The 244790-nt window shown below is 44.1% G+C and overlaps 5 protein-coding genes and 2 long non-coding RNA genes across 12 annotated transcripts; 5 read left to right on the top strand and 2 right to left on the bottom strand.

Annotated features, from left to right (window-relative positions):
• Positions 1-8258: 8258 nt before the first annotated feature.
• Positions 8259-55742, top strand: ZDHHC3 (zDHHC palmitoyltransferase 3). 2 transcript variants are annotated; one of them, XM_075921868.1, is made up of 7 exons: positions 8259-8628; positions 27967-28405; positions 30574-30698; positions 36364-36460; positions 39080-39161; positions 41662-41792; positions 49968-55742. In XM_075921868.1, the coding sequence occupies exons 2-7, from the start codon at positions 28100-28102 to the stop codon at positions 50205-50207; spliced, it is 981 nt and encodes a 326-aa protein (XP_075777983.1). In that variant the 5' UTR covers positions 8259-8628; positions 27967-28099; the 3' UTR covers positions 50208-55742. The 2 variants fall into 2 exon arrangements, with proteins under 2 accessions (XP_075777983.1, XP_075777984.1); XM_075921869.1 differs by lacking the exon at positions 49968-55742 and adding an exon at positions 45079-46682 and having other exon boundaries at positions 8275-8628.
• Positions 55743-61488: 5746 nt separating this feature from the next.
• LOC102448159 (uncharacterized) lies at positions 61489-64365 on the bottom strand. Its single transcript, XR_012901909.1, has 2 exons — positions 64187-64365; positions 61489-61796 (listed from the first exon to the last, which is right to left on the bottom strand). It is a non-coding gene; the product is annotated as an uncharacterized LOC102448159 (long non-coding RNA).
• Positions 64366-64437: 72 nt separating this feature from the next.
• On the top strand, positions 64438-72447 carry TMEM42 (transmembrane protein 42). Its single transcript, XM_075921867.1, has 3 exons — positions 64438-64714; positions 68714-68860; positions 71076-72447. Exons 1-3 carry the CDS (start codon positions 64547-64549, stop codon positions 71217-71219), a joined length of 459 nt encoding a protein of 152 aa, XP_075777982.1. The 5' UTR covers positions 64438-64546; the 3' UTR covers positions 71220-72447.
• Positions 72448-85869: 13422 nt separating this feature from the next.
• TGM4 (transglutaminase 4) lies at positions 85870-117105 on the top strand. 3 transcript variants are annotated; one of them, XM_075921865.1, is made up of 15 exons: positions 85870-86785; positions 87687-87965; positions 98295-98477; positions 98845-98951; positions 100430-100559; positions 101100-101218; positions 103670-103777; positions 104739-104913; positions 105044-105182; positions 106285-106388; positions 108257-108508; positions 110100-110402; positions 112721-112890; positions 114686-114822; positions 115203-117105. In XM_075921865.1, the coding sequence occupies exons 4-15, from the start codon at positions 98856-98858 to the stop codon at positions 115342-115344; spliced, it is 1875 nt and encodes a 624-aa protein (XP_075777980.1). In that variant the 5' UTR covers positions 85870-86785; positions 87687-87965; positions 98295-98477; positions 98845-98855; the 3' UTR covers positions 115345-117105. The 3 variants fall into 3 exon arrangements, with proteins under 3 accessions (XP_075777980.1, XP_075777981.1, XP_006116476.2); XM_075921866.1 differs by lacking the exon at positions 87687-87965; XM_006116414.4 differs by lacking the exons at positions 85870-86785; positions 87687-87965 and adding an exon at positions 90582-91134.
• Positions 117106-126833: 9728 nt separating this feature from the next.
• KIF15 (kinesin family member 15) lies at positions 126834-188663 on the bottom strand. Of its 2 annotated transcripts, XM_075921863.1 has the most exons (35): positions 188386-188663; positions 183753-183795; positions 182827-183010; positions 180606-180682; positions 180059-180096; positions 177837-177934; positions 177286-177465; positions 175809-176018; positions 175555-175680; positions 175059-175181; positions 173352-173475; positions 172201-172277; positions 169653-169862; positions 167957-168134; positions 162665-162806; positions 161174-161315; positions 160380-160577; positions 158920-159027; positions 157313-157418; positions 156078-156243; positions 153428-153578; positions 151949-152034; positions 150917-150992; positions 150539-150625; positions 149509-149613; positions 147771-147893; positions 142610-142756; positions 141519-141623; positions 140817-140981; positions 140149-140258; positions 137586-137658; positions 137274-137311; positions 129966-130131; positions 128918-129049; positions 126834-128561 (listed from the first exon to the last, which is right to left on the bottom strand). In XM_075921863.1, the coding sequence occupies exons 1-35, from the start codon at positions 188402-188404 to the stop codon at positions 128490-128492; spliced, it is 4185 nt and encodes a 1394-aa protein (XP_075777978.1). In that variant the 5' UTR covers positions 188405-188663; the 3' UTR covers positions 126834-128489. The 2 variants fall into 2 exon arrangements, with proteins under 2 accessions (XP_075777978.1, XP_075777979.1); XM_075921864.1 differs by lacking the exon at positions 141519-141623.
• Positions 188650-211091, top strand: KIAA1143 (KIAA1143 ortholog). Of its 2 annotated transcripts, none has more exons than XM_006116412.4 (3): positions 188650-188840; positions 195949-196099; positions 208525-211091. In XM_006116412.4, the coding sequence occupies exons 1-3, from the start codon at positions 188733-188735 to the stop codon at positions 208737-208739; spliced, it is 474 nt and encodes a 157-aa protein (XP_006116474.1). In that variant the 5' UTR covers positions 188650-188732; the 3' UTR covers positions 208740-211091. The 2 variants fall into 2 exon arrangements, with proteins under 2 accessions (XP_006116474.1, XP_006116475.1); XM_006116413.4 differs by having other exon boundaries at positions 188784-188922.
• On the top strand, positions 200076-206015 carry LOC142827276 (uncharacterized). Its single transcript, XR_012901908.1, has 2 exons — positions 200076-201652; positions 204437-206015. It is a non-coding gene; the product is annotated as an uncharacterized LOC142827276 (long non-coding RNA).
• Positions 211092-244790: the final 33699 nt, after the last annotated feature.

The following is a 244790-nucleotide window of genomic DNA, read 5'->3' as shown; positions in this document are numbered from 1 at the left end:
GGTATCATCTCAAAGGCACTTCTCTCACTTAACGAGTAGACCACTACCAAATGTACTGTTGATTTTGGTCAATTTCATAGTCACAGGATTAAAAAAAAACCATAGGCATGGGTGGTCAGTAATTTAGGCAAGGGAAGGCAGAGCCTTCCCAAAATTGCTCACAAGACCAACTGCCTAAGGCTGGGGCTGCCAGCCTGGCTCTCCCCAGCCACCGGGGAGGCATCGGGCCACTGCTTGGTAGCCCGGCTTCCCCTTTCCACTGGGGAGGCATGGGGCTGCAACTCGGCAGCCCAGTTTCCCCCCGGCCGCCAAGGAAAGCTGGGCTGGGGCTGCAGTACGACAGTCACAGCTCTGCACATGGCCCAGAAACCTCGAGTGGAAGGGGACAGAGCTCGGGCTTGTCTTCCCCAGCTGGCCTTTCACCCAACGCCCATAACCATAGGTTTTGTTATTTCAACTATTTAAATCTGAAATTTCAATGTTGTAACTGTGGGGGTCCTGACCCAAAAAGGAATGGGTTTTTGCAAGAGGGTTTTTGTAGTACTGCTAGTACCCTTCTGTGGTGCTGGTACTGGCAGTGGTGCTCAGCAGCTGAAGAATGGTGACTGCTGGCCGGTCACCCAGCTCTGAAGGCCAAGCTGCATGTAGCAGCAGTGCAAATAAGGATGGTATTGCCACCCTTCTGCACTGGTGCTTGTAGAGCTAGATCCTCAGTCAGCAACTCTCTGGCCACCCCACTCTGAAGGAAACAACAGAGAAATAAGGATGGCATGGTATGGTATTACCACCCTTCTACACTTCTGCTGGTGGGGTGCTGCTTTCAAGCTGGGCATCAGGCCAGCAGTCACTGCAATCCATCCACCCAGTTCTGAAGGCAGCACAGAAATAAGGGGGGGATACTGCAACCCCCCTAAAATAAGCTTATGATCCCTGCAACTCCCTTTTGGGTCAGGACCCCCAATTTGAGAAACTTGGTTTCCCCCATGAAATCTGTATTATATAGGGTATAAAAACTCAAAAGATCAGATTTTACAAGGGGAGACTAGCTTTCACAGTTCATGATGAGTTTTTCATCAAAGCATAGGGCTGGAAGACACCTCAGGAGGTCATCGAGTCCAGCCCCAAATTCATGGCAGTGAATTTGGTAGGACCCTTTAATGAGTGTTTTAATATTTTGTTTTTTCCATATAATTCCATGTGTGGCCTTGTGCCTTATTTAATGCATGCCAATCAAATCCTGCTGTAAAGACAGAATTATTAATTGCCTCATGGGCTTTGGTATGATGCTTCGCACTGTATTGAGTGAATCAGGAATATGAATGAATTTATTTTCACAAAATCCATGTATGATTGAGATAGTATAAATATCACCATTTTACAGATGTGAAACTGAAGCTGAGAGAGATTAAAGTGAAAAGTATCTACTAATTTTGCTACTCAATTTAACATACCTAGGATTTGATTTTTTTTTTTTTGAGTACATGGTAATATATAGTTAGGGATGTAAGTGACTAGTTGACTATCTGAATAGCAAATGCTTATCAGATAGTCGAGTAGTGACTCAACTAGTCGCTTCCCCCTCCTTGCACCATCTTGGCGGGGGGTGCAGCAGGAAACAGCACAAGTGGGGACTGCTTCAGTCCCCGCTTATGCTAGTTCCCTCTATGGGCTCTTCTGCTTTTGAAATGTACAAGAGTCCTGTGGGGCTCTAGTACATTTCAAAAGCAGTCCCCACTCACCCTGTGCTCTCTGCGGCAGCCCAGAGGCATCAAGCCTGTCTCAGAGGCAGCAAGAGGGGGACAGGAGCCAGTGGAGAGCCATCTTAAAAGCCTGTTTCTCCCAGCACTGTCTCCGGGGTGCTGCCTGCCCCTCACCCCGCTGCCTCTATCAGAGGCAGCAGTGCGGGATAAAGAACACTGCTACGAAGCAGCCTCCGTCTGCAGGGGTCCTAGCGGGGAGCTGGGCCTCCCCACAGACAGGGGCTGTTGCTACCAAGCAACCCCTGTTCAGGGTGGCCAGGCCGGGCCATGGGTAGGGGTTGCTCAGCAGCCACCCCTGTCTGTTGCCAACCCTGTCTGCCATGAACAGGGGCTGGTGTCTGAGTAGTCTGTGTTTGCGGTGGACAGGGCTGGTCGCCGCAGACAGGCTGCTCTGGCACCAGCCCATGTCCGTGGCAGACAGGGCTGTCTTCTGTAAACAGGGGCTGTTAAACTCATTGCAAGCTGGGACCAAGCATTCCCATCTCGCACTGATCACTGTGCCTCTGCATTTTAAATGTAATAAAAGCCCAGCAGCTCTTACTGCATTTATAATGCAGAACCACAGTGCGGTTGGCTCTGGAGCCAGCATGAGCCAGGACTGCTCTGTCCCGGCTCAAGTGGGCTCCTGGAGCTACCCAGGTGCCAGACTGAGGGGGGGGGGGGGTCACCACTAGGACCCAGAGTGTAGAAAATTGTGTCTGCTGCTGGTGCATGTGTATTTTCTCTGCAGAGGAGTAGAACAGGAAGAGGGCAGAATTGAAACCTTTCAAAGTTTTGGCCCAAGCAAGGCGGCATGGGGGTGTCATTTGAGCTCCCCACTTTGGGTGCCAAAATGTTGTGGGCCAGCCCTGGAGCTACCCTCACTGCAGCTCTGCAGAGCAGCGCTTATCGACTAATCATATAGTCAATACAAATTGTTTAGCCAGATAATAGCATTTTAACATCCTTATATATAGTATTTCATTTGTTCAAAGCATAGCTCTCATCTACTTCAGCTGCAGTTGTGCGAATAAGCGCCAACTCTTTGGGGTGGGAAGAGGCGGGACAGAGGTGGTGTAAGCTTGGGGAAAGGGATGGAGTAGGTTCAGGACCCGGGGGAAATCAGCATCTGTGTTTGAGTGTGTTCGGCACATTTGAAAATCAGACTCCAGTTGAGAATCTTGCATCTAGTACCCAGAAAATAAAAAACTCACAATTAGTGACTACCTGTAAAAAGTGTAAGTGACTTGACTAGCATCATGTCAGAACTGTCTGGCTCAGGCAAGAGTTTTCTTTAGTGCACAACACTAATTCACGCTCAGTAAGTCTGTCCTGCATATCGAATGAGGCCAGGATTCAGTGGGAAAACTGTATGTGATTAGAGCTGCATTGTAATGTATGTGCACAAGAGGTCTGTCATTTTGGGGACTTGATTTTCTGACTGTAATGTTCTTTTAAGATAGACTTTTTGGCTACGTCTACACTGGCCCCTTTTCCGGAAGGGGCATGTAAATTTCAGCAGTCGTCGTAGGGAAATCCGCGGGGGATTTAAATATCCCCCGCGGCATTTAAATAAAAATGTCCGCCGCTTTTTTCCAGCTTTTAAAAAAGCCGGAAAAGAGCGTCTAGACTGGCCCCGATCCTCCGGAAAAAGTGCCCTTTTCCGGAGGCTCTTATTCTTACTTTGAAGACCTTACTTTGAAGTAAGAATAAGAGCCTCCGGAAAAGGGCACTTTTTCCGGAGGATCGGGGCCAGTCTAGACGCTCTTTTCCGGCTTTTTTAAAAGCCGGAAAAAAGCGGCGGACATTTTTATTTAAATGCCTCGGGGGATATTTAAATCCCCCGCGGATTTCCCTACGACGACTCGTGAAATTTACATGCCCCTTCCGGAAAAGGGGCCAGTGTAGATGTAGCCAATATGTGTAATTTCTAAGATTTTAGTAAATCAAATAGAAATAAACATTCCACTGTGTAGCGTCACATTAACATCCTCCTGGTTCATCAGAAAAGTTGGAACCTTTATATCCACCGCAAAGATATCTGCCACTTGAACTAACAGCATAACTGATAGCAAATGATAGTTGGTCATCTTCAATATGAGCCAGCATTAAAAGGGGATGAAACACTTTGCTAGTAGGTTTTAAAATTTGCTGACAGTAGAGGAATACTGAGACATCATACTCTTGGCTTCTATTATAAGCTTTAATGGGGACAGATCCTTCTGCCTGTTCCCTTCAAACTTCATAGCTTTCCCACCCTCGGTTTCCATCCCTGTCTGAGTCCTGTCTCTTTCTTGCCTGTCTGTTCATTGGTGTCTTCTTGTTTACCCCGCCCTAGTTGTCAATCCCCTGATTTCTCATCTCAGTCCTAGTCTTTTTGATCAGTCAGGCAGAGTCTCTTTAGATTACCCACTGAAGTCTTTCTGTCTCCTCCCAGTCTTCCCATCTCCCCTCCCAAGGCTGTGGCGATTGTTGGCTGTGTCTACACTGCAGAGCTTTTCCGGGATAACAGAGGTATCCTGGAAAAGTTATGCTGTGTCCAAGGAACGTGTCTGCTTTTTTGGAATCATTTCCGAAAAAGTGGACACGTTCTTTTGCCATCCCTGTAATCCTCATTGTATGAGGAAGAAGGGATGTTCTGAAAGAGGAGATTTTTCTGAAATTTGGCTCTGTATATACGGGCCAAATTTCAGAAAAGCCTCTTCCGAAAAAAAATGGAAAAAAAAAACCACAAATTGCAGTTTGCTATTTGCCTATCTTTTTTTGACTTTTCTTAGCAGTCTAGACATAGCCCACGAGAGGGACACAAGGACCAATACATTGGCCACGTGACCACCCCTCAACATGATTCCTCCCCGCAACACCCATAGCTTGGGGGAGAGTCCACCCCTTCCCACCCAGGCTCTGCCCCCATTCGACTGCTTCTCCAAAGTCCTCCCCGCTCTCTGTCCTCTCCCTGCCTCTTGCAACCTCTTCTCTGTAACCGACCAACCTTTTCTCCCCTCCCCATACCATTCCCCCTGAGCAATCAGGCATACAGGACTAGTGGCATACTTGGCGCTGGCAGCAGGGGTCAGCCCCTGTCATGTTATTAGATTTAATAGGAAAATGCAGATTATTGTTGCACCCACTATTGTGTGTTTTCCCTAAATTCTGTGCAAAGTGGGCCAAGTGAGGTGTCTAATGAAAGAGTATGCACTGCTGGTTCTATGTATGCTACTCATATACCTGTATGATTTTTATATGTAAAGTTATGAGTATGAGCTCTGTACTTTTATTTTAAATGTTTTTTGGCTGGGAGATAGCAATAGGTGTCGATTACCTACTGTGAGGGGCGATTATTCAGTGAATGACTATGCTCAATATGATGCTGAATGGACAATGGCTCTCAAGGTTGTCAATAAACACCTGAGGAATGCATCTAGGAACCTGCAGACCAGCAGGCACACCATGGATACTTACCTAAAGAGACATGGACAGGTCACTTGATCATGTGATGTGCTCCAGTTTTGGAGGTACCATCTCTCAGGAGAACAATGGATTTCCTTCTGCATGGACTAGATTATAAAAGGATCCTGAGGGTTCCTCCATCTTTGTCTTCAGTCCTACTCTTGACTTCAGAAGCATCCTTGCTATGGACAGAGGGTCGGGACGGATTTGTTGACCCATCCTAACATAGGATGTACTCCAGAGACTTTTAAGCTAGCAGTTTGTTACATCTCTGCTAAGAGCATGCATCAAGAACTTGACAATTGATATATGTAATGTTTTCTTTAACATTCCTATCTCAACCTTTTCTTTCTTTTTATTAATAAACGTTTAGATTTCAGATTCTAGAGGACTGGCACAGCGTGGTCTTTGGGTATGATGTGAGGCAGTGGTCCCCAACCATTTGGAGCTGCCAGGTGCCAGGGGGTGGGTCAGTTTGCCTGCCGGGCGCCAGAGGGCAGGGCCACGCATACACCACATCCCTATGAGCCCCATGCCTGGGGCCAGCAACCCCATGCGCCGCGTGGCCACGGACGGGGCCGCCCATTCGCCGCAAGCCTGGAGCTGGCGCCCCCCCCATAGTCACACGCCCAGAGCCGACAGCCCCCATAGCTGCGTGCCCGGGGGCGGGGAGGCCAATTTGCCACGCGCCCAGAGCAGAACCCCCCATAGCCATGCACCTGGGGGCGGGGTGGCCAATTTGCCACGTGCCTGGGGCTGGCGCTCCCCATGTGCCATGTGCCCGGGGTTGGTGCCGCATATGTGCAGCACGCCTGGGGCCAGCACTACGCATATGCCATGCGCCCGGAGCGGAGCCAGCTCCAAGCACTTGGCAGGCGCACACAAATGCCCCTGCGGGTGCCATGGCACCCACGGGCACCGTGTTGGGGACCACTGATCTGAGGTATATATTGACCTGAGACTATGGCTAGTCCTTAGGGGCTGGAAGAACCTGTTCAGAATTGGTGAGACTAGCTTTCATAACCTCTCACCTGTGTAAGCAGTAGTGCTGGTTGTGGCACAGGTAAAGCTGGAGTGTCTAAAGGGATTTGCTCATGAGGCTTCTTGCTGGCCAGATTGGCAGCTGGAGTGCTGTGTGTAACTCGTTTAGAGCCTTATAGAGAAGGTCCCCAGTCTTGGGCTGTAAGTAGCCTTGGTTCTAAGCAATTTGCCCTGATTTGTTCCTCTCCGTGGTGCCACCAAGTATATTACAGCCCCCTCCTCTGCACTCACTCTGCTCCCCCCACTCCCAGCTACATCACTCCTCTTCCTGCAGGGGGCAGTTCCACCCATTCCCCCCAATCCTCCTCCCCAGAGCAAGGTGGCTGAGAGACAGAGGAAGAGAGTGGGCTGGGGTTGGGTCATTTTGCTTCCTCCCACCACTGGTGAGTATGGGGGCAGGCCAGATTCCTGTGCCTCACTAGCTCCCTGAGTCTCCAGAGTGTGGGGCTGGGGGCAGTTGTCCCTAGATGGGACGACTCTGCAGGCTGCTGACCCCTTGATCCTCTCTCCATGCATCACCCCCAGTCCTTCCCACACTCATATTCCCACATTCCCTCTCCCCTTCATTCTAGTCCCACACTCACTCCAGGCTTCTTTTCCCACTCTACTGCTCTCCCCAGTCCAACTCTTGTTCCCTCTGCATTTCAATCAGGAAGTTTCCTCCTTCTTGTTAGTCTTTAAAGTGCTACATAGTCCTGTATTTTGTTTCCTCCTTCTGTTTGCTTGAATCTCAGCAGAGAATTCATTGTGAACACAGGAGAGACACGCTCCTGCTCTCAATTCCAGTGCCCAGTTCTGGGACTGGCCTGGTCTTCAGCAGCCCAGAGCTGCAATGGCAGGAAAGGTCTCGGTCAGTCCCTTAGCTGGAGCATGCAGAGCGCAGACAGATTTTAGCTGATAAACTCTAGCAAGTATCTATTAAGCACATCTGAATTGTGACTTTCCAAAGGCTTATAATTTGGCCACATTTGGGCGGATTTTTATGGGAACAGCAAAAAAGCACATCCCTGATAAAAATGTTACGTCCTTGTCCTAAAACATGAGAGCTGCTTAAATAACAAGAATTTTTTTAAGATGGGCAAAGCAACATAAATTTATTTAACCTTGTTCTCAAAAACAGTTTAGTTAATTTGGCTGAAATGTTCCAACAAAAACAGCCTGAAGTAGACATCTGGCATGTAAAATTCTGCCCCAAGCAGTTAAAAGTTTGACAAAGTTACAAACAAATGAAAACAAATAATGGAAAAGTGTCCAGCAGCCTTAATAATGAGCAGTGCTACCTCCCCAAACTATAAGGAATGAGTCAATGGAAATGATTATATTTCCATATACACACTGTCATGTTTTATACTAGAGCACTTTGGACACTCGCAAGCCACTTGGCCTAGTTTAAGTGTAAAAATGACTGTGCTGAGCATTTGCAATTCCCATTCAGTACTCATATATATGTGCAATGTGTACATATACACACTTATCTACAGTTTGTGAATATGTAAGATAGGTGTAGAATTCATCTTTCTATGCATAGCTGATGAAAAATGAGAGTGTAACATAGACAAAGTGATGTCCTATTTTATTGGACCAACTTCCCTTGGTAATAAACTTTTGAGCTTACATACATGTTGTTCTTTTTGCTATTGTTTGTAAATAGCACAGAAAAGCCCCCAATCAGGTCTTGGAGCTACCTTGTGATCTGCATCGAAGATGCAATGCAGGCCCTGTCCCAAACCTTTTGCAGTTCAAACAAACAAAACCGAAGAAGGGGGGGGCGGGGTGGGTTGTTGTAACATAAGAACCCAGATGTTGGGTGGGAAATGTCAGGTTTATCATGTCTTAGATTATTTTTCTGTATGCACACAGGGAGCATAAATGTAGTGTGCATACATATAGATGGGTGTGCGTCCTACATTAGTGAGAGCTGCACCAGGCCCCGTGCGTGTACGTACAGCAGGTTCTTAGCGGGGGTACACAAACGAAACAGCGGGAGGGCCAAAGCACTGCAGAGTATGTTTTGCCCAGCCTGTGTGGGAGGCCCCGGTCCCAAGGAGGAGATGACGCTGTGCCGAGGAAGTGCAGAGAGAGGGCGTGACGCTTCTCGGTGCTGCTCACTTCCTGGTCTCGCCCCCTCGCAGTAGGAAGAGGGGGCAGCGGCAGCAGCCGCACGGGGAGCCGCGGACGCCTGCTGGAGCAGCAGCAGCAGCCGCCGCAGCCCCGGGGCGTCGCGCGCTCGGCGTCTCTGGCTCGCGAGGCGAATGGAACGTTGTGTTGGGCGACGGAACGTTGACCCGGGTGGCTGCGCGGTTGTGAGCTCGCGCTCGCTGAGCGGGGGCGGCCACGGGCGGGCTGGACCAGCAGCAGCAGCAGCAGCGGGGACCGGCGGTGGCGGCTCCTTATGCGGGTAGGTCGAGTCCCGCGGGAGCCGTGGCTCGAGGGGTTCTCGGTCGCGGGGGAAGGGGGACAGCGGGCGGACCTGCAGCAGCCGCACCTCCTCCGCAGGGAGCTAAGGGCGCAGAGAGGCGGGCGGGCGACAGGCGGGTCAGGAAGCTTGGGGGGGGGTGGCGGGGGGAAGCGGGGTTTGGCTCGGGCATGGGTGAATGAGCGGTGAGCTCCTGCAAGGTGAAGCCGGTGTCCCCGAGGCAGGTGTGGCTCCTGCCCTGCAATGCCTGGCGCGTGCCTGGGGAGATGTTGTGGATCCGTGGTCTCCAGCCAGTTCTGAAGCAGTAGCCACTCTAGTGCTGTAGCAAACTAGCCACTCTCAACCGGCCAAATAGCCGCTAGTGGCTAGCTGATTGGACACCATGGTTGTAGCTGGAAGGGGGTAGGGCCTGAAGCAGTGAGTCAGTGCACAGGCTGGTGGGGAGAGAGAAATCAAACAAGGTCTCCCCCAAGTGCTCCATGCACATTGAGGGTCCCTTTCCACTTAGAACGATAGCCTTGGCTTATGTTCAGAGCATATAAAGAACTCCCATTGAGGGCCCAGAATCCATTTCTGCACTCCCAGGGATCCCCAAACAGCTACTGAAGCCCATGTGCATTTGGGGGAGTTGAGGTGTTACAGTGCAAGATCATGTCATTTACTAATGCTGTTTCTGCCAAGGGAACATACATTATAAGAATGTTTGGCAGTTGGCCTCTGCACCAGTCTGCACTGTTTAAAAGGTAAATCCCTGCAGCAGCCCTAGATGATGCTTTTCTTAAAACAGTTAAAAGCCTGTTTTTTTAAGTTGCTTTTACTTAGCATCATTTAGGCCTTCAACATCTGTTTGTGTTACTGAACTGCTACTGCTCAAAACACTATATGAACACATTCTAATGAGGTGCCATAAGATTTAAATTCTGCAGCTTCCGTAATTTGACAGCATCTCTGCAATGTAGAACTGAATTAAAATAAAGACGTTTGAATGCTGGCGGGATCTTTAAATGAGTATTTGAACAGTTAAATGTGCGCTCATCTGAAAAGTGCTTTGTATATCAGTTGATATTTAATTAGGGATTATAACAGCATATTATAACAGTTATGACCTTCAGTGTTATGCCAACCTGAAACTCTGAGGCAGTGGCTCTCAACATTTCCAAACTACTGTACCCCTTTCAGGAGTTTGATTTGTCTTGCATTCCTCAAATTTCATCTTATTACATGCTTACAAAATCAGATAAAAACATACAAGTTTTATGGTGCACTGTTACTGAAAAATTGCTTGATTTTTTTCCCATGTTTACAAAATAATTATATAAAACAAAACATTTGGAATACAAATTTTGTACTTACATTTTAGGACCACAGAGCAATATAAACAAGCCATTGTGTGCTATTTTAGTTTGTACTGCCTTCACTACTGCTTTTTATGTAGTGTGTTGTAAAACTAGGCAAATAGCTAAGTTTAGTTGATGTACCCCTTGGAAGACCTTTGGGTATCCCCAGGGTGGGTACGTGTCTTAGGGATGTAAAATCCTTTTTAATTGGTTAACTGGTTGATTAAAGAGAGGGGTGAGCTTTGGCCAGGCTGGAGCACCTCCCCACACACAGAAGGAAGGGATTTGTTCCAGCCCCTACCAGTTAACATTTCAATAAGAAAATAGGTTCTTGAAACAGTTTAAGTGAAAATTATGCTTTTCAGTGTTTAATGAAACTAACAAAAAGTCTTTTTTAAAGCAAGGTGATGTCTATCAGTGTTGAAACTTTTCTGTAAAAGTTAATCTACATTTTTGTTTCTGTCATGCCTTTAAAAGTACATTAAAGATCCAGTCCAACAATCCCTAATGCTGTTTGACTTTAGAATTTACTACCATGAATAGTCCTTATTTCAAAATAAGAAACATTGCATTTTTGACAAAATATTCATTTTATTTTTCCAAATAAATAGAAGCTTTTCAGCATATTAATTCTTACTAGAAATATCTTGCATTGTTTTCATAATATTGTATTTCAGTTCTTAGTTTTATTTAAATGTTGCAGTTATAGATAAATTACATGTACCTATTTAAAATCTTGCTCAATAAGATAACCCCCTCACAAAGACGTTTTCATGATAATATTTGTCTTATGAATCCAACTGTAGGAGAAGGCTTTAAGAAGGCAAATGCTTTTCACCATGCATAATATTGAATTAAATAAATAAAGAATTATTCTGCTTTCTTGGGTAAGAAGTTGTCCATTCTCCCCTTTCCTATGGGCGGTTCTCTTTACTCTGGTAAGTTTGAAATGAAATTGTGACTACTAATCTTAATTGGTTTTTGTAGGAAAGATGCAGGAATTTGTCTTGTGATAACACCCTTGTTCCCTTGGTGGCATTTTTAATTACTAGTTTTTCTTGTCATAGGGCTGGTCTATACTTAAAATATTGCATTGGCGCATCTTGTGTCTCTTAGCACTTAAGAGGCTCCTATTCCAATGGGAGAAAGCTCTCCTGTGAGTATTTTTAATCCATCTCCCCAAGAGACAATAGCTATATGTTGATGGGAGAGAATTCTCCTATTGATGTAGTGCTGTCTACACGGGAGATGAAGGTCATTATAACTATGTGCATATGGGTATGGATTTTTCACACCTGTAAGTTTCATATGACATGCAAAGTACTCCACTTAGGAAGAAACAATCAGTTTTACACATACAGAATGGGAAGTGACTGTCTAGGAAGGAGTACTGCGGAAAGGGATCTTCGGGCCATAATGGACTGCAAGCTAAATATGAGTCAACAGTGTGACACTGTTGCAAAAAAAAAGCAAACATGATTCTGGGATGCATTAACAGGAGTGTTGTGAGCAAGACAGAGAAGCTATTCTGCTCTACTCTGTGCTGATTAGGCCTCAATTGGAGTATTGTGTTCACTTCTGGGCACCACATTTCAAGAAAGATGTGGAGAAATTGGAGAGGGTCAAGAGAAGAGCAACAAGAATGATTAAAGGTCTAGAGAACATGAGCTATGAGGGAAGACTGAAAGGTTAGTGCTTGTTTAGTTTAGAAAAGAGAAGACTGAGGGAGGACATGATAGCCATTTTCAGGTATCTAAAAGGGTGTCACAAGGAGGAGGGTGAAAAATTGTTCTCTTTGGCCTCTGATGACAGGACAAAAAGCAATGGGCTTAAACTGCAGCAAGGGAGGTTTAGGTTGGACATTAGGGAAAACTTCTTAACTGTCAGGGTGGTTAAACACTGGAATAAATTGCCTAGGGAGGTTGTGGAATCTCCATCTCTGGAGATATTTAAGAGTAGGTTAGATAGACATCTATCAGGCATGGTCTAGACTAGGGATCTAAAAGACTAGTCGACTATCCGATAAGCAAATACTTATCAGGTAGTCAGTGAACTAGTCAATTTACTCTCCCCGCCCCCTGCTGCCTCTATCTTGAAAGCAACAGTGCTGCACAGCTGAACCCAGGATCAGCTGTGCGGCACTGCACGCGTGGAGCCTGGGGTCAGCTGGGGACTCCCTAGCAATCCTGGGTTCTGCAGAAATGCCGCTCTGGAGCCCGGGAACAGCTGGCGAGTCCCCAGCTGACCCTGGCTCCATGTGGCATTTCAAAGCATCAGTGTAGCATGGAACCCTGGGGTCAGCCAGGAACTCGGAGTTCCCTGCTGACCCCGGGCTCCATGCTGCACTGCCACTTAGAAATGCACAAGAGCCCCCACTGGGGACTCTTGTGCATTTCAAAGCTGGCATCCGCATGCAGCCCGGAGTCAGCGGAACTTCCCGTTGGCCCCGGGGTGCACAGGGAGTTCCACATTTTTCCTTTGAAATGTAGAAGAGCTCCTTTGTTCATTTCAAAGGAGGAATGAGGATATGCTTATCGAATAGTTGAGTAGTCAATAGAAATTCCATCGACTACTTGACTAGTCAATTAACTGCTAGTTAACATCCTTAGTCTAGATGGTGCTTTGCCCTGTCGTGAGGACATGGGACTGGACTCGATGACCTCTTGAGGTCCCTTCCAATTCTAGTATTCTATGATTTGAGGTCTCTTCCAGTTCTATGATTCTATAGGTCAGTAGCGTAGAGCTGGCCTTAGTGTAATTAGAATATTATTACATCTCAGAATACTACTTTCCTGCCCTCAGTTGTGAAAGAAGTATCACATCTTGATTATTCTGTTGAAATGGGCACAATATGAAAATTTTGCTCTTCAAGGTGATCTGTTAAAGTAGTCCAGGTGTGACTAATGATAGCTCATGGATTCTCTTTGTTTTGTGCTCTAGATCAGACTAATCTCAAATTTAAAGATAATTTCAGAGAAGATGAGAAATTAAACTGTCTTGTAATTAGTTGAATGTATTCCAGGGTGCATGAGCTCAGGAAACAGAACATCATTTGCCCTCTCATTGATATTGCAGTGAAGTAAGTTTTATCAGCAACCCCTTATAAATCATCCAGCACATCAGTGTTTCTCAACCAGGTGTATGGGTAATCATGGGGGGGTATAAAGGTCTTCCAGGAAATACTGAACTCATTTGGATAGTGGCTTAGTTTTACAACATACTACATAAAAAGCACCCGCAAAGTCAGTACAGTCTGTAAGAAATTTTAGTCAACGACTTGATTATAAAGGTTGGACCTCCCTGGTCCTTTTCATCATTAGGAGAAAAGATAATTTATCGGATTCGAGGAGTCCTTCTGCCACCAACCCCCAAGCTCATCATCTGCTGCTAGCAGGCTGCCCGATCAGGCAATCCTGCCTCCCCCTCTCCTGCATAAGAACGGCCATACTGGGTCAGACGAAAGGTCCATCTAGCCCAGTATCCTGTCTGCTGACAGTGGCCAATACCAGATGCCCCAGGGGAGGGATCACAACAGGTAATCCTCCTGTGATCCCTCTCCTGTCACCCACCTCCAGAGAAACAGAGGCTAGAGACACCATTCCTACTCATTCTGGCTAATAGCCATTGATGGACCTAACCTCCATGAATCTATCTAGCTCTTTTTTGAACCTGTTAAAGTTCTAACCTTCACCACATTCTCTGGCAAGGAGTTCCATAGATTGACTGTGCACTGAGTGAAGAAAAACTTCCTTTAAATCTGCTGCCTATTGATTTCATTTGGTGACCCCTAGTTCTTTTATTGTGGGAACAAGTAAATAACTTTTCCTTACTCACTTTTTCCACACCAGTCATGATTTTATAGACCTCTATCATATCCCCCCTTAGTCTCCTCTTTTCTAAGCTGAAAAGTCCAAGTCTTTTTAATCTCTCTTCATATGGGACCCGTTCCAAACCCCTAATAATTTTTGTTGCCCTTTTCTGAACCTTTACCAATGCCAATATATCTTTTTTGAGATGAGACTACCACATCTGTACACAGTCTTCAAGATGTGGGTGTACCATGGTTTTATATAGATGCAATAAGATATTTTCTATCTTATTCTCTATTCCTTTTTTAATGACTCCTAACATGCTGTTTGCTTTTTTGACTGCCGCTGCACACTGAGTGGATGTTTTCAGAGAACTATCCACAATGACTCCAAGATCTCTCTTGAGTAATTGTAGCCAAATTAGTCCCCATCATAGTGTATGTATAGTGGGGATTATTTTTTCCAGTGTGCATTACTTTACATTTATCAACATTAAATTTAATTTGCCATTTTGTCACCCAACCTGGCGCAGCTACTGCTGACTCACGGGGCAGCACAGGCTCCAGCTCCTGCCACAGGGCTCCAGTCCTGCTCAGCCAGGAGTGGCTGCAGAGCTGGGGCTCCTATCCTGCACAGCCAGGAGCAGCTATGGGGCTGGAGCCCAGCAGTAGCTCCAGTCCCAGCCCCGCACAGCCAGGGGAAGCTGCAAGGCTCTGACCCTGAACTCCTGGGCTACGTCTACACTGGCCCCTTTTCCGGAAGGGGCATGTAAATTTCACTAGTCGTCGTAGGGAAATGCGCGGGGGATTTAAATATCCCCCGCGGCATTTAAATAAAAATGTCCGCCGCTTTTTTCCGGCTTTTAAAAAAGCCGGAAAACAGCGTCTAGACTGGCCCCGATCCTCCGGAAAAAGTGCCCTTTTCCGGAGGCTCTTATTCTTACTTTTTTAAAAGCCGGAAAAAAGCGGCGGACATTTTTATTTAAATGCCGCGGGGGATATTTAAATCCCCCGCGCATTTCCCTACGACGACTAGTGAAATTTACATGCCCCTTCCGGAAAAGGGGCCAGTGTAGACGTAGCCCTGGGGGTTAATGTGGGGACTCTGGCTCTTGCTGCTATAGGGCTCTGGCCTCAGCCCTGCGCTTCCACGGGCTGCAAGAGGCTGCTGCAGGACCAGGACTGGAGCCCCATGCTGCTGCTGCCAGCCAGGCTGCAACCCTGATACCCTGCTGGCTGGCCATCCTGCCCTTAGGCTTCTGGGCTTTCTGGTCCAGGAGCATCTGTAGTCCAGGATGTTGCCAGACTAGAGTGTGCTGGATTTTGGAGGTATAACCTGTACTGTTCTATCTACTACAGTAAACTTCCAATAATCCGGCACCTTTAGGACCCAGGGGGTGCCGAATTGTCAAATATGAGGGAGTACCGGAAGGGGGTCTATGAGGAGTTGGGGGGGGGGGGGTTGTCGGGGAACTGCGCAGCGTGGGAGAGGGAGAGGGCAGTGCTGCGGGACCAACCTGGCATCACCCCAGCTGCTCTGCCCCCGGCTTCCGCAAGTCAGCCGCTGGTCAGTTTCAGCAGCGGCTGACTTGGAGAAGCTGGGGGCAGAGCAGCTAAGGTGCTGCTGGGTTGGTCCCGTAGTGCCGCCCCTCATCTGAGCGACGCTGCGGGACCAACCTGGGAGCACTCCAGTTGCTCTTCCCCCGGCTTCCCCAAGTCCGCCACTGGTCAGTTTCAGCAGCAGCGGACTTAGGGAAGCTGGAGGCAGAGCAGCTCCAATTGTCCGGCTGGCCGGAGCACTTCCGGGTTCCAGTTGGTGCCGGACTATCACGAGTGCCGGACCACTGGATGCCGGACAATTGGAGTTTTACTGTATACACTGACGTATAAGTAGAAAATATTTATATTCCAATTGATTTATTTTATAATTGTGGATAAAAATAAATAAGAATAAGCAAATTTTCAGTAATAGTGTGCTTTGACGCTTTTGTGTGTTTGTCTAATTTTGTAAGCAAGTAGCTTTTAAGTGAGCTGCAATTTAGGCCTACACAAGAGAAAGATGCAAGAAAGGAGTACAGTGGCCTGGTAAAGTTGAGAATGCTCTTTTTAGGTAACCAGTCAGAATATTTGCTTTCTCAGCTTTTGGGATAGCTGAATCCTCTATAAAATCTTCCAGATATTGCAGTGTTGAGGAGTAGACTAGAGACACAGGAATTGTGTAAATGCTTCATTCAGATGAATGGAGGAATGTTGAATGGGGGTACTGTGAGGCACTTGTCAGTATTTTCATTTGTGACTTGGAGGAGGAGTATATGTGGAGCATGGTAGTCTTACAGATAGTGCTGAGGGGAAGAGGTCTTCAGAAGTAAGACACGTAGGCTGAAATCAGTACCGTGAAATTCTGTAAAAGTAAAATAAAGATGTGCCTGCAAAGAAAAGACAATCAAATGTGCAAATATAGAATGAAGAAATAATGGGAAGGTAGCAGTACAATGCCAGAGAGAAGAGGATCAAGTTGTTACAATGGGTGATAAATTGAGAGAGCTAGCAATATGAAGCTTTTGCAAAAAAACCCTGACTGTGATATTCATATTGCTAAGGTGAAATATAACATGCTAAGTAGCTTACTCTGGTGTACTCCATATAGGTTAAACCTCACTTGAAGTTCTGTGTTCATATTTGAGCACTACACTTTTCAGAGTAGGGATGTGAAAGGTTAACTGGGAAGCATCATCCTTAACAGGTGATGCTTATGAGTTCCAGTTGATCAATGAAGCTGGAGGACCTCCCTGCTCGCCTTGAGCAGGGGACTTCTTCAGCATGGCCAGAGCAGCCCCTGTCTGTGGCAGCCTGGGCACATCACAAGCAGAGGCTGCACTATCCCAGCTGCAGTGAGCATGCAAGGACCACTCCAGCCTAGCTGGGCTGTAGTGACCCTCCTACCTGCCCTTTCATTGATTAATCTGTTAAACATCACGTTTAGCCAGTTAACCAATTACATAGGAGTTTACATCCCTAGTTCAGAGGATAGCAACAAATATTAAGCTATACAGATATGTAAAGAAACATTAAACTGAGCACGGGGTCACTTATTCTTGCCAATTAGTCTCAGCAAACAGAACAAGAAATACAGTACCAGGCTTGAAATACAGTAAAGAAATTCTAGTTTAGAGATGCTTTTTAAATAAATTTGGGGATTAATCTGTAAAATTTACCTTACAACTTCAAAGATACTAGGTTTTTCTGTGGCTTTCTAATGGAAAGTAGATTCTCACAGTCCAACTTGATATACTCAAACATGCCCCGTTGCTAGGAAATAATTTTCATAACTGTTTCATTCTTTGAATAGAGATAATGAAATAGTGAGAGGGTATTCCTAAAAACTGTTTAGAGATTTTTTTTTTTAAATGTGCATGATGTATCTATTTTAGATACTTATGACTTCCATTGCTTTATTATGAGTGTCTTTAATATATTTGTCCTCACAAAATCCCTGTGAGGTAAATTTTATTCCCATTTTACAGATGTGGAATTGAGGTCTGAAAACAGTAAGTAACATTTCCAAGGTCACACAGAAAGTTTATGGCAGACTAGGGAACTGAGCCTTGGTTTTCCAAGTCCCTGGTTAGAACCCTAACCAATGTACAGTTTTCTCTCTAAGCCAGTCTTTAAACTTAGTGCCTTTTCTACCCTTAACAGATCTAATCTTAGACAGTATTTGAAATTTTAATTGTAGTTCCATCTTCTTATTTATGATCATCACTAAAAATTTACTACTGTAGTTCTCACTGTAACGTGAACCTTACAGCATTATATTTTCCAAAATGAAGATTGAAAACCCTATTGGTCACATGCAGGCTTTTTCATGATGATTGTACAAAGGTGGAGTGGAGGAATGTTGTTAATTACAATGGTCTGATGTCTGGAACTTGACATAAGTCCTGAGCCAGCAGCCAAACAGCAAAGCTGGTCTAAAAGACAAGTGTTGGACAGGAGAAATATCATCTTATAAAGCTTTATTGTTAGAAGCAGAAAGCATGATGTTCCTGTTCCCTGTTTTGGTCATCAACTCTTTTGTGTTTATATTTTCAAGTATTGTATCTCTGTGCATCAGCTACTCAGTTCTTGAGTAGCTGATGTGGACTTAGAAAGGTCTGAAGAAACAAGAGAATATCTGACTCTAGTTCTGGTGGCAGTTAAAATGTGTTGCATGTCGGGTTTTTTTAAATGTTATTGAATGTTCCAAAACAGCTGTAGATCTGTTCACATACCTAATCAAAAGCCCATCAAGCTTGTAATCTTTTTTTATGTCCAGCCTCCTGCTACCAGATGTGGTTCATCCTGACCCAATATATCCTTACATGAGACAGGTAGCCCAGGATTGACTTCACCTTTCTTTGTTAGATTCTTCCTGAACAAAGCAAGGTGGAGATGCCCTTCACAGATGAAGATTTGGTTAGTATTCTAAACAATGTCAAATACTATACATTGACTTTTTTTCTGTAAAATAACTTCTAGTAGAAGAAATAAATTGATTTTTCCATGAAATAGCTTCTAATGAACGATAAACTCATACAGAAATTATATAGATTTCAAACAAAAACTGTCACCATTTTCCCTGAGATATAGTGCACCACGAACAAATCTTTGTTATTAGTGACAGAAAATATTATATCCTTTATCTGATAAACCATGGGCTTCATTCTCCTTTTACTTACAATGATGTAACTCCATTGAGTGGAGGAGATACATCATTGTAAGTAAAAAGAAAATGAGGCCCATGGTTTGTTAAATATAGGGGAGATGTTTTCTGTCCTTGGTAACAAAAAGATTTGTATATGGCACGTTATTTCTCAGAGAAAATGGTAACAGTTTTTGTTATAAATTCATACAGAAATTATATAGATTTCACTTTCATTAGAAGCTGTTTCTTGAAACATCAATTTATTTCCTTTATTAGAAGCTATTTTACAGAAAAATTCAATGTATGCTATTTGGCATTGTTTAGAGCAGTAACCCCATCCTCATCTGTTAAGGGCATTTCCACCTTGCTTTGTTCAGGAAGAATCTAACAAAGAAAGGTAAAGTCAGCACTGTAAATGAAGGAAGAATCAGGCTCAGTGTGTCTCTAAACAACCATATCTCCTCATTGCCTGTTAGGTACTGTCAGAACTGAGGCTCCAGACCTGATTTTCAGCCTCACAGACGAACCAAGGTTGCCTTTGAAGCTGGCTGATTTCGACCTCCCCCTACTCCTCAGGGAAAAGTTCCCCTCCCTTTACATATTCATATCATTGCTCAACTGTTTTCTTCAGGAATATACAACTCTAGTTAAACCTCCACCCAAAACCAGACGCTTCAAATCAAAGAAATAAAATTGTAGCCTCTGATGTATTGGCCAAAAAGAGTTGGCTTTCATAAAGCTGTTAGCTATCACCCCATATAAATTGCAAAAGTAACCACATAAGCACAGTTTTTTGACCCATGGGTATGACCCAATTATGCTATATTGGCTCCACGAGCTGTAGCTGTAAGAAGAATTATGATGTGACTCAGGATAAAAATTATGGCAGTTTGCAGCACGGTTGTTTGAACTTTTATAGGTACCCTAAGCTAAATTAGTGTTCCTAAACATGGTATAGCATTGCTTTTCTGTCCACTAAATTGTTTTTATACTAGACTTTAAGAAAACCTCCAAAATGTTAACATGCCTCAGGTGCAGCTCCACTAGTGGTAGAAATGATGGAAATGTTAGTGTAATCCAAACAACTTTTCCAATTAGTCATCTGGTCTTTTGAAATATATCTATCTCCAGTCAATAGCATTGTTTCCATGTTGCTGGCACTAGCGAAGCACCTACGGGCTAGACCAAATGTGGCCAATTTGCTAAAAATTCTCAGTGTAAACCAGGACAATGAGTTCTCTTCTTGTTGATCAACTAGATCTCTTCAGTCTTAACAAAAGCAACAAGAAAACCATTGAAGTTTTCCATTTCTTTATAAGTATTCCTGGCAGAATTCATTCAGGCAATTTTGGCACGTGCATCTTAGATAAGGAGGAGGTTTGTGTTGCATAAAACTGGTGAAGCAAGTAAGGATGTGAACATGTAGTCAAGTACATGGTTAACTGAGGAGCCTGGGCTCATAGGTTAACTGTCTCAGTAACACACAGCCTGGAGAGGGCGGGGAAGGGGAGAGGAGAGGAGGTGGGAACCAGTGCGTGTGGAAAGGTAACTTTTAAAAGTGGGCTCCCCATGAGCACTGGCTCCTGCTTTCCCTTATCCCTCATGTGTAAACATGTATCTGCTGAAAATTACAATGCATACACATTTACATAAATAAATGCAATTTGACATCCCTAGCAGTAAAAGCACCCTTTCACAATTACAAGTACAAATAAACCTTCTTAGCCATTTCTATCACAAAAGATACCTTTATTTGGAAAGATTAATTTGACTTTCACTGGTAAAATTACTGTAGCTCTCAGTTAAAATGGCAAATTCAGATTCCTAAATAGTAATTGTTTCCAGTAGATTTAAAAAGATATATTTTTGCTGAAGCAAAATGCAGGACAATGTAGCACTTTAAAGACTAACAAGATGGTTTATTAGATGATGAGCTTTCGTGGGCCAGACCCACTTCCTCAGATCAAATAGTGGAAGAAAATTGTCACAACCATATATACCAAAGGATACAATTAAAAAAAATGAACACATATGAAAAGGACAAATCATATTTCAGAACAGGAGAGGGATGCGGGGGGGGGGGGGGGAAGGGAGGAAGGGAAGTGTCTGTGAATTGATGATATTAGAGGTGGGGAGAGTGGGATGTTTGTGAGTTAATGGTATTATAGGTGATAATTGGGGAAGCTATCTTGGTAATGGGTAAGATAGTTCGAGTGTTTGTTCATTCCTTTTTGGAGGGTGTCGAATTTTAACATGAATGACAGTTCAGAGGATTCCCTTTCAAGTGCAGATGTAAAAGGTCTTTGTAGCAGAATGCAGGTGGTTAAGTCATTGAGAGAGTGTCCTTTCTGGTTAAAATGGCAAGAAACTGTTTTTTCTTTGTGATCTTGTCTGATATCTGTTTTGTGGGCATTAATCCTTTGGCGAAGTGTCTGAGATGTTTGTCCAATGTACATAGCAGACGGACTCTTTCGGCACATGATAGCATAGATTATATTTCTGGATGTGCAGGAATATGTGTTCTTGATCTTATAACTCGCTTGGTTAGGTCCAATAATGGTATCAGCAGAATGAATATGTGGACAAAGCTGGCAACGGGGTTTGTTGCAAGGGAAGGTACCAGGGTTGGTATTAGTGTGGTATGTCCTGTGGTGGTTGGTAAGAATCATCTTAAGGTTAGGTGGGTGTCTATAGGAGACTATGGGTCTGTCTCCCAGAACCTCTTTGAGTATGGTATCCTATTCCAGTATAGGCTGTAGTTTATTGATAATGTGTTGGACAGGTTTAAGTTGGGGGTTGTAGGTGATGACAAGTGGTGTTCTATTGTTGGTTTTCTTGGGTCTGTCTTGAAATAGATGGTATCTAGGTATTCGTCTGGCTCTTTCAATTTGCTTTTTTATTTCTCCAGGTGGGTTGTTGAGGTTTATAAATGCTTGGTAGAGATCCTTCTACACGAGAGATCCACTTCCTGGACACCACAGTACAAATCAACAATGGAAAATTAGACACCACTCTCTACAGAAAACCCACCGACTCATACAGTTACCTACATGCTTCCAGCTCCCATCCAGAACACACCCACGTGATCCATCGTCTATAGCCAAGCCCTTCGATACAACCGCATCTGCTCTAATCCCACTGACAGAGACCAGAAGCTTCAGGATCTCTACCAAGCATTTATAAACCTCAACTACCCACCTGGAGAAATAAAAAAGCAAATTGAAAGAGCCAGACGAATACCTAGAAACCATCTACTTCAAGACAGACCCAAGAAAACCAACCTCCTGTTCTGAAATGTGATTTGTCCTTTTCATATGTGTTCATTTTTTAAAATTGTATCCTTTGGTATATATGGTTGTGACTATTTTCTTCCATTTTTGATCTGAGGAAGTGGGTCTGGCCCACGAAAGCTCATCATCTAATAAACCATCTTGTTAGTCTTTAAAGTGCTACATTGTCCTGCATTTTGCTTCAGCTACCCCAGACTAACACGGCTACATTTCTATCATATTTTTGCTCTTTGTGTGAATTTTTGTTAAGACTGTAACTTATTTAAAGCCTGATGCTTTCTGTCTAAAACACCCTTCTTAGCTGCTAAAGATGTGATAATTCATTTAATACCTTTGGGTACTGAAAGTGTCACTTCATCACCATATCTGCTACTTCTTTAAATAGTGTCAGTTAAATTTTTATAGTGTCTATGAAACACACAACTAGTGTGTCTTAAATATTTTAATTAAAAAAACTGAAGTGAAAGGAAATGATACACTTATAACTGAGATCATGTTTATATTTTTAAATATTACATAGATGTGCAAATCTTTCAGGAAGTCAGAGTCTCTGTCTCTGTGAGATACTGTGGGTTATGTTACACAGGAGGGTAGAATAGGGGATCATAAATTCCAAGGCAAGATGAGAACAATATAATTCTCTGATTTCAGAAAACTTATAAGTGAGGAGTGGGCAAAAATTTTTGCCAGTAGACCACTCTATGAATTTTGGTAAGCAGTCAGGGACCGCACATTTCTTATTAACGAAATTACATCACTATCTATTGGAAAAAGATCTCACTATGTTCTTTACGCAACAAAATAATTCAATTTAAATAACAATTAACTGAATACACCATTATCCAAAGACTATCTTAGAAGGCAATGTATATTATAAACCATTTTGTAACATTTGTAATAACACTAATGGTAAACTCTTAGGGTGTGTCTAGACTACCTAGTTTTGTCGACAAAAGTGGACTTTTGTCGACAAAACAATACCAGCGTCTACACTGCCGCGGAGTTCTGTCGACATAACGTCGACAGAACTCCGCGGTTTTGTCGACGCTGGTATACCTCATTTTACGAGGCATAACACTTTCTGTCGACAGAACTCTGTCGACAGAAGGTGTTATTGCCTGTAACACTGCGTCCAGACTATGGAGTTCTGTCAACAAAGCGGCTTGCTTTGTCGACAGAACTCCATGTGTCCGGACGCAAATTGTCGATGGAAGTTTTGTCAACAGTATCTGTCGACAAAACTTCCGTCGACAAAACGCGGTAGTCTAGACGTACCCTTAGTTACATCAGTGGTGGGCAATAATCAACCCACAGACCGGACACAGTTAACCAGGGTTAGGTGCATGGACTGGGACTCCACCTCCTGCAGCTCCCGTTGGTTGAGAATGGTGATCCACAGCCAATGGGAGCCTCAAGTGGCCGTATCTGCGGAGATGCAGGTAAATAAAGCTCCGGCGGCTTGCCAGGGGCTAATCCTGGCAAGCTGCATCTAGCTTATTGCCCATCTGAGTTGCATTCAATTTATACTCATTATTAAAATTAAGTGTAAAAGAAATAATGCAACTTAGCGTGAAGAAGAAAGTCTATAATGGGCATTAATAAGGGGCATGAAGTAAGCCTTAGTAAGGTGTCATTTCTGATGTTGCAATGCAAAGTACTACTGCAAGATGGTCATACATGATTAAAGATCTGTTCTTTGATGTATTGAATTTTATCACAGAAAATGTCTGCTCGAAGATGTAAGTTGATCCAAACAGTACAAGCATCTTTTGGAAATGAGCCTTGATCTTTGGAAAGTTCTGTTAATTGAGAGATGCGTAAAACCGCAGATATGGCATGGATTTGAATTGCTCCATAAGTAAGGCATCACACTGCAAGTCAGTAAGCTCAATTTGGAGTCACTAGGGGTATGTCTACACTACAAAGTTAATTCGAACTAACAGATGTTAGTTCGAATTAACTTTGATAGGCGCTACACAGGCAAACCGCTAGTTCGAACTTAATTCGAACCAGGTAAACCTCATTCTACGAGGACTAACACCTAGTTCGAACTAAGTAGTTCGAATTAAGGGCTGTGTAGCCACTTAATTCGAACTAGTGGGAGGCTAGCCCTCCCCAGCTTTCCCTGGTGGCCAATCTGGGCATCACCAGGGAAACCCCTCTGCCCCCCTCCCGGCCCCGGAGCCCTTAAAGGGGCACGGTCTGGCTACGGTGCCCATGCCAGGTGCAAGCCTGCCAGCACCCAGCCAGCAGACCCTGCACCTGGCACGGCACGAACCAACCACCCGCTGCCACCCAGCCCTCCGCCTCTTCCTGGGGCCAGGCTGGCAGCTCCCGGGAGCCTGCCCAGGTCCGCAAGAGGCGGGCGCCCACCTGGTCTAGTGCGGAGATTGTGGACCTCATCCATGACCTCCGCAGTAGGCACAGGAAAGTGGCCGTCTAGGGCAGGATAGCTGCCAGCCTGGCCACCCAGGAGCAGGTTTGCATGAAAATCAGGGTGGTCCACTGAGACCCCCGACCCTGAGCCATGAGCTTAGAATGGCCGTACTGGATCAGACCAAAGGTCCATCTAGTCCAGTAGCCTGTCTGCCGACAGCAGCCAACACTAGGGACCCTGGAGGGGATGGACCGAAAACAATGACCAAGCCATTTGTCTCGTGCCATCCATCTCCAGCCTTCCACAAACAGAGGCCAGGGACACCATTTCTACCCCCTGGCTAATACCACTCCATGGACCCAACCTCCATGAATTTATCTAACTTCTTTTTAAACTCTGTTCTAGTTCTAGCCTTCACAGCCTCCTGCAGCAAGGAGTTCCACAGGTTGACTATTTGCTTTGTGAAGAAGAACTGTCTGTTATTAGTTTGAAGCCTGCTACCCATTCATTTCATTTGGTGTCCTCTAGTCCTTCTATTATGGGAACTACTGAAGAACTTTTCTTTATGCACCCTCTCCACACCACTCATGCTTTTATAGACCTCTATCATATCCCCCCTCAGTCTCCTCTTTTCTAAGCTGAAAAGTCCCAGTCTCTTTAGCCTCTCTTCATATGGGACCTGTTCCAAACCCCTGATCATTTTAGTTGCCCTCCCCTCTCCCACCCTCTCTCTTCCCTTCTCCCACCTCCTTTTCCCAGTCTCCCCGAGTTTTGTTCAATAAAGAGAGTTTCTATTTTTGAACACACGGGTCCTTTATTTTTTACATCAGGAAGGGGGCTAGGGAGGGGTAAGTGGAAGGGGATGAGGGAGGAATGGGGTACGAGCCCCCGATGGGGAGGACTAGGGTGGCTCTGTGGGCTCCTCGGGGTGGAAGCTGTCCTGCAGCCCCCCGTTTGACCCCCCTCCCCGGATGACAGTCTGTGGCAAGTGCAGCCGGGCTGATGACCGAGTGCTGTGATGTGCCGAGTGTGAACATTCAGGGCATTCCAAGCCAGGACTGCTTTGCTGTCCCTCATCGAGTTAGACAAGTGAGCGGGGAACCCCTGAGAACTGTCTGTCCGGGGTGGGGGTCGGGTCCCTTTAAGCACAGCTTTCGGCTAGCCTGAGACAGCAGCTCCATGCTCTAAGTCTTAATCTGATGCCCTGCCGGCACTGCTTCTGGCCATCCTTAACCTCGGTTCAGGGTCCACTCAATGAGGACATGCTAGTTCGAATTAGCAAAATGCTAATTCGAACTAGTTTTTAGGTCTAGATGCACTAGTTCGAATTAGCTTAGTTCGAATTAACTAATTCGAATTAAGTTAGTTCGAATTAGTGCTGTAGTGTAGACATACCCTAGGAGTGTTGTGCACTTCATATGTGAAAGGGGAGGAGAGCAAAGCCATGGATTTTAGTGATAGAAAATGACATGAAGTGTCGAAAATTCAACATGCAAATCAAGCAGTCAATTTTGTGTATCTTTCCAGGTTCTTGTTAGATATTGCAATCTATTGCAAAGTGAGGAAGTATGGAAATTGCTTGTTCCCAGTCTAATGGGAGAAAAGGAGCAACTTTATCATGAAAGACTTGACATGGGAATACATGTAATGAGCAAAAAGCCCATTACCTTGCAGTTTTGAATTCAGTTAATTTATGTATTCCGTAATGTCACTGGGAAATGCAAAATCAGAGAACCAATTCACGTTGTTCACTTGAGGGAAATCCACATCTTTTCCTTTCATTTTGAAAAAACAATCAATCTTTGCTCTCTGATCCCACACTCTTTTTCAGAACTTTTCCCAAACTAAGCAGTCTAACACTTGTATGGTACTGAACATCTCTGTGCTCTGACTCTGATTCCTCCGTCAGAGAGACAAATTGCCTGTGATTTAATGCTCTTCCTCTAATAAAATTGGTCATTTTTGCAACTGTATCCATGACATTGCACTTTTCACCAGGAGGCCCTCTGCAAAAGGGTTCTGAAATTAACCAGTGTAGAAAACTTTTCTGCTCTGGGTTTATTTCTATCGCTTGGCTTTGTTTTCTTTTCAGTGATCCAACATTTTTGCTTTTCAGGTTAAGGCTTCCATCAGTAGTTACACTCACCAGTTTCTTCCACTTCAGTCCCAATTTTGAGATGCTGCCATTTACTTTTTCCAATAGTTGTAATTTTCATTTATTGCATTGATGCCAGTTCTTCTGTGAGCCCAAATTTGTGGTAATGCCTTCAATGAAAAATCAACAACTGGGCTGTGTCTTTGACATCACAACTTTCACTGAGTGCCAGAGCAAAATATGAAAAATTATTGATCTTGTTTTTCAACGTTCTCTGAGATTTCTGTGCATCTCACAACAGTTCGCCTTGACAATGAAACGTTTTCAAACTGCATTTTCTTTTCTGTGCACAATATTGCAGGAGAATCAACCAAACTTTCCTGGATAAATTCTCCCTCAGGCTGTGTCTAGATTACAGGGTTTTTTTTTAAAAAAGTGGCCTTTTTTTGAAAAAAGTTCCCCTGCGTCTAGACTGCTGCTGTGTTCTTTCGACAGTAAATCAAAAGAACGTGGCAGTTTTTTCGATCGCGGAAAACCTCATTTTACGAGGAATAATGCCTTTTTTCGAAACTGCTCTTTCAAAAAAAAAGCATTATTGAACGTGAACTGTGCTTTTTCGAAAGAGAGTATCCAGACTGCCAGCATGGTGCAGCACACCATGAACAGATGAAACCATGAACAGTGGAAACATAGGTGGCAAATTTGTTCAGTACAAGCTATATTTTGACACAAATGGCCCTCTTATGGTAATACAAAATCCCATGGCATTTTTATGTGTGGTTAAAGCTGTTAACGTTGGAACATGGTTAGATTTCAGTTTGAATAACAGTTCTATAGAGTAAATTCCTCTCTTGTTTTAGTTGGATATGATCCTCACTTTTTATTTTATTATTATTAGTTGAGTTTATTATGGTAGTGCCTAAAGACCAATGGGATTGAGCCCCATTGTGCTATGTACCTCCCTGCCTTGAAGAGCTTACAATCTAAATACACATGATAGGCACCACATGAAGGAAATGGGCATCGACATGAAAACTGAGTGAACAATGTCATGGTAGCTAACATCTTTTTGGGCAATGTTTTACATTGTTGTGGTTGGTTTAGTTAGGAGAGGATAACACAAATGGAAAGGAAAAAGGGGAGAGGGGATAATATCAAAGTGCTGAGAGGAGTCAGAGGGGCTGATGGTGCAGAAACTATGTGAAGGACAGGGATAGAGAGGGCTGAGGCATAGGGTAGAGAAAGTCCAGTCAGAACTATACAAAGCTCTCTGAATGCCCAAACATTTGCTTCTGCTGGAATCTCTGGTTGCTTATTCCCCTGCAGGTTTTCCCTAAGGCCAGAAGTGGAGGGGAGGTACCCTTAGACTGAGGGATGATGGAATCTCAGTTGTGCATCTGAGGGTACGCCGGGGAGGAGCAGCCCTGTCTGGGCCCATTTTACTTCTTTCTCTCCCAGTGATGCAGTCCCTGGTTTGGCTGCTTCTGCAGTTGCTACTGCTGGCTCCCACCTAACTGCTGTGCTGCGTTTTAAATAGTTGTAGCTTTTCCCCCAGCAGTGCCTGCATTGCAGTGGTGGGTTAGGGGACTCCTATGTATAATTTCTAAGTCTTCTGACAAAGTTTAAAAAGCACTTGGTCTCCTTCTGGATAAGAAGTTCTCTATTAGATTATCTCTAAAACATGGTTTGTTTGTTTTTTCTTATTATTGACTTTCTTTTTGGTTTTCAGCTCCTTTTCTGCAGCCTGGAATCTCCTACATGCTTCTCCTACCGTTATGTACAAGAAGTTTTCTGAGTTTCGTTTGTAAAGCAGAAGACTCTCTTTGATTCTTTTCCACATGCAAGTATGGACATTGTAACCTATGATGATTACTCCAATACACCGCTTCAGAGATATTGAGAGGAAACCTGAATACCTCCAGCCAGACAAGTGTGTTCCACCTCCTAGCAATAGTTCCTTGGGAACAATGTGGTTTATTCGAGACGGCTGTGGTATCGCTTGTGCTGTTGTTACCTGGATGCTTGTCTTCTATGCAGACTTTGTAGTCCTTCTTGTTATGTTAGTTCCGTCAAGAGATTATATTTATAGTATGATCAATGGGATATTATTCAACATATTGGCTTTCTTGGCTTTGGCTTCACATTTTCGAGCTATGCTAACAGATCCAGTAAGTATATTTTCATTTTTTTTCTTTCCTGCTAGATGTAGGATAATTTGGGCCAGTGGTGAATAGCAGATTTAAATCATCTGTATATTTTGTGATCAGTAAGGTGGTTGTTGTGGTAAGCTAACTCATCATCCTATTAGATCAGGTTGACACACCAAATGTAAAGCCTGATCTGAAAAGCTCCCTTTAGTGTGAAAAGGAGTAGGAGTGAGAGAGAGAGAGAGAGATTCCTACCCTTTTTTGAAACAGTACTAGATCTCATATTTGTGGCTTGTCATGACCTGACAAGCTGGAAAGCTAGAAAAACTTGTTTCAATTGTCTGTCTCATCTAGTGTCACTGCAGCAGAATGGTGTTGAGAAAAATTACTTAAATTGACTCCTATAGTGGAAAAGTTATGATTCTTTTTTAACACTAATGATTTAGTTGAATTAGATTATACCTACTAGGTTGTTTTAGCATAAATCTCCCTAATAGTATTAGCTCATATTGCCATAGCTTAAAAAATGTACCAGAGTCCTTAAAATGTTAAGCCTTCCACTTAGGAGGTTAGATTTGAAACACAAGATGGGTAGTGCAGTATCTAGGGACTTTACCCTGATCAGAAATACAGTCTTACCCTTCTTTCTCCTTGCATCTCTGAACTGTCAGGAAGGTGATTTTTATCAGAGTGCTATCCCCACATCTTTGATGGCTCGGTCTTCCATATCTGGCTAATTGATTAAATTTAAAATTCTTAGCCTATCTTCCATCAACTGAAAGAGTAAGTTGTCTCTTCCACCTTTAGAGTCTAGATGCTGCACTTCTTGGGTGAAACCCCTCACCATGAAAACTCTAATGCCTGTATTTATTACTTAGCTTCCATCTTATTTAGGAATAGCAGCAGCAGGGAACTGACCCAGTTTTGGGCAGTTTCACTTCTGCTTTCTGTGAAATTGACTCTTGTTCACTTCATAATGCCATTGCTTGATAAAACTGAGACATAATGGAGGCACTGAAACGTTCTATCATCAGATTCACGGATACAGCATTGCATCTGTTAACATATAGTTCATATTTTGAAGGATTTCTTTTTCATTGTTAATTGTTGGAATTACTGTAGTGACCCAAGGGACCAACAGATTTATGCTAGGCAATGTACAGACATAGGGTAGGAGAGTTCTTGCTACAGTTTCCAGTCTAAAAGTATGTATTTATTTACTTACTTATGGGGCCTTATGAGTTAATGGGTGTTGAGGTTTTTTGTGAATTCTTGGTTTGGGTTTTGTTAAGAGGGGATCAGCTAAACAGAAAGATAATAAAAGGAGGTGATGGGGACAGGATAAGCGCAGTGAGACAGAGGTGGGGAAACTGGTGCGGTGTTTACACAGCATAGAGCCAATCATTACAGGGAAGAGCATGTCCAGTGTCAAAAATGTAGTAGAAAGCATTGTTGCTATAAAAACTCTTCCATTAATTGTTACTTTCCTAATGCAAGGTTTGTTTTAATGTAAGTTCCTGTTTATATCTCTGTCTCCATCCCAGCAGTCATTCATATGGTATGTCTCAGGCTTTTTTAATTAACATTTTTGCAGTGGAATTGTTAATATTAAGAATGGAGATTTTTAATTTCTTGTCTTTTGAATGTTAAGACTCTTGCAGCAACATTAACTCAGCAATATTAAAGATGCATATTTAAGGGGAGACTTCAAAAATTGCACTAGTGAGTGCCAGAACATTAACTAATCTTATATTTTCCCCTTGGGACTTTTTTAAAGTGGTATTTGCATACTTAATATTTCTCTACAAGTTCTCATTTAAAAACCAAGAACAAACGGAAGGACGTTTATGAACACAAGCAAAATATGTTTGCCTGCAACATTTAATGTAGGCAAAAATTTTCAGTTGCATAACTTTTATGGGGACACATGCATTTGTCCAGTTTTCTGTGACACAAGGTCAGATGACTAGTCTGAGTAAACAGATAAGGATTACATCCTGCTTATTATTTATGTACTACAGTACAGCCTTACGATAATGTCCTTTCTGAATCTTTCTCCTGTTCAAATTGTGAAATTCTGTGGTTTGTTAGGGAACCTTGCATCTCTCTTCCTTTCCAAGAGCTTGAATTGGGTCTCTTGATGTTATTGATAAAAGCTGTGGTACAGAAATCTTTGTTTTTATTTCCAGGGTGCTGTGCCTAAAGGTAATGCCACAAAAGAGTTTATTGAGAGTTTACAGCTGAAGCCAGGACAGGTGGTTTATAAGTGTCCAAAATGCTGTAGCATCAAACCAGACAGAGCACATCACTGCAGGTACAGCCACTTACATGTTGTGATTTGATAATGTTCGCTGTGGTTCAGGATTAAAAGAAACCATGCATGTGGTGGACCAGTGTACTGTTGTAGCTGGGATTTCCAGGGGGATTAAAGTATTTAGGCTTCAATGGGAGCCAGGTGGATAATGTGAGTTGGGTATCTTTCTTAATTTTCCACTGAAAATCCCAATGCTCAAGGAAAACCATAAAATGTGGCACATCTCAGAATATTCAGAATTATTCCTTTTGACATTGAGGCTTCCTGATTGTGTGGCGCCTTGCTATTTGCCCTTCGTGTAAAGGAACTGTGTCTGTGTTTGTTTTGCCTGGGGTCAGCTCCTTGACCTACTGGCAATACGAGCACTCCCTTACTCTCTTTACAGGTTAGCAAAAAGGACACTGCAGCCCCATAGTCCTGCACAAATCCCCAGTAGTATCCAGCCCTTGCTTCATTGGACATTTGCAGAATTACCAGGCCTGCTGTTCCCAAAGGAACAGTGCACCATGGCTTACTAATTCACCTTGGAACACAACACTATTTAACTCCCAGCTAAGGTCAGCCTTGTAGGCAGGCCACCTGGGCGACTACCCAGGATGTCTTGATCAGGAGAGCACTGTGAGGCAGTGCAGAGGACCATGCTGCTATCTGGCAGGGGAGCACCACAAACTCGCAGGGGCGATGTGAGGGGTGCCCAGATTTCTCCCTGTTTCCTCCTAGCAGAGACACATGCTGCATGGGTGTGAGCAATGGATGGTGCACAGATATTGCACATCCTCTCTCTCTCAGATTTCCTCTGCACCGTCTGAGAGAGCTGTGAGGAGCAATGCCAGAGCTCTCTGCATCCAAGTCACTTGCCCACCTGGGCTCTGCTGTGAGGTGAGCATCAGGAGCTGCTGCTCTCCTTCCCTCTCCTTACACAGCCTAAGTAAGCTGAACACGCACACGGAGGGTAGGTCCATCAGTGGCTATTAGCCAAGATGGTTATGGATGTAACCTTGTGCTCTTGGGTGTCCTTAAAACTCTGGTGGCTAGAAGTTGGGACTAAAGATGGGATGGGTCACTTGATAAATTGTCCTATTGTGTTAATTTCTTCTGAAGCATCATGTGACAGTCACTGTCAAATGACAGGATACTGGGCTACATGGTCCATTGTTTGAATCAATATGACCATTCTTATGTGTTTTGAATTATAGAACATAATTGTAAGCATATATAGACAAGTCCTCACATGTTTTCTGTACATGTGTCAGTCAGCAATTATGATGACCAGTGTGACACAGGCTTTTGTTATGTTTATCAGAAACACGTGGAATTTTTTTAGGGAAAAAGGCAATATGTTGCATTTATTGAGAATATAAATTAAAAAAACATATGTTTACACATACATACACGTTGTTTTACTAATTAGCGATTTGGATCAACCTAGTGGCTTGTTAGGTTGCACATGAGAGGGTGCGGGTTCCAGGTTTTGTTAATTGTGATGTTGATGTTTTGAGGCTTGCAGGATGAACCTAGAGAACTGTTGTAAAGTTGCTTATGTCTATAGTTTTTATTTGAGTTATGGGTTTTGTTGAGTTGCAATTATATTTATATAAAGGTGTGGGTTCTTTTGGGGGGGACATTTATTTTTTGAGGGAGTTGTCCTATATGAGTTCTAGCTTACTTGTTTTTAAGGATTGGGGGCATTTGTTTTATTTTTAATGTGGTTAATTTATTATTAGAGTGTTTGTGACCTTTTTAGCATGTTCTAAGATTTTTAGGGGTTTTTTGGGCACATTTGACCTAGGGATGCAATAGTGTCATTGATTTAACCAATAAGGAAAAGCTTATAGGTTAATGCAATAGACTACATGCATTCTCTCCCCCACCCCTTTTCAGTACATTTTTTCACAGGCTGACCAGCATCCTGGCTCAGTCCCAGCTTGCACCAGGTCTGGCACCTATCCCTGCTGTGGCTTTCCATGTAAAGTGTATTAGGAGCCAGGTGGACAGGCAGTCTGGCTCAGCTCCGACTTGCGCTGGGTCTGTGAGCTCAGACACATACACCCTCTGGACAGGGGCTGCTGCCTCTGTGGGGCAACAAGCAGCCAGTCTGCAAGGGGAGCTGATAGAGGCAGCAGCATGAAGTGGCAGGGTGCTCCTTAGGAATGGGGCCAGAGCACACTGGCTCACCCCTGGGGACTACAGAATAGTCGAGTAACCGATAAGAATTCATGAGGTTGATTGACTATTCAATTAACCGATATTTAACATCCCTACTAGAAAGGCTCTCCTCTTCCCTGGACCTCTGGCTATGGGCCCAAGGAAAACTATTTCTTACTCCTCAAACCTCTGCAGAGGGCAAGTGAGGTGAGCGGAACGAGATAGGGAGCAGGGCATGGGCCAGCAGCATTTCATCAATAAGCTCCCATGTGAGTGCTGGAGAGCACAAGGCGAGTAAGAGAAACCTCTTTCATTCCCTACACCCATTCGCACAGCCAGGGAGCACCCGGAGGCATAGCGAGGGAGCAAGTGGTCCTCTTCATTATCCCTTGGATCCATTTATGAGCTAGGGGCATACCACAGTAGGAATGGGTGCCCTTCCCCCAGGCTGCTCCACAAGATCTTGATGATTGAGAACATGACTAGCTGGGAAGTAGATATATGCCACCTAGTCTCTGCAGCACTCATGGGGTGACACTGGGCTGAGAGAAGAGGGAAGGCATCTCCCTCTGGAGGGATGACATGGAGCAGCCAGGGCAGGAGGGGGAGAGACAGTAGCCCACACAGGTGTCCTAAGGAATAGGGGTGGGTGGCAGCAAAGGCCTAGCTATGACATCTCCTGAAAGAACCCTAATGGGGGAAGGGGGGCGGGTGCAGATGAGAGGGACAGCTGGGACTGGAGTGACTTCTAGGTAAGGCAAGGAGTGTGAAGCAGGGAAGTCCCTTCACCCTCAGACTCTTCAAGGTGGCTAGATGGCAGAGACAGGGCCAAAAGGCTATTAGGGATCACTCTGCTTCCTTCCCAGGAGCAGCAACAGCGGAAGCAGTTAGTTGGGTACAGTTGCCTTACACAGGAAGGTGAACAGCAGGAACTCTCATGCACATGACAACCAACGCGTGCGTGCGTGTGTTCCTGCTGTGAGAGACACTCACACACAAAACAACAGGAATTTATTTCCTTTATTTTAAAGGACTCCAATGGGCCTGAGAACATTATACTCTTTAACACCTTCTTAAGCATACAGAGTGGGATATGCAAAGATTTTTCCCTCAAGAAGAGTTAGTTTTCATTTACTTACACTGCAGGCCATAGAGATCACATGTTAGATGCACAATGTCATTCATAACAAAAAAATAAATTTGAAGAGATGTCAGGCAGGATTTACAGTAGCATTAAGTGATCGATGCCATCATGTTGTTTCGTTTGCAATCCCAACAAGTTGCTGAGCCAGTCATTTATTTGCAAGAGCTCAGAAGACAAAAGAGGGTTGTTGATGAAGGTAGTTATAGTGCCCCCAAATCTAAAAAGACAAAAGAGCTCCACAAAGCAGTCTCACCATCACTCCCAGAGTGAAAGTAGCTGCAGTCCTTTCATGCAAGGCCTTTAGAAATACATTTGGGGGCAAGGGAATGAAGCTCAAATTAAGGATGTTAAACTGTGTTGTATCAGTCAATCAAGTAGTTTATGGAATTTTCATTGACTACTCGATTAGTCGATAAGCGGGGAAACTGCAGAGCCACAACAGGGCAAGCTCCCAGCCCCAGGAGCTAACCCCTCTGTGGCTCTGCCTTTTAAATAGAGTAAGAGCCACCCACCTCTTACTGCATTTAAAAGGCAGAGGTGTAGCGTGGGACCCAGACGGGACAGGACAGCTGACTCCCGGCTTGTACCCGATCCCCCGCTGCACCACTGCCTCTCCTGTCCTCCCTCAGAGATGGTACTAGAGAGAACTGACTTTTAAGCTGGCTCTCCCCAGCACCAGCTCCTGCTCCCCCACATGTTGCCTCTGATAGAGGCAGCAAGGGCAGGAGAGAGAAGCGACTAGTTGAGTAGTGACTCGACTACCCCATAAGCCTTGGGCTACAGAACAGGCTCTACTGCTGTGATGTTCTTGCATATGGGAAGAATGTGCATGTGAGCTACCCATAGAATAGTGCATGATGCAGGACATGAAACTAAGGTGCACATAAACTGAAGGAAGAACTATTTGTTTCTATCTTACTCACCACAGGTGGTGTTTGTCTTTATAAGGACAATTTTTAAGCATCTAATTTTATTTCTAAGTTAAGGTGCTCTTTTAAATACCCATGGTTTTTAAACCACAATGTATTTATACTTCTTTCTGCAATATAAAGCTGCTTGTGTTAGTGACAACTATTGAATCTTAGGGCCCAAACTGACCTGCGTAACATTGTCTGCTTGAGAGGGGGAAAAAACCTTAGGTCCCAATTTTGCAAAGCCTGATGGTCCTGTGCCTGCATACTTTGACATCTGAGATCAAGGTCTGAGTTGCTTATTTGCATTTTGGGAATTCTTCTTGCCTTTGGAAATTGCTTCATTCTGGGATCCGTAATAGTTCCCTATTTCAAAATAGGGATGTTAATATTTATTAGTATGTGCTCTCAGGAACAAGTTTGGGATGTTTTCTTTTGGTTGTCAGTGCATTCTTGTAATTAGTTTAAGTTTGTTTTTTTTTCTTTAATGTCAAAACAGTTTAACTTTTATAAGAAGAAAAATATAGTAAGTAGAGTCCCTGATTTCTCGATTTTTAAACTCTCCTAGGATTATTGTGAAACCACATATTCCTGGATTTCATATTTGGTTTTCATTCATTTTAGCATTAGGGGACTAGCTTTCTTCAGTGCTATATCATATGCTTGTTATGATGTTAGTCGGAAATTTAAAATGTGCAGTGAAGCAGCAGTGAATAGAAAGCTGAGAGACACTAGCGTTACAATGAATTAGTTATCTTTTGATTGTTTTACTGATAAGCACAGTATTCATTTCCAGGACTTTTATTTTTTAGAATTTGTAACTAGAATTTTTACGTGCACTTGAGTATTTATGCCCATTTTTGCTGAGTGCTTTTTTAAATTGTGGTGGTGATGATGTCACAGTGATGAGGTAAATTTAATTCTATGCATAAATGACCCCATTTCCTGGTATTTTTTGAAAATTATTTTGAATTTTTTAAAAATAAAGCGCCTCACTGAATAAATGTAATAAATAATCTGTTGCAAAATAATCTGTTACAAAGGTTATTCAGAGAAGTTGATCCGTTGTTGAATCCTGTGATTGTATTTTTTTTTTTATTCTGTTACACTGAAACTCTCACAGAGCCAGGAGGTCAAACCTAGAATCAATTTCATTTCATTTGCTTAAGTATAATGTTTAGTCTCTGTATATTAAAGGGACCAACAGTCATGTTATATTGTTGTGATTTAACATTTACTTTTTGTACGACTGCAATTTTGGATAATAGAAGGGTTAACAATTTTGAACAGAGGTAGCCAAATTAGCAAATGTATGTGCGTGTGTGTATATATATCCGAATATTCAGGTTCAAATTGTATTTTATGATTCTCTCCTTTATCCTTCCAGGTGCCAAATATTTTCTTTGTACTCTTGCTGTATTTTCCAAAAACCATACACTATCAAAATTGTTGTTCTTTATTTCAGTGTTTGCAAGAGATGTATTAGGAAAATGGATCATCACTGTCCATGGGTTAATAACTGTGTAGGAGAGAATAACCAGAAGTACTTCGTACTGTTTACAGTAAGTTGTTTATTAAGTAAATTTATCTGTCCAACCAGAGATAATGAAATTCCAAATACGACTTGTTAAACAGCTGTGAAGATAGTGTATGGGATTTTTTTTAGTAGAACAAAACTGGGAAATATATTACAAATTAGCAAAAGTAAATAATTAGCAAGCAAGTGTAATAAAAGAACAGGAATAAATAATCAAAAAAGATACTTTGCCACTTATTTTGTCAATTGTGTAATTTTAGTAGTTATGAATTATAACACAGCAGTAAATATATTTCACAAAATACTCCACAGTAATAGCAATGAAATCTCAATCAGCTCTTTGGGGCATGGGCTGTCGTCTTGTTCTATATTCATACAGCACCTTGTGCAGTGGACTTTAGGTCTGTGACTAGGTTCCTAGGAGCTACAGTAATACAAATAATAATAGTATTGTGCCTCACTATAGTACATGCTGTTACCTCTTCACAGCAAGGGTGAAAAGAAACCTTTGTTTTTTGACAAGGATTACAAGGGTTCTATTTGTAAGTAACCAATGTTAGCACTGAAATCAGGCTTCTGATTTTCTGACTGTCCTGTATTTAGAGCAAATATATGAAAGTGCAAACTTAAGTACAGTACCAGATTTTCCATGTAAACAGTGAAATCTGGGCTCCATTGAAGTCAATGACAAAACTCCTTGGATTTCACCCAAAAAAATCATGTAAAGAGAATATTAAGGCTGCACAATAGACTTTTAGCTTGTTCTATTTTTTCAGTAATCTTTTATGACAAATTTATATTATGGTATTAGGAAATAGATGCAAGTCTTCAGTCAGGCTTGAAATAAGAATTGAGAATAAGTGTATGAACATTTTAATTTGCTTTTGATTGCATGGTGTATTGTGATATTGCCGAAAGCAAAGCTACTTAACGTTCTCTTTGAGAAGGCATACCTAGTTTAGTTGGGAAAACTGGAAAATATTTACACCACGTACTTTTCTGCTGGACTAAACTCTCTTCCGTCTCATTAAGCCTTTACTAACTATTTTAAGAAGGAAGAAGGTGGAGATATAAGTGACTCTCTTATTTCAATATCCAGATTGGAATGCTATTCCTAACTGGTTTATCCCAAATGTGGATTTTAGTTTCAGCTAAATTTGAAATGCCTGTTTTTCAAAATGGACCATATTAAGCACGTAATCTGTTTTAGAGGAAAAGATTAAACCAGTTCTTCTATTAATCTTTTTTAAGGGCTTAGAGGGAGGAAGAATGATAACACATAAAGGCTGCGTCTAGATTGGCATGATTTTCCGGAAATGCTTTTAATGGAAAAGTTTTCCGTTAAAAGCATTTTCGGAACAGAGCATCTAGATTGGCACGGACACTTTTCCGCAAAAGCACTTTTTGTGGAAAAGTGTCCGTGCTAATCTAGATGCACTTTTCCGCCAAAAAGCCCCGATCGCCATTTTCGCGATCGGGGCTTTTTTGCGGAAAACAAATCTGAGCTGTCTACACTGGCCCTTTTGCGCAGAAGCTTTACGCAAAAGAGACTTTTGCCTGAATGGGAGCAGCATAGTATTTCTGCAAGAAGCACTGATTTCTTACAGTAGGAAGTCAGTTCTTTTGCAGAAATTCAAGCAGCCAGTGTAGACAGCTGGCAAGTTTTTCCAGAAAAGCGGCTGATTTTCTGGAAAAACTGGCCAGTCTAGACACAGCCAAAAAGTATTAAGAGAAAAATACTTTTCCATTGTCTTTCACTTGCACTTCATTTGGAAGATATTCTGTTCTCACATTTACTGATGTTTGTCTCATTTGGTGCCAGTACAGTGAAAACCTTCCTACATACATATTTGTGTATGTATAAGTGGTGGGAGTAGCAATGCCTATAGTTAACAATTTAACATTTTCCATATCAAGTGTGTGCCTCATGTTGATATGTATTTTTTAAATTTAAGTGAAAATGGGTCAGAATAAGATCGGGGAAAAATACATTTTTCCTATGGTAAAAAATAAAATTAAATCCAAGAAACACAACTTTACAACAGCTACATTGAAAAACTCTAATACACTTCCATGTTTTGGAAGAAGGACTCAAAATTTGAGAGTATTGTCTGGTTTCAAGGGTGTGTCTTTTGGCTCTCCCCCTGAAAATCCACCCAAATTTTGGCCAACTTATGTGCCCCTAAAAATCTCATTTTGCACATTATCAATAGTCTATTTTGTTCATTAGAGACTATACATAATATATGATAGGCAACATGGCTTTGGGGATAGGTAGCTGAACTGGAACTCAGGAAACCTGGGTGCTGTTGTCCTGCTGGGTGACCTTGGGCAAATCACTTCATCTTTCTGCCTCAGTTTCTCGGTCTATGAAATATGAATAATGATATTGAACATTTTGGTAAGGGTTTACAATGAAAAATGCTATGTAAAGGTTGTAATTACAAAATTACTGTGGTTGTAATAAAAAAATTGTATCAATGCATATTCATAAGGTAGCCAAATTAAGGTTGGATTAGTTTTGACATTTCCTAATCTTTGAGTGTTGCAGCCTTAGCATTTTCAATGTAGTTTTCTTGGATGTGTGTATAAGCAGCTTTTTACAGTTATGCTTTAAAAATGCTTTAATTACATTGTGTTTCAGATGTATATAGCACTAATTTCCATGCATGCCCTAATCATGGTGGGATTTCATTTCCTGTATTGCTTTGAAGAAGACTGGACAAGTGAGTATTGACAAAGGATTCCTTTCAAATACTAACTTACTCTGTAGAGAAATCATTGTGATATAGTATAGGGGAAAGACAGCTTTTTGACTGCTAGTTGCCAGAGAATGCTGTTAATGTCATTATCTAATTTTTATTTTTGTGAGCATTCCTGGAGTTTTAAAATTCCATCACTCCTGTTAGGAGTTTTCTGTCCTGAATGGTTAGTTCCTATTTAAAAACACACCATACATAACCTAGAGAACTGATAAAAAGAATGTTAAGATTCCATGTCTGTACATAGAAAAGGTTAATGTTTCCATGGATAATTCCTGTATGTTAAAGTGAGATCATAGAACTGAAAGGAACCTCAAGAGGTCAAGTCCAGTTCCCTGCACCCATTGCAGGACCAGATACCATCTAGACCAGTGTTTCTGAAAGTGTTCCACGGAAATACTTTCGGAAACACTTTGACGGACCACCCCGGATTGTTTATGTACCGGCACCGTGGCTCCCCTTGACTCTCATGTATTGCTTACAACACTCCTGTTAATACATCCCAGAATTATGTTAGCTTTTTTTACAACAGTGTCGCATTATGTTGACTCCTATTTAGCTCGTAGTCCACTATGACCCTTATATCTCTTTCTGCAGTACTCCTTTCTACATGGTCATTTCTCTTTTTGAGACACTTATCAGATGCCTTACTAAAGTCTAGATATACCTTATCTACTGATTCCTCTTTATCCACAAGGTTTGTTATCCTGTCAAAGAAAGCTATCAGGTTGGCTTGACACGATTTGTTCCTGATAAATCTATTCTGATTGTTACTTACCAACTTATTATATAAACATTTGCAAATGGATTCCTTAATTATTTTCTCCAATATTTTTCCTGGTACAGAAGTTAAGCTGACTGGTCTGTAATTCCCTGGGTTCTCTTTATAGATGGACACTGTATTTGCCCTTTTCCAGTCTCCTAGGCATAGCTCATCTTCTGCCTTTGACATTCTGAGTTTGCCCCTACATTGTTATGCTCTTCTTTTGTACTTTTCTGTAGGAATTTGTCCATGTTGCTACATTTTATAGGATTCCCTTTTGATTTCCAGGTCATTAAAATGTTCCTGATAGGCATCTTACTCTATTCTTCCTGTTTTTCCTTTCCATCTGGCTAGCTTGCAGTTGTACCTTTAATAATGTCTCCTTGAGAAACTGCCAGTTCTCCTAAACTTTTTTCCCACCACAGGACCTTACCTACAAACTACTTCTCTAAGTTTGTTAAAATGTGTTTATTTTTTAAGCCCATTCTCCTTATTTTGCTGCTTCCACTCCTTCCTTTCCCTGGAATCATAAAACCTATCATTTCTTCATCACTTTCACACAAATTGGCTTCCATCTTCAGATCTTTTATCAGTTCCTTACTGTTAGACAGAATCAGTCTAAAAGGTTTGTTTTGTCCCACCCCCGAGTTACTTCCTCCACTTTCTGAAACAAAAAGTTGTTCCCAGTACACTCCAAGAACTTACAGCAAAACATAACATTTCCTATATTACTTTTCCAGCAGGTGTCTAGGTAGTTAAAATGACCCATAACTATAAAGTCTTGTGGTTCTGTTTGTTTGTTCAGGAAATGCCACATCACCCTCATCTTCCTGACTAAAAGTCTATAGTAGACCCTCTCTACTCTGACATCACTCCTACTTTTTTGCTCCTTTTACCTTTACCCAGAGACTTCCTACTTCTCACCTTCTGTGGACCTCAGAACAGGTGTATATCTTCTTGACATATAACACACCACCTCCTTCCTGATTCTCGTGCTGATTCTTCCTGAGCAAGCTATATTCTGGTATACCAGTATTCCAGTCATAAGACTTTCATAACTATCCTTTTAAACCGTGCTTAACCATGCAGGGACATTGCAGTATAGATAGACCTTCTGGGAAAAGGGCGGGTATGAGAACACCAAGAATATGCAACCCTTTTCTGTCTTCAAAAGGCATGAAAGGCACATGCTTTTGCTTTCTGTAACGTACACTTGGTGCTACAGAAGTAATCTTCTCTGGTGTCCACTGTCTCTCAACCATCAACTTGCGGTGCCCCTTCCTAATGGACTTCATCATAGAGAAAATAAGTAAAACCTCTACAGATCGGGTTTGCAAGCTCTAAGGTCCAGTTCAGAGCACTGGAGGGATGCTTATTTGGAAAAGAAAATTGCATGCCATGCATATCACAGTACAAGTTTCTTTCTTTAGTATTTTTAATTGGGGAAAAAAAAATTATGTCAGTAACCCTTCCTTTGGCATCACATACCCTTTTGGTAGGTCTCTGATAGTGGCAGTTATGTGAGTTTCTTATTTTGATAGAATTTTTTTTTTTGAACTCTTGAGAAATTCAGATAATCTGGTATGAGAAATTAGTGGCAGAATTTGCTGATACTAACAAGTATTTGTAGTTACATAATTTTACATGTGAACTTGTCTCTTATTTTTTGAGTATTCATTATTTTGTCATATGTTTTTACAGAATGCAGCTCCTTCTCTCCACCAACTACAGTGATCCTTCTTATCCTCTTGTGTTTTGAAGCTCTCTTGTTTCTCATCTTCACATCTGTAATGTTTGGGACCCAGGTGCACTCCATCTGCACTGATGAAACGGTGAGTGCTCCATGGTCTTGCAATTCCTTGCTCGCAGCTGTAAGATCTGTGAAATAACATGTGGTTCTGCTTCACTGCTCTAGTGTGTGTTGGGTCCTTTGAAGCTGCTATAAAACAAACTAAGCCCGCGCACAGTGGCAGAATTCACTCTAGATGGCTAGCAGAAGTAGTTGGGTAATGTGAGGATGTTGCAACTACAGCAGAAGTGAGTTGATATTTTTATCCTAATGAGGATATGTAACGGGATTACCCAGCAGAGAGTTTCACCCCAGTGGAATGAAGAATCTTGCACAACAGACCCCCTCTGGAGTTTGCTGCTAAGGAGTCATTAAAGATTCCAGTGTATAGTATCTAATGTTACTATTTACAGCTTCAAGGGCTGAAAAGCAAAGATGAGACCATTGAGGTGGAAAATAAACTTTTGTTTTGTACATTTCCAGTTTAAGTTTTCTATAATTTAGTTAATTGGCTGCTCACTGCAGCTGCATAGAAATTCAGCAGCCCTGATGTGCTCCACAGCCACAAAAGCTATCCATTAGGGATGTGAATGGTTAACTGGTGAGTATTACCCTTACCAGGTGATGCTTACCAGTTAACAGGCAGGGGCAGAAGCTGCCCCTACCGCCAACCCCTATTTAACTAATTTTACATCCCTATTATCCATAGTGCTAAAGCAACAATGTGGAGGTTATACAGAGACTTTGAGTCCCTTATTCAACATCATATCCTGCCTCCTCCTTCAAAGGTGAAATCCTGACTTGTCATAGTGACTTTTACTCTTGAGAATGGTATTGCCCTGAGAGTGACTGTTGAAGTCTCCCTTGTCATAGCTTAACATTAGTTCTCACTCTTCCCTGGCTAACCTAATTGGGTAGGTTGAGAGAAGTGACAGCTTTAAAGGGGCCACAGCTGAGTGTATGAGCGCAGGGGGTCCCAAACACTTTTCCCTGGAGGCCTACCTGGGCAACGGTGGTGGGTATTGCCGTTGGTGGGTAATGTGTGTCTGTCACAGAGAGGACTACCAGGATGGGGAGGGGTCCCTTGCTTTAGCAGGGACCAGAGTCAGTCAGCAGGTGAAGGGACCACAACCAGCCCCTGCTGACACCCTCTCCCGAGTGCCCTGCCAGTCACCCACCCAACACCCTGGTGTGCCTCACAGGCACCCCTTTGCCTGGAAATGAGGGAGTGACTTAATGTCAGGCTGAGCCCAGTCATTACCTGATGATCCTGATCACAGCATTGTCCAGGTGGGAATGGTGCAGCACTGTCAAGTCCCAGTCCTGAGGGGGAGGTGAAGGCTTGATTCTCTGGGGACGTGACAGTGACAGAACCATCCAGTCTCGTCCAGCTGCCCTCCTCTCAAAGCTAGTCCTTTCTCTTCACCCTCCACCTGTTGCCTGGTGGCTCTGCTTCACCCTCTGCCACCTGTCTGCAGTACTGGCTCCTCCGGCCTTGAGGAGAGACCATCACCGGTCACCACTTCACCAACATATACCGTTCGGGGAGCAATGTCCTCCTAAACTCTACCCATCGCATACAACCTGGGTCTGTCAATAGTCTGCAGCCCTCAGTTTGGAAATCTCTGTGATAGTGAGCAAGCCTGTGGAAAGTTTAAACAAAGCTAGAATCTGGCACCCCGGACCCTGGGAGAGCAGTCTGCTTCTCTTAGGTCTTTGTTCCCCAGCTAGCTTGTATTTGCACTTTCATCCCACTTACATTCAGGGCAACTTTGTCTCAGTGAAAGTTGCAGATATTTTCTGTTGAGTAGGATCCCAGGAGAGTATATTGCTGAACAACTAAGCTTAAAATGTAATATCAGCTTATAAATTAATGGAAGTGTGTGTGGAAGTCATTACTGAATTTTCAATAAATACCGGCCAAATTTTTCAGACTTCGGTGCCTAAGGATACATGTTTTCATACATGTTGGGTGTCTTTAGAAATAGTCACATGTTTATGTACATATGGCTATAGGCACCTGAATATATAGGTGCTGAGTTTTTAAAGGTCCAGGGGAGGGTATTTATTCTTTTAGAACTTCCTTCTGTGCCACCCATGTTACACATCCTTCTCATTTTGTTAGCATCAAGGCTGTGTCTAGCTGGCATGTGGATTATGATGTTGGGGAACATGTAGAAATTCTATTAAATGTGGCCTTTTTAACTTCTTTTGGCTTGCATCATTTGGGGAGGGGAGCTTGAGCTTTAAGAATTTCCCCTCTTCACCCCCACCTCTCGTGTACCCCACAATGGTAATTGTCCTCTGTTGGAAGAAGGCTAGATCCATTTTTTACTTGCCCCCTGTTATTTCTGGAGATGGCTTCACTAGTGAGCAGTGCAACATGCTTCAATCTTTAGAGCAAGTTCCCCACATGCCTGCTTGCATAGAACTTCCAGGAGTGGGAGTTCAAGACACACACTTGTTCTACAGTGTACTGAGCTGCAGTGCAGGGGATCCATGTGTATAGACAATAGGAAGATGACTGCCAAAAGGCTCTAAGTTAAAGACTGAAATGGTCTGCCAGTTACAGGTGACCAGAATGAAGGAATATCATTCTGTACTGAGAGCAAAACCAAACAATGCATTTGTAGCAGCTAGAGCTGTATGTTTTTAAGACCTAATTTATTTTACAATATTTGCAATCTATCAGGATTATTTAAATGATTACCTAAGGACCATTTCAGCTGATTGCTTGAAAGCCTGTTTTTGCTCTCCCTCTAATCTTTACTAAACCAATATCCATTTTTCTCTCCATTCAGTATACTTATTTCACTCTTTCTTCCTGCTATCTGCCCATGCATGTTTTGGCAGCAGTTTTAATGGCATGTCTGGAGGCACCAGGTATGTTCAGCCATGCTGAACAGAGGATGTTTCCTGAATTTGCATGATGAATCTGGGAGCATTATAGGGATTATCCTTGGGGTTTTTTTGTCTGCAAACTTATAATGGGTTTATATAAAACTTTCCCATATCTATCTTAGGCATATGAAAATGCTTTCAGCCAATAAAAGTACATGTTGTGTTTGTGTTAAAATTGGCACATGGGACTTATTGCAGGGTTTTTTAACGGTTAGAACATATTTTCAGTGTGATCAAAAATGGCAATTTTGTTTTCCAAGGAACATTTCCTATCTTTTATTTATTTTTTTTAAAGGAAAGGCGCTATAGGTAAATTTGTATTTTCTTACTCCATCCATATGATATGGGGTAATTGTGAAATCCTTTTCCTGAAATCAGAACCACAGCAATTAAGTGCTTGACTGAAAGTGTGATATTTCTGTTTTCAGGGAATAGAACAATTGAAAAAGGAAGAGAGAAGATGGGCTAAAAAAACAAAATGGATGAACATGAAAGCAGTATTTGGCCATCCGTTCTCTATAGCATGGCTTAGCCCATTCGCTACTCCAGACCAAGGAAAGGCAGACCCATACCAGTATGTGGTCTGAAGAATTCTTGAACAGAATTTCCACTAAAATTGAACCACATTTCAGCACTACTGTTATAAAATTTTATATGAATGTTTAAAACAAAACAAACTCTTTTTATGTCTACTAAAGGCTGTCAATTGCAGAGGAAAAAAACCCTGTCTTCTGCAGTTTTAGATAATATTATGTCTCCAGTGGCTGAAAGCGTCGTCTTTTTTTAAAAAAACTTGTTAACTTTACTGGCCTTTGTTTCTATCTGCTTTCTGTATGGCATAACTAATGTGAAAGAGACCCTCTCTCTCTGTTATGCCTGTCTCTGCTGAGTGGATATCATGCTATCTCTAGACTGTGAGGATATCTGTGAATGACACGTAAGTGCCAACGGTGCCATCTTCCAACCTACACAGATCTCTTTGGACCTCCTGATGGTGTGAACATCTCTGGCTGGGCAGTGGGTTGCTTTCATAGAAGAGGACTTTAGCTGGGAAATAGATACTTTGCTTACTGATCATTGAAAGGTGGAGACGAGGGTGTGATGCTGTGAGAGCCAATTAATATTGTGACCACATGCAGTTAAAGTATTTAAAACAAATGTTGCCAACATGATCTTTTTTGTTTTCAGAGGCAAAATTGATTCCATCTTTCTGGCATTATTGTCTGCTCCCTCCCTTGTAAGCAGAAAATGTTGCCCCTCTAGAGAAAATGTTGCAGCTTTGGGTGAAAGACTTTCTTGATTAAATGCCTTACACTTAGAGGAAAAAGGAAAATTCATTAAAAAAAAACTCTTAGGATCATTTAATGTATGTTTGACTTTGATAAATAAGCTGTTGGAGCAATACCTTTTCAACAGTGTTAACATTTAGAACATGACAACTTGCCATGAAAGTTTAGCACTGATGGTTTGTGTGTAGGTCCTTCTGAGCAATTAATTTTCTGTTTTTAGGACTGCCCCTCTTTATAACTTTGTAAATTTTTTCTTATATTTGCGTATTTTCAATTGGAAAGTGTCAGTGTTAAGGAGTATGCATGCCTACTGTCATGATTGTGTGGATAGTAAACAATGAGCCGTAAATGGTTGATGGAGGGACAGAACATTCCATCAAAAGCACATGCAGATAGTACTAAATCCGTATGTGATTGAAATTAATGTTTTTGTATTTGGGCAGAAAATGTATTGTATTCTGAATCATTTTGAAAAGGGGCAGTTAGCATTGTGTTCCTAGGAGCCCTCAATCAATCCTAAACAAAGGAAAAATGAAATAAGCTGTATTCATGGATTCCCGAAGTAATCTTTTCATTTGTTGTTTAAATACTCAATCAAAGCCATGGGGGAGGGAAGGGGATTACAGGGAGAAAAAGGCTAATGGATCTGTCTCACTTTGAAAGTAATGTGAATGCTGCATCTTTTTCAATTCTGTCAATGCTTCCATATGGAAAACAAATGCAATAAAACTTTTCCAAAAACTGTTTCTTCTTTTTTCTTACTCTAAATGTGGCACAATTTGTAATGCCTTTCTAAATTTTTATTGCAGCCAACCTGAGAAAAGCATAAAGATTAAGTAACTTTGGTGCTTATATTTAAGTTTAGGAAATAGTTAATCAGTAATACACTGTTAGCTATTTAACCACTTTTAGGTGGTTAAATAGCTATCATTGACTGCATCCGTTGGGTAAACAGACCCTGTGTTTTTCTTCTCCTTGCTTAGGAATAAATGCAGACTAGAGTGTTCCTAGTATGTACAGTATCTCAATTTGTTGCTATAGGAATGCACACCATGGATTATATGACCTCATTGTATGGTTCAATAAGTGATGGTGGTAGAGAAGAAAGAAACCTTTAGCATGTACACAGTTCTTAAGGGACAATTTCAGGAGCAGAAAGACTTTTTTTGTTTTTCTTTGATTGATCTCTATTTGGAAAGCCTTTCTCAAATGCATGTTTGAAAATCCCAGAATATGTTTACTTCTTTAATTGATGGTACGATAGGTAGTTTAATTAGTGATTAATTAAATAGCAGGTTAAATAATTAATTAAATCAGGGAGTCTGCCTGAGGCCTCCTCCCTCCCCCCATGTCCACAGGCCAGATCTGGTGGCTTTGTGGGCCAAATCCAGCCCACAGAGGGCATTTTGCCCAGGCCTGCCATAGGAGAGGCAGCTCAGCATTTGAATGTGTGTGAGGTAGACATACCAAGTTGTTCCAAGGTAAGCTGCTTTTTAAATTCCCAGAAGCAATACATTTTTATCTGCCTTTATTTTTTAAATTCTCCTGCTTTCTCATGCATTCAAATGGTAAGCAGCACTTCTTGTGGTTTCATTTTAAACTAATTTTAAATGAGTCCTTGTGAACCAATGAATTTGAAATATTACTAACTAAGCTTTGTGTAAGGTGGATTTTTTCCCCTTTGTTTTGTATTACCTATTTTCTTTCTAGAGTCTTTTTAAATGCATCTTAGGCACTTTTCCTTCTCAAACCATTCCCTCCCTAGTCCACCTCTTCAAACCTTACTGACAGCAGCATAGGTGATGCCATATTAGACCAAAATACAATCCTCCCATGTCCTGAATACATATTAAATGGATGCTGGGCACTTCAGAACAGGAGGCAGCGCTACCCTTTTCCAGTCTGATTAACTGCACTCTAAGGCTACGTCTCATTTTTTCAGGCAGAACGGCTCTTGTGCAAGAGGGGGTTTTTACTCAAAAAGGAACTGGGTAGCTGGCTCCTTTTTGCGCAAAAATGCATTTTGCTCTCGTGCAAAAATGGCCCCTGATTAATTATGCAAATGAAGTGTGGCGATATGCTAATCTGCACTTCATTTGCATAGACTTTGCACTAGAGGGATGCAATGTAGACGTAGAAACTCTGAAAAAGGAATTGATACTATAGTGAATCGTGTGTATAGGGGCTCTGCTGTTTGGGAATCAGTTGGAGTGTAGAAAAAAGGCTTTGTTTCCCATTTCTTCCCTTCCTGTTACACACATTTGCACTAGTTCAGGGGTGGAGAACCAAAGGCCCAGGAACTGAATGCATCCTCTGGCTTTCCTGGATCCAGCCCCGAGGCTCACTGTTTCTACCTCAGCATTGGGGAGTCTGCAGAGGTGCTCCAGCCCTCCCTTCCCCTGCCGCCTCCCCAGTGCAAGGCTGGAGCACACAAAATCTACTAGCTTGGGCCCCCCGAGGCTCTAGCGTGCAAGAGGAATGTGGAGAGTGTCTTTCTGCAGAGGGTCATGCCAGTGAGGTATGTTGGTCCTGACTGATTTTTTCCGTGGGTCAGCAGCCCCTGACTCAAAAAAGGTTCCCCGCCCCTGCACTAGTGCTTAGAAATAAACAACGAAAACAGCAGTGAGGCTAGTAGTGGTTTGGTTCTGTCTCTGCAGAGAGCTCCCAGGTTTGTTAGCAAACTTCAAAGAACCTAAACCTGCTTCTGTGCTTTAAGATTAAAAGTGCATCACGCTCACTACCCCAATAGTGCAACACGGGGGGGAGGGGGGGGGTTCTGAAACAGACTTGTTACTGGCATTGCATTTCAATGTCATTATTGTCTGTCTTCTGTCCTGCTTAATAGAAGTTGAGCACCACACTCACCAAGCAGCAATAATAGTAATGGAGCCTACATTTGCAATGGCTTCCTGTTAGAATGGATAATATGTTGTCGAAGTCGTACATTTCCTTGTCCTTCTGTAAGCCATTTAGGCCATGAGCATTCTCAAAAGTCTTTTTTGAAGTTCTAGCTTATGGACTTGTTTCCACGAATGGAAAACTGCTCTAAATGAACTCTGCAAAAGGTTTCAGTTGAATGCACAGAAATGCATCGTGCTCTTGCTCTCTTGCCTGCTTTTATACCAAATCACTTCTTTGGCACTACAACTGCTGTGGTAAGTTGAGGGTTGATAACACAAAATCAGCAGGCCTGAATAAAGGCCTGTAACACAAAAACAGTAACCTGAAATCTAGTGAGCAAGACTTTGGCTCAGTGAAATGGCAGGCAGGAAAGAGGCTTGACTCTTGGGAAACCCATATTGCATTATTTATCAGCCTGCTACTTGTAAAATGGTGGATACACTGATTATAAAGGCAATGCCTGAGATGAATTTTCAGCCAAATTCTCCTGAAAGAATCTCTGGATAATCAGAGAATCAGTAAAATTCGCTTATCACAATAATGAGAAGTATTCTTAGCCAGACTGTGTTTTTTTTTTTATAACACCTTTTTAATTTCAGCAGAGTTCTGAGAAAATATCTTTAATTAAGACTCAGTATCTTCAATTAACAGTGGAGGAAGTTCTTACTCTAGATTTGTGTGTTACAGTAAGCATAGGCTGTCCATGTATGGACCAGAGCCCTGCTGTGCTAGGCACTAAACAAATAACAGGGAGGGGGGGGAGGCAAAGAACTCACAATTTAAGGCTATATCTAGACTAGAGCGCTCATAGCCGTACAACTGTACTGTGGCAGCTGTGTTGCTGTAAGGTCTCCTGTGTAGTTGTTCTATGCTGATGGAGGAGTGCTCAAAAAATTAAGACTCTTTTATTGCAATAATTGCATAGAAGTTGTTCCCTGAAGATGGTTTGTGTGCACACCAAACTTGGAAACGGAATCAATTGGTAAAAGTATAAAACAAAGCATTTTGCCCTGATGCAAATGGAGATTGAAACACAATCATTAGTATAGATGTCTGTGCATATGCATCCACCCTCCACTATAGTAATGAGTGCTGCAAAATAATAAACATCTCTCTTTCTTCTACAGGGTATCGAGCGCCTTAAGAATCAGACGCCTACTTGGGAAAAAGTCAGCAGGTGGGAAGGAATGAAACTGGCTTTTGGTGGAAATTTCTCCCTGAGCTGGTTCAATCCTTTTTCAGGCCTGACTTGCAAAAAGGCTCCACCATCTGGGGTGGCCGCAGTTGGTCCACCTGAAATAGTGAGTGAAGAGGCTCTTGAGCAGTTCTTGGAACAAGAGGCTGGTGTTGAAGTGTTAAATGAGTAAGCACAATGTTCTCCAAAATGTTGTCAAGCACCCAGGTTTTATGAGATGTTTGCACCCCAGATTTAGCTTTGAGGGACCATGGTGCAGAAAGCATCTGGACATTCTTGTCCAGAAGTCAAGTGGAGTGCTATAGAGGCAATGCAAATCCCTATTGAATGCCCAACCGACAATGTAACACACAACACTTTTTCCTGCCATTGGAAAGATTTTATTAAGCAAGAGAAACTGCTCAGCTTTGGAAAGTTCCTAAATGTTCAAGGAGTTACTCCTTTTTTGGCTCACCAGGTGCTGACAATGCATGAAGTTCCCAGTTCAGGTGTCAGCTGTCTCAAAGTGCAGAGCAGATGCAACAAATGGGCAAAGTCATCCTGGCGTAATGCCATATATCCCTGAGAGGTAGCTGTGTTAGGCTACGTCTAGACTGCAAGCCTCTTTCGAAAGAGGCTTTTTTGAAAAATACTTTCGAAAAAGCTTCTTTCGAAAAAAAGCATCTAGACTGCAATCTCTTCTTTGGAAAAAGTGAGCTGCTTTTTCTAAAGAGAGAAACCAGGCAGTCTGGATGCTCTCTTTTGAAAAAGCCCTGTTTGCATTCAAGAACGCCTTTTTTCGAAAGAGCACTTTCGAAAAAAGGCGTTCTTCCTCGTGAAATGAGTACCGCCGTCAAAAGAAAAGCCGCGTTCTTTCGATTTAATTTCGAAAGAACGCAGCTGTAGTCTAGACGCAGGTGAAGTTTTTTTGAAAAAAGGCTACTTTTTTTCGAAAAAACCCTGCAGTCTAGACACAGCCTTAGTGTGTAACTTTAAAAACAGGGAGTGGACTACTTGTTATTGATATCCCTGGAATCGCACTGGATAAATTTAGTCCAGTGTAACTCCAGCTACTCAGGGCTATCACTATCGATACGCAAAATATGCAGCTGCATGGGGCAACATTGCCCCAAATATTGTGATGCCCTAGGCAGCTGCATGCTGCGGATGTGGCACCAGCTCTGGAGGCCATCCCTAACTGGCCCCCATGGGTTGTGCCCAGCTGCCATTCACCAGCTGTTTCGCTTCTGGTGGTACTGCCACTTGTCTCCAGGTGACTGAACGGACAGCCCCTGCTCAGTCTCTGACACACAGCTTGTGCCACTCCCTGGCTGGCCCCACACCTCTCACCTTCTCCCCATCTGCCTCCTTGCCCTGCTCTTTGGGTCTGCCCCCCTATCCTGCGACACTGCAGCCTCTCTCCCCCCGCAGAGTGTCCGACCCCCTCACAGCAGTCGCCCTCCTGGGAGGAGGTGACGGGGGTGGTTGCAGGTGCTCAAGCTACATAGGGCATGCTGTAAACTTCAGTATCTTAAATATTCAGCTGTCAATTCTTGGTAGAAGTTGACTATTTCTGTAATACTTTAGGCAGTTATGCATTTGTAGTTAGTAAATGTTTACATGAGAAGACATGCCAGAAAGAAAAAGTTTTATTACCAGGAGTTGGAATGGTTGCACTTCTCATGAGTGGCAAAGTCATAAATGAGTTGTATGAGCCATCCTAAAAAGAGGCCAATAAAATCTTTGATATCAAACTACATTGCCCTACCCCAGGAGTGGGCAATAATTTTTGATGAAGGGGCCACTGCAAGATTTTGGTAAGTGCTCAAGGGCCACATTTTCTATGGAAGGGTTGCAGGATCTGAGACAGAAGTTAGGTGCAGAAGGGAGCTTGGATGAGGAACTGGGGTGCAGGAGAGGGTGTGGGGTCTGGGTGGGAGTTTGGGTAAAGGAAGGGGTTGTGGTGCAGGGTCCAGGAAGGGGTATGGGTGCAGGAGAGGATTCTGGCCTGAGGCAAAGGTGTAGGGGGAGGTGCACGGTGTGGGAGGGAGTTGGGGGTGGGGTGTCAGAGGCAGGCTCTGGCTAATCTAAGCAGCTCCCAACCAGTAGCATTCTCAAGCAAGCTTCCCTGCCTGGCAGCCACACCTGCCTGGCAATTCCGTGTGGCTCTGTGTGGTGGGGGAAGGCTTCATGCACTGCTCCCCGCCCCCAGCAAAATGTCATAGGAGCTTAGAAATTGTGCTGCATTGCCCTCCCTCCCCCCCCCCCCCCGACAGCAAAATCTCTCAGCTCCCATTGGTCAATTTCTGACCAATAGGAGCTGAGAGATTTTGCTGGCCGGGGGGGGGGGGGGGGCGCAGCGCGCAAAGCCTCCCACGATACAGAGAGCCACAAAGAGCAGTTAGCCACTTTGAGTGGCATTGCTCCATGCCATAGGAGTGGGTAGGCTGGATTAAAAGGCTTGGCAGGCTGTATCCAGCCCATGGGCTATATCTTGCCCACCACTGCCCTACACAGGTTGTGTACTGCAAATGAATAGGAATGAAGTTTATTTTACAAATATTTTAGACTTTAAAAAAAAATCTGTCATTTTTTCGTTGTAAAAACAGATACCTTAATTTCCATCAGTCTAATTCTATAGAACCTAGTGGAACTATATTTGGCCCCACCATTGGCCTGCCAGGTGATCTTGGGCAAGACGCGTCCCCTCTCAATGCCTCAGTTTTTCTCCCTAAAACAGGGATAACGTCCTCTGTGACGTGCATAGAAATTGATGGATGAAAGATATTATTCTGTATTAGGTAGCTGATATCTTTTATTTATTAAAGCGGTACAGATGGAACCTGTGCCAAATAATCTGATTGAAAAATGTTGAGAATTTAGAATAAAACAACCTCACTAGCCTAAGTATGTAATGACTTGACACACAGGAGTCAAGTACTGGTAAGGGACTGTGGGCTTTATTTCTTTGTTGCTGTCATTTGCTGTGGGTGAGGGTCACAATAAATTAATCCCCTATTATCTAATGTGGGTTATCATGTACTGATTCTGGTAGCTGCTACAAGCAGAGTTTGTTGAAAAACAGGACTTTTTGAGCAAATAGTCTCAGAAAAATTGTCCCTCGCCCTTTGTTTTTAAATTGAGAAAATCTGAAACTTTTCTAGCTGCTCTAGTCAACAGGAATTAAGAATCTTGTTTGTTCCTAAATCTACAGCTTAGTTTAAAAGAAAACCGGCTCTTCTATACACTAAACTGCTGTTTTTGTCATCAGATATAAAGAGAATGACTCTTGTGTAAACTGCTCAGGATGCAGTTGCATCTGTTTCAAAGCAAGAGGGAAAATGGGGACATTTAAGACGCTATGTGGGGGAGTTAGTATGAGGGAAAGGGAACATTTAAGGAGGGAAAATAAGGCTGGGCCTTTTAATTCATGTATTCTAATTCTGTCTTGGTGTCTGGCCTTGGATAAGTCATTTAAGCCCTGTGTCTAGATGCAAAAAGGCAACAATGGATTTGAGGACTAATTAATGTTTGCAATGTAAGGCTATGTCTACACTACCAGGTTATTTCAAAATAAGTTATTTTGAAATAAGCTTATTCCTCTTCACAAGCAGGAGTTATTATTCTGAAATAAGTCCATTAATTTAAAATAACAGGCTTGGGAGTATGGATGCTCACCTTATTTAAAAATAAGAGAAGTTATTTCAAAATAACTCCACAGTGTAGATATGCACTTCATTATTCTGAAATGCTTATAGAAGGGCTGATGGTGGTATTCAAATAGGAAATACAGTCTGTTTTGCTTGGGGGAAAATAGGAACAACTGGCACATGCGTGTTACAAATTTTCTGAAATAAAATGATTGCAGGAACTGTAAGGGTACATCTACACTGCACCTATAGGTCGAAATAAGATATGCAATTGAGCTACACAAATTGTGTATCTTATTTCAATCTAATTTTGAAATAACTTATTTTGAAATAAATCGCTATTCCAAAACATCCCTTCACCCTCGTGGAACGTGGGTTACAGGGACGTCAGAACAGTGAGCCTGTTGTTTCGAAATCTATTTCAAAATAATGAGCTGGTTCATCAAAATAATGAGCTGGTTCGAATATCCTGAAATAGTGCCGCAGTCTAGACGTACCCTAAATGATTATTTGTCTAAATGCTTTTTTATAAACGTTCAACTGTTCTGATATTTGAAGTCTGAGTGGGCATTATAAAAATCAGGATTTTGCATGAGATTTCAGCTGCTATTTCTGACTGACCTGAAAATACCAGTGGAATATCCTGGTTATGCTGAAAGTAGCAAAACTCCTATTAACTTCAGTGGAGCTAAGACTTCACAGCACCCTAAACTTAAAATAAGATACATCATTTGCGCTATGCAAATTGCATATCTTATGTCAAATCTATTTAGAAATAGCTTATTTAGAAATTTGGCGCATCTACACAGCACCAAATTTTGAAAAAAACATGCTATTTTGAGACATCTCTGAACCCTCGTGAAATGAGGGTTACCGGATGCTAAAATAGTGTGCCCATTATTTTGAAAAATATTTCAAAATAATGGGCGGCTTCTCTAGACACGGGGTAGCTATTTTGGGATACATCCGGTATCTCAAAAGAGCCATGCAGTGTAGACATACCCCAAGTGAAGGAGCCTTATTTTTTATTGTGTTCTGATGCTGCTGCTTCCTAGACATGAACACAATCACTGCTGCTTTGGGAGGGTGACTGTATTAAGGGATATATTTTCCCCTTTTTTTTAATTGTTCCTGCTCAATATAACTACAAGACTCCAGTATCTTCACTTCCGTTTTCACCTGTCCTCATTATTTGTATGTGGTTGGATCTGCCTGTGGCCTAGCTGACATTCAAAAGCAAATCAAAGAGGAGCACAAAAAGCAAATAACCCAAATGGAAGGTGATGGAAATGTTTCTGTTGAACATTCTCCCGCTGAGATTCTGTTGAAGACAGATAGCTAGTAATAGAAACATCTTCACAGCATCTGTCTCCTACAAGGAATAAAAAAGTCTTGTTTTGCCTCAGCCTATACTTTCATCACTATCTGGCAATCTGAGCTCAATCTATTTTGTTTTTACCACATTGTTGAGATGCACTCAGTTGACCCAAAAAACCACAGGCTCTTTTCAGTGTAACCCCTTTCTTCCTTCCTTCCCCTTCCAATGTGCACTGCTATCCTTTGTCAAGTTGTATCTTAACTTCCTGTCTGATTTTTTCATACCCCGCTGAGCATCTTGACTGCTTTGAGGGTTGTCCCCTTATAATCAACCGATCTGCTTTCCTCAAGAAAGTACTATACCCAGTGGTAAAAATGTTCAGGATCTGTCTCTACAATTGTAAGATCATTGGAGTAGGGATGTTATACTTTTTCTGAAAAGTCCCCTATGGACTATAAATAGTGATTAGCTGAGGGTAATGATCTATTGCACCAGCAATGTGGTTTTAAATTAATGAGTTGTTTAGCTTTCTGGGTACATAACACAGTGAAAAACGTTAGCTCTTTCAGCACAAATGTTTAATATATTATGCATATAAGACAGCTGGGAAATGTATTCCTATATAATCTCTGTGGATCTTCTTAAGCAGCTGTTCTATGCAGTTAAGGAATTTAAAAATGTTCTGTTCTGCTATTTGTAACTCCCATATCGTGCCTTCAATAGATGTTATACTCATTAAAAAACTGATATTTCCATCCCACCTCATCTTTGTGTTTTCAAATATTCTCAGTCATTCTATCTAAGGCTTCCTAGGTAGCCTCCCTGTGTCTGGAGGAGGCATCTCCTGACCTAGGCAATAGTCGGGAATGCAGAAGCAGGAAGCGGTATTTCAACTAGAGCACTATAGTTCACAATATAGTTTGCAAAGTTTTTGTTTGTTTGTTTAGTTTTATTTTCAAAACTGACAGTATTTTCTGGGGGAAATGCTCCATGTCCTTCACTCATTTCTATACACAATTTGGATTCAGTGTATCATTCATTCAAAAGGGCTGCATCCACCTCTCTTTTAGACAAACAGAAATACCAGTCTTGCTCTGAGACTTCTAGGGATACAGGCATGTTCAGGAATTTAAATGTTACCACTTTTGGGGTACAATAACACGCATTAAGCCTTGTTGACGCATGTACATACATCATATGCAAAGAAATTAACAGAAGTATAGTCACCATTTCAACAAACTACTTTTAATTCACCTGGAATACAGGCTCCTGCTATGTCATGGTGGGAACATAGGCAAACCAAGTAGGCCTCCATGCATCCATAATCTCCTGTTATGTGGAGATATGTATGACCTCGCTGAGTTTGCACACTGCATGTTAGGAAAAAACATAGTAGAAGAAGAGGTTGGGGCAGAGAGCAACTTTCACCTGGCTTTGCCCAGGTGCAAAGCCAGGATTCCTCCCACTCCAGAGCTGCAGCACCTGCTCCAGGGCCTGCTGGGGAAGGCAGAACTCCAGCCCTGGGTAGTTGGTGGGGAGTGCGCGCTCACTTTTCTCACCCCAGCCCCAAGGCAGGAAGAGGAGTTCTTCGAGTAATTGCTCATGTGCATGTGAATTAGGTGTGCACGCACCCATGCATGGCTTCCGGAGCCTTTTTCCCCAGCGGTATCCGTCGGGCCAGCAGGTAGCCCCCTAGAGTGGCGTCGACATAATGGTGCATAAGTACACCTGCCGGCCCTCCCCTCCCTCAATTCCTTCTTACCGCCCCTGAGGGTAGCCGGAGCGCTTATCTGTTTGTCCATAGGACCCAGTGTAGATACTTAGCATTGTTAATTGTTCCTTTATTGTGTAAATAGTTGTTAGTTAGCTGTTAGGTACTTCTTAGTTGTTAATCCTCTCCCCTCAGGGGGAGGGTGATGCCAGGACCACAGGGGTTTAAACCCTGTGAGTCCTGTTCAAAGTCCATGCCCTGTGAGGACCCCCATGATTCTTGTCTAAAGTGTCTGGGGGAGGGCCACCTCACTGACTCCTGCAAAATCTGTAAGAGTTTTAAGCCAAGGACTAAGAGGGAAAGAGATTCCCGTTTGAAACTCTTACTTCGGTGCCGCTTGGATAGCGGACTCCGTGAGGGAGCTGTGGTGATGCGGGGTGCACCGGCATCGATGCGCCGCTCGCACGTAGTTGATCTATGGCACCGAAGACGTCCTCGGCACCAATCGCAATCCCTGGTACCGAAGAAGAGAAAGCAGCCGCGGGGCAGATCTCTGGGGAAGCAAGGGCACTGGAGCTGTCACCGCGCCTGCACCCCATAAGACAACTCCCCTCCAGGACCAGACAACTCACCCAAGGCACGGAGGAAGCTTCTCACAAGGAAGGAGCCCAGGACTGGGCGTTCCCATACAAGTGGGAAGGCCATCCACGCCGGAAACCTTCGAGGCAGTTAGAGAGCTTGTAGAACTCACAGCCTTGCCCGGCCCATTTACGCAGGCCCAAGTAACAGCAGCATCAGGGGCCCTGGCGGCACCGGTAGCGGCCGCGACACCGGTGGCCTGGTCAGCACCGGGGGCACCATCAGCGTCAGGCATGTTGCCGGCACTGGGGGTTCAGTTGGTACAGGGTACAGAGATTAACTCGACCCCCTTCTTGACACCACAGGTCCTACCGACACCACAAGCCCCTCTGGCACCGTTGATGGCACTGGTAGCCCTGCCGACACAGGGATCCATAGCAGCACAGGCTTGGATGGTGCAGGGAGCTGTTGGGACTGGTGCGGCTTTGATGGCATCACAACTTATGGGATTGCCTCAGCAAGCGCACCGGGGAAAGCCCAAATCCATGGAGCAGCACCGGCCTCGGCACACGACACCGTCATCCCCACCCTGGTTGTTGTCAGACTACTATTCAGAATCCAACGCTGAATTGGTCCGGTCAGGTCCTCCTCTAATAGATCGTCGTGGTACCGCTACCACTCCCAGCACCGGGAGTCAGGCCCAGCAGACATGGCTTCCCCAAGCGCAGCCACAGTGGCCTTTCTGGACCCCTTGGGCCTACCATCAGATGTAGGGCTCTATACCACCCTTGCAAGGCTCAAGCATCCCATGGTCCAGGTGGACCCCATCGGCCGGTCCTATGCCAGGTGCTCCCATATTGGAGCACTGGGGTAGCCCACAAAGACAACAGTTGCACCCAGAGGCCTCAATTTCCAGGATGAGCCAAGACCTCAACCAGGCACTCAACTGGTGGAGCTGATCACAGATCAGCCAGCCCAGAGAGAATCGTCATCCTCTTCCCCTGATGAGGCCTTAGCAGATCCTGCTCCTCTCATGCCATTGATGGATGCTAGTGCACATCAGGAGCTGCTCCGTCCTCTGGCAGCAAATTGGGAGTGCAGGCTGAGGCAGTGGTAGAGGACACAGACCCCATGATGGACATTCTTTCGGCAGACGCACCGGCAAAGCTGGCACTGCCTCTGAATAAAACAGTAGCTAAAATCACCATCAACTTATGGCAGACTCCAGCGCTTATCCCACCAACCCAGAAAGGGATGGAGACACGCTATTTTGTTCCACAGTCCAGGCATGAGCACCTGTACTCGCACCCCACACCAAGCTCCCTGGTAGTGCAGGCAGCAGTCCAAAAGGAGAGGCAGGGGCAACCGGGACCTACCCCCAAGAGCAGAGAGTCCAAAAGGTTGGACCTAATGGGTAAAAAGGTGTATGGGACTAGAGGCCTGCAATTACGCATTGCTAACCAGCAAGCAATGCTAAGCAGGTATGTGTACAACACCTGGTCAGCAATGGACAAATTTAGGGATCGCTTGCCACAGGATGCTAGACAGGAGTTCGCTGCCCTGGTGGAAGAAGGTCAGACCATCTCCAGAACGGCACTGCAGGCTGCACTCGATACAGTAGATTCAGCAGCCTGTACAATGGCCACAGGAGTGGTGATGCACAGCGGTGCCTGGCTGCAGGTCTCTGGTATACCACCAAAGGTACAGAGTACCATTCAGGACTTGCCCTTCAAAGGCAAGGATCTGTTCTCGCAACAGACAGATTAGAGGTTGCCTCGCCTGAAAGATTCAAGGGCCACTCTTAGATCCTTAGGGATACACACACCAGCCACACAAAAGAGGTCATTTAACACGAGATCTTTTGGGAGACCTCCTTACCAGCCCTTTAGACAGGATCAGGCGAGTCGCAGACCACGTAACGTGGGAAACAATAACAAGGGTGCTGGAAATGGCAGAAATAAGAGACAAAGACCGCACTCCGACACGGAAAAAAATGCAGGCCCACCCCCTCCACAACAGCCCAAGTCCTCGTTTTGAGGATGCGCACGAGGGCTTTGTACTAGTCCCAGAACTTAATCCCCCTTTTGGGGACAGGTTATCCCATTTTTACCCTGCGTGGGCCCACATTACATCTGACAGGTGGTTTCTAGAACTGGTATCAATGGGTTACTTTGTCCCTTTCTGCTGTTTGCCTCCTTCCGACCCTCTTTCCCCATCCCTCTTCAGAGACCCCTCTCACGAGCTTCTTTTAATACAAGAGGTGTTTCATTTCTCAACAAAGGAGCAATAGAAGGGGTCCCACAAGAGTTCAGGGACAAAGGGTTCTACTCCCGTTACTTCCTTATCCCCAAGGTGAAGGGAGGCCTCAGACCTATTTTGGATTTGCAGGACCTCAACACCTTTATGAAAAAGATAAAAGTTCAAGATGGTCCCTTATTCCTTCCCCGGAACTGGGGGACTGGTATGCTGCCCTCGATTTAAAGGATGCCTATTTTCACGTTGTGATCAGGCCTGCCCACTGGAGATTCCTCAGGTTCATGAGCACTTTCAGTTTTCAGTCCTCCCTTTTGGGCTATCGACAGCACCCAGGGTGTTCATCAAGTGCATGGCAGTGGTGGCCGCCTTCCTCAGGAGGCAAAGAATACAGGTTTTCCCTTATCTGGATGACTAGATCATCAGGGGCTGGTCAAAGGATCAGGTGAGGGAACATATAACCTTTATAAGAACATTATTCAGAGAACTAGGCCTTGTGATAAATGAGGAGAAATCCGTGTTGATTCCTATTCAATCAATAGAATTTGTGGGAGCTGACAAACTCAGCTACAGGCAGGGCCTCTCTACCCAAAGGCAGATTTATGGCCATGGGCAGCATTATAAATGGCCTCAACCTGTCTCCTATCACGACAGCAAGAAACTGCATGAGATTGTTGAGCCATATGGCAGCATGCACATACGTAGTTCACCACGCCAGGATGAGGCTCCGGCCACAGCAGGTTTGGTTAGACCAGTCTTTCAACCAAGCCCGAGGGCCCTGGGACTCCATCCTCACAGTCCCAAGGAACATTATCCAATCCCTGCATCGGTGGATGCAGGAGGAAGTGGTGTGCGCGGGACCCAAGGGCCAATGACCGAAGGCCCTTGGTGACCGAAGAGCCGATGGTGAGACTGGTTGCTGATGCCTCGGATACGGGCTGGGGCGCGTACATGGCAGAACATCAAACTCAAGGTATGTGGTCCCCCCCGGAGCGCAAACTCCACATAAACGTCAGGGAGCTGAAGGCTGTCAGCCTAGCCTGCCAGGTGTTTGTGTCCCACCTGACCAACAAGACGGTCTTGGTGTTAACAGACAACACGGCGGCGATGTTTTGTATCAACAAACAGAGTGGGGCTCGTTCCTCTCCCCTCTGTTGAGAAGCCCTACTCCTCTGAGATTTTTGTATACTCCACAGCATTCACCTGAAAGCAGTTTACCTGCTGGGAACCAGGAACATCCTAGTGGATACCCTCAGCTGCTCCTTTGTGACCCACGAGTGGTCCCTCAAAGGGGAAGTGTTAGGTCTGCCCCACCTCTGGAATATTATTTCTATTTGCCACTCACTTGAACAGGAAATGCCCACTTTACTATTCATTCCTGGGACAGGAGCCGGGATCCAGGGGGGATATCCTGGTAAATGATTGGCCCAGGGGACTCCTCTACGCGTTTCCCCCTTCACAAGGTACGCATCAGGGCGAGATGGCACAAAGCCTCAGTCATGCTGATAGCACCGGATTGGCCCAGGCAATTCTGGTTCCCCATTCTCCTGGACATGCTCCAGGACTGCCCCCTGACCCTGCCACTGAGCCCAGACGTGATTACCCAGGACTGGGGGGGAGGGCCCCCTTTGCCACCCAAACATCCAGTCCCTCCACCTGACCATGTGGTACATCCGTGGTTAACAGCAGCAGAGCACACATGCTCGGACGCAGTAAGGGCAGTCCTGCTAGGGAACAGGAAGCTGGCTACTAGAGCCGCCTACTCGGCTAAATGGAAACGTTTTCCTGAATGGTCCTGGGAAAAAGGGGTGTTTGCGAATCCCTTGGTTAAGAGGTTTCTTAAAGGAGAGGACAGGCTACTTCCACACATTCGAGCCCCAGTACCCCAATGGATCCTTAACCTGGTGCTTACTAGCTTCACGCCCCCACCATCTGAACCATTAGGCACGTGCTCTCAGACATCTCTCTTTCAAAGTGGCTTTTATTGTGGCCATTCCATCAGCAAGAAGGGTTCTGGAACTCAGGGCTCTGAGGATAGACCCCTCATACATGATGTTCTCCACAGACAGGGTAAGGCTGCTCCCTCCCCCGGCCTTCCTCCCTAAGGGGGTGTCTACCTTATGTCGCAGGGTATCTACCTACCTGTATTCTTTCCAAAACCTCATGCATCCCCTAGAGAGCGGGCCCTGCACACACTTGATGCGAAGAGAGCGCTGGCCTTTTACGTCGATAGGACAGGGCCGTTTCGGAGGTCATCTCAACTCTTTGATTCTATAGCAGAGAAAATGAGAGGGCTACCTGTGTCAGCACAGAGATTATCTTCCTGGATTTCCTAGTGCATTAGGGAATTTTATGAGTTGGCAGGAAAGGAGCCGGCCCACATTCCACGAGAGCGCAGGCATCTTCGGCTGCACTCCTCACGCAGGTCCCTATAGTGAACATATGCAGAGCTGCCACGTGGTCATCAGTTCATATACTTGCAGCACACTATGCAGTCACTCAGCAGGCTGGAGGGGATGCGGCTCTGGGAGCTGCAGTATTGCACTCAATCTTATAATAGCAAGTGACAGTCTCCGACTCCACCTCCAGAGGCTTGGCTAGGGAGTCACCTAATTTGAATGCACATGAGCAATCACTCAAAGAAAAAATGGTTACTTACCTGTAACTGTTGTTCTTCGAGATGTGTTGCTCATGTCCATTCAACATCCTCCCCCGCACCTCTCCTTCGTCGGAGTATCCAGCAAGAAGGAACTGAGGGAGAGGAGGGCCAGCAGAAATACGAATGCACCATTATGTCGGCGCCACTCTAGGGGGCTACCTGCTGGCCTGATGGATACCGCTGTGGAAAGAAGGCTCTGGAAGCTGTGCACACGGTGCGCGCACACTTAATTTGAATGGACATGAGCAACACATCTCGAAGAACAACAGTTACAGGTAAGTAACCGTTTTTTCTGCATCCACTGCCGATTATATGGGGGGAGGGGCCTTGCCCCTGCTTGTCTCCTTTTGCACAGGCCCCAGTTTAGAACTGTTTATGAAAAAAATTAGGGCGTTTGCATGGACCTCTCTCTACCCATCTCCCCCCGGCTGGAGAAACTGGGACCTCTTGTTCCTTCCCTTCCCATCTCAGGGGAAGAGAAAACCTACCCTTTCTTCTTGCATCTCTGATTTTCCCCCCTCCCTCCTCCTCCGCCCACCTTCAGACAGGGACACAGGGAGGAGCAGCCCTGGGAAAGCTGTCTTCTATGCCACTGAGGGCAGTGTTCCATCCATATGCAGAATACATTTTGTTATGTGCACCAAGGCATGGGCAGGTGTGTACCACCCATAGAAACACATTCTGCTGGCTGTGGGTGCACTGCTAACCACCTCGACAGCACCCGAATCAGTCCTGGGTGGTTTCTCAAGTGCTCAGCTCAGAGGAAACACTATTGAGGCCCCAGGCCTGGATCCTCCCCATGCTGTGGCTGTTGTGTCCACTTGTCCCCTTTTACCAGTCGCCCCTACTAAAGTTGTCACCTTTTGCATTGGCTGTCAATCCAGTATCTTAATGACTTGCAGTCAATTACCCTTATGAAAAGCACAATTATCATCTTCTCTTCAGTACGGTCCATTCTAGGGATGTAAATGACTAGTGGACTAACCCATAAGCTCCACACAGTACTTGTAAACTGGTGCCCTTATGAGCTTATCGGTTAGTACTATTGACTACTGCAGTTCTGCAATATTAAGGGGCAGGGGAGCCAGTGAGCAAAGACACTGGTCTCTCATTAGTCAGCATAACCTCAACCCAGCCACTCCGCACTGTCAGGGACAGGGGAACTGGGGCAGGAAGACGCTGGTCTGACTGATAAGAGACCAGAGACTGAGCCAGTGTTTTTCATGCTGGCTCCTGTCCCTTACAATGCAGCAGCAAGGGAGGCTATGCTAGGACCCCGCGTGGGTCAGACTGAGCACTGTAACTACTTAGCATTATTGAGTACAGTAATTCCTCATTTAACACTATAGATATGTTTCAGAAAATGATTGTGTTAAGTGAAAATGTGTTATGTGGGGTCAATTTTCCCATTGAAAATAATGGAAAAGGTGGGGGTTGCGTTTCAAGCGGTGGTGTCTGTTGGGACCAGGACATAAGGTTGGGGGAGAAAGGGGACTGGGTTTCGGCAGGGAGGAGAGGTATTTGGCTCTGGGGAAGGGAAGGGATGAGGAGGAGAGGGAAGGGGGATTGGGTTGGGAGTATGCCCCTGGGACGGGTCTGCTGGGACCTGCACAGCATCTGGGGAGGAGGAGTCGCTGGGGAATGACACAGCGAGTGGCAAACCCTCCCCCCCTTTGCAGGGTGGTGGGGGAAGCCCCGTGCAGCCGCCTGCAACAGGCCAGCTGGGAAAATTGTGTTATTCTGGGGACAGTCACGTAATTCAAAAAATGTTCCCTAAAAAAAAATCGTGCTATGGTGAAAATGTGTTAAGCGGACACCTGTTAAATGAGGAATTACTGTAATCAAGTCAATAAAAAAAAAATCTGTCGGCTACCTGATTAGAAACATAACCAGATTTTAACTGCTCTAGCCCCTTCCCGTTCTGTGATTCTATGATCCGCCCCCTCGGGGATGCAAGGACACATGCATCTTTCAACAGCTGGGACCCAGAGTCCTACCCTACCTGACACAAACTGGTTGGCACTGCCAGTATCCCGATCAAAAGCAGGCGCAGGGCACCGCACCGGTACTGCCGGTGGCAAGCCCTGATGATGATTGACCAGGATGCTTATGAAGCTCTCATCAGTCTCGGCCGCAGGGGAGGCTCCTTCTCATGCAGAGACGGGCAGCGCTCCCTGGTGCCCCGAGAGGCAGGGGAAAGCCCCAGGCAGCCCCGAGCTCCCCCCCGCGGGAAGCTCGCAGCCTGGGCTCGCCGGTGCAGCGGCGGGCAGAGCCGTCACGTGAGCGGGGCTCGCCGGAGAGCTGGAAGCGCAGCCGGTCGGGCCGCCACGTGGCTCGGCTGCCGCTGGCCCTGCGCGCCGCGATGCTGGGGGGCTGGGGCGCCGCGCACTCGGCCGCGGCCGGCCTGCTGGGGGCGCTGGCCGCCTGCTCCGCGAAACTGGCTCTGGGCGCCGGTTACCTGCGGGAGGCGTGTGCCGCGGCGCTCGGCGGGGAGGAGGAGGAGGAGGCGGCCGCCGGCCCCTGTGTCTGGGTAAGAGCGGGGCCGGCTGCTCCCTGCGTGGCGGGGCCACTGAGCGCCGCTGCCTCCCCCGTCAGGTGCAGCGCGGGGAGGCGGGGAACCAGCCCCAGTGTGAGCTGGAAGAGCCGCGCTGGCCGTGCCCGAGCCCCCCTTCGGCCCCCCAGCTCCAGTGCGCTCCCGGCTGGCACACGCAGCTACGCCGCGGCCCTGCACAGCCAGCCCCGCAGGCACAGCCGCGCCCTTCCTGCTTCCTTGGGAGCGCTCCGGCCAAGTTCCGATCAGGCAATGCCCTGCACCGACCACCGGCCTCGGGATGTGAGCCCAAGAACCTGGCTCAAGCTCTTGGCTGGGCAGCCCTCCCTCTGGGAGAACTTGCACTCCGTAGGGTGGCACCAGCTTTCTCAACACCCGTTCCCTCCCTGGAGGGGTTTTCAGTTCTAAGGGCAGGCCGGGTGTTGGAGGGAGCTGTGAGCCAAGCTCGGAGAGAGGAAGGAAGGATCTAGCGGGACCCTTCACGGTGCACCGTGGCCTGTATTGCTGCCCTAGCAGTTCTAGTCCTCCTGCCTTGTGAAAACGAAACTGGCCAGAATTTAAGTGTGAGGCTAGCTCTAGACTACTGGGGAAGGTCGAATTGAGATATGCAACTCCAGCTACCTGGTTACATAGCTGGATTACATGGGCAATCGGTGCAGCTAGGCTCCTAGCCCACCCCTCTGCTGAGGCCCCGGCCCCATGGGAAAAGGGGGGGCAGCACACTGAGCACACATGCCTCCCCCACCACCACCATGGGGAGAGGAAGAAGGGAGGAGGGGAGCTCAGGTGCCCTAGCCTCAGAGCACCAGGAAGGCCAGTGAGCTACTCTAGCTTCCCTGAAGCAGGGCACTGGGGGCAGCAACACTCCACCCCCAGAACACCTACAGCAGGCATTTTGGGGGGGCAGAGTGTGGGTGGGACCATGCCTGGCAGTTTAGGAAGGCAAACCATGACAAATGTGCTGTTGCATTCCCCACCAAGCTGCATGCTGCAAGACCTGCTGTAAAGTCAAATCAGGGCCCTAATAAGAAAAGCTTTTAGAATTATGCCAGTCTGTGAATTTGCTAGGTGGGCCCATGTCTTTAAGTTTGACCACCTTGTAGCATGTGAATTCAGTTGCCACCTCAGGCTGGCAGTAAGAGTTTGTCTGTCCCAAGAACAAAGGCCGCCTTGTTGGGCTTCGCTATTTAAAACACCCCAGGGTGAGGCAAAGAGCAGTTAATCCCCATGGAGAAGGCAACACCTTCCAGGTGTGTTTGTTCAAAGGCTCATACACTGATATCTATAGAAGCTGTGAAAGCTTGGCCATTATTCTAGTGCATAGAAAAAAAACTTTTTTTTTTTCCTGGCTTTGTGCACTCATGGGGTGTTTGCAGAGCTTTTTTGCCACTTCAGTTTCCTCCCTCACTTCTCCTTATCTTTATCATAACATACAGCAGATTAGGGTATGAAAACACAGGTATATTAGTGGGGGAACTAGGAGGTTTGCAAATAGTAGAAGATTCTTAAACAAAACAAAACTGCAGCCTTTTTCCAACTTGAGGCATGCATACAGGCCTGGCCGCTCTGAACCCGTACCAGGGTCAGACCCAGTGTTCAATTCCTAATTACACCCACACAGGATCATTTTGTCAAGAAACTTGCTAGTGTTGGAAGGAGCTTGAATTCAGCAATAGCCAGATTGCACTTGGATGTTTGCCTTGTGAGGCAGAGCTCTCTCTGCAGCAGGTCTACTCTGCATGAGTGTTTCCAGAAGAACGGCCATTTTTCTGGAAAAACTACACTTACGTTGACACTGATATTATTTTTTCGACAAAGTCAAAAGAATGGAGTTTTTCCGACAACGGTAAACCTCTTTCTACAAGGAAGAAGCCTTTTTCCAAAAAAACGTTTTTGGAAAAAGGTGTCTGTGGACACGGAAGAGAGTGTTTTTTTTGAAAGAAGAGGCCTCCAGGAAAAAACACAGGTGCCCTGGTGGCCACACCATCCACAGTAATCACAACTGAAATGCGAGATAGCATCCGCATTGATTGGAGACTATCTTTTGAAAATCAGATCGCTTTTTCGTTGCACTTTTGCTGTGTGGATGCTCTCTTTTGAAAAAAGTTTTTTTTGGAAGATCTCTTCTGGAAAAGCTTCTTCTGAAAGAAGCCTGCAGTCTAGACATAGCCTGGGTGTGCAGAACCATTTACAATAGACTCTAGTTCTCTCAAATGCCTCTCAGCAGACACATGATTTGCGAAAACTCTAACATCTCCCTGTAAACACTGTGTCAGAAGAACTAGCAGGCGAGTTGTAAGGAGCAGTAGTTCGATCCTGAATTGGTTTCTATCTGATTTTCATATTGGTTGTGTCTACACTGGCGCGATCTCGTGCAAAAGCGGCCGCTCTTGTGCAAAAACTTGGTGCCTGTCTACACTGGCCACGTGTTCTTGCGCAAGTAAACCGATGTTCTAATGTATAAAATCAGGGCTTCGTGTGCCAGAACTCTCCCGCTCAGGAATAAGCCCTCTTGCGCAAGAGCTCTTCCAGAAAAGGCCAGTGTAGACAGGCAACATGAATTTCTTACGCAAGAAAGCCCTATGGTTAAAATGGCCATCGGAGCTTTCTTGCGCAAGAGAGCGTCTTCACTGGCATGGATGATCTTGCGCGAAAGCACATCTCTTGCACAAAAGCACATGCCAGTGTAGATGCTCTCTTCTAGAAGAGTTTTTGCAGAAGAACTCTTTCGCACAAGAGTTTTTGTGTCAGAACGCGCCAGTGTAGATGTAGCCATTGTGTTTTGGACACACTGGATTAAAGTCAGCTTTGCCTTAAACAAGCACAACTCCTGGGTGTGATGCATTCTTTTATGCTGGGACTGAATTTGGCCCATCTTGTGTGGCAGGAAATAAGTGGTTTAGATGTATTGAAGTGTGAATTAGTGGGCTTTCTAGATTGCTTTGTTTTCCTTAGCAGCATAGGACCATTTGTGTATATTTTCCATGCAACTTCCAATTTGTAGTATCTAGAACAATTTTTACAGTGGGGGTGCTGAGAGCTGTTGAACCAAATTGGAAAGCTGGTATATTATGGAGACCACTTTGTGCCTGAGGGTGTTGCAGTGCTCCCCTAGTTCCAGCAGCTATGATTTGTAGTCTGAGGCAGCCAGAGGGGCTGGGTTTTATTGCAGAACCTCTCAGAGTCATTCTCCACCTGTGATTGTTGCATCAACTTTCCAGTTGCTTCCTTCTACCTCGGTTGTCTTCTGCAATTTAGTGTGTGAGTTTAGTATATTCTTTGATGTATTTGATTAGCTTGAGACACGCAATTATGTGCATCTCCTTTCCCTTTTCTTTTTTAATTAAACAAAAGAGCAGGAAGTTGTTCTAGTGGCCATGAAAAGTCCTGATTGACAGCCACAAAAGTGGCAAGTCCCAGATAAGATAATGCATTTCAAATAATGTTCCAGCAAGGGTGTATCCCTTTCTTAGAGAATTTTCCTCGTTAAGCAGTTTCCAATTCCCTCCACCCTACCCCAAGATCTAGAGTCTGTCTATGTGATAAAGAACATCTGGCGCTTGGATGCAGTTGGAGAGTAGGAGATTTCACTCAGAAATCTAGACCAAAGAAATTGACCCTTTCTTAAGTCCCAAGTCTGCTCAGAAGCACAACATTTCCTACTGAAAAAACAATAAATAGTCTAGCAGCACATTAAAGACTAACAAAAAATGTAGATGGTATCCTGAGCTTTCATGGGCACAAGCCATCAAATGCTTTTGAAGCTAATAGGAGTGGAGGGTGCTCAGTATTTTCTTGGATTGGTAAATGTAGAAATACACGAGTTGAGATTTCACAAGATATGTTTGTAATTCAGGTCCAGGCCATTTCACACTTGGGGCATTTTTTATTTTGCACAAAGTGTTTGCAAAATAGTTGGGAGAGTCAACTGCCAGTGGGAAAAAAAAAATCTGAGTCCCCTCCCACCCTTTTCTTCAGTTACACATGGTGCTCCGAGCAGGATGTGTCAGTCTGGTGTTTGCATGCAATGCTGTCATGTGGACCTTCTTTGCAAAAGCCCTCCACTACTCTTCTTCCTCAGCGACCGCCACACTGACAACAACCGCCTCCAACTTCATCTCTTCGGTGAGTAGAACTGATGTCATGGGTTTGAAGCCCCCACCAGGGTCCGTGTAGCCCAGTACCTTGTTTAACTGTAGCCAGCACCAGACAGGGGTCCAAAGGAAATTATAGGGACTCTGCATTAGGAATATGAGGGATAGTCACATCAATGATCATTTAATCTGACCTCCTGCATGCACAGGCTGTAGCATTTTGCCTAGTTGAGGGAATTATTCTTCCCTATTACATAAGTGGATGCTATCTAGCTCAATGGCTTGTGGTCACTTTAGTGTTTAGCACAGGGGTAGGCAATAATTTTTGAAGTGGCCCCGGGCGGAGCCTAATCCAGAAGGGGCGAGGCCATAATGCTTCTGGGCTTCCCCACCCACAGACCATAATTGGGTCTGGGGGTGGGGGAACCCTTTTGCGCCCCCCCTTCCCACTAGGCACCCATGTCCCTGGCAGAGCGGGAAGAGGCTTCACACACTCCCCAGGCCCTGTTTGGCCTGGGGGCGTGGGGAGCACACGAAGCTTCCTCATGCCCTACCCCCGCCCTGTGAGGAGCACACGGCACTTCAAAGTGCACGGGAGCTGTGCGAAGCTTCCCTCACTATGCTCCCGCCCTGCACAAGCGTATGGCACTTGTGAGGAGCACATGGCACTTCCAGGGTGGAGGGGAGGAGGGAAGAAACTTTTCATGTTCCTCCTGTCCCCAGGCCAATCAGGGCGGGAGGAAGCTTTGCATGCTCCCCGCCCCCAGGTCCTAATTGGCCTGGGGGTGGGGGAGTGGCAAGGCCTCCATGGGCCCGATCACCCTGCTTGGCGGGCCGGATCTGGCCTGTGGAGGCCCTTTTGCCCACCCCTGGTTTAGCATAACTTTCTGTTAGTCAGAAACAGACTGGCCTCATCAGTGTGCATGCCTGCAAATGAGGTGTGATGCAATGTCATGGTTTTGCTTTTACTGTGCATCACTCTTTAGCAAGCCCCAAGCCAAAATCATCACTGTATTATACTTGTCCCTGCTTACCTGTAACTCTTCAACTGGCACATTAATCTCATTTTCCCTGCTTTATATAACTCTTGTCCAGTGTTTAGCACTGTAGGCTTAATTCAAAGGCCACTAAAGTCTTTCCATTGACTTCATTGAACTGCAGTTGAGACCCCTTGTTTCTGGAAAGATATTGTACATAGAAGGTATTCAGAAATTAGAGAGAAGATCAACAAAAAGATCAGGGTCTGCAGCATTGATTTGCAAGAGAGGTTTATAACCATTCATTTGGCCAAGAGATATTTGAGTGCAGATTGGGAATAAAACAGTCTACTAACACTGTAGTGGCTTAAATACTAAGAGTGAAATTCTGGGTCCACTGAAATCAGTGGGAGTTTTACCAAGGGGAGAGAGAGGAATTTGGGGACTAAGTAAGAGTAATGGGATATAAATAAAGGGGATATTAAAACCAAATACGGAGATGACATTCCCATACTAATCTGTAGAATAGTGTTTCAGGGTAGTCTCATCACTTGGGACATTTAAGAGCAAGCTTGGAAGAAATTGATTTGTATTAGTAAATAAGGGTAAACATCAATTTCGCTACACACGGACAAATCACTGAAGTATATTTCCACCTGTGATCATTTTAATATATAGCTACACAAAGTAAGAAGAAAGCTGCTTGAGAACATACTAGAGTTTGATGTAAGAATATTTATTTTGTATATTTTGACATGTGATTATGACAGTTTATGGTTTAATGGTTATATAGCTTTAGCTGTCTGTATCTCAGCACTTACTGCCGTTAAATAATTGTCTGACACCCCATCATTTACCCTACATGTGAATATTTAAATTGATAAATATTGAAAAAAATGCTTAAAAGTCAACATTGTTGTTATCTGTTATAATTATAAAACCTAAACCAATCAACATCTGCTAAGCCTCTTTTATGCAGGGCTGGACGAAGCCCCTGGGACCAATCCTGCGTTGGCAGAAAAATTAAATATGTGATCTGTAGGTCTTTTCCAACTTCAACTCAAGCTATTCTCAGAGGCAGCAGATGTTCCTGTTGATGGTGGTTCCAGTAGCTGCTGTAGGCAGGCTTTCTAAGAATCGTGGGTCAGATTATCCAGTGGTGTAATTAGGCCGTTGTACATACCAGTGGAGGCTCTGCCCCAGGTTTGTACTGGAGAAGATTTCTTTGCAGCTCTGCCTTGTGACTGTATTTCTCTTTCTTTCCTTCAGGCGATCCTTGGCAAACTGCTCTTTGGAGAGAGTCGTGCACTCTTGTGGTGGGTAGGGATCAGCCTGGTGCTCTGTGGGCTTCTGCTGATGCACACCGCTTCGCCCGGGTCAGAACAGCAGCAGGCTGAGAAGAAGGACAAATAACCCGAACCTGCTGGGTTAGTTTCTATGCCACAGGCAGGAAACAATCTAGAGAGACAATCAGCCTTCAGGCCTTTCTCATGGAGGTGGGAAAGTATGATGCTCTTGCAGACTTGCTCCCTTGGATGACACTCCCAAGTATGTTGCTGTCGTGCTTACAGGGAGATTGGTGCTTTGATTTTTCTTTTTCATGCTGTCCCCTAAAGTGACAGGGCTGACTTCCTACTCATTACTATGGGCAGAACCAGGCTGGCCAATGGAGCTTGGTCTGAGTTTCTGGGTGTTAGACTCCTTGTTTCCCAGCCATGTGAACTGAGGCCCAATTGAGAGACATCTGCAAGCCCCTTTCACTCCATGGACCCGCAACCAGCAAAGTGATTACAGTGACACCAAACAGCTTCTTCCAAACAGTGTGTTATGTATTCATTCCCCCACAGAACAAAGGCTGCAAACGTGAAAGGGCCGTGTGCAGTTTTCCCTTCACCTAAAGCCCTAATTTTTCCTTGCCAGCTTTCATATGTCTCAGCCAGTGCTATTGTCCCTGTCTACATCGGGAGAAGCTGACTACCCCTGCTGCTATCACTGTGTGTCTGTGCTCCTCTTGGCCATTGGTCAACTCTCACTAATACACCTCAGACAGCCTCTGGCCCTCATGCAACCAGCGTCCTCATAGGCTCCTTTTGATCCTAGGCTTAGCCTTCAGAAAAGCAATCCATTCTAGCCTGGCTGGAATCTGGCAGGGGTTATTCCCCAATAAACAACACCTTCATTGCGTCTTCAGGACCCTCTTCTATGTTACTGTGTTGTCTTTCCTGCTGGGGTCCTCTAACCAACCCTTTTGCTCTAGCTCCATGGTAAGTGACCCTTCACAAACATGCACAGCTGTGCACCATATTTATAGAAAATAGTATGGCTATTTCCTGGTTGCATTGTCTATTTAGGACCTCAGAGACTCTGTCAACAGGGTTGGATTAATGTGAACCACAGCATTTGTACTGTACGACAAAGTGAAACAACACAGAAACTGTTTCGTTTCGGTATGCTGTGCGGCACTTAGCATGATGTTCTTGGTAAACCCTAAGTGCCACAGCGTTGGCAGGTGGATGTTCAGGAAGTCAGATGGGAACTCTTGTCTCTCCAAGCCAATGGTCTGATTCTTGGAGCAATTCCTGTTTTACATTTCAGCAAGATGACGGTATGGTACTATGTATGATAAAATCATTGGCACGAATTCTGCTCCAGTTTATTCCTACATAAGCTCTTTGACGTGAATAAGGTTGCAGGGATGTATTTGAAAGCAAGATTTGGCTAAGAGTTTGCAGAGATGGAAGAGACCCTCTCCAATGCGTCCACATCCTTTCTATAGTGTGTGTGTGTGTGGGGGGGGGAGTCAGAACAGGACACAGTGTTCTAGATGTGGCCTCACCAGAGCCGAATAAAGGGGAATAATCACTTCTCTGGATCTGCTGGCAATTCTCCTCCTAATGCGCCCCAATATGCTATTAGCCTTCTTGGCTACAAGGGCACACTAATGACTCATATCCAGCTTCTCATCCTCTGTAATCCCCAGGTCCTTTTCTTCAGAACTGCTACTTAGCCATTTGGTCCCCAGCCTGTAACAATGCTTTGGATTCTTCCGTCCCAAGTACAGGACTCTGCACTTGTCCTTGTTGAACCTCATCAGATTTCTTTTGGCCCAATCCTCTAATCTGTCTGGACCCTATCCCTGCCCTCCAGCATATCTACCTCTCCCCCTAGCTTAGTGTCATCTGCGAACTTGCTGAGGGTGCAATCCATCACCTCATCCAGGTCCTTAATAAAGATGTTGAACAGAACCGATCCTTGGGGCACTCTGCTAGAAACCGACTGCCAATCTGACATTGAGCAGTTGATCACTACTCGTTGGGCCCAACAGTCTAGCCAGCTTTCTATCCATCTTACAGTCCATTTCTCCAATCCATATTCCCTTAACTTGCTGGCAAGAATATTGTGGGAGACCGTGTCAAAAGCTTTTCTAAAGTCAAGGTGTATCACATCCACTGACTTTCCCATATCCACAGAGATCGTTACCTCATCACAGAAGTGAATCACATTGGTCAGGCACAACTTGCCCTTCGTGAATCCATGTTGACTATTCCTGATCACTTTCCCCACATCCAAGTGCTTCAAAATGGATTCCTTGAGGATCCCTTCCATGATTTTTCCAGGGACTGAGGTAAGACTGACTGGTCTGTAGTTCCCTGGATCGTCCTCCTTCCCTTTTTTAAAGATGGTCACTACATTTGCCTTTTTCCAGTCATTCGGGATCTCTCCCGATCTCCATGAGTTTTCAAAGATAATGGCCAGAGGCTCCTCAATGACACTTGCCACCTCCCTCAGTACCCTCGGATACATTAAATCCAGACCTATGTTTGTCCCTGCTCTATCTCATAACAGGTCCTGATCTGAATCAGAGGTGTAGGGAGGGTGTTATGTACATGGGGGCAAAGGAAAATATTTGCGCCTGCCACATGGTAGGGCCTTGAACCTGGCGCATGGCTGAGCCCGACTCTGCTCCTTCCTTCGCCTGCCCCACTCCAACCCTTCTCCCAAGCCTCCTTCCTCAGATGACAATGGGAATAGGGAGAGGGGATAAGGTTGCCAGATAGTTTAACAAAAAATACTGAACGACCCCTCCCCCCCCCCAAAAAAAGCTGGGAAAAAATCTGTTGAGGGGGGAAAAAAAAGGGGGAGACCAAAGTTGTTAAACAAAAGTTGCACCACTCTCTCCAGTTTGGGGCCACACTAACCCCAATGCACCCACCCCTCCCCCTGAGCCAGGCCCCATATCCCAATGCACTCACTGCTGCCTCAGAGCCAGGCCCCCCTACAGTCCCCCGCATCTCAGTGCACTCACCCCTGCCTCAGAGCCACACCCCCTGAAGCGTCCCCTACCCTGGCTGGCTTGATTTAATTGGGATTGGTCCTGCCTTGGGCAAGGGACTGGACTTGATGACCTTCTAAGGTCTCTTCCAGCTCTATGATGCTATACCCCAATGCACTCACCCCTGCCTCAGAGCCAGGCCCTCCTAAAGTCCCTCCATAACCAGTGCACTCACCCCTTTCCCCCGCAGAGCCAGGCACTGGAGGAACGGGATGGCTGGGTAAGAAAATCTTACTTTTAAAATGGCTGCTCCTGCTGCCCAGCCCGGCTGCCTGGCTCACAGTGTTTAGAGGGAGGCATCACGTGGCCAGCTCCCGGTCTCTGCTGGTCACGTGGGCCAGAACAGCGTGTTCTCAGCTCCCACCCCAGCCCGGCATCCCCCCAGCGTGATGCCTGGCAAGTGCCCTCTTCTGCCCCCCTTCACTACGACTCTGCTGTGCTCCTCACTCCCCATCCCTCACACCGCCAGACATGGCAAGGGAAAATTGTCCCCGCCAGGCTTCCGTTCCAGGAAAACAGGAAATATTGGACATTTCAAATGTCCGGTATTTCCTGCTTTTTTACCGGACGGAGCCCGCAAATACTGGACTGAATACCGGACACCTGGCAACCCTAAGAGTGGAGTGGGCTGAGGCTGGGTCGCTCCATTTCCCCCCACTGCTGGTGAGTGCAGAGGTGGGCCAGACTCCTGCTGCTGGTTCCAGGCCGCTTGCTAATCCCCCAGGCCAGCCTTGGCCCTGCACTTCTGTGTCCCCCTAAAGCTCAGGGTCCAGAGCAGTTGCCCCAAACTGTCCTATGGACAGAATGGTTCTGATTACACCTGCCCTTTGGCAGAGTCTCTGAGCCAAAATTCTGCACTCGGTTATACCAGTGTCAATGTACGTAACTCCACTGCTCTCCATCGTTTGGATTCATGCCAGTATTGCTGAGATTAGACTTTGGTCTGATAAGTTTCTGAAAGTTACACTTACACCATTTTTCCCTTCTTACCGGTGTATCAAATAGGCCTGGTTTGTTGTTGTTGTTGTTTTTTTAATGGGATTTGAGGTGCGAGTAGTTATTTCTGTTTTTCACACTGGAAATTTAGGTCTTGTGTAACTCTCTTGAGACTTTCTTGATAACTCAGTGCTTGCAGGATTCTGACTCAGACCTAGGAAGTAGAAACCCAACTGGCTGAGAAGGGAAATGATTCTTGTTCATTTACACTGGCTAAAAGCTATACAATGGATTAGGTCAAGCCTGTTTAATTCAGACATGTAGGGAATGTGGGAACTGCCAGTTTGGATCAGACCAATGCTAGCTCCAAAGGGCACCAGCACTAGCTGTGTCAGAAGAAATTGCAAGATCTGAGCAGCAAGCAGATGTCAAGGATGAGAAAAGGCTGGTGGGGAAAGTTTTGGCATTTCTGTATTCAGTGAAGGTTGAAAAAATCTGCCTCACTAGGGTTGCCAGGTGGCTGGTATTGACCCAGATAGTCCAGTATTTTCACCTACTGTCTGGTAAAAAAAATTCAGAAAATACTGGAAACCTAAAATATCTGGTATTTTCTGATTTTTTTTTCCCGGCCAAGAGGCGAAAATACCGGACACATGGCAACCCTATGACACACTTCACAACTGGGCCTAGCCCCCGCCCAGGCCCCCGACACTCCTGCCCCCGGACCCTCTGCTTACCTGGTTCCGCAGGGAAGCTGCGTACTGGCTTGAACAAAACTGCGTACCGGTGGGTTTTTTTCGGGGGGGGAGGGGAGGTTTTGGTATTTTGGGTTAAATCATCTGGCAACCCTATGCCTCACCACATTTCTGAGCAATCCAAGACATTCTCCAGCAAGAGCCAAAAAGGCAAGATTTGGCATTACTCATGTTTCTAAGAAATCACAATTGTGGAAAAAGCTTGTTAAAGGCATAACAGGATTTGTTTTCCTTAATCTGCTATATATTTGAGAGAATTCATCTGTCTGAGTGAGCAAGCGAGTCTGTCTGTGAATCTGTGGGCACATCTATGCAGCAACATTATTTCAAAATAACTAGCTCAGAGAGGCATAAAGATCTTGCACAGAAAGGTTTTTTTTGCGCAAAACGGACATGGCCACACTGCTTCTTTTCTGCAAAAACCACTCAGAATAGATTATGCAAATGAAGCATGACAGAATGCTAATTAGCACTTAATTTGCATTACCTCTTTTGGCAAAAACTGGTAGTGTAGACACAGCCATTGTCTGTCTACACAGCAGGCAGTTATTTTGAAATAATGTCGAAATACTGTCAAGCTGGAGGACTTCTCACTCCGACTCCTGGAACCCCCATTGTACGAGGAGTAAGGGAAGTCGGAGGAAGAGGGCTCTATTTCGAAAGAAGTTCTGTGTAGACTCTATTTCAAAATGAGCTATTTCGAAATAAGCTGCGCAATTGACGTAGCTCAAGTTGTGTAGCTTATTTTGAGTTACACCCTGTTGTGTAGAAGCACTCTGTTTGTTCAAGAACTGCTAAACAGTAAGAGCAAGGAACACCAAATTTGGTATGCAGCTACCTCTTGTCATATCTTAACATAAGGTAAGGGATTGGTTGTGGGGGGAGAGGGGTAGACCCCAGCCTCCCACCATCCCCAGACATCCTTTAGGGAGTTTGGAGGACTGAAGCTCCCCCCACCCTGATTCATATGGAGACATTGCTGACTGTTCTCCTTCATCAGGGAGCAAGGGGAAAGTGCATAGTTTGCTCCATTCCTCAATCCCCTTCCGACTGAGCCTACTGGAACTGCAGCAGCTATGGACAAGTTTTTCTCACCTGACCCCCAAGCTGCTGTAGTGAGAGTGTTACACTGAGGTTTTCAGGGTTGGTAACCCCCAGTTTATTAGTGTCACCCCCCCTTCACCAATAGAGCTCTACCTGTAACCCCCCTCCCTTAGGTCCGGGGCCCGTCCGTCCCGTCTGGACGGGTAGCCTTCAGCTCCCCCAAAGTCACCCGCTCTTGTCCGGCGAACGTTACCCTTTTGGGCCCCTCCGCCAATCAGAGTCCCTCTTGGTCCAACTGTATACCAGTGTTTCTTTTAGTTCTTCCACAGTTCAGAGTCCCCACTTGCCTTTGACTGTCGGCCTCAGGCCATCAATGGCGGAGTAGGGGGACCTGGGCCCTTCCTCTCCTCTGGGTCCCAGCCCAGGGCCCTAAGGCAGGGTCACAGCTGCTCCCCTGCCTGGTTGATGGGGAGGCCTCCTGAAGCACGCCAAGCCACGGTTCATATGCCACTTCCTACTTTGCGCCCCTGCCTCGGGGCTCCAGCAATTTGCCAGCGGGAACCAGTCTTACCATCTACCCGTCCATCACATGGCTTGGCCTGATATTGGTTCCAGAGTCACTCGCTCCTCTCCTCTCTGTCTGTTCACCTGGAGGGTCACCTTGTCCGGCAGCTCCTCTCCCTGGGCTCCCGTGTTGGCCTCTGCTACCTCCGCGGTGTTCCTCGGGTCACGCTCACCCCCTGGATCTTGGCTCAGGCCCTCTGGCGCGGCACGAGCATCACGCCAAGGCTCTTCTTCCCTTTCCCAGCATCCAGCGGGTTTTAAATCCCCTGGACAGCAGATACGCCGGGGTTGCGGCGTGACGTCACCAGCGAGCGCCACGGCACAAGTTTCTAGCACCCACTCCAGGAGCTCTCCGCCCATGCCAGCCACCCTCAAACAGGCGCTGCATCACTTCTGCCCTCTGGGCGGCACTCCCCACAGCACCGGGACAAACCTGGCTGGAGTGCGGGGCACGAGCGACCCATCGTAGCGGGGCTCGAGTGCCCCATCACAGAGAGAGCTGGGGCAGTCCTTTCTCCCTGGGCAGTCTGCAGACTGAACCCTCATCCCCAGCCCCACCTCCTGAACAATGATTTAAATGAAGAAAAAACAAAAATTAATTAAGGGCCCCAGCAATGCCCAGGTAAATCATCTAAGCATCATATTGTGTGCAACCTTTAAAGCATTAAGCATTCTTAGACTGCTGTAAGCTGTTACTTCTTATAAAGAAGTATTGTAGAAGAGGCAGAGGGTTAAAATTAGATATTTGTTTTTACAAAGCCTTAATGCAGGGGTGGGGAACCTCAGACCTGGGGGCTGGATGCAGCCCTCAGCTTGCCTGGATCTGGCCCCTGAGGCTTAGGGCTCCCCTTCCCCCCCAGCATTGGGGAACCCATGCTGGTACCTTAGCTCTCCTGCTGCTCTACCACGGGGCTGGAGCACAGTACATCTACTAGCCTGGGCCCCCCTAGGCTCTGGTGTGTGAGGGGAATGTGGAGAGTGCCTTTCTCCTTCTCAGTCAGGGACTACGTCAATGAGGGTTTGTTTGTTTGTTTTGCTTCTCATCCGTGTGCAGCCCCCGGACTCCTTTTTCTGTGGGTCAATGGCCCCGGGCCCAAAAATGGTTCCTCACTCCTGCCATAATCCTCAGGTTTGCCGAGGCATCTGGCACCAGTGTTCCCTGTTAGCTGTGCACTTGTGAGATTCAAATGTCGCCCAACTAGTCAGAGCACGCACAGCTAGGCTTTGTGTTTCTATTGGTGGTGCACAGTCACACATGCTTCAGTGCACATATAATTATTCTGCACTGGGATGGAAAAAAAATCTGCACGTGGGTGGAAAAGAGGGAACATTGCTTGGCACCCTGTGTCCTGTGGAATTTACATGGCTGGCTGTCATCTCTGTCTCAGGAAATCTGTGCACCGACAGCTTGTTTATCGAATAAAAGACAGAAAGTTCAGTTTCTGACACATCCAGACAATGCTCTGGATAAGATCCTCAGGCAGTCATCCTGATTTACACCACTTGAGAATTTTAGCCTGATCTCCTTAACTCACAACTAGAACCCTGCAGAGAGGGGAGGAATTACTGTTCACATTACAGTTTACATTAAAACGATCCCTTTGTTTGTCAACTCATTGGCTGGGAGAATTAGAGATCAAAGAGTAGAAGTAAATGGATTAGTAAGATGAAAGGAGCTTTAATGTAACAGTTCTTTAACATACGTATTAGTGACTAGGAAAGAGTCGCTTTTTACTCTTTTTCCCAGTCACTAATGCGGAACTGTTTAGGTTACTCAAGGCTAGAAGCAGGACCAAACAAAACTAGACAACTGGGCACTGTGCTGAGAAATTACATTCCATGCAAATAAGGAGACACGGAAGAACCAATCAATATTTCGTCATGGTGATGGGTTCTAAATTAACGCTGACCACTCTAAAGAGAAGATTTGAGTTTTTATTTGTACAGATCCGAGTATAATGGGGTCCTGGTCCATGATTAGGGCTCTTAGGCATTATGAAAATACAAATAATAGATGATGATGATGATGATTGTGGGTAAGTCATCAACACATCTACATAACTTCAGAAGAAACAAACGAAGACTAGGGTTGCCCGATGGTGTAACCAAAACCAAAAATGCTCCCCCCCAAAAAACGGGGGAAAAATTTTGTTGAGGGGGGGAAAAGGGGGGGGAGACCAAAGTTCTTGAGTTAAAAAAAAAAAAGACTTCGAGTTATTAAGCAAATAATAACAAAACAGCATTAAAACAGCATAGCCCGTTTCAGAGTGCGTGCATAGTCAGAACAGGGATAGGAATAGCGGAGTGGTTGAGCACTAAGACCCAGGGAAGGCATTGCTTCCCCTTGGTCTTTAGGCTTTTTGCCAGCAGCCATTTTGTTTTCTTGTTCAAGCCAGAATGCAGCTTCCCTGAGGAACCAGGTAAGCAAGGAATGCAAGGAACTGGGGGTGTTGGGAGCCCGGGTGAGGAGAGGCCAGGGGCTGAGCCCAGCTGCCAAGTGTGTCGTAGGGTTGCCAGGTGTCCGGTATTTTTGACTTCTGGCTGGGAAAAAAAACAGAAAATACTGGACATCTTAGGTGTCCAGTATTTTCTAATTTTTTTAACGGACAGGAGGCGAAAATACCGGCCTGTCCGGGTGAATACCAGACACCTGGCAACCTTAACCAAGACCTGGTCTGCATTTACAAAGATGGGACTTTTTAAAATAATAGTTATACCAATAAATGCCCCGAGCCACATCTCCTGAGCACTCACCGTCCACACTCCTCCCCCTCCCTCCCTAAGCTTGAATGCTGCAAATCAGCTATTTGCCGTGCTCCAGAAACTCTGGGAAGTTAGGGGAGGAGCTGCTGAGTATGAGGGCCCAGCTTCTCCCTGTGAGTCCTCCTGCTCCGGAGCACCCATGGATGCTGGACCATGGATGCTGCTGGCTGAGGGAAGTCCAGTTTATAGAGGTTCAACCTGTAATAACAGGTCAGGCTTGACTCAGAAGCATTGAAAATATAGTATCATTTAGACCAGGCATCAGAAGTCTTCAGGAATCTGCTGAATTATGAGTTGGTATTGGTATTGATATTGCATTAGTGTACAGAGGCTCCCTCAGGGATCAGTCCTGTCCACATGCATCATAAAAGAGAGATGTCTTGGCCCCAAAGAGCTTATAATTTGAATATACAACAAGGTACGGAAAGTGGAAATGACAAAGAGGAGGAAGAGAAGGTCAGCGTGAAACTATCATGACTGGTGGGGTAAGCAGCAGTCACATGGTGCCCACTGTCTAAACACTGTTCTCTTTTTCCATCTATCTATTTTAGAAATGTGAATCTATCTAGGGTTGCCAGATGTCTGGTTTTGAACCAGACAGTCCAGTATTTGAGCTTTCTGTTCAGGAAACAAATTGAGAAAATATAAATGTCCGGTATTTTCTAAATAAGATGTAATGTAGATTGTGATGTAACGTCAAGTGTGTCTGGTATTTTTGTTGAAACCATCTGGCACCCCTAAATCTATCTGTGTCTGTCTGCCTGTGAGTATGTTTGTTCAAGAACTCCTCCTAAGCAGTAAGAGCTAAGACCATCAAATTTGGTGAGCTGTTTCCTCTTATAACTTAAAGCAAGGTCAGGGGTTGGATAATGGGATGTGCATGCAATGCAATTGTTTCATATCAAACTGAAAGGGAGGGGTGTGGAAGCAAGGACAGTTATACTCCCCTATGACCACAGGGAGGCTGCAATCACAGGAAGAAGAATTACCACAGGGTGGTAGCAAGCACCCCAGAAAAGAGCAGCGGGCAGCACCTGCTATCCTGGCCTGCCCCAGAAGCAGGTACTGGCTGTCATCTCTCCCCCCCCCCCCCCCCCCCCCCGCCATTGTCTACAGACTGGCCCAGGGAGTCCTGGGCAGCCCCCTCCATTCCTGGTCCAGACCTGGAAGGAAGCTGGTGGCCAGGGTGTGAGGCCCCTGCCCATACTGGGTAGAAGCCAGCAGGTAGGGTGCATGGAGCCCCCTGCCCTGGACCACCCCTGGGGAGAAGCAGGTGGCCAGCCCTGAGCCCCCTCCTCTGAGCTCCCCCTGCTCCCAAACTCTTGCCGTATCTCTTGTATTCCCCACCCACTGCCCCAAACCCTCCACAACCCCCAGCCCTGACTCCTGACCCCCCTCCATCCCTAAGTCTCTGTCCTAACCTCTGCATCCCTGCAGAGTCCCAGCTCCCTGCCAGGTAAGTCTTCTAGTTATAAATCTTGCAAATCTGTGCCACACCTAGATTGCTTTCAAGTAAAAAAAAGAAACTTGCTGAATCTGCCTCTGTACTTTCCATGTTCTGGGATAGTACCCTGTTTTGTAGCTTCTGTGGCTAGTGGCTATATGTTCCTTGATCTAGGATCTAGGCAGGTTGAGTGAATTTTATTTTTTCTTTTTCACTACACTCCTTTGTCACAGAACTTGAGACCCTTGATCACTTTCTACTTGGAGTTCCTGGACCAGATTCTGATCTCAGATACACCAAGGGGACACTGGGTGGATTTTTTCCCTCATTTTCCACATGACTGAAATCGCAGTTTGCTGTACTGCCATTACGTGCAAAAACTAATGCCCTGAGACCCTGAGCCTGCAGAGATGTATGAAAGTGTGTGTGTTTTACATTAATGAATAGTCCAAATTCAATGGCACTATTCGCCTACATAAAATCACATGTGCAAGTGTTTTGCATCAGAGTCGAAGGGCACAAACATGCTATGTAACTTGATGCCATGCCATGGGACTGCCCCCTATTCAGAGTTGCCTGGGCATGCAGATCTGTGCAGAATCAGATCCTTATTTGTTTATAACTGTTAGTTTGAGTTTCACTGCAAGTTGGCAAGGATGCTGTTTTGCTTCAACTTCCCCCCATGTCTTCTTTTCCTGTATACATTTTGCTTAATCCAGCTACCAAAAAACCTTAGGAAACGGGACAGATGTTTATTTTTACTATAGAAAAAAAATGAATGGAGGCTTGAAAAAGGAAATCTACTTTTTAAAACACTAATTTGAAAATGCCTGTTTTCTCATACATGTGTACAAACCTCTAGTCATATGCCGAAGGTGGAGAGGTATTTGGTCAAGTATTTTCCTGGTTCTCCACTGCTATAGTTAATGCACATGAATGAACTATTTTATTCCAAATCAATATTTGGTCTACTTGATTTATTTAATCCTTATCAATGCTTTTTACAGTTGTAAAAACATTGTTTGCTTTGGGTTTTGTCTGTGTTTTGAAAGTAATTGTATGCTGCATATTCTGAGGAGTTTTATAAAATGCAGAAAGACATATATAAATATATCCACAGTGCAATGGTCACCAGCCAGTAGATCTTGGAGCCTCTGACAGGTGATCTTGACTGGTTTGGCCAAGATGCTACCAAGCACAGCACTTTAACTGCCCCTCCCTCCACTGCTGTACAGCTCCTGTCCTTTGCTTTGGAGCTGTCCTCTTCTCCCACCCTGTATTCTATCTCCACATAACGGGGGTGGGGGGCAAAACGGTTTGGGATGGAAGGAGTCTGCTGGCTGCTTTTGGGAGTGGTGCAGGGCCAGGACCAGGGCAGGGGTGAGCCTGCCTTAGCCCCTCTGCACCACCACACAGGAGCCACCTGTAGTAAACAGTGTCCAGTTGGAGGCTACATCCTAAATCCCTGTCCCAGTCATGTACCCCCTCCTGCACCCGAAGTCTCTGTCCTAGCCCGGAGCCTTCCTAGACCCAAACTCCCTTACAGAGCCTTACCCTGAACCTCCTCCTGCACCCCAACTCCTGCCCCAGGCTCAGCTCAGAGCCCTTCTGACACTCCCTTAGCCCTTAGCCCAAGACCAAAGTCTGCACGCCAACTCATTGCCCCTGCCTGATGAAAGGGAGGAAGGATGGGAGTGGGGCGGGTGGGTGGGGGAGGGAGGAAGGAAGAATGGAGCAAGCAGGGGCGGGGCTTTGGAGAAGAGGCATGAAGGAAGTGGGGCAAAGGTATTTGGGTTTGCAGTAGATCCTGGATTGCACTTAAATTCAGAAAGTGATCTCATCCTCTAAAAGGTTGGAGACCACTGCCATCATGTAATAAATTGAAAATTGTAACATTTTATTTCAAAAAGCTTTATTCTGCAATAGTTGGGCCATAGTTAAGATTGAAGTTTGCTCATATAAGATAAAAAAAGATTTTGCTTGCCATATGCAAATCAGGATAGATTCTGATGGGTTTCTGTCACAGCCCATATTTAAAATCTGCAAGTCAGAGCGTTTGCAAGGTAGTTTATATTCATCTGAGGTGTAATATTCATGAGAGCATTTAAGTTTCTTCTTTGCTATTTTATTATGAATTGTGTTATTACAGAAACAGATTCATACTTAAATGGAGAAGAAACAAACCAGAATTTCAAGATCCAGCTCGAATACTATGGCCCAGATCCTAAGGTGATTGTAAATTGGTGTAGCTCCAGCAATGGAGATGCATTGACTTACCACAGCTAAGGATCTGGACCTGCAACAGAATGTCAGTGTATGTGTCTCATTTTATTCCATGAGATACTATTTTAGGCTAGCATTTGATAATGAAAGTGTTTTAAAATAAAGGTGTATTTTACTATCCTGTTAGTCCTATCTGTATTTTGCTCACTTTAGTACAACTGTACAAACCATTTGCAGCAAACTGTTGATATTCCAAAAATAGCATATTTACTGGGTACAAATTATCTGTAGATAGAATTTGATTTTTATACACTTGTTCTGTTACTCAGCCATGATTCAGCATACATCTAATTTTAAACATAGGGGTAGGCCCACTGAAGACTATTAGTGCTTAAAGTTAGGTATGGGCTTAAGCTTTTGTTGATTTAAGGTCTCAATGAATGGCTAAGCATATATATCACCCACTCTTTGGTAAATCACAACTTTTTTGCCTTAGTTTCTTTAAATTTGGAGCAAAGTTTGCTTCACAGGGGGTTATGAGGATTAGTTTACATTTTGAAAGTGTTTGAAACATAACAACTGGGTATAAATATAAAAGCTTAAATTCTCAGCAGGGACTGATGATTTTGGTCCGATTTTCAGAAAGCAGTGAATACCCTACTCAAAAAATCAGTCCCCTTGAAGGTGACTCCAATGAAGCACTCAGAAAATGAAGACACCCAAAACAGTCATTTGTGAAAAATGTAGGCCTAACTGTTTATGCAATGAAAGAAAAAAAAATCCTTTTGAGACAGAGACAGAGCCATTTGTTGTTTTCAAATTATTCATAATACAATGCTAATGATTGTTTTTCTAGCATGTAGTTTTCTAACATGAAATGATTTTTTTGTAGGCCCGTACCCTGAGAGCTTTTCTTCTTATTGTAATCATATTTTACTACTCAGAGGCTAAAACGATGATGAGGTGTGAACTCCCAAATGAAGGAAGTAAGTGCTGCTAATATTGGTTTCTTTGATTTTGTTTTATTCCATCCTTGCATGCAGAAGATTAACATGAATTATAGCTCTGCCCAGGATACAATTTCAAGTTCTTGTGACTCGCTGTGCAGTGATTTAATAGATAGGTATTATAAAGGTCTCAAATACTTGCTCTGTACCATACAGTCAGTCTAATTTATCTAAAGTCAACAAAAGAGACCAGATCAGGTCACGTGCTCTAAATACTTCCAATTCCTCCATGGATAAGAAAGGTCTTAGTTGTTTGTGTATTGATGTGACAACGCCTTACTCGGCGAAAGCAAGAGAAAGGGAGAGGGTAGTTTACCACCTTCTTGTGAGACATAAGGGCATTGGCCACAAATAGGTAACAGCACTATTCTCAAATTTGAAAAACCTAGCACATCCTTGGAAGGAGACAATGTATGGATGACACTTGATAATGCCAGACCTGGGTTTGGGAATTATTTCCCCATAAATATTTCTGACCGAGCTTTAGCAATTTAAATTTACATTTGTATAGTGTCTGGACATCCCTTTTTGGGGGAAGGACCCTAAATCACTACTATATCTCCAGTGGCATTCTGTGGGGCTGCAAAGGATGCTGGAATCCTGACACAAGACCCATCAAAGCCAACAGGTTTTGTCCAATTAGAGATGTTAAATTGCGAATAATTGACTAATCAAATAGTCGATGCATTTTGCATCGACTATTTGATTAGTCTATAGGGTGTCTCTGCCTTTCAAAGGTGAAAATGCTGCACGGAGCCCAGGATCAGCTGGGGACTCCGCCGCTGACCCTGGGCTCTATGCCGCGCTGCTGCTTTGAAACGCCATGGGGAGCCCAGCATCAGGCTCCATGCAGCGTTTCAAAGCAGCACCACACGGAGCCCGGGTCATTGTGGAGTCCCCAGCTGATCCTGGGCTCCATATGGCGCTGCCACTTTGAAATGCTGTGTGCAGCCTGGGGACACTCCCGCCTCTTCCTTCCGCCCCCTCCCCCCCGCTGCCTCTTTCTGTCAACTATCCGATAAGCATTTGCATTTGCATATTGGATAGTCAACTAGTCCTTCACATCCCTACCTCTAACGTCCTCCTGTCCTAGTCTCTCTTTGCTGACCTTAGTCCTGGCCAAATTAGACAGGCTATTGACTTCCTTGGGCTTTGGATCAGGTCGTTTTTGCAGCTTGTGGGGTGATTTAATAGGTGTAACTGACAATTAAGAAATGCATCTGGAGATACTTTGAAAATTAGAGACTTTGGCAACTAATGGTTGACTTTCTACTTGCCAAAGGAAATTTCATACCTCAGGCACTTCACCCAGCAACTCTCCACAAGACTCTTTCAAGATGAGATACAACCTATATTAAGAAAAAGTAAGAAAGGGCACAGCATCCATAGACTTCAGTGGTGGCAGGATTTAACCCATGTTCTCTAACAGCACGTGAAGTGAAATCTTAGGGTATGTACGTTACACTGCAATTACATACCCATTAGCCAACTCAGGCACACAGGGCTCAGGCTATAAGGCTGCAAAATTGTTGTGTAGACATGTCGATTTAAAAGGGGGACTGAACTCTCAGGTCCTCCCCCTACACTCAGGTGCCAACTGAAACCCGAATGTTTACACTGCAGTTTTTAGCCCTGCACTCAAAGTCATGTGACCCTCAGGAAGCTGACCTGGGCCAGCCACGGTCATTCTGCAGGTCTTTTATTCCAGTGTAGATGAACCATTAGAGACTGAATATACTGCAAGTGTCCTACTCAGAACACAAGGAGCTTCGGCTTTACAGGCTGCTGAGCATGTAAGGGAGCATTAACCTGAGTCTCTGATTCCAGGAGTCTGAAGTCCAAACTGGTGGAGACTGCTTTGGTCTGAAGTTTGGCTGAGCTGCTCAGTAGCATAGGAGGACCTCTGCCAGGTCAGAGCCACTCGTTTTAATGTTAATTAGCACAGTGGTTTTCAAACTACAGGTCATGACCCAGTAGTGGATCGTGGAGTGTCAGGCACTGGGTCTCGTTGCTGCAGAGTGATCAGGTGACCAGTGGGGGTGCAGAGGCAGCTCCCTGTCTGTCCTGGCACCACAGAGTGTGCTGCAGAAGTGGCTGGCAACAGGTCCAGCTCTTAGGTGAGGTGGAGAGAGGATTGCACAGGGCTCTGCACACTGCCCCTGCCCTGAGCACTAGCTCTGCACTCCCATTGGCTGGGAACCTGCTGCTAGTTGCTTCTGGGGCACAGCAGGGTCTGCAGTGCTAAGAGAGGCAGGAAGCTGCCTTAGCTCCCCCTCTGCACTGCTGACCTGGGGCCACTCAAAATAAGCACCTTCTGCCCCATGCCCAAAGCCAGAGCCCCTTGTACACCATACCCTCAGTCCCACCCTGGAGCCCACACTCTAGTCAAGTTAAGTTGTTTCCCGGGCATCAACAATTTTCTTCAACTGGGTCATGAGAAAAGGAGCTTGACAACCACTTAGATTTGCTAGATATTCAACTGATGGAGTGGTGTGTTTTCTCATTGTAATCAATTTGGTTGTGTTCATGTCAGAAATCATGTTAATACTCAGTGTAGGAACTGGAAAATATGAAATGTGAGCACCAATGTTTGCAATTATTGTGAGAATACAGAAAAGAGACTGTGGTTAACCCGGTTCAAAAGGAGACAGACACTGTCAGTTTAAAGAACCTTGGCAGGACAAGAGCTCCACTGCCAGAGCTCCGTGAGGCTAAGTGGGAGGGCAGGACTCTGAGTCAGCAGGCTGCATGCCCACCAGGGGTAAACTATAAGACTGGTTCAACCTGTTTCTCCCCACTTTTTCAATGTAGAGCGGCTGCATAAGGACTCTCTTTAGTATGTAAATATACTCCAGTGGATGCTGGAATTTCTTGTGGCTGGACTGTGCTTTGGACCAAGAGCTGAAATCACGAGGCTAATGGGCAGAAGTCTCAGCCCAGAAATGGATGGTAGCAGATGAAGACTGACAGCCGGCAGGGCGGCAGCACGGAAATGCAATGGGTGGCCAGCAGCATGGTAGTGGCACAATAAGCAGCCAGCAGGGCGGTGGCAGAGAGGGGAGACAAGAGCGAGCAGTGAGCAAGTGGATGGTGAGTGACCAGCAAAATGAGTAAGATGCCTCTTTACCCACCCCCCACTCAGGATGGCAGATGAACTCTGGGTCTGCCCTGACTAAGGGCAGCAACTATGAGTGGGGTGCAGAGAAGGGTTGGGTATGTGAAGGGGACGTTGACATTGCTGGACTTAAACACCTGAGAGTGAAAGGACATTGCCCAACCTACTGGAGTGGGACTTTTACTTATGGTTTTGGTTATGAGCTTTGTTTGTGGTGTTTTCCCAAATTGAAGCATTGCCTCCCAGAGACACCCAGGGGTGTTGTGTGAATTTCCCAGGTTACTGGGTTGGGGCTCAAGCCAGTTCTGTGCTGGATGAATGGAGAGGAACCCTTAGTTATTGAACTTGTCCCTGGCTGCTATTGGCTCCACCTGGCAGAAGGATTACAAGTGTACGGCCAGGGATTATGGTGAAATTGCAAAATTAGGAGGCCTCTTTGGAGTATAGATACCAAATTGATCTTTTCAAGCCTTCCACAGTCTGTTGGTATCTAGGGTCCACAGGTAGGCTCAGAAAATAAATGCTTGTTTGAACAGCATATATAAAGCCTAATAGAAACATATCCAGGATGTTATGAAAATACTTTCATTGGAAACAGTTTATTCTTACGGGGATAAAGCAGGCTATAACCGAGACACTGCAGCATCCAGTTTTGAGAAAGAGAATGAATTGGTAAAAGCACAGCCGCATGTCCTGTAGTTTTGGGATGCTGGACTGCTGCAATTCTATAGAAACTCAATGGTATAATTTTAGGTGCTCACATTATTATATTTATTGTTTTGTTATTTGTACTGTTTCTACATTCCATATATTTTATATGATTAGAACTTGACTATAAACTCAAGTGAAATCATAAGAACGGCCATACTGAGTCAGACCAAAGGTCCGTCTAGCCCAGTATTCTGTCTTCTGACAGTGGACAATGCCAGATGCCCCAGAGGGAGTGAACAGAACAGGGAATCACCAAGTGATCCCTCTCCTGTCACCCATTCCCAGCTTCTGATAAACAGAGATTAGGGACACCATTGCTACCCATCCCGGCTAATAGCCACCGATGGACCTAACCTCCATGAATGTATCTAACTCTTTTTTGAACCCTGTTAAAATCCTGGTCTTCACAACATCCTCTGGAAAGGAGTCGACCAGCTTATTTTCATTTTCGGGGCTGAGAGACATGCAGAACATCAGCCACGTTGAAACGTAAATTTGACTTTTAACATTTATTTCTACTTCAGCGATGGAAGGGGCCATCCATAACATAGGTTGCACCTTAGAGAGTTTTAGTTTCAAACCGTTCAGAACAATCTTTTTTGGTTAATCATTTTTGGCTTACTGCTTGAAGAATATCACCAAGCTTCCCCCTCAGGATTATTCCACAAGTGCATTGCAGTGTCAGACATGTCACAGTAAGGATATAAAATCCCAGTTAACCAGCTAAATGTTAAGTTTAACCAGTTAACTGATTAAAATGAGGGGCCACAGCCAGGGGCCGCATCAGTTCAGCTGCTTCCAGCCCATGCAGGGCTGCTGGCTCCCAGCCTGTGCAAAGCTGAAAGTGACAGTCCCATGTATGGCTGCAGTTCCCAGCCCATGTAGCCTGGGAGCCAGCAGCTCCACTTGGGGAGCTAATGATGGGTGCAGGCGGGAGGGGAGGGACTGTTCCCCGGATGCTGGTTAACCATTACCTGGAAAACATCACCATGAGGGCAGGGGACTGGATGCGATGACCTCTTGAGGTTCCTTCCAGTTCTAGTGTTGTATGATCACCTGTTACCAGTTAGCATCCCTATGTCACACCTCTGTGTGTTTAACTTGTGGGGGCTGTGAGCATACAAGGATACACTTTCAAACACAGCTGCCATCTTAGATGCACTGGTAAGCAGGTAGTTGTCTGCACAAAGAGTGCACTAATGTCCCAATCCACAACCCAGTGCCTGTCCTGAGGAGCCATGCTGGTGGAGGATGCTAGAGGACAGAAAGAACAGCACAGAAGACTGAGGGGATATGATGGAAAGACTGTCAAGAGAAGAAACCTGAAGAGAAAAAGGGCTGGAACTCCAAAAGCTCTGAACCTGAACCACAGACCAGAAAGACTGGCAAAGATTCCTTGACACCTCCCATTCTATTCAATCAGGAAAAGAAATGAAGTGTATTTATCTATATAGAGCAAGCTCAGATGCTTCTCAGCACTTCTTTAGATCATGCTCCCATCCTACAGTAATGAACATGTGTACCAACAACAAACACAATAAATAGACGTTACAAATAACATTTTGGAGTGGAAGCCAATGGAAAGCGCCATATTTTCATCAGTGGGTTTCAGATCTGGTTCTTGGTACAAGAGCTTGCCAGAAAGTCACTCGTGGGCATACACTGGTCTCAAATTCCAACACAATTTCTTACACAGTCAGCTAGTGGGGAGTAAGAGAGAAGGATTTTCCACCCTTTCCCCCATTTTGCCTACTCCGAAGTCCTGCACACTCCTAAGCAGGGCATGGAGCTCACATACAGCAGTGCTGCATGGTGGGCACCCCATGCATGGTAGTCCATAGCCATGCTGATTCTCTCCCCCACCTCCTCAGGGTTCCCCGGTACAGATGAGGGTGCTGTATTTTCCTTCTACTCTTAAAGGTAAATGGCAAAACTCTCATTGACTTCCAGGGCAGCCAGATCTGTCCTCAGCTGCCCCGGTGCAAAATGCTGTTACTTGCAGGGTTAAAGATCTTTGCTTGCCCTTAAAAGCTGCTCTGGAAGTGTGTTACTGTTGGCATGGATCATTTACCATGGAGTAACCCACATCACTCATTGTCTGTACCTGTGCTGCCCTTGTTGATGAAAAAAGCCTGTGGAACTATTATTGTCACTGATTCCAGAGAAGTCACCTGTCAGACCTGTTGTGATTTATATGCTGTTGGAATTTAGGGTTTTTGTGTGTGCAGTGTAAGTTGTAGTCATTCTTTCACATCAACTCCCTCTTTCCAAACACCACCCCTTGGCACTGTACGTGCTGACACTTCAAAGCCAGTTACTAATAAAAAGGGACTGCTTCCTTCTACATGGTCAGAGGATAGTGGCAGAAGTGACTACAGGCTTTGCTGGTACTTCAGCACTCAATACCAGAAAGGATCATGAGTCAGACAGCTGGTGAGTTTTAAAACTTCATAAGCTTTGAGACCAGTGTATGCCCACGAGTGACTTTCTGGCAAGCTCTTGTACCAAGAACCAGATCTGAAACCCACTGATGAAAATACGGCACTTTCCATTGGCTTCCACTCCAAAATGTTATTTGTAACGTGTCTATTTATTGTGTTTGTTGTTGGTACACATGTTCATTACTGTAGGATGGGAGCATGATCTAAAGAAGTGCTGAGAAGCATCTGAGCTTGCTCTATATAGATAAATACACTTCATTTCTTTTCCTGATTGAATAGAATGGGAGGTGTCAAGGAATCTTTGCCAGTCTTTCTGGTCTGTGGTTCAGGTTCAGAGCTTTTGGAGTTCCAGCCCTTTTTCTCTTCAGGTTTCTTCTCTTGACAGTCTTTCCATCATATCCCCTCAGTCTTCTGTGCTGTTCTTTCTGTACTCTTCCCCCCAGGCTTTCTTTGCTGGTCATTCTCCCATTCATATTATGTGTCCAGCACCCTCAAATGTGTGCTCTAATGCCTATCCCTGATAGTCCCATGTTCACCTTCCCCCTAATGTCTTCCTTCCTAATGTCTGTTTACTGCTTGCAGCCATCATCCTTCATGTTGTATTTTCTGCTACCCATATCTTCTTTTCTTCCATCCCTGGAGGACCCACTATTTCCAAAACATAGAGCAGGCAAACACCCACAGCGTGCACTTTCAGTTTGTTACTGAATTGCTGGTCCCATAGTACTCCTGCCAATTTTTTCACTGTTGCCCATGCTTAGTGGGTTCTCTTTGGTTCTCCAGATCTCCCTCGAATGGCCCTCGGTGTATTTCTGAAGTACAAACATTCTTTGTTCTGCTTCAGCTTCTCTCCTAAAGCGTCAACTAACAGATAGTGATAAAACATATTGCACACACCTGCATTTTTAACTCTCCCTTTTCTTGTTGATAAGTCCAGTGTGATGATAAATAGCTTATCACTGGCGCCAAACTGTCTACAGTACAGTGGCCCTTTGTGAAATGTGTTTCATGCAACTTGTTATATAGCAAGTTGCCTTCCAAAATATAGAGCCTGAGGTAAATCACCACCTAACGGAGTTCAAGTTGTGCTACAGATTTCTATGCTATGGACGGCTTTTGTGGGAAGTTCTTGGGGACACTTTCATCTCTGCTGCTTTGAGCATGGCTGCAAGAGGATATTTACACACAGGTCCCCCTCGTAGCTGTACATTTTTGCTGTTAAATTAGAGCAAATTTCTACAGTCCAAATTGTAATTTGTCATCAGGTCTAACTCTGAACTAACTCTGAACTAGGGATGTAAAGGGTTAACCTGTTAAGTGGTTACCTGGTTAGCTTCACCCTTACTGGCATCCTTACTGGGGTAAACAGTTAACTGGTGATCCAACTGGACTGGAGCAGCCTCCCACCAGACACTCTGGCCTGGCTGGGCCCACTTCATTTGCAGGTGAGTGGTGCTCCAGCCCGGCTGGACCCACTGCACTGTGCCATGGGTGGGGGGTTGCTTCAGCTTGACTGGGGGGGCCACCATGTAACATTTAACTGGTTAACTTTTTAAATGGGATTTTAGAGCCCTACTGTAAACTGTCCTCCCAAGGGTTTTAAAGGTTCAGTTCCACAACCCAGGAGCTGGACAGTCAGCTAACTGATTAACCAGTTAAGTCACAAGAATATAGATTTAAAGAAAAATGGGGCATTGATATGGTTGATTGCAAAATTCCCCTTGACTTCAGTGGGGTCAGGATTTCACACCTGAGACTGTCATGCTTATCACACTATCTTCAGTTATGCCTGACATAAGCAACCAAACTTTGCCCCAGTACTTATCAATGAATATTTACTGGAAGATTAGAGTGTAAATAAAAGTTAGAGACACTTATATAGAAAGTTACCCAACCTTCACCTTGGCTTGGCTTGTGCTGTCACACCTTTGCAATCAACAGCAAGAAAACAAATGATGTAACCAAGGTATGCCCCAAGGACATTCATTTTAAATGTGCCGGTGTTAGCTTTGTTCTACCCTTGCCAGCCCATGTTGTTGTTGTTTTTCCCCCCTCAGGCAGTACAGTGGATCTGATGTGATACCATAGCCCTGAGCCTCAGCTGCAGCTCAGGGACACTCTTGCTGGAGTACAAAGGTGCTCTTTTGCCACCCTTCCTTATTCCTGGGCACTAGACTGAATTAAGATTACACTGGCAGACAAAAGACCCAGAGAGCTATTGTTAGGAAAGCTGGAGCCAGCTGGGGCATAAGGATGGCTGCTCAAACTCCCAGCACTCACTGCAGAGATGGAGGCAGTGTAGGGGCCACTGTGGGGACAGTGGCTTTTAGGTTGCTTTGCTCTGGTTGTCACAAAGCTGCCTAAGTAACTCTCATTTGGGAATCTATGCTCATGAGCACTTGGGGGCCCAGTGTTGTTCCGTACCAGGACAATAACCGTCATGAGGAGATTTTTAAAATGGGGCATTGTTATGGTTGATTGTTTCCCCCAAAATAAACAGGAAAGCTACTAGAGTGAAATCCTACCTCCACTGAAGTCAAAGCAAAATTTCTCCTCACTTCAGTGGGGTCAGGATTTCACCCCTCAGGTTTAACCATCACCCTCAGACCAGTGAGACAATACATTTAGCTGACTGCCATTACATGGCCCTAACGCTCCCTTTGCTTCTTGGGTGGTCAGAGCATTCCCGGGTGAAATGTTTTTCAGTTGGTCATGAGCATGGCTTCCCAAATGAGATTTACCAATGATAATAGTTTATAAGGACCAGACCTTAAAATGCTAAATCTTAGCAGTCCAAATAAGTCTTCAAAGAGCCACTTGCTGTTGCTATTATTATATGGTGAGCGCTGCACAAATGATGCTCTCTGTGCTGTACAAAATACAGATACAGAGCCAACCCTTGCTCTGAGGGAATATACTACCTAATAAAACCCAAGGAGGACAAATCCTCGAAGCTGAGTTGTGCTAGTTAAATGCCAGTACGGATTTTTAATGTTCTGAACAACCCTGGAATTGAGCATTTTCCTCATATATAAACTGACACGATGACCGTATTCTCCACTGGCAATAAAACCATATTGATAGAACCTGGATGAGATCCCTTCCAAAGAGTTTTTGAAGTCTGTATTAAAGAGCTAATACTGAGGGGGTTATGCCTAAAATGTAGTCAGTGTTTTTTGTTTGTGTATTTCACTGTGGCACTTATTGGAGATTGACAGGAAGAACAAACTTCTGGAGGAGACTCACCACTTAGCTTGATGCTGATATTATTATTTTAACACAGATGCTGATGCTGATTCGTATTGCCATAGCACAGAGAGGGTGCTACTCAAAGAGCAGAGTCCCCTTGTACTAGACATGCCGTGAAAAGCTAATCTGCTCCCCCAGAGAGTTCATGGTCTCGGTTATGAGCTGGCTCAACAGGTGAATGAGATAATTTGATGTAGGGTGAGGGAGTGAACGAGGCATCAATGAAGCATTAGGAACACAGGAATTGTCATAATGCATAAGGCTCAAGATCTATCTAGTCCGTAGGATCTGAGAGTGGCCAATAGCAGATGGTGCAGAGGAAGATATAAGAACCCCACAGCAGACAGGTGTGCAGTAATCTGCTGCTCACACAGGTCTCACAAGGCTCTCTAAGGTTACGTCTACACAGCAGCATTATATCAGAATAATAACAAAGTGCACGTCTACACAGCAAGCTGTTATTTTGAAATAATGTCGAGCTTTAGGACTTCGTGCTCCGGCTCCTGTAACCCTCATTTCACAAGGAGTAAGGCAAGTCAAAGGAAGACTGTTCTTCCTTCGACTTTCTACTGTATAGACAGCGCCAAAAGCTGAATCAAGCTATTGTGACTTCAGCTATGCAATTGACATAGCTGAAGTTAGCTATCTCAACTTTTGCCCTGCAGTGTAGACATGCCCTAATAGCTAGAGGATGGCTAAATCCTGGAAGCATGAAGTTTAATATCCCTTCCAAAGACTATTGTTAGTATTCTGTGTCTACACTACAGATTTATTGCGCAATAACGGCCATTCTTGCGCAAAAACTTACGGAGCGTCTACACTGCACGCGCGTTCTTGCGCAAGTAAATTTACAGTAAAGTGTCGGAACAGAGGGCTTCTTGCGCAAGAGTTATTCCTCTCCCCACGAGGAATAAGCCCTTTTGCACAAGAGCTCTTGCGCAAGAAGGCAGTGTGGACAGGCAACGGGTTTCTTGTGCAAGAAACCCCTATGGTTAAAATTCTTGTGCAAGAGAGCGTCCACACTGCCATGGATGCTCTTGCGCAAAAGCACATGGCAGTGTGGACGCGCTCTTGCACAAGACCTTTTGTGCAAGAACTCTTGCGCAAAACAGTCCTTGCGCAAGAAGCCTGCAGTGTAGACGTAGCTTTGTTGTATAATAAGCCATAATTTCAGCTCAACACCTGCCTAGCTCATGTCAGCTGGTAGCATAGAAGACTAAACTCCAGAGCGGTGAAGGTGGGTTTCCAAACTACGGCAACATCCCCATAAGTGCGAAGGCTGTAATCCAAGCTTCTGTTCATTATGCAGGACACATTGTCTTGAGCTGACTGTGCTCACCCCCTGGAGAAGCAGGGCATGCCTGAGTAGCCCTGGCTAACGGTGGCAATCCCGTTGCTCTGCTCAGTTCTATCTTCAGTTGTCAGAAAAAATTCCAATGAGTCATTTACTGACTTGAGAAGGGGAGGGAGGGAAGCACATTTCACAAACCTAGGAACTGACTATTTTAGAGAGCAATGCAAATAAGCTACTTGGTTCTATGTAGTTTATCTCATATTCCTCACCTCTCTATCTGAGCACCTTAAACAACATAAATTATTAACACCTGTCACTTGTTTGTTTCATCATCCCTGCCCCAGGAGGAGAGGTGTGTGCCAGGGAGTGTTTTTCTGGGAATTTGTTTATTGATAGCTATGCGCACACATGTTGCTCTTTGTGCATATTAAGATATATTCAAAGAAATGTGTCTTGCACTTAGAGTGCAGAGTGATGACATTTGTGATGGTCCTTAGTCCCTAGAGAAGTTCATTCTACAGTCTGGGACCAGCCCTACAGAAACAACAGTTTGTCCCTCACAGACAAACTGGAGTCTCATTAGAGCGTTCCACTGTGCCAGAGGAGCAATAAGCACAAACACCACAATTGTTAGCTAAACTGAACACATCTGGCATCAGACAAGAAGAAGGAGTTACTCAACCTGTGCAGTAACGACGGTTCTTCGAGATCTGTGTCCCTGTAGGTGCTCCACTGTAGAGGCTATGTCTACACTCGCGTCTTCTTGTGCGAGTAATATGCAAATGAGGCTAAGCGTTGAATATCACCGAGCCTCATTTGCATAACTAATGAGCCGCTATTTTGCGAAAGAGGTTCTTGCGCAAGACGGAGCTGTCTACACTGCCCCTTCTTGCGCAAGAAAAACCCTCTTGCGCAACGCCGTTCTTCCTCTCAAGTAATAGGTGTAGCAGCATTGCGCAAGAGGGTTTTTCTTGCGCAAGAAGGGGCAGTGTAGACAGCTTCATCTCGCGCAAGAACCTCTTTCGCAAAATAGCGGCTCATTAGTTATGCAAATGAGGCTCCGTGATAGTCAACGCTTAGCCTCATTTGCATATTACTCGTGCAAGAAGACACGAGTGTAGACATAGCCTAGGTGTTGGACTTGTCCCAGTGCCACGGACAAGCCCAACACCTACAGTGGAGCACCCACAGGGACACTACTCTAAGAAGAATCTAAAGCTATTATGTGTCCAACTACCCATTGCCACAAGGTGTAAACACTTACCCTCACAAATCCAGAAACAAAGAACTCTCCAAGCAGAACTGAAGTGGCAGCTCAAGCTTAATTCATTATGCTAGAGGCCTGCGTGAGGACTTTGGTTCTACTCCTGATGCTGCATGTTTGGCTGTTTCGATGCCAGTTATGTTAGCCAGGTGCAGTTCATTCCTGCGTGGCAGTCCCTTTGCGCTGGCTGCTCTGAGGAATGCCCCTGAGATAAGGGGAGGGGAGGCCCCCTGCCCATGAGGCATAGCATCAGCATGGCTAGTTCCATGCCTCCTATCGTAGCAGGTTCCCCCTCAGGGCCCAGGGACTTGGGGCTTTCCTGAGGGAATGGAGACCTGGGTGGAGTGTTTCTGTGTTCTGGCAGTTCCCAGCTATATGACCTCTTAGGGCTTTTGGCAGCCTAGGCCCAAGCAGAGCAGCCCTACATTGACACCCATATTGGGTAAGACCAAAGAGGCATAAAGTCTCCTTCGTCTCCCCTTTTGGACCCTGGGCCTAGTGTTGGTTGGGTGCAGAGATTAACTGGACCCTTTGGCTACATCTACACTGGCCCCTTTTCCGGAAGGGGCATGTTAATTTCAGAAGCCGTAATAGGGAAATCCGCGGGGGATTTAAATATCCCCCGCGGCATTTAAATAAAAATGTCCGCCGCTTTTTTCCGGCTTTTAAAAAAGCCGGAAAAGAGCGTCTACGCTGGCCCCGATCCTCCGGAAAAAGCGCCCTTTTCCGGAGGATCTTATTCCTACTTTGAAGTAGACATAGCCCTGGTGTCTATGGCAGCCTGAGGGTAAAATGGTGAGGTGGGTTCCTGTGTGGCCTGGGGATGACAGGGTTGTGGGTTCAAGTCCTGTGTCCCCCAGGTTGGGTCTGGTCAGGACGGGATGGCCAAAAGCCAGACCGTGGCATCCAAACTTCAGAAAAATGGAAGGAATTTTAAGCAATCTCATTTATTTGAATTTTGTCCATTTTGTTCAGTTTGGACACTGGCTGATCAGAGACTGTTCTGTTCCACTGTTATTTCTAGTCAGCGTCACTCTCTGGTTCGTCAACCCTTGAATGATGTTACTGGACTATTTAACACACTGGCAGGGGAGAAGTCGGTGGTGGGGGGAATACTATTTGGGGTCCTAATGTGAGTCAGTGCTAAAACCCTTCCAAGGCTGTTTGTGCTAAATGGGCTTGGGAGCTGAGTCCCACTAAGAAAAGATGTCACGCTTCAGTTGTTTTTATTATTTAACACTGTAAATCATCAAAGCAAATGGAATCTCCCCCTCCCTGAGTGTTTTAACCATTTCTTTTTCTCTCTCCCTCCCCTCCCCCCCCCCCCCCGGCTTACTGTCTCCAGCCAGCAGCCTGAAGACCCTTGGAGTTGATTTACTCCAAAAGCAAAATGTCCCCCTTCACCACACTGAGGAGTATTATGACAATGCCACGCTGATTGTGCGACGAGGGCAGGTGTTTCAATTAAAGCTGACCTTCGACCGGGGGCTGAAAGACGATGACAAAGTGGTGTTGCAGCTCAGTATTGGTAAGGGCACAACTCTGCAGCTGTCAACAGTACACCTACCAATGCAGGAGTCCTCGTACTGAGGCCAGGCTGACTAGCCCAACCAAACGTGTGTGATATCCTGCCTCAACACTAGCCAATGCTGGATGATATAAAGGATTGGATGTCCCATAATTCACCTGGCCAATTTTACAATACATCATCATGGTGGAGACTTACTTTCTTCCAGACCTGGGCTGGTAGCTAGATTATAGATCAAAGCACGAGGACACGAAATAGAACTTTGTAGTCTTGACTCCCAGACGCCTCCTCTAACCCTTAGACCTTGTCACATCTTATCACATGCTGATTCACTCCTCCTCTGTATTTTTCATTGATCTATTTCCAGGTGAGAAACCAATGGAATCCAATGAGACCCTTGTGTTGATGAATCTGAGGGCTGGACGGGACTCCCGGTGCTGGTGTGCCAACATTTTGAACACCAATGGGAAGGAGGTAGATCCCTGGTACACATAATTCATTTGAGTGGCAAATGGAAGGACCACTTGGTGCTGCAATAGTAGAGTGGATGCTCTGGGCATGCCCTGGCCTGAGGGCTCTGGGGAAGCAAGGACTACAGCAGCAGGGGGCAAGAGGCTGCCAGCAGGCTGGATTCGGCCCACGGCCCCCTTGCCGAAACCCTTAGGCAGAAAACAGCTCACTCTTTAAAAAGCCAGCTGCTCTCCATTCCAGACGGCTGGGGAGGGAGGAGGGAGATTCTTAAGCTGTTCTTGTCTCCTCCTCCCCCAGCAAAATCACTTAGCTCCCATTGGCCAGTCTCTCAGTTTCCAGCCAATAGGAGCTGAGAACTTTTGCTGGGAGCAGGGGCAGCGTAAGAAGCCTTCTCCCTTCGTCCTCGGCTTCTTCCCCTCTCCCTCTCATGCCCAGAGTGGAGCTGCCTGTAGCTGACAACTTGCCTTAAGTTTCTGCTGGTAAGCACGTCCCATCCAGAGCCTGCTTCTGGCACCCCAGCCCCTCCTTTCCCCAACTCTCTGCCCCCTCCTGCACCCATACTCCCTCCCATATCTGGCACCCCTATCTCCTGCCCCAGATCACAATCCCCTTCTATCCTAGGTCACATCCCAAAATCCTTCATCCCAGTCCCCTTCGCAACTGCCTCCTTCACCCAAACTCCTTCCCAGACCCCATTCTCCCTCCCACACTTCAGTCTCTTACCCCAAGCTCCCTTCTGCACCCAACTTCCATCCCAGACCCTGGAATTCCTCCATTAATATCTTGGAAGAGTGTAGAATAGGGATAGAAATGTAGCCGTGTTAGTCTGGGGTAGTTGAAGCAAAATGCAGGACAATGTAGCACTTTAAAGACTAACAAGATGGTTTATTAGATGATGAGCTTTCGTGGGCCAGACCCACTTCCTCAGAAGTGGGTCTGGCCCACGAAAGCTCATCATCTAATAAACCATCTTGTTAGTCTTTAAAGTGCTACATTGTCCTGCATTTTGGAAGAGTGTGACCCTTGACCACTTTCCAACATCTTGGAGTAGCCCCCAGTCGAAAATGATCGCCCACCCCTGGACTACAGTGAGCCTTGGGGGGAGTGAGAAAGTGTCTGTGTCACTCCGGAGAGGCCCCCTCTGAGGCAGATGGATGCAAGAAGGGACAATGTCAAGCCCATCCCTGTAATAGGGGAAGAAGAGTTAACTGGGACACAGGGGAGAGTATTCAGAGCTCTAAGATGGGCTTCTGCTGCCTGTGTCTAGCTCTATAGGAAAAACACCATCCTGTTTAATTCACCACTCCATTTCTGATAGCTGCCTCATCCTCATCCCTTCCATTTCTCCCTGCAGCATGCGCCCCAGGCTTGACTAGATTCACGGCTCTCTGTAAGATCGGAGAGTGTGACTTGTACCACACTCGTTCATATTGAAGAGGGGACAATGTGACGGATAACTGCCTGCCTTGTGCTTTGCTTAGTGCCTGGTAACTGTGACCAGTCCAGCAGATGCAGCTGTTGGAAAATACTTTCTGAGTGTGAAAACTGGGCCTCACGTTTATAACCCTGGAAACAAAGTGGTCTACGTATTGTTCAACCCGTGGTGTGAAGGTAATAGAAGTAACCTCGTGCCATGTGGCGCCAGTGACTGTAATAGGAGATGATGTGTGTGTGTTCCATATACTTTCCTTCTTTACTCTGTTTCTTGCTTCCCTCTTTAAAAAATCAGAGGCCTAATTCTGCAAGCCATGAAACATCAGCCAATAATATTTAACATTCCTGACTGTCGCCTGGCTGGGAATCCCTTACTCCCATTGATGCTCCATTATTCACACTAATGGTCCCATTTAAGCCAATGGCCCTGTTTCTCTGAGTAGCTGCGTGTTGATAAAAATGGGTTCACAGTCCGGTTCATTGCGAACAAGTAGGTGTTAAAAATAAAACTGTTTTCTTGGTTATCTTTCCAGGGAAGGAAGAAAGTCCAGGATTTAAATCTGAAGTGCTGTTTAATCACTATTATGGAACCAATGCTATGGCTCCTAAGCTTTGCTAGCTTTCTGTTTCAAGAACAGAAAAGACTTGTTCAACCTTTGAAAAGTTTTCTGCTAAGTGTGTGGAGAATCAAGTAACACATGCTTGCATTTTCTTCAGCTGACACAGTTTTCATGCGTAATGATGCCGAAAGATCAGAATATGTTCTCAGTGACACGGGCTACATCTACGTTGGATCAGAGCAAAATATATTTGGAAGACCTTGGAATTTTGGACAGGTAAAACACTGTAATAATATGGGCATGATCTCTCTCTCTCTCACAACACAAGCAGGTGTATTCCAATTAATGGGATCCTGTTTTTAAGATTACCTCACGTAACTCAGAGGTAATGAGTAGTTTTATTAATTACAATGGAAATGATATGCTCAGGTTTAAACACACACACATTATTACGTTCCTCCCTGAATCAGGGCCTGAGAATGGAATGTTATAAATTTATAATTAGATCACAAAGTCCAACATGAAGTCTGTGAGAGAAAGCCTTTTTGGTAGAGGGGAAGTGTCTGAGGAGCCAACTTCCAGGGGACATCAGGCAAAATCCAGAGTCTGACCATTTTTAGGAAATGTCATGAATCCTTATTCTTCAAAAAAGCCTCCCCACTGTATGTATGACACACTCTGCACTGACACCCCTTCTACTCAAAACCTCCTACCACACCACAGCCCCTAAGACACAGTTTTAAAAAGAAAATTAATGAAATCTAAAAAATAGAAAGCAAACCCCCTAATCCAAGAAGAGTATTTTAACCTGAAAAGGGAGACATACCAGAGACTCCATGAATTCCACTAGGGACTCTGCTATTGTTGTTGATTTAACATGGTAGGCATTCAGACATTGCCTTAATTGGAGACTACAAACAAACAAAATCAACTAACCAAGCAGCCCCTAAATGATAGACTTGATTTTAATAAGTAGTTGTTGCTAATGTGATAATGATATTCAGAGAGTGGTAAGAAATAAGAGACCGGATTCTCCATACTGTTACATCAGTGTAAGATGGGAGAACTGGGTTCAAATGATCTAAAAACTTCATCATGTAATTTACACATACAGTGGTTGAGTAGTGACTGAAAGGGCATGAAGAGTGAACTACTCTGTAATTTAGGGCAAAGCAGTGGAGGAAATCTTGTGTATAGTGTAGATAAATAAAGAACTTTGGTCTCTAGTTCACTCAGGGTACGTCTACACTGCATCGCTATTTCAAAATTAGCTATTCCGGAATAGTTATTTTGAAATAGCTTATTTCGAAATAGCGCCTCTACACCGCAGGAAAGCCTCAAAATTAGTCGGAGGCAGGCTTCCCTAATGTAGATGTTCAATCTTGATTTAGAGCCCCAAAGGGGAGGAGTAACTTAGAATGGCCCAGGTAAGGGGCTATTTCAAAACAGCAGCAGTGGAGCGTCTACACATGCCTTATTTCAAAATAGCTATTTCGGAATAGGTGTTATTCCTCGTAGAATGAGGTTTACAGATTTCGGAACAAGCTGTCCGTTATGTCGAAATTATTTCAAAGTAACAGAATGGCTGTGTAGACACTTGCATTGTTATTTCAAAATAACACTACTTATCTCTATATAATGGTGCAGTGTAGACGCACCCCCAGTCTAGTATATTTTTTGATTCAATGTTCACACAAGCAATACATAAACAAAATACAGTAATAGGTATGTCTACACTGCAATAAAAGACTGGCGGGGTAGTGATGGATGGTTTGGGTCAGCTGACTCAGGCTTGAGGGGTTTGGTCTACAAAATTGCAGTGTAGATGTTATAGTTGACATTGGAGCCCGGGATCACAGCCCCCACAAAGGAGAGAGGTCTCAGAGAACTGAAGAAGAGCTCTGTAGATGCATGTCTCTCTCACCTACACACACTGGTCTAACAAAAGATACTACTTCCCCTACCTTATCTCTCTGCAATTAGGTTGCAATAAAGATCTATCCATTGTACCCTTTAGTCACATAAACTTTTGTTACTGATTTGAGTAGTTCCACTGCGACTATTAATGTAACTAAAGACTACACACGTGAATAAGGATTGCTGGATCAGGCCCTGTATATTAATGCATGGAATGTGAGGCTATGTCTACACTATGGGTTTTTTCCAGGATACCCCCAACTCCAGGGAATGTGTCTGCTCTTCCGCTTTTTTGTGTGTGGAAGAGCAGACACGTTCTTTCGGACGCCTTGTCTTCCTCCTCCCATGAGGAAGAAGGGCTCTTCCAAAAGAAGGTTTTTTTCCAAAATTTGGCCCAGTGTAGATGGGCCAAATTTTGGAAAAGCCTCTTCTGAAAAAACTATTGGAAAAAGGTACGCAAATTGGGCTCCACAATTAGCGTACCTTTTTCTGATAAAGCCCCGTAGCTTAGACATAGACTGACCTATGTCTGCTCCCAAGATGAGGTCCTTCCATTTCTTTTGAGGCTTAAGGCACAGCTGTGTCAGTTATGGGACCCTGTTCTGTAAATAATGGGTGAACTTCAGTCTCCATGGGAGTCAATCCAATACCTTTCATAGAGGTAAATGCAAAAATAAAGAAGATTTGGAGGTTGATCTCAGTCATATAGGTTAATTGCTGAGAGATAATAAACTTTTCAATGTCAGCATCAGGCAGTTTGCATTTGGAGCAGCAAGTAAATGGGCCTTTGTTTTTTTCTCTCCAAAACAGTTTGAGGAGGATGTCTTGGACTGCTGTATGTATCTCCTGGAGAAAAGTAAACTCAAGCAAAAAGTTAGAAAAGACCCTGTGATTGTGTCCAGAGCCATGTCTGCTTTAGTGAGTCTGCCTGAGAAGTGCCTTGCCATTGACTCATTTCTTTTTGTTTTACTGCTACAAATCAGTTTGTCTCACTCCCACTGTATGCCCATTACAAGCCTCATTTGAAATGGATTTTGCTTATAACTCACATGGCGCACAGGGGGAAAAGGCAGCTGCAGCACAGCATCTCCACGTTATCTAGCCCAGTAGTGGGCAACCTGCGGCCGGGAGGTCCCATGCAGCCCATTGGGGTTCTGTGTGCAGCACACGAGACCCTTGTTTACTGTTGCCCATGCACAGAGTTGCCAGATTGTGCTGGTTTCCATCCATGTTGTTTTTTTCGTACCAGTATTACAACAGAGACAGACACATGAAGCCAGGGCATGGAAAGCGAGGGGTGTGCTGATTGCACACAACACTGACGGTGAGAACCGTGGGCTCCCTCTGCATCCAATCAAAGTACTGGTGTGGTTCAGTCAGCACACCCCACCCTGTCCCGGGAGACCATCTTAGTTATGACAATCTTGCAGCCCACTGAGATGAAGGTGAGCCAGTCATATGACCCACTCACTAGCCAAGGTTGCCCACCATTGATCTAGCCAGTCCTTTCTGCTGTATGCTGCTATTCTGAAGTGGTACTTTCTGCAGCTGAAGAAGGGGGTGGGGCAAGAATCTGGAGAGCAGCTGTCATACCTGGAATGTTCCCCTTTCAGTGTAGTAGGGGTTATGACACAAAATGCAGGCTGAGTTATAGCTCTTCTGAGCAGCACTTACACCTCCTCTCTGGAAGTCTGAGCCTCACAAGAGGAAAATGGGCAGGTGGCTGAGGGAAACCAGCTAATGATAGCAAGACAACCTTGCTAACTGCCATAGCTGCAGAGGATGCCCTGAGGAAGTGCAGGCACAGACAGGATCTCCATCACAGCCTGAGTTCCACTGGGTCTCTTGCCTGACTTCTTCTCTATTCTCTGTGTCTTAGGTTAATTCCAATGATGACGCAGGAGTCCTTTTTGGGAACTGGTCAGGATCCTATAGTGGTGGAACTTCCCCCCTGGCCTGGACAGGAAGTGCTCCAATTTTGCAGAAATACTACAAAACAAAAAGATCCATCTGTTTTGGTCAGTGCTGGGTTTTCTCTGGAGTTCTTACTACAGGTAAAACACGGTACAGTCCGTCTTTCCTGATACACTAAACACTGGGGAGATATTCCTCCACACAGCACAATTAGCGGTGGAGAACTTTCCAAAAAGCCTCTCGGTGATGTTTCGTTTGTCTGTATTTCAGTTATGCGCTGCCTGGGGATTCCAGCCAGAAGCGTGACTAACTTCGCCTCAGCTCACGATACTGAGGAAAACCTGAAAGTTGACATATACCTGAATGAAAAAGGCGAAAAACTGGATAAAATGACATCAGATTCTGTTTGGTAATTCTAAAGAATGCTAGATAATTCCTGCAAACCTCAATTTAAATTGTATTTCTAATCACCAGAAGGAGTTTCTTTAGAACATTATTTTAAATGTACAACTGAACAATAAGAGGAAGTTTGAATATTTTTTTAGGCATTTCCCTGTTTGTCTATTCATCTCAGATGCAAATCTATCTGGGTTCTAGCTGGGTTTAGGTTCTAGATGGAACCTTAGCAGCAGAGAGGAATTCCCAAGCAGTTCCATTCTAAGTTCTTGTTTTGACTTGTTCATGTCTTTCTGTCCTATCCGGCTAAAATTATGCATGCTTGGTCTCTTACTGAAGTTGAATTTTCCTACAAACCATCTAGAAAAATGTTTCACCCATCTTTGTTGGTGAAAAAAATGCCCTTTATATATATATATATATATATATATATATATATATGTTCTAGGGCCCATTTATCATGGAAATAACTTTTAGGCCAGACAAGTATTTTGAAGTGACCTGATGAAACATGGGGTTGATTCTGCTGCATTATGAGCCTTTGAAAATCATCCTTTGCCTCGCCCGTGTGGAGTAAGGGCCTAATTCAATGCTCATTTAAATCACTGAAAGACTTTCATTGCCTACAATGGATATTGGATCAGGCCATACATTTTTCAAAATAACAAAAAGGGTATTTTTAACAGTAATCCCATAATGGTCTGAGTAAAGGGGAGGGCTGTTGTGTGTGTGCATCAGAAGCCTAACTGATCTATAGTGAAAGAGGCAGGTAGTGTTTAGGAGGCTGGCCTCATTCAGAGTCCAATCCAAAGCCTCATGAAGTCAATAGCAAGGTTTTCACAATCTGACAGTTAGACAGATGGATGTAAGATTCCTGCAGTAGATTGCACTCTCTTCTCACAATGTAAAGCATGAAAAAATACAGATATTTCCCCCATTCTTTCATAAAGTATATCTGCTGTAAAAATGAGTGAGTGTACAATACTGAGCCCACATTTTCCTTTGGGGGATCAATACAATCACTTGGTTCTTAGGGTCCAAGAGGCTGAATATGCTTGTTAAATGGCAGGGTGCAAACAGTTGTGCTGTTAACTTTGTAAGCTCCTTGCCTCTAGGAATTTTCACGTGTGGAATGATGTGTGGATGAAAAGGCCAGACTTGCCCCAGGGTTTTGATGGTTGGCAGGCAGTTGATGCCACCCCACAGGAGATAAGTCAAGGTAGGATTCAAAACCAAAGAGACTCTATTGTGATTTTGGGGGGGGGGGGGGGGAGTGGAAGAGGATGTTTTAAAAAGGAGATTATGGCCTTTTCTCAGCAAAGCACTCAGACACCTGCTTGACTTTAAGCACTTGACTTAGTCCAATTTATGTCAAAGCCGAGGCTCAGAGCAATGAAATGAGTTGCCCAAGATCACACAGGGTAGAGTGAGAATAGATGTTAGATCGCCTGGTTCCCAGCCCCTATGAGAGTCCTTTGGCCTCACTGCTCATGTCATGGCTATAGATGAAACAGAATTTCTTGCAAGCAGAAAATCCAATCTTTGACAGCACTAAAAAGTGAAAATATTGTAAGGGGTTGGGAATAAGGAGATATGGGCTCTGTATTCATCTCTACCCTAATTTACAGGGTGACCATGGGCAAATCCTTTTCTCTTGCTGTGCCTCAGTTTCCTCATCCACAGATGGGAGATAAGCGTTACCTGCCTAAAAGTGATGTGATGCTAATCAATCCATGTTAGCAAAGTTTGAGGTCCTCAGATTACAAGCACTACAGAAAGGCAAAGCACTTTCAGAGTCTGTTGATGCACTTTTTTTCAGCCTGTACCTTTTTGGGTCAGTGTCCAACATCTAGTATATAGCGCTAGATCTTAGAGATAAAACAAGTTTCAAAGGGCTGGACTGTGCATTAGCCGCTGTTACTGATACTATTTAATGTGCTGTCCCTTGCCATGTGGAATTTGGGAACAGAGTAGTCAGCAATTGTACAAGTGCAGCAGGAGTTGAAGAACTGAAATAAAGAAGGCCTAGAATTACCATTACCAAGTGAAATATACTCAACTCCAGCACATGCAAATAGATACGAAGGGCCTGATCCTGCAGTACCACATGGTGCTGAGCACTGTCGTCACTGGGAGTTGAAGGTGCTCAGCACCTCGCAGGAAGTGCTCAGCTATGATATTCAGTTCGGGAAATCTTTTGCTGCTTTGTAAAACCTACTTAGAAATTGCATGTCTGCAGCTGGTTCCATAGGGGAGAATGGTAGGATTCTTAGCAGCATCAGCTGGGGACTGCAGCCAGGGCTACCAACAGCGGCCATACAAAATCAGAATGGAATTATTTATCAGATCTCTCTACTCCAGAGTAAGGTGGCTAAACAGAGACATCCTCTAACGAAGCCGGAGGGGGGCTGCAGCATGAGGGAGGGAGACAGGAAGTAATGAATTATAGGAAGGTCAAATTGGGACAAAGCCCATAATGAACTAAACCAAAATGGTTTGGGTCTTATGGGGAATTGCTCCCAATGGCTTTCAAAAACAAAGTTCCTTACAAAATCAACAATAATAAAACTCTCACAAGGTGCTTCTCATCAGTAGAGCTCAAGTGCTTTACAATGGCAGTCAGTATAATTATCCCTATTTTATAGAGAGGGAAACCGAGGCACTGTTTGCCCAAGGTCACCGGGCAGAGCTGGGAACAATTCAGGACTCTTGAGTGTCAGTCCAGTATTCTGTCCAGTAGCCCACAGTACAGGGGCCTCTTCTGCACCAAAATCCCTCCTCCACCCCCACTATGCACTGTGAGTGGGCCGACAGGGAGAGAAATCCCACTCCTTAAATTCTGAAACAGCTGGGGGGAAAGGAGACACTCCTTTGAGCATATGGCAGGGAAAGCTTGTGTGGTTAGGGCTTCATAGGCTTTGGGAGGGTATGCATCATCATGGAACAGTTTCAGTTACTAAGTGGTGGGCCACTACTGTGGGAAGTCAGGGCTATGATGTGTATGTGATGACTGAGGGAAATGAGAAAATGAAGCCTCACTTACTTGCTTTTCATATGTACAGTATTAACTTTCAACATGCTCTTTAGGCATTTTCCAGTGCGGCCCTTGTCCGCTAAAAGCCATCAAAAGCGGAGAAGTCTATTTGCTCTATGACTCCAAGTTTTTGTTTGCTGAAGTGAATGCCGACAGAGTTTTCTGGCTGGTGAAGAATCTGAATGACAAACAGAAACTTGTCAAACTGCGTGAGGAGACCAAGGCCATTGGGAAGAGCATCAGCACCAAAGCGGTTGGGAAGAACACGAGGGAAGACATTACGGAGCAGTACAAGTTCCCAGAAGGTGACCAATAATTAAAATCTTTCCAGCATCCTGTAGAAGATTAGACTGTTGGCAGTGTGATTTTTCTGCAGACACCAAAGTAGTCACATGCTTTATCAGTGTGGAAATCCGATTGGCTGCTTTAGTAATGCACATTTAAAGTGTACTGCTCAGCAAAATACATTCAGAAAAGGAATCAGGAAAATTGATGTATAAGTACCTTTGGGTCTGCTGTGACATCTGCTGGCTGATTTCTAGTCAGAAGTTGTAGTAAACATGCAAGTAAGAGAAGTGGGCCCAACAGATTCAGCAATTGTACTTGATCCAAAATTGCTCCATTTCTTATTTTTTCTATCTACAAATTATATCATATTTCAGGAAGCAGCCTCTCTGCCATTTACCACATAACCAGAAACTTGCTAGGTTAAGCAATGTGACTATTAAAACATCTCATTTGAGGATCAGCCAAGTTGGGAAATCAGAGAAACATTGCAGAAAGGCATTTAAGTTAGATGCTGAATTTGATCCCTCTTCTCACCTGTCTTCTAACATAGGCTTTTTAGATAAGTTTACTTCTCATCTCTTGCAATCTTAGATGTTTGTGCTAGCTGATTTTTGTAAACAGAAGCCTGGAATATCTGAACTTTCTTCAAGCTCTATTCTGTATATACAAAACTCCATAGGACACTTTTAGTGTAGTTTTTGGCTACATGTAGCCTCATTTGCATAGCTCTGGCACAAGATCGCGCCAGTGTAGACATAGCCGTAGATTGATGTAGATTCAGAGTCATCCTCAAAATGTGTAAATGTGGTAGCCTAAGTTTTCAAAAAAGATAAATTGTTTTTTGGGTACCCAATTTGAGGCACTAAATTTCAGGAAGTACTGAGCCTTCTAAAGATCAGGGTCCTTTGAAGTGTCTCAGATTGGCAACCCACAAAATTACTCATCACTGCTGAAAATCTGGTCCAGTATGTCCACTTAAGCCACATCTAAACTACATCCCTTTTTCGATAAAGGGATGTAAATTAGACGTATCGAAATTGTAAATGAAGCTGGGATTTGAATTTCCCATGCTTCATTTGCACAATGGCGGCTGTGGCTTTTTTTTCAAAAAGCCACTTTTCGAAAAAAATACAAAAAAAACTGCCACGGTCAAGATGGGGATCTTTCAACAGAAATGCCCCATTTCAAAAGATCTTGTAACCATCATATTTTGGGTTACAGGATCTTTTGAAACAGGGCATTTCTGTCAAAAGATCCCCATCTTGACCTTGGTGTGTGTGGGTTCTCCCCCCTCCCCCCCCAGAAAAAAAGCCACAGCCCCCGTTGTGCAAATGAAGTGCGGGAAATTCAAATCCCGGCTTCATTTACAATTTTGATACATCTAATTTACATCCCTTTATTGAAAAAGGGATGTCATTTAGATGTACCCTTACTGTTTAAATCCTATGGCAGAGTAAACTAGTCTACATCTCTCTCAATTTCCCAGTGCTGTGATCTCTCTATTTTAGCAGAAGGACAAACAGTGAAAAGATGGATCATATTGAGGAAACTATAATCCACATGATTTATTATGACTTTAGCTTTGCCTTTCTTTTTCCTGGAATACAGGCTCTCCAGAAGAACGGAAAGCTGTGGAAAAGGCTTGCTCCTACCTGAACTCTTCAAATTTATCAGTTTGTGAGAGCACACCTCCTCTACCACCCCTACAAGCTCAGCTCCAACTGGAGGTAGAGGGTGAAAAAGCTTTGTGGCTGGGTAATCCTATTAATCTGAACATCATTGTACGCAACAGTTCTGTTGGTGCATGGACAGTCAATCTCACTGCTTCTTGCCAACTGCAGACCTACACTGGGAAAGTGGAAGCCAATCTTGGATTCATCAAACAGACTGTCCAGACAGAAGGCAAACCTGGTGGGTCCATGAATCTTTCATGTCCTATGTATGTGCCTTTTCTTCTGATACCGCACTGTGTCTTCAAGAGAGCTAACGTAGAAGGACTGTGAATCAATACAGGTATAGAACTGGTGGTCTGAGGATGCTTATGGCATAATAAAGGGGGATTGGTGCAGGGGAGAGTCTGTATAATTATACGTATTTGTATGTAGAAGTGCCTAGGAGCTGCAGTCATGGATTGGGTGCTGTACAAAAAAAGAACCAAAAAACCCCGTCCCAATGAGTTCAAAATCTGAAATATTTGCATTTCATTTGATGCCTCTTTGGTTGCCTGTGTGAATAAGTTTGCTGACTTCACTCTGATTCCCAATGGATGAGTGTCAACAGCACAAAACGCAACACACCAATTTTCAGATTTTGGCAGGTAAAGGGGGTTGGACTATTGGTGGTGTGAGCATGAGGGGTAGTGAATTTAAACCCATTTGGGTTTGTTTCTAAATTTTTGATGGATTGATTCAGGGTTTCTGCAAATGTATGTGTTATTGGTTGTTAGAATATTTTACACAAACTAATTTCAGATAAGCTGCCACTGAACTGTTTGCTAAAGTAGTTTGCCCTTTGTTATTCATTGTATGTCACTGGGGGTCACATGAGACTGATTCTGATCTTTGACTAGACGACAAACTTTTTAAAACAGGTGAGAAGATGAATGGCTGAAGAATAATTATCAGCAAATGATGCACTTGCAGTAAGAATCTTCAGAGGGTTAATTATCCTTGCTACAATACATTCAGTTCTGGGGATGGTTACCAGAACATACAGAACTGATGTGACAGGATACTAGCTGTACTACTAGATGGGGATGGAGGTCTGCTACCTAAAACAGGGCTTGAAAGATAAGGACAGGGAACTTAAAGATTAGTTGGATGGAGGTATTGTGACTAAACAGAGTTCAGTCTCCTGCAAGGCATGTCTGGGGCCTTTCACAAGCACTAAGAAAGTTTTCCAGAAAATTAGAAATACAATGTAAAGTTAAGAAGAGAGACTTTACATACTCACCATAAATACCTTATGCTCTGTGCCTTTGGTGAACAAGTGGAAATATCCCAAATGTACCTATGCATTTCATATGCCTAAATGCACCTAAGCACTTTATATCCATCCTATCAAACTGCTCCCAAATCAAGGAAGTGCACTACAATTAGTAAGTGCCAAGTGCTGCTGCCAAGAAAGTTCATATAGGACAGAATGTTCCCTTTTCAATCAGATATTGCTCATTTGAACTTTTCTCCCTGAGAGTCTTCATGCCCCAAATTCTTACCCATACAGGCCATATCATTACTGTGCAGAGGCCTGGCAGTGACACCCTTTGGAATTCCATTCCTTAATCCTGACCATAGCTGTCTTAGAGCTTGTTTTTGCTATGTTGGGGATCAATGCACCGACCATTGATTTATCGCGTCTGCTTAGACACAATAAATCAAATCTCCAAGCACTTTCCCGTTGATGCCGGTGCTCCACCAGAATGAGAAGAGTAACTGGCGTTGATGGGAAAACAGCCCTCGCTGCCGTAGTAAGTACATCAGCTTCAGCTAACGTGGAGGTTAGTGTAGACATAATTGCAGCCACACCCTTTTCAGCAAGTTTCAGCCCACTGGCTCTGCAGATAATTCACCTTTTGCTCATATTGGAGACATGTTAAACCAGAAGCAAAACAGTCACCACTTATGGGTCCATAACTAAAACTATACAGCACATCAGATTAACAATTATGTACATCAGAAACACCAAACAATGAGTAGTCCTGTAAAACCTTAGTGACTAACAAATATATTGGATCATCAGCTAAGTTGGAGTGGAAATAACAGAATCCAAGGTGTGTGGGAGTGTATATATAACAGCAAAAGCAGTTACCTGATAATTGTAGGACCAGTGTTAATGAAGCTAATTAAGAGGGCAGGATGTGTCCCATTCATAGTTTTTGACATGAAAATGTGAATATCAAAAGCAGGGGCAATTGGCTTTGTAGTGCATTAACCGGTTAATAGCTTTATTCAAGTACAGGTTAACAGTGCCAAATTTGTAAATGAATTCCAGTTCAGCAGTCTCTATCTCTCTGTAATTGAGTGGTAAAATTCCTTTGTAGAAAAATGGCTACTTTCAAATCCATGATTGAGTGTCCAGGCAGGTTAAAATGTTCCTCTTCAGGTTTGTGTGTGCTACCATTCCTGGTGTCCACACATTTCCATGAAGATCAGCTGACTTTCTGCTTCAGTCTCTGGTTGTTGTGCACTGAAAATGTTGTATTACTAACATCTTTTTATCTGTTTGTCCAGTTATCCAGCTCCCTCTGAATATAGCAGCTGACTCTTATGTAAAGACTACAACAGCTGTTGAGGATGAACTTCTCATAAAAGTCAATATTATTGCTGAGATTTTGGAAACTAGTGAAAAGCTCACTGATGTGATAACACTAATGTTCCAATATCCTCCTATCAAGGTGGAGGTAAGAAGTTAATGACCGATGAAGCCATGCAGAGATATCCCAGTGATGGGTGTTATAGAAATGCCGATAGCTAGACAGCTAAGTAGATAAGTGTGTTAGAATTGTGACTAGAAAGACAGATTGTCAGTGAGAACTCAACATCAGGATAGTTTCCAAAATAAGGGCAAAGAACCCTGTCTCCAGATACATTTAGGTGCCCCAAATTGCCCCAACTTAACACTGCAGCCAAGATTAAAAAAAGAAAAAAAACGTAGGGGGGGGCGAGAAGATGAAATTAGAAATAATTCACATTCACAGAGGTATGTTTGATGTAGGGACAAGAAATACAAATGCTAATTACAGTCTGATACAATGTCAAGTCATAGAGCTGGGGAATAGTTATCCAAAATAGCTAACTGATGAAGGGTAACATGGTCCCAGAGCCCTAATATTTCATGTGAACTTCATAAAGGAAGGGACTTACCAGAATTTTTATGCTGCTCAATTAACTCTACATGGCAGGAAGCCCAAATCAGGATAGGCTGAATTTCAAGGCCCCAGAACTTAATTAGAAAGTAGTAATGAAAAAAAGAAAAAAAAAACCCTGTTGGGATTATATAGGACCACATACATGAGATGGAAATTTGAAATGCAATGCAAACAAACAACACCCCCTCCAGCACTTCGGTTCTTTAGTTCGTATAAAATATCAAATACAGGCTGAAATCACAGAGGCATCACCTCAGATACTAGGGATGTGATAGGCTCACTTAGCACAAGACTGGTGAGACCATACCGAGAATACTATAATTATTTCTAGGTAGAGATGAACCTGGGGTTCAAAATTTGGACCTGAGACTAAAGCCTAGACAAACAGTCCAGCCCCAGCCAGTTTAGACTCTGAGTTCTGATTTGGCCATTGTCAAGGCGGAGAGTAACCAGAAAATTAAAATCTAGCTTCAGGGTATGTCCACAGTTGAAATGCTACATTGGCTCAGCTGAACCACTTCACGACTTCTGTGTAGACTTAACTTAGTCACCTCCCCGAAAGGCAGCAGTCTCTTCCATTGGCCTAGCACTGTCTATACCAGGGGTTAACATACAATAGCAATGTCTCTTAGGTGTATGGATTTTTCACACCCCTGAGAGAGAGAGCTATACTCATTCCTAGTGTAGACCAGACCTACGATTCTGAAGTCTAGGGGTGTTCAAAGTGGGAGGTTTGGTTTGGGCCCATCTCTATCTCTGGGTTCTTGAGTCACAAAAAGATGCTAACAAAATTGAAGAGAATTCAGAGTCCAGATGAGCAGAAATAACTGGAGAGAATGACAATAGAAGACAAATTAAAAGAGCAGAATATTTAATTTGAGTAACAGGTAGGACGGTCATGAGAATCAGCTACCTGAGTTGGAGGAGACTGTGCAGCAATAACAAGGGGGCATGGAATGAAACTGAGCAAATGACATTTTGGGTTGATCATTAAAGACTATGTCCTGTCAATGAAATCTGTTAGATGGTAGACACCCAAGAAAAATGCTGGAAACTACATTGTTTGAGTCATTTCAAACTGAAACATACAAGACCCTGGAGAATATATGTGGGAAAACAACTTTGTCTTGGCAAAGAAATGGACCAGATAACTGAACATTTCTGGTCTTTGTTAACTCTCTGATCTCAGCTGTTTGTCTTTTTTGACTGATGTGATTTTCTCGTGGTCAGTTCTTTTAATGCAATCTGTCACAGACTTCTTCTAGTCTTCTTTTGTTAGTAAGAGGATGCACCAAATCGGTGCCTTTAACCCTTCTTTATTTTGCAGATGCCAGAAACTGCAAAAATTAATGAAGATTTTACATGCTCCTTTCTCTTTAAAAATACCTTGACTGTTCCCTTGGAAAAGTGCAAATTGTATGTAGAAGGACTGGGCATTTTTAAGATGGAAACAATTGATCAAGGGTGAGATTACACTTAACATAATAATGGTACTTTGCATTAGATTAAGGCATAGCTTCTGATGACTTTAGAAGTTGTACACTTTTAAAGCAGCATTTAGGAACATCCAATAATAAGCGCTATTGCTTTTATAAAGTCCATTGGCCACTGCCACATTAGGTGCCTAAGCCCCTTTTTGGATCTAGTCCTGAACCACCAATTAGCTCATTGATTCATTCGCCAATAGATTTTTTGTTAGCTGGACTGAGGGGTTAGGCAGCAAGAAATACCAGCTCTATGCAAACTACTAAAGTTATTATTAAATTGCCAAAGAAACTGTTTGAAACCAGTGAATACATACAGCATTGTGTTTGTAACTCTTTTCTTTCCCCCTTTCTCTGTAGGGACATAATGCCTGGTAGGATCACTAAATCCCAAATAATATGTGCGCCAAATAAAACCGGAGAGAAAAAAATTGTAGCCAAACTGACCTCTAACCAAGTCAAGGCCATATCTGTGGAAAAGATGATTACCATTACCGCCTAGGAGAATTACTGAATATCATAACAGGGTGTCAGTCTTACTGGCTGTGTACTGGAGATGGATGTGACTGGCACTTCCTGCCTCCTTGATTAGTGGATTATAGGCTATCACAGAAGAGAGAATCAAACATTAAGATAAGGGAATTTACATGGTTTAAGGGCAGAGTGGCTTTGATTCTTCTTAATGGGGATTTAATAAATATTGTTAAACTCTACTCTCACATGTATTAATTTGTCAGCTTATGATGACTAAGGGCTTGTTTTGAGAAAGTGGAAATTGTTAGACGGAGGCTTGCACTGAAATTAGCTTTTCCTTTGTAACTACCAGAAGTTCTGTGTAATACCACCATTAGCATCTACACACAGTTTTGTCTTTTTAAACTCCTGCACTGGGCAAAGTAAGGGTTAGTCAATTACTGTCATGCCCATTTTGGTGTGCCATGTATGCCCCCAATGTATAGGCTAGATTGTGCTGGCTCATATGTTACCAGATTCGCAATATCATGCATTGCTGTGCTTGCTATATTGTACTCATTGTAGCATCATGCAAGGTTTCTCCTCACATACATGGCTTTGCCTAAAGAAACAACTTAAAACAGGATCCCAAACACAGGTCTTCTGAACAGGCCCTCTTGTTATGTTTAGTAAATTCTTTTTAATCTGCACTTTCTTCTTTCATGACAAAAACCTTGCTACCTTGGGGTGCTGTAACTGTAAATCTGTCCTATTCCTATATGTACCTAGAGTGCTGTAGCCAATGAGTGTTTATAAAAAGATTTGGTTCAAGCATTCTCCCCTGGTATGTGATTAGGCTCTGATTTAAGTTCCAAACTCAGAGTGAGGAAAATCCAGCAGTCTGCCTCTGCAATATTCCTTGCAGGGCTGGAGCCTGACACCTGGATTAATTGCACATCTTGTAGAAGGATATGGATGATCATTGTCTATAAAAATGTTTCTGTAAGGGGCTGGTAGAAAAATACCAGTTATTCTTCATGAGGAATTTTTGGGAAAATAAATTTGTTAAAAAGGTCCCATGAACCCGGGGGGGGGGGGGGAATTAATAAAAAATGAAACACTTCCATATCTATTTTTTTCCATTAATAGAGTTGCAAGTGTTGTCAAACACGAATATTTTCAGGGTAAAAGCCACTTTTCATCAAGTACTTTGACAAAAAATTTCAACCAGCTCTGGGTATGTCTACACTACAGCACTAATTCGAACTAATGCATCCAGACTAAAAAACTAGTTCGAATTAGCGTTTTGCTAATTCGAACTAGCTTGTCCACACAGAGTGGACCCTGAACCGGGGTTAAGGATGGCCGGAAGCAGTGCCGGCAGGGCATTAGATTAGGACTTAAGAGCGTGAAGCTGCTGTCTCAGGCTAGCCGAGGGCTGTGCTTAAAGGGACCCGACCCCCATCGCGGACACACAGTTCTCAGGGGTGCCCTACTTGAAAAGCAGTCCTGGCTTGGATTGCCCAGAGTACCCACACGGGGCACATCACAACACTCGGCCATCAGACCGGCTGCACTTGCCGCAGGCTGCCATCTGGGGAAAGGGGGCAATTGGGGGGCTGCAGGAGAGGTTCCACCCCCAGAAGCCCGCAGAGCCACCCCAGTCCTCCCCATCAGGAGCTCGTACTCCATTCCTCCCTCACCTCCTTCCACTTACCCCTCCTTAGCCCCCCTTCCTGATGTACAAAATAAAGGACAATTGTGTTCAAAAATAGAATCTCTCTTTATTGAACAAAACTGGAGGAGACTGGGAAAAGGAGGTGGGAGAGGGGAAGAGAGAGGCTGGGAGAGGGGAGGGCAACTACAATGATGAGGGGTTTGGAACAGGTCCCATATGGAGAGGGGCTAAAGAGACTGGGACTTTTCAGCTTAGAAAAGAGGAGACGGAGTGGGGATAGGATAGAGGTCTATAAAAGCATGAGTGGGGTGGAGAGGGTGCATACAGAAAAGTTCTTCATTAGTTCCCATAACAGAAGGACTAGTGGACACCAAAGGAAAGGAATGGGTAGCAGGCTTCAAACTAGTAAGAGAAAGTTGTTCTTCACAAAGCAGAGAGTCAACCTGTGGAACTCCTTGCTGCAGGAGGCTGTGAAGGCTAGAACAGAGTTTAAAGAGAAGTGAGATAAAGTGATGGAGGGTGGGTCCATGGAATGGTATTATCCAGGGGGTAGGAGTGGTGTCCCTGCCCAAAGTTTGTGGGAGGCTGGAGAGGGATGGCACGAGACAAATGGCTTGGTCACTGTCTTCGGTCCATCCCCTCCAGGGTCCTTAGGGTTGGCTGCTGTCGGCAGACAAGCTACTGGGCTAGATGGACCTTTGGTCTGACCCAGTACAGCCATTGTAAGCTCAGGGCCGGGGGTCTCAGTGGACCATGTTGATTTTCATGCACACCTGCTCCTGGGTGGCCAGGCTGGCAGCTCTCCTGCCCTAGCTGGCCACTTTCCTGTGCCTAGTGCGGAGGTCGGGGACGAAGTCTATGATGTCCGCACTAGACCAGGCGGGTGCCTGCCTCTTGCGGTCCCGGGCAAGCTCCTGGGAGCCGCCAGCCTGGTCCCGGGAAGAGGGGAAGGGCTGGGGGGCATCAGGTGGGTGGCTTGAGCCATGCCAGGTGCAGGGTCTGCTAGCTGGGTGCTGGCAGGCTTGCACCTGGCATGGGCACCATAGCCAGCCCGTGCCCCTTTAAGGGGTCTGGGAGGGGGGCAATAGAGTTGCCCTGGTGTTGGCCAGAGTGGCCACCAGGGTAAGCTGGGGAGGGCTAGCCTCCCACTAGTTCAAATTAAGGGGCTACACACCCCTTAATTCAAACTAGTAAGTTCAAACTAGGCTTAGTCCTTGTACAATGAGGTTTACCTAGTTTGAACTAAGCGCTGCGCTAGTTCGAATTAAGTTCAAACTAGCGGAGCGCTAGTGTAGCGCCTATCAAAGTTAATTCGAACTAACGTCTGTTAGTTCAAATTAACTTTGTAGTGTAGTCATACCCTCTGTTGCTATACTTGAAGGAAGATGCAGCTGCCATATTATAAAATACAGTTGTAAACTAGTTTAGTATTTAAAAAAATACCCAAAGCCCCACACTCTCTCCCCATTAAATCGAGTTTGTAAACAGGGCTTTAACATGCTTGGTGTTATGGCACAAGCTGGGTGAATCCTGAAACTCTCGTACAGCAGCCAATACCAGTTTGCAGTGCTGAGGTTTGTAGCCTACCTTTGAATGTACTTCCAAAAGAGTTTGCCATTGTGCTTCCATGATTTCCAGTAATCTGATAGAGTGACCAATATGTCAGAGGAAAATTCATCTGAGTTGTATGGTAGCTGAAAAGTAGGTTCTTTTGATCAAACACATGCTTAGAAAAGCTACTGAAAACAATGATGGCTCTGCCATATTCTGTATTGGTGTATACAGTAGAGGAAATGGTATAAACCCAGATTGAAGTATCCTTCTAGAACCCTATTCCATCCCTTCACTAGAACTCAGGTGAAAGGCCTTCCAGTATATTTGAAACATTCTGATAACCTGTGGGGTTCATTAATGTGACAATTTATACACTTTTGTGATTATGTAGGGTGGTTGCAGCTATCCTTCTGAGAGGGAGGCCATGACCCCTCGTTAGATCTCTGGACGGATGCAATTTGGGGATGTTATGCTTAAAAGAAGTACAGGGGATTTTTTTCAGGGGGATAAGGCAACACACTGCATTTAGTGATAAAGTAGCATAGGCATTTATACACACACACCCCTACCCAGCTGTGGAATAGTTACCAGTCCAACCTATTGACCAGATAGGTCAGATGCGAGGGAGGGAGCCAGGTTCTTGTCAGTCTGGACTGATGTTCCTCTTGGTCTTGGTCTTAGCAGGACAGAACCCAAAGAACCATACAAGACACCCTATCTTTTATAGGATTTTCCTTCCATACAAGTCTGCATTTTGCCTTGTCAGGCCTTAATCAGTCATTCAGCATCACAATCAATCTTCCTGACATGCTTATTGGGAAGTTGTTCTCACAGTTATCTGATATCAGTATGCTGACAATCCCTCCTGTGTGTTGTCTTTCCAGCAAAAGTTGATTGGCTCCCTATCAAGGGGTGCTTGCCATTAGCTTCATGATTCGTCAGTCTGCCCTGGTAGTCTGCATCTTCACTGTGCTTTCACTTAGTTTATTATTATTTGGTGCTTCTGAGTCTCCGGCTCCTCCTCTGACCATTTGAGCATGCATTGGCCTTCACACCTCTCTCCTAAAAACATTCTTATTCACACACAAAACACATTTACAGAATTGCAGCATGGAACAAAGAGGTACTTCTAGTCACTTTAACAAAGTTACAAAGTCTTTCAACATTAAACTTTCTATCTACTACAAGGCCTTATCTAACATCACTATGCATTACACTAGTCAATCCCTTCACTTTAACAGAAACAAAAAACAGGACTATGTAGCACTTTAAAGACTAACAAGATGGTTTATTAGGTGATGAGCTTTCTTGGGCCAGACCCACTTCCTCAGATCAAACCTGTTTTTTGTTTCAGCTAGACTAGACTAACACAGCTACATCTCTATTACTATTCACTTTAACATGCTAACATCAGACAGGGCTGGAGCTAAGTTAAGAAAGCTGCCTGGCCTGTCTGCGGCCTCTCTCTTGTATTTAAGTTTAATTCAAACCTTTTGCTATAACATACATTTATTACAACTGACTTATTTACAAAATTCCAATTCCAGTGCTACAGGGGAATTAGCAACAGGGCCTCCAGCATTTGGCTGGAGTAGTCAGTCTCAGACCCTCAGGCAGTGCAGAGCACCAAACAGTCAGGAGGCGCTGGCGGAGCAGTGAATTCTATAAGCCCAAGCACTCAGGCAGTAAAGTCAGTCAGACCCCAAGACAGACCATGGCACTCAACACTTGGTGGCTCTGGCTCAGACAGCCTGACAACAAATACAGGCCTCTTGTCCCAGAGTGGAAAGCCTTCCCACCTGACTCCAGCAGGTCCCAGCCCAGGGTCCCCACAGTGAAGGAGTGGTCCACCCCTGGTCAGCAGGGAATCCGGCCACTACACATAGGCCAGCTGTCAGTCAACACCACAGCCAAACTATATTAATCTCCCTTTGGCTACTTCCTACGCTCCCATTGAGCCAGGGGGAAAGGGGAGCCTGGGTCCCAGGTTGTGTGTCTCACCAGGGTAAAAAGCTAAAGGCAGCCCTGACAGCTCCTCAGCATCTCTGGCAACTGGCAGCCCCTCTAGGTCTTGGGCACTGTAGCGGTTGATGTTAGAATCAAGGTACAGCAGCAGTTTGGAGATGTCCTTTTCCTCCAGCAGGCCCCTTCTGAGCTGGAGGGCCTGACTTATCTCTCTGCTTCCGGTCCTGCCCTTCTGCTTTCAGCAAGGCAGTCTCATCATCTGTCCCCATGCCCCTCACAAAAGGTTATTTAAAGAAAGGCAGTAATTGCAGTGTCTGGTCTGGACACCTTGTGAGACACTGACCAGAAAGTTCCGTGGGCCCATTTTCTTATTTTCATCAAGTGATTCTAGCATTACTGGTTTTTAAGGCAACATTAATCAATTCTGTAAATCCTTTTGTGCTCTCAGTTGAAATATTTCTTCATGAAGACTTAATTTTCCTGCTTTGCCACTTGTGTGCTTTGACATTTTGTGAGTTTTAAGTAGGTAAACCCAGTCAGCTTTCATATAAAAGAATAGATGCAGAAAGGAACCACATAGCAAAAGGTTTCCAGGGGGCTGTGAAATAACAACTGAAGACAGACTCATCCGTGGTAGGCTATGAGAATAAACCCACTCCAAAATTATGCTTATGTCACTGTGACAGGGAAAGTGCATGACTAGCTAAATACCTTAAAGCCAATCATTTAGCTGCACAACCACCTAGTTGACTATATAAATAAACCCTCTTCAGAAAAATTGGTAGTGATGAGTAGAAGAAACAAGTATTTGCTATTGCCAGGACAGTGGCAGGAAGGGACTTTAGTGAATTTGGATCATAAAAATACCTTCAGTCACACTTTTTTGGCTATTTAGGAGGAAGAGAAATCCTGCTGAATCCACTACTTTGTGTAGATTTCATCTTCCTTCTAGGAATTGCATTATAATATAGGGTCAAAGTACTAGATCCACAGAGAGGAATTAGGTTCAACTTTATAGGCCCTAATATTAGGTGTCCTGCCAGCCCGTGGAATCCTCAATCCTGGTTTAGGCAGCCAGACTCCCTATTCAATGTAGGAGTCATTCACCTGGGAAGAAAGAGTTAATCACTTTGTGCAGTAACTGTGATTCTTTGAGATGTGTCCCCTTGGGTGCTCCACTCTGGGTGCTGGTGCATCCTGGAGCAGTAGAGGTAGCACTTCCTGTTGTTTTTTGTGGCAAAGAGGTCTATGTCTGGTTGGCCCCACTGATAGAATAGTGGAGCGAGAGCATGCCTGTATCTCCCATTCATGCTGATCGTGAAATGTGCAGCTTAGGGCATCTGCTGTGATGTTGAGTACGCCAGGAAGGTAAGAAGCTATTGGGGTGACCTAATATGCCAGGCACCAGTTCCATAATTTGATGGCTTCCGTGCAAAGGGATGGGGACTGTGCACCCCCCTGCCGGTTGATGTAGTACATGCAGGTGGTGGTGTCTGTCATGATGGTAATGGACTTGTGAGCTATGCATGGTTTGAAGTGTTAGCATGCATATCTGACTGCATGTAATTCGAAGAGGTTGAAATGAAAGGTTTGTTCCATGAAGGACCATTTGTCTTGGGCTGTGATGTTCCCTAAATGGGCTCCCCCACCCATAAGTGAGGCATCTGTCATAATTGTGAGCGTAGGGGGAGGATGCTGGAATGGTACGCCATCTAGCATATTTTGCGGGTTTGTCCACCATTGTAGGGAATTGGGGATGCGTGGTGGAATAGACAGTATTTTGGAGAGTTAGTCCCTGGAAGGCTTGTAGTTTATGGCCAACCATAACTGCAGGTCCTTCATGTGAAGTCTGGCCAACTTGACGACATATGTCGTAGAGGCCATATGTCCAAGGATTTTGAGACATTTGCATACCATCATGGTGGGAGTTGACTGCGCACTCATGATAAGGTCGCAAATGGTGTTGAATCTGTGTTCAAGTAGAGTAGCTTTTGCTGCTACCGTGTCAATAAGGGCCCCTATAAACTCCAATTTTTTAGTTGAAAGTAGCGTAGATTTTGTGTGGTTTATATGAAAGCTCAGGTTGACCAGAAGGTGCATAGTGGTGACATTCATGGCTTTGGTTTCCTGAAGGGATGACTCTTATGAGGCAGTTGTCCAAATATGGGAATATCATGACCCCTTGACGCCGAAGTGAAGCCATTACGACTGCCAGCATTTTGGAAAACATTATGGGGGCTGCTGAGAGGCCTAAGGGAAGCACTCGGTACTGGTAATGTTGGGTGCCCACCATAAACCGTAAAAAAACGTCTGTGAGCAGGATGGACCGTAATATGGAAGTAGGCATTCTGGAGGTCGATAGCCAAAAGCCAGTCCCCTTGATCCAATGTGGGGATGATTGTTGCTAAGGTCAACATTCTGAAACAGTAGTAGGCAATGTACTTGTTGAGTCTCCTCAAATCCAATATGGGTCGCCATCCTCCACTTTTTTTCTGGGTTAGGAAGTAAGTTGAATAGAAGCCTCAACCTTGGAATTCTGGTGGCACTTGTTCTATGGCACCCAGTTGTAAAGGGGCGAAACCACTTGTTGGAGAAGGGTTTAGTGAGATGGGTCCCTGAAGAGGGACGGGGTGGGAGGGTGGGTAGGAGGCAAGGAAGTGAAAGCATAACTGTATTGGATCAGTTCCAGGACCCATTTGTCTGATGTGATTTGGGTCCATTGACAGAAAAAAGGCCGGAGAGGGTGGTTGAATTGAGAAAGACTGGGCACAAGTGGTAGTGGAGTAACTCTTGACATATTTTTCAAATCTGTTTGGTTGCAGGTGGGTGGGTTGCAGAGGAGTGTTGGTGTTGGGATCGGGGTCTGTGACGTTGGGGGGTCTTTGCTTTTGACAGAAGTCATATCTGGTCTGTTGTCTGAAGGGCTCCCTGGGCCTCTGGTAAGTCGAATACCTAGTTCTTTTAAAGGAGTGTACATTCCCAGGGTCCTGAGGGTGGTACGGGAGCCCTTCATAGAATGTAACACTTCATCCATCTTGGCTGCAAAGAGGTTGGTTTTGTCGAAGGTTAAGTCTTCAATTTTGCTGCAAGTCTCGGGACTCCTGATGACTGAAGCCGTGAGATCCTTTGGAGTACAATTGCGGATGCTGTAATACGGGCTGCGGTGTCCACTACATCCATTGAGGACTGTAGGGCAGTATGGGAGATGGTGTGACTCTTCTGCATGATATTGAGTAAAGTTGCTCTCGTGTTCTGGAAGATGTTGAGCCAGATCTTGCAATTTAGAGTAGTTGTCATGGTCATAGTCTGCTAGCATTGCCGTATAATTAGCTGCTCTAAGGAGCAAGGTGGCAGAAGAATAGACCTTGCAGCTCAGGATGTTGACTTTTTTGAGGTCTCTGTCCTGTGGAGTGGTCCTGAGATTAGGCTGTCTACCCTTATGCTAAATGTAGTCCACGACCAAAGAGTTTGGAGGGGAATGGGTGAAAAGAAAGTCCATGTCTTTAGGGGTGATAAAATATTTGCGGTCAGGCCTTTTGTTTGTTGGAATAATGGACGCAGGAGTCTGCCAGATATTGTCAGCAGGGTCCATAATAGCCTTGTCCATTGAGAGTGCCATTCTGGAAGTAGTGGGAAGTTGCAGTGTGCATAAAAGTTGATATTGCTTCACTTGTACCTCTTGAAGGTCTCACTCCTGCACCACGGCTACTCGTTTGAAAAGGTCTTGGAATTTTCTTGCGTCGTCGCTGGATGGTGGAGCTTCGGTTATGACTGCCTCATCGGGAGATGATGAGGAATTGTGTAGGGGGGATCTCTTCTCCCCTTCTGAGAGAGAGTCCTGTATTTCGGAGTGAGCTGGAGAATTTGGTTCAGTCACCAAAGTAGCGATAGGAAGGGAGACAGGTGGTGGTCTAGAGGTGGTAGAAGGGGCACGATGGTGGATCTTCTTGGGACGTGGCTTCCATGGCTGCCACTGAGTGGTGTATGGTGGTGGTGGGTAGGCATACTGCTGAGTGTACCATGGTAGTGGAGGAGGAGGGTATGCATATTGTACTGATCCAGGTTGCCAAGAGGGAGGTCTGTGGGCTGGACTGGAGTGTTGGGAAGAAAACCTACTCCTTAATTCCGTGCCCAACTTGCTGGGAGACCGGGAAACATGGATGACCTGCGGGACCACACTGACTGTATGGAAAAGCCCAGTGTAATCAGTGCCGTTGGCGTGTGACTTCTTATTGTGGATCGGTAACGCTCTTGTCCTTCCATCGGTACCGAGCCGTGAGGCTTGGTTGGTGCCAGCAGCACCACCAGTACTGAGCGATCCGGGGGAGGCATGTCGGTGCAGGGGTTTTTTGGCACGGTGCTTCGGTGCCGAGTGGTCCTTATGTTGGTCCACCAGTGCGGCTGGTGTTGTAGGAGTATCCGGTGCCATAGTTGTGGGCAATGCTGAAGGTCTGTTTCAGCTCCAGGTGAGCTCTCTTGAGCAGTGCTGTGCCAGACCTATCCTCAGTGCTGACCCAGTCGGTGCCGAGGGTAGCTAACAGGCTGGGGAAAGGCCCAATTTCTATGCCACGAGGCCAGAGGGGGTAGAGGGATGATGAGCCTTATTCATACCCTTACTTTGGGAGGCCGATTTTGGAGCCGTGACAGGGTCTTCTTGCAGTGGTCGAAGGGACTTCTCGTAGAGGAATGTCTTCAGTCTATTGTGCGATCACAGCACACTCTTGCCGTGAGTTTCAAGCAGTGGGGACACTTTATGCACTTTGAATGCCCGTCAGAAACGGGCATAGCATCACGGTACATCTCGCACCTCTTAAAGCCTAGAGAACCAGGAAGAGCGGCAAGCCGCAACGAAAACAAATTTTTTTTTAAACCGTGACTGGGATGGAGAATGGGGTTGAAGAACTTGGATGATGAGGTAACTATAGGGATTAACTGGGTATTTATATAATTATTTTGACAGAAGTCGAAGAGAAAAGAGAGGATCTGTCTATTGCTGAGGATGGTAGAGAAGGAACTAAGGAGCTGTGCTCTGCGTGCACCTAACGGATTCCAACAGCACAAGGGAGTGCTGCAGGGCGTGCACAGTGCAAACTGCTAGAACAGTTTCCAATCGCTAGTATGAGGATGTACCAGCACCCTGAGTGGAGCACCCACAGGGACCACTCGAAGGAGAATGGGATATTCAAAAGGTAGCACTGAGCAGGGAGCTGCCTCAACTAGCAAATGGGAATTGCCAAGGACATGGGATAGGACTGGCACTGCAAGGTATTTAGGGCCAGATTAAAAATACCTTATATAATGTAGGTGCCTAGTGGAATTCTCAAAGGGTCTAGAGTAGTGGTCCCCAAACTTTTTACCTCTCCCCCCCTTTACTGTCCATGCCCCCCTAGGAGCAGGGCCACGGCCAGGCCAGGACCAAGGGGCCAAGCTGGCAGCTGGGTCTGGCAGTAGAACTGTAGTTGAAGGCCACAGCTGGATGAATTTCTGCCACCAGGCACAGAGATGAGAAGCAGAGCTGTGGCTGCAGCAGGGCTACAGTAGAGCTGGTAGCTATGCAGGGCTAGATGATTCTCCCTGCTTCTATGGGGGCTGGCCCCAGCCCCACCATGCTCCTCAAATGTCTTCTGCTTCTCCCCAAGAGGGAATGCACCCAAAAGTCTGGAGACCATAGATCAGGGTGAAATCAAGCTTAGGTTTCTTTGAAAATCCCACTAATATCTTTAAAAGTCTGGGCCTTAGGCATTTATTTCCACTAGAGAATCATAGCCATGAATCCTCTCCCAGAGTTACGTCCCCAAATCAAATCAGTCATTTCTCACAAAAATAAGCACATACAAACACACCATCACGCTAGCCACACTCACCTTATATAAATATTAATTGCATGAGAAAGCAAGAATACAATGGTCAGGGCACTGACCTGGCACATGGGATGGTAAGGTTCACATCCTTGCTCCAACTCAGGCAGAGGTAGAGAGAACTTGGGTTCCCACATTCTGGCAAAGTGTTCTAAGCATTGGGGTATAAAAATGTATTGTGTGAGGTCTGATCCAGTAGACATGCTCTATGGTTGGGCTGTGGCAGTGAGATAAAGGGGTCATGCCTAGTTTATGAAACCTGCTGGGGTTAGGAAAGGGACTGGGGCCTACAAACAACAGGCTCCCATTAAAAATTTAGTCACCATGGGGATTTCAATGGTGGAAAGTTAGGACCTTGGACACCTTCAGGATTGGATGTTTGAGGTTCTCTGCTTTATACTTATGCACCTAAATCCTTTTGTGGATCTATCCCTGCGTGTGCATGAGTTCAAGAGAGCATACTGTATAGGAAAAACAAAACAATTTATATACAAAAATCTTTATTTAAAAAGTTACACAATTCCAGAAGAACCCTTCTACTATATTATGGACACGTCATAGGAAAAAGGTGTACAGATTGTATTACCAGAGCTGCCATACTTGTTTGCTGTTCCCTAACAGTATTACAAATTCTGCAATTGCTCAGACAGGCTTATCAAGCAGGCCTGACCTATCTTTCTTGCTATGAAGTGGGCTGGAACATTATTGCAGAAAAGAAAGCCCTCATTTCCCACAAAGAACAAAAGGAGTAAGAGTTGGGGACATCTCTAACTTCATCTCTGGAAAGAATTTCTTGATTTAGTCTAAATGGGACAAGTGAACTACCTCAGTTTTTTGGAGGCCTAACATTAAAGATTGGATTGTTCTCTTGTCTGCTAGTCTCAAAAAAACGTTGAATAGAAACTAGTCTGGAGTATTGTTATTTCTCATTGAGAATATTAGTATGTGACTTTAAAATATTTAGTTTAAAACTAAACAGAAGAAAAATCAGCCTTTTAGCCTTACTACAGTAAAATCTCACAACTTCATATCCTATAATTCACACAAAAATGGTCTCTTCTCAGCAAATATGTAACAGTGAAGTGCTGTAGCAAGGAATTGCATTAAGACTTCACTGCTTAACATTACAATAATTTACTGACACTATCAAATAGTTAAAATTCAGCTAACACATTTGTCCAATTAATATCGTGATGCATTATCAATACATTGGCATGTTTTTTGGATTAGAATATTCCAGTCATTTGCATCACATTTTCAAGTCTTTAGGGCAATTAATGAGGCTCTACTGCATTCTTACAAGATGTTGCATACCGTTTAAAACTGTTGGCACAGGATGGAATTTGATCAATAATACAGTGCTTAAACAAGTTAACTATTGAGGTTAATCTCAATATGAATGGATTCTTTTTCAGAAGACCAGGTTTCAAACTTATTCAGTGAAAAAAAAAAGTTTGTTTTAAGAGCACTTGAGTTCCAGAAAGATTGGAGCAAGGGAAAGGAAGCAAATATGCCACAAGATTCCAAACATTTGTAGTACTATTTTCAAATCAGTTCATTATTAAATTGACATTCTTGCTTTATTAAAAAGCTTAATAAAAACATATATTTTTGAGCAATAAACAAATCTGAATCAGTTCACAGCTTGACAAGCAAATTTTATCATTTCAGTATCAACATTTAGACACACAGAAAGAGGCAGAAGTTGTTTAGATATAAACTGAGTTTGTACTTTTCTGCAAATTGAGGTAACATGAAAATTCAAACAAAATGTGGACCTGAATTAAAGTACAAAAGGAAATAAGAAAGAGAATGTTCCAATGAAAACTAGTCACTTTTCTTACAGAAGCACAAAATTGCAAGGAAAGTCCTGCAGCATCTATAAAATATGAATAAAGCTGTAGAACAACTTCAGTAAGTGAGAAATCTGCTAGATGAGCTCAAGCAGACTGTTCCACTAAAAAGCACCAGCTGGCACATTACACAAACTGAAATAACTAATTATCCTTGAGTATTTGATGAAAGGCTGTAGATAACTGATGGATAAGCTTTACTTTTAGAATGTATTCTCTTTACTTTTTTAAAGTCTATCAACATTTTTACAATGATCAGTTTTGCAATTTTATTTGTTGTAGCTGATCAAGACTGATACGGTTCAGATTTTTTATTCTCTTTCAAATAAGCATTTTCAATGCGCAGTTTTTCCATTTCCTGTAAAGAGAAAGAGAGATAAATATGGTACTCAGAATTAGGAGAAAATCAGTATCAAGAGTTTATGCGTATTCTGATGTAAAAAGAAGTCACCTAAATGCGATTAACATTAATTTTTGCAAGCTATACTACTTGTTTAATGTCTTATAACTGAAGGAATAATTAAGAAAACTAAACAATTCTCACATTGTTGATTAAACTGATTAGCTATGAATCAAACATTGCAGCATGGAATTGCAGAATGCCAGGTGTACATAAATAGAGGGATGAGAATTCTAGTCTCTTGAACAACTGCAGCTTTATGTTCTACCTCAGGTCATTTATTTAATCTGTATTTTTATCTCTAGGACACATACCTCAGTAAGCTTGGCATAATCTTTCTTCAGTTTCACAAGATACTGAATCTTCTGGTTGAGGTTTTTGTGACCTACTAACATTCCATTCTCCATTGCAAGATTCTCTATTTGCTTCCTTAGCAAGTCCATCTCCTGTAATTAAATAAATGAAATACAACCGTATGTCTTTTTTTTGAAGTGTTCATATTTTAAGAAAGCTGTTTTTTTCATAACTCTGAAGGAAAGGTTAGTTGTTCTTTCAAAAGTTTACAACTGGATATGACTTAGTACAGCTTTGAAATTTTATTTTGAAGAAAAATGCTACTTTTTTTAGCAGTTTACATTTAACAAAGTAATGTATTTTATTTGCACCTGTCTGATAGTGTACTTTTGATTCCAAACAAGTTGTGCGGTTGACTGGAGAGTTTGTAACTGAGGTTCTACTATGTTTAAGGTCACAGCTATACTTGCAGGAAGGTCTATGATGTGGCGGTCCATCATCCAGCATTTGATTTAATGGGTCTAGTAAAGACCCGCTAAATCAAATGTTGAGGGTGTTGGTGCCAGTACTCCTCACTGTTGCAAGGAGTAAGGGAAGTTGACAGGAACATTTATCCCATCGACCCCCACTTTAGGAACAGTACTGAAGTTCGGCTTAAGGTACGTGAAACCCAGCTATGTTATTTATGTAGCTGTAATTGCGTGTCTTAAGATGACTCTCCCCCATAGCACAGACCTGGCTTAAGTCTGTTGGAGCACCTCTCATACTTATGGGTCCATCTACCAGCTGATACATGTTACTCACACTCACTGGCTACTCGACTAGATTTCTCAGTTGTCTGAGCCCCTTTTCAGACCACATCTTTGCACAGAGCTCCTCTTGGCATTACACTATGAAATATAGTTGAAATAAAAATAATGTATAAATAAAAAGCTACATTTTGGAAGGCAGTTCTTGATTCCTTGAGGGTTAATTCACAATATTGACTATTTATCATCGTATTGTCTCCCTGTGAATGAGGTTATAGTGGATACAATTAGTTAAGGAAAGTCACGCATTGTTTATAACCTTTTGAAGTTTGTCTCTCTCTTCATAGGTTTCTTCCAGTTTTGATCTCATATCTTCTTTTTCCTGGAATGCTTTTGACTCCAAAGCTCTTGTTCGTTCTATTTCCCTGGTCATTTCAAGACAGGCACTATCTGAACTCTTCAGGGCATTTTTGGTCTCTTCTAATCTGCAGATAGAATACATTTCAAGTTAATCACATTAAATCATTCACATCACTCCTCTAGAGCCTGTCACTTTTTTAAATGAAAAGGTCCTTTTGGTATGTGCTCCCTGGTATCTGCTAATAGATCTATGTACCAGCGTTAAATAGTAAGTGGACTATTTAACACTGGACCATCCAGAAGGGGAGCGGGGCTGGCTGGGGGAGGGGAAAGGGCAGAGGGACTAGCCCGGGGGGTGGGCACCCAGCGGGAAGCAGGGCTGGTCAGGGGAAATCAGGGAAAGCAGGGGAAATCGGGAGGAGGAGAACTGGCCGGGAGGAGCAGGGCTGGTTGGGAGGGAGCAGGGCTGGCCTGGGGGGAGGGGGGGAAATCGGCCAGAGGGGAGCGGGACTGACCCAGGCACATGCAGATCGCAGGGCACTGCCTGTCCTGCACGTGGTCCAGGTGAAGCACGATCAACTCCAGCTACGGCTCCACAACATGCTTGAACAGCGCTCAGGAGCACAGACAGGGCTTCTCCTTCTCCCCAAGCCATCACTCCTATGTAAGACGCAACCACAAGCTCCCAAGCACCAATCACGCCACTCCTCCCAGCCACTCCCTCTGCCCCCGCCAGGCTTCTGTCGAACACCCAGCCAGAAAACCAGAAAATATCAGACATGGCACACGTCTGGTATTTTCTGAATTTTTTTACTGGACAGAGAGCCCCAAAACTGGACTGTCCAGTTGAATACTAGACACCTGGCAACCCTATTTGTCCGTTATTTTCTTCACTTAAAACAGGGGTAGGCAATAATTTTTGCCTGGGGGCAACTTCAAAAATTTTGGAAGTAGCCCCGGGCCACCCCGGAAGGGGCGGGGCCTAAACAGGGAGGGGTGGGGCTACTCCAACCATGATTGGTCTGTGGGTGGGGGAAACCGCTTTGTCCCCCCTTCCTGCTAGGCATCCATGCCCTGGAAGAGGCTTGGCATGCTCCCCCACTCCTACGCCAACCAGAGCCTGGGGGCAGTGGAGCACGGAAAGCCTCCTCCTGCCCTGTGAGGAGCACATGGGTGGGCTCATCGCAGGGCAAAGGAAGCTTCACCCAGCTCCCTCGCCCGTAAGGGCAGGGGAGCGCGTGAAGCTTCCTACGCTCTCCCCCCGCCCCGCGAGCAGTGCATGGCGCTTCGAAGCGTCACATGCTCCTGGGCAGGGTGGGAGGAGGCTTTGTGCATTCCTCTGCCCCCAGGCCAATTAAGCGCCATGTACTGCTTGCAGGGTGGGCCAGAGCAGAGAAAGCTTCGGGTGTTCCCCCGCGCCCAGGATCTCTCCCACCCCCAAGAACAAGCAGGGCCTCCGTGGGTCGGATCCACCCTCTTGATGGGCCAGATCCAGCCCGCACAGGCCCTTTTGCCCACCACTGATTTAAAAAAATAACAGGTGTGGGGGAAAGGCCTCATGCCTTCTTGGATCTTTATGATGCAATACAGACAATTAGGAGGAGCACTGCCAGCAGATCCAGAGAAGTGATTATTCCCCTTTATTCAGCTCTGGCGAGGCCACATCTAGAATATTGCGTCCAGTTCTGGGCCCCCCCACTATAGAAAGGATGTGGACGTATTGGAGGGGCCAGCAAAGGGCAACCAAAACGATTAGAGCGCATGACCTACGAGGAGAGACTGAGGGATTTGGGTTTGTTTAGTCTGCAGAAGAGTGAGGGGAGATTTGATAGCAGCCTTCAACTTCCTGAAGGGAGGTTCCAAAGAGGACGGAGAAAGGCTGTTCACAATAATGACGGATGGCAGAACAAGGATCAATGGTCTCAAGTTACAGTGGGGGAGGTCTAGGTTGGATATTAGGAAAAACTATTTCACTGGGAGGGTGGTGAAGCACTGGAATGGGTTACCTAGGGAGGTGGTGGAATCTTCATCCCTAGAGGTGTTTAAGTCTCGTCTTGACAAAGCCCTGGCTGGGTTGATTTAGTTGGGATTGGCCCTGCCTTGGGCAGGGGGCTGGACTTGATGACCTCCTGAGGTCTCTTCCAGCTCTATGATTCTAAAGTTTTGTTGGAAAAAGCTGATTCCTCCCTTGCTTTTTACATTAATAATTTGGGTATTTTCTATTCCAGAAAACTCTGACTAGAGCACAAACAAAATATGACACTACAATAAATAAGATGAAAAGCTGAGCATTAGAGAGGAGACAAGACTTTTGTCCGACTGGTTTAAAATACTTCAATTCAGCATTTTTGTTCAGTTAAGGTGCAAGTGCTCAAAATACACACCCCAAGACACCCTCTGACCCAAGAAATCCTCTAGCAAAGCCAGGATTTCCAGATTTGACATTCTCTGTAATGCCAAGGTTTAAAAAAATCAATTAGGAAAAAACCTCAGACTTTTACATTGTTATATATAACAAAAATCCTCAAACAATTTTAATTTTTTTTTGCCAGTCACATTTAATTCTTTTAGCCCACTGACACTCTTCTTGAATGTAAAAAAGAAAAAGCTGATGATAGCAGGCTGTATGGGACTTTGCTGGAAAAGTGGTACAAATATTGACTTTAATATTTAAACTCTAAAAACAGCACCAAACTACTGTGGTGGTGAGCACATTAGAAAATAAAACCAAGTTAAATAGACAAATTAGAAGTTATTTAATGTTCAACAGCAAATACTGACAAAAATGTGGGGTGAAGCATGGTTTAAAATCAGCTTATTTTGTTTAGAATGTTGCTTCTCTCCCAGCCCCACCATTTCAATTGTGACAACAGAAAAGTCCAGTTTCAAATTCCTGAAATTGTAAATAAATGTTTTACGCCATTTGCAAGATTTTAGATGAACAGCAGGGATTCTACATCGTGTGTGTAGATAGAAGTCTGATGGTAATCAGAATGTTGATGTGAAATCTCATTTGCCATAGAGACTAGGAACAAATGCTATACACATTACTTGAAAGCTTAATTTTCCATCTTTCTAAAGATGTATTCATTTCTAGCACTTAAGATATGAACATTAAATTAAGCAATCCTGTTGGTACCTCACACCAGCAGTGCTACTTTGGCACCTTTCAAAACTCTTGAGAACTTTTCTGTTGTTGTTTGACATCTGCCCAGTTAAAGCAGATTTGAAGAATATTTAGACATACAGGCAGTCCCTGACTTACGCGGATCCGACTTATGTCGGATCCGCACTTACGAATGGGGCTCTCTCGCCCCGGAGCTCGCAGGCAGCGGGACCACCCAGAGCACAGCGGTCCCACCACCTCGACCTCCGGGGGAAGAAAAGCTGCTCCGGGTGCCCCATGTCTGCTGGGAACCATCTCCAGCAGACCAGGGACACCCGAAGCAAAGCTGGGGAGGCGGAGGGGTCCCCGCCTCTGAGGCTTTGCTCTGGCAAAGCCTCAGAGGCGCGGGACTCCGCTGCCGCTGCGGCTTTGCTCCCGGTGTCCCTGGTCTGCTGGAGACGGTCCCCAGCAGACCAGAGGCACCGCGAACAAAGCCGCAGCGGCAGCGGGGTCCCGCGCCTCCCCGGCTTTGCCACAGCAAAGCCTCAGAGGCACAGGACCCCTCCGTCTCCCCGGCTTTGCTCCCGGTGTCCCTGGTATGCTGGGGGGGGGGGGGGGGGAAGGGGGGGCGCACAGCTAGTGCGCCCCCCCCTCCCCCCAGCAGACCAGGCTTTTGTTGTGGACCCGGGGTAGAGCAGCTGGGGTGCTGGCAGGTTGGTCCTGCAGGGACATACCTGGCAGCCCAGCTGTTCTGTCCCAGGCTCGAGATTCAGCCGCTGTTGCAACTGATCAGTGGCTGATTCCAGGAAGCTGGGGGCAGAGCAATTCTGCCTCCAGCTTCCTGTAGTCAGCCCCTTGTCAGTTTCAGCAGCAGCAGCTGAATCTGGAGCCAGTTCCGACTTACATACAAATTCAACTTAAGAACAAACCTATAGTCCCTATCTTGTACGTAACCCGGGGACTGCCTGTACTTGAAAACAAATTATTTGAAAAATGTTTTATTTGAGGGAACCACCTTGCAATGTTCATAGTCTAACTATTGCAGCCCTGTTATTGCATGAGTACTTGAAGTGACACAGATTATCTAATGATATCAGCACTATTTCAAGACCAATCTTTATCCATTCATTTAATGTCTTGACTACTGTCCACCCAACATGAAGCATATATACGAGTGAGTTTCCAGTAGCAGCCTGTGGCTTTCCCCATATAGCTATGGCACTCAACTAGTAAATTGTTTATTTCTATCATTCAAGTGATAGAAGGGCAAAAGTTAAGTACAACAATAAATTAATAGTGAGAAGTTTTAATTTTAGCATGAGTGTCCCAAATAAGTGATATATATTTTTAAAATGCTTAGGATACAAGTGGCAAACACCTTCTAAAATGTGCAGCTCCATTAAGATCAGTGGGGCTACTCATATGCATTTTATGCTTCTTCATACAACCAGCATTCTTTTCTGAATCAAATTGGCTTTGAGAAGGCCAGAAAAACAGAACAGAAAAATGACAACTCCGGTCATCTGAAGAAGTGGGCTGTGCCCACAAAAGCTCATGATACCTTCCACATGTTTTGTTAGTCTATAAAGTGCTACCAAACCATTTGTTGTTTTTTTTCTGTAACAGACTAACTCGGCTACCCCCTGAAGTTACCACAACAGTTGTTCTTTGAGATGTCAAGTCGGTGTGGATACCACTGTTGTTATGCAAGCGCTCATGGATGTGAGAACAGATTTTTTTGCATAGCTGTGTCCATTGGGTCTATGAGATAACATAAAGGCAAAGTGGCCTTAACCCTCCCTTGTTTCCTTCAGTTTGAAACCTGCGATAGCTGGACCTTGAAAGTGGGAATGGAGGGTGGGTTTTGGGATTCACACGGACTACAACATCCTGAAAAATCCATTACTATAGGGTAAGCAATTGTACTTACTCCTCTCCAAGTATATTTTAGTGTGGATCCCAGTGTAGGTGACTGGCAAGCGGTATCTCTTTCAGGATGTCGAGAATGAGGACTGCCAGCTGCATCAAGATTGGACTACATCTCTTTTCAACAAGACATTGGATTTAGTTGGGTCAATGTAATAACTGAAGGGCATGAGATATGTTAACAGTGTTCAGTTTTTTCTCCGTGAGTGTGGCTTAGGGAAGAATAGATATTGCTCGATTTATTTGAAAAAACTCAGATACCATACTGAGATTAACTTTCTAAGAGTTCTCCGAACTCCTTTGTCTTTGATGAATGAGGTTACAGAAGTTCAGCGATAAGCACCTGATGCTCATTCATTCTCCTAGCCACAGTGACGGTCATCAGAAACTATATTTTAATGGATAAATGGTGGGAAAGCTCATCAACTTTAGGAGGCTCAGAGGTTTCATGCTGGGCTGGCTGTTACTGATAAATGTGCCTAAGATCCTTCAGCAATTTCAATACCTTTGATAGGAAAAGATTGAGGGTGACTAAATCAGAAGCAGATACACTGATATTGCTAAAAGATGATCAAATTTAAAGGAGAGTCTGGAATATTTCCAATGCAGTAAATAATCCAGAATTGTATGTACCAAGGCCTGCTTTGACAGTAGGCCATGTTGGGGGTCACATCTAGAAAAACTCTTTACTTGAAGGAGCAAATCCTCCTCGTGGACTGTTTTAAGATAGAATTTCCTGAACATGTGAAGTCACTTCCCAACGTATTCAGCCAATCAGCTGTAGAGTCACCAGTTCTGGATGGAACATTTGTCCCTGGTTTAGTGATAAGAGTAGATGCTCTGGAAGCCTGATTGGAGGCCACACTGACAAACAAGAAGCTCATCTGCCTCCCTTTCTAAAGACCTATGAACATGAGTGTTGCTCAATCACCTTGGAGATTAGTGAGTCTGGAGAGACATACAGTAGCCTTTATTTGGGTGGAGAAGGAAGCTGGAGCATTTCTCAGGCCTGTCCTGCTAGGTTTCCTCATTGTCTCTCCGATTCTGGCAAGGGGGCTCTTGTTATAGTTATGCTGAAGGGGACCATTATCTTCTCCTGAAAATATGTGATGGGCCGCAACTGGTGAGAGAGAAGACTTCATTATGACTAGAAGGGCCACAGTGGTAGATTGTGCATGGCCTATCCTTTGCCAGTGTTAGAGGGGCCCACAGGACTGGGTGTACCTAGCATACACCTTACAGTGTTATAATCTCTCTGGTGGAGTCAGGAAACAAGAGGCCTAGGTGAGGGGGAACTCCTCCTCTTCTGGGAACAATCGCGACATCCAACACAGTTGCAATGAAGATGATGCTGGATGAAAGGTTAGAGCAGATCCCCAAAAGCAGACCTAGTCAGGAATAGATCATCAGCCAGTGCAAGATCAGTGCCTGAAAGGGGCTTGCACTTCCGTATGAGGCAGAAATCTCTCCACTTTCTTCCGCAAAGTCTGAGGCTCTCTTTATGAATGGCTTCAAGAGATGCAGGTTGAGCTTCACATTCCTGGATTTCGATGTGTGGGAAGAGATGCAACAGCAGATGGAACATTTTTTAGGGAGGGAAGCTTTCAGGCATCAAACCACTGCAAAGAGGTCCACCATATTAAATAGATGTGCAACTTTACCCTGATGCACAAGTAGAAATGGATGTGTGTGTGTGTGTTTTTCCTTTGTTTGTTGGAATCACCAACTAAAAGGAATTTTAAAAGATGAGTATCTTTTTACAGGTATGTTTGGAGCTTAGATACAGGCATCACTGGATTGGACACAGTTGGGATTTTGCCTTGCTGCCACAGGTGAGTAAAGAAATGGAAGGGTTGTTCATGTGACTGTTCTTTATGCCACTGCACGGTACATGAGGACACACAGGCTACGTGCATGGTGCCAACTGATATGCATATGCAAGGTATATGTGCATGATGTGCATACATGCCCTACAGCTGAATCCACGCTGACAGTACTCAAAGAACCTCATGCATATTATTTCAGAGCACTTTATCTACACAGTAGTTTTGTATCAAATGTAGAAACAGTTACTGCCACCTACTGATGAAAAATGCTAAGTATTTTAAAAGGTGAACAGGATTTATTCAGATCTTCAGTGTTGGAAAATGTCTTTTTTAGATATAAGTAAATTATTTGCAGTATTTAAAAGATTGTGTGATCCAGTTTTCAGAACGATAAAAATATTTAACTTACTCTGATCTTATTTTCAGTATTTCTTCCATCGCTTTATTCTGAAAAGGTTCAAAACAGCAAGTGTTACACCGGAAAAATTTAGATGCTATAATACCATTTATAAACAATTATTTAAAAGCAAGCTTCTTAGTCTTTTCTAACACTAAAATAATCCTTTAGTACTACCATGGCTAATGTAATCAACATTCACAGCTCACTTGTAAGAGATACAGGTGTCCTTGTTCTAAATTTTGCATTGATATGAAACAGAATAAAATATGACAAGCAACACTTACAAACAGCAAAACAACTGAACAACAAATAAAATAATACCTTTGTGAGCCTCTCTTCAGCAATTTCTCTTTCTCTCTCTCTCAGTTGCTCAATGTCAGAGTGCTTGTGACCACTGTAGAAGTCCAAGAAAGATGGATTCTCATTCTTATGTGCAAAGGGAACCATTTATAAAACACAAGAGCTGCACCAGAAAAACTAGTAACACGTGTATTGCTGCTTGCTCAGGATCTGATTATCATGTATCAAAATTATATAGCTCTGGAAGCAGTTTAAACTTCTATATACTTATGAGTTTTATTCGCAAACAACAAAAAACACCCTCCCCTGCCCCAAAACCAACCAAACCAAAAAATCTCTCCAAATGAGATTTTTTGCTAAGTGCAAAGAAATCACCATTTTAATTAAATAGTCTCATTTGATAGTTCAACGGAAACATCTAATACAGAGCATAATGATAAGCCTCATAGTTTCAAGTAAACATTTTAGCTGACACAATCTTGATGCTGTGTATAGATTGCGGAAAGCAACTCCCTCCTAAGAGAACTCAATGGTCTTGCTCAGTTAAGAGGAAATGATATTTATTCAGAAAGTTAGAGACTTGGAGTTTAAAGGCAACAACAAAAACACTCAAGAAAAGAAGCTACCAGAAAGCAAAAAATTTATTTCCCTTTTATGGATCATTTTAGTGCAGGCCTGGGCAAAATACAGCCCACCAAGGCACCAGATCCATTCCCCTGAGGCAGCTGGGAGCCTCAGGCAGGCGAGGGAGGGCAGAAGTTTTAGGAGCCGTCCCGCCCCCAGCACATTCCCATTGGCCAGTAACTGGCAGAAACTGGCCAATGAGAGCTGCTTGTTAGAATAACAAGCAGCTAAGAAGAATCAGGACACCTCTCTCTCCTTGGCTCAGTTATCATGAAGCACATGGCCAGGCAAGCAGGCTGGCCGAGAAACATTTTAAGCTCTGCAGGCAGACACGCTAGTTTGACAGCTGACAAAGTAAGTCTCTTGGCCACGGCCTGCTTCTGGCACCCTTGCTTCCCCTCCAACTCTCTGCCCCCCCAACATACCCAAACCCTCTGTCCCCCTCTTGCACTCATACTCCCTCCCAGATCTGGGCACCTCAATCTCCTGCCCCAGATCACAATCCCCTCTTCCTTAGGTCACATCCCAAACCCCTGCACTCCGGTCCCCTGCCCTAGATCACAACTGCCTGCTTCATCCCAACTCCCTCCCAGACTCCAGTCTCTGTCCTGCACTCCAGTCCCTTACTCCAAGCTCCCTCCTGCACCCAACTTCCATTCCAGACCCCGCATCTCCATTAATATCATGGAAGAGTGTGGCTTTCAACCACTTTCAAAAATCTTGGAGTGGCCCCCCATCAAAAATTTTTGCCCACCCCTGTTTTAGTGATTCTCTTTAGAAAAAATATTAACATTTTATTATCAAAATTATTGAAGCTAGGTGAGAAGACACACATATTAGGTATGTTAAAATGGGTTTAAGTAAATGTCTAACTGCAGAAAATTTCAGCGGTTACATGCAGTGGACCTCTTGCCCCCCTGCTCTGCTGCCTCTGATACTGCCGGCTCCCCACACATACCGGGAGCCTGTGGCACGTAACCGATGAGCCCGGGCTCACTGATTAACCACGTACATGTTTATGCTTTCACATCCTAAATACATATACTATTGGCAGAGCTGGTAGCAATGCCTGTTATTCTGACTCCAGAAATTGGAAGATATATACAGGAAAAGAAAGGATTGTCTCAAGAGGAAGTCAATCAAATACTGCCCTGGAAATCTGAATATCATCCCTACCACAGACTCCCTGGATGTTGCTAGTATTACTGACCTCTTATGAAAAGTTTCTCATTACATACTCCTTATTTACTGGATGTGTGATTTGATACCCTGGGATCTGATTTGCAGAAGTGCTGAATGCTCACAGCTGCAACTGAAGTCAATAAAAGCTTAGGTGTGACTGCATTAAGTACTACATGATGCTAAGTACTTTGAAGAAAAAAAAAAATCACATCCAAGTGTCTTATGCTGGATACCCAAAATCAGTTAGCATCTGACCTTTCTCTATCCCTATCTGTAAAATGGGGATAATTTCCTCTTGACACACACACAGGAATGTTGTGAAAATAAATGAATGTTTATGGAATAACCAGATTCAATAGTGATGAACACCCACAGAAAACTCACTCTGCAGATTCAGACAAAATTCATACTTTTTACAATTTAAAACGTAATGCACCAGTTTGAACCTTTTTATCATCAGTCATCTTTCCATTTTGCATGAAGTATAGAAACAGTTATGTTTCTTACTCTCAGAGAGGTGTGGAATCCTGACTTCATTTAAGTCAATGGCAAGATCCCAATTCTAAGTTAAAGCTGAGCGTATAAATAGGAGTTATTAGTCTGTTTCTTTTATAACTTAGTTGCTGTATTGTAATACTTTGAAATTTCAAGGGTAATACAATTTACTGGCCATTAAAGCATTTTCATAAAAATAGATTTCATTGACTTATCTTAGTTTAAAGAGTTCTGAAACTGTATAGTTTAGTTTACATAATTAAGGGTTAGGACAGCTTTTTACCAGTTCTTCCGTTCTTTCTGATAGTCTTCAAGCTGGCTCTGTAGGTTCCTATTATTCTCTGTTAGCATCTGCATTTCCAGGCGCAGGTTTTCTAGTTCACATAACTGTCCCTAAATCAAGCAAGGAAAACATTATTTGGAGACTAAACCATAATTCTTGTTTTTGTTTCCAAGTGAACATTTCTAGATTATTCTTTATTTTGTGCTTTACTGGAAAGTGTTCAATGAAGACGTAAGAAATTATCTTCCAAGAGCCCGTCATAAGCAAAGTTTTGGGGAGGGGACAAGCATTGCCCCCTCTCTCCAAAAAGCAAGCCTCAGGCAAGCTTAGAATCCCCCCCCCCCCCCACTTTTCACACAGGTCCATTAGCCTGACTGGAGCTCCTCCCTCCCCAAATTTAGAAGCCAAACGTCTATACCAGGAAAACATGAACTTGCTTTGCAGAAAGCTACTATTGCTGGTATATCATCAACAGAGATTGCAACCAAGTGAAAAAAAGACAGCATTTTGTATCACTCTGCTTTTTTAGAATGCTACCTGTGGAGGAAAAAAGAACAGGCTTCCCGTATGGTAATGCAGAGAACCAAACATCAACCCACTAAGATTATATAAAGTATATAGACTAACTTTAGCTTTAAAAACTACCTTTTCTGTTTACTTCTCATTACCTTTAGTCTTAGGATTTCATCATTTTTCGATGTTCTTTCTTCATTTAATTCAGATACAAGATGCTCCAGAGTAATTGCAGAAGCTCTCCTGTCAGCTATTTCCTGCTCCTGAGTTTCCAGGAATTTTGCCAGGTTTACACCACGGTTAGGGGGAGTTTTTGGACTCTGACAAGTAAAAACAGTCATACCCATAGTTGGTGGGTGTTTTCTTTCTACTAGGGATGTAAAATCCCAGTTGTTTAACTGGTTAGACACTGTGTTTAACCAGTCAACCAATTAAGGGGGGGGTGGGCTCCATCCCTGCTGGAGCAGCCCCCCTACCCACCATGGCCAGACTGGAGCAGCCTTCCTGCTGCAGGCAGGGGCTGCTCAAGCCTGCAGTGGGCCATGTGGGGCTGGAGCAGCTTCATGCCCATGGTGGGTGGGAAGCTGCTCCAGCCCCCACCGGTTAACCTTTCACATACCTACTCTCTATTGTGTAAATATGCATTAAAAGGTTTTGCTTCTAGTGCTGTGTAACTAGGAGACAGGCATCAATAATGCTGTTTACAAAACAGAAGTAGGATTTTAGACTATACAACTCTTTTCAATCTATTGTTACTATTTCTTTACCTAGTTTGAAGGCATTTTTCCATGTACGCACACTGCTTTGTTTCTTCAGTGAAACAAGCTATAGTATATTATGAAAATGAAATATTATACCTGTGGCAGCATTATTGTAGCAGAGTCCACAAAACAATCTAATTGTTGCATTTTTAGTTCATAGTCATTCTTCCTCTTTTCCAGTTCTTCTGTTTTTTGGTCCAGCTATTATGAAGCCCAATCAATTAAAATTCAGTTGACACTTAATGTTCATAAAATGTTGAAAGAATTAAAGCAAGAACTAGTACTTTGTAAGTATGCAAGTTTGAGATAGATATATATATAGTGAGTATTAAGTATTTTAGACTTTACAATATGGTTTATCATATCAATAGTTCTTCACATTTACATGTGGTCTTGTTCCCTTATTAATCTCCATGCAAACACTAACCTCGCTCTACTTAGGGTGCATAGATGAACACAATGAAAATCCAAGTGTGGTATATATAGTCAAATGTGTCAGTGAAAGGCTGTGACAAGGGATGGCAGCGGGGAAACGCTCTGGTCTGCAACATCCATGGTCTGGCATGATTTTCATTAGCCAGATGTCCACTTTTCATGGGTGTGGCCAAGTTTCCCACGATCCCATAAGGCTGGGTTATATCCACCAGTCCTGGATCCCAGTGTTCTGTGCTGTTATTTAGCACTAACTTACCCCTAATGTCTTCTAAGGGCCCAGCAAGCAGTGGAAGTGTTGGTAATACTGCTAGACAATATTGACCTCCCATGGTCTAGCACCTAGTAGGTCCCAAGAATGCCTGACTAGAGAGATTCAACCGTTACCTGTATTAGGGGAGTGTGCAGTATATGTACTCTACACCCTGCTGTAAGGAGCATGCAATGTAAATGTGCCCTAAATACAGATAGATATTTGTGCTCCAAAAGATATTAGGGTTATCTTTAAATCTAAATCACCCTTTTACTTAATATCTTGGAATAATGGTGCTATCCACAAATAAACTTCCACATATGAATAGGAGGAAAAAGAAAATCCCATTTTGTACTGCTCAGACCACAGGTTGCTTTGTCTTAATTTTTACTCATGTAAAAATTGCATGATGCAAGTCTCTCTCTCTCAAAACAAAACCAAGAACCCACACACACCACAAAACCAATAGCTGACTCTTTAGGCAGAACTGCCTACATTTTACCTGTTTCTTAAGTTCCTGGATTAAAGCTTCTTTTTTTACTAAGTCTTCTTGTGCACACTGAAGCAACACTGTCTGCTTATTAGAATCCTCTGTTAACTTGCTTAGCTGCTCAGTGGTATAATTCAGGTCTTCATACAGGAGTTCTATCTGTTTTATTTAAATGGACAAAGAAAAGTAGGAACAGTGAAATAGTAATAAAATACCTGCTTTGGAGGAGTAAAGTGGTGCATAATTCCAGTTCCCTCTGACTTGTTTAAATGAAGTCAGAACTGAAGTAAATATTAATCTCTAAACTAATTTTGGCTGTTCTTGATACACAGTATCTGAGCCCCAGAGCAAAATTCTGTAGCAGTTGCCAAAGGTAAATTAGGATATTTTAAAGTTCATTAAAACTTTATGAGTCTACTACAGGCCACCTAGCCAGGTGGAAGAGGTGGATGAGGCCTTTTTTAAACAATTAACAAAACTATCCAAAGCCCAAGATTTGGTGGTGATGGGGGACTTCAACTATCCAGACATATGTTGGGAAACTAACACAGCGAGGCACAGGCTATCCAATAAGTTTCTGGACTGCATTGGAGACAACTTTCTGTTTCAGAAGGTTGAAAAAGCTACCAGAGGAGAAGCTGTTCTGGATTTGGTTTTAACAAATAGGGAGGAACTAGTTGAGAACTTGAAAGTGGAAGACAGTATAGGGGACAGTGATCACGAAATAATAGAGTTCATGATCTTAAGGAAAGGTAGAAGGGAGACCAGCACAATTGAGGTAATGGATTTCAGGAAGGCAGATTTTGATAAGCTCACAGAACTTGTAGGTAAGGTCCTATGGGAAGCAAGACTGAAGGGAAAAACAACTGAGGAGAGTTGGAAGTATTTCAAAGGGACGTTGTTAAGGGCCCAAAAGCAAACAATTCCGCTGTGTAGGAAAGATAGAAAATATGGCAAAAGACCAGCTTGGCTTAAGGAGATCTTGCATGATCTCAAAATAAAAAAGGAGTCATATAAAAAATGGAAACTAGGACAACTAACAAAGGATGAATATAAGCAAGCAACACGGGAATGCAGGGGCAAGATTAGAAAGGCAAAGGCACAAAATGAGATCAAACTAGCTACAGGCATAAAGGGAAACAAGAAGACCTTTTATAAATACATTAAAAGCAAGAGGAAGACCAAGGACAGGGTAGGCCCACTGCTTAGTGAGGAGGGAGAAGCAGTAACAGGAAACTTGGAAATGGCGGAGATGCTCAATGACTTCTTTGTTTCGGTCTTCACCGAGAAGTCTGGAAGAGTGCCTAACGTAGTGAATACAAGCAGAGAGAGGGTAAGTTTAGAAGATAGGATACACAAAGAACAAGTTAAAAATCACTTAGGAAAGTTAGATGTCAGCAAGTCACCAGGTCCTGATGAAATGCATCCCAGGATACTCAAGGAGCTGATAGAGGAGGTATCTGAGCCTTTAGCTATGATCTTTGAAAAATCATGGCAGACAGGGGAGATTCCAGAAGACTGGAAAAGGGCAAATATTGTACCCATCTATAAAAAGGGGAATAAGAACAACCCAGGAAACTACAGACCGGTCAGTTTAACGTCTGTCCCAGGGAAGATAATGGAGCAGGTAATTAAGGAAATCATATGCAAACACTTGGAAGGTAATAAAGTGATAGGGAATAGCCAGCATGGGTTTATGAAGAACAAGTCATGCCAAACTAATCTGATAGCTTTCTTTGATAAGATAACGAGCCTTGTGGATAAGGGAGAAGCGGTGGATGTCATATACCTAGACTTTAGTAAGGCATTTGATACGGTCTCGCATGATATTCTTATTGATAAACTAGGCAAATATAACTTAGATAGGACCACGATAAGGTGGGTGCATAATTGGCTGGATAACCGTAGTCAGAGAGTTGTTGTTAACGGTTCTAAATCCTGCTGAAAAGGGATAGCAAGTGGAGTTCCTCAAGGGTCTGTTTTGGGACCCGTACTGTTCAATATCTTCATCAATGATGTAGATATTGGGATAGAGAGTACGCTTATTAAGTTTGCAGATGATAGCAAACTGGGTGGGGTTGCGACTTCTTTGGAGGATAGGGACATAATTCAAAATGACCTTAGCAAGTTAGAGAAATGGTCAGAGGTAAACAGGATGAGGTTTAATAAACAGAAATGCAAAGTGCTCCACTTAGGAAGGAACAATCAGTTCCATACATACAAGATGGGAAGCGACTGTCTAGGAAGGAGCATGGCGGAAAGGGATCTAGGGGTCATAGTGGACCACAAGTTGAATATGAGTCAACAGTGTGATGCTGTTGCAAAAAAAGCAAATATGATTTTAGGTTGTATCAACAGGTGTGTTGTAAGCAAAACTCGTGAAGTCATTCTGCCGCTCTACTCTGCACTAGTTAGGCCTCAGCTGGAGTACTGTGTCCAGTTCTGGGCGCCACATTTCAAGAAAGATGTGGAGAAATTGGAAAGGGTACAGAGAAGAGCGACAAGAATGATTAAAGGTTTAGAGAACATGACCTATGAACCAGGCTTCATGAACTGGGCTTGTTTAGTTTGGAAAAAAGAAGATTAAGGGGGGACATGATAGCGGTTTTCAAATATCTAAAAGGGTGTCACAAGGAGGAAGGAGAAAATTTGTTCCTCTTGGTTACTGAGGACAGGACAAGGAGTAATGGGCTTAAAGTGCAGCAGGGGAGGTTTAGATTGGACATTAGGAAAAAATTCCTAACTGTCAGGGTGGTCAAATATTGGAATAAATTGCCAAGGGAGGTGGTGGCATCTCCCTCTCTGGAGATATTTAAGAACAAGTTAGATAGACATCTGTCAGGGATGGTGTAGACGGAGCGTGGTCCTGCCTTGAGGGCGGGGGGCTGGACTCGATGACCTCTCGAGGTCCCTTCCAGTCCTATTATTCTATGATTTTATGATTAAAATGTTAATGTTTTCCATTAGTAAGTGGGGCTTCAGAGGTTTGTCTTGCAGTTTTCTTAATTTGGCCATGACTCGTCTATGTGAGACTTACTACAGAAAAATTCTAGGTGGGTGGGCTGCCAGCCTAATGCACAGGAAAGTAGTATGGAATATGAGCCCACCCCACATTTGTCCCGCGGACTGGGCATCCTCCCATTCTAGATATAGTGCCTTGGAGTGGTGCTGTAACCCAATGCTCAAATTTAGCCTGGTCACTCCTCTAATGATGCTTATGACCCCTGTGAAGGACATGATACTCCAAGAAGCAACTTGGCTCAGCCAATCTTGGATTTTGTAATTTCCATTCCTACTTATCTGATGAAGTGGGTTTTACCCAAGAAAGCTCATAATCCTATATACTCGTTAGTCTCTATGGGTATGTCTATACTACCCCCCTAGTTCGAACTAGGGGGGGTAATGTAGTCATACGGAGTTGCAAATGAAGCCCGGGATTTGAATTTCCCGGGCTTCATTTGCATAAAGCCGGCCGGCGCCATTTTTAAATGCCGGCTAGGTCAGACCCCATGCCGCACGGCTACATGCGGCACGGACTAGCTAGTTCGGATTAGGCTTCCTATCCGAACTAGCTGTACGCCTCGTGGAATTTAAAAATGGCGCCGGCCAGATTTATGCAAATGAAGGCCGGGAAATTCAAATCCCGGGCTTCATTTGCAACTCCGTATGACTACATTACCCTCCCAGTTAGAACTAGGGGGGTAGTGTAGACATACCCTAAGATACCACAGGACTACTCATTTTTAAAAACAACAAACTAACATGGATACCACGAGACATTTGGGTACACTAAAACAATCAAGTTTTCCAGTTGTAGTTTCATAACCCAAATATTGCATATTTTCAGAATTGTGAGTTCAGTGATTTTTCTTGTTGCCTTAAAACTGTATTATGTACTACTCTACAGATATCCGAATTGGATCCTGATACTAAACTGTAGTCAGTCCAGGTACAGTAAGCAATATTAGTTCTGGTTTTCACCTCACAAAGACAGTGTGGAAGCAGGGAAAGGGGATAAGGGTATCTGTGTGCAGCCATCTTAGGTTTGTCAGTAGCAGTGCAAGAGTCAGGCTAAGTCTGTGGCCTGACAGTGAGAACTGTAAGAAGCCTGCCTTTGCCTCTCACTTCCATATGGAGATAAGGATGGAATGCTGACTCCAGTGAGAACCTTGAGATAAGGTAGCATCTGAGAGGAACTAAGAGATAATTGTTAGCCATTGTTGTATGTAATGGGAAAGTATATATACTGCTGCTTTTACTGTTTGTATTCAAAGATCTGCCTAAGGAAAGCCCCCCGTACGGTCACAGCTTCCCTTGCAATTGCTCGAAATAAAAACTGCCTTTAGCTTGTTGCTTATTAAATGCAGAGTGAGGACTTTGTTTTCTTCCACAATAGTAATATAGACACCAAATTCATTAAGGTCTGAAGTAGAGTCTGCAATCTTACTATGTTCCCTAGCATATTGGAGATTTATACACAGCGGAAGGGAGGTTTTTGAGAGGTGAATAGTCTGTTCTGGTAGATGCAAGAATGGTGCTAAGTTGCAGAACAGAGGCACTATGCAGTCTGAAATGGTTATTTTATGAAGACTTAGTCAAACCTGAGGACCTTCTCCTGTTAGCTATAGTACATTGTAGCAAGAGACTGCATAAAGAATATCAAAAACAAACAGTTGAAAGGAAAAAGATGCAGCCTTAATCAGACTATGCATCTAACATTTTACTCCAGCAGGTGGAGCTTTTGGTTAAAGTGATGGGTAAAGGAAAAACTCATCACAAGAGCCCTGGAAAAAACCCCAGCTTGGCTAAACGTAATATTATTTTACTATTCTGAGTCCAATATAATTTAAGGACCCAAAACTACTTCATCTAAACTCGGTTGAATGACTTTTATTAGCTCTAAGAAGAGGTGATTTAGGCCTTTGGTATAGTTTTTTTTAAAGTACCTTATTAAATATTTAAGAAAAATATTGAAACAGTTTAATGGCATTTGCCAGTTCCACTTAAACTCTTGTACCTCCTTTCCAGCCAATGATACTCTGTACTGAAGTGAGGTTAAATTCCATGTAAATACTTTAAGCAAAAAAAACAACAACAAAAAAACCCCACAAACACAACCCACTGGTCTCTAGCAGAAATAATCACAATATGGTACTGATGTTAGCACTCTTACATTAACTTTATCAGCTGTCTGCTTTCTCTCCACTGCTTCTCTCAGCTCCTCAATCTGCCTCTCCTGATCCTCTATGATTGCTTTATTTTCATCTTTTGCAGCCAGGGCAGAATTATACTTCCACTATGAAAACAGCAAAGTTTTAGAATTATGACAATGCTAAATTCTACAAACAAGGGTTTTGCATGAGAACCAAAGTTGAGATTATCAATTCAGTGTTGCATGACTATGTTAAGATCATATCTATTAGTGAGAGTCAAGATGCCTTGTTCCTTTCGTAGTTCTGTTATGTCCTGTAATACCCTGGGTCAGTTCTGCCTACATAGCAAAATTATTTCAGAATAACTATGCGAGTGTCTACACAGCAATTCCGTTATTTCAAAATAATTTAAAAAATAACAGACAGCTTATTCCGACTTCTGTAAACCATGATTCTACGAAGAATACCACCTATTCCAAAATAGCTATTTCGAAATAAGGCATGTGTAGATACTCCAATTCTGCATTTCGAAAGAGCACCTTGCCAGTGCCATTCTACGTTATTCCTCTCTTGGGACTCTAAATTGAGATAGCATGTCTCCATTAGGGAAGCCTGCCTCGGACTAATTATGAGGCTTCTCTGCAGTGTAGACATGATATTTTGAAATAAGCTATTTTTAATAACTATTCCGGAATAGTTTATTCTGAAATAACTGTGCAATGTAGATGCAGCCTTAAAGGCTCTACCTCTAGCACATGTAAAATAGATACGATGCTAACCTACTTCACAAGGGTGCTGAGAATATAAATATATTTGGAAAGTATTTTGAGATCTTCCATGAAAGTTGCAGTGATAGAGAGAACTATTTTTATAGGATATATACATGGCAATGAATGATCGCCCATCGCATCGGATACAATATGCACCCAGAAAAATTACAGTTCATATTCTATAGTCATATGTTCAATTCTGTGCTGGGTCTTTTTGGGTTCATAGTACATGTGAAATACTGCATGTGTTGCTATATCAATTTACAATAAGACAAATTATAAATACTGTAAGACCTGTGTTATAAAAAAAAGGCAAAAGACAAATCTCTCAGTTTCAGTGAAAATGCATAGTTTAGTAAGAGCAAGTATTTATGCACGCAAATGCTATTATAAGAATCTTATTGCATCATGTATGCTTGCAAGACTGGGACTTAGGAGTTCTCACAGAAGTACAGTTTCTATCCTACAAATCAATTCAGTGACTTCAGCTTCATTTACTGATCTTCCAAACCACCAATTTGTCAACAAAATTAAACAAATGTGTTAGCTGATTGAAGCTCACAGTCCCATACAGAGAAATTTCTGCCCATCTACCATGTGAAAAAAGTTCAGTTTCCGAGATTACCTAGAGCAGCAGTTCCCAATCTTTTCCAGATGTGGACCCATTTTGACAATTCAGGAAGACTTGGTCACCCAAGGCAATTCAAAAACGGGGGGGAGGAGGGAGGGCAGAGAGACCTAGGGAGACACTTGGTGACCCTTCTGAAATGTAATGGCGACCCATATTTGGGTCCCGACCCATAGGTTGGAAAACCCTGACTTAGACAAACTGCTTAGAAGAATGACAAGTTTTTTTCAAACTGACCTTATAGCAAATTACACTAAATTACATGATAAAATATCTAATTGGAAGTGTTCAGCCCTGGCATTTCATTCCATTTTTGTGACACCCAACATTGCTCCACATCTTTTCAAAAACAGAACATACATTTATGTCCTCCAGCTCTCTTGAGAGTCTTTCAATGGACTCTGTCTTGAGACTAATAGATGTCCGCAGTTCCTGGATCTGGTTCATCAAATCAGATACAACCTCCTGCAAAAGAAGAAAAATGCTGAACCCCAATTTCATTTGTCACTATTTCAATAATTTCTGCATAGCCCATATTTCACTTTGAACTAAGAAAATATTTTGAATGGTTTTTTTAATTACTTTGATTAGAACATGCAGGGACAGTAGAGTTAAAAAGCACCTTTCTTTGCACTAAGATCTTATACAGAAAGTTGAATAGCTTATTTATTATTCCAAGATTAAAAGGAAGAAGACTATTTTGTAGTAAAACTGTTAGTCCCATCAGATCCTTTTCTGGTAGAAGGTTATGGATGTTGCTATAAGCAAAAACTTAATGAAATGAGTTATCTTCAAGAAACCATTACTGGATTTTGGATTTAGATTGACAATTCCCTCCCACCACAGTTGAGTTTTAGTTTTGATATTAAAACAGAGCAGGTCAGGTACTGATTTATCATCAGTGACAATGAGTTCCCACATAATTTTTAAATTAATCTGATAAACAGTGATAAAAGTTAACCACTAAAGGAGCTTTCAGAAAGTGGCGCAGCTATCTTAAATGAAACGTGCATTAATTGTACTGACTACAGCGAGATTCTTACTATGTCATTCCTTTGGGGTCTATTAGTCAATTCCTCAGCAGATAAGCCTGATTGGAAGCTCCTATTAATCAATTGGTGATCTGTTCATGACCTTGAGTTAGCTGTGCTGTCTGCTGGACAAAACAACTCTTTTGTCTTCCCTCTCCAGTTGTCCCCTTATATCTCCATCCTGTTTTCTCTGGCACTGTGCCACCCTTCTTTCCCCAGCTGTCTTGCAGATCCTGTGTCAGATGTAGTGAGAAACTTTTCCCATCTAGTATTGCAATTAGGAAGGGCTTGGCTTTCAGCTCTGCTGTAAGGAAGCTAATTTCTTACAGAACATGTGAACCAACAATAGAAGTAGATACCTTATCAGCAGAGTTAGTCCTCTCCAGAGAAGCAATAACATCCTCAGCAGTAGCCAGATTCTGTTCTAATTTCTGTAATTTTGCTTCCTGGAAGAAATTTCAATTTTAGTTATGGAAAGAGCCCTTGTTCTATCTTGTGTACATTTAGTATAAACATACCACTAGGAATAACCCAAGAGACATAGATGTATTGCTTAATATGCTGGAGAGGCCAAAAGGTGGTTAAAAAGCTATTGTGATTATTAAGACTTGAAAACACTGAATTTGTTTTACTATTAATCTTCTAATACTTAGTTCATCAATAAAAAGTTCTATTGCCATTAATATACATGACATCCATTGAAATCCAATTTTCAATTGTCAAAATGTGTTTTTTACCTGCTGCTCACATCGTGCCATCATTTCAGAGGACTGTTTTTCCAGCTGTATATTTTCAAGTACTTTCAAAAGTTCCCTAGAATAGAAAGAATATGCTTCTTATAAAGAGACTTAATCAAAACCTAAGGAAAAAAAAGTGGTAGAAATGTAGCCGTGTTAGTCTGGTGCAGCTGAAACAAAAAACAGGACTGTGTAGCACTTTAAAGACTAACAAGATGGTTTAATAGGTGATGAGCTTTTGTGGGCCAGACCCACTTCCTCAGATCAAATAGTGGAAGAAAATTGTCACAATTTTCTTCCACTATTTGATCTGAGGAAGTGGGTCTGGCCCACAAAAGCTCATCACCTATTAAACCATCTTGTTAGTCTTTAAAGTGCTACACAGTCCTGATTTTTAAGAAAAAAAAGACAGCTTCAACAAGAAACAAACTACATAGTTTGGCCCTGGGTCCCATTTAGTTTTAAAGATTCCTTTCTCTACCTCTACTAGCTGATTAATGCTATTCAAAAAGCTAATGGGTCTGCTTGCAGCCATGCACTGCAGCTGGTGTTAGATCTTTCACTTACAAAAGTAGTAGTGCTTTCTTTAGTAGGGCAAAGACACTAATTAAAAATCCATCAAGTAATCATCTCTGTGCTCCCAAGGGATGAAAATCTCTAAGGCACAGGTGAACTGAAAGTATTGGTAGCGCATTGATTTTTAATTATTTTCTCTTTTTAGAAAGAGTGCATCCATATTTACTGAACGAACATCTTAAGCATGTTTCACCTTATATCAGGCAATAAATAATGACAATTACAAAATTCATCATTCACAGGGATTTCAGAAGTTTAACAAACTCAACAGTCTTTGGGTCAAATTTATTCCTGGTAAGTTAACTCAGAGGTATTTTCCATAACAATGCATTTAAAAGGCTTGTTTCATTATTTTTGGAAAAATGTATGTCAATAGCAAGAGCTACAAAAAAATGAAACTTAGCAATAGGACCATTGACTTCAACTGGAAATCAAAACCACAATAATACTACTCACTTGGAATTATTTTCTTTGTCTTCTTGTAATTGCAGTGTTAGTTTTTCATTACGTCCTTTTTCCATTTCCAAAAGTTCCAAGAGATTCTAAAACACAATATAATTTGTTATAACATTCTGTTTGAAGTATACCAATTAACATATTTTAAACTCTTCTGTTAAGAGGCTTTTGGATATTTGGTATCAACATGTAATAATATAATACAGGTTGAACCTCTGGACTGGCAACCTCAGTACCTGACCAATGCCAAACAAGAGAATTTGCCATACCATGACGACGACGACAATATTGTCTAGCAGCATTACTATCACTTCCACTGCTTATTGGGCTCTTAGAAGACATTTAGTGGTAAACTGGAGTTAAATAACAGCCCAGAACACTGAGCGCCAGGACTGGCGGCTATAAACAAACTTTATAGGACCACAGAAAACATGGCCACACTCGTGATAAGTGAACATCCAGCTAACTAAAATCATGCCATACCACATATGTTGCCAGACCAGAGAAGGCCAGACTAGAGAGGTTCAACCAGTCTTTCAAAAAAGTAATGTAAAACCAAAGGAAGATTAGAAAGGAGGAAGAAAAAAAAATAGAAATCTCAAAATGCTATATAAAGCATACATAAAACAAAAACAAAGGTCTTGAACCCGAATTCTAAAAGGTAAACTCTAGAGCATACTGACAACTCTGAAATTCTAGTGCTGCCTATCAGTTGTCAGAAAGAGAAAGCAGTCCAAAATTATTTAAGACTTGGGGGGCACAACTTAACTGTTTTCTGATCTATAATTTAGGTGTTTTTTTTGCAGTTAAATAATATAGAATGTTAATTTTAAAAAGGAACATATATTTTCCAGTCTGTCAATTATTTCTTTAAATGCCAAAAGAGAAACCTTGAAATAAGTTTGTGGATCAGGCAGCCAGTATACAATGCAGAAAGGAGGCAAAAGCATTTGCCAAAGCCCTTGCACAAATTTGTTGATGTGCTCTGCAATCACTGAAGTTGGTGTCAAGTTTTCAAGGAAAGCAGCAACTAGATGCCAGGATAGAATTAATAAATCACTATGACAAGAGCATTACTGCCAGCGCATACAAGCATAAACTTTCAGTTATTTCAGAGATGCCACTTTTAGCCAGAATTGAAATCTGAACCCTCCAAGGTATACCTCCCAAAAGTCACCTTAAAAGTAATGCCTAATTTCTTTAGGAATTAGCCTCTCAATCAAACCCCATCAATAGATAATGATTTCTTTGGCAGACAAAAAACTTTAGCATAATGTGACTGGATTTTTTCCCTTAACCAGTGACTCCAAGAGTCAGCTGGAAAATTAAACAAACTTCTAGAAGTAACACCTTCCCAGACAGGACCACTATCAAGATAGTATTATGGCCTAACATTGGTGAAATCGTGTTAATAGATGTTACATAATTTGATTAAGTGAGCAGTGCGATTATACTGTGTAACAGCTTTGTATTTCTTACATGTAACTCAGTTTTCAGTGCTTCACTTTCTCGTTTGCTGTCTTCAAGCTGTTGCTTCAGCTGGTCAGTCTGAAACTTCATTACTTCATGTAAATTGTCATAGTCATCCTGCAGACTTGTTTTTCCCTCAAGAATCTTTTCATGTTCTAGCCTTCATAAAATTTTGTTTTGACATTATTAGAAAACAAGAATTTGTACTGGACAATAAATATCTTAATATTTTTAAAAAAGTTACAGATAATTCAGAGCGTGTTGTCTTGTTTTATAAAAATGGATGCCATGTCAAGACTTACAGGCTTTGGTTGTGTCATCACCCCCACCCCGACAATTCCCAAAATATGAAGTAATACCTTAAATGTTTTAAGGGGTATTGGTGGAGATGGTGGGAGAGAGGCTGTGCTGTTTTGGATATACAGCCACTGCTGCTTTCCTCTAAATTAAATAGCCAAGATTTACACCCTTAAAGATTATAAGTGATACTTTAGTCACCATCAGTCATCATTTGTCTGCTGATGGTAGTGATTAACATCAGGCTGGCCCTGTGTATCCACACATGTTTATTCAGTCACACTCTCTTACTCATGTATAATATGTCTCAAGAGATTTCTGCAAGTTGTATAGCTTATGTTTTCATTTCAACTGTTGTCTTAAGGAATACTAGGGGGTGGTGCTCCCCTACTCACTGTGCTCACCAACCCCTCTCTGGAGGTAGGTAGCCCCAACCCCCCTCCCCTCCCGGACCCCTGAGGCCAGCCCAGCCCCGGCTCACTCCCCCCCCCCTCCAGCTGCTGGGGGGGTTTGGATTTTGCTAAGTCTGGCCCAGTGCTCTCCCTCCAGCTGCTGGGTGGCCGGAGGGGGGGAGGGGGGAAAAGGGCCTCTCCTAGTCTTGCAGGCCCAACACTCCCCCCCCTCCCCAGGAAGGGGGGGAGGGCGAAGCCTGGCCATGCCCAGCTCTCCCCCACAGCTGCTAGGGGGTTTGGGCTGAGCAGAGGCCATGTGGCTCCGAGACCCCTCCACTCACCCTCTCAAGGGGGAGGCTGCATGGCTCCTGGTCTGCCTGTCCCACCCGCCTAGCTTCAGGAAGGCCACACAGCTGCCACCCCTAGCACCAAGGCGGCCTGGAGGAGGTGGGGTGGCTGAAGGGGGAGAGGCTGCGGGACACAGAGTGTGTGTGTGTACACACACACACACACACACACACACACACACACACACACACACGTTACTTAATACTTTAAGTTAAAAGTAAAAAAATTAGAGGGGCTATGCACCTGTTGACAAAGGTTATGAAACAGAATGAATACAGAACCTGTAGATTTATTTTACTAAAGCGTCTCTAGTCAGTCTCTCAATATTTTAAATAAGGGAATCAGTGAAACCATGTAATCAGGCGTGGTTCTCTCCATTATGTTGCTTAAATGTCACACGCTGCATAAGATGTAATCCCAACAGGATGTAAAATGATAATGCAGTCAAGACTTACTGTCAGCTTGCTTAATGGAAAAGGTTTCCCATGCACTGAATTTGTGCTACTTTTGTGCAAATACGCCAGTTTAATATTGCTTAACGTGCTATTGAATGATAAATAAAATCTTACCAGTTTCCTGCTCCTAATAATCCTTAATGTCAATTATAGCCTGTAGCATATACTGATTTTCAGTCTTGAATTTGCAGCCTTTGAACAACTGTATATTAAATGTATGTTTTCATTCTAGGTATATGGATTTTTCAATGCATACAACAATGTGAAGCAGTGACATGGGCAGACTTGAGCGAGGCTTTTAATTTCAGCTTTAAAGAACTGAAAAAAACCCCATGCTTCTTCAGCAAATTGAGTCTACTTAAGGGAGATCAGAACACTTATTGGAAAAAAAAATATCACATTTACAGTAGAACCTCAAAGATAATCTCCACAACCAGAGTTATGGACTGGTCAACAGGAACCATGTGAAACCAGAAGAAACCAGACAGCATAAGTGGCCAAACAAAAAAAAAATTAACTACTGTATTATATCAGTATTACATGTAGGCATATTTGGGCTGCCTGCCCCCAATCTCACTTCAGGCAGCCACTTGCATTAAGATGCTGGGCTGCCAAAGCCAAGGCAGCCAGAGCTAGCAGAGCAGAGGGATGCACTGTTTTTACCCCCCACCCCCACCCCAAGAAGGGGAAATGCTGTTCTCACCCCACCGGGAGAACAAGCTTGCAAAATCATGCCAGCTCTGAGTAGGGAGCTCAGCTGCTGCTGAAGCCTGAGCTTGTGTCAGTTACTGAATCTGAAGCCCAAATTGTACTTTGTTTGTAATTCTGAACGTTTCAGATTTACGCACAACCTCTGTTCCTGAGATGTCTAATTCAGAGATTCTACTACAATGAAAAATACGATGGGTATTAATGTTGAAGTTAAGGGGGCTTCACAGTAATCTTGTTTATTTCACCCCCCCCAAATCTAAATATATGGGAAAAAGTTGAGCCTGAGAAAATAGTGTGCCTACATACCAAACAATATGTTGGTTAACTTGAACTCTTCTTTAAAGGAATGATTATTGGAAGTGAAAGTTGCCACATATTAGCATACAATGAAGAATCTGGATACACTCCCATGTGGAAGACTTAGAAACTTCCACTAACAAGAAGCTGACCACATACCTAACATTATCCAGCTGAAGTTGTACATCCATATGTCTCATAGAGAGTTGGCTCATTTCCTTATCTTGTTTCTCTCTGAAGGTGTTATACTCTATTTTTACAGCAGACAACTCCTTGTCTGCAGATTGCAGGACAATGCGTAAATCATGGACTTCACTTTTTAATACTGTCAAAAATATGCAGAAATGAATAAAGTTTTGTTAATATATAAACCTGCTCACCTGCAGAAGCAGTATCAAGGATGTTATTAAACTCTGAAAATTCAATAAAACTTCACACAATTCTCAGTAAAATGGCCATTTTCTCAAAAATCCGCAGGGGAAAATAACTTGAGAAAAAAAAGAAGCAAAGAAAGGTAAATAGAGTACTGATTTGTAGAAAAAGTGTACTCAGAATCAAAAGAGGCTAAGGGAGGAAACATGTAAATGTAACTCAGAATTGTAAACTAAATGCATGTTAATTTTATTGGCAGCATAATCTTGAGGATAGATTTAGAATTTATTTTTAAGTGTTCTCACATTTTATTTATTTTAAAATGTCAGCTTAAGTTAGTTTACATGTTTACTACACTTGAGTCTTAAAAATATTCTGAACCAACCATGTTGAGAAGTTTGGTGTAGTATGGAATGAGAAAAGTACCACTGCCTTGTACAATAGCTATATCAGGAAAACGGAGTACAAACATGACTATATTTCTAGTTGTCTAACCAATATATAAGAACTGGAAATGACAAAAATACATAGATATGCTAGTCGATGCCCTCAGAATATAATGCAGGCATTTTAGCAGACCAACACCAGTAGTAGTTAAGACAAGAAGACTTTTTAAAAAAGTTAACATTATAAGACTGGAAAAAATAAGGAAGATAGGTTAAAAGCTGCTTCTGAATCTGGATTTGTGGCTTGGTAGAATGACTGTACTTTTTCCCTTTATTATTTTTACCTTCTAAACCATTTCATATTCACTTGAATGAATCATCTCCTTAAATGTCTATTATGGGAGATCCTGTGAAATCGAAGAGGTTGGAGATGATGATCTAGTGGCCTTTTCTGTCCTTAAACTCTAGACCAACTATGCAGGCTGATCAAGAATAGACAGGAAAAATTACTCAGGACAGAATTACATGTAACTAATGACCCAACCAAAACAGTTATTCAGCCATGTGTTGCAACAGCTTCAAAGCATGAAACCTCTTAAGAAATTCAAATAGCATTTCTGGGCTACATAGACTTACTATCAGTCTTGCTTTGAGTGTCTTGAAGTTGTACTTTGAGAAATTGTATCTGTCCAAGGAGTTCCTGCTTTTCTTTGTTCCAGTCACTTCTTTCTGAGGAGAAGAGCTTTAAAAGAGAAATAAAATATGAAAATGGAAGAGCAGTAGAGGGGTACTGTATATAAAACAGTTGAAATAATAGAAATATTCTGTGTTGTGTATTTTCTAATTCTGACTATATAAGATGCATTTCTCTGCTGGGAAAGTTATTTTGGATATTTATAATCAAACTAACCACTTTAATCCTGAACATTCAGATACGTTATGGTTGAGAATGGAGCTCAATAAATTGGGAGCTTGAAGTAACTGAGAAACAAATTAACCTAAAAAAGACCAATCAGTCTTGCTTTCAGTACCCTGCATGGGACAATTTAGAACTTATCTGCTCCTTGGCTGAAGTAGTGGAAGGATGAGGGAAGACTAATACTCCTGTCTGTCAATCTGATCTTCCCTTTGCCACACATCTTTACACCACAAAGAGAGCATATTATCTATTTTATGGCATTCCCCTAAAATCTATTCCTTAATTTTACTGTGAGACCACCATCTATAAAAACCTGCCTGTCAACAAAAGTGAATCATATCTTAGTGGGATAATTTTTCACACCTATATTGCATATTTTGTCTCAAATGAACTTTATAAAAATTCTTCCCACACCTTTAATGAGGTTAGGAAGCTACGGGTGCATCTACACTGCAGGGCTTAACTTGAAATAAGCTATGCAAATTGAGCCACGTCAATTGCGTAGCTTATTTTGAAATAATTTATTTTGAAATAGGAAGCGTCTACACAGCACTTCTTTCAAAATAGAGCACTCTTCCTCCGACTTCTCTTATTCCTTGTACAACGAGGGTTACAGGAGTCGGAGTAAGAAGTACTGCAGCTTGACAATATTTTGACACTATTTTTAAATAACTGCCTGTTGTGTAGATGCGGACTAAGTTATTTCGGAATAGCGCTAGTTATTTTGAAATAGTGTTGCAGTGTAGACATATCTTGAGCGAAGTCACTTCGAGTCACAGAGGGGGTGATCTGTGTGGTATGTGTTAAACCATGCAGTGTGCATATACTGCAGAAAATGTTCTACACAACTTTTAGTTTTCATTAGTTAGGCCACGTAGATGCACAAATAGAAAAATAAAGAAAGGGGACCTGTAAACTTTATATTTAGTAATGATACTTTTGTTCATTCACAACTAAAATTAGTGTATTTTTAGCATTGCAAAAGTTTAGGGGAAATATTTTGTGATAAATGATAATTTACTAACATCACGAAATTGGGCAAAAAGCACCAACAGTAGGCATCTTGCCATTTATACCTTTACTCTATGATCAAGCAACTTCAAATATTTCAAAATAAGTTTTATAGAGAGCACTGATATAGATGTTCTCTAACTGGTCTTTCTGCTCAGTTCTCGTATTACAATTTTAGTAGTTTTGCCTCTTAAAAATCCAATAAACACTTTAAAACTCACTAAAGGGGGCCAGAAAATAGTTAAGAAATGTGATTGGTAATTCACACCACCTGTATAATCTCACAAAAATCTGATTTATGCAGCTGCCTCACCTCCTGCACTTGTGCAGAATGATGCTCCAGTTTATCAATATGCTGCTGAAGTTTTATGTTATTACTTTCTTCCTCATCTAACTTGATCTGAAGAGTGTTCAGTTGTTCCTGTAACATGGCAGATATGCATAATTAAACAGCTTCTTTTCCAGTTGTTTTCATATGGCATATGATCAGTTCTTCTGTGCACAAATAAAAAACCTTGACCATTTTAAGTCTTTATCATTTGAAACAAGGATACAGATGAATACTGGCTTATCAGTACACAGGCATAATCCCTTACTTTCAGTGAATTCCCAGATCTCTGGGAGATCCCTGAAAGTCAAATATAAACATGGGAGCCAGTCTACAAACACACACATTCTCAACTTTTAGTATATGTGTATAACTGTGATGGATCAGCCCTATCCATTTAAACTGCTCTTCAAAATAGACAAAAATGAATTAGAGATTTCTGGGAAGTTCTGAGAGTTCTATGGAATGTTTAAAGAGTAGTCCAGGGAGGAGTTCTGTTGTTATAGATAAGTTTTCCTATTAATGAAAGTTAGAGTCACATTACCAAGATTAGTTCAAATTCTTTGTTGCACTCTATGGCAAAAGTGCCTCATTAGGAAATTTTAAAAAAGGATAAAAACTGAGGTTTCACACACAGCTTTTAGATGGGTTCTCAAAATACTTCAGTTTCTTCTAGCTTTGAACTAAGCCAGCGTTTTGAACGGTGGTGGCATCTCTGCCTGAATCTCCGCATGATTGAACGGTTTGGTTTGAGTAATTAGGTTTAAATGCCTGGGAGTGTGCCATTTCTGCTAACTCAAGTCTTGTCATAAATGCATAAAAGAAAGAAAAAAATGCAGAACAAGTATGAATTAAAATAACCAACTCTTAGTAGAATTTACACTAGAAATGCTAGAGGTGCTTAAGTATAGTATAACATGCTATTAGGCATCACAATTTGCTAAAATATGTATTAAGCATTTACTTTTGTTTCATAAGTGAATTGTTAAAATAAAACCAAAGTTATTTTCAATGAAAACAAATTACATAATAGTAATAGAGATGTAGCCATGTTAGTCTGGTCTTGCTGAAACAAAAAAGACAGGACTATGCAGCACTTTAAAGACTAACAAGATGGTTTATTAGATGATAAGCTTTCATGGGCCAGACCCACTTCCTCAGATCAAATTGTGGAAGAAAATCGGCATGACCATATATACCAAAGGGATACAATAAAAAAAAGTGAAAACATAAAATTGACAAATCAGACTTTAGAAGGAGGGGGAGGGAGAGTTAGTGTCTCTGAGATGATATTAGGGGTGATAATTGGGGAAGCTATCTTCGTAATGGGTAAGATAATTAGCATCTTTGTTAAGGCCCATTTAATGATCATCAAAACATGCTTTTGTAAAAACACAAACAAAAACAATTACATATTCACTTCTCCTCTTATCCTGGAGATTTACCTGCACCATTCTGAGCTCCTCAGCAATGGCCTCATAAGCTTGTTCATTCATCTCTGGAGGAACTGGCTCATTGAAAATATCATCCACCATCTCTCCTGGACTCTGAATGTTTATGGAATCACACACCAAAATTTCAGGGCTTATTCGTGGCACCAGACGAGACCTTAGTTGATAAGCCTTCGTTGGAGTAGTCATGTTCTGTTGCAGAAATTTTGAAGTATGCATTAATTTAAGTATAAAATAGTCACAAGTATAAAATAGTCACAGATCATAGTTAAGGCTAAGATTTTGACACGGGTATTTTTAATAAAAGTCAGGGACAGGTCACGGGTTTAAAAAAAAAAAAAAAAAAAGAATCACAAAAGCCCTGTGACCTATCCCCGATTTTTATGAAAAATATCAATGACAAACTAAGCCATTGGGCGGCTATGGGGACTGGCTGGGAGCCACCAATGGGGCTTGGAGCTGCAGGGTCCTTCCACCTAAGGTGGGTCAGAGTTTGGAGGGGGAGTGCGGAGACAGCTGCTGCTTCAGGTGGCAGGGGTATCTTACAGATGCCAGTCTCTGCAGGCAGTGGCAGAACCCTGCAGCTCTAGTTGAGTATCAGAAAGTATTTCAGAATAAAAGGTTGAAATGAAGCTATCAGTTAATCACATAGTGAGCTTATATACTAAAACTTCTTAAGCAAAGGATTTCACATTCTGATTTTTACTAAAGAAAGCTTTTGTTTCTTCCAACTCAGATGCAACTATATAGGGCTATATTTACAACTTCTCATTAATAGATTCACATACCATAATAGTTTCTCTGTGCATTTTATTCAGCTGAGAGACTTCAAGACGTTTGTGTGCTTTGGTTGCCTCCAAAATATTTTCAAGATGCTTGTTTGCTTTCTGAAGGGACTGAAGTTCTGATTCCATTTCAAGATGCTTTTTCCTGTTTAGATACAATTTTACCACAAAGGCCAGAAATTAGCATGTACTGACAGTAAATTGCTGAAAACAATTAGATATTTTGATGCTTGGATGAACGTATTTCAGTTTTGAGACTATGCTATTTATAGAATCAGTGGATCCTATTAAGAGTATTAAAAGCTGCTGTGATCACATAATTAATTATATGCACACAAACATAGCCTTAAAATGGAAAAATCACTTCATTCTTCAGCAACACCTGAGTTTCAGAGTTTTGTTTTCTCTAAAGAGCAGATCACATCACCCATGCCAAAACTTTAAGCATTAATGTTATCTACAGTTGCATGTGAATCAGAAATTTGAATTGAAGCTTGACAAGATTAATATAAATCTCTAAACAGGCCTGCCAACAGGGACACTGCTATTGTGGCAGTAGCCACACTTTTCAAAATAGAGTACACTTCCTCTGACTTCCCTTACTCCTCGTACAATGAGAGTTCCAGGAGTTGGAGTAAGAAGTCCTCCAGCTTGACAGTATTTCAACATTATTTCAAAATAACTGCCTGCTGTGTAGATGAGGGCTAAGTTATTTCCAAATAAGGTACTCTGTGGATGTACCTGCAGAATTGCTATGGGAGGTGCACTCGTTGCTTTCTGATTACTTTCAATTATAGCACCTAAGAACTGAAGAATCCATAATCATCGGTCACTTCTGAAAACCTTGGTCATAAAAACAAGTTACAGATACTGAAAAGAAAAATGAGTTGCACGGCAGAGAAATGTGTTAAGACAGTCACAGCAGCAGCATTTTTTTATTTAAATGAATGAGACTACAGTATAGAAATTGGGACAATCTTTTTCTGGGAGAGAGGAAAGGGGGCCAATTGAATTAAGTGTGTTACCCAGACAAATTATCAAAATTTCCTTTCTCCAAACTCAGTTAATTTTTTTGCATTGCAGAAAGTTAAAAATAATCTCCATGAAAAAAAAACAATGACAATGAACTCATCCCTCTTTTCAAGTGGACTTCTACAATACAAAACAGGATTTGGGGAAACTGCACATCATAAAGATCTTCTCTGCAGAGGATCCCTTTATCCCAATGTGAAGAACCATTGCAGGGTGTGTCTCCAACTATACAAGACTAACGTGATGTCTACAGACATGCTCAAGGGATTGTGATGATATGAAGGCAATTATATTTTCCTTTCCCCGCCTCACTCTGGCTCCCCCCAGAAGATAAAGTTTACTTGGGCAATATTCTAGGTTTAAGATTTGACCATAACAGGATACAAATACATGTGTATTCTAGCAAGATATATTTTGCAGAAGAATATTAGTTTAAAACATTGCTACATTGTTTCCTCTTACTTGGTTAGCTCTTTAAATTCTTCATATTCTTGTTTTGAACCTGCCAGTTCACTCTGAATATGCAGCAGGCGTGCTTTCAACCTTTCAAAAGACACCAATGAATTGTTTTCTGTTGATGCAGTAGTGGAATACAACTGATGACCTAACAATCAAACAGACACCCTTGAAAATCATCCTGAATAAATAAGAATCGTAAGCTCTATCAACAAAGCAAGAGCAAGTTATTTAACATTCCAGCAACTTAGACTAATTCAAATGTACACTAAAAATAGTCTACATGATCACTGAACACTTTGTAATTTTTATTATTTGTATTATTGTACAATCTAGTCATGAAGCTCAATTCTACTGTTAGATGCTGTGAAAGCAAAGAAGAAAAAGGCAGTTCATGGCCCAAAGAGATTGTAAAAAACTAAACAAACAAAAAATTGATACAGACTAATGGAATGAACAAGAAAACAGACAATATTAGTCAGTATAAAGACAATGATTACAGCATACCAATGGTTTAACATTTTCAATTTTTTGTACAAAGGATGAAGTAGAAAACAAATATATATTAGAGGTTGGCCCTTCCTTGTCTGGCACCCTCAAGACCTGCGCAGTTCTGAACAGGGGAGTTTGCCAAACCAGGGGATGTCAGGCCTGGGGCTTTCCCAGGACTCATCTCTTGCCTGCCAAGCTCTGCCAGCATGCTGCCCCTGGCAGTCCTGGCTCTGAGCCTCCAGCAGCTGGCCCTGCTCCAGCTTCAAGCCCACTGGCCAGGCTTTCTGCCCTCAGGATACTGGCTTTGCAAGATGCCAGACTGGCTCAGCTCTCAGCCCCTGGCAACGTCTGTGGCTGGTGGTCTCTGATCCAGAAACATCTGCAGCCCTACCAGACTATAGATGTTGCTGGATGAGAGTGTCACAGACCAAAAGAGGTTCAACCCATACAAGCTACTAGGGCTGTAAAAATGCAATTAAAAATTGAATCATGTAAATGTTAAAAATCATAGAGGTTACAGGCTCTGCAGTATAAAACTTATTTAAGCTTCAGTAAAGCCTCCCCAGGAGTGGGGCTGGCAGGGACTGCTGCTGGCCCTGGTCCCAGAGAGGAGGCTTTGCTGTGCGCTTTGCAGTGTAACCTACAACAGAGCGGAAGGGGGAGGAATGTGGCCAGGCATGCCATGGACAGGGGATGCTCCGATGGCCCCAAAGCAGTCCCCTGCCCAGACCCATAGGCTACGTCTACACTGGCCCCTTTTCCGGAAGGGGCATGTAAATTTCAGCAGTCGTCGTAGGGAAATCCGCGGGGGATTTAAATATCCCCCGCGGCATTTAAATAAAAATGTCCGCCGCTTTTTTCCGGCTTTTAAAAAAGCCGGAAAAGAGCGGCTAGACTGGCCCCGATCCTCCGGAAAAAGTGCCCTTTTCCGGAGGCTCTTATTCTTACTTCAAAGTAAATTTCATGTAATTACTTTGAAGTAAGAATAAGAGCCTCCGGAAAAGGGCACTTTTTCCGGAGGATCGGGGCCAGTCTAGCCGCTCTTTTCCGGCTTTTTTAAAAGCCGGAAAAAAGCGGCGGACATTTTTATTTAAATGCCGCGGGGGATATTTAAATCCCCCGCGGATTTCCCTACGACGACTGCTGAAATTTACATGCCCCTTCCGGAAAAGGGGCCAGTGTAGATGTAGCCATAGTGGTTAACCAGAACTGGTAAGTCTTTTACATCCTTACAAACTACTATACAGTAACATAACATGCAATGAAAATGGGCACTTTCAAAGAATGTTTTAACACTACCATGTGGTAAAATAAAATGATGAAAAGTTAAAAATATAAGTTTTATTAAATTGTTTCACATTCTCAGCTTAAGTTTTTCATTTTAAAAATACTATACTGGGGGGCTGTGCCCGCTGCTTACTATGCTTGCCAACCCTCCTCCCACTGGCCGCTTTTGCAGCCAGAGAGCTATTAATCTTGCACTGAGCCCAGCTGCACTCATCACGGCCCCAAGTCACTCGCACCCTTCTTCACTCATGCCCACCACATTCCTGGACAGATCCTTCTATGTGAACACTCTAAGCCCATCCTGTCCTCTGGTGCCCTTCAATTGCTAACCAGCCCCTCACCGCACTCTTCCCACTTCTGCACTACCTGCCAATAAAATAGTTCATTCATGTGCAGAGTTCGGAGCCTCTCCTGGAAGCTAGCAGAGGACTACGGAAAAGTGACTAAGTGATGTTACATTTAGATTAATCAAATAGTCGATGGGATTTCCATTGACTCTTTGAATGGTCTATAAGGGCGTCTTGCCTTTGAACTACAGTAAAAGTCCTGCCAGGCTCTTGCTACAGTTCAAATGGGAAAGTCCTGCAGGAAGCATGGGGTTTCCTTTTGAAATATACAAGATCCCCCCTGGGATCTTGCACATTTTAAAAGGAAGCAGCAGGGAGCACAGGATGCCGCTGGCCCCACATTCTCTGCAGCACCTGAGCCTTTGAAATGTACAAGGTCCCCACACTGGGACTTTTGTACATTTCAAAAGCAGAAGCCCTGCAGGGACTACGCTTTGTGGCACCTGAGCCTTTGAAAGGTACAAGAGCCCCGTTAGGGCTTTTGTACATTTTAAAAGCAGAATCACAGCAGAAATGACGCAAGTGAAGACTGCTTCAGTCCCCGCTCACACCGTTTCCATTGTATCTCTACCTTCCCTGCCCCCAGTGGAGACAGTGATTGGGGGGGAACTGGCTCTTAAGCGGCTCCCCCCAACCCTGGCTCCTGCTCCCGCCACCCCCTTGCTGAACAATTAATTGCATCACTAGTCAACTATCCAATGAGCTTCTGCCTATTGGATAGCTGACTAGTCTCTTACATCCCTAGAAGTGACTTGTCTGGAAAGGCTATGCTCTGAGGGCCTCACGTGTAAATGAAAACCAAATACCATCAGTAAAATGGGGCCCAACTCCCAAGGCATCCCCTTCATTCTGGGTGCTCCTAGGCACTCTGCTTGCTAGCAAGGAGCAGGGGATGGGTTATGTGCGAGTGGCCAGGTAGAGAGAATTCCCTGCTCTCTGCACTCGGTTACTGCCCATCTTTGCAGGACAGCAGCACTCTATGTGCTCTTCCAGCTGGCAAGCCAGCTTCTTCCATAGGACTAAGACATGCTCCGTGCGGACAGGGTGCAAAGGAGAGACATGGAACCATGGAGGAGCTCCCAGCTTTCCGTGCCCACGTCCTACTGAGAACCAAATTTGGGTCACACAGGAAGAGAACCCAATGGGGTAATCTGGGCCACCCACAGCCCACCCCCCTTCTTCTATCACTAGCCCCACACCTCTGTCCTCCATTTCTACACTCCCATTCCCCTGCCTGCATTCCTACACCCACCATCCTTCCTAACGCCTCCCCACACTGCCCATATTCCCCTCCTTCCATCCCTACCTCCATCTCAATATATAACCATGCTTCCTAACCCCTCCCCCTTCCGGACTGCCTATCCCTACCACCATTTCCTTCCTCCATTCTTACACCCCTGTCGTTCCCTAGCCCCTCCCTTTGGCACCCCCACACTGCCCATCCCCCTGCCTCCATTCCTATATCACCCTCACCCCCACTATCTCCCTTACCGCACTACCCATCCCCCCACATACACCCTATCCCCCTTTCTTCTCTTCTTACACAAACCCTAGCTACTCCCACAAACGGGCAACATAACCAACAAAGAAACAGCTCCAGACCCATATGCAGGAATTTCAGGGGTTTACGCGCTCTTTTTGTAAATGTGGACTGCAATTTTTTTTAAATAAAGGAGATCAAAATAGTCATGAAATAGATGTGCATAAGAGAGGTTAATTTAAAAATATGAGTGGTGACATCAAAGAAAGTTAGTCTGAATTTGTAACTCAAGTAGATCCTGGCCTCTACATGTGAAGGTGAAACTGAGGAGGGATGTTCTGGGTGCTGTGACAACAGGATTTGGGCAGCTGCCTGGAGAGAAAGGGCAGCAAAGGTGGCATTGCTGCGGTGCTGGAAAGCAGAAAAGGGGGATGTCTGTGGGCAGAGGAAAAGGAAAGGAGGTAGAGAAGGAGGCTGGAGGGAGGGGTGCCTTTGGGATGCCAGGTTGAGAAGGGGAGGGATGGAGACTGGCTGAGCACTTGGGAGGATGGAAAGAGGGCCGAGGGGGCCACGCAGTGAAGGGGTCTATGGGTGCCACCATGCAGAGGCAGGCACCCCCTCGCTACTGCACCCCCACTTGGCCGTGATGGCAGTTGCTGTGAATACTGTTGTGCCTTCCCTCTGTGATACCACAGGAGTTGTTGCTAGGCTGGGGGTTCCACTCGGACGACTCAGTGCTGGGCTCAGGATGCAGCCAATTAGGGTACAGCAGAGAATGGGGTGGCAGGTGGCTGGGGATGTGGGGCGCAGAGCAACCCCATGGGTTGGGGGGGCTAAGAGCCCCCACACGGGAGGAGCACGGACTTGCTGCTCCCATCCCTATGCAGCAAGCAAAAGCTTAGCATGCCCCACAGGCAGCCGCCAGAAGAGGACATGGTGCAGTGGTTGCTTCCTCTGAGCAGGGGGCTGCCAGAGCCAGCCCAGCATGCAGCCAGCATCTCCCCCCTTGGCCACCATGCCCCACGCCACTTCCCCGGGGGTCTGCTCCCTCATGGCACCTTAAGGCCCTCTGGCTGCCAGAGAGGCCCTCAATGTCTCTAGGTCCAGCTGCCCCAAAGCCTCTATCTGTGGTCTCCCTGCAAGCAATGGCAGTGGTGCTGCCATAGCCCCATTACCTGCAGCAGGCTGATCTGGAGCGGCACTCAGGCCTTGGATGGAGTCACTCCCTGCCCTGGACACTGTTCAGGGACCAGCAAAGCTACTTGATAACCCAACCTGGGCAGACTCCCTCTCCCAAGGATCCTGCTCGCTCAGATCTGGCTACACAAAAGACTGCAGCTAGAGTTGAGTGGGCAGGACCCTTGGGAGGGGGAAGTCTGCCCAGGTCAGGCTACCACACAGCTTAGCTGATCCCTAAACAGAGTCCAGGGCAGGGAGTCTGTGTGAGGACAAAACCTGTGGATGTAGGGGGACATGATGACATCACTCTGTTATCCCACAGGAACAACATTTTTATATATAGAGAGAGGTGAATTTAATAAAGAAGAATGTTTAACTGTCAAATTCATGATTACCAGAAATACTGCCACCTACGATATTTTAAGTGCTAATGAAAATATGTAGGGTTTTTAAAAAATACACTATAAAATGAGCATTAGCTTATGAAAGGAATATTTCATTGTGCATTTTTACCTCCATGATTTTTCTCTGTGGCTGAAGCATCCAAGAAAGCTTTTTCTAGTTCTGCAATGGTGTGAGCATCAATTTCTTGAGCCCTTTTCACTGACTGTAAGGAACGAAGTCGTTTGTTCTCCTCTCTGAGGCTGTGATTTTCCATGGCATATTTAGCAATTCGTGGGTGTTGTTCCATCTATACACACGTGTGAGATGCGGATACATGAAGTGTTGCAAAAAAGCAAAGTAGATTACAAAAAAGGCCATTTCACAGAGGATTCTGTATACAGGGCCCCCAATCTGGTCATTTTTCACAAGCATTAAATCACAAGGAAAAGAAAAGGAGGACTGTTCAGATTTCTTAAAGAGATGGCAACTGGTTTTATTATTTCACTGGAATTTATTCCCAAAACATATATACACGAATAAGTAATTATTAGGGCTGTCAATTGACGTGTGTTAACACCTGCGATTAACGCAGTCCAGGATTAACATGTTACATTTTTAATGCATTAATTGCAGGCTTTAATGCTGTGTTGCCCCTTTGAAGTGCCGCTGCAGCGCTTCAAAGAGGCAGCGCAATGCAGAGCCCAGGATCAGCTGAGGACTCCCCAGCTGACTCCGGGCTCCACTGCCCCTTTGAAACACGAAGAGGCGGCATTTCAAAGGAGCAGCCGTCTCACAGCTGAGCCGGGGATCAGCTGTACAGTGGCCACCCTTAGAAATGCCACCTCCGCATGTTTCCAACGGGTAGTGGAGCCTGGGGTCAGCTGGGGAGGGCCTAGCTGATCCCAGGTTTTGTGGAAATGCGGTGCAAAGCCCCAGCTGAGCCTGGGATCCAGGGCTGCCCCTTTTAAATGCACATGGAGGCGGCATTTTAAAGGGGCAGCAGCAGCACAGCATTTCCCCAGCTGCCCCTTTGAAATGCCAGAGGCAGTGTTTTAAAGGGGCAGCCATGGAGCCCGGGGTCACCTGGGAGTCCCCAGCTGATCCTGGGTTCCCCGTGGCAGCAGAACCCAAGGATGGCTGGGCACTCCAAGGCTGATCCTGGGCTCTGTGTTGCGCTGCCCCTTTGATATGCAACCACAATGGTTCAAAGGGGGCAGTGCTGCATGGAGACTGGGATCAGCTGGGGACTCTAGCTAATCCCAGGCTCCATGCAGCGCTGGCCCGTTGAAACGCCCATGGTGGCGTTTCAAAGGGGAGGCGCACGCGATTAATCACGATTAAATTTTTTAATCACTTGTCAGACCTTGTAATGATTAAGGGATTAATTATTCAATTTTTTTTTAAACATTCTTGCTATTGCAGGAGGCAATTTTAATCCTGATCATTACATATGAGCTTCCTCCTCTAGAAACATTAGCATCACAATTTAGCTTGGAATATGTAAGCTTGCCTATAAAATTATTCAAATAGCCTATCTTTTTGTTCTATTTTTAAAACAAAGCTGAGCTTCCTAACTACAGCGATAAGAGCTTTCATTAGCATGAGGAAGCCTAACAGTGATTTAAACCAAACAGCAGTAAGTATAGTCATTTCAGTTTAGAGAACTGGGTAGATTGTGCTCAGAAGTTTACCTTTTGAACTAAAAACCAACAGCTATCAAGGTCAGATGTATTATCTTTAAATAATAAAGAAGTTTGTTCTGTGTGTGTTGTTCATTAACTTCATGAGATTGTTTAGATATGGACCAATGAGTAAAAATATGTACCTGTTCTCTCAGTGACCGCAATTCCTCCCTCAGTTCATTGATGAGCTCCTCCTGCTCTTTAGGCATTAAACTGCCACAAGCATCTTTGTGTAATCTCTCCAGACGAACTATATGGTCTTCACGGAATTTAACTATCATTTTATTGGACTGAATTAATTTCTCCTTTTTGCCACAAAGATCTTCTAGTTGAGCAACTTTTTCTAACAAAGTCTTAAAACAATAAATGCATTGATTTAGTAGTGGGAAAGGGGGGAAGTGACAGTGGCAATCTCCAAAGAAAAGACATTGAGATATATCTCACAGACAACTTATATGATACTATAAATAATGATCTACCATTGGAGATATTAAAGAGCAGGTTAAATAGACATCTATCAGGGATGATCTAGATGGTGCTTGGTCCTGCTGCGAGGGCAGCGGACTGGATTTGATGGCCTCCCAAGGTCCCTTCCAGTTGTAGTATTCTATGATTCTATAACAATATTTTATGCACAAAATAAAAAAATATTTTATTACCCCATTTTTAAGTGAAACTGACCATGGGTACGTCTACACTACAGCGCTAGTTCGAACTAACTTAGTTCGAATTAGTTAATTCGAACTAAGCTAATTTGAACTAGCAAGTCCACGTTGAGTGGACTCTGAACAGGGCTTAAGGATGGCCGGAAGCAGTGCCGGCAGGGCATAAGAGGAGGACTTAGAGCATGGAGCTGCTGTCTCAGGCTAGCCGAGGGCTGCGCTTAAAGGGTCCCGACCCCCACCCCGGACACACAGTTCTAAGGGGTGCCCCGCTTGCAAAGAAGTTCTGGCTTGGAGTGCCCGGAGTACCCACACTGGGCACATCACACCACTCGGCCATCAGCCCGGCTGCACTTGCCGCAGGCTGCCATCTGGGGAGAGGGGGCAATTGGGGGGCTGCAGGAGAGCTTCCACCCCCAGAAGCCCGCAGAGCCAGCCCAGTTCTCCCCATCGGGGGCTCGTACCCCATTCCTCCCTCACCTCCTTCCACTTACCCTTCCCTAGCCCCCCTTCTTCTTGATGTACAAAATAAAGATAACGTTTCTTCCAACATTGACTCTGTCTTTATTGAACGAGACTGGGAAAAGGAGGTGGGAGAGGGGAAGAGAAAGGCTGGGAGAGGGGAGGGCAACTAACATGATCAGGGGTTGGGAACAGGTCCCAGATGAAGAGAGGCTACAGAGACTGGGACTGTTCAGCTTAGAAAAGAGGAGATGGAGCGGGGACAGAATAGAGGTCTCTAAAAGCAGGGGTTGGGTGGAGAGGGTGCATTCATAAAAGTTCTTCCTGAGTTCCCATAAAGAAGGACTAGAGGACACCAAAGGAAAGGAATGGGTAGCAGGCTTGAAACTAGTAAGAGAAAGTTGTTCTTCTTCCCAAAGCAAATAGTTAACCTGTGGAACTCCTTGCTGCAGGAGGCTGTGAAGGCTACAACTAGAACAGAGTTTAAAGGGAAGTGAGATCAAGTCATGGAGGTTGGGTCCATGGAGTAGTCTTAGCCAGGGGGTAAGAGTGGTGTCCCTGCCCAAAGTTTGTGGAAGGCTGGAGAGGGATGGCACGAGACAAATGGCTTGGTCACTGTCTTCGGTCCATCCCCTCCAGGGTCCCTAGGGTTGGCCGCTGTCGGCAGACAGGCTACTGGGCTAGATGGACCTTTAGTCTGACCCAGGACGGCCATTGTAAGCTCAGGGCTCAGGGTCGGGGGTCTCAGTGGACCCCCTTGATTTTCATGCACACCTGCTCCTGGGTGGCCAGGCTGGCAGCTCTCCTGCCCTAGACGGCCACTTTCCTGTGCCTAGTGCAGAGATCGTGGACGAGGTCCACGATGTCCGCACTAGCCCAGGCAGGTGCCTGCCTCTTGCGGTCCAGGGCAAGCTCCTGGGAGCCGCCAGCCTGGTCCCGGGAAGAGGGGGTGGGCTGGGGGACATCGGGTGGGTGGCTCTGTGCCGTGCCAGGTGCAGGGTCTGCTGGCTGGGTGCTGGCAGGCTTGCACCTGGCACGGGCACCGTAGCCAGCCCGTGCCCCTTTAAGGGGTCCGGGGCCGGGAAGGGGGCATAGAGTTTCCCTGGTGTTGGCCAGAGTGGCCACCAGGGAAACCTGGGGAGGGCTAGCCTCCCACTAGTTCGAATTAAGGGGCTACACACCCCTTAATTCCAACTAGCTAGTTCAAACTAGGCTTAATCTTCGTAAAATGAGGTTTACCTAGTTTGAACTAAGCGCTCCGCTAGTTCGATTCAAATTCGAACTAGCAGAGCACTAGTGTAGCGCCTATTAAAGTTAGTTCGAACTAACGTAGTGTAGACATACCCCTTGTGATTAAATTTGGATGTTATCTTTAAAATTCACAATTCTATTAGTTTATAATATCTCCTTCCGATAACTACACTTTGCTGTCTTTACAAGCCAAACTTTTTCTTGAATAATGCAGGACAATCTCAAATATAGTGAGCTTCTACAGATTCACTCAACCTTGGCTTTAATAAAAAAAAAATAAGCAGAACATGCTGCAAAGGTGGCAGTGAGTTCTTACCTTCTTTTCACTTTCAGATTTCTCCAAGAACAGCATTGCCTCAAGAAAGTAGTTCTTGTAATTTCTATTTTCCTCACCTTGTCCAAGAGCAGATTAATAAAAAGTTAAAAAACAATGCACCATATTAAGATGCAATAAATTTCCTTAATGTTTAACAGTGTTTATAATACTTTTTTCCCCGAATATTTTACTGAACACCACAGGTATGGACATATTTACATTATAATTATATACACCCTCTAATTATGCTATTAGAATCTGTCAAATTATGAGATATAAAACTTTACTCACACAACTTTATGTACAAAGTTCCACCAAATGAATAAAGGTGTTTTTAATTTAGTTTAAAAGTGTGTTCAGCTAAGGAAGTATGCAAAATGTTGAATTGACGTTTTTAGCTTATAATATCGAACTGGCATTAATATTACACGAGGTCCATAATAAAGTGGATTATTATAGATATTTATAGAATACCAATCAATATAATACCTAAAATGTAGAATAATCATCACATTATGATTAGAGCTGAGTCAATAATTGATTTTTCAACTTGTGGGGCAAAATCAAATAATGTGAAAATAATCTGGTTTGACCAATTTTTAAAAACATTTTTCTTTCAAATAAAAAAGCTTCAAAGATTTCCCCCCCCCCCCCAAAATCAGAGAGTTTCAAGTTGGTTCAAAATGAATTTTTCCCCAATTTTGATTAGTTTAAAGTTAAGGCAAAACATTTTGGTCAGTTTGAAATAAAATCTTTTAGTGTTTCTCATTTCATTTTGGCCATTTCATATATTTTCAGTTCATGTGTTTTTTAGTATATTGAACCAATTTTAAATCAAAATGCCATTTCAAACTGAAAACATTTCGAAATCAAAGCTAAAAAACGATAAAAGAAGTTTTGCCTAACACATAGTACACAGTATGGAAAGAGCAAAATGAAAACAAACGATCATTAAATTAACACAGATTCCTGCAAAATTAAACACATTTGCTATTTACAATTGTGTAAAAAGTATGTTGTATCTAAAATTGTAATCCTTAAGGAATACAAACTGAGCAGTGCCATTTACTCAGAAAGTCAATAATACAACACTTTAAAAGCTCCTTTTTGCTCTAGAATACAGGAGCTTTCTGTTCTTTTGTTTCTCCTACCTGTTGTAATAGAAATATCCTGGGTAAACTGTCCTAAAGTAAGTTGAGCAATCTGCTCTTTCAATTTCTTCACTTCAGCTTGGAGTTGGTTCACATTCCCTTGGGTGTCTTCATTTATCACAGCCTTTTGTAGACATTTTAAAAGAAAATATTAAAAGCAATAAAAAAAACTTAAAGATCATATTTTTAATGTGAAGTAATCTATCCTCAAGGTAACAAGAATCAAACATAGGAAAGCAATAGATAACTGACTATACTGCTATCAATTTTAAAAGAGAATCTTTGGAAAGAGAATAAAGCTCATGAACACTTGAACATTTAGTCCATGGTTTAGTGAATTAAAATATAATCCTGAAAATTTTAGGCTAAACAAAGACTAACAGCATATAACAGACTACATATGTGCAAAATCAGAAGCCAATATACTTACAGCCTATTCAAGATGCAGAAAGAGCTAAAAAGTTACCTCGCATTTGAACAGGTGGAAGTATGTTTGGATAAAAACAATTATCTTGGTAAAACAAAGTATTACAAAGCTTTAAAACAATCAGAAAACATGTAAAGTTTTGTTTACATTTACTCATTTCAACTAATTGCTACAGACAAAGGAACAAATATCACATGAAAAACAAGGAGAGCAAGTGGTGCATTTCCATTACACACACACACGCCCCGGAGAGACTCAGTTGGCCAGGTTCAGAAGCTGGGATTGGCATCGGGGAGCACGGGCCCAGCAGGGTTCGTGTGGTGGGGAGCACAGCTTAGGCCAGAACTGACGGCAACTATTGCAGTGCCAGTGGCCAGAAGTGCAGTCTTAGCTGGGGCTGGCACTGTGTGGGGGAGGGTGCAGTCCCGGCTGAGGTTGGAGTCAGCAGGGCTGGCACCATGGGCATACAGCCCCAGGAGGGGCTGATGCAGTGGGAGATGCAGCACCAGCCAGGGCTGGCACCGTGATGGGCTAAAGGCAGTGGGGAAGGTGGCAGGGAGTGCAGCCCCAGCCAGGAGCAGAGTCTAGAGCCAGGTACGGAGCCATAACCTTCTCTGGTCCAGCAAAGTCCGAGGCCACATGTACACTCCCGGTTTTGCCAGCAGCGAATATGCAAATGAGGTGCAGATTAGCATACCACCATGCCTCATTTGCATAATGCATGCAAGCCATTTTTGCGCAAAGGGTTTTTGTGGGGGAAAAAAGTAGTGTGGACTTTTTTTTGGCGCAAAAATCCCGTTTTCCGCAAGATCCTTATGCCTCTCCCACAGAGGAGCACTGCTGACTGAATCCAAGCTGAAACACCCCTCCCTCCTTTTGGAGGGACACCAGTAGGGGCTGAGCAGAATCCCCTGCACCTTCTTCCCCCACAGGAGCTGCCAACTGGGGTTGGACAACATGGCCTCAGGTAATCTCTGTCACTGGAGCAGCACTGCCATTTCTGGTGAGCCACCTCCAGATCTCCTTGCCCTTGACCCTCCACATCGCCCCGACCCAAGCAATGCTAGCTAAATCTTCTAATAGAATATAAACTTGCAGAAAAAGTGAAAATTAAATTAAATTTTTCAAGAAAGTCAGTTTGTTATTATAAGCCCAAACAATCAAATTTGATTGTCATTTGAATTAACACAGTAAACAAAAATGTTTCATAAAAGTGAACTGGTTCACATATAATATAAATGACAATTAAAGTCATGATAGGAAAAATATTATTTTTTTACCTTGTTTTTAATTAACTTTGCTCGTTGAGCAAAATTAAGAGTAGACAGAGTTTCACCAAAACATCTAGATCCAGGATGAACATTTGCAATTATGCATGTTTTTGCATTACCTCCAAGAGAATCCTGTTTGAAAAATATGAAAATTGGCTTAAATTACAGGATTGTGATTCGAGCTAGAAGTTAATATTTCTTCCACAAGTTGTCTCGTATGCAATTTTAGACTAGAATAGATTTGCCTGAGAAATCTATTAATTTATGAAGCTTTATTTCAAAACTGATCCTTAAATGAATTTGCAGTTTACCTTTAATAGCCCTTCATACAATGAGAGATAAGAATTCTGAAATCCAATAGCGTGTAGAAATTGATTTTCCAGCAAAGTGAAAACAAGCAGCCCAGTTTTACAGAACTGAGCTCAGTTTCTCTCGTCTCTGTATAAATATATATATATATATTTTTCCTTTTTAAACTATTAAATGAAAACTGAACATATGTTACCCGTAGCAGAAAAGTGAGTTTGGAGTCCCTGTAGCAAATGTGTCTTTGTTTTCCATTACCCACATCGACAAGTGCTGTGATCACTTGACCTAGGCAGCTTAATGACCGGTTTATGTTACCTGCCTCCTAAAACAAACAGTGAAAGTTAGAAGACAACTGTCCAAATTAGAACAAGGTGGTTTTTTTGTTGTTTTTTTTAAAAAAAAATCTAACTGAGGAGAAAGAGAAAGTAGCCACAGATACATAGCACTAACCTTTAACCTGACTCCTTCAGTATGTGTATCTTTTTGTCTCTCAGAGCCTGCCAAATCCACCAAGTTCAACTGGGAGGATCGGATGTTAACAACCTCACTGTTCTTCTCCATTGATTCTACAGTGATAGTGAAGACTGCGTGCGATCTTGAGGATTCTCTATTCATTGAGGTAGATGCTACACGGCGATTTCTCCAGCCCATAGTTAACACCTTAGCAGCAGGAAGAGATATCAAATAGCACCATTCTAGCATATTTCAGAGTGATCCCAACAGTCCGATACAATGGATGAGACAGAACAAACATTTCATTATGAGACTCTTCAATAAACTATTACACCGCCGAATTTTTGTATCAGACTATCTTAATATAAACATTTAATAGTTAGAAATCCTAAAGAAAAAAAAATCACAATTACTCAAACATTAACTTTGTTTTAGAAATAATTGCATATTCACTTTCCTTTACTTTTGTCAACCCAACTTCATGTTTTATAATTTTAGTTTAAAAATTAGAACTGCTACATTTTGACTACCAACTCATTGATGTGTCTTCCCAAGTATCTCTTTGCTTTATAAGCATGCCCTTTTGCTTTCCAAAGTTCTATTTCCCTTTATGTATTTATACAAATATATTAACACAGTACAGGTTGGAACCTTCAGAACCTAACCCATACCAAATGAGGTAATTTGCTGGATCAGTGGAGGTCCCCTGTCACTGGCCTCCCAGGACACTACCCCTTCCCTCCAGCTCGCTATACTCCGGCCACTTGGCTGGCTTACTGGCCTCTGGGCTCCAGCCCTGCTGCTATAGGACTTGTGCTCTGGCCAGCTGGCTGGGACTTGCCAGCTGTTGGTGGCCCCACTGGGGTTCCCCGGTCCCACTGCTCCCTGGCCTTGCTGGGGTTCCCCAGGGACAGAACTCACTGGTCCCAGTGATCGAGTTCTCCACCATTAGACCCCAGACTGGCTCGCACTCTGGTCCAGCAACATCCGTGGTCCAGGATGATCACAAATGTTGTTGGACCAGCGAGTCCCGGATTTAGGAAGTTCAACCTCTACAAGTACAAAGTTTTAAAACCGCAGTCAAGGCATGTGCTTCTCATCATTACAAGAGTAAGGCTTACTCAGCATCTGGATGTACAGTGAGGGAATCTGGAACAAAAATGTAGTAGGACAAAAGCACCTGCTACTATAACTCGGATCCACTGCAAACATCAGCAGAAAACGAACATTGGTGCATTTTATACTCTACAAGCCTTACAACTTTCCTAATCTCTAACATTCACAGAGGTCTGATATGGAACATGCTTTGGAGAAAAGTTAGAATCAACAAAATAGTTCTCTGTTTACAGATGTTCTATTTCTACAAAAAATGTTTCAAAAGATTTTATTTTGGGCACTTTAATTTGTTAGAGCTAATATTGTGCAATGCTGCTGATTGATCCTTACATTGCTGTAACAGCATGAAACATACTACCTGATATGCTTCAGCAGCGGATGTTAACACCTGCTCCATTGCACCAACAACAAAGACGCCCTTCTTGATATGCTCCCTGAGAAAGAGTCCAGCTGAAGCAGAATCCAGCAAGTCGAATATCTGTTCATTGTAGATTTCAATAAACGAGCACTTACAGAGAAAACTCTTACCAGTACCAGCCTGTAAAACAAAGAAACTTCCACTAGAAGTATAACTTTTATGAGAGCTGGTCTCTAACAGAGTATGGCAGTGGTTTGTTTCATTTCCTTCAGAAAGGTATAAAGTTATTACTGACGTATATTATACCTTAACACCACTTATGATGCCCAAAAGACTTTACCTAGTAAGACAGCTACTTTCAATGTAGAAATTATAATTTTTCTATTGGCATTTGTATCTATCAACACATAAAGGATACCAAAGTAAATGTAAACTAGCAAAGTAGGTGCAAGACAGACTAACATAGGAAACTTGAGCACTAATCAAAATGTAATTTATTCAGATACTTCATAAGCAAGACATTCCCGTGATCTCAGTAATATAAGTTTTACCTTTTCTTTTTCACGTTCGATTAGAAAAAAGAGATATTCAAAGCTCCGAGGAATAACTCCTCTCAGGTTATGAGTGAAATTATCAGAGTCAGATGGCCCTAAAGAGATTTAATTAAAAACAACATTTAGCTAGTTTAATTAAGAACAGCAGCAATTAGTTGGCACTCATATATACCATTATACTAAACTGAAACTATTCCTATAGCCAGTCACTGACAGCAAAACAAAGAAGGAAGAAAGTATTTCTCAATTGATTTTACTTTGTCAACTTACATCTAAATTAAAATAGTGCCTGTGAATGGCTGAGAGATTTATAGCTCTGCATACTAAAGTCTATTTATTCACAGAATAGGTGCACATACAGATCAAGAAGCAGCAGTGCAAACTTCCTACCAATGTTCTCTGCTTTAACAGTGATCTGAAGGGACCACTTCAAGGAGTGAGTGTAATTCAATTGCCTTGTTCATCAAATTCTTAGCAAGTCACTGAGCTATGCACTGCTTTCAATTTGGTGTTTCTCCCTCTTCAAAAATAAAAAGGGAGAATGAATAACTTGTATTTAAAATGACCAGTGCTATGAAAAGCATAAGAATAAAGGCAAACTCCTTTTATATTCCAAATTGGGAAGGCAGCCTTTTGAAAAAGTGAAGTACCTAGTAGGGACATTAAAAGCGGTTAATCAGTGTTCCCTCTAAGATTTTTCATCCATGAGCAGAGTGAGTTTTGTCTTATTCGCCAAGTTCACATGTGCTTGTTCGGATGTGTGCCACTATGGTACGCACCAGTGGCGCTGCTCCCCAAGAGACTCTCCCAGGTTATGCCCCCCCCCTCACCTTCTGGGGAGATGACGACACCTGCCCCTCTCCCCCCTGTGTGCAGGGCAGGGACTGCCCTAGGCTGCTCTTCATGGGGCTGGCTGAGAGTCCCCACCTTGGGCAGAGGGAAGCTGCTGTCAGCACCCAGGGTTTGCAGGGACTGAGGTGGCGTGGGGTAGTGACATGTGGGGAGGGGGCAGCGGGCTCTGAGGGGGCAAAAGAGAGATGTAGGATGGGAAGAAGAGAGGTGCAGGGGGTCCCAAACCTAGGAGCTGCTGCACCACAGCTGGGCCCCCCCTCTGAGCAGCTGCCATGCAGCCAGCCCAAGGAGCAGTTGGGCAGCCACTTTGTGGCCCTGAACACAGCTCCAGCCCTGAGAAAGGGCTGGAGCTGGCCCTGGCCCTGGCCCCCCATCACACAGCCCCAGGTAGGCCCCTGACCAGCCCCGCCCCGCGCTGTTGGGAGTGGGCTCCGCCCCCCACCATGCTCAGTGCCCCTGGCTCAGAGCAGCTGCCTGCTTCATCACTCACCTTCCCGCAGCAAGGTGAGTGCTGCTGCAAGGCTCTGTAGAAGAAGTGGGCAGATGGAGAATTTTTTGTGCACGGCCGTATAGGCATGTACCTTAGCGGGAACTATAGTTACCATGTAACCATTAAAAAAACGTAGTGGTTACACACTGCAGACTCTGAAGTATAAAGCTTATACTGCAGAGCCTAGAGCAGGGCTGGCAGCCATTGCACTGGGAGCTGGCTACAGAATTTAAGTATAAGCTTTATACTGCAGAGACTGCAGGGTGGGGCAGCATCTGGCTCCCTGGACTGGGGCAGGGAGCCAGCATGTAACTGTTACAATAACCAATAAGCTCTTGTTTATTGGTTAACTGTTTAAATGGTTACACCAGCAGTTCTCAAGCTATCTGGGCTCCAGAGCCCTTTACATGCGTAAAAATTTATGCGGCGCCCCAGCAGTCCACTGATTGTATGTGTTGTACCTATTGATGTTTCCAGTTTGTCAACCTCGCAGAGCCCCTGGGGCTCCACAGAGCACAGTTTGAGAAACACTGGTTACACTATTACATTGCTAGTGCCTACCAGAATATATTTCCAGAAATTGAGGAGCTGGGAACCAAAAAGAGGAAACTAAAAAGATGTGTTTAGAACTTTATAATACCACTTGACTACAAATATTTTCTCCTTAGAGGGCAAAACCTATCCCCATGCTTTAGCATTGCTGTGAGAAAGACCAAAATCTGCATTAATTGTATAATGTAATCCCAAAAGCAAAAAAGATTAAAAAATTACCTGCAGTTGACTGTAAAACTAGATCACATTTACAGAGTATATCATCTCTCAAAACTAGTATTCAGAAAAAGTCTGACAAATATAAACAAGTCTTTTATATACTTACCCATCATAGTAAAAGTTTTCCCTGAGCCAGTTTGGCCACTAAAGAAAAAAAACCAAAATAAGGAAAGTTTATTTTAGCTGTGACATCCATAATTTCCTTGCACCTATCATTCTAACTGGCATTCTGACATGGATAAATCAGCTGAAGATGTAAAAGCACACTTTCAACTTGAAATCTACCGTTGTTGTAAGTAGTGCTGAAGCCCTGTTGTGTAAGCTTAAAGGCTTGTTTATGTCACCAATAGAAGTTGTCTCAGTAAAAGATATTATCTTGAGACCAACACAGCCACAACCACACTGTATATAGATAGGTAGCCTCAAATATGCTAAGTTTGTAATTAAGTACTCTTCAACAAGTAAACTGCAAAAAGTTTCACAATGTCACTCTTTGGAATGTTGTGTCAAGTGAAAAAGCAGCCTCTTTCTTTTTTTTAAATCAATAAACCTTTGAGCATGAAGTGATACCCCTTAAGTCACCTGGAACTCATGAATACAAGTAATTTTTTACAACTCTCATGTTTAATATGAAGTAAACATAAATGGCTTACTATGCAAAGATGGTTCCATTGTAACCATTCATACAAGATTCAACAATGTTTTTGGCTACACTTGAAAACACTGACTCCTGAGGAGAAAAAGGACAAGGAAGCTAGATTAAGATTTCATAAAAAGAAAAGCTGCAAGGTTTTCTTCCATGATATTTTCCACTTTGTAAGTAAATCTATTATAACGTTACATACACAACTGTGTGTGTGTGTATAATTATTTTTACACACACACACAAAAATAGAGGCATTGCCAGGCTAGATGCATCAAATGACCACTTGGCTTTTTTCACAACAAAACAAATGCACCCTTTACTAATTCTGACTGCAAAACAGTTAAGTTAGTGTTATTACGATCCTGAATCAATTGCTCTGTTATGGAATTGTATAAACTGCCTAACTACTATTACCACCATCTATTGCAGTGGTGGGCACCCTGTGAATCAGCTGTTCACCACTGTTCAAGCTCTGGGAGACAGAGAGAGGAGCAGGGACAAACACAAATCAGCAGATTCATGGTTCTCACAAAGTGCTAGGACAGTGGTCTCCAACCTTTTTACACCCAAGATCACTTTTTAAATCTCAGAACAGGCGAAGACCTACCGCCCCGCCCCTTCCTTGAAGCCCCGCCCTCTCTATTCTCCTCCTGTCCATTACTTGCTATCCCCAGTCCTTACTTACACATTCTGATAAAGTTTATTTTTAAATTATGCGATACATACAATTAAAATCAGGTGTTTTTTATTCATGCTATTTAAATCTAAAATGAAGCATTTATAATTATACATTTTGTGGGGACAGAGTTCTGCAGCTAAGGACAGGGGAGAGGGAACAGGGTGCTGGGAGGGCAGAGAACAGGGTTCTACAGCAGGGGACAGAGTGCCAGTGGGGACAGAGTTCGGGGAGTGGGGATGGGAATAGGGACAGAGTTCTGTAGCTGGGGACAGGAGAGTAGGGACAGAGTTCGGGGAGTGGGGACAGGAATGGGGACAGAGTTCTGTGGCTGGGGCCAGGGGAGTGGGGACTGCATTCTGTGGCTGGGGAGTGGGGTGCCAGTGGAGGCGGAGAGTCCCCTGCATCTCCTCCCAGGGAAACCAGCCCATGCCTGCCCCGGGGCCGACCCCACGCGGCGCAGGGAAGCCCCGAATGCGCCTGCCCCGGGGCCGACCCCCCGCACCCAGGGAAACCCCGCACACACGCCTGCCCCAGAGCCAACTACCCCCCCCCCCGGCGCAAGGAAGCCCGTGCACACCTGCCCAGGGGGCCGACCTCCCCCCCGGTGCAGGGAAGCCCCGCGCGTGCTTGTCCCGGCGCCAACCCCTCCCCCCGCGCAGAGAAACCCTGCGCGCGCACCTGCCCTGGGGCCAACCGCCCCCCTCCCCCATGCAGGGAAGCCCCGCGCACGCTTGTCCCGGCACCCCCCCCCACGCAAGGAAGTCCCGCGTGCGACTGCCCAGGGGGCCGACCCCCCCACCCGCGCAGAGAAAACCTCGTACGTGCGCGCCTGCCCCGGAACCAACCAGTGCAGGGAAGCCCCGCACCGGGGCCAAGCCCCTCCCCCCACGCCAGGAAACCCCCTGCGTGCCTCCCGCGGGGCTGACTCACTCTTCAAGGTAAATAGTGGGGCTTCTCGGGGGTGAGTGGGAAATGGGGGCAGGGCAGACAGGACGCTTCGCGAGCGACTTGTCGAGGCCTCGCAATCGACCAGTAGCTCGCGATCGACCTGTTGGTGACCACGGTGCTAGGAGGAGGCAGGGAGAGAAGAAAGTGAAGGGCTCTAGTGCCCCACCGCATAAGAGGCATGGGGGCAAGGGCCAGACACGGGATGCACGGCCCACTCACTAATCTTGGGTTGCCCATCGCTGACCTATTATGTGTTATTGTCTTAGGCCTTACAAAAGGTGGCCTTCAGCGATTGTTTATGCAGAATGTTTCTCTAGGAGCTTCACATATTATAGGATCACAATGTCCCATCCATCATTAAGCACAACCTCATCAATGTAACTGTATAAATGCAAAGAGCAAGTCTTATGATAACTCTGAAGAGAGAAATTCTTAAAGCAGTGAGAAAAATTAGAAAATTAATTTGCCAAGATAGTGTAAACTCTGTATTAGCAGTCTTATTACTATAAAACTTAGGGAAATTGAAAAAGATATGGTTGCAATAAACTAGACATTTTTTTCATATTTTAGTGAGTTTATCAACTATTTGTAAAGCTATTACCTGGGTTGTGTCCATATTTGCAACATGATCAAAAGTGAAGATCTTGGGTTCAGGCTTTGAATGAAGACGCAGAGTGTTTGATGAAAGAACTGATAAGCACAAGCCTTGATCTCCATCAGCTAATGCAGCTCCCTCTGAAGGGGGGCGTACTCTCACATAGACCTTGATGGCATCACCTTCAGTACTAGTGAAGGAAAATTTTATATACGTAAGGTAGTCTGAAAATAGGTCAGTCAGTTATTTGAGAAAATACATGAAATTAGAGAAGATTGAGTGAGCAAACTCATGCAGAGGTTTACCCTGAAGTTGTACTAAATCTAGATAATCTTAGATTAGAAAGAGACCTATTGCAGGAGACATTATCTCATGCCTATTTAATGAAAGGTTTCCTGCACCTTCCTTTGATGCATTTGGCAGTGGCCACTGTAGGAAACAGGATACTTGGCTATATGGGTCATGAGTCTGATTCAGTCAGGCAATTTCTATGCTTCTAAACTGGTACGTCCTTCAGGGTACATAAGAAATGAGTCCAAATACAGTTTTGAATATGACCATTTCATAAATTAAAAAGGATCCCCTGAAAGCTTTTTTGTACTATAAAATAAAAATATATATTAGGGTGTTAGATTTCTGTTCTTGGGTCAGAAGAGATGACCGCCTCAAACTTGGAAATGAAATTGCTTCACTTCTGAATGCTTTTCTAGAAACTTATTATAAGCTAGCATTGCAGTGTTCGTACTGAACTTGCTTAAAAAAATAAAATGTGGTTTAAGTAACTGAATTTAGAATTAGGAGGGATAATTTCAGTATCAAATGGTTGGATGAATGGAAACAAACATGTCATATACATGTTAGCCTTTCTTCACCCAGCCCTTTAATGTTAGTACATGAGAAATTAATACAAGAATTAACAAATAGTTTCTTACCTAGATGTATTTGACAGAGGCAGCGTAGCATCACGTGAATTTCCTGTTTTTTAAAAAAAGGAAAAACAAAAACTGTCAAGGAAAACAATTATGGCTATTTATAAAACAATTTATGGCTAAAAATGCCAGTGGTATCAAGGGTGTTAAAATTTGAAAGATAAAATAAGTGTTCAGATGACTTTGAGCACATGCAAAATAGAATTATGCAGAAGATATTAAGCTAACATTTTCCTCTGATGGATATTTGCTTTATTGTTTCTTGCACAGATAATGTAGGCCCTAATGCTGCGGTGCAAACACCTGTGTTTATCTTTATGAATGCAAATAAACCTATTGAGTTCAGAGGGATAGCTCAAATGCATAAAATTAAGCAGATGCATGCTTGCAGGACTGGACCATAGATTTTAGCTGGAATTACAAGATTTTAAATATGTGGAATTTTAAATCTCTCTTTATATATTAAAAAGCTTTTCCTGATGCATGACCAGGGCTCGACAAATTATGGAAAACCCTACTCGCCAGACAAAAAAGGGACTCGCCACCCTCCCCCCCCAAAAAAGTGATTTTTTTAATGGCATAAATTCCTAATAAGAATAAGAACAGTAATTACTAATACGTTCTTAATAAATATCACCTAAGTTATTAATAAATATCTTATAAACTTCTACCTTTTCCCTCTGCTGCCATGTCTCCTTGCCTTGCTCCATCAGCTCCCCTGGTGCCTGCTACCCCCCAAAGCCCTCACCCTCTTCTGCTGTCCTGACTCCTGCCCTTCTCCCTACCCTCCCTCAGCCTTCCTGAGACCTGTCCCCCTCCGCCCACTCCTCCAGTAGCCCCACTCTGATCAAGTGAGCTACCCCTCCTCATCTCCTCTACTAACACCTCCCTCTACACACCTGCCCTGCCTCTCTTCTCTGGTGCTGGTCCCTCCCCTGCAGGTGTCCGCCCTTCTGCTTTACCCCCAGAAGCTCCTGGCACCTGCACTCTCCTGGTTCCTCCCCCTTCCCTCACTACCCATGCCCCCTTTTCCCTTTTTCCCTGATACCCACCCCCTCAGCACCCTCTGCCCCCATTCTCATGCCCCTGTGCCCTCACACATGCCTTGCTCCATCTCCACCTTCCTCATGCCCACCCCTTCTTTCAAGCCTTCTCCCAGCACCTCCCCCTCCTCCCTCTAGCTCCCAGTGCCCTTACCCTCTCCTCTCCCAGCATCACCCTGTTCCCCCCTCCCACTGACACCTCCCCTCCTGCCCTTTTCCTCATTGTCTGCACTTGGCCCCCTGGGATTTGTCTCTCCTGCACCCTTGTCCCTTGGTGCCTTCCCCTTTCTTCTTCTTCTTCTTCTCCTGACCTCCTCCCCTTCCCTCCCCTCAGCACAAGCCCCTTCCTCATATTTTCCCCTCCTCTCCCGATAGCCCAGCCCTGCCACTTCCCCTCCCCCAGGGCCAAGCAAAACATTCCCCCCCCTTTTTTGCTGTCTTTTACACATTTGCATTTTGCAATGGGTTTTTTTGTTTGTTTTCATTTTTGTCCCAGCATTTTAGCCTTATAAATAGCAAATAGCATTTTCATTCATTTTTTTCCATAAAGGCAAAGGCGCTTTAAGTGAACTCCCCCTTTCAGTTGCTGCTGGGTCACAGCAGCCTTTTCCTCACCCTGTCCAGCCCCTCCCTATGGATAAGCACCCCTCACTCCCAACCCACAGGGGAAACAGGGTGCAGGGACAGCACAGAGCCAGAGGGGCGCAGGGAACAATTGGGGGGGGGGACAGGACAGGGGTGGCGGGGGGCACAGGAGGCACAGGGACCCAGGGATCGGGAGGAGCAGTGTGCGGGGGAGGCACTGGAATGGGACACGGGGAATGGGAGGGGCAGAGGGATCAGGGTCTAGGGGCAGTGCAGGGAACTGGCAGCAGAGCTGGGGGGGGAGCAGGGATCGGGGGGAGCAGAGTGTGGGGTGCAAGGGTGGCATAGAGCCAGAGGGAGAGCAGGGGAACTGGGGTGCAGGGGCAGCGTGGTGAATGGATAGCGGGAGCCAGATGGGATGCGGGGTGGGTGCAATGAGCCGGGCGGTCGGCAGGGTGCAGTCTCTCGCCAGGAAGGGGCTGGGGCCGTGGCAGGACTGGAGCCGGTGGGGCACGCCACAGCCAGGAGAACACAGCCAGAGCCGAGCTGCCACGGCCCTTTAAAATGGGCGGGGCCACGTCACGCCAGCGTCCTGGCATCTGCCGGCGCTCCGCCTCCTCAAGCTGCAGCTGCACGCAGGCAGTCTGGCGCTGAGAAACGCCGCAGTTTCCCCTCCCCAGCAGCGCTCTGCTCCTCCGCCAGCTGGCGGATTGGATGGGGCCGTGCCGCTTGTAGTGCAAGGTTCGGCCAGCCCGTTACAATGGCCCACCGGGCCAGTCCGCCCCTGCACTCGCCAGCTGGCAAAATCTACTCGCCGTGGGCGAGCGGGTGAGTGTATTTGTCGAGCCCTGTGCATGACAGAATGATGTCATCAGCATATTTCTGTGAAAGCGGCTAGAGAGAGGGGGATTGGTGAGTGTAGCAAGCAGCAGCGGTAGCCCCCTAGTATCTTTAAAGCAATATAAGGCATTTTACTACATACAACACTTAGCAAGTAATGTATTGAAAGCTAAACAGTTGAGATTTATTTTTACTTTAATCTTTAACAAAATACGTAAAACCAATGCTATAAAGTACCCAGTCCTCTCCAGTGTCATCTTTTAATATATTTCTTCAAAATTCCATTTACATGAAGATGTGTTGTTTCCAACAATAGGCAGCTATGGTGATTTAATTATTCAAGAGCAAGTCTAATCTATAATCATACATCTATTGCATAAAATGGCTAGTCAAACACCCTATAATAAATACCACTGCAGGATCCAAGCATGTTATTGACATCACGGTGCAGAGGGGCTAGTCTTCGAAAGAGCATGTTTGATACATTAAAATGCTTCTTCCACTATGAGAAAAATAGTCCCAAATGTGCCAATGCTACAGTATTTCAACTCTGATATGCTTAATTGAAGCAATCTGTAACAAGGTTATCAATTTATAAAGCAGCATTTGCTATTTTCAAACTAATATGCAACATTGCCAAAAAATTACACATTAAACAGCACAAGACAATTAACCAATTTTTAAAAAATTATTGAATGAATAGCATTTCACCACCTACAGACCTAGAGGAGGTACAAAGTCAGTAAGTAATCAATAGCTTAAATTATCTAACTGCTTGCATTTTCCATTTTAAAGGAATGTTAGTAACCTGAATTTCTTATCTGGAGGAAAAAGGGCATCTACAGGTTGAAGCTCTCTGGTCCAGCACTCTCTTGTCTGGCAACATCCATGGCACATAACATCCCCAGGAGCACCAGCTTCACGGAGCTGTTTCCCCCCCCCCCCCCCCCCCCCGCATCTGTATCAGGCAGGATGAGGAGCAGCTTCTGTCTGCGGCCAGCCCAGGATTACCATAAACAGGGCCTGCTGCAGCCCAGCACTGCTGCATTTAATACAGAGGCAGCAGTGTGAAGTGGCAGGGGGCACAGAGCGCACTGCACTGGCTGCCAGATTCACCTGCCCCCAGGGATAATTAAATAATCATATAATTGATAAGATTTAGCACAGTTACATGATTATTAAATTAAATTAAATGAAACATCTAACATCCCTAGTCCACACTGAGGTTGAGCTGCACCTTTCCTGAGCCAGATAGTTGTCTAGGATGCATCATAACAAGCTACTCTCAGGCATGTTTAAGACTTTTGTTCAGCACTAGCCAGAAGCTGGCACCCTGCTTTTTCTCTTATGTACTCTAGCTGCATGAGCTCTGTGTAAGTGCTGCCAGGTCCCTCTCCGCCCACATCATTACCCCCTGGTCATCCCTTTCCCCGCTATTCGTGGAGCTACTTCCTCATTTTTACAGGACACTGTGTCTCACTCTTCCCCAGGCCGGGTGCGTTATGTGCACCCCTGACAATCTTCCGCCCTAGGCCCTGTTATTTGTTTTCTTTCTGGCTGGGACATGCTGCCTTTCCGTTTTATCCCATGACAACTTACTTTACTTAAGAGCCTTTGGTGAGGGGCCTTGTCAAAGACTTTTTGGAAATCTAAGCACACTATGTCCACTGGATCCCCCTCGTCCACGTTTGTTGACTCCCTCAAAGAGCGCTAGATCTGAAAAAGTGGGTTGTGCCCAGGAAAGCTCACGCTACCCTCTGCACGTTTTGCTCCGCTCCCGCGCTACTCGGCAATGTGTCGTTTTTAAAGTGTTTTCTAGCAGACGAGTAAGGCAAGATTTCCTTTTACACAAACCACCTTCTTCCCCCCAAGTCCGCCCAGGCAGCCGCCCCTCCCCGCCCCCCAGAGCCGCAGCTGCCGTGGACACGGAAAAGACCCCCCCCCCCGCAGCCTGGCCCCGCGGCGCTGCGCACTCAGCCAGGCTGCTCGCCCCGCACCGACGTGGGAAACACCGCGGAGGGGGCACGGGAGGCAGGACACCCGGCCCCGGCGCTAGCTCCGGGCGCTCCTCTCCCTCCCCGCCCCGGGGGATAAAAGCCCGTCCCCGCCAGAGCAGCATCGCAAAGCGGAGCAAAGGCCGCGCGGGCAGCCCCTTGGGATCCTCTCACCTTTGGTGCCAGGAGCCATGGTGCGCGCGCTGCCGCCCCGCTTCTCTGCCCGGCGCGCGCCCCCCCCCCCCTTAGCACCGACACAAACCGCGGCTCAAAATGGCGGCCCGTTTGAATTTGGCGCTAAGTGTCGGGAGAGGGCGGGGCCGCCTCCCTCTATGAAGTCATCACCGGGGCGGCCATGAGCGTTGGACGTCCTGACGCGCCTGTCAGACAGCGCCCCCGTCATGTGACCAAGAAAGGGCTCGGGTCGGTTTCTCACTTCCGGCCTGGGCGGAAGTGCGTCGTTCGATCTCGCTGTTGCTGTTGCCGTTGCCTGCTTGTCTCTGTGCGCGGCGGTCGCCATCATGAGTAAAAAGACGCAGGTCTCGTACGTGCGGCCGGCCGAGCCCGCCTTCCTGAGCCGCCTCAAGAGGGAGGTCGGGTATCGGGAGGGGCCCACGGTGGAGACCAAGGTAATGACACGCCCCTGCCCCTCGGGAGCCCGGCCACAGCCCGCCACGCTGCCGAGACCCGGGGATGGGCTCCCTCAAGCAGGTGAGCATGGCCGCTTCCCCCGCCTGCTGCTCCCAGCCCTGACCTCCCTCCCCCGCCTGTGCGGGAGCCTCGCCCTCTTTTCGAACGTCAGTGTCCCGCGTGGACACAAACGGCCCCCACCCACTCCGGGCAGCGGCCCAGGGAGAAGAAGAGTCTCCCCGGCCCGATCTCTGTGCTGCTGTACAACGAGGGCCCGTGGCATTCCACCGAAGGGAGCTCCTCAGGCCTAACGGAAGCCCCGGGGAAGCACCTGAGGTCAAGGCTTATTTCAGAGCCAAGGACTGTTATCGGGGCTCCCGTCTTACATCAACAGCCTGCTGCACTGAGCAACCGGCTTAAAAACAAGGGAAACTGGAAACCTTCAAGCCCTAAGATTGGGGTCGGCAACCTTTTCAAACCAAAGAGCCAAATTGCATCAAAATATGCAACTTAATATTACTGATAATTGACATGAATCATACAGACTGTATTTAATGGGACTTCTGCTACTGCATCTTTTTGCACATTTCTTTGACATTTACATCATAACTTGTCAAATCCAGCTTTTCAAATAGTGCACATTCAGGCTGTGTTCTCATAGAATCATAGAGCTGGAAGAGACCTCAGAAGGTCACAAAGTCCAGCCCCCTGGTCTAGGCAGGATCAATCCCAACTAAATCAACCCAGCCAGGGCTTTGTCAAGCTGAGACTTAAACACCTCTAGGGATGGAGACTGCACTACTTCCCTAGGTAACCCATTCCAGTGCTTCACCACCCTCCTAGTGAAATAGTTTTTCCTAATATCCAACCTGGACCTCTCCCACCACAACTTGAGACCATTGCTCCTTGTTCTGCCATCTGTCACTAATGAAAACAGCCTTGCTCCATCCTCTTTGGAACCTCCCTTCAGGAAGTTGAAGGCTGCTATCAAATCACCCCTCTCCCTCACTCTTCGCTTCTGCAGACTAAACAGACCCAACTCCCTCAGCCTTTCCTCATAAGTCATATGCTCCAGCCCCCTAATCATTTTGGTTGCCCTTCGCTGGACCCTCTCCAATGCGTCCACATCCTTTTTGTAGTGGGGGGGGCAGAACTGGAGATGTGGCCTCACCAGAGCCGAATAAAGGGGAATAATGACATCTCTGGATCTGCTGACAGTGCTCCTCTTAATGCAACCTAATATGCCATTAGCCTTCTTGGCTACAAGGGCACACTGTTGACTCATATCCAGCTTCTCATCCACTGTAACCCCCAGGTCCTTTTCTGCAGAGCTACTACTTAACTGGTTGGTCCCCAGCTTGTAACAATGCTTGGGATTCTCCCGTCCCAAGTGCAGGACTCTGCACTTGTCCTTGTTGAACCTCATTTGATTTCTTGTGGCCCAATCCTCCAATTTGTCTAAGTCACTCTGGACCCTATCTCTGCCCTCAAGCATATCTACCTTGCCCCCTAGCTTAGTGTCATCTGTAAACTTGCTAAAAGTGCAATCCATCCCCACATCCAGGTCATTAATAAAGATATTGAACAAAACTGTTCCTAGAACCGAACCTTGGGGCACTCTGCTAGAAACCGACCGCCATCATGACATTGAGCAATTGATCACTACCTGCTGGGCCCAGCCTTCTAGCCATCCTTCTATTCCTCTTACTGTCCATTTATCCAGTCCACATTCCCTTAACTTGCTGGCAAGAATATTGTGGGAGACTGTATCAAAAGGCTTCCTAAAGTCAAGGTATATCACATCCACTGACTTTCCCACGTCCACAGAGCCAGTTACCTCATCATAGAAGCTAATCAGATTGGTCAGGCACGACTTTCCCTTTGTGAATCCATGCTGACTATTCCTAATCACTTTCATCTCTTCCTTAAGGATCCCTTTCATGATTTTTCCAGGAACTGAGGTAAGACTGACTGGCCTATAGTTCCCTGGAAACTAAGCATTGAGTACTTCAGCTTTCCCCACATCCTCTGTCACTAGGTTACCTCCTTCATCCAGTAGGGGCCGCACATCCTCTCTGATCACCTTCTTCTTGTTAACATGCCTGTAGAAACCTTTCTTGTTATCCTTCACATCCTTAGCCAGTTGCAGTTCCATTTGCACTTTCGCCTTCCTTATAACCCCCTGGCATTCTAGAGCTATACATTAAAACCCCTCCTGGGTCATTTGTCCAAGTTTCCACTTTTTTGTAAGCTTTCTTTTTGTGCTTAAGTTATCCAAGGATTTCCTCTGTTAACCAATCTGGTCTCCTACCATGTTTGCCTCTCGCTACGCATTGGGATGGTTTCTTTTTGTGCCTTCAGTAAGGCTTCTTTAAAATACTGCCAGCTGTCCTGAACTCCTTTCCCTTTCATGTTAGCATCCCAGGGGATTCTGCCCATCAGGTCTCTGAGAGAGTCAAAAAACCTGCTTTTTTGAAGTCTGAGGTGTGCATTTTACTACTCTCTTTTTTCCTTTGATCAGGATCCTGAAATCTACCATCTCATGAATACTGTTTCCCAGGTTGTCGCCCACCTCTACTTCCCCTATTAGTTCCTCCCTGTTTGTGAGCAGAAGGTCAAGCTGCGCACGACCCCTGGTCGGCTCCTTCAGCACTTGTCAAGAAGTTCTTCCCAACATTCTCCAAAAACTTCCTGGATTGCCTGTGTACTGCCGTATTGGTTTCCCAACAGATGTCAGGGTGATTAAAGTCGCCCATGAGAACCAGGGCCTTTGATCTGGAAGCTTCTCTCAGTTGTCCGAAGAAAGCCTCATCTACCTCATCGGCCAGATTCGGTGGCCTGTAGCAGACACCAACCACAACATCACTGCTGTTGTTTGCTCCTTTAAACTTAACCCATAGACTCTCAACAGGTTTTTCTCCCTCTTTATACTGGAGTTCAGAGCAATCATAGTGCTCTCTTACATATAGTGCAACTCCTCCTTTTCTCCCCTGCCTGTTCTTCCTGAACAGTCTATACCCTTCCATGACAGCACTTCAGTCATGCGAGTCATCCCACCAAGTCTGTGTTATCCCAATTAAATCATATGTCTTGGACTGGGCCAGGGTCTTCAGTTCTTCCTGTTTGTTGCCCAGGCTTCTCGCATTAGTGTACAAACACCTCACTTAACCAGTTGATCGCCCTATCTTCTCCATTCGAATCAGGGGTACTCCTTTCTTGCTCGTTCCTCTCTGCATTTCTTCCCAGTATCCCACTTTGCCACTCCCCTCAGGGTTTTGGTCACCGTCCCCCGACGAACCTAGTTTAGAGCCCTCCTCACTAGGTTTGCAAGCCTGCCTGCGAAGATGCGCCTTCCTCTCTTCGTTAGGTGGATTCCATCTCTTCCTAACAATCCTTGTGCCTGGAACAGAGTCCCATTGTCGAAGAAACCAAAGCCCTCTCTGTGACACCACCTGCGCAACCAAGCATTTATGTCCTCAATTCGACGATCACTGCCCAGTCCTTTCCCTTCAACAGGGAGGATGGATGAGAACACCGCTTGCGTGCCGAATTCTTGGGTCCTTCTTCCCAGCGCTACATAATCCGCAGTAACCCGCTCAAGGTCATTCTTGGCCGTATCGTTAGTTCCCACGTGGAGAAGCAGGAAGGGGTAGCCATCCGAAGGTTTGATCAGTTTGGTAAGCCTCTCAGTCACATCCTGAATGCAAGCTCCTGGTAAGCAGCACACCTCTCAAGATTCCAGGTCCGGACGGCAGATGGATGGCTCAATCCCTCTTAGGAGGGAGTCCCCAACAACTACCATCCGTTGTTTTCTTTTGGGGGCGGTGGCCGTGGAACCCCCATCCCCATGGACTACGCATTCCATGCCTTCTAGTAGATGGTGTTCCTTTCCGGTTTCTTCCTTGTGAGGTCCCTTCCAAAGCATTCAGCACTGCAGAGTCTGTGGAGAGAGCCTGAAAGCGATTACTTACCTCTATAACATTGGGGGGTTCCCATGCTGGCCTTTTTCCCCTTCTACAAGTTACATGCTGCCAGTTCTCTTCCTGGTCCTATACTGCCCTCTCTGGCTCTTCCGCCTTCCATGCTTGAAGGATTAAATGCTACCTACTATCAAGGAAGTCTTCATCCTTTCTGACAGAGCATAGGGTTGACACTTGGGCCTCCAGTCCTCTAATTTTTTCTTCCAAAATGGCGACCAGCTTGCACTTAGTGCAGATGAAATCTGTTCTTTCTTCCGGGAGGAAGACAAACATGGCACACTCCTTGCAGGTAACAACAGCAGACCTATTACCATCCATTGCTGCTGTCCTGGAGAAGGGATTTAAAAAGAAAGGCAAGAGAACTTCGTGCTCTTCCCAACTCCCTCTCTAAACTCCCTGTTAGCACTCACCTGTTTGCAAGCTCCTGCTGTCAATCTTATGGTGGGGGTTGGGGATGTGAAGTTGCAGGAGTTTGGATTGGGATGTATGAGGTTCTAAGGGCACGTGTGTTGGATGTATGATGGGCTCGGCACAGGTTTGGGGTGAGTGGGTGGTGGAGTGTTACGGCAGGGGACAGGATGTGCGGGTGCAGGAGTATAGATATGTGGGGGTAAGGAGCTCAGGCAGGAGGGTTCAGGGTGGGGGGTGCAGGAGTGTTATGATGTGACAGTCAGATGGGGGTTGAGCCCCAAATGGGGGCTTGTTGACCAGGCTTCATTTTTAAATAAAATATTATGTCCAACACAAAAGGTTTCAACATTGTTTTTATTTATGAGAGGGATGGGGAACATTTTTTGGGTTAGGGGCCACTGTCCCACAGAAAAATCACTTGGGGACCACACAAGTGAAAAGCCAAAAAAACAGTCCCTCTAGAAACATCCAACCCTCAGGAAAAAAAGCAGTCTCGAAGGGGTTTTTCGCACAAAAAAACTCATTTTTTGAAATAAACCCTATAAACCTCATTTTTTGAGGAATAAGGGTTCTTCCAGAAAATGGGGAGTTTTGCGTGAAAACCCCTGTCTGTGCTGTATTAACCATTGTCCTGCCTCCTTTCAACTGCTGGCCCAAGAACAGCTGAGTAGAGGCAGGAAATGGGCTGGAGGTGGATGTAGTATCTGAACTTACTTTTAACTCCTTTTGTTTCAAGAAGACACTGTTATTTTGTTGTTTTTAAAAGCATATATATGATTAAAAGCACCCTTCTATACTGCCATAAAGTTTATGCCATAAATTCTCTATTGCTTAAATAAAAAAATGGGGGTGTCTCCTATGTTGCTATCCATTTCAAGGGGAAAAGAATCTAGCCCTTACTGTCTTGTCCAAAAATGATCCTGTTTTTTTTACATAAGAACGGCCGTACTGGGTCAGACCAAAGGTCCATCTAGCCCAGTATCCTGTCTACCAACAGTGGCCAGCACCAGGTGCCCCAGAGGGGGTGGACCGAAGACAATGATCAAGCGATTTGTCTCCTGCCATCCCTCTCCAGCCTCTGACAAACAGAGGCCAAGGACACCATTTTATCCCCTGGCTAATAGCCTTTTATGGACCTAACCTCCATGAATTTATCCAGCTTCTCTTTAAACTCTATTATAGTCCTAGCCTTCGCCGCCTCCTCTGGCAAGGAGTTGCACAGGTTGACAACACGCTGTGTGAAGAAGAACTTCCTTTTATTAGTTTTAAACCTGCTACCCATTAATTTCATTTGGTGTCCTCTAGTTCTTCTATTATGGGAACTAATAAATAACTTTTCTTTATCGGCCCTCTCCACACCACTCATGATTTTATAGACCTCTATCGTATCCCCCCTCAGTTTCCTCTTTTCTAAACTGAAAAGTCCCAGTCTCTTTAGCCTCTCCTCATATGGGACCCGTTCCAAACCCCTAATCATTTTAGTTGCCCTTTTCTGAACCCTTTCCAAGGCCAAAATATCTTTTTTGAGGTGAGGAGACCACATCTGTACACAGTATTCAAGATGTGGGGGTACCATAGTTTTATACAGGGGCAGTAAGATGTTCTGGGTCTTATTTTCTATCCCTTTCCTAATAATTCCTAGCATCCTATTTGCCTTTTTGACCGCCGCTGCACACTGTGTGGAAGTTTTCAGAGAACTGTCCACGATAACTCCAAGATCTCTTTCCTGATTTGTCGTAGCCAAATTAGCCCCCATCATACTGTACGTATGATGAAATCTAATAGATTTCAAAGTGAGAACTTGAATAATTTTTATCTAAGTAGTACTGTCATCTTTAAAGGTAAACAGTTAATTTAGGTTTTCACTTATATGTAAGAGCTTGATCAGACACTAGCTTGTAAATATCACACTCTGCTCTAGTCAGCAGAGTAAGTATTATTTATCAGTTGTTTTAATTAGAAATCTTAGTCATGTCTGGTTTTTAGGCAGTATACAAACAATAAAATTGCTATTTACAAAGCATCTCTACTCCATCTTTGGGGAAAAAATTCAGTACAGTAATAAACAACACACATCATAATGTGATTTTCATTAACACCTGGATTCAAGGATAGTGTCAAGAAATACTTGCACTAATTTTTTTTTGTTGCCTTTGATACATACAATTTCCTGTAACCTTAATAGACTAACATATTGCAGATCAGAATTTGCCAGCAGAGGGAGCATGTTAACTAAAAAGAGCCGTTTCTGGAGTTTTGCTGTTGGTAATGGCTGACTACTGATTTTTGGGGGATGGAGAAACTTTGATCAATATTGCTCACTGAAAATGTTACTGTTTAGAAAATGGAGAGCATTGCTGTGGAAAGAGGGTAGCAATACTCTCCATGTCTTTAGGACTTAAGAGGGCATTGCAAATAATGGAAAAGGGGAAAATGTTGCAGATTTTTTTTTTAATTTGACCTTAACATAAATATTTCTGCGATGCGTTATGTGATTAAAGTGCAGCTGATGTTCTGAGCTTGATGTTATGCTGGTTAGTGTTATGCTGGTTAGTGTATCTGCTGTCCTTTTGGATGGTTTAGCTGTAACTTCACAGTATTTGGGAAGAGCTTATTGAGAGGGTTGATGCAGTGATCGCCAAGTCTCTCTCCTACCTGACCACAAGAATTGATTTCATATGATGATCAGAGTTGCTTTTATTTCTGACTCATCTAGAGAGAACAGCTCCCAGCTCCTGAGGAAGATGATGAGAGTGGCAGTGACAAAGATGATGAACAACCACAAGTAGTAGTACTGAAAAAAGGGGATCTGACTCCGGAAGAAGTGATGAAAATTAAGCAGGAGATCAAAAATGAGTCAAAATCAGGTAAGTACTAAGATGCAGAGTGAATTTTAGAATAGCCCAAAACAGACAGTAAGCAAATAAAAACAGGCTTGAAGTAGGGATGTAATAGTATAGTCGATTAACTGATAAGCAAAAGCTTATACGTTAATGCTATAAACTACACACATTTCCCCCTGCCCTCAACCCTTGCCAGTAAATTTTTTTAGCAGGCTGGCCGGCAGCCCAGCTCAGTCCTGGCTTGTACTGGGTCCTGGACCTACCCCCGCTGCAGCTCTGCATTTAAAGTGTATTAGGAGCCAGGAGGGCAGGTAGCCGGCTCAGTTCTGGCTCGTGTTGGTTCCAGGAGCTCAGACCCCTCCTCCACCAGACAGGAGCTGCCCAAGGACTATAGAATAGTCTACTAACTGATAAGAATTTGAGGTTAATCAACTATTCAGTTAACCGATATTTAACATCCCTAACCTGAAGATGTAAGCTTGATTTTTTTTTTCTACAGTTTCCTGTTATCTTTGATTCACAATTCAAATTCCTCATCTAAATAATTTGCCCGTTAGTTCCCAGGCTGAACTCTGTATTTCACATAGCACTTGCCCATGACCTCCAGAGACCTGATTAGTTACACGATGCTGCCTCTGTGTTTCCAGATGTGAAAAGGAAGTAAGCTAAAAATACCATAGTTTTGTGACAATCATATTTAATTCTTTTCTTGGCTTAAAAGCTAGTTCCTCCAGCTCAGGGGCAGGGGCACAGCGGTAGCATTCCACCTTTGAAATATACAAGAGTCCCCACAGGGGCTCTCATACATTTCAAAGTGGAAGTGCTGTATGGAGCCCGGGGTCAGTAGGAGACTCCTGCTGCCCCCAGGCTTCATGCAGTGTTTCGATCTTTGAAATGCACAACACAAGGAGGCACTTCCATCTTTGAAATGTAGCAACTGCCAGGCTGGCTCTTGCTACATTTCAAAGCGGAAGCACCCTTATCTGCTAATCTAATAGTCTATGGAATTTCCATCGACTGTTTGATTAGTTCATTGATCCCTAATATTGGTAATAAATGCATAGTCACTGTCAAATATTTGAAATATCTGTTCAACAGACTTAAAATTGAAGGAAGATGTACCAAACAAGCAATTGAATAGATTGGAAGTAAATAAAACAAATTCTCCTTTAGTAAAATGCAAGATAGGCAAATTATTTATCAAGATAGAAAAGAGTCACTTTCCCCTCAAAGTGCAGGAAATAATTTTCTTCAGATTGCTTAAGATCAGATATTCTATTTAGAACAAACAAAAAGGCAGATTTGAATTTAATAAGAAAATTGTATACAACTTTTTTTTGCATACAACTCAAAGGAGGAATGTAAAAAAATAATTTTACCCTAAATATAATCCTCCAAAGTCCAGACACATCTTAACTCATAGATATACTACAAGATGCTGCAAGTGATGAAATAAGTAAAAACAAAAGTAGGAAGTAAAGGAATCTAGTGACTCAATTGGAAGCAGAGTGGTTGAACATGAGAAATTATTCTGTAATGGCAACAAACATAAGTACAAGACACTGTGTTCTTGCTTAATGCTGCTTTTGATTCTTATCTGTAAAGATGACTAGAAAATTGTATATACCTTTTAAAGAAGCCATTCAGAAACGTAAAGCAAAAAATGACAAGGAGGAGATCTCTCTAATTTATTGAACTTTGTAAAAGTAAAATGAAATTAAGGAATGTAAAGGGTGCAGTTATCTTAGAAGGTTGATTGTATGGGTGTTCAACATAATATTCAAACATAATCAACCCTGAAAACATTTCTAAAACATCATTGTGAAGAAATTTTTGACTGCCCGCAGTATAAGTTGATGATGATGGAACTCTCAAAGGTTGTGGCTCTACTAGTTGAAACTAAAAGATAACATAAAAAGTACTTTGGTCACACACAGCATCCATTTACCCAACAAGGGACTATTTCAGGATTTATTCAGTTTATGAAAGGAGGTGGTTTTGGATGCTTTGACAGATTCAGATTATGATGATGCTGTCTGAGTAGAAACTCTACTACGAACTGAAACTGCATAAGGAAAAAAAATATTCATAGAAACTAGGAATATTTTTTTTCTGATTGACGGTTGTGATTTCTCCTCTGACCCATCCAAATGCAAAAATTAAATATTGAGTCCAAAACAGTAAAACTGAAATGTGACCGCTGGAATAAAAATGTGAGCGGTTCTGCCTAGGGATGTCCACGACTAGTCGAGACACTACTCGACTACTCACAGTTAACTGATTATGTGGGATTTTATATCTTTAATCTGAAGCACTTCACTGTGTCTACTCCTGTTTTCTTGCCAAGAGAATGTGCTTGACTGAAAATGCAGTTACTATCAGTGGGTTCATCGCCTGCCTTTGTCTTGTTGTTTTGTGTTCGAGTGGGAGCAAACACCTTAAGTCTTTACTTCTGTGCTGGGAGATTTCTCCTGTGAAGGGTCACATGAGAGTGTTTCTACTGCTGTATAGATGGCCGTGGTATGATGGTACTGCAGCTCTGTTTGATCCTTTTTTATCTTTATCATGCTAACCTAATGCCCAGTTTCAAGGATTCAAATTTAGGTCTCTTGTTAGCCATTGTCAGGTGCAGCTGGCTAGCTCCAGGCTTTGAGGTGTTTTGAATGTTGTGTTTGCATTTTTTGCCAGTTAATTTCCATTTTTTAAAAAGGCAAAAAAGAATAATGAAAAGCTTGTTATAGGGAATTTCTTATGTCTAACATTTATTTTGAAGTTGTCAACTTCTAAATTGGCAGTAGACTGTTCTATTAACGTGTATTGATATGAACACGCCAGCTGTATCGCCAGCTACGCGGTTCTGCACATGCGCAGGTTCTGTGAATGCACAGATGGCTCTGCGCCAGCTCTTCCAGGGTGTAATCTTCTCGCCACGGGCGAGTAGACTACATTATTTGTCGAGCCCTGGATATGAAGACTGAATGGGGATGGAGGAAGAAAATACCAGAAATAACCATCCATTTTACCATATCAGGATCAGAACAGAGGCAAGCAGATAGGTCCCAAATAACCTGTGCCCAACAACCAGATATGGATGGAGGCTGATTTACACAAGTGTATTATTGAAATTATTCAAAAGTCCTGAAAATATCCACATTTGATGTTCTGCCTTCTCATTTAATATGGCCACAGTGATTCTTCATTCCAAAGGTCTCTACCATGGATATCAGATTGGGATGATATTCTGGGATTTTCTAAACTAATTTACATTCCTCCTTGTACAGATTTGTTCACTAACTGTTTTGACATGACTGTACCTTTTATTTCAAGCCACAGTCCTCCCCGTGATATGCTTTTTCTGAAAGTGATGAACTATACTCTTAAATTAACCAGCTATTTTTTCCAGATTAATGTTGCAGCTTCGCTTAACCTCTTTCTGAGGCAGAGTAAAATTTAGTAATGCTCTTACATTGGGTTTTTGGAAATACAGTCATGGTGAACACTTTAGCTATGATTAACCTTTACATATAATCTTCCATACTGAAATCATTTTATCCATGGAGGACTTGCTAGAGGGTTTTTTTTTAAGTTGCTATTTATTTACCAATAATCCTTTTGCTTAAATTTTCTATCTTGAAGTGTTCTAAAAAACTACTGTAGAATCAAAGATGATAAACATGGTTTCAGGGAAAAAATAAAATTGCAGAAAATCAAAACTGGTAATTGGTACAAGATACTGTGTGTGTCTGCATTCATTATAATCTGTACAATTTTTTTCTGCTGCTTTTCTAGTACTTCTGGTCTCTAGGATATTCTGATATATGCAGCTGACTAAAACTTATAAGCAAGTGTTATTCATTTGAACTCTTTTAATATTATTCTAGGTTTGTTCAAAGTGCTTGGGGTTAAGGAGGAAAATTCTGCCTGATTTTTGCGGATGCCTCCCTACTTATCAGAAGGAGTGTTCAAGCTGCTGTTTAGCTGGTCTATAGCCTTAGTAAGTGACCTTGACTTTAGCCATTTCTAAAATCTTGTATTAGAAATTAATTTTGACTTTCAAAAATACATCAAAAGTTTTCAATAAATTTGTACTTCATTTAGATTGCCTCATTAAATTAATAAGGCTGATTATGTGAGGAACATCAGGCAGGGATGTAGGCAACTAGTTGACTACCCGATAAATGTATGCTTATGGGGTAATCAAGTAGTGACTCGATTTATTGCTTCTCGGACCCCTCACCCACACTGCCTCCATTAGAGAGGCAGCAAGGGAGGGAAGCAGGAGCTGGTGCTAGGGGATCTGGCTTAAAAGTTGTGCCGGTCCCGACTGCTGCACCTCTTCCTTTGAAATGTGCATTTTAAAGGGAGAGGTGCAGCGGTCAGGACCTCACGTGAGCAGGGACTGCTTTGGTCCTGCCTTGCACAGGTTCCCCACTGTACCTCTGCCTTTGAAATGTACAAGAGCCGCCTATGGCTCTTGTACATTTCAAAGGCAGAGGTGCAGCGGGATAGTGAGCACCCCCCTTATCGACTAATTGAGTAGTTGATGGAAATTGATTAATTGAAATTTAACATCCCTAACATCAGATATCCTATCGTTTTAAAAACAGGGGTTTGGTGTATTCCTGTAATAAATGGTTAGTGAGGCAGGTACGGAGAAGGAGGGGGGAAAAAGCTGAAGCATAGCTCTGGACCAAGTGAGAGAGATCTGTGATGAGACTAAATTAATCAATTATAAAACATTTGTATCCAAACCCCTAGTGTCATGCAACCACTGAGAAATTAATCAGGCTGGTACACAACCTCTCTTGCCATTTTTATTAAAGGGACACTTACAGCTTGAAGTCCAGAAGTGTACTAGACAAAAATGCTGCTTTAAGTTGGAATTCTAACTCAGTTTTTGAATGCAGATTTTAGGGATGTAAAATCCCAATTCATCAGTTAACTGGTTAAACATTAGGTTAACCCACTAAGTGGGATCCCAGGAAGCCCCTAGCCTGCAGAGCTCCCAGCCCCAGCCCTGTTCAGCGCTGGTGCCAGGGCTCCCAGCCCTGTGCAGCGGCCTGGTGGGGCTGGAGCAGCTCTCCACTCGCAGCAGGCCACAGGCAGGTTACGCATTCATAATGCTAGTGGATTTGGGATAGTGGCAAAAGAAACTATGGCTAAGAGCATACACTACTTTAAGGAGAGCCGGTTAATATAGTTTAGTCCTTGTTTTCAGCACTAATGTCCTACAGTTTTTTGCACTCTGTTTGCTGATCTACTCGCTTTTCTGCGGTCATCAAGTCTTAGTTCTCATGTTGGCTTTTTTCAGATTTTGGTTTAAGAATTTCCAACATTGAGGTTGATTCGTTAAGTTTTTCACTAACTCCTTCCAGGACTCCATTTCTGGAGGTCTTCAGCATAAATATAAAAAGCAGAAAGACTCAGTCCAGTGTAATCTGAGAGAGAGTTTATTACTAGCTGAAAAAAGGTACTCTTGGCAGCCATTAACATCTCAATGCTTTCCATAAACATTTGATATAGATTTGATTTAGGGTCTCCTTTTCTTGTTCTTGCTCTTTCTTACAGATTCCTTAGGTCAGGGGTGTCCAAACTTTTTTCAAAGAGGGCCAGATTTGATGAAGTGAACATGCGTGAGGGCCGACCATTTTGCCTGACATTCCTTGAACCATTAAAATTAAATGCAAATTAACTATTTTATGCAAAGTTTATTGCAAACGGCAAACGACATAACACCAACTATACATGTTGTGTCCAAATATATTTATAACTGATTTAGACCAACTGACATTAACTGAGATTTTACAATGTATTCTTCTCAATTGAAAAAAAAACTTGCCTACACTAATGTGAAGGGTGAAACTGAGATCTGGACTGCAGTACATAGGCTAGGTCTGGTTCAAAGGCAGTGGTTTTGATGCGCAAAATGTCACGCAGGTGAGAGTCACTTAGTCTTGTCCTCACGCGGTTCTTGTTAAAGTTCATAGCAGAGAATGTCTTCTCACACATATATGTTGAGCCAAACAAGCTCAGCATTTTCTTAGCCAATGTTCGAATCTCTTGAAACCGGCTCTTATCCAGTTGGCGGTAAAAGTTCACAAGAGAGAGCTGTTGGTGACGACTGCGTAACTCGCTGTCACAATGCAGCTCAATGAGCTCGAGCTGCAGCTGATCTGGAGCATCCTCGGGGTCAACAGAGAATGGAGAGGAGAAAAGGCTGATCTCATTTTCAATAGCTGCAAAGTCCTGAAAGCGCCGTTTAAACTCCCCAGCCAGAGATGCAATGTCTGCTGCATACCTGCTCGTTTGCGCACTAATATTGTCCTGTGGAAAACTGTTCATTATTTCCTGCAATGCTGAAAAATGTATGGTATTGGGCTGTGTTTGTGACAACTGCCTTATGAAAAGTTGCAGCTTTGTCCCAAAGGCTTTGAGGTGTGAATAAAGCTGGTTCACCGCTGCATCTTTCCCCTGAAGACTCGTGTTCAGTACATTCAGATGCTTTGTTATGTCAACTAGAAACCCCAAATCAGCCAGCCAAATAGGATCAGATAGTTCTCGCATTGGTTGTCCCTTTGTTTCCAAGAATTCTCCGATTTCCTTTCTGAGAGAGTAGAAACGCTGCAGTGCAGACCCCCGACTGAGCCATCTTACATCGTTGTGATATAAAACATCTTCGTATTCAGCCTGGATGTCCAGTAGAAACTGTTCAAACTGGCGGTGGCACAGGGCTTTAGAGCGAATAAAATTAATAGTCTTTAGCACCGATTTCATAACATGATCATATTTGAGATGTTTAGCACAGAGAACTTGTTGATGAATGATACAATGGAGTTTAATAGCTTTGCCGACTCCTTCGATCACCTTGTTACAGATTAGGGTTGATAATCCACTTCGTTCACCAACCATGGCAGGTGCCCCATCAGTAATAATCCCAGTAACTTTGTTCCAAGGCAGTTTCATGTCATCTATGGCGGAACTAACAGAAACAAATAAATCTTTTCCTCTTGTTTGGTCCGTAAGGCTCTGGAGGTCAAGTAGCTCTTCAGTCACATTCATTTCATCGTCCACCCCTCTCATAAAAATCAGCAACTGAGCTGTGTCAGATAGGTCCGTGCTTTCATCACAGGCTATTGAAAAGAAGTCAAAATCCACTCCTTTGGATGTCAACTGTCTCTTAATATCTGATGAAATCTCTTCAATTCTCCGTGCTACAGTGTTACGAGCCAGGCAAATGTTGGCAAACTCTTGCTTCTTCTCGGGACAGATATTATCAACCATTTTCATAACGCATTCTTTGATAAAGTCACCCTCAGCAAAAGATTTGCAATTTTTAGCAATTAACGTTGCCACCTCATAGCTCGCCCTTGTGGCATTTTCATTTGACTCACGGGCTCTTATGAAAAATTTCTGTTGTGACATTAAAACAGCTTCAAGTTGCTTCAACTTTTCACTGCGGTCGTGCCCTGTAAGCTTGTCGTATGTGCTATGTCTCGACTGGTAGTGTCTCTTGACATTAAATTCCTTATAAACAGCCACAGTCTCTTGGCATATCAGACAAACACAGTGATTCTCTATTTCAGTGAAGAAATATTCCACTTTCCACCTGTCCTGGAAGCGGCGGCCCTCACTGTCAACTTTCCTTCTCTTATTTACAGTCGCCATTTTTTTAAATTGACCAGAAGGGGAAGGGATCATGTGAGCGCAGTGCCAGAGGTTTAATACACTGCACTAATACACTGCCCAACAAGAATTCTCTTGCCTTTGTGGCTGTTTGTGGCGAAGTCTCTAATGATGAGCTCCACGTGCCTGAGCCCACCAGGAAGCTGACAGTGCGCAGGGCCAATCACAATACTGAGCTTGAGCAGCTGCGGAGTCCGTCCCTGATCTCAGCAGCTGCGGAGTCCGTCCCTGCACTCTCAGCCCCAAGGTAGAGGGCTTGCAGGGTCAGAGGCGGGCGGAGAGCGCAGGGCACGCTGGCCTCACGGTGGCCCGGGGGCAGGGCGAACCCGTAGCCAAGCGGGGGAGCGGGGCTGCGGACGTGCCCTACATGGAGGACTTTAGGACCGCAGCGGCCGCCATGGACGGCGGCGGCGCGGCCGGAAGCGGCGCCAGTCAGAGGAGCGCCGGGGAGCCAGGAGAGGGGGAGGAAGCGGGGGCTGTCCCTGCACTCTCAGCCCCAAAGCGGAGTGCAGGGGCAGGGTTTGGGACCGCGGTGGCGGCGGCGGCGGCCCGAAGCGGCGCGCTGAGCGTGCCAGTTAAAAAAAGCACTGGGGAGCCGGGAGAAGCGGGGGGCCGTATTAAATCCGACCGCGGGCCGCATTTGGCCCGCGTGCCGGACTTTGGACATGCCTGCCTTAGGTAAAACCATATTTGTTTCTCCAAGTTCACAGCAGATTTCATCCCACTGCCAGAGGGTCCCTTATCCTGCCTTCCTGATGGAAGCCAGCTACATCTCTAGGGCAACTGGTGTTTCTCACCTGATTTATTCTCTGTTTAATATTACTGACATATTTTAAGTGAGAATTTAGGGCTGCCTGAAGTTGAACTGTTTCCTTTTGCTGGAAGGAGTGTCCTTGAACATGTAATACAAACTTGGTAATATGTTTTCAAGCAGAAATCTAAAATCTATCCAGCTACTTCTGAATACTCCATAAACAGTGTTCAGTCTTTGAAAGCCAATGCTAAGGAAATTACTGTTGTGCTGTACTTCCTGATCTTTTGCCCTTTCTCTAGCATGCTCTTCCTTATAAAGGCCTCAGGTTACAAAGACATCTCCCAGTTTTTCCATTTTGCTCACTGGGAAACAAGCTGAAGTGAATTGATTTGTCTCAGGTCACATACCAGGTTAGCAAAAAGAAGAGCTAGTAATAAAACTTGGAACTGCCAACTCCCCATTCTTCTGTACTAGAATGTTTTCCTTTGCTATATTATTATAGACTTTTCCCCATTGGGAACTAGTCAGACTGAAACTGTCATATGTGGTTAATGCTTAGTCCTTGAATGATGGTATTGAGAAGTCAGACGAGGTGGGTTAGGTCATATCTTTCATTGGACCAAATTCTGTTGGTGAGAGGCACAAACTTTCAAGTGAGATACTCTTCAGACATTTAAAAGAAATGTGAATGCGGCTGTCCCTCCACAGTCCTATCCTTATTATGTACATTTACTCCATTCTCTGATGTTCAGTTTGAGTTAGGCTATGTGCTAAAACTGATTTTGTCAACGTTTATACACAACACCCTGAAGAAAAACTAGCAAGGCTTTTTAGTCCCTGTCAAGGCTATTCCCCGCTCTGGCACTTTGTCAGTACCTTGCCCCCTAAAGGCATGTGTTAATACTCCCCAAGGTCATAGATTCCTTGGCCATGGATTGGTATCGTAGCCACCACCCAAATGAAAAAACTCCTTTGAGAACCCAGGAAGGTGCACTTGAGAATTCCTTTTTGTAGGGTATGCTCAAGCTTTCTTAACCCTCACTCATCTTGAAAATTATAATTTCTCTTAGTAGTTTGGCTTTGCAATCTTAGGCAGGTGTACACAGAACTTCCTGCCTTGTTGGACACAGGAAACATATCATGGTCTTAAAGGAGTAGTTTCTTTGTCTTGTTAATAAAAAACACACTTGTTGAAACATTACTTGATTGCTAGAGCATCTAAAAATGATGCTCCCTGGAATTGCTTCCCTGGAATTCAGTTTGGAAAGTTACAGTATGAAGGGGAAGTTACATGTGCTCAGGATACAGAAGTCAACAAACCCAAAATTAAAAAAAAAAAAATCTAATCGCAACTGACTATTCTGCTGACACATCTGTTTTAAGATTTAGTCCTTCCCTAAGAATATGAACTCCATGCATAGCTCCCTGACTTAATTCGTGTCCATCCAGCTCTGGTTATACAACAGCAGGAACAGGAAGGCCACTGATTTCAGTTCAAAAGCCCACACGCTGTTTCAGTTGGCTCTCCTGGCCTCCTGTCAACTCACTTCCTGCTTCCTTAACATTCCTGGGGACTCTCTAGGACCCCCTGTCTATGGTTTTAACCATTACAGGCAACACAATTAGGTTCGGTTCCAAGAGTTAACTACGGGGAGAGACTTTAGTTAACTGAATGGCTGGAATGTCCAGAAAAGGATACAGACCTCCTCATTCATCAGTCCCAGACTTGATTTGATTAACCTGTTTATATTGTGATGGTTAACCTTGATTTGATTAACCTGTTTATATTTGTCTTATTAAAAAACAAAAGCTGTGTATGGCACAGAAATGCCATAATCACTGTTTTTGTAGGTCTGAGCAAAGCAGATTTTGTGCTGCTCCTTTGGTTTTGCAGCTCCAATTCACTAGTGAACCTTATTACTGCAGCATATATATTGATGCTGGTATGTATGGAGGTCTTGATCCTATACATTTTGTAATGGGATATAGTCACATGTATAAAGTTAGTCAGGTGTGTCTTTGCAGGATTGAGGCTATAGATATTTTTTGTCATATACAACAAATAGAATATCTTGTTAAACCAAAATAAACTGGTCTTATGTATAATTCAGAATAGGCCTGCTAATAAACATGTTTATATTACACAACTTATTTCATTCACGGTTCTGGAAGGTTTTACTTTAGACCTAATTTTTATTAATGAAAGCCACCATTTTACAGTGTACAAGTATTTTCCAAAACCAAAAAGCTGCTGAGTTGATTTATTTGGTACACAGTATTATGCCCGTACAGGTTGAACCTTTCTAATCCAGCATCCTCGCGATCTGACTGGTACTGAACCAGAGAATTTGCTGCACCATGGGTGGCCAATATTGTTTAGCAGCATTGCCATCACTTCCACTTCTTACTGGGCTCCTAGACATTTGGGGTAAATTAAAGCTAAATAACAGCAGAGAACACTGAGAGCCAGGGCTTGTGGCTGTAAACAAAATTTATGGGACTGCAGGAAACTTGTCTGTATTCATAACTGGACATCCGACTAAATAAAATCATGCTGGACCACGGATGTTGCCGGACCAGAGAGTACTGGACATGGGATGTTCAACCTGTGGTACCTGGTCCAGTAGTCCTTTAAAGGATATTTGTGCTTGGAGAAGATTTGTGAGGCAAAAGGTTTTTTGGGAGGTGGGTTAGGTGATCTTTTCTCTATTCATAAATGACTAAAAATGCAGACTTGAGTTCATTCTGCTCTGTGGCTGCATATCTGAGTTTTGGACCCTAAAACTGTTGTTAAACAATGTAAGAGTTGTTACAATCTGAGCATGCACTTTAAACAGCAGCTTGGTTAATTTTAAATAAGATTTCACAGGACTTTCTATAACACTGAAAAGGTACAGTGCACAGAGTACAGTATTAAATATGGATCAATAAATCCGTCTTCTCAAACACTATTATGTCATCAGGAAGCTTCTATTGCACCATTTGGTTTTAAAACAAATATTGTACTTAAAAATGTGCACATAGAATAGGGATGTAAAAGAGTAGTTGATTAATCGAGCTGACTAATCACATTTTCTCCACCACCACCCCCTTTGCTGTGTCTATATTGGGGCAACAGTGGGGGAGAATAGGAGTTCTCCTTCCCCTACCTGCACTGCTGCCTCTATTAGCAGGGGAGGACAGGAGAGGCTGCTCTGGCACAATTCTCTTAACACAGTCTCTTTCATAAATGTCCTTTAGTCTATAAATTGTTTCAATTGTAATCCAGTGCAGCATGACACTTTGGTTTTGATTCATAACAGTGGTTTTATGTTTATCAGAATGAGATGGTACATTCATGCAGCAGTTGTTCACCCTTACCTTAGTATTCCCAAAATATTTCTCTCATTTCAAATTCTTATAATCCTTCACACAGGTAGCTGAGCAGAATTCATTAACTTTTATGCATTTTTAGGATGCAGTTTGGTGACCATGTTGATACACAATATGTAGTTGCATAAAATAGGACCATAGAAAGTTGTTTGCAAAGCCAACAGAAGTAATGCCAAGATTTTGGGGTTTTTTAATCTTAAAGTAGCAATTGGACACAGTTTCTGGAAGTATATGCACAACATCTACTCTTTACCATAAAAATATTTCACCATAGGTAGCCCTTCAGAGAGATTGGTGAGACATTGCAGAAGATGTGTTAATTTACCAAGGGTGAAATAAAGGCAGAGAAGTTAAAGGCACATAATCTGTATTTCTGTTTGGAGCTTACATATAGTTTGTAAGAGATTGTTTCTGTCTCTGCAGCATGCTCCTTTTTAGAACTCTGGATGAAGACTACTCAGTATCTACAGACACTAAAGAAATGAGTCAGACACTGGAAAATGGAATGCTATTTGTGGATTTTTTTTATTTTTTTTTAAATTTCAGAAGTCTTTTCATGCTGGTTTTAGCTGAGGAAGGGTCAACTTCTGTATGTATGATTATATAAAATAAAATGTTGATGTTGGTGTCTTTGTTATAGATGAAGAACCAGAGCCTGCTGATGGAAAAATTGTGTTCAGGAAGCCAAGTAAGCGTTCATCAGAAGGGAAATTTTCAGGCCTGACTGCAAGTTCAAGTAAGAAGAAAAAGGAATCAAAGAAAATTAAGGAGGATTCAACATCCCCTCTGAATGCAGCTAAACAAATTAAAAATAGCAGTCTTCTCTCATTTGATGATGAAGAAAATGATGATTAGGAGTTGTGCATGTTTGTTTTTGCATAATTTCCATTACAAACATTAGAGCAAATATGAGGTGCCTCTTTTAAGTGGAGACTTAGGGCCTGATTCTCCTTTTACTCGGGTAAATCCACTGATGTCAGAGGAAGACAGTATAACTCTCGTGTGAGGTGAGAGTCAAGCCCTAATTTTTCAGTTCATATGGTTCTGCATGCACAGTATCTTTGGACTGTATTTTTAAAAGAGAACTTAAATGTGTGCGCAAAATAAAATCCATAAAATGGCTGTTTAAGATCCCAGATCATTAGCAAAATACTTGTGTAGATATAAAACTTATGAATATATTAGCAAAATTAATATTTCTCCCATTTTATTTACTCTTCTCCCCATTTACTTAGAGTTCATAAGTGTGTATTTTTTGTCCTGTTAAAATTGACTTAACTAATAATCAAAATAGTATATATACTTGTGGGCTAAAATCTTTAACTCTTACTCAGATATAACTTGTAAGTCTCCCCCTTCCCTCCAAACATATGGGCTGAATTATTGGGTCTGTGTCTTGTAGTCCTTAGCTGTATGACTCAGCACCTAGTAAAGCCATGAGAATTTTGATTTCTGCCCTTAGTGGATGCAGATGAAGTCTGTAAGCACTCACTTCAGTGGAACTGCTCTGTGAGTAAAGGTTACAGGATTGGATCCTCAGTGATTGCATCAGCTCTTGCACAGCAAAGAAATCTCTGAACTGTGAATTTGGAGATTATGTAAGGAAAGCCATTTAGCCCATTATCATAGCACCTAAAATTGACTGTATGCATAACTGGAGAGAAGTATATGTATTTGTAACTATGTTTGTGTATTTGTGGTTATTTGGGATCTCAGACACCTTACTGTAAAATTTCATTTCACTTGTAGCTATATAAAATTGTTTTAGAGTGGAAACATTGTAAGCAGGAACTGTTGGGGAACACTGCAGGTTAATACAAGATACAAAATAAATCAGGAAGTTGGGTAGCTGTGACAGTATCAAATTTGTGAACTCTTCTACTGTCACATACAGCTGATGAAAGTGACCATTAAATGGTTTACACAAAGATTCCAGATAACATTAAGAGCTGATGTGGTTTCCAACAACAACAAAAAAATCCTGTTGATGTAGTGTGTCCTTTGAAACTGTTTGGATGTACCGTAAAATCTCGAGTATAATGTGCACCTACGTATAGTGCGCACCCTGAGTTTATACTCTTAAAATCATGAAAAACCCAAACTCCTAGGTATAATGCGCACCCATTATACAGGAGAATGGGAGGGAAGGAACCGGAAGGAAACCTGCCCCCCATCCAGCTGCCCGTGCACCGAGCTCACGCCTGCGGGGGGGGGGGGGAGGCCCTCCCCCCTCCCAGCTGCCAGTGCACCAAGCTTGGTGCCTGCCGGAGGAGCCTCCCCCATCTAGCTGCCCATGCACCGAGCTCACGCCTGCCGAGGGTGAGTTTAAAACTTTTTAAAAAAATGTCCTATAGATAATGCTCACCCTGTCTTTGATGCTAAAAAAAAGGGAAAAATGTGTGCATTATACTCAAGATTTTACGGTAATTGAAGGTAACCAGGAGCTGATAGTAGACTGCTGCAGAATTATAAGATAACAGGCCAAGGCCCCACTTCCTTGATTGTGACAGAACATGTGGAATGAATGGGAATGTAAAGCTTCATTAAGGAGCTGATCTAAAGTTGCTGTGTGAGACAGCTATTTTTAGTTCATCTTAGTTAATATTGGTATTGCAACATTAAATGTGTGAAAAAATTTATCTTCTGTGCATGTTTTATAAGTGGTCAAAATCTATTTCAGTAGGTTACACAAGATATCTAATCCATCTGACTTGAAGCCGTTAACCCACTAAATCAGTCAGCATGCCCATAATGAAATTTTATGTTGGCGTACAATACCTGCAATGATCCCACGGCTAATGGGGTCTCAAAACAATATTTTCTAACATATGTAATTGAAATGGGAATTTCATTAGTGCATTTATGGATTCGGTTTGAATTTTTCTAAGTTTATTTTCTGTAATAGAACGTATATCAAAATAATAGCCGATAGTTGGTAACTTAAGGTGCTGCAACTGGTTAATTATGTGCACAAAACTCATTTGAGTCCAGTTTTTTTGGAAAATGTAATATGATCATGAGAAATTGACTAATCTACAGCATATTGCCCTGAACATTTCAACAAATATTTTCTTGGATTGAAATATACTCTAGCTCAGTGATGTTCAAACTGTCTATTCTGTTGTATCATTTTCTGGGGTCTGACTTGTCTTGTGTATTCCCAAGTTTCACCTCATTTAAAAACCAAATTAAAAAATATAAAAATCACAGTACAGCAGTACTGAAAAATTGTGTACTTTCCCATTTACCATATTATAAAATAAGGTAATTGGAATAAAAATATTGTATTTACACTTCAGTGCATAGAATAAAGTAGTACAAATATTTCATTATCTAAATTAAATTTTAGTTTGTGCTGAATTTCCTAGTGCATTTTATGTAGCCTTTTGTGTATAACCAGGAAGATATTTAAATGAGTTAGTGTATCTCTGGCAGATTTCTGTATACCTTTGGGTATATATATCCCTGGTTAAAAACCACTGCTGTAACTCACTGAAACTTGTTTGGAAGAATGAGTTAATCTCTGAGCACAGCCGTACATACATAAACTTTTCTGGGTCTATTTGTCAGCTTAAAAATACTTTATTTACATCTTTCTTATGCAGCCTGAAAGCTCTGGTTATCAAGTGATAATTGCTTGCCAAGGGATCAGAAGGAATTTGGATTTACTTAAAAATTAAAGGCTATGTCTAGACTGCAAGCCTCTTTCGAAAGAGGCTTTTTCGAAAGTATATTTCCAAAAACCCTCTTTCAAAAAAGAGCGTCTAGACTGCAAGCAGTACTTTCGAAAAAGCAAGCCGCTTTTTTGAAAGAAAGCAGCGAGTGAGTCTGGATGCTCTCTTTCGAAAAAGCCCTGTTGGCATTCAAGAACGCCTTTTTTCGAAAGAGCACTTTTGAAAAAAGGCGTTCTTCCTCGTGAAATGAGGTTTACCGCCGTCGAAAGAAAAGCCTCATTCTTTCGATTTAATTTCGAAAGAACGCGGCTGCAGTCTAGACGCAGGTGAAGTTTTTTCGAAAAAAGGCTACTTTTTTCGAAAAAAAACCCTGAGTCTGGACATAGCCAAAGAGTCCACAAACCTACAGCTGATTCTGCATGTTCAAAATAAGACTGATATGATGTTTGAGCACAGTGAATGAGTATACTTAAATAGAGCTGCTTATTTTGTAGTGGAAGAAATTGTATTTCACCTCGTAGGGCACCTACCAATAACTATATAACTAATTGGATATATTTAATTGGATACTGTGAATGATAAAAAAAAAAGTTAGACATGGAAATTCACTACAGTTAATATAAAACAGTGGGAGAATTAATACACACCATCAATTCAACATGGCACTAGTATGGGGAGTGGGACTCAGTTCCTGGTTCTCTCTCTGGCCTGCTTGATGATTTTGTGCAAGTGTGTGATGAGGTCTACTTTCCACACCAGCCCTGAAAAAGATGAATTAGGCCAAGTGGGCCCAATCAGCCAATTAAGCTGCAAAGGTGGGAGATTTAGGCTATGCAGTGATTGGCAGTGAGGAAGTTTGCAGTCTCTGTCCCTTAGTTAAGGGAGAAGGAAGGAAAGATGGGAGCTCCTGAGAAAAGGAATAGGAATCCATGAAACATTTATGTAGTAGGACTAAGAGACAGGACTTACTAGGAAAAATGATGAAAAAGAAGCAGAGGGAGAAGTAGTCCAAAGAAGAGGCAAAAGGATTAGTGCAATCCCCAGTGCCAGGACAGGCAGGAAGCCTGTCTTAGCACCTTCGCTATGCCACTGACAGGGAGCTGCTAGAGTAAGCCTGTGCCCCAATCCCTTGCCCCATCCATGAGCCCCTCCAAACCCAGAGACGACGACTCCACTCCAAACCTATTCTCAGTCCCACTCCAGAGCCTGCAGCTTTATAGTCAGATATATTTGTTGGGTCACAGGCATCAACAATTTTCTTCAATTGGGTTGTGAGAAAAAGTGTGTGAAAACCACTGCACTATAAGGCCCTGGATTGGAACCCAGAGTTGAGGGTGGGTCTGAGTTCCCATACCCTTTACTGCAGTGTGGCATGGCTGGGGCAGTGAATGGGAAGATGGACAGGGCAGCAGACATAATGACTGCCTGCTGCTACTTGTGCTGAGAGACTGTATGACTGCCTTTGAAGGGGAAATCACAGTGTGACTTGGCGGGAAGCCACCAAGCCAATATACCAGTGGTGCGCAACCTTTTTCCTGGCATGACCCCCGGGAAAATGTTGGTTGAGCAAAAAAACACCCCAAAAATGTGGCCCTTTAAATGCCACTCTGCTCGCCTGCCGCTCCTCCCACCTTCACCAATGCACGCTGAGCCGGGGGAAAAAATGGCAGACAGCCTGGTGCTGTGACTCCCCCGGAAGACAGCCACGACCCCCTTGGGGGTCATGACCCACAGGTTGCACACTACTGCAATATACTGTGACTCCATGTCCCAGGGAAGGGCTAGGTTGGAAAAGAAGAAATGGGTGCTAAACTGGGCAGAGCTAATCACCTGAAAGGGGTGCTATCCAGTAGCCACCAGAGTGCACCATGACAGTGAGTCACTTCATCTTTCTCTTGGGGAATATAGTATCTCTCTCCTTTGTAGAGCGTATTGAGAACTATGGATGAAAAGTGCTATAGAGTAGCTAGGTTTTTAATTATTTGAGGTGTTAGACTCAAGACATGTTGCCTAATATGGACATTTCTTGTTCAGGTTTCACTTTTTGGTGTTGTTTAAATATAGGCTTCAGGAACTTTTCCTGCTTCAAGTAGGACAGTGAAACATAGGTCATTGGTCATGGCGCTATTTCTTGTATGTACTTAAGCAGTTAGTTGGAGTTGCCTAGATTTGAAAGGTAACTTGTATTCCAGTGTGTTTCTCTGTCAGGGTGCCGAACTGGTTCTGCTTTTCTTGAGCAATTCCTAGTAGTTGATTTCAAAGCAGCTCAGGTGCTAGCCTTGAAGAAAGCTGATTGCTCTGTCCCCAGAAGGAATAGCACCTTTGTCTAAAGACATAATAGAAGTAAAACTGAGAATCCTCAGTATGCTGACTGGTCAGCAAATACAAAGACACATGCCAAAGCAAAATAAGAAAATGGTAACTGTGAGGCCATTTCCCAAAAGAGTCAGCTCTTGATTGTATATTTAGGATGGTCTCAAGAAACTAATTTTATCCCCAAATACGACAAAATAAATCAGCAAGCACTTGTAAATGATTTTTACAGGACTAACCAGAAGTCAGAAGAACAAGAATCCTATTCCAATAGTATCTATGTCCTAAACTTAAGGAAATACTTTATGCTGCAAAGTGGTGGAGAGAGTGTGGTTTGAGGGTGCCAGGAGAACCAGGATCCCATATATAACGGTGCTTTAAATATTCTGTCTTAAAAAGTTTAAATAGTTTTGTTTTCACATACAATGCTTTAATACAGGGGTTGTTAGCCGTATTCTTTCTGGATATCCCCCGCCACCCATGTTATAAAAGCTCTTCGGCCCGCCTATGCCATGTTTTTCTGCTTATAAAGCCAGGGCTGGTGTTAGGAAGTAGCAAACAGTGCACTTGCCCAGGGCTCTGTGCCACAGGGCTCCTTGTGAAGCTCTGTTGCTCAGTCTTCGGTTTCAGCCCCAGATGGCCATGCTCGAGGCCCTGGGCTTCAGCCCTATGCAGTGGGGCTTTGGCTTTCTGGCCTGGGCCCCAGGAAATCTAGTGCCTGCTATGCTTATGTATAATCCTGTTAAGAAGATGCAGATTTATAATGAAGCAGGACTGTCATTGTTTCAGTTGATAGTGAATATGCAAAAGGGAAACAGTGATGCCTCACATTATTACAGGGGAATGATTTTGTTTTCAAGGACACCTGGTATGCTTGAAAGCGGTATGCAGTCTTAGCAGGAATTCTCCTATGAAGCCTGTTTAATAACCTGAATCTTGATCATGCTATCCTGTTTCACCGGCAAGAGCCACACATGCAATGGATCCTCTGGGCACTGATCACACAGAAAAGGTGGAATATCAGATGCCTCTGCAGCACTATGCCATTATCTCCAACCCTATATTGAGGTGATCTTCACTTTTAAGCAGAGATTCCCTATGCTGTAGATTTCCCCCCTTTAGGAGAGCTCCAGCTGCACTGAACAACAGGAGAACCCACTGGAACTAATATAGAGCAGGGTGGGCAATCATTTTTGCAGGAGGGCCCACTTCGCAAATTTTGATCCATGGTTGCAGGTCATCTCCACCCCCCACAACATCTCTGGCAGAGGCAGGAGACTTTGCACATGCCCCTACCCCAGGCCAATCAGGGTCTGAAGGTGGGGGAACACACTAAATCTCTTGCCCCTCACCCTGCCAGGGGCACACAGTGCCTAGTAGGAATTGCCAGCTGTTTTGAACAGCTGGTAGTTCCCTCTGGGTGCTGTGTGCCCCTGGCAGGAGGAGAGAGCCACCAGCTGCTTTGAACAGCAAGTGACTGTGCACTGCCCCACCCCCAGGTCCTACCTTGCCACTCCCCCATCCCCAGGTCAATCAAGACATAAGTCTGCCACATTAAAGATGTAGATGCTTTTCTCAGCATGGGTAACTTCTTGGTGAGGTCTGAGGTCTAAGAGTGTTTTGAAGGGAACAGAATTTTAACACCAGTCACTAGCTATGGCTCTATAATTTATGGTGTCCTGGTTCATCAAAAAGAGGAAGAGGATCATCTATGTCAGGGTGGGCGGTAATTTTTCCAGGCAGGTCACTTCATGAATTTTGGTTCGTGGTTGTGGGCTTGCTCTGTCCCCCCCTGCAAAGGGACGGGACCTCAGGCAGAAGGAAGACTTAGGTCTCAATAGGCCAGGGATGGGGGAATGGCAGGGTGGGCTGCAGGCCAAATCAAATAAATGGCTGGGTGGGCCACATCTGGCCCACGGACCATATTTTGCCCACCCCTGGTATAGAGGAACAGGACTTCTGCTGTTTCAGCCCCGGCAGGGGTCATGCAGAGCCCAGGTGGGGTGCAGTGTAGCAGGTGTGTTCCATGGACTGCCACTCTCTCTCCCCCTGCCTGCAATGAGCCTGACGTGGTGGGGAAGGTCAGTGTTTGTTCACTCCCCTGACCTCTGAGCAGGTAGCGGTTCTCTCTGCTGCGTGGAGGGAGCTGGGGCTCCCCTCCCCCCCTACTGGGGAAGTGGCATGACACTGTCCAGAGGCTGTCCCCTATGCAAGGGGGCATGAACTCAGGTAAACATTCCCCCTAATGTCCAGACCCCCACACTCCAATCCCCTTCATTCGCTTCCCTTCCCCCACCAAGATCCCACACTCCCAACTTGCTCCAACATCCTTCCTCCTGGCCAGACACCCTACCCCCAGCCTGCTTCTGCACCTTGCCTCCCCCCCGACCTCACAACCTCTCCCACTTTCTGCACCCCACTTACCTCCCACATCCTGCACCCTATCCCACACACTGCCAGCCCTGTGCCGCACACTGAACCCCTAATTTGTCCCTACTCCAGAGACTTAAGGGAGTCCATAAAAAGCACTAACTCCAGAACCCCCCAAAAAGTAAATCTGGCTTATGCAAAGCCCTGAAATTCAGTCCCACTTCCCTTCCTTACACCTCATAAGGCTAGACTGCCAGAGGAGTGAGGTGTCTCAGGTGGGGGCCACATCAGTGTGTGGGGGAGTTTGGGGAATTTTTTTGATTCTCACTTGTGTGGTCTTCAGCTGATTTTTCTGTGGGTTACTGGCCCCCCCCCAACTCAAAAAAGCTCCCCACCCCTGCCATAAATAAACATTGAAAGCTTGTATGTTGGACATAAAACATTAAATGTATTTAAAAGTGAAGTTTGATAAACTGAGAATGTTAAAATGCTTAATCTGTTCAATAGTTTAAACCATTCTCCCTAGCTACAGCACTAGAAAAATGGTTCAGGCGTAATTATGTAATTAACCGTGAGTTTGTTAGCAATTGGTGGTCCATGGAAAGGTTTACATTAAATCAGGTGGTTCATGGGCCAAAAAGTTTGAGACCCGCTGAAATAGAGGCATCCCCAGCCTGTCCTGCTGAGTTAATGCAATGCAAGTTGGATTAATGCAATTGCAACATAGTTGCATGGGAGGCAGGGGAGGTTCTATGAGGCCCAAACCCATCCCTATTGGTAGAGGACAGTGGGGCAGAGTTCTTAGAGAGGTCCACACAACACCCTTTACTTCCGGTCATGTGTCCATCTTGACTATGGGAGTCCTACTTCCAGGGGTTGGACTTCTTGTGGGAGGTGGGCATGGCTAATGGGGGAATCTGATCAGAGGTGTGGCTAATGTGTCCCTAGTTTTGGTTCAGAAAATATGGTCGCCATAGTTGTATACACAGAACAAAAAGATGATTCCGGTCTTAAAGGGCCATGATTTTCAGAAAAGTCCCAGCTCCTGCTATCTGTAACCCCCCCGCCCCCAAACAAAAAAACCCACTACTTTGGGTGAGTTTTCATTAGAGAAAGAGTATGTTCTTAGCTCAAGCTGGCTAACATGGAGGTAAAATCTTAATGAAGACAAGACAATTTGTCGTCTTCATGCAAGCTAACAGGTTGAGATAAAGGCTAATGGAGAAGCCTAGGATTTAACATGACCTGCTAAAAACTATAAACTGCCTCTTCTTCATTAAGATTTTACCAAGATGTTCATTAAGAGCAGGCCCTTTTTCTTCATGAGGACAAGGCCTTGTAAGCTGTAAAAAACAAAACAAAACAAAAAACCATCTAGTCATTTTAAAAAAAATCTTAGCCCAGGGATAGATATAACAATAAGTAATAGATCTGAAGATTTTTTTAAAAAATATGCCAAGGAAGAAGGATGTATGTGGGACAAGCTTTGGCCAGGAACAGTTATGAAACAGGTGTTAGCTACATGATGCAAGTGAAACAGGGATTTACAAAACTTTCTGTATTAATGTAGAATTAGGTCTTGAATAAACAGTTTGTTGTTATAAAAAAGCTTGAATATTTTGATTAAATGAAAATGAGGACATTTCATCATGTGTCCCAAAATAAGTTCTTGGGACAGCAGGACATTTTTTCCAAAACAGGGATAGTCCTGGTAAAGCTAGCAATCTTCAGACTAAATTGAAGGAGAAATAGGAGGGGATGAAACAGTTATTCTGGAAATGTGATTGGCACCCTTAAGATGGAATTGGAGCATGAGAATCTATATTGTTTATTCTAGCCAGTAAAACTGAAGCAAAAATATTGTTTAGTTGTCATTCTTTCCTCTGGCATGTCATCTATATTTAGAGAACAAATTAAACACCGTTCTAATCAGCTCCCCAGTTTTGTAATTCAGGGACTACAAACAATTTGTAGAGTACTGAATAGAATTTAAATCAGTTTTGTGTTCGTGATAAATTATTGCAGACAGACTCAATTTGTATGGAAAACCAACAAACTTCAGGCTGTTATAGATTCTAGTGGACAACAATGAGATCAAATATTCAAGGCAGGCATTATCAAAGGCACCTATGGGAGTTAGATGCTCAACTCAGATGGAGCGTTGACAGAAGTTGGGCATCCTACTTCAGACTCCATGAAAATTCCAGCCTTAAGTGGGGTTTTTTTTCTGATGCCAAATGGTTTAAAAATCAGAAAAAAATGACAAATTAAGAGCAACTGGGGACTGCACCCTCTGCTCACAATGCTCACCTACTCCCCTCTCTGGCCACTTTTGCTTCACTGAGAGAGCCTGTTGATGCTGATGTGATGATGCCATTCTGTCACCTGGAAGGAAAATGTTATATAACTAGAGATACTTTAATTGGGTTTTGTTTAGCCTCTACTTTAAAAGATACTAACTTGTAAAGTGACACTTAGGCCCAGAGTATCTTGTCAGATTGGGTGGTTCCTATCAGATTTGCCTCTGCTGTTATGGCCCATTAGTGTGTGTCTTGATCTTTATATCTGTCTGAGGCTGTATTTGTGAGATTTATTCTGCTTCCAGAGCAAAGGATCAGTCTTATAATACAATATAGTGATTGAGGCCTTTTAATTTTTAGTGAGGTCACTCACTTCAACATGGTACAGTTCCAAACTAAAAGTCAAATGATTAATATATGATTGTGTATTTTGGATATTAATACTGTATAGAGGTTAATTGATAGGTAGCAGGTGGTCAACGCAGGATCTAGGAAGCAGCTACATCCCACTTCACCCTGTTTTATGAAGTGGCCACCCCTCTGCAGAGCAGAGTGAATATCACCAATGGAGTGACAATATTTTGGAGCCTTTCCATTGTATCAAACCAAAGCCCAAAGACAGTTTATTAACATCTCTAAGCCACAAGCTAATTCAGTTTTTTTCATTGTTCAGGCATGTTTTCGCCAACCAAAATAAATTGTGTCAGATTGCTAACAGCTTGAACTTCATACACAACAACTTACTGGGAATAATTTTATTGAACACACCTACTCTGGCTAGACATTGGGCCAAATTCTCTGTAGCTGTGACTATGTTGGTCTCTGTGAAATTACACTAGCAGAGAAACTGGCCCCTGGTCATTCTAGGATACTGAGCGGACCTAACTAAAATACATTTCCCAAATTCTTCCTGCGCATAGGTAAAACCTGAACCCAAATCTTGGTTGTTCCCAATTCCTGATCAAGGTGACGTGGTTTTTAAAGATCTTACCATTAAATTTTAAAGGCAAAATAAGCTATAACAGTATCTGAAATCTGACTTGAATTGACATCCAAGAAATCCAAAGGCATAAGATTGGCACTCCATCCTTAAATAACCCAATGTTAACCCTAACATTCTATAGGAACTGCAGCATACATTATACAAATTGTAAAACAATCATTGTTCTCAGTGTATTTAAGGGCTCTATAATTAGGTCACGTGTGTCCAGATCCTGGTCTCAGATGCTACACTGGTGAAAATAAAGTACTGAAATTACTCCAGATTTACAGTAGGCCCTAACTGCCTGCTATGTAGACACGGACTAAGTTATTTTGAACTAGGGTCAAAATACTGTCAACCTGGAAGACTTACTCTAACTTCTATAACCCTTGGGCTACGTCTACACTGGCATGAATTTCCGAAAATGCTTTTAACGGAAAAGTTTTCCATTAAAAGCATTTTCAGAAAAGCGTTTCTAGATTGGCAGGATGCTTTTCCGCAAAAGCACTTTTTGCAGAAAAGTGTCCGTGCCAATCTAGACGCGGTTTTCCGCAAAAAAGCCCCGATCGCCTTTTTCACGATCGGGGCTTTTTTGAGGAAAACAGTAGTATGCTATCTACACTGGCCCATTTGCGCAAAAGTCTTTCGGAAAAAGACTTTTGCCCGAACGGGAGCAGCATAGTTTTTCCAGAAAAGCACTGACGATTTTACATGAGATCATCAGTGCTTTTCCGGAAATTCAGGCGGCCAGTGTAGACAGTTGGCAAGTTTTTCCGCAAAAGCAGATGATTTTGCGGAAAAAGTTGCCAGTCTAGACACAGCCTTGTTGTACCGGGAATAAGGAAAGTCGGAGGAAGAGTGCTCTATTTCAATATAAGTGCTGTGTAGACACTTTCTATTTCAATTTCAAAATAAGCTGCACAAATTGAGCTAAGCCCCACAGTGTAGATGCACTCCGAATGTATTAACTGTCAATATTTTTGCTTTTCTCTCTTCAAGTCAGATGTAATAAGCATAATTTTCTGGCATTTATCAAATTCTAGTTGATAGTCTAATTTACTAAGCCATCATACTTTTGGCCACATGCTATGCTTCCACTCATTGCAGCCTTTTCCAGTTCAATTTATCATCAGTCCAGTGCTCTGTTTCATTACCCTGTTGTGTGAAATCACTAATATCACATTTTGCGTATTCAATACATTTCCCCCTGTTCCTTCATTTCTATTTCTCCTGCTGTTTCTGTTGCATGTACTTTTATTCCTGTTGGTAACTTTCTTTTTCGTCTCCTTTTTGCATCTCTTCAAGCTGTGCTTATGTTACAAACTGCAGTTCAGCAGTTTAGCGATTGGACTCTGTCCAAATGTTGCCAAATGCCAGATCTTTTAATATCAGGCAGAGCAGCTTGAATTCTCTTCATCATAGTGTAGTAAAAGACATGCTGGGGTGTTTTCAGTGCCAATGCAAATTGGGGGAAAAAAGATAAATAAAAAGGCAGCATGGGGGAAGGAAGCTAAGATACTTGTTTTGGAGCACTTGCCGCTTCCCCCTGATTTTAGGCTTGCTCAGCTCACATAAATCCATGGAGCTACACCATCTTACACAAGCTGAGTATCTAGCAACATGATTTTAGCCACTGGTGGGGCTTCTGTGTTCAGCCTGTTTATGCCGTAACAACCACAGTAATGCCAAACTATAGTGTTCAAAAACCATGATTCAGGCCTCTAAAAGTCAGGAAATCTTAAACTATGAAATTTATATAGTAATTCACTTTGGATTTTAATGTATTTAATTTTGAGATTTTAGGGTTCATGTTTAAGTTTTTGGTCCATAACCCACAGGACTAAAACCTTTTTTATTTTGTAATTACAGTTGTGGTTCCCACCTAGCCATATGGCTCCAGGAGCTGTAAGAAACACACTACATTACAAAAGTTGGCATTGTGTTTTGTTGTCCTGTCACCAAGTTGTCCTGTGAGGACTGGAAGGGAAGTCATTACTTTCTTACAGGTACCATAATGGTCAGCAGACCCTACTGCCATCCTTTCCCTTGTTTTTCCTTGGTCGCCCTTGACTCTTGCACACAGATTGGCCACACTCATTGATGTTCTTGGCTTTTGAACACAGAGGTGTAGCAATGGTGTTCTGCACCCAGGAGCAAAAGCAAAATCTGCTCCCCGCCGCTGCACCTAGTGCATGGCTGGGCCCAACCCTGGGAGGAGGGGGGGAGCTTGTACTGCATCTTCCCCCGCCCCCTCCAGTTTGGGGCCGAGCCACACATGCACTAACCCGCGGACACTAACCTGCTGGTAGAGATGGAGGAGGGTGGGGCTGGGGGCGGAGCAGGCAAGCCAAGGGACGACAGGGGGAGCAGATGGGGACTAAATTTGTGCCCTCCAAGCATGGCGCCTGGAGGCAACTGTCCCTGCCCCCTGCTACTCCCTGTTTGAACATGCCTGCCATAAAGAGACTCCCACTGACTTCAGCAGGTGTTAAAGGCTGCTAGTGTGTGGCCAAGAGCACAGCTTGCTAGGTCTGCTTCACTTGAGGCTTGCAGTAGGTGTAAGTGCTTTTGTAATAAAGTTTCCAGGAGATGAGTGGAGGAGAGTGGAGGACAAATGCAGAGCTGTCCAGATCATCACTACTTCCCCCTGAGATCACATCATCCTCTTTGCAGTGCATTCCTCATACTTAACAGTCTGTGCTTCAATGTACTCAGGGAATGAAATCCATCCCTGTGCAGTGAGCCTGCACAAAGCCCATACACCCGTTAAGTCCCAGCTAAGGCGCATATATAGGTCTTGTTCTGGTCTTCTGCACAGGGATGAATTTCATGCAGGGTGAGCATACGAGTACTTCCTTTTAAAATGCCTTGCATTACTTTCACTCTCTGGGGTGCATTGTGTTGCACATCAGGTGGGATTATTTGGCTACAAAGAGGATCTTAAATTCTTTGATCTTTTGTTACCACTGCCACCAGGAGGAAGGATGGTCTCATTTGGACCCTCTAGGTTCAATTCCTGGTTTGGTAGTAGACTCCCTCTGTGGTGTTGAGCAAGCCCCTTAATGTCTCCTTGTCCCATTTTTGCAGTTCATCTATGTGTTTGTATAGCCCCTGTCCCAGAGAAGCCCTGATCTAGGTTAGTGCCTTGTGTTTGGGGATACAAACCATGCACTGATAAGCAAGGGGCTAGGCAGCTGCTCTGGGACCACCCTGCCTTACCTGCAGAGTGTGCATGGCTTGGAGGAGGAGCACAAGAGAACAGCCCTGCTCATCAGGGCAGCAGTCAGACTGTGATGCATAAGGTCACGGAGGAGCATGTCCCTTCCCCTGCCCATGCTGTGGGTGAGTGGGGCAAGGGCCTGGCCAGCCGTTTGCAGGGATAGAGCCTCTGTGGGTCCGGGGGGGGGGGGGGAGATAATATGTGAGAGGGGTCCAGCCTACCCCCACTCACCAGCAGCAGGGGTAAGTGGAGCAACGCAGCCTCAGCTCACTCTGCTCTCCCAGTACATTGCTCAGAAAGGGGGTGGGACCGCCTCAGCACTCACCGGTGGGAAGTAGAGCGACACCGCTGGGGGAGCAGTCTGAGCTATGGCTGCATCGCTCTGCTTCTTTCAGTGCTCCCAGCGATTGCGGGGGACCGGACCCCTGCTGCCAGTGATAGCCTTAGGCCCGGTTAGCCCCCCGGGGGAAGGTTGGGGGGGGGGGGGTGGAGGGAGGTTGGAGGAGAGGCAAGGGAGGGGGCGGGGCAGAGGGAGGTTGTCCTAGCTCTTCCCCAGGCTGTGGTGCGGGGGCAGTCATGGGCTGGTGGCCCCTTGTCTCACCCCCGGCCACCACCACTGGAGGTGAACTGATTTACAGCTTGAGCTCCTTTAAATCACCACCGGAGCGCCAGACAGCATGGGCAGGACAACGCTGAAGGGCCAGCTGGGGGACACTAGGCCATAGCCCTACCCCTTCAGGGGGCCCAGAGCCAGCCCCCCACAGCCTTTCCCCAGGACCCAACAATGCTGTCCATAGCCCTCCACTGCACCCTAGATCAGAGCCCAGGGAAAGGGTGGGCCTAGGTTCCCCCACCAACCTATAGGAAGGTTCTGACAACAGACACCAACCCTAGCAGGAAGGAGTCAAGAAGAGAGAAGGCTGTGTGGAGAGAAGGTCAAGACTGAAAGCTCAACCCAGGAGGTGAGGGAGCCCCTTGTCTAACGCAGAAGGCTACCCTGTTGCTTGGCTTTTTTATATATACTCTAAAACGGCAGACAATACATGTGACCTGGCCAGAGGGTTGAGTCACAGTGGTCAGACCACTATAGAAAGAAGAGAGCCTGTCATACCATGCCCAACCTTTGGAAGATACCTGCTGTGAGTGATTCCTTTAGAAGCCTCTGGGCTGGTCTTGCAATACAAATATAAGATTAATAACAGATTTTTTAAAGAACTTGTAATCATTTTAGTCATCGAGCAGCAATTACTGAAACAGTTGCGGTTATTGCTGAGAATTAAGTATATAAATGTTTTGGGACAATTGAATCCTATAAACATTTAATTCCTTTATCAATAATTCTAATAAGTAGGTTTCTGTGTACACTCACTGTCTGTCCTTCTTTCTCCTCCTCCCTATCATATTTATTTCTCTCCTGGACAGCTGTGAATTTATTGGTATACAAATTAATTTTGGTATTGATTGGAATGACTGCTCTGCAGAGGGAAATAGCATTGCTATTCATACCTTCCAAACTAATCAATATAACTATAGCAGAATAAATATTTTTTAACTGAGCAAGCATTCTGTCTAGTTTTATTTCATTTTTCCTAGCACACTTTGGGCCAGAGCCCAATTCCCAGCAGATATACATCTGTATAGCTCTATCACACCAACATACCCCAGATGATGATCTAACCCATCTTAGCTTGTTTGCTTATTAAAATGTAGCTATTAACTATCCCAAGTGTTGGGGGGGGGGGGGGGGGGGGGCAGGGCTGTCAAGTCCCTAGGGCTCTTGAAAGCACATCCCAATCCTATGCATTCAGTAATTCAGCTCCTGTCCTAAACACATAGCCCTCTCAGTGGGGCAGTGCAGCCTGAGTAAGTAACAGCAGGTATAGGCCCCACAGGTTGGCAATTAAGGGAGAAGGAGGTCCCAGCCTAGGGCCCTGACAGCATTGGTGTGGTCCACCACTAACTTGGCAGGGAACCCTTCCACAACACACCAAGTTCCTCAGCATACAATCTCCCACCCTGGGCTACTTCCTTCCAGTCTCCACTGGACTCTTTCCAAGGTCCTTCTGCCAGGTCCTCAGCAGTATGGCTGCTGTCTCACCGCCTGATCTCCACATCCAGTCCTACTGGCAGGGTCCCTCAAGGAGCTCTAGCCAGACCTCTTTCCTCCTCAGCAGCCAGCCAGCCCAGACTGAGCAGCTCTCCAGGCCTTTAAGCCTGGGCAGCAGGCTGAGCATGCCCAGCAGGGCTGTGGGGGTGGGGCTTTTTCAGCCAGGTGAGCCTGGTTAGGCATTGCTTCCCCAGAACAGGACTGGTACACCTCTTCACACCAAGATTAAAGGGTTTTGTTGCAAATCCACCTGTAACACTGTCCCACCCTCCCTCCACCTTATAAGAGAGGTAGTAGAAGCCCTGCGCCACCCCCATCCTAGCTAAATGGCTTTTTGAGAAGTCACCCACAGCAGCAGTGACAACACCACTGAGAAGAAATAAATCACTGTTTGGCGGTGGCTCACACACAATGGTTCTGCTCAGTATTTCCCACCACCAATCTGTGATAACACAGCAGTGGTATAAGTTAAATGTCAGGCACACACTGTTCAGATCATTCGTGGGACTGGATGTAAGCAGCAATGTGTGACTTGTACCAATATGGTACTGAACGCTTGCAAAATAAGTGTCACTAACGCAGTGGGGCCAACAACCACCACAGGCCAGCAGACAAGGTGTGGGTGGGCCTGGCTCTGTGCCCCCAGAAGGGGTGGAGCCTCGACTGGAAGGGACAAGGCACTAGGCTCTTCCCCCAGCCCTCTGAGCAATGCAAAATGGTGGAGTGCAAAACTCCGGGCCTCTGCCGCTGTTACTGCAGTAATAGTGCTGGCCAGGAGTGCCAGGCCGCTTTGAAATGCTGGGCCACCTTCAACACCTTCTCCGTCTTCATTCTCTCTCTTGTTCTAAGTGCCGCTACATGAGACAGTGAACCACACCCAGTAAGTGTGTGAGTTACAAGGGCACCTGTGTGTTTTAAGCAGCACTCTGCTGTGTCTTAGTAGCTCTAGAAGACATTATCTGACTTGCTTTACGACTGTTAATGTATCAACTAAAGCACCAGATTGTAGCTGTGTCTTTACTCAAAATCAGTCACGTTTGCCCGAATAAAGAGAGAATTACATTTTAGCCCCAGTTTCTTTGCTACTGCTCCCTTAAAAAGAGAATAATTCCAAAAAGACATTATTTCTCATTAAAATAAATTCTGATTGTTTAAATGTGGCTCCAACTGTCCATGTCTCATCACCAAATACTTTGTTGTTTTCCCTTCACTCCCCACCTTGATTCTGAACGTGTCTTACTCAATATCATAAACCAATGAGCACTGTCAAAGAAGGAGCAAATAGATTTTGTTCATTCTTACTTCCTGACAATAACTTGAAATTGGTGAGTATGCCTCTCAACCAGTTAAGACCCAAATGTGGTATGCAATATGTACCAATGGCCCAAAATGAGGGATGAAAAATGACTGATACAGGACACTTAACAAGGCTGTGGGTTTCCAACCTTAATACAAACCACTCTTTCTGTACTGTAAGACCCTTGGGTCTTTATTTCCAGTGTCAATCATTTTCAACAATCCAAGGGAGGGGACACTATAAAGTGCACTGGGACAAAAGCAGAAGATGCTGCTTGAGATAAGGGGCATTCCGAAAGGTATCATTCAGAGACAAATGGACACCTCTTTACTGATAGCATTGTTAGCAGTCTTGCTTCCTCTCCTCCAGCAGTGAGGCTAAGAAACTGCAGGTGGCAGCAGTGCACCAACCAGGACAGAGCATTCCCGCATCCCAGCTTTTCTATTCTGTGGCAATACGCCACTGCAGAGCTCAAAAAGTTCTCCTCTGCAGCAGGAGAAATCTATCTAGGCTATATTTATTTTTAAATGGATTATATCTGGGTTTCCTTTATTAAAGCTTCTAATATCTGTCATTCAAAGAATATAATCAATCACTCTGGACTATCAGTGCTGCTGGTCTTGGCTTGTATTAAATTTTCCATTGTCTTCCCAGAGAAATACCTTTTTTCTTGCTTGCTTTCTTTTTCTGACCTTTTATCTCAGCAGGGGGTCTAACTAGAAAGACGGCTCTGGAAAGACTGTGTGTTTTTCATTAGGTTTTTCAGCTTACGTGTAGCATGGCACATTTCCTCCCACCCCCATATCTACAGTAACACCTGCTGCTTGGGTTTTGTTTAATTTGAGATGAACGAGAAACAAAGTACTGCAAGAACCAAGATAAACAAATGTCAGCTTTTGGGAGGGTTTTTTTATTAGCATTATTATTTTCTGTTCAGATTCAGCAAAATGGAATTCCTTGTAGCACCGAGGAGGCCTGCTGTGCACTCTTTTGCTATAAGATTGTTCTTAATCACTGACATATGTTATAGCAAGGGACATGCTAGCCAGGGGGTAATAGTACCTACTCCTCTGCTGTAATGAGCCACAGACAAATTTTACAGTAAACTCCAGTTGTGTTCAGTGTTATAGCAATGGATTAGTGAGGAACAGGGATGGTTGGCTACGTCTACACTGGCCCCAAATTCCAGAAAAGGGATGCAAAGCAAGTAAGTCAGCATAGGGAAATCCGTGGGGGATTTAAATATCCCCCACGGATTTAAATAAACATGTCCGCCGCTTTTTTTCCAGATAAAAAGCGGCGGACATGTTTATTTAAATCCGCGGGGGATATTTAAATCCCCCGTGGATTTCCCTATGCTGACTTACCTACTTTGCATCCCTTTTCCGGAATTTGGGGCCAGTGTAGACTTAGCCTTAGTGTTTACCTGATTACACAAGTAACTCAAAAGCCTGGGCTTGTTGGTTAATTTTAGTGGTTACACGTACCCCGTGCCTTGCTGCCTCTGTATCAGAGGCAGCAAGGGGGGAGGGGAAGGGGGAGCTGGTGCCGGTGGGGAGCCAGATTGCATGCTAGCTCCGAAGAAACCAACTGTCTCCCCCACCCCCTGCTGTCTCCCACCAATGCAGCAGCGTGGGGAGGGAGAAGCAGGCAGGAGCTGGTGCTCAGGGAGAGTCTACTTAAAAGCTGGTTCCCCATGAGCACTGGCTCTCACCTGCCCCTTGCATGTAAATGTGTAACCGCTAGAAAATTAAGTGGTTACACATTTACCAAAAAACCCATGTTTGTTAACATCCGTAGTGCGGAGTGGCTGATACAGGCTCATGCACAGCCCTCATCACTGAATAGTCATCAAGGGCAGTATTAGAGCAGCCTACTTCATTCTCACCCCAAGACAAACATCTGATGGTTTCTGAGTTAATTGAGGGATGGTGGTGGTGGTGGTGGTGGGAGGTGGGCATAAGGATAAAAAAAGAAAAGCACAAACAGTGCTCAGCAAGACAACCTTAAATTACTGTGAAGAGAATGAAGGCTCAGGTGATGGTCAGGACAAAAATGGGTTCCTTTATCAAACCCTGATAAAGGTTACCTCTTGGATCCTAGCCCTGGGCTGGATCACACCAACCCTTACACACATTGGGGAGCATTTACTCATGCTTAGAAATCCCTATTGACTTCACGGACACTATCTGCATAAGTGCTCACAACTGTAATTGCAGCCCTATGTGTTTGCTGCTGCCTAAAACGTCCCATCTCGAAAGTTTAAATCAGTCAAATTCCCTTTAATTGGACTGGTTATAGTGGAGGAATCTGACCTATCAGACATGATTATTTCAGACTTATGTAGCAGCACAGAGGTACATAGCACTTTATTAAGCAAAACAAACCAGAGTTAAATATTTAAACCAACAGATGAAAGGCTTGTTGTAATGTAAATGGGAAATGACACACATCATAAAGAGCAGTGGAGTTCAAAAAAATTTATTGATATTGTAAAATTATAGTTACATTTCTAGCCACTAAGGCTACGTCTACACTGCGCTGTTTTGCACAAGAAATATGCAAATGAGGCAAAGCGTGGAATATCACCGCACCTCGTTTCTATAATTAATGAATGGCTGCTTTTTGTGCAAGAGGCTTTTGCGCAAAAACCCCCTCTTGTGCAAGAGCCGTTCTTCCTGAAAAAAAGTGGAAGAACGGCTCTTGTGCAAGAGGGGGTTTTAGGTAGTTTGTAGTTTTCCAATGTTTGTAGTTTCCATCTTTGTAGTTTTCCAGTGTTATGCAGTTAAGCAGGGTTGCACTCAGGGTACGTCTACCGATGGTATCCCGGAAAAACTCTGCCATGTCCAAGGAACATGTTTACTCTTCCCCTATTTTTACAAAAGAGCAAAAACGCTCTTTCAGGGAGCCCTGTATATCCCGTTCTACAAGGGATAAGGGCTCTGCCGAAAGAGGAGGCTTTTCCACCATTGAAGACTTGGGTGTGACACACACACACACACTGCCCTGACCATCGGCTGACACCCTGTCTAAACTGGGCCCAATGACGGAAAAGCCTCTTCTGGAAAAGTGATCAGAGCGCAATTTGCGTAGCTTTTTACGAACCCACCTCCCATAGCCAGGGCTGGCCCGAGCCATTCGTGTGCCCCGGGCCCTGGGAGCACAGCGCCGCTCCCGGGAGTGCGGCCCCATGCGCGGCCCCACCCCCATGGCACCGGCACATGCGCGGACCCACCCCCGCCCAGTCTGGCAGCCCCACGTGGCGCCCCCTACAATGGGGCACCCCGGGCGCTAACCCGGGGTACGCCTACACTACAGCACTAATTCGAACTAACTTAATTCGAATTAGTTAATTTGAACTAAGCTAATTCGAATTAGTGCATCTAGACTTAAAAACTAGTTCGAATTAGTGTTTTGCTGATTCGAACTAGCATGTCCACACTGAGTGGACCCTGAACCGAGGTTAAGGATGGCCGGAAGCAGTGCCGGAAGGGCATCAGGTTAGGACTTAGAGCATGGAGCTGCTGTCTCAGGCTAGCCGAGGGCTGTGCTTAAAGGGACCCGACCCCCACCCCGGACAGACAGTTCTCAGGGTTCCCCGCTTGCTTGTCTACCTGGATGAGAGACAGCAAAGCAGTCCTGGCTTGGAGTGCCCTGAGTGCCCACACTCGGCACATCACAGCACTTGTCCATCAGCCCGGCTGCACTTGCCGCAGGCTGCCATCCGGAGGGGGGGTCAATTGAGGGGCTTCGGGAGAGCTTCCACCCCGAGGAGCCCGCAGAGCCAACCCAGCCCTCCCCATCGGGGGCTCGTACCCCATTCCTCCCTCACCTCCTTCTACTTACCCCTCCCTAGCCCCCCTTCCTGATGTCAAAAATAAAGGACACGTGTTCAAAAATAGAAACTCTTTATTTCACAAAACTAGGGGGGGAAATTAAACTGTGGGAAGACTAGGGAGAGGAGGTGGGAAAGGGCAGGAGAGAGTGTGGGAGAGGGGAGGGGGAAAACTGGGAGGAGGGAGCTGGAAAGGGGAGGCAAGGGAAAGGAGGGGGAGGTGGAACCCAGGGATTGAGGTGGGGGTCTTGCTGAGCCAACCACCTCCCAGCACGGCGAGGGAGGGGGCCTCGGTGTCCCCAGGGGGATGGGGTGGAGGGTGCAGAGGTTGAGGTGGGGCGTGTGGACATTGAGGAAGAGGGTGTGGGGGTTGAGGAGGAAGAGGTGAGAGGGGGCAGGAGTGGGAGGAGGGCCAGTAGTTGGGGGGGCAGCAGGCGCAGGACCAGCACGGGGCACCATGCTCTGCAGCAGGGCCTGCAGGTTTGAGTTCAGCCCTCGGACCTCAGCCAGCTGCTCCTGGCGGAGCTGGAGGTCTGCCCGCATCCAGGCCTCCACTGTGCGGTGCAGGGCTCGCAAGGACCCCAAGTGCTGGTCCCAGTACCCCTGCTCCATGGTGGTGGTCCGGAGCAGGCCGCGGGTGCGGGAGCATGTCCCGGGCGGGGTGGTGCGCCCTGCACGAGCAGCTGGTGCAGCTGTAGAGAAAGAAGAAAAGTGGTCAGTTCTCCCTGGGGATGCAGCGGATGATGCCCAGCCCCCTTCCCCCTCCCCCGCGATGTCAGGGCGACCATGCCCTGCATCGTCACAGCCGCTGTGCTTGTACAGAGGCCATGGTCAGGATGTCTGGCTCTCCCCGGGACTGGGAGCTGCCCCAAGACCGCACCCATGTCCCTGTGCCGTGTATAGTGTGGCCGGGGTGGCGGGGGGGAGGGAGATGTCCCCTGCCTCCGTGTAGAGGGGACATGTGAAGGGAAAGCATCCTGCTGGGTCCCGCCCCGGGGTCAGGAGCATGTCAGGTCTCTTCACACATGCATGTGCCTATTGGGCCATGGCCCCTGGGTGTCACGCAGCTGGAGCCACCTGCCCAAAGGTGGCATGGCACATGCTCACACGTGCACAGGTGTCTGCGTGATCCGTGGAAGGCATGGCCCACGCACGCGGTCTCTGGTCTCCCTCGCGCCTCCCCCCCCCCCGAACTACTTAATTTGAACTACTTACCCGGTACGGTCTCCCTGGACGACCCTGCCGACTGTGGTGCTGGAACTGCTTGCGGTGGCCCCTCCGGTGTGCCCAGGTCAGGGCCCTCCGGTCCCGGCTCGCTGTCCCCCAGGCTGGCACAGACCGCTCCACCCCCGAAGAGTCAGTCGAGGGCGGGGAAGTAGGGGCAGGTGGCAGCCCTGCTGCGGCGCTGCCCCTGGTGGCTCTGGCGTATGCCTGCCGCAGCTGCTTTACTTTCAGGCGCACCTGCTCCTGGGTGCGCCTGTGTCCCTTTCGGGCCATGGCGGCTGCTATGCGCCCATATACAGCCGCGTTCCTCCTCCTAGTGCGGAGATCATGGACGTTGGGGGCCTGCCCCCAAACCTCAATGAGGTCCATGACCTCCGCACTAGTCCAGGAGGGAGCGTGCCGTCTACAGCCCCTGGATGGCCCCTGGGTGCTGGGGGACGGCTCGCTGGCACTGGCTCCCTGGCTCATCCTGGGGCCACTGGTTCGGGGCACAGACTGCTGGCAGGGCTGGCTGTGTCAAGTGCCGTCTGGCCACAGTCTACCCCTTTAAGGGCCCGGGGCTGGGGGAGAGGAGTGGAGTTTTCCTGGTTGTGCCCAGAGTGGCCACCAGGAAAGCTGGGGAGGGCTAGCCTCCCACTAGTTCGAATTAAGTGGCTACACAGCCCTTAATTCGAACTAGTTAATTCGAACTAGGCATTAGTCCTCGTAGAATGAGGTTTACCTAGTTCGAATTAAGCACTCCGCTAGTTCGAATTAAGTTCGAACTAGCGGATCGCGTGTATAGCGCCTATCAAAGTTAATTCGAACTAATGGCCGTTAGTTCAAATTAACTTTGTAGTGTAGACATACCCCCGGTCAGCCCATAGCTTGGGCTGGCTCTGCCTATAATGTAGACCTAGCCTGAGTGTCTATGCAGATGCACGAAGGGAGGAAAGGATCCCCTCCCCACATCACATCAGAGCCAGACACAATTGCTGCCCATAGCCTATGAGGAGCACAATGGTGGCTCCTAAGGCTGGTTTTTAAATAAAGAAAAACATTGTGAAAAATTGCAATTTCCCTGTCTCCTCCCCCCGCTTTTTTTTTTAATTTTCAAAATGTGAAATGGAAAGAAAATGTTAAGATTTCCCAAATTAGTTCTATTGTTATTCACAAATATGGAAAACAAAACAACAATGCTTTTTTTTTTTTTGGTCAGACATTTAAATTGCAAAACATTTAAACAATTACTAAGGGTTCGAACCTCCCAAAAACACGGGAAGAAGGAGCAAAGATCATACACAGAGGGAAATTGATGCTGTACCCCTTCTAAGGTAACAGTGGCTGTATTTACCAGGGCCTGCAGGACGCATTGCAGCTACTTGAGGCCGGATGCCCCCTGGAGTTCCCACTGAAGCGTGTTTTGTGAAGGGTTATGCCTTCTTGCCATCAATGAGACCTAAATATACAAAGCATTGCCGAGATGTACACGCCATTGGCGCCATCCCCCTACTTTTACCATTGAGTTAGAGGGAGCAGGACTTGGGGCTTATGATTGTTGCCATGCATGGACATCATCCTCTGCTGTGTGCATCAAATGCCTGGTGGCAAGGTGCAGTTGGTTTCTGTGAAGACTGGATTGATGTACTCCAATTCTAGCCCAAAACAGGACAAGAGGAGGGCAGAGTGCCTTCACTTTTATTTCCTCCCTACTCACTGGATTGTGCTGCAGCAGTAATGCTACTTCCATGAATGACGGGGTTTGGGGTGCTTATTCAAAAAAAATATTATGGCATTTTTTTTAGTGCAAACAAGAGACAAACAAGTGGCATGACATGACTAGCCAACGGGATCAACAGAATTGCCAGCCCCCGGGGCAAAGTGGGGGGGGAGAGGTTGATTTCACACTCCTGGATGGGGCGGGGCCTCGGCCAGAAGGGATAGGGCTGGGGGTAGCCAGCCATCAGCGCTGCCTGGAGTGCACCATGCCACGCCCGTCCTCAGAGATTCCCAGAGTGCACCACCTGACACTCCAGCAGTGATTGAAATGGTCCAGGGCTCCAGCTGCCGCCACAGCTGCAGTAGCAGCGTTAGTGGCCAGGAACTCCAGGCCCTTTTGAATTGCTGGGCCCTGGGACTGTTGACTTCTTTGCCCCCTCCTGTCGGAGGGCCTGACTGTAATAATGCTTTAAGGCTCCAATTCAGTCAAGTATTGAAGAATGTGTTTAGGTACTTGCCTGAATTAGGGCCTAAGTCTGCTATAGATCATAAAATGTCTTTCTATACAGGGTTTGTACTCAGAAACTTTCTTAGAATGGGGCTTATTAACCTAAATAAAACCAACAGACAGACATGTGTTGACACTTTGGTTCATCAGGCAACTACATAGGCCAAGATTTTTCAACCCGAAAGCTTAAAGTTAGGCATTTAAATTCGTAATTAGGCATCTAAACATCCATGTTTAGTTCCTAAATCTTGTTAGAGGGTAGCTTTTTAACACTATATGTCTTAGGGCAGAGTCCTGTGTTTGTAAATCAGTTAGTATAAGGGGCCTCAGGTCCTCTCAGTTTATAAATATTTAATGCTATTAACAAATAAATATGTAGCCTGATTTTCAGTAGTGCTGAACACCCTTAGCTCTTGTTGACTTCAGGGAGGCTATTTATTAGAGCTATGCATCACGCGAGTAGGAGTCTGATACTTTATTATGGGGTAGAAGTTCCCAAAATAAAGACAAAGTGGGGGAGGTAATATCTTTTATTGTACTAACCTCTGCTAGTGAGAGAGATGAGCTTTTGAGCTAACACAGGGCTCTTCCTCAGGTCTGGAAAAGGAACTCAGTGTCACAGCTAAAACAATTTTTCGTGGTCAGTAAATTGAAACTTGAGTTTTCTTAAGTATCAGAGGGGTAGCCGTGTTAATCTGAATCTGGATAAACAATGAAAAGTCCTGTGGTACGTTATAGACTAACAGATTTATTGGAGCATAAGCTCCATGGGCAAAGACCCACTTTATCAAATGCATCTGACAAAGTGGGTCTTTGCCCACAAAAGCTTATGCTCCAATAAATCTGTTAGTCTATAAGATGCCACAGGACTCCTTGTCACTTTTGAGTTTTCTTGGTACTTAAAAAAAAAGGGAGAGAGAGAGAGAAAGGATAAATTCAGTCACCTGGCAGCAGTCCCTCTCAGACAGTCATGTAAAAAATATTTATAGGCTCAGGCCCACCATTAAAACATATGTTTAAATTTCAGGCATGAGCTTCTCCTACCACTTGCATAGGCTTCAGCATTGTATTGCTCAGTCATCACTTGATCCAAGTGTTCCTGTATAGAAAGTTATATTTTGCAAGAGCTAAGAAAAAAAATAGCAGTAGGTCACATCTAAGCTTGTGTACAGTTATTGTTGTTTCTATGGCTGCCCCATTTGCCTAGGCACTCCCTGTTTACAAGCCATTTATTTATAAAGGCTTGAGAAACCTAATCCATGAAAGATACTATAAAAATGTAGAATTCGCATCTTGTTTGTTTTAATAGAACTCCATATTTTAGGAAGAATATACCAAAAGCTTTCGGGAAGGATGGCTAGGAGCCAGCATTTCCACAAAACCTCATCCATACCACTTGTCACAATCCAAGTATTCAACAAGGAATTTAAATCAACACCCTTCCCCACTCCATTCTCTTCCTTCCTAGTACAGGTAAGCCTCTGACTATAAATATTTCTATTGGGAAAATATACCCGTGGATTTATAACATCTAAATTGATAGTTTATATGTATTTAATGTAGGTGTCTGTTCAGTTGCTGATTCATGTGCACAAGTTCAATTAGCATTAATGGGCGTTCTGCATGCTTGTTGACAGTAGAATAGACCCTGTAATAATGTAACATGGAATGTTATATAATTACTATTGTAATTCCATCATGCACACACATCACTTCTACTTTGCCTCACTAAACCCCTTCAACTGCAGCTGCTAACCATTGATTACACTGTATACTACAATGCAGAGGTGACCATAAGCAAAGCATAAACGTTTGTTCTTTGTCTGGGTGCTCATCTACTGAGGATATACAAGTAAATTAGAAACCAGCAGTCAGCAATTTGTAAAGCCAGAAATCTCTTATTTTAGGTGATGAGTCAGAGACAATCACAAAAACTAAACCTCAGCAGAACTGCGTATCATTGCTCCTTTAGCATTTTGTTAGTTTTATTAAAGTCTGATCAAGCAGATTACCAACCCCTTTTGCCTCCTGGTCAAAAGTGACCTGAACCTACATGAAGGGCACTTTTCAAACAAATACTAAAAATAGACCTTCAAAGGGGTAGCTGAGTTAGTCTGTACAGGATAAACTTAAAAAACAACGAATAGTCTGGTAGCACTTTAAAGACTAATAAAACATGTAGATGTCATCATGAGTTTTGTTAGTCTTTAAAGTGTTACCATACTACTAAAAATAGAGACATTAGGAAGATGTGTGTGCACGTGTGTGTATGTCATTGTGCTACACTCCTGTTAGATACAGAAAAAGTTATACCTTGTGCACAATTGTAAATTACTGTAATCTGCAGAAGCTCAGCAGGATGAATCCTTTCTAAATATACAAAAATATGGACTTGGTAAATGTTACCTCAGGATATGATGGAGATAACAAAATTTCTAGCCACCATGAATTACTGCCACTTGGAACAGCTAGTCCTGGAACCACAAGGGGAGACATAATTCTTGATTTAGTCTTAAGTAGAACACAGGTTCTGGTCCAAGAGCCACTCAGTAATAGTGACACAACAGTGACTATAATGTATTTAAATAGCCTTGGATGGGGGATAATATCAAAAACTCCTCCATGGTAACATTTAACTTTGAAAAGGCGAAATACATTAAAATGAAGATGCTTGTTGTTCCTCTCAAGATGTTAAAGTAGGCCAGGGGAGGGCAATAAAAAACGGCAGCCCGTGGGGCTATTTCTTGGTGGGCTTCTGCTGTGTTTACCCGCACCTCCACACGTATCGGAGGACTGCAGCTCTGGTTGGCCGCAGATCCCCATTCACAGACAATGTGAGTGATGGGAAGTATCGTGGACCAAGATGCTGCTTCCCGCTGCTTGCATTGGTCATAAACGGTGATTTGCAGACAACCAGAACTGTGATCCTCCGATACCTGCAGAGATGCAGATAAACATGGAGTAGGGGGCCCGCCAGGGACTAACCCTGCGGACCAGATCCAGCCCTCAGTCCGGAATTTGCCCACCCCGGATGTAGGCTAAAAAGGGAGTCAATTGACTGGATAGGCCACGGAGGGGGGGAAATCAAGAGGCTTAAGTGATCCCCTGACTGAACGAAGGAGATGAAGAGGAACAAGATGGATTTATAAAGGCAGGAAGCTGATAGCAGAGAAGAGGTTGCAGGGAAATACTCTGCAGTTTTTCCCTGGGAGAAGGGAGTTTGAGCTGGCAAACCCAGAGAGCAGTGGAGAGCTACAAACAAGAACAACGCGAAGTCCTGTGGCACCTTATAGACTAACAGATTTATTGGAGCATAAGCTTTCATGAGCAAAGATCCACTTTGTCAGATTCATTTGATGAATTGGATCGTTGCCCATGAAAGCTTATGCTCCAACAAATCTGGTAGTCAAGGTGCCACAGGACTTTGCGTTGTTTATCCAGATTCAGACTAAGCCGGCTACCCCTCTGATACAAAGTAAGAAACGCTCAGGGGAAAACCAGGACTGCATGGGGTAGTATAGATCTTTGGTACTGAAGAGAAGGCCCCTGCATTGGAACCCGGAGTACAGGGTGGGCCCAGCTTCCCCTACAAGACATCAGGGAAGTGGCACAGACTAGGCAGAGGAGAGTGGACTGCTTGGGACAGTTGCCCCAGAAGTCTTTGGTACCCTAGAAGAGGGAAATATGTAAATAACCTGCAGGGTGTGTCATGGGGTGGGTATGTCAAGCTTCCTCTGAGGCAGGGCGTTGAGCCTATCAAGTCCCGCAACACATGATTCACCCTGTGAATGCTACAATCCCTTGTACCCACAGGCCTCACACTGCCTCTTTCTCCCATACGAGAGGCCAGCCTCATGGCCCAAGTCCATGGCCACCCCATCAGCGGGGCAGTAGGGCCCAGTGGCTGAGTTAGTAACAATCCCCTATATGTGGGGCAATAGGGCCCAGCGGCCTGAGTCTATAAGCCCCTGATTCACAGGGCAATCAAAGTCAATAGTCCCAGCGGTAGCGTCCCCTTTGAGTATAAGGAAGGTGGGGGTAGGGAGACCTAGGCCCACCCTCTCCACCTAGTCCCAGCCCAGGGCCCAGTCAGTGATGGGTGCAGCCCACTATCAGCTCAGTGGGGAATCTGCCTGCAACACGCTGAGCTCCCGGGAGCTCCAGCTCTCCACCCTGGGCTGCTTCCTACCTGGTTCACAATTATCTGTGTCTTCCCCACCTGTGTCCTCTTGCCTGAGTGCTTCCCCAGCTGGTCACTGTTGGCTGGTCCTCCGCTGCAACATCTGGCTGCTGTGCCATCTCCTTCCAAGCTCTGGCAGTAGCTCCTGCCTCTACTGTGGGCAGCCCTCAATAAGCTGCACCATTGGCCTTTATACTTGTCCTCCAGTTGGAGCATGCCCAGCAGGGCTGTGGGGGTGGAGCTCTCTCAGACAGGAAAGCCTGGTTAACACTCGCCGGCCCAGTGCGGGGTTGGTACACCCTGTCACAAGGTGCCATTTCAGATTTTGGTGAGGGGGAGGGCTGACCTGTACATGCCATGATAGGAGTAGGGGGAGGGAGAAGAGTGATAGCATGGAAGACAGCTGTTTCAGTAGTGTTACTGAGCATGTTCAGTACAAGCCAAGCAGCAAATGGGGGAGGGAGGAACAGACCTCATCTGCCCTCCATCCCCCACCCCCACATCACCTCTTTCCAGGGGCTCCTAAGGCACTGGACAACTAGGTTTTTTGGGCGGATAACTTAGCAATTAGCTGACAGGAGCACTCTGTCTAATTCTACATAAAGTAAAGAAAATTAAATAGTAAACCCACTCAGCTCTAACACTAACATATTCTGACATCTTGTGGCAAGTCACTTACGGGACACTGGTTAGCCTTAAAAATTTAAAATATATTCTTACGTTGTTAATAAATCTGCAGACAGAGACTATCAGGATTCCTGGGCTCTATCTGAGCTATGGGAGAGAAGTGGGGTCTAGTGGGTTACAGCAGGGTGAGGGACAGATACATTTGGGCTCTATATACTAATATCAGAATGGCCCTACAGGGTCAGACCAATGGTCCTTCTAGCCCAGTATCCTGTCTCCCAACAGTGGCCCATGCTAGGTGCTTCAAAAGGCATGAATAGAAGAGTCAATCATCAAATGATCCATCCCCTGTTACCCATTCTGAGCTTCTAGAAAACAGGCTAGGGACACCATGCTTGCCAATTCTGGCTAGTAGCCACTGATAGACTTATCCTCCTTCAGCGTATTTTGTTATTTTTGGAACTCTGTAATAGTTTGGGCCTTTCCAACATCTCCTGGCAGAGTTCCACAGGTTCACTGTGAAGAAATAATCTGTTTCGTTTGTTTTAAATCTGCTGCCTATAGATTTCATTGGGTGAGCTTCTTGTGTTATGTTAGTAAAGGAATAAATAACATTTTCTTATTCTACTTTTCCACACCTTTCATGATCATCTAGCCTTCTATCCTCCCAATCTCTAGTCATTTTTTCCAAGCTCAAAAGTCCCAGTTTTATTAATCTCTCCTCATATGAAAGCTGTTCCTTACCCCTAATCTATTGTCCTTTCTGTACCTTTTCCAAATCCAATATATCTTTCTTTAGGTGGGGGTGACCAGATCTGCATACATTATTCAAGAGGTGGGCATACCATGACTTTATATAGAGGCAATATGATATTTTCTGATTTATTATCTATTCCATTCCTAATGATTCCCAATATTCTGCTAGCTTTTTAGACTGCAACTGCACATTGAAGCAAATGTTTTCTATAAACTATCCACAGCGTTTCCAAGCTCTCTTTCTTGAGTGGTAACAGCTATTTTAGACCCCACCCTTTTTTAATGTATACTTGGGATTATATTTTTCCATGTGCATTACTTTGCATTTATCAACACTGAATTCCATCTGCTCTTATGTTGCCCAGTCACCCAGTTTTGTAAGATCCCTTTGTGACTCTTTGCAATTAGCTTTGGACTCAACTATTTTGAGTAAATTTGTATCATCTGCAGATTTTTCCCACTTACTGTTTTTCCCTTTTTCAAGAACATTTATAAGAAGCTTAACAGCAGGGGTCCAAATGCAGACCCTCGGAGCACACCACTATTTATTCCTATTCTCCCCCCCCCCCCCCTTTTAAGTGGAGTATCTGGCAATGTTTTCATAATCTAACAATCAATTACTTGAATGACAAGCCTTTTGTTATACAATCATAGAATCATAGAGCTGGAAGAGCCCTCGGGAGGTCATCAAGTCCAGCCCCCTGCCCAAGTAATTCAACCCAGCCAGGGCTTTGTCAAGCCGAGACGTAAAAACCTCTAAGGATGGAGATTCCACCGCCTCCGTAGGTAACCCATTCCAGTGCTTCACCACCCTCCTAGTGAAATAGTTTTTCCTAATATCCAACCAAAACCTCCCCCACTGTATCTTAATCATCCTGCCTCCCTTTTTTTAATAACAAACTCCCTGCCCTAAAGGCAAAGCTGGAAGCAACTCAAACTCCATTGAAGTTAAGAACTACCTCTGGAGATAGGGCATACACTTTAAGTATGAAATCCAGGGGTTCCCACTTTCAGGGGGGCTACTGACTGTTGTTTGATTTTGTTGCCTGGGAGGATTTATGTGGGTAAGGTTAGCCTATCTGATTAGAAGGTTCTAGGTTTCGTCCTCCTTCCCCAGGTCACAAAAGTTGAGAATTATGTTTGGAGGTGGATCTGGGGGCTCTGTCAGCCGACGGTCAGGGCAGTGAGTCCCTTATGACCGGCTGAAGTTCTTTTAAATTGTGCTTGGTTCTGTTACAGCAACTGAAGGAGTCAGGTTAAAGCTTAAACAGTTACTATTTATTGTTACAGGGTAAACTTAGTTGTTAAATGCTACTACTGTGTTACAGATAACACAGACACTACAAAGGACAGGACAGAAATTACACTAATAAGTCACTTACAGGTACCATGAAACCCTTTTGGTTCTCTGAGCTCTTATTAAATGCATGCAAAATAGACACATAGCAGGTACATATTCTCACCCCTGCGTTCCAGACTTGGCGTGGCCAGCGTCTTTCTCTCAATCCCTTGGGAAGAAGTAGGGCGAGGTTGGGCGTCCCACAGACCTCGGGAGACAATCAATACCTGCCAGCAGGTATAGATGATTGGAGCTCAAATGGGGTGGGCTGCTGAACCTCTTTTATATCCCTTGGGTCATGTAGGCTTCTTCCTGGTTTCAAGTGGCCAATTAGGAAAAATGGCTTTGAATGCCAAGTTTCCCACGAAGGGTGCAAAGCATAATTTACACCTGGGAAAATGCAGACAATGGGCACCTCTGGTATGTGATGGGCGAAGATTCCTCTCCTGGGACAGTGCAGGCATGTCAATTACTGGTACTAGCCATCAGGGCGACGGGAGGCCCCGGGTCGTCAGCTAGCCCATTTACTGTCTGGTTTCTGTTTATGGTAGAGTCAGGGACAGGCAGCAAACCTGTGTTCCCAGGGCATCAAAGGCTGACTGCCTTTCTCTTGCTCTCTGGTGGGGGGGGGGGGAAACAAGATGGGGTTTTGTGTCTGGCTACAGGCTCACAAAAGCAGCCACGCTCACAATGAGGATGGTAGCAAATTAAAACAATTTTTATTATGACAGGTATTAAAATGGCAAACAAAACAAAGCATCTAGCACTGGTGACACAGATTGATTCAATCGCCTCTGAGGGTAGCATTAACAAAAAGTTGGCAATATAATTGTACTTATCTAAGTACACAGATAGAGTTACCTAATATAGTATCATACTCACACACCCTTCTACCAGAAGACTGAGCATGAAAGGACTAGCCTCCCTCCGCCTGTGGGACTTTGGTGCAAGGTGAAGTATGGAAGATTTGTAAGCAGAGCAGCTTAGAAGCAAAGTAAAATAGAATAAAGTAAAGTAAAGGCTTGAACATGAAAAGAGAAGATACTTAGTTAGGAAGAAGAGAGAGCTTGTACTTGAGCTCTGAGCTTCCTTATTCCCATAGCTTTTCTCAATCTTTTTGCATCATTACCACCCAGCCCCTAAAAATCATAAGCAGATTTCCGCACCCTGAGATTTTGTGGGTACACATACTTGACTGAGTGGCGATATTGGGACATCTTTGGATATGCACGAATAAGATTATCTGATGCCCCCTTGGACTCATTCCTGGACATGGAAAAAAGCAAGAACCTGCGATTAGGTGCAAGAAAGCCTGTTTCCTTACTCAAAAATGTCAGTTTCTGGGTCTTGCAGTTTTGGACCTATTTTAGGTCTCACGAGGCACTGAGTCACATACCATATCTGTGTACTGACCCAACTGAAGATTTTGCTACAAAATCTTTCACAATTTCTAAAGAGATATTAAGGATATTAAGTTTAATTATTAAATATATATCTATTAACCCTTACTTATCACATTATATTACTGCAAAAGCCAACTCATACAGGTAAGTCAAGTTCTGCAGGCCTTACATTACTGACATCACTAAAAATTTAGTAAATGGGATAGGATAGGAAAAGATATAGTTTGGCAAGCTACATGACCCCCCCTTAATCTCCCATATATGTCGTCCTGGCTGGGGGGGGACAGTTAGGGAGAAGAAACACGCAGAGTTGGAGAGATTGTGAGTGGCCAATGGGCAATGTTCCCACTAAATTTTTTCCACCCATGCGCTGAATAAATTTTGTTAAGTGCACCAAGGCATGTGCAGATGTGTACCACTAATGTAAACATAAGCGGCCAGCTGTTGAAGGCTATGGGCACTCCGCTAATCAGCTGGGTGGCATCTGAATCTCTCCTGGGTGGCTGCCAAAGCGTTCAGCTAAGAGGGAATACTGCCTATGGATGGAGAGACTGCCAGAGGAGGGCATAGCACTTAGAGGCAGCTAACTCCCAGGATGGCCAGGAGGACCAGATGGTGTTCATTCAAGAGTTGCGGAGGAACTCAAATATGAAACTGGAGAGCTACTAACAGTGATAATACATCACAGTCACAAGTATCAGATGGCTTGAATGTAGCTAATGAACACCATTTTTTCTAAGGGTTCCCGGGGAAATTCTGATAATTACAGGCAAGTGAGCCTAATTTCAATGCTGGGCAAGTTGGTAGAAACTATAATGAAGAATGGAATGATCAGACACATAGATAAACACAATTATTCATGAATTGTCAAGATAGATTTTTGTAAAGGGAAAACTTACTTCAGCAATCTATTATAATTCTTTGATGGTGTCAATAAGCAGGTGGATAAGAATAATTCAACTAATATAGCGTACTTAATAAAAGCCAATATAGCATACTTATCTAATACAAAAGTTGTCAAAGAAACTAACAAGGGATAGGAGGGTTGGCCCTCCTATGGATCAGTAACTGGTTAAAAGATAAGAAACAAAATGGCAGGAATTAAATGGTCAGTTATCACAGTCCTCCAAGGATCTATACTGGGGGCTGTGCTGTTTAACATAGTCATTAATAATCTGGGAAAAGGAGTGAACAGTGAGGTGCCAACGTTTGTAGATGATTCCAAATAGTTAACCAAACCTGACCGTGAAGAGGGGAGGATCTCACAAAGTGGTGTGACTTGGCAAGAAAATGGCAGAAGAAATTCAACACTCATTCATGATAAATAATATCCACTAGAAAAAATAATCCCAATTGCACATATGGCTGTTAATGCACAGCAGTGGTCAAAAAGGCAGGTAATATATTAGGCCTATTAGAAAAGGGATAGAAAATCATGCCACTATAGAAATTTATGGTGTGACACACACCTTGAATACTATGCCAAGTTTTGGTTGCCTTATTTCAAAAAAGATATAGTTGAATAGAAAAGGTTCAGAGAAGGGCAACAAAGATGATCAGGAATGTGGAATGCCTTCTATATGAGGAGAGACTAATAATGTTCAGGACAGAAAAGAGACAACCAAGTCTCTAAAATCAGGAGTAATCTGGAAAATGTACATTCAGAAATGTTATTTACCCTTTCCCACACAACAAAAAGTAGGAATCACCCAATAAAATTAATTGGCATCACATTTAGTATAAACAAGAGGAAGTACTTTTTTCACACAATGCACAATTAACCTGTGAAACTCATTGTCATGGGATGATGTGGAGAGCCAAAATTATAACTGACTAAAAAAACCTCCAAGAAGATGAATTCATGGAGGCTAGGTCCATCAATGACCCTTGGCCAAGATTGTCAGGGATGCAACCCCCTATTTGTGAGGCATCCTAAACCTCTGACTGCCAGAAGCTGGAAAGGGAAGAAGTAAGGGGTGGGGGAGGGGAAATCACCCCAACAGCTTTGTTCTATACGTTCCCCCTGAACCTCTGGCACTGACCACTGTTGGAGAGAGGATACTGGACAAGATGGAACAGTGGTCTCTGCCAGTACGGAAGTTCTTAGGTTCCTCTGCAAAGAACATCTGGTTCATGTTTAATATGGCTGTGATTGGTTTAGTCAGGAGCAAGCCCCCATTAGATTCAACTGATATAAATGGATCCCTTAGACCACCATGTTCCCATTTCAAATTCTTGATAATGTGTGGATACAAACTAATGTTCCATCTATGTGTACTAATCTCCTCTACTAGATGAAGTGCTAGATCTACTTAAGCATGTTTTGTCTATTGTCCTCTAGTGGTGGACAGAGAATAAGCCCAAATATTTTTAAAGAGAATTAACTACAGCATTAGCCTGCATTTTGCGGAAGAATATTGTGCCCCTGTTGATGAATGTGAAGTCCATGTGGCCACGGCAACTTGAAGACTACATTGTCGCAGACTCACAACACATTTTGTGAGTCTCTAGCTTTTAAGCAACATACAGCTGTGCCAACTAAACATCAGCTTTGCTCAAGAGCAGATCACCTTAATGCTGAATGATGACATAACGTCATGAGGCAAGGAATAAAAAAAATTATCTACAAAAACTTAAGAAAATATTGAAAAATAGCCAATTCCCCAAATCTGATGTTTTTATAGCTGTCAGAATTTTGTAGGGAATGTCTTCCAGGTTTGAAATATTGACCAAACACTTGACCAATAACAAAGTCCACAAATCTATTGCAAAAAAAAAAATTGTAATAGTTCTGCTTGTGTGGGTCCCATACAAAAAAGTTTTGAAATGCTGAGCTCTCATTCTAGGCTGTATAGTAGCATCTATCTAAGCAACTATTACTAGAACTGTCCTAATGTGAACAAGGAAGTAAACAAACAGATTCATGTTAATTTCAAGCTCCATTAAAAACAACAACAAAAATCAATGTTTGCCAAATGGGAAAAAAAATCAATAGAGAGAGAAATTTTATTTTCAAGCTTTTAAATGAGATATTGAAAACAATAGCGAGTGTAAAAAAATAAAACTATTGGAG

The sequence above is a fragment of the Pelodiscus sinensis genome, chromosome 2, assembly GCF_049634645.1.
Source record: "Pelodiscus sinensis isolate JC-2024 chromosome 2, ASM4963464v1, whole genome shotgun sequence".
Classification (NCBI taxonomy): Eukaryota; Metazoa; Chordata; order Testudines; family Trionychidae; genus Pelodiscus; species Pelodiscus sinensis.
This window is presented reverse-complemented; position numbering and strand designations above follow the sequence as displayed.

What these genes read in the sequence shown, in the direction of transcription:
- ZDHHC3 (XM_075921868.1), top strand. Translation starts at nt 28,100, where the DNA reads ATGATGATTACTCCAATACACCGCTTCAGAGATATTGAGAGGAAACCT. An exon ending in GAGCTATGCTAACAGATCCA is followed by an intron (nt 28,406 to 30,573) that starts GTAAGTATATTT and finishes TTTTATTTCCAG; the next exon opens with GGTGCTGTGCCTAAAGGTAA. An exon ending in GACAGAGCACATCACTGCAG is followed by an intron (nt 30,699 to 36,363) that starts GTACAGCCACTT and finishes TCTTTATTTCAG; the next exon opens with TGTTTGCAAGAGATGTATTA.
- TMEM42 (XM_075921867.1), top strand. Translation starts at nt 64,547, where the DNA reads ATGCTGGGGGGCTGGGGCGCCGCGCACTCGGCCGCGGCCGGCCTGCTG. An exon ending in CCGCCGGCCCCTGTGTCTGG is followed by an intron (nt 64,715 to 68,713) that starts GTAAGAGCGGGG and finishes CCTTTTCTTCAG; the next exon opens with TTACACATGGTGCTCCGAGC. An exon ending in CCTCCAACTTCATCTCTTCG is followed by an intron (nt 68,861 to 71,075) that starts GTGAGTAGAACT and finishes TCTTTCCTTCAG; the next exon opens with GCGATCCTTGGCAAACTGCT.
- TGM4 (XM_006116414.4), top strand. An exon ending in TGAACACCAATGGGAAGGAG is followed by an intron (nt 98,952 to 100,429) that starts GTAGATCCCTGG and finishes TGCTTTGCTTAG; the next exon opens with TGCCTGGTAACTGTGACCAG. An exon ending in CCAGACAGAAGGCAAACCTG is followed by an intron (nt 110,403 to 112,720) that starts GTGGGTCCATGA and finishes CTGTTTGTCCAG; the next exon opens with TTATCCAGCTCCCTCTGAAT.
- KIF15 (XM_075921863.1), bottom strand. An exon ending in CTGAAGGAGTCAGGTTAAAG is followed by an intron (nt 175,681 to 175,808) that starts GTTAGTGCTATG and finishes TGTTTGTTTTAG; the next exon opens with GAGGCAGGTAACATAAACCG. An exon ending in GGACTAACTCTGCTGATAAG is followed by an intron (nt 149,614 to 150,538) that starts GTATCTACTTCT and finishes CTTCTTTTGCAG; the next exon opens with GAGGTTGTATCTGATTTGAT.
- KIAA1143 (XM_006116412.4), top strand. Translation starts at nt 188,733, where the DNA reads ATGAGTAAAAAGACGCAGGTCTCGTACGTGCGGCCGGCCGAGCCCGCC. An exon ending in GGCCCACGGTGGAGACCAAG is followed by an intron (nt 188,841 to 195,948) that starts GTAATGACACGC and finishes TGACTCATCTAG; the next exon opens with AGAGAACAGCTCCCAGCTCC. An exon ending in CAAAAATGAGTCAAAATCAG is followed by an intron (nt 196,100 to 208,524) that starts GTAAGTACTAAG and finishes TCTTTGTTATAG; the next exon opens with ATGAAGAACCAGAGCCTGCT.